This window comes from Accipiter gentilis, chromosome 2 (assembly GCF_929443795.1).
Source record: "Accipiter gentilis chromosome 2, bAccGen1.1, whole genome shotgun sequence".
Classification (NCBI taxonomy): domain Eukaryota; kingdom Metazoa; phylum Chordata; class Aves; order Accipitriformes; family Accipitridae; genus Astur; species Astur gentilis.
Genome location: NC_064881.1, coordinates 8189778 through 8458438, shown reverse-complemented (window position 1 = coordinate 8458438; position 268661 = coordinate 8189778). Strand labels below are relative to the sequence as shown.

The 268661-nt window shown below is 41.9% G+C and overlaps 1 protein-coding gene and 1 long non-coding RNA gene across 20 annotated transcripts; one reads left to right on the top strand and one right to left on the bottom strand.

The window, feature by feature from the left end:
* Positions 1 to 27225: 27225 nt before the first annotated feature.
* DTNA (dystrobrevin alpha) lies at positions 27226 to 261176 on the bottom strand. 19 transcript variants are annotated; one of them, XM_049821425.1, is made up of 23 exons: positions 261042 to 261176; positions 201967 to 202040; positions 127769 to 127836; positions 122638 to 122718; positions 98858 to 99071; positions 90914 to 90999; positions 89245 to 89399; positions 84717 to 84822; positions 82039 to 82205; positions 79435 to 79559; positions 74053 to 74133; positions 66387 to 66464; positions 65660 to 65752; positions 58051 to 58141; positions 55633 to 55730; positions 54134 to 54247; positions 50733 to 50829; positions 45011 to 45170; positions 42125 to 42214; positions 41402 to 41570; positions 40523 to 40655; positions 37218 to 37264; positions 27226 to 30485 (listed from the first exon to the last, which is right to left on the bottom strand). In XM_049821425.1, exons 3-22 carry the CDS (start codon positions 127833 to 127835, stop codon positions 37247 to 37249), a joined length of 2223 nt encoding a protein of 740 aa, XP_049677382.1. In that variant the 5' UTR covers position 127836; positions 201967 to 202040; positions 261042 to 261176; the 3' UTR covers positions 27226 to 30485; positions 37218 to 37246. The 19 variants fall into 19 exon arrangements, with proteins under 19 accessions (XP_049677382.1, XP_049677391.1, XP_049677372.1 ...); XM_049821434.1 differs by lacking the exon at positions 261042 to 261176 and adding an exon at positions 249770 to 249787; XM_049821415.1 differs by lacking the exon at positions 201967 to 202040.
* Positions 29050 to 40500, top strand: LOC126047642 (uncharacterized). The gene is made up of 4 exons (XR_007508650.1): positions 29050 to 29139; positions 31411 to 31501; positions 37271 to 37474; positions 40049 to 40500. It is a non-coding gene; the product is annotated as an uncharacterized LOC126047642 (long non-coding RNA).
* Positions 261177 to 268661: the final 7485 nt, after the last annotated feature.

Sequence of the window (268661 nt, the reverse complement as noted above, 5' to 3'; positions counted from 1 at the left end):
CCACAGGGCACAGCACATTGAAGACCATGGGGTCTCATTTTTGTACACAGTGCCTCTGCTACCTCTCTCTTACAGTAGCTGCAGTGAGCAGAGCAGGGCATGGGGAGGGAAGGAGGCTTGAGAAAGATGTAGGTTGTGTTGCGTCGATGTGGCAATCTGATAGGTACATTGTACAGTATTTTTATGGAAGGTTTTTTTCCCTGCCGAAGCCTTGAGAAAACAAACCCCAAATTCATTAGTGGGTTATTAAATTGTTCGGTTGGATACACGCAGCCTATTTTACATGGTGTGTGTGGAACAGAAGTGATCTATCAACTGTCATTCTTAATATTTTATAATGAAGTATATAAATCATCAGGGGGTAAGTCTGGAAAGTCTTACTCAAGGGCATCACCTTCTATGTTCTGTTGCTCAAAGGCAGGCTTGAATAGAGCAGTTCCGGACTCATGTAGGATATGATAATTTGCTTCTGTTGCTGTTCTAATACATTATTTCTAGTAGGACCGAAGAAAGATTTTTTGGCACAGTCCTCCCCTCACTCATTTTACCTAACTTGCTTGCCTCAGGGAAGGACAGCGTTAAGTGGTAATTGCCTCAGCCCAGTCCCAGCACTAAAAATTAGGTTCTTAGCTGTATTTACATATTTGCCCACTCTACCAGCATCCCGGGAGAGCAATCCTTCTTCTCTAACCTCGCTGTGGCCCTGATATACACTATCACTGGAATGAATGAATGAATTTTAAGAGTGCATTTAATTTAAGGGGTACTATCATGAGGTTAGACCCAAGTATGGCCTTTTAAAATGGTTCTCTCCAGGGGGAGAGTTTTTCTAACTCTGAAATATTCAGACAGTGGTGAGAAATGTATTCATTTAAAGGGAATTGGCAACATTTGAAAAAATAGATGCTACTCTCAAGTTCTTTACCAGGGGTTATACAAAGGTACCAGTTAACCGAGGTCCTTTTCACGAAAGCTCGTGAGTATGCTCCTCATAACAGGCCCACATCTAAATGCTTTCCTGACTAGGATGCTTTCTTGAATGTATGCCAAATCCCTGATTTCCAAAGGGATGCCCAAGTCCATCTCAGGCAATCTCTTCTGATTCACCTTTGACCTTCAAGTTTCAGGATTTGGGAATATTCTCTTTCATTAGATGGAAGAAGTTTTCATCAGTGAAAGCCTGGCTAATTAAGTTGCTTTTCTGCTGAAATTGTGATGTTAAATCTTTCAGGGTCTGTGAAGTGTGAAAGCACTTTGCAAGGCCGGTGGCTGCTTTCATGATGCCAAAGGGATTTCTGGATTGGGTTGTCTTTGCACAAGTTGGGAAAGACGCAAACCCCTCAAGATTAATTTAATCTTTGTCATCAACAGCAGAGAAATATTAGCCAGCAGTCCAAATGGGTTGGCAACAGACGGTTGTTTAGAAGGTGGTTATAGTGTAAAAGGGAGGCAGGTCTCCTTTTTTAGTGAAAGGAGACTGTAGCCCCACCTGAGGCTGGGGACAATCCGCAGCTGCTGGGACCTGCCAGGTGATAATCAGGGGAAATACACTGAGAAAGTGAGGAGCAGTGAGGCTGAAGATCTCCTTTCCTTGGAAATTTCACCTCCTCGGAGGTGGGATTGTAGTGATGTCTGTAGGACAGAAGCAGATGGCTGAGCAGACACTGTCTGTGGCACCTAGCAGAGGAGACAGATAGTACGTAACCGAGTGTGGAGCTTGTCCCCGTACCCCTGCGGCACCGTGGGAAGTGCCGTTCCTGAATAGCCTCAGGGACAGCAGCAAAGGTCTGACAAAACAGTTGCTAATGGCAATGTGCCATTATACAAAGTCTCCTCACCCTCTACAGGTGGCCCCCAAACCATGTAAAATTCAGAAAATCTACTGCTTTGAAGGGCCAGACTTATCCTGATTATAACTGGAAGAAATTCTGCTCCCTGAGGGAATAATTAGGAAGCTGAACTGAAACCCATGTTGAACACACTTTCCCTTTACAGTGGTTTTCCTTTGCAACTTGGAGGGTAATTCTTCTTTGAAAACATTGTACACATCCCACTGTAACGGACGCTGAAGAGAGCCAGGCCGTTCTTCCTGTGACTGATAGGAATGGGAGCAATGAAATGAGGGGTAAAGTGAGGAACCATCTCATCTGAAAAAAACCCCATTTTTTTCCTTCCCGTAAAGCCGAGGTCACTTTGGGTAATCATAGCAGCAGGATGCATTGCCACACCCTGATGCAAAGTAACTCACTTACCTAGTTTCATGGGTTAAAATGATTCAGTTTATAGCATCTGACATTGTTTTTTTTTCTAAATAAGGAAGCATGAGTAATCAGAAATCTCCTGTTTTAGTATTACCATAGAAACAAGCCATACAAGTAAATGAACTGTGTGTACAGAGCTGGATCAGGTCTTATTGAATCTGTAGGAATAAAACTAACAATGGCGGAAGAGTCCAGGGGACTGAATATCCCAGTCAGCAGAGCATTGAAAACCCCTAACATTGTTCACTCTGCCACCATGTGTTTCTTTGTTCTCGATGAAATTAATTCTGCGCACTACGCGTGTATGCACATTTGGCTTTGTCTCATAGTAGTGACTAACAGTAAGAGAACAGAAATTAACACATTTTTGCTGTCAGGCTGTAGATTTTCTATGAGTGGTTCACAAATGATTTTGCTGTATAAAAGGTGAGCTTTTATTAAATATTACTTTTGAAAATGTATATTCAAACCAGTAACTGTTCATCCATTACAGTGGGTAATAAGGAAACTAATGACAAGTGACTAAACCTTTTCCCAGAGGACTGAACAATTTGCATAAACAATGCCTACCTCCACAAGCCACTTTCTCTCCCACAAAGACAGTAAATTTTTAAGTTAAATGTCATGTGAGGAACACTTATAGAAAATAAGGAAGAAATACCAGACTCCTGAGCAAATACAGTCGTTGTTGAACTTAAAAAGCTCCCTGGCTGTCATTTACACAAAAATATAAATATTCATACCATCCTAATAGCACCAGAAAGAAGTGAAATAGAGGTCTGTATCATGACTGCTGATCAGAGTTACAGCTTCAGAGTTTGATTGAAGACCCAGGCATGCTGTTTATATAGCATGTAAACTTGTGTAGAAGTACTGACAACACACATGCCAGTGCAGTTAAAGTGATTTCAGTGAGGAAGGGATCATTTTTAAACAGGTAGTAAAGATTTCTGAATAAAGATGGAGTAGTATGAGATGGTAAATGCAGTTTGGTTTATATGGGATGTAAAGGAGTTATTTTGAAATGCTGTCACAAATGCAGAAAAGCACAAGCCTGGAGAGTTACAAAGGGCAGATTGCAGCGGTTCTGGCCTTGCAGTACCCCACTGATGCTAAAAGAGCAGCTTCCCCGTGAGTGATGATAAGAAAATATATCCTGCATCCTTGCCCTGCCCTGTTGTCTCCTTTCTCTTCTGCACACCATGTGCACTCCACTACGAGTAAGTGCTGTGGGTAGCACAGCACTTCAGTAACTCTGGCAACAACATATTTAAATTGTCATGGGCTGTATTTTGCAATGAGCGGAATAGTTTGGCAGCGGTTTAGCAAAGGGCACTAGCCTTGGCACGGGTTTGCCTCTGCTTACAGGAGCAGGCAGTGGCTTTGCAGAGGGAGGTGCTGGTGAACCTGAGGGCCCCGGGCTGGTCCTGGGGGCTGAAGGGCTTTAGCACCTGACGTTCATTAAATGCATTTGTATTTGTAAATGCATTGCATCATCTGGTTTGGTTTCTTCCAAAATGAATCCATTTTGCGGCTTCTGCACCTGCTGCAATGTGTGAAACAAAGCCCAGTGGGGACAATCAGGTGAGTCCCTGTAAAAAAACACTTCTGATGTGAACTAAAACCTTCATGTCAACACATCTTTTACTGCCTGGGGCTGGAGTTCCCAACTTCTATTGACAGCAAAAGATGAGCAGTGCTTCTCAAATGAGCTGAGGAGAATCATCGTGCCCCACACCTGCAGAGTTTCAACAAGAACTAAGTTCCCCAAGCTAAGAACTTAATTCCCAAAGTCTTGCTTAAGCTTACTTCAAAAATAATTAGTTGTCTAACATCCTGAAATCAAAGGAGACACCTAAATAGCTCCAGAATTTTGTTAATATTTGGCACACATAAATACATTGGCCTGTATTCTCAAACAGCCTCCAATTTCTGATGATGATAATAAGGAAAGTCAGATTAGTCTTGTCTCTTAGAACCATCATTCTGGTTTTAATTATTTATTTGCAGGCAAAGAAATATAACTCTTTTGTGGTATTGCTTGTTGGGCTGGAAATTTAGGAGCAAGCATTGCTGTAGTAGACGCAGAATATACATCATAGACTCAAACTAGGCAGGAACAAATAAAAATTACCATAGCAAAAATTTTTTTAATTATTGGGATGTGTTGCTTTTGTCTTGTAATAAAGGACATTTTCTGCATTGAAGAGGGTAGTTGTCTGGGAGCAAAGCCAGGAGTAGCAGTGAGGAGGAAGAAAGAAGAGAACTACACAGATATTTTTGTTACAGATTGTCCAGAAAGTGGTTGCTTGTAATGGTTTACTTAAACAAATAGTACTCACAATTCTTTGCACTGCAGATGCCCTGATACTAATAAGAGTCAGTGGAAAAATACACGATCATGATAGCTACAGCTTTTTACTGCTCCATGTGCTTTGGAGGAAGTAAATATCAAAAAGACAAAATAAAACTCCCCCAAATACTCCTCCCCATCCAACACTGTTATGTTTTAAAAATTAGCTGTCCACAGAAGTAGGCTTCTTTCAGCTTCACGAGTTGCAGAGTAAATATTGTGAGGAAGATAAGATTTGTCACGGCCCGAGTCACTGCGTTTGGGCTGGAGCAGACTATCTGTCCTTTGCACACACGCAGTCATGCTCCCTTTGCCCTCCAGCTCTCTATGTCTTTCAAATAAACAACAAGCAAGAGAGAAGTATAGCTCACGTATATGTCCGTCATCATCAGGCTGCTCTGTGCACCTTGTGATTAGGTGTCGCTGACACAGCAGCAAGACCCCGAAGACAAAAGTGGGCTGGTATTTCACTGCAGGGCTGGGGTCCTCCCCTCTGCAGCTCAGTGGCCCCACGTCCCAAGGACCGTCACTTGCGAGCGCCCCGGGCTTGCAGCTTCGGTGGTCCAATGGGAACATATGGGAGCAACGTGAGCTTGCAGCACATCACGCTCCGCAACACCGAGCTCTGGGTCGCTCTCTTTCGGTGCGTGTAACGCCATTCTCCCACCCGTCCCACCAATGCCTAGGAGAACTGGAAACCAGCCGAAGGGAAGTTGGCACCTATGCCATCATGAGGTGATGAGGAAGAAGAAGGAAAACTTGTGTGCAATTTCAGGGGTTTGGGAGTTGCTTTCCATGGGGAGCTCCTCTGGCATAGTGAGCTGAGGACTGATCGCTCCTCCTGGATATGTGAAGCATAACTCATGGAGCGTGTGTCCCACATCGGCCATGAATTACAAAGCACGTAGCAGCTCTGGATAACACCTGCGTGCATTTGACCTGTGGACGCCCAAGCAAAGATTTCTGCAAGGCACTCTTCTGTGTAGCTTCAAGGCATTCCTCTCTGTGGTGCTAAATTAGCCCTGACTTTGCCACCGCCTGTACAGAATGAACACTCCTGTGCAGTGATAGGTCTCTAGGTTGACTTAAATCGTCACCCAGTCAGTTCTACCAAAACATTCAAAGCCCTTTTCAGCAACTGGAGCTATTCCACGATAAACTTTAGCTTTTGGCATGGAAGAACTTCAACTGTACAGATATGCTGAAAAGTTATTAAAAACAGAAAAAAGAATCTGTATTTTTCCATTTTTCCTAGTTCTTACATTTTAATTGAAATGATCTACGCCAAGGTAAAACCAGAAATATTTCATTTAGAAGCTTGAAAATATTACCAAAATTTGAGGAGTTGAAAGCAAAAATTAAGCCTGAAAAGCTGGGCGAGGAGTACAGGTTGACCTAAGATGGACATGTCAGCGTGGAGTTTATAATACTTTCATAATTTCCATAAGACTTGAAATTTCTAAAACAGATGTAATGATTCAATAAGCGCATCTTTTTTAATTCATGGAAGTGAAGTTGCAAATGTGATTATAATGCTGGTACAGCACCATCTAAACTAGATTTTGTGTGTTGTCCTCTATTGCTAATGGGTCAGCAGTGCTGCTTTCACTATCAGTGTTGCTAACTCTTGCTATTTTATTGTGTTTCACATTATTATGCTATTTTTCATTATGCCGTAATATATATAAATCCATGGTGCCTCTGGATCTGGTTTCTCTCCCCCACTTGCTTCTAAAAGAATATAATAGCAGAGGAAGAGCTACATAGAAAGGCAACCAGCCAGACCAAAGTTGTGGCACCGCTTCTGTTCAAGGAGTGACAAACAGACACTCTACAGCCAGGAGAAAGGGCGAATGAGGGGGTATGACAGAGACCTCTATTAAGTCCTGAGTGGACCTGAAAAAGTCATTTGGGAGTAATCATTTGCTCTTTCCCAGAACAAAGGAATTTGGGAGAAAACTTACAGGTTCTAGGTGGCGGACCGAGAAGAAATGCAAAACCAAATGTGTTCTTTGCACAACAGGTATCTTAGTTGTGGATCTCATTGCCACAGGATGTCACGGATCTAAAATGGTTAAAATTGATTGAATACATTAATGGAAATAAAAAATCCTCAGGGGCTGTTGAACACGAAGATACCATCTCTGGTGCAGGCATTCCCTGAGCTGCAGTCACAGAAGGCTGGTAACTATATTAAGAGAATGTCACTACATTACTGCCTATTTTTATATTCTTCCCAAAGTAGGGAATATTTGTTACTGCCAGAGACAGGATCCTCAGCTAGCTGGACCTTGAATCTGATCCAATGTATCTGTTCTTGTGATCTTATATTAATTTCCAGTAAGAGAAAAAAGAGGGGACATTTTAGTACTCAGGACTTTTAAACTTTGAATCCTCTGTGTTCAGTTCCCAGAGTTCTGTAAAAAGAACTTAAATCTTACAGATATCAAATCAATATAATGATTTTTGAGTGATCTGGAATTCATGAATACCTGGGCTATATTGCATAGTAAATCAGAACTTTGATATGCCAAAAGAGTCCAAAACAGAGCATAGATAATAAACATATTCACAGCTGTTTTCTGATAATCTTGAAGTACAATAGACTGCACCATTGTTTTGGTGCAACCTCTGATTTTCAGATAAGATTCTGGCAGCATTACAAAACAGTAGTTCTTTCTCCACACATATTTTTCTTAAAAAATACCAAGAATCATCTGAAACTCCTTGGCAGTTTTTTATAGGACCTCCCTCTGCTAAGTGTCACATTTGTTTATATATTATCAAGTGTCACTTCACAAGACTCAAATGAAAAAAAGCTAATTAAAAGATTAAGAATGTGATTTGTTCTACTGCAGTTCTGAAGCCAAGAGAGAATCACTGAATGAAGTTGTTAATTTGAGCCCCAGTATGCTACTGTATGTAGTTTTATTTTTCCCCTCCTCTTTCATTTGAAGCTCCGATTAATAAGTCATATTCACAGGGGTCAGAAGGGAGACAGAAAAAAAAAAAGACGACATTATTGCTCAAAATTATCAGACTGTATAGGAAGCAGATTTAACCATCTCTTTGATTATCTCCCCTGGCCAGGATGAGATATGGTCTACAGTTCATGGCTCATTCCTCATAACCAGTGAGGCAGAAATGCAATGTAATGAAAATTGATCTATAGAACATATTTGATTAGCGAAATATGAGCAAAGAAATTACTTCTGAAGAAAGTGAAAATTAAGAGCGTATACCAGGACAAGCAGACAGTTAGACAGACAAGCATAATTTTTTTCTTCCAGAAAAGCAGATGGGGTAAGCACTGGATGGATTCACCAAACAAAGAGTTTGTTGCTTCACCTACCTCTAAATCTCACTACAGAGACTGAACTATAGGAATAGAAAAGCAAAAATTTAACCCCCCCATTTATGACTGTGCTTCAGAAAATGGCATTTTGGAAAAATGAAGAGTGGCTTCACTGCTAAAGAAGACCTTGTTGCAGCAAAATACATCTTCAGTTCTTTGTTTTTCCTTCAACTTCTGTCTGTGTAAGCCAAGGCACATCACTGATGTCCTCTTTCTTCCATGTTTTGTAGTTGTAAAATGTGGATAGTAATCACCAGAATTCTGTGAGAATTAATTTAATACAGGGAGTGCTTTCATTTCCTTGGGCAACAGGTTTATAACAGCATAAAAATATGTTGGGGAAATAAATGCATTGCCTCTTATCTGAAACATGGATCTCTTACGTGGTCATTTCTATGTTCTCAGCAAAGTAATAACAAATGCTCTTTCCATCTGTGCAGGCTCACTCGTACAGTAAGGAAGAAAAATAACTTCTGTTGTTTAGATGAGCAATGAGAGAACATGGAGCAAATCAGGATAAGCAAACACTCAAGGCTAAAGCCATATACTATTCAAGAGCATGCATAGACTGAAATGTGTTCATATAAAACATTCATGGACTACTTTAAGAAGCGAAGTCATAAACAATTGAGTAGTTGCAGAGAAATCATGGAGAGAAAAGGGGTTAAAGGTTTAGAATAAAATTTTCATTGCAAATAGCTCAAGGTATTCATTATTTCACAAGGGAAATATTTGTTGTTCCCTCTGGGTCTGCTAAGCCATCTCCAGGGATTTCCATTTTCCATGCTGCCCCTTATATCAGCACCTACATATGCTTACAGATTTTTGCTACGATTGGTTTCTATGACTGTATTTTTCTGACAGACTTCTAATTGAAAGCAGCATGATAAACTGTAGGAAGCCCCGTCTCCACAGACCTGCTACCGCTGCTGCAGAAAATCAGTCCGTCTGCGCAGCCTATTTTTGTGTTGTCCCTGAGCCGCAACTGTGCCCCGCAGAGTCGTAAATCAGACGGGAAGGCCGTTGAGAAGCAGCCGGGGGTTTTCTGTGCCACGGCCACGGTCGACTCGGCAGCACGGCCGCACCGCTGCGGCGGGGGGCTGTGCACCCTTGTCACCGTGGGTGCTCCTCGGCGGCCCTGCCCGCCGCACAGCCCCACCAGCCTCGGCGCCGGAGGCTGCCGAGCGTGAGAGATGCTGGCCAGAGGAGATGCAGCAATGGGGAGGGCGATACTGCTGTCACCCCTTTCTGTGACTTGCAGGCATACATTTGCTCATCTTGCTCCTTTGTACTGAAGATCAGAAGATTTCATGTTCCCCGATCCCAGAAGGGATGCCAGAAGAGCAGAAAAGCAGCACACGGCAAAACACGTGAACAAATCCTCCAGGACGGGAAGGCTCCACGCAGCGAGTGGGCAGGTACAACTCCAGAAGGGAGCTGCTCCCGCTTCATGTCAGGGTGAATTTGGTCCAAAGAGCTCAGCCTTGGGCTGATCCTTCCCTTTGTTTTCATGTTCCCGTCCAACGAAAATCAGCTAGCAGCCAAAGGACTAAAAGGCAGCCTTAGCCTCCTCATTTTCATGTTGTGTTTGTCCCCCGCTCTCTCTAAAGAACAGGAAAGGCTGCCAACAACTTGCTCGTAGCTGTGCCTGTGCTAGGATGGCCCCATGCGTGATCTCGCAGACACTCTGCAGCTAGAAGACTAGACACCCCGTGATTTACATTTTTGGGCTGTGAGATGGCAGTTGCTCTTGAGATGCAAGTTACAGGGAGAGAGTAAAGAGCGAAAAATGCTGCAATGGAAGAAATCCACTGAAGACCAGGTGTAAAACTGTGCACATTTTCAGTCCCAGGATGCTGCAGGAGCATCCAGGGGCGTATTTTTTAATCCAAAGCACAGACTTGCGTTAATGCAGCACCTGCCTGTACACAGCTAATGAAATCTGGTTGATGCTTCTGTTTGCTCCCTGCTTTTGAAGTGACAGATGCTTGTTGTTTTCTGTTTCATGTGTCCATAGGTCTTGAGCTAACATTTGTGGGAGCCAGTGGAGGACCCTCCTCTGCCTTCAGTCATCCATGAACCAGGCCTAGAGAGACACCAGGGCTGAGATTACTTCACGGCATCTTGCCTTCAGAAGCACATGGATGTCTGGCAGGTTGTAATTGCTTTTTTCTGAAGCAGCAATGGCTGAAAGTGTGCCAGTGTGTTAATATGCTGTATTATTTACAGACTTGCTTGCTGGGCCAAGGTAAACACTCAGCAACTGAGTCACCTCAGTTTGAACTTTTCTCTCTTGCTTTGAAATTTCACTTTACGTTCTCACGATACCTACTGCCACCGCTGTGTTTATTCAGTTTGCTGTATGCCTCGGGTTAACCTACACTTCTGATTTTTCACAGCCAATGCAGCCTCATTGACAAATGGGATCTTCCACGCCCAGCATTACTCATTCTTGGAAGAATGACTAGAAGAGTGCTCTGAGGCCAAAGAAAGTGATGCCAGGCCTATTTTCTGATTTGCTTTTATTCAAAGCACTGCCATTGATTCTCTTCCACTTGCAGAACTATTGGTGTCTGGGAATTTCACATGAACTAAAAATAAAAGCAGCAGAACCATCCCCAGTTTCTGAAGGAAAGATGCTCTAGGTTAGACCCTAGCACATGGCTGTATTTGAAGTAGAGCGATATGTTCTCCTTTGTCACCAACGGGGTGTGGAGGGCAACTGGGCACAGTCTGGCTTTCTCATCAAAATCCCCCAAATTCACATTGTGACTTAACCCCAATTTTCATTCAGTCTTGGATGAACCTGTCTACCTTGCAAGTATGCATGTGGGGAACTTCTGTATTACCCACTGTTTTTTATCTCAGTGTCTTCTCTGATAATCCCTGCTGGACCTGTGTAGCTATGTTTATATTGCAGAACCCAGAACCACTCCTGAAAGTGTGCAAACAGAGGTCACAGTGGTAATGTGCAAAGACCATGTAGGTTCTGATTTTGTTTTTAAAACCTAGTTTGAGCACCATGACATGAAGACTAAAGTGTAGGGCAGTTGACAAAAGCACAAGGAACAAGATGAAAAGAGGAAAGGAGGAAAAGAAAGATAACAGAGACCCTTTAGATACTACATTCCATTAATTATACTTGAATTACATTGTGAAAAGAGAAAACAAAGTGAAATGCTCTATCCCAGTGATGGGCAGTTGATGCACATGGTGATTTTGTGACATACCTGTAGCCACCCAGGAAACCTGCAGCAAATGTAGCAATAGCCCTTGTCTGTGAATACCCTGACTGTTCAAATGCTTTAAACTTGCTTAATACATCTTTTCAATCCTCTGTGCGTTCAAGAGTGGCCCTGCCAGGGCTGTAGAGTACATCAGTATGGCTGAGATTCTGAAAACTGTTAAAAAGTGTAAATATCTTTGAGCATCTTGTCTAAGTTAGTAGCAGAAGGGAGAGTAAGCAGAAGACTACCTATGCTAATATTTGTGTCGAGTGTTTGATCCTAGATGTACTTGCAGATGTTTGACAAGGCAGAGATAAATACTTATGCAGCCCTCTATGTCCTGGGCCATTGCTCCTGACCAGTTAGGTCCCCAGGTACCCTGTAAACAGCAGCAGAACCAGTAGTGAAGCTTGGGGCAAGCCTGCAAACGCCTCATCTTGTACAAGTTGATAGCAAAACTCATTTAGCAGAGCTAAGATTTTTCCCAGGATGTTTTTTCAAGGTTTTTTCTTGAGTGCTTTGCTTTCACAGATACATGTTTCTTTTGCCTTCAGTCTGGTACACAACTAGGGTAGAAAAGTAAAGATTTAGCTTCAAAGACTTTTCACTCCTTACCTATCATCTCCAACAGCAGTGGCTGTCTGTCACCAAGTAGAAGGAATACTCCTTTGTACTGTATGACCTGGATAGATTCTTCCTTACTGCTTATATTCCAATGTAGTTGAAAAAAAAAGAAGCATTCCAAAACCAGCACACTGTTTTTAAAAAAACTACAGGAAAAGAGAATGACATTAACAAGATCTTTCAAAAGAAGATATATATATTTGTCTGTCAACTTCATGTGCCAAAAATTCCATCTTTTTTACCAAAAACTTTACACCTCCTACGAGCTCAGAATGTTACCAGACCTAGAAATGCACAATGAAGCCATCCTCCCTGCCACAGGCAAGTTCGTTTTGTGCATCATATGCAACAGTTAGGACTGTGTATTAAAACCCAGTACAGTAATGTGAGCAAAAAGTAATTTAAGCTGAAATGGGTAAAAATGAGAAATTGAGGTTCAGTGAGATAACATCTTCTCTGAAAATCAGGGCCACAATTTCCTGGAACTGGATGTCTAGAATTAGTGGAAGTTTTGCACCCCTGCTTCTTTACCTGTGAAACAGGGCTATTGCTGCTGGTCCACCTCTGTAGAGCACACTGTGCAGTAACAAGTGCTAAGGATTAACTCAGATATAAAAATTCCTAAAGACTAACCTTCATTTAAAGACATGCTAGCTTTCCCAGAGGCAGCCTCTGGTGGGAGAAGTGCTTTTACTAGGAAAATAAGCTAGTAATGAAAACAACAACAAGAACAACAAAAACCACCCCCAAAAAGGGAAAACTCTTAGTTTATGAATGAATAGTGTTTTGTTGTATCATTTGAACGTAAAGCTGTTAGCCTTCAGGGAACCTGACCTCAAAACCAAAAGGAAGAAGTAACTCCCAGGTCTTGCCAAACCCACTTCTCACAAAAGGCAGGCTAGGGAGGCCAGAAGGAGCTCTCTTAAAAAAATCACTATTCCCAAACTTTATTCTCCCAGATATCTCCTTTTTTTTTTTTTTTTTTTTCTTTTTTTTCTACAGGAATAGATGTGGAAAGTTAATGGTTGCCCAGCAGTAAGAAAAAGCTCTGCTCTGTTCCCTCTCCTGCTTGTTTAAAGTCCCATTTACACACAGTTCAGACTAATGCTGGGGGAGGATGGTTTTCTTTGCTAATTTTCCTCCCTAGGGTGGGTAATGATTTCTCAGAGCTAATGCGTCCTGACAGATGCAGTCATACTAGTGCTTGCACTCTGCATCTTTGTTGGCCAATTGGGGTCATGGTTTGGAAAGCTGATCTCTTAATCATTTTATCTGATGGATGTCACCTACCATAAATTGACAGTTGCTTGAGGTATCGATATTGACCTCTTCTGTTCTCGCTGATGCAGGAGACAGACTTGTTGTGGGGCTCAGTCAACCAGAGACCAGGGTGTACATGGCAGTGTAGCTTTTTGACAATTGTCTTCTAGATATAAAACTGCATTTGAATTTTTTTGGTGCGTTGGTAATTGGCAGACACCAAAGCTCTGCATGGCAGAATTCCCATGTAGCATTGCACATCACACCTTCTGTAGGACTTTGGACTTGATGAACAGCAGATCACAGGCAAGGGTTTACCATTCAATACTCTCAGCAGACATGGAACTGTGATAGATCAGAGCAGCTAACAAGCAGCAAAAAGCCAACATTTTCCCAGAATCCAAGTGTTCCCTTTAAGTAAAATTATTCCCTATAGTTAAAACTACATTAGTCTTTAGATTTAGGTACTAATGTTATTAAAAACAACCTAAAGCATGTGCTAGGTGCGAATCAGTAGCTAGAAAAAGTACCCCTTGGCTCTTGCGTTGTTTAGTTTGAAAATTGACTGTTCAAAGCTGAGTGTATTTTCTGACCAAAAGACAGAAAGCAGAAGAAGGGGAATGCCCAGAATGTAAAAGGCACCATTTGCTTCATGTCAGAAACGGGCAGATGTCGAAACGCTGGCTGTATTCTACAGGAATCATACCTTCCCTTTCTCTCTCCTTGCCAGTTCGGTTTTACTACAAGAGTCTTGTCCTGAAATAAGTTTGCACAAGGTGAGATACCTGTGGCCTTAAACTCAGTTTGCCTGGTAGGTGATGGAGCCACGATAAGGTGCTGTTGCAAGGAGCTGCGTCCGTCGGTTCTTCCTCCGAGAGGTGCCTGGGCTGGTGCTCGCAGCAGCAGGGTGCACGGGGCAGCGGCTGAGTGTCTGGGTGATCCCCCCAAAAATGCCTTCACCCAGAGCCTCCGCAAAGCTCCCCACTGGTGCCCCCCCCATCTGGGACGTCCTTCCCACTGCTGGGGGCACAGCAGAGCTCCCGTGCTCTCTGGGACGCTGGCACGGGGCAGGGCCAGGAGCTATGCAATAGCTTTGAAGGCAGAAGAAGTGTCCTGGAGGAGGACGTGCAACAGGGCTGCGGTTGCTGCTCTGATTATCCCACTGCAGCGCAGACAGCTATAGAAAGAAGATCCACAGAGAAGGAGGACCTAAAAAGACGTGTGGATGTGGCAGGATTTTTATGATAGATTAGCCTGAATGGCTCCACGATGTGGAATTTTGCCTGGCATTAGTGGATTTTATATAAAAATTAGTGACATTTAGTGCAGATAGGAAAGGATAGGAATTTAAATCTGAGCTGTAGCCCCCAGGTTAATGATATAGCAGGAGCTCATAGGCTAAACCCGGACCATTTGCTGCACTGTAGGCTCCCTTTTTAGATGTGTGAAAATAGTGGAAACAGTGTCTGAGAAGACGAGCCAGAAATACATCATTTACATTACTGAAGCAAATTAATACCAGGAGTTGTTTTTCCCTTACAAATAGGCCTCAAGAGATTGATCTAATTAATTACTTTTGGTTATACAAACCTGACCCTTCTGCCTTCAAGTCACCACAGTGGAGAGACGACTGAGTGCAAAGGGCGAAATAAATGGAGCTGCGTCGAGAGAGCAAAGCTGGAGTACACACTGAGCCTGGGATTTGGGCCGAGGGCATCTCCTAGGACCTGTAATGATGGGGTGCAGGTGGCAACCAGCATCCCTCATGAGCACTCGGGGGAATGAAGCCTTAAAATAGTTGTAGCAGCAGCTGATACAGCATGGTGTGGCACGGTACTCTCATCCGACAAAAATCACTGTTCAAAGCATACAAGTGGCTAAAGCATTTCTACTGTAATTCTGCAAGAAATACAGAAATTGCTGCTTTGAATAGTTAAAATTGTAGGCTGGCTGAGAAAATGCCTAACCCTTAAAATAGTCAAAAGCAAGCGGCTGCCCTTTGCTGCAACGGCTTCACCTGTTACTCCTTTTTCTGGGGAAACAAGATCTGAGGTGGTGACAAATTATTAGTAGGTGCAGGGCAACAACATTACCCTTGCTAAGAATACACCGGGAGCATGTCTCAAGAGACTGTAGAGAAGACAGAAACATCAGGCTTTGGGGCTGTTTGGCTAAATTCAATTTGATGTGAGACATGAAGTCTTTTCTGCTTGCCTTATCCACCGAGAGCCCCCGGTCTGTGGGGGCAAAGGGAGGGGTCTCACAGCAGAGCTGGTGCATGCCTGGCTAACGGGTACGTTAAGGCAGCAACATTTGACCCCACAGATGAATGAAAAAATCTCTTAATCTTTGTGATAAAGAGTAAGGATGAACTTACTTTATTTTGTGTATTATGAAAGACTTATCATGACCTGACCAGGAAAGGACCATGCAAAGTGGGGCACAAGTCTGGTTTCATGGTATGGCGAAAACACTTACTAATTTTGGTATCACTGGGTACCCCATGCATTTACACCTATTACTAAGCAATTTTATTATATTCCATCATTGGTACAAAGCATGATCTAACTACTAAAGAAATCAATTATTTGTAGTAGAGATGTCACCATCTTTGTCTCATTCTTTGGCTAAGCCTCAGTGAGAGCAGTATGATCTATGGTTCCTGGAACTAATGAACAAGAAATTTCCGTAACATTGCCTTCCCATCTCATTAATCAAGTTTTGCTTGTTGTTATTAATTGTTGTTATTAAAAATCTTCTTTACTGCCTTCTGGAAGCATTGGGGCCACAGTCCTTAATTCATCAACACGTTTTACAGCTATTTCTGCTAGGAATCATCGCGCAAGGATGTTGCACAGGGGAAGGGATGAGAAATGTCTGTGGCAAAGGACTAAGTGAAGAGTGCAATGGGATTTAGCTGTTGGGGCTATGAAGTATCCTGGCTTCCAACTGTACAGGCAGAAGCAGGAGACACATAGATAATTTGGGCATGTTCTCCTCAGCAGAGAAGAGTACAGACATTGCTGACTGAACCAATTTCTGGAAACTGTGAATCTGGATTCAGGGGAGATTTATTGGGGTTTCTTTATGAGCTAAGCGAGGAGAAATGTGACCAGAGCAGATGTATGAAAGCAATTTTGCCGAGTAAGTCAGAGGATGGCATAGCTGGCCTGGGAGTTGCACTGTGATCTTTGGCTGAGCTTTGCAAAGTGTGACGGCAGCACATTACCTCCTGCGTAGAGGAGCTGTGACAGAAATGAAACCATTTACTTATGCATAACTTAAAATTTTACTCGCTTACTCACCAATTGGTATGTTATTCCAAAACAGTGGATAAAGTAACTTTGAAAGGCCTGATGGATGCCCAAACAAAATAAGCAGGTTTAGGAAGTGTACTGCAACAGCTTCACCACGACTAATACAGCTATTAACAGACTGGAATAATGTTGTCAGCATGTTACCTCATGTCTGTTAAGATCCTCCAGCACTGCCCAGTCTTCTGAAATCCCCCTCTCCAGCAGCAACGTATTCATGGAACAACACTGAACAGTTTGGCATTTGCTTGACTTTGACAGTCCCGCAGGAATTAGAAAATCTTTGCAACAACATTGCTCCAGGTTGCGGTGCACAGCATATGTACAGCTCCACACCCTGCTTTCCAAGCAGTTGAAAGCCAAGCAAAGGATGGATGTAAGTGCAGAGGGAGAAGGCACCTGCCCTGCCTTCTCACACGGGTTCTTCAGTGGAGCAGCCAGAGCTGCTAGAACTAATGTATTCTGACTGTTCTATACTGCAATTTGCGTTTCAGCTTCATTTTTGTCCTGTGGTAATTATAAATAGAAACCGGCAAAAAAGAACACATTTGACAGCAACTCTTTTTAGTTAATTAGAGTGTTCTCTTCAAAGCTGAAATAAATCTGGAACGCAGAAGGCACAAGTGTCCCCCCGTTGTTCCCCCAGCCATGTGCGCATGTGCACACGCACTCTCTCCCCCTTCCCTGCCTGAGTCTAATGTCTGTGGAGTTTTGGACTGATTGCATGTATTCAAATGCAGTTTATGAAAAAAAATGTAATATATAACATAATTGTAAAGCTCTCACTTTAGAATGAGTTAATGCTACTTCCTTCAACATTGTGGGTTTTTTTTCCCCTTTTAACGTTAATATGCCAATGTCTTTCTGAAAAGGAAATCTTCTCTTACAACTGTTTTTCATCTGAATCCATTTTTAATCTATACAATAATTAATTAAAATAAAATATTTTTTTTAAATCCATGATTTTTTCATACTAAAACTGTGTACAAAATTGGACAGAGTTAGCATATGTGTCATTCAAATGGATTTTAATTGTGACCATCCATGACAAATATTTTAAAGTGGTGTTGTGGCTCTTTGTAATCATTCTTTCTGCTGCATTTTAAAAGCTCAAATGGAATTTTCTGAAAAAAAAACCCCAAAACCTGACTCCAATTTTTTTCCCCTGTGACCTCAGAACAGTGGTGAAGCCAGATCTGTTCTCTTCTGCTTTTACAGGTGCTGATCATCTGGGAACCTCAGCTGTCACAGGTGATAATAAGTGCTGTGGTCTATAAACTTACACAGAGGCACCATAAAACATTAATTTATGACTGCATTAAAGCAGGTGTTTGAGAAAATAAACAAATGAACAAAGGGCTTTTTCAGATTTGCACGTATGCTCTTTTTCACCAGTTTTGTGCTGGAAGGGACTGTAAGCTTGGACAAGTTTACATTCTGAGCCCCAAGAATTTACAGGCTGCTTGGAAGCTCCTTTCCTTCATTGTTTAGTCTTGAGGCTCCTCTGAAGTTGTAATTTCTCCAGCTTTCCAGATACCCAAATTTTCAAGGCTGGATAAGAGGTAAATATGCAGAAAACAAAGACACTCTTGAGGACGTTCAAAGCCATAGAAGCCAAGGCCTTCACTGAACCATAGAAACAGCAAAAGCCATGGGAAAAAAACAATTCATCTTTTCTCTTTCAGGGGTCACAGCCCACGTCTTTTGAGTCTTGCTGAACTCCAACGTTAATTTAAACTGTGGGATGGAGAAGGCAGTAGACCCTCCTGTGGGGAGGAAAGCTGTGACTCAGGACCAGGTTTCCTAGAGCCAGGGTGGAGAATGTCCTCCTGGAGAGCTCATCTGGGTGAGCTTCAGGCTCATATTTAGCCTCAAGCCGAAGGCAGCACATGGACATGAGCACATCAAGCCTTCTAGTTACTGGGAAGAAATGGGATCAGCCACACAGGACTGGGGTTGCTGTCTCTGGGGCGTGAGGAGGCAGCTCCGATTCTATCACGTCCCACCAGTGAGACGAGCCAGGCCAAAATGCAGGTTGCGTGGATTGACTAGGGCCTGGAGTAGGACACCATGGAGCAGGGATGAGCCTGCGCTAAGAGACCTTGGAAAAGAAAAAAACCTCATTAGGTTAGGAGAATGAAGGAGGAGAGGAAATGCAGCAATGGCAGCAAGAGTGATACTTTTTGGCCATGAATTGAAAATGTAAGCCAACAGTGGGGTTTTAGGTATGACTTTATGCTTAAGGACAATGTTTTAAATATCCTTGATGTCTTATTTCACTGCCCACAAAATCTCAGGGAAATATTTCAAAACCATTCCAAAGTGATTTTTATTCTTTCCTGGTCTCATTCACCATTGCTTATTAGTTCCCCTGTTTCCACCGAAGACCTGAAGCGACACAGAGCAAATCACAGTACCAAGAGTTCACACCAAGCCGTACAGTAGCTGGGGCTGCAGAGTGGAAGGAAAGGATGGCTGAAAATTGTGCTGCATGCCAGTGGCTTGGCTCACATCGCACCAGGATTATTATCTCTACACGCAGTGAAAAGGGCTGTTCAAAATCTCAAGCCTAATGTCATGCCAAAAATCTGTGCTTGTTGGTTTTTTTGTTTGTCACGAAAAATGTGACACAACTTTTCCATTCCTATAATTATTTTCTATGGGGAAGTCCTTACCTGCAATAAATAACCCCCAGCCCTTTGAGTTTACTGCACTGCATATTTATTTTTCTTGAACTCCTCTAGTTTTACAGCTTTGCTACTTAATTTCTGCTTTAATACAAGAAAAAAAACCAGGATACAGCTGTTAGTGGAAATGCAGCAGACTTTTTTAGAAGACAGATGTGCCGATGACTACCCTAAAGAAATGCATACACGTTCCCATCTTTCTGCATTTTCTATAGCTATTTGAATGGGTTTTGCATTTGCTCTCTCTAATGTCCATGTCTGCAGGTTTGTACTTTTTAAATATCAACTATTTTTTTCCTGTTTCATGTCTGTTGGATGTTACTTTTTAGATTCTTTAGAAATGTAATGAAAAGCTGAAAATTTCTCCATCTCCTATGACCCAACAGACTGTCATATTGGCCTTGATCCCATGCTTCCAAAAATAAGAGCTTTATCTTTTAGATCAGTGGATAATGGATCAGGCCAATATTTTTCTACGAGGACTGGACTTGTATTATTTTTCCAAGCCTTAATATGTCACATGTAAACAAGTATAAATAATGTCAGTAGAGTATAAATAGTGTTAATTTTAACTAAGATAGAAACTTTAGCCCCTACTGATAGATAAAACAACTAATGTAAAGAAGGCTTACATCTCCAACAGGTCCTTGCCCTGGTTGCCAAGACACTTACCTATCCTTCTATAGTCTGAAGGTATATCGGTTCTTGTAACTGTGAAAGTTAGGCATACAAATGAAGTCCCAGCTATGTAGGAGACTACTTCTTGCATGATTATTTTGTATCACCCCTATTCAGCAACAGATCTTCATTGATTGTAGGTTATATGAGATTTCAGACCTCGCCTGACTTTGACTTCAGGCAGCAAATACAGAAGGAAAGGCACTGGAGGGAGCAAGGTATGGACTAGGACTGGTTGGGGTGGGTATGTTTAATTTTCACAGTGTGACTTCATTTATGAACACTGCCAACTTTCTGCTGAAAACAAGTGCTTCCAAAACAACAATTTTGCTGCTTTGCAGGGGAAAGAAATCACACTTTCAATCAATGCTGAATTTTTAAGAATACTTAAGACCTCTTTTAGGACTGCATTGTATGAGAAAGACTTCATCTTCAAAAACCTGTCTACCAAAAATACTTCATATACCTGCAATTTATTTATGTAATGTAACCAGAAACAGAATGTGGTTATAATAAAGTGGGTTCCCTTTAAAAAATAAAAAGATTTTGTTCTAAAGCATTGTTCTTGCTAATAATTTCCAAATTAAATTTACATAACAATCTTTCTTTTCAGACTGCTGGTCCAACAAATCAAGCTGCAACACTTCTGGTTAAGCTTTGTTCTGCAAGTATTCTGGAACAGTAATTTAGTTGTCAGTTTTTGGGCTGCAGGAGCATAATTAGATTTATGCAGCTAAAGACATGTCCACATGCCTCTGTGGGTAATTAGATGAAGGGAAGTGCTGGGTTAGGCTAAACTTGCCAGAATTCAGCCCAGAAATTCTGGAGCAAGCTTGAATATCTCTGTAGATATACAGTATATTGAAAATAGGTTTTCCTGGAGTTACAGCTCCGGTATCGCTAAATGATAATGAAATGCATTCATAGGCCATAAAGAATAAACATTTTCATTACTACTGTGCCATTCAAGAAAATGTCTTTCCTGATCAGGGGAGCTGCACTAGTGCTGCTTCAATAAGATGAGGCTAATGGGCAAGCACATCTTGCTGACTCTCCAAATAGCTACTGTCTATTCACATCTTAGACGTACGTTGGCCTGAGGCCCACCAGTTATGTCTACTGATATTTCATTTTAGCAGGTGAACATCCCTGTCACCTCATCTTTTTTTACTTTCTTTGCGTGTTTTTTCCTCTTAGTCTGGAGCATCCCACCTCTGGAGGAGGAGAGACACCCGCCCGTGTTTGGTGTGGTGGGGTCCTGACCTCCACCACAGCATCTGCATGCTCTGAAGATACAAAACCAAGGCCAGAGGGTCTGGTGGCTGCCGTGCACTAAAATCAGAGCCCTTGCACCGATGGGATCTCACAAAAGCAAAGCTGGTGTCTGAGCTGTGAGCCAAGCAAAGGCAATTCCTGAGGCATGGATCGGTACCGCCTGTGGGTGTACAGCCAGCATTGCCTTGGGGGGCTAGCATGAAGACATGTGTAGTGCAGCTCTCGCCTTTACCTGGTGGGGGACTGTTCATCCTCTTGTACAGTGAAAATGAGGACCTGATCCATGCAAACTGGCTAGAATAACCTCTTACTGCATCTGACTCACCCCGCAGAGTCTGGAATGTCGCTTCTTATTTAACATAAGAAGAACAAACTCATCGGTGTATGTGTGCATATGTCTGTCCATGCCAGGGATTATACAGAGCTAAGCATATAAAGCTGGCTGAAGCAAGTAAGGGAAATGCTTCTGCAGGGTATCAACATTTCTAGGCCATCGTTAGACAATGAATGTCCAAATCAGCAGAACAAAGTAAATATAGCAAACCAAATTTGAGTCCTCTTCTCTTCTGCATCCTTAAAAGAGCTTGTTTATTTCTCTGGCTCCTAACTCCTAGAAACAAGCCCCTGAGTTTTAAATGTAGATACCTAGGCAACAGGGCATGAAGCAGATACTCAACAAAACTCAAGCTTTGCCTTTCCCAATTGTTTTTTAATGTGTTCACTTGTGCTGGCCAAGCTCTATATTCAGAGGTGAGACAATAAATATTATTACTGTACAGACAGTCTATGGCAGAGGATAGGGGAAGGACCTGATACAAGGGTTCTTGCTCATTGAATTATCACGTAGCTTGGTGTGAAACCTTACCCGGGAGTTAGGCTGGCTCATGCTTTCTGGACAAGGCCACTAGCATTTCTGTCTCATCTGTTAGAAGTCTTCATCATGAAGACATGAACATTACTCCCATCTTAGAAAAGGTTTCAGCTGCTAGGGAAAACGTCCATGGTTCTTCATCACATTTTATTAAAGGGTTGCCCAGATGCAGTCCTGCTATCAACTTGAGAGAGCTATTAGGGTGAATTTCTGCCCGCTGTACCTCAGCTGTACCTAATGGCCCATCCATGGCAGGAGCGAGCCCACTGCGTCCTCGCAGCAGGAAAACCACCTGCCACTCGGCAGCGTTAGCCGAGCAGCATCAGCCTCGGCAACCCCAACTTGCAGCCAAAGCCAGTTAGTTTTTCTGTTGATTATCACTCTGCCAGACAAACAGCCAAAGCTAGAGGTGTACAGACTTTGTGTAACCTCTATAAACCCAGTTTTTAATTGGTGAACAGATGTCTTTCTGCATACATTTCTCACAAGTCACGACCTTAGGAGAGTGTTCTGCATTCCTCCTTCTTGCGTTTATACATGAACTCAATTAATTTGTGAAAGCTTAGATCCAAAACGTAGCAGAAAATGTGTTTCTGGCGAAGTGTCCTCCAATAAGTGTGTGACTCAGAGAGAGTGATGAGAGGATTTCCTGGAAGCAGCGCTCCCTCAAGTACTAATTACCATCTGCAACAGCTCCAATATCAGCCTTTCAGCCGAAACAAACAGGGCTCAAGCCCTTCGGTCTGCCAGGGGACTCGGGACTGCGAGGGGCTCTGGGCAAACGAACTGAGAGCGAGCGTGCAGTTATAGGTAGCAAATGTAAGACCAGCTCTGGAGAGCATGCAGTGCCATTCAAAAATACTAAAAAACTACTTTGCTACTTTGTAGAGAGGACAATAGGGTGGCTTTTCAGAGCTGGGGTCTGTTGGGGGGTTTCTGAGTTTAGTTGCACCTACGTAATATACATGGTGATGAAAGCTGCTTCTTACAGAGCCTGTAAGCTCTTGCTTTTTCACATGAAGGCAGACGTAAAAGAAGTGCAGAGACAAAAGTGTAGACCTTCAAGGCTTGCTAAGCACCTGGTTCCTACTGATAGTAGCAGTGTTACATGCATAAGTTCGCTGGCAATTTAAGGCTACTGTCAGTGGCCTTAAAAACCAACAAAGCAAAAATGAAAAAAAATGGAGTGTAATTGGACTAGGCAACAGTGAGGGGTGCAGGAGGAGTGGTAAGTCTGTGGGACAGGGGGCTACAAACATTTTTGTTGAAACCAGGGAAGAGTTTTGGGTGTCCAAAAGAAACTTTTTGATCTGAGTGAGGGATTGCACCCGGGGGAAACTCCAGTCTGGGCTCCACAGCAGCTCCTGTGGGAAGTGGGACAGGAGGGCACAGAAGGGTGCTCACCAAGGGTGAGAAATGTGCTTTCCAGGCAAGCAGTAGCCCTCCCTCTGTGACATGGTGCCCAGTAGCTTTTGGGGAGGTTTCAGGCAGATCCTGTTTCACCCTGGTGTGAGACTGGAACACCAGCAAAAATATAAGGACAAAGGTTCATGCAGGCGAGGAGCAGCCTCCTGTCTTGCAATCATACTGAGGTGCACGTGGTGGAGGGAGGAGGATCAGGGAGGCTTTGCACCCCAGGCTGGGGTGAGGGGAGGCTTTCAGAGGTCTGGGGGATGCAAAGACCAAAGACTGAGAAATGTAGGTACCCGTGCTCACATCCCCAGACTGGAAACCAATTTGACCCATATTTTTTTAGACAGGAATGTACCAAGAGGGGCCAAAACTGTATCTGGCAGTAATAAGAGAACCACTCAAAACATGCACGTCCTGCACACAACACTGGGCTATAACAAGCAGAGTAGAAGAAATGTTAACCGGGAGGCCTTTACGGCTGACAATTAGCATAACAAGCAGCAGGCCTAACACATCTGCCATCTGGCCACTGCTGAGTGGTACGTAAAAAACACAATTCACAAGGAAATTAATTTGCTAGTGGTAAATTATGTTGTATTAAATAGCAAACTACATTCTGCAATGTCGCATACCAATGATAAAATGTGCTGTGGCTTCCTCCATTTCCTTCCAAGACATGGAAAAGCAACTACTCTTTCACATTTCCTATCTTTTTAGTCTTTATATCGCCAAGCTGCATTAACCATCTCATTTCAGAGCTTGCATGATGTAGCTGCACAATTCCCCTGCTCCCCTATGGATGTCCCCCAAACAGCTTTTTTCTAGAAAGCTCCAGACTTGTGGGCCCTCAGAAAGGCTTATTCCAGTCTCAGACCTGTTCGTCATTGGTTGGTACCCTCTCAGGGGAATGGGAAGCCAGTGAGAGGCGCAGCCTAATTCTGCTGCATTGTATTTTGCAGCCAAAGGCATGTTGGTGCTGTGCTGGCAGTGCGGGATAGCTGCCCTAATCCACAGACAACTCAACCGGTGGCAATCACTCAAGAGAAAGCGAAGGGGAAATCCTTAATCTGCGGATTATCTGGGGTATTAGACAGGATGATCCTGAAGCATATGAAATTCTTCAATGCATTTTTTCATTGTGGAACAATAGAGGAGATTTCTTCTCCCACCCCACTTAACCTATTTCTGTGATAGGCTCAGCTTTGTATTCCTGTGATACTCTCTTAAAAGGTTTCACCCAGAACTAAGGGCTGTTTGTGAATATGGGGAATACACAAGGCAATACGCAACTGCTGAGCAACAGGCCTCCCAAGCAAACTTTGGAAGAGTGGCCACAGATCCATGTGCTGCTGAATGAAACTCCCGGGTGCTTTTAGAAAGTTCCAAGATGCTTTCAGTCACCTAGTTCAGCGCTGATGCAGCCAAGGTGCCAACTTCCCTGATCTAAAGACCACTTATTTTTATGTATTTTATTTTATGATTTTGTTTTATTTTAAAAATCTTATTATTATTTTTATTTTAGTGTTTTAATTTTATTTCCTTTTACAAATTTATGTATTTCTTTCCATACGAGTCTGTTTTCCTTGTGGGGAGCAGAAAGTAGCTAGAGTAACCAAGAGGCAAAGAGGAAAACAGCCTTTGCCTATAAATTAGTTTTCACAGGCTCCTTTTTCCCCAAAGGCCAGAGGCTGATTGTGGTTTATGAAGAAATACAGCAATTTGGGATTATGCATGGATAAAACAGAGTTATCCTCATGAGCTGATGACATGTCATCATATATTACAATCCCATAGATATGAATTTGGACTGGGATCGTGGAGGCAAAGTTCAGCAGATCTGGCAAATAATTTACAGTGTAAAATGATCGTCTTTATTGAAGAACGTCACCACGCAGACAGGGGAATTAGGGCAAAAAAACCCCTGGTGATTTATAGGTTACCACAGCAGTCAATGTTGAAGGAGGAGGCAGCAGACTGGGTTTTATCTGCTTCCCGAGATACAGGGACGTGTGGTAAGTAGATAGAGGGTATTTTTGGTGTGCTGCTACCACTTTCCTTCTAATAGACCCCAACCTGGTGTAATTAATGTGCCAGTTAGCAATGTCATGTGTACAGCCAGGGATGTTTTGGCTGCGCTGAGCTGCCAGGGACACGCTCTGCGATGGCGGCTGCAGTGCATCTGCTGGAGGGGCTGCCAACGCGGGTCAGCAGCCCACCCTCACCAAGCTGCCCTGTGGAGGACCGCCAGCACCGCGGGCACAAAGACCACAGCTGGGCATTGCCTCCTGTGCTGGTTTTGGCTGGGATAGAGTTAATTTTCTTCACGGTAGCTAGTATGGGGCTATGTTTTGGATTTGTGCTGGAAACAGCGTTGATCACTCTGGGATGTTTTCGTTCCTGCTGAGCAGTGCTGTCACAGCGTCAAGGCCTTTTCTGCTTCTCACCCCACCCCACCAGCGAGGAGGCTGGGGGGGCACAAGAAATTGGGAGGGGACACAGCTGGGACAGCTGACCCCAACTGACCACAGGGGTATTCCAGACCATAGGATGTCATGCTCAGCATACAACGCTGGGGGAAGAAGAAGGAAGTGGGGACATTTGGAGTGATGGCGTTTGTCTTCCCAAGTCACCATTAGGCGTGATGGAGCCCTGCTTTCCTGGAGATGGCTGAACACCTGCCTGCCCATGGGAAGTGGTGAATGAATTCCTCGTTTTTCTGTGCTTGTGTGTGCGGCTTTTGCTTTACCTATTAAACTGTCTTTCTCTCAGCCCACGAGTTTTCTCGCTTTTTGCCTTCTGATTCTCTCCCCCATCCCACTGTGAGGGAGGTGAGTGAGCGGCTGCGTGGGGCTTAGCTGCCAGCTGGGGTTAAACCATGACACCTCCTGACTGCCTTTGCCATGCTTGGAGATACTTCATCACAACAAACTTGTTGCTTTAAGTAACAGCTCTTGCTTTGTGCTCTTTTAGGTTAGCAACTAGTTGTAATTACCAACACCTGATATGGAAAGACATCCTAAAATCATAATTGGAAAAACAAAGACTTCATGTCTTTCTGCAATTAAAGATAACATGTGACTGAGTATGGTAATGCCATTAAAATGCACCTTTTCCAAGGTTTTGGTCCTTCTAAGGACAGAGAGAGAGAGAAACACAGTGGGTAAGAAAAATTACACTACTGCAGATAGTTTAGGTTGCTGAGGACCAGGGTCCCCTTATAGGTCTGTACCGGGCACCTCATCAGGCCCCTGATGACTCTGCTTACTGTCATTTTCCTTGCTGTTAAGTGGAAGCAGGGCAAGATGTTTTACAGACAGGGAAACTGCATTTTCAGGTTGTGAAACTGCTAAAGATATAGAGAATCAAGAAAGGAAGAAAGAAGAAACTGCCTGGACCACTGAAAGCAGGCGCTGCTTGGTACCATGCTCAAAGTCCTGGGGGAAGTGGTGGAAGGAGTTCTCTTGCACGAGGTGGAGGAGATGGTGTGGGTGAAGCAAAGACTGCTTGCTGTGCCATGGGGACACGTTTTTCCTTCCCTACTGAAAAAACCCGCTGCTTGGGCACCATGGAACAGGACTTCCAAAACCAAAATAAGCCACAAAAGTGATGGTCCATAAATTACTTTTAAAAATCTTTTTAATGAAGAAATAATTCCATTCCAAAATATAGACACACAATTAAATAGTTTAATCACTTCAAAATATAACATGTCCCCATTAGGTTCCAACACACACACACACAAAACAATACTTAACAGCAATACAAAAAACCCATACAATAGCAGTTCTGTTACAATACCAATGAATATCGTGACATCTTTAGTGCCTCTGTATCTGTCTCAAGTGGTGTCAAGTACAGTAGTTTTAAAAATGTCTTACAGTTAGTAGCCTCAAGATGTAACTCTTCACACTATTTTTTTTTTTTTTTGGTTCAAAAGTAAAAATGCCCTTTTGCCTTCAGGACACAGTGGAGTGCTTGTTGTTCACAGCTCCGTCTGCTGAATTGAACCAACGTGATTACAGCAACCCGAGGTTGCAATATTTACAAGGTCTATCTACAGTAATTGCCAAGAACCAATAAGGATGGGAGAAGATGACTGAAAGTAAAGGCGGACACACTTATGATAAATTATGATGCAACAATTTGGCTCATGCATATAAGAAAATACATATTATATCACAACAAAGGCCACACACCTTTTTATGCAGTTTAGTTAACATTACTACTTACAGACAACCCATTCTCCACCTTCGCTTTGGACATTCAAGGACCCTATACATCTTCACATCCCTGTCTCCTGATTCCAAACCACTGGTTTCCCTCCAGTGACAGTAAAACCACCCGGAGTTTCGACTGCTGTGGTGGGCCATTGGTAGTTAAGAAAAGGCCCACACCAGGGACCTCTTCTGTAACTCTGTTTGTTTCAATGACCACAAACCACAACCAAAATAATATTCAGCAAGCAGACAAAGACCAGCTGGGCAAAAATGCAGCCAGCTTAACAGTTGGAAAATGCTTAAAATAGATATTTGGAGAGCCAAGTAAGAGGTGCTTCATCTCGGAACTCCAGGGCGTAAGGGACCCATAGCTCTGCCGGGGACCACCTTGTTGACACCAGCCTGAGAGAAAGGCGCTTGATACATCAACTTTTTTCCTTACTCCTAGTCCGGAAGCCCTTGCAATGGTTTTATTCTATTGCATCTATTTTAAGCATAGTGATAATGAGCACGCAGACATTAAGATGATGGGAGGGATCTATTACTCTGGGTACAGTTAAACATGACATGGGTTGAATTAGTCAGCCATTGCATGTAGCTGTGTTCTAGCTTGTTTTATCTCTGTTCAGGAAATGCTTGCCTGGAATCCTGAGCTGACAACAACATCTACAGCTTCACTGGAGTAGCTTTAAACGTGGAGTGCTAGGCACTAGTGGAGGCTCACCCATTCCTGAGAGGAGGTTGGAGGAGGGGGCATCGGAGGATATGGTGCCAGCCTTACCAGGATGGCACATATCCCAGGAGCAAAGACCAGCGACTGCAAAAATGAAAAGCTTACATGAAGGTATCTGGATGCCTTAGTATGCATTTGGATGTCCAAGACCAAGCCCAGATACGCAAGAAGATGCGGACAAGAGATCTGCGTACGCAATAATACAATATGAAAGTGAAAAATGGCAGCAGCTCTTTCATACAGATACTCGTTCCCTAACGCACAGTGCCCAGGGAAACAGCCACGAGCCTAGAGAGCGCCTGCAAACAAGTGGACTTACTGGGTCGAGCTATATAGCAATCTCACATAAATATGGCAGCATACGTCCACGTCACCATGAAAGCGAGGACAGACAAACCACATTAACCTGCTTTAGATGAGTATCTCATCACTCGCTGTAGGCAAACTGTGCTGGTGTGAAATATCTGTATGAAACGCCACTGTTTTCAGGGCTGTTAGTGTCACTTCAGGTCAGCCAGATACTGGAAGCTGTAATATTGTATTAGGGCAGTAAAATGACATTAGCGCAGAGGTCATCCCGAGCTAACACACTGCGCTTCTCAGGAGGGCTGTGCGGCCAGCACGTAACGCTGCACTGTGCTACTGCCCGGCTTCTGGTCTCGCTGCTCCTGGCCTGGCTCCGATTTCTCTGCACGGCAGTGCCTATGTGCCATACCGGTGTCATCTTTATTTCCAAGCAGCAGTACGTTGTGGGGAGGACATCACAGCTAGCTTGTGTCAATCCCTGCTCGGGAGCATCTGCAGGTTTTTAGTCACAGCAGAGCCAAGACTTTTTAGTTAGCAATCTCACTGCCTAACCCCAAATGGCCAGGTAAGCCCCCTTTCTCCTGAAATGCCTTTATACTTGAAACATACTAAACCGGACAAAACTCCAATTCTGTAACTGTATGCCTGTCCTTTCGAAAAAATCCATCGCTTTTCTTGTGCTTTTCACCGATAGCTATTTCTCCATCCAGCTCCGAGAGAGTCTCACTACACATTTCCAAGAGTGCATGCAGAACATCTGGTGGCTGGCTAAGGCAATACACATTCGGAAATAAAAAGAAAACAGTTGCAAGCGCACTTTAAGCCTGTACATTTAAAGCTGAAGGCCTCGAAAATAACATAATTGGGGGGGGGGGGGGAGGGGAGGGAAGGAGGAGGGGCAGAGAGATGGAAAGAGCCAGTTTGTTGAACACATGCTTACTAAAGCTAAAACATCAATGAAACAATTCCATGGAGGATTATACGTAACATCAGTCAGTTCAGGGATCTTATGGCACCTGTGGTTTATAAACAGCTTTAGCAACGAGTATTTCAAAACATAGTTCACAGTTTTAAGAAGATCTGTGCTGATTTAAAAACTAGATTCTATATCATTTGAATGTCACCTTTTGTATATGATATCTATTTGGAAAAAAAATATTTACACTAACTTCTATGGCTGATTTGTTAGATTATTTTGAAAGAAACATTCCTAAGTTACACATTAGCCCTAAATTAGAGAGGTTTTTTATTAATATTATTAATTATATTACTATTATTATTTTAGTACATTTTGTATAAGTCTTAATTTAAAGACTTGCAAACAAATTGCAAATATAGTCTGGTACTTTGCTTTTTGGGCTACTAGATATATACACTCAGGAGTATAATCATTCAGTGTTAAATGCATAATTGTAGCTTTTTATTTCTTCTGTGGAAAAAATGTACAGTGTATAGTAAACCAATCTACTAAAATCTCAAAGTATTCAGAAATCAAATTTCTATCTATAAACAGTATTGTCATTGTAAACTGAACAGGTTCAATATCATGTGCAAAGGGTTTACGTGAGTTATTAATACCGCCATCCTTTGTAACAGCAGTACGTACATCAGTCTGTTTTCTTCACCGGTAATGAGCCATGTTACAGAAGATGTAGCTAATATAAGTTAGCTTTAAACAAAAGTCTTGTTGTCAAAAACACACATCTACAAACTACAACTCTTAGAACAAAAGTACTGTGCTACAGTCCTCAGAACTTAGTTATGTGATTTTTTTGTCAAGAGACGCTGCACCTCTTGGTTCCACTCTTCTGTGAGGTTTGCAGCCGAGTTTTCTTCATCGTCTGTCCGAAAGCAGCTCTCCTCATCATCAGTTCTTACGTAGCTTTCGTTGTCTGTCTGACTGCAGCTTGCCTGTTGAGGAATGTTTAGGGAAGGCTTTTAAAAGGAGTGCTGGTTTAAGATGCTGCACCCACACAGGCAGAGCAAGTAAAGCCTCTGCCTGCTGCTTTACCAAGAGAAAAAAGGAGAAGCTGGCCAATTCCTGTGGTTATCCCTGAAAAAGTTAGAAAACTGAAAAAGCCATTCGACCATAGGTATTTCAGCTGTAAACAGAAACTTACAGGGCACTTGGGAAGTCGGAAACTCTTCTTGCCATGGGTGAGAAGACTGCTGCCTGCTCTGCTGTGGCACCCTGGGGTAACTGGGTCTACACTGACACAGATTTGTGGATGTTCCCACTTTCCCTTCCCTTTTTACCCTTCCAGGTTTCTCTATAAATAGATTATTGTAATGAAACTATGGATTATTCCCTTTGTGCAACAGCATTCAGCCACCTTCACCATCAGGAGCTCCCCGCCATGTGTAAACGTCTTACCCTTAATTTACATGCTCAGGTGTATTTCCCTATGTCTAAAAAGAAACACAGTTACTTAAATGGATGATTCTGGGTGCTATAGCTCATAAATAGCCCAATCTGCTGGTGCACCAATTTCTCCTTGGTGCTCCTCCACATCCTGAAGCATCAGTAAGTATCTTAAATTCCTATATTGGAGGCATCAAAGTTTTAGCTGGTAATGGGAAATGCTTGACAGACGACTGCTGCTCTTCCTCGTAACTACGTCAGGATCTACAGTCAGGTAATACTGCAAAATTCTGCTTTTGGCATATTTATCGTAAAGGCACTGTTTACACACTTGACCTTTCAGAGTTAAGGAGCTCATCCTTTTTCTCTTGAACTACCTCAGACAGAAAACCAATTCGCATTGCCTGAGGTCTGATAAATAACAGCATAAAAGACCAAACCCTACTGACACGAAATCTTTTCTACTCATTTCAGACATAAAGCTGGTCTACAAGATGAGAGACGAAATGCAAATTACTTCAGCAAAAAAGAGTTAAATTAAAGCTGATGAATGAAGAAAGATCAGGTAGTTAAGCTTGCTGATTCTCCTTCCTGATACCATTTGATTGTATTAATTATTCAAGCACAAACGCTTCCATCTGATTCCTTAATACCTAAGCATCCCAAATGGTATGATGATCCTAATTTAGTATCTCCTTGTGTCAGGCAGTTACAAAAGACATAGCATTAATATTTTGTTGATGAATGGAAAGAATGCACTGCAAGTCAAGTGAGAGGTTTATAAAAAATTTCCGTGGTACATTTTAAACGAGTATTTTTTAAAAATCAGACATGCATCTGTACTGCTTAAGTCTGCAAATTAATTTGGAAATCTTAGTAAAAGAAAATCTTGCTCTTCACAAGTCAGCCAAAAAATGCAAATGAAAGGCATGGAAGAGGTCAGTTCTTAGCTGCCCGGGACTGATTTTTATTGAATCAATTGCAGGGTTATGTAAATACAGGTACATCTCATATTTCTTGATGGTATCATTATAAACCACAAGAGCAAAATAAAGAGTGGCTTGTGAAACACTGGATGCATTAAGATGCATTGATAGTACTGCTAAGTATATGGGTTTGCTTCAAATTTTCTGGATAAATTACTGCTCTTTGGTGGAGTGTGGAGAGGGTTATTCTAAATTCTCTCAAGGCTTCTCTCTGTTCCACAGCTAGCATTGGGATAGAGAGTTTTTCATACAAGAAATAGTGAGTACTAATGAACCTCAGAGCTCTAAATTCATTGCAGTGTTTTGGAAATGCCAGAATTAATTCCAAGTTAAGACTCGTATGATTTGGCATGTTATAAAACTGTTTCTTGATCTTTTCTGTAACTTAATCCACAGGTTCTTTTCTGTTACTTATCATTCAGAAATTTTCAAAAAACATTCCTAGCACTTGTGTAATTTTAGAAATAAATTCGCAAAACTAAAGCTGCTTCTTCCCAGTTAACTCAGCCACAGTTCTTCTACAGCTTTTTTACGCCCACATGCTAAGAGGACGAGGACTTAGGGAGAAAAATAAAGAGGAAACCCAAAATATAGCTGAGTGAATGTAGCAGACATTTTTGAAAATTACTGTGCTATCAGCCTGCTGTTATTTTCAAATGGAATGGTCCACATAATGCTGGTTTTTATGTATTTGTTCAGAAAAAAATGAAAAGAGACGCTGAATCATTTGGTTGTGCTAGTAGGGTATGACTTAGGGATGTGAGCAGTTCATCTAATGCCTGTATCCTGCTTCTTCACCCCTGCATCGCTGACTTAGGAGGAAGAGGCTGAAGAAACTGGACTTGCTGAGGCTGGGGCAGAGGTGGCAAGGGAGGATCAGTTAGCAGCTGTTTGAGGGGTAGTTACAAGGATAACAAAGCCAAAATCCTCTTGGCAGTGCTGAAGCACACAAAAAGGACAAATCACATGTTGGGAGGCTCAGGTTGGACATTAGGAAAAAATGAAAACCATGAGGAGGGTGGCACTGTGCTGGGCAGGGGGATGCCCAAAGAGATGGTGAAATTTCCATCTGTGGAGGTTTTAAAGTCTTTGCTAGAGAAAGCCATGGCTGACACGGTCTTGTGTTGGAGCTAGACCTGTCTCAGGTAGGAGACTGGACCGAACGATCCCCCCGAGGGCCCAGCCAACCACTGCACCTACTCCTCTGTGATTTCCCGAGCTCCTGGCATGCAGCCTGCGTGAGGAATGAACCGCAGTGCATGAGCTTTAAATGCAGCCAGTCAGCTCTGACTAGCAGCGTTTGGGGCTCTACAGCCGAAGAGAGGCCAGGGCACAGCTGGGAAATGTGACCTCAGGCAGTGGGCACAGCAAATCTGAAACCTACACATCCGTTAACGGTGGGCTAGTAACCTGACTTGGACCCTGGGCTACGGATCCTGTGTCTCATCTTTCCCAAACAGTAAATGGCCAGGTCCATGTCGCAAAGGGCTGAAAAAGTCACTGGCCAGCGAAGTGCACACTAGCTCTAAAATCTTATTTCTTTCCCAGAAAAAAAACCAGATGCAGGGCAGTTTTGTCTTCACAGCACTTAAACGAATCACCTGTGCCCTTCGGCTTAACAAACAGTCCTTCTGACAGCGGCACACCGGGCAGACTGGACTGACTGCACCATCTCCCTTGGCCCATGGGTTTTATCACCTGACATTTGGCAATATTCCTAATCTCTGCTGGTAAACATGAAAACAGAGTTTGGAGAAAAAGGGAAAAGGTGAGAGAAACATGAAAGTGTTACTCAGTAAGACTTCTGTCCTGGAAAAAGTCAAGTTGAATAAATAATATTTTTTTTAACAATGCATTCATATCAAGAAGTTGAGGTGATTTGGGGGTTTTGTGTTTGAAAAATTACCACCTGTTTCAATACAAACCACTCAGTCACTTTTGCAATGGAAAATGTCACCCATAGCCACTCAAAGCCCCAGACCCCACAATAATTTACGTGATAAGGTTCTGAGTGAGTGAAAGGCTTTGGAGTGGGAATGGAACTGAGTCTTTAATTGAAATTATGACATGTTTTTGTCAAGATACAGAAAATGTGATCACAGTAAAAAATTGAGAACGAAAACTCTAATAAAGACTCTTCCCCGTACTCCCTCTCAGTGGATGCTTTAGGTCTGATTTTTATAAGCTTTTCACACTTCCTTTTCTGTTATAATAATGCATATACATGAATTAGGCATGGCCAACTAAAATGTTGCTATGCCAGCACAAAGAAAGCATTGCTTTAGATAATCTAGGAAATTGTAGGTATCGTGGGAACATGTCCACTGCACAAGTCGACAGCTCGTCATTGAAAATGACAACTTTTTAACCACTTACAGAGGTGGAGGCTTTCTGCTCCCATTGGCTATCCTGGGCAAAAGCCCAACTGCTATCAGCAGATAAAGGCAAAATAACATCAAAGTTGCATGTTCACCTGATTTCAAGATCTGCCTAGAGCCTGCTGAAAAAGAGCTCAAATTCATTCTGTTACTCTGTTAAAAATTAAACAAGTGGTGTTAAAGTACATTTAATGTAAAAAGTAAGCTGAAAACATGATTAAATTATATTTTATATATTACTGGAACCACTTGCTGTCTTGGGAATTTGTTATAGTAGATGTTATTTCAAAATCAATTCTAGGGAACTGCACATAGCTCTTTTAAAAATGCAAATGCAAATAGAATGCAAAAACCCTTAATCAAATAACATCAACACCACTTGTCCATGGCTGATGAATGAAGAAATGAACATAACTCTGTGGCTGCCGATCAGCAGCAATATCACTTATATGAAGCTACAATAAACTGATCTCATTTTTCCCATTTTTTTAAAAAGAAACACAAATGTAATACTGTTGCAAGATAAGAAAGTCTGTTGGCTTTCTACCTCATATGGCCATATAGGCAACTGACAGTATTTGTATCATCATTGATTAATATTATCTTAGAAGTAAAAGCCTTGATGCAATTGCTAAGCTCCAAGCAAGAACCCAACATAAACAGCAAAAGCACTTTAGACATTGAGACTGGTATGAACTATTTTGGATTTAATTTTCCAAGGCTATGAAATATTGGTACCAAATAAAATAGATCAGATATGATAGTCTTCCACATTCACAAGAGAGTCAATCTTGAGAAGACTAAGGCACGCTTATCATGTGTAGATGTATTTATCACAATGTACACAGTTTGTTCTTGTGGTTATAGGTGAAGTGTCAAGTTCACCAGTTTTTGTTGCTCATTTCTATAGGGCCAGGATTTTACAGCTGGTGGGAACGTTTCAGTCTTTGATACTGCCTGAAGGGCTCCCTGGGGAGCTAAAAAGAGTTTCACTATGGAATTAACCAGAGCACAGTGCTTTAAAAAATTTCTTTTTGACGGGGTTTCAAAAGGTTTCAGGAGTATCCAGGAGATAAGATAGTAGCTGAGTCTCCGATCTCTCCTAATTTCAGACAGGATACATATTTTCAAGAAAGCTAGGCTGTACAGCAGTAAGCGTTTCCCCACATCACTATGTTAACACTGCTTCCTAACAAAAAAGGAAACTTTAAATGGGATTGCCTGAGCTTTATAATTCTAATGAAAAGGATTTTTTTTCCACTTAATATTGCAAATAGTTTGTCTGAATGCTACTACCCTTTAAAGTCATAGTTATTCATAATTGTAATTAGATTCAGTTATATATACCATTTCCACTATATACATAGTTAAACACACACATTGTTGTTGAAAGATCTATTTTCCTTTTCGTGTGACCTGATCTATAACTGACAACTGCAACAAAATAGAAGAAGAAAACTTATTTTTCTGGCTGTCAATGTTTAGGAAAATCTACATGTCTCATGCTTTTAACAAGGCTACTGAGAAAATGAATGTAACCTGAGGGGCAATGTAAGGAGAATTTTTATGAGCAGTTATTTGGTGTTTATAGTACTCTGGGTATCGCCATTTATTTGCTTTTCACATCCATTTATTCTGCCTTAGCTGCCAGAGACACTGAGACAGATGCTTCAGAAATACCTAACAGCTTTTAACACTGAAGACTGGCAACTGCTTCCACAAGGTCCACACTTTGACATCCAAATTCTACTGTCATCAGAAGTTGCAAACTCGTTGAATCAGGGTAAAATTTTGCCATCAAAATTGCCATATAAATAAGGTCTAGCATAAAACACGGCATGCAAAATCTAGCAACACTAATTCCTGCTAAAGTTGGCACAGGCTATTCACTGGTTTTGCTTATCTGAACACGACCCTCCTCCCAACGTGAAGTGTCCATTTGATAGCAGACCTTTGGTTGCCTTTAGTTCTGGCTTTAGGGAAGAGACTCAGTTTTCAGACAAGAGTCAGACCCCTGTTTTGATTTCTCCTCCCTTTCTGGCCCTGTTACCCCATGGTTCAGTGTCGCAGTAGGATGGACAGCATCGTCTCACTGCCATTTTTGCAGCAGGGCACTGTACTCTCCTAGCAAGTCAGAAATGCAGTGTCCGCAGATTCAGATGAAGCAAGAAGGAAATGTGTGGTCTCCCATTTCCTGGGCAAATGTTCAGAATAACAGGCTACTTCATAAAAATAGCCATTGTTTGTGTTACTGAAGAAAAAGAGAATTGCTTAACTTGGCATTAAACTCAGTGCTGCAACTGTGAGGTTGGCATGTGTAAGGAACATGACCTGAATATAGGCCAGCAGGGAATTTGTAGACCTTCTTTTCTTATCTCTAAATTGCCAGGCTCTAGCTAGTAGCTGAGTACCTTGCACTTTGGATCGGGGCATTTTAAACTTCCAGAAAACATTGGAGGACACTTCTATGATTAAGTGGCTGGTGGATTGTTTTCTTTAACGTTTGTGATGTTCCAGTCTCACCAGAAATTATTTATTTCAGTTATCCTAGGAAGACTAAAGCATTGTAAGGAATTAAACTCAGGTCTCCTGAAATGTAATCTGATTCCTTATCTTCTGGATAAGGTTTCTCCATATCTGTCATCACCCCCAGGGATGAAAAGCCCATGTTCTTACTTTTAGGGTCAACAAAGGAAGAAGATAAAGGGTGGTGGCCTAACATGAATCTGCAGGAATAGGACCACATTTCAAAAAATTAGAAATTATTTAGAGAGATTTCTAGGCATCCTAACAGAGGTTGAAAGAAGAAAGAAACACCATCGTCACATACACTCAGGCAGCGCAAGGTGCGTTGCAACTGAAATACACATTACGAGGATTAATTCCAAACATTCTTCTAAATTATAATGATACTTACTTGAGAGGAGAGAGAGAAGGATATTGCACTCAACTTTGCAAACTGACCTGTAGGTAACAAAGGACAGAAAACAAGAAGATAACAAATTAAGCCAGTGAGCAGCCAAGCAGTGTATTATTCTGAAGAAAGCCATGCACAAGCCTAGAAATAAAGGGAGCAATTATGGACCCAGAAGATAAACCCAATGAAAAGTGTCTTGCACAACACATTCAGCACAAGACTGTGACAAGAACACAACTGGTAGCAGATGTGGGAGGGTAAGCACTGTTAGCATTTACACTTGTGCACTAAAAGTGTTTTGTTCTGGTACAGATACTTGTTATTTACAACATGCTTAAAAAAAAAAAGAGAAAGAAAGAACCCTCCTTTGAGCTTCCCTGTCCCAGATTTCCTCACGCGTCTTGAGTTTTTTGCGTGTACTTTAATACTAATTTAGAGTTTAGCTTGAAAATCTTGCTTGGAGACAAGGTGACACAAAATAACAAGAGTGGGTTTTGACCAAACATCTTCCATGCTACACTACATCTACATGTTTTTCTAAATGTGCTGCTTTTACACGAAGTGAGACATTTAATAACATAAAAATGGTTACCATGTTATTAGTGAGGTTACCATTCTGTAATCTTAGTAGGAGTTCCCCCTCAGATTTTTTCAGCTGACAACTGCATTATGATAGCTACAGCCACCACCTTTTTTTGGCTATCCAGATGAATGCAGTGTACATGTGAGTACAAATAGTAAAATAGCCTGTAATAAATTGCAATGGTTTGATGCAAAATGAGAATAGTTGACCTGGCCACCGTTCAAAAGGATACCCTAAACAGAAATTTCCCATTTTTCCTTTGTTTTTGCAAGCAGAAAGTTGTGTCTTTAAAGACTACTCAGTGATACTGGTAGAAAAAGGAATAGAATAGAAAAATACCACAAATTAACTGCCAAGTGCAGAGAACAAGCACACGTCTCAGGATCAACACATGACACTATTCAAACAACTCCTAATTATCCTACTGGTCCCTACTAACTTAATACTTTTTCTTGCTTCCTTTAAACCTGTTCCCTAATCAAAAGGGCATCAACCATATTGGGAAGGACTTCTCAAGCGTTGCATGCCTTGGGTCTGTGGTTATCAACTAAAAATAGTTTCTACTTACAAGTCACTACTGTCAAATCATTGGCTGATAGGAGCTGACAATCTCAAAGACAGTGAAGTACATCATGAAATAATTCCTTTTGGAAAAATGCTATTAAATAGAACTTGTCTAGAATGAGGACTTTCTGTTCCCTCAGTGAACACATTTTTGAAAGAAAAAAGCCTTTCTCTTTTTCTGCTTTTTTCCCCTCAGTGGAAATAAATCATGTAAAACAATGGGGAAGAAAGTTCACCTGGATGTAGTTTTGGCTGACCTAAATTCAAAAGCAGTTTTATTCTGACATCGATAGGGAGAAGATTTCTTCCCCTTCTTCTGGGAATGTTGTTGGAAGACAGTAGAAAAGTTCTATTTTGACTGAAGCAAGAGTAATACCCAGTTCTATTGAGTGACATGTGTAACTTCTACTGCACAATGAATGCCCTTATTTTGCAGTGCACATGCATACTCAATTTTGTGCGTATACAAAATTCCATTGTAACTTGTGAAACTCATGTAACACTGTTGCCATATATTGCACTTCCATACTGTAACAAAAGTAGAGTCAAATTGGTCTATCGTTCTTTCTGGAGAAAATGGAATTTTTACCAGCAATAATAATATTTATTATTTGATGCTTGACAGCTGTCACCACTGAGGTACTCCTTCTTTATAACTGACAATTACTTTCCATTGCATCAGCAGTAGCTGCTCATCCTGTTCAGAAGTTAAAAGGCTGTCATTTTTGCCATTTCCTATCTTGGCTAAAAAATTGTGACAAAAAAACCCATGTCACCCACTGTTTCCTTAGTAGATAGTCTATAACAATTCTGCTGCTGTTGTCATGTCCTTAAAGACCTTTGCAACAAAATTACTTTTGGCGGGCTACCATGGGCATGTAGCAGACCTAGGTAAACAACAACAACAAAAAGATGCTCACATCAACCTCAAAACTACCTACAATTTTGATATGAGTCAATGAACTTTTACAAGACTAACTTATCCTAGCAGATTTACAGAAAAGAAGACCAAAGGAGCCACCATTCTTCATTAGATCACAAGCCTGTCAGTCCCAGATTCTTGTCTCCAAATTGGCTGGCAGTGGACAATAGAGAAAAACTACCAGAAAAAAAGGCTAGATTTTGTTAGCTCCCAGCAATCAGCAGTTTAAAAGAATTCCTGCCCAGAAGGTGCTTTTGAACCTCATTTCCATACACCTGATATCTCAGTACCTGCTTAATCCTTTGTTTTGCTCATTTATACTTTTGGTCTCTGTTATACTCTGTAGTGCTGAGTTCCAAATTTTAATTGATCACCATGTGGGAATATAGTTATTTTTGCTTGCTTCCGCTCTGCTCCCAAATAACTGAACTGGGTGTGCCCTCCTACTGACATTACTACCAACATCATAAGAAGTAATGAATTTTATATTAGGATGATCCAAGTCAGAATAATTTAAAAACTGGTGATAGTCCATCACACCAGGTAGAAGTGGAGACCATTATGCAGAAAGGACAGAATACCTACAGAATACCAGCTCCCCCTGGCAAATTTGCTTTACTCAGACTCTTAAACAAATGACCTTTGAAAACTTCCTCAGGGAGTGTTTAATGCCAAATCCCCAGGCTTCTCTATACTAGATGCTTGTTGAATACCTGGTCCTCTGGGATACTGTTCATTTCATACCCTTTCCTCTCCTTCCAGATTCTGACAATGACAATAACACACAGACTGCACTTGAGCTTCGGTTCACACTGCAGAAACCATTATGGATGTTTTTTGCTACTGGAGAAAAAAAATAACCTAAATATAGCAAGAACTCAGCTTGACACCACCAACCAGCCTCTGTGGCAGGGGTGAATGAGGTCTAAGTGACTTGGTAGGTACTGGCAGAGAACAAGCTCAGGGGCAATTCTGTCCCACCTGATGCCCTGGTAAGCTTAAGGATTACTCTTGTGTGCCTCAGGCAGCGTGGTCTTCCTGGATATGCACAAAGGCTAGATGCATGTGTGTCTGTGGAAGAGAACAACAGCAGTTTTTGGAATGTGGCTGCTCTAGCAACTGAGAAGAGATCATGCCTCAGGGCCCAGGACAGGTTGAGAAGGGCACTGGGCAGCTAAGGTGCATCGCTCTTTCTCACTTATGGAGGTACATGGGCAGACGGTGTCCTTCTCCCACCTGGTATGCCTCATCCTGCAGCTTCTGCTTCAGGTACTCCTCCATCTTCAGTTCGTTCTCCAGCTGGCGGACAGAGTCATTCTCATAATTTTCATCATCTGCTCTGACATAGGGGTCTCCATCTTCTGTAACCCTAAAGACAATTATTAATAAATAGCCTCCTGAGATGAATGACATTCAGAGTCACTAAAACTTCCCTCTATTGTAAGCTATGAGGAGAGCGGGATACTTTTAGTCTAACCACATGCGCCATTGGTTAGCATTTTCCTGGCAGTGGAAAACACTTCTGCTATCTCCCCTCTCCAGTGGTCTGGTACTGATGAAGTAGACCAAAGGCCATATTCTCCTGAAGGCATTTTGGGGATACAGCCCTAGGGAAATGAGTAACAAAATTTCTCAATAACTTGACACAAAGAGGTTGAACTAAAAATAACTGGAAAGATGCCTATTGTCTTTGATAGGAAAATTCAGGTTCTAAAAATAAATCAGTTTGTTGATCAATTGAGTTGGTCAATAAAAAGCATTCTGTCTTTTCCAGTTAAAAGCTTCTCTTTTTCCAGTGGGCTCCAACAGGCCCCTCAGCCTGGATAAGCAGGGAATAGGACTGCAGGGCATACTAGGGAGCACAGCTGTCCCACAGCCTCCACGCTGCCCGAGTGTACCAGACTGGACGCGGGACAGCTCACTCCTGAGGGCATCCTAAGTTCTGGCCTTTACTGTCTACAGAGCTCACTACTATCTAACCATGAAGCTGTCCTCACCTGGATTTAGGCGTTTTTTTGGTAATCAAATAGTTGAGAGGGAGAGAAAATATTATGTGCTGCATATGGTTTTCAACAGAAAAAAGAATGAGATGAAGGGAATGGAGCAGGTACCCACATGTCACTGCGGATGGAGCCGGTGGCAGCAGCGCTGTGGATGTACCCTGGCTTCCGTGCATGGATCTGCGCCAGGAAAGCCTTCTCAGACGTTGGGGATGGCACAAGGTCATCAAAATGAGTCCGTCCAAATTCAGAATCCACGTTGCTTTCTGTCTCGCTGCCCACTTCTGTGAAACAAAAGGCGACGCATGGTTCCATTTAACTTTCACAAGAGAAAGTATGCTTGCCTACTTCTCTAAGCCTTTCTCCAACTTTCCAACTTAGAATGCCACCTCCTTACAGCAAATAACAGTGTATTATTCTACATATATCTGCAGAGCTAATAGTTTTCTTCTTGTGGTGGGACAGAATAGTGAAGCTTTTGCTTATCTCGCTTATTAGGTAGGATATTTTAATGCGAATACCACAGACTGCATTTTATAACAGGTCCTATATGTTCTATACTGAATGAAATTCTGAATAGCGAAATCCCACTCCACGTGGAATCACATACAAACTTCTCAAAGTTTTCACTGTATGCAGCTGCACCTCTACACCCATGGCTTTCAGAACTGCTGTATTCCCAAAGCTGTTATTTAGGGACTTCTTTCTAACAGCATAAAAAGCTTTGAAGCTACATTACACTGCTTTTTTGTTGGTTTATATTTTCCTACCTCCCATTTTTTCAAATATGTGTGAAATATTAATGAGGTGACTATCCACCCTCGTTAGCCTCGCTCACCAGAATTTAGTTCTTTTACCAAAGACGACATTGTGTTGGTGATTGAATCTGCTGCCACCAGCAAATCGTTTCTTAAGTTTCGTCTTGCACCTGAAGCAAGAGACAGACAAAACACAGTGTTAATATTCTTCATGAGATACGTTGAAAGCAGTTTTAACCGTGCCGAAAGCTGCCATTGTGATAATTCAGGGTAAAAAAGTCCTTACGAGGGACACGTGCAGAACAGTTCTCTGCAGAATGGCCTCATTTACTTATGCTGTATGCAAGAGCAGAAGCCTACCCTCATGCTTCATTTAATCACAATGCCAGATATGCGGAGATTATTCATTGCCATCAAGCTTGCATTTGTGTGGTGACACCAGCAGACCAGGCCTGGAAGATTAAATCCAGCGTGAACTCATTTACAATGTCTGTGGGGGAGGAGGGAAGAAATGAAGTGTTTTCTCTAAGTTCCCACAGCTCTGTTTAATGACACCATTATTGCCAGGTATTTGCCACATAATTATGGCAAATGTTGAAGAAACATACTTGACCTCATCAAGACTGATATGGATTTTTCTTCTCTGTTCCCTCTCAGCCTCTCCTGTAGCTCAAGGACTTTCTTGTATATTCCATAATTTACTTTCTCTCTCTCTCTCTCTCTTTCTCTCTCTCTCTTTAATAAAGGAAGCACTATTGCCTCTCTAAACAGCCCCAAGCTGCTTTTAAACTCTTTCTAATAATGGATCTAGAAGTGCTTCCCTGCTGAACCTGGCAATATTCCCTTAACCATCAATCACGAAAGACCCTTGTGAGCTGCATGAAATACTCCTTCCCTAGGAGCAGGCTGTGGATAACGCATGCTTAACTCCCCCAAATCCCAAACATAGCTCCTATTGTAGCTGAATGATCAATATATCCCATGGAATCTCTAATCTCACAGAATGGGTTATTCACAGGAACTGGCAGGATTTGACTGCTGTAGGTTCTTTAAAACTGGCTGAATGTAAACCAATACATTTTAAAAAGTTCCCCATATCTTAAAGAGGTTTTTTAAATATATCAATTAGCAAATGGTTACTGGAATGTAAATTAAAGTAGTTAATCTCTCTCTTACACACACACAAACACTCAGACAGTCACTCCTCCTCTAAAGTCTTCTCAATTTTGTATCTATCTCTGAACTATTGCAAACATCATGAAAGAGAAAAAAAAACACCCAAGATAAACCATGCTTTAACTGTGGCTTGTCTGCATTATGTATATATTGGCAGATCACTGTTGGTGCAGCACAGAACGGAGCCGTAAAATCTCAGTCCCACCCCCGCCAAGTCATATGTCAAGATGTGACAGAATGGCTGGCTTCAAGTTCTTTGGGTTTGACCTTCCCATCTAAAGAATATGGTAAATAATGACATAAAGCTAGATATTTATCAAATGCAGCAGTTTTAAAATGTGATTGCTAACCTTTTTATATTGTTTTTATCTTGAACAGAACACATTTATATACTTAAAAAGCATTTGCCTGAGGCAGCCTTAGTATTATTTATGGATATTTTATTGTGGCCACTACATTATTTCTCTTACTCTTAGTTCTGGAAGAAACTGTCCTATAACAGCATAGGGGTTAGTGGTCCATATTTTTGCTTGTCTCGATTTTTTTCACAGCAGAAAGAAGAAAAATATTTCTTGCCTGTTTCTTTTGCCACAGAAAATGAGACATCCAGCACCCTGTTATGTTGGGACTGGGAATTATGCCTATGTTCAATACGTGAATTGACAAGCACTTTAGCAGAAAGTTCTTGATTGCATTACAGATTCAACCTTGTCCTAAGATATACACACAGACACAACTCCCACGAAAACCAAGGGGAAGGGTGCATGAGAGGGCTGAACTGGGCTCCTGGGAACAAACACGCTTCCACTGGAGCAGAGGAACTCCAGAGCTCCATTTACGTTTGTTTTGTACTAGGGAAATGGGGAAAAAATTTATTCAAATAAAAGAATTGCAGTAATGTAAATATTTAAGGACAGAACAGATTAGAAAAAGAAGGAATATTTCTTCATTTAGATCACATAGACTATTTTCTTTAGTAGTCAACATAATAATGTAATTGGTTTAAAATGTATTGTTACTTGACAAAGATGTGGAAAGAGGAGTGAGAAACATGGTGCAGCCTATGGCAGTTTTCTGGAAACACATTCATCTAGACTTCCAGACTTGATTCCTGTCTAGCCTAGCTGGACCCTTCTCAGAGGCCCAAAGCAAAAGGACAAGGGACAACAGTCACAAGTTGCCTCAAGGGATGTTCCAGTCAGATACAAGGACAAAAAATTTACACAGTAAGCATGGTCAAACACTGGAAACAGAGGCTGCGGAAAATGCATACCAGGAGCCATCCAGAACTCAACTGGGAACTCAAATGGTTAAGGTCCTGAATGGTCTGATCTCACTTTGAAGCCCTCTTTCTTGGAGCAGGAGGACATGGTGACTTACAAGAGCCCTTTCTACCTGAACTAATTCTATGATTGTATCATCTATTCCTAGCAAAGTCTTTATTTAAAACCAAACACAATGACAAAGCGTTGCTGAACTCAATGGCAATTTTGCTTCTTCTGGTTAACAGAGCACTGATAATGGTCTGACCATCTTGCATTAAAATTCCCTCTTGCCACAAAATCCATTATTTGTCATCATCGTCCAGTTTCTGCTTACCTGCTTGCTTTGACAGCAAAGTCTGATGGCTGACAAAGTTGATTTTCAATGGCAAAACACAGTTGTTGCAGATTGTTTTGTTTCATTGCATGTAACCCAGATGCTCACATTCATTTAGTTATTAGCCACAAGAAATAACGATTTTTCAAACAGTCTCCGAGTACCTGAGACCAGCTATTAATGAGACTTACTTTGTGCAAAGGCTTCCTGCACATCTCCTCCCACCCCAGTCAGAGAGTCCTGAGGTGCGTGGGTTGGGGTGGAGCAGGCAGAGGCAGACCTGATGGGCATTGGAATCGGCCGACTGATAGTGTGGCTGGGTGAGGAACGTGGGGAGCCTGCCCCTTGGGTCTGCAAAACAATCACAAGGGGTTAAACAGGTCTTTGCAAGAGCCCTCACCTGCTGTCCTCGTCACCCATCCCTCAGCTTAGAGGCATCATGCTGTTTGTAAATCAGTTGGGTAATGCTAATTTTGCTAAAAGAAATATACTGAAGTCAGCTGTTAGCAGACAGCAAGGCTTCCGTGTAGAAGAATACTAATTAGGAAAATATGAGTCAAGATCTGACTTCCTTTAAGCATGGGAAAATGTCAGGCAGCTAAATTAAAAAAAATTCCAAGTTCATATGCACTGAAGTATAGACCTTCTCTCTGCCCTCTTCCCTCTCTCACTCCCCTAGCTGGCATGCATGTTTGATACAACATAACCCCTTCAGGCTGTGAGAAAGGGAAAGATGCTGGCACCGCCGCGGCTTACAGCCTGGTCAAGGGACTGAAACAGCCCCTTTCATCAGAGCGCTGCCTTGAGAGCTGATCACAGCCGTGCCCTCTGCCTCCCTGCAGGAGAAGTTCACGGTATGTGCAACCTCTCAGTCACATAAAGTCTGACACTTGCAATAAATAATACAGCTTTCTGCTTTTTATTCGGAGCCAGAGAACTATTTTAAGCTGCTATTAAATCATACTATTAAATTGTTCGCTCTACAGGATATACTCAGGCACTCCCAAAACACTGTGGGGATAGGGCAATATAAATTCCTGCTATGGGTTTAGCTGCTGGAAGTGAAAATGTTTTAACACCAGTCATATAAAATGTCATGCTGTTAGCACCTTACAGTTAGTATCACTTAGCTGAAATTCAAGCAGACTTGACAAAATAGTCATTTTTACAAACACAGCTGGGTGAGTGATACCAAGAGACACAGTGCCCTTTTCATCCACTGTTTCAAAACCCCTGGGAACGTGTATCCACATAAGGAAAAACAAATGCTGGAGCCCACACCAAACTGCACATGGCTTTTGACTGAAAACCTGTGTTTGGTAGATGCCAAGGATGGAGTTGGCTTGAGTGTAACACATGCCCCTGGTTGTTTACAGTGAAAAGTAACCTGAGGGCTGGTGTTTCCCTCACCCTGGCTCTATTTTGAGAATTCAGGAGAATTTCTTAACTCTTCCTATGGCATTTATTTTGACTCTGGTAGTGGCTGCCACTGCAGCCCTGATATGGTTTGGCAAATATGTTCTAAAAAAGCCAATAGCAGCCCGTTGCAGGAGGAGTGCAGCATTGCCCTTGAGATTTTTATAAATTCCTGCCCTGGACCATAAATAATGCATCAGAATACTAAGCTATTTGTTCTTTTCTCCTATCACCCCTTTCTAAGGGACATTATCACCAGAAAGACATCAAGGGCAAATTAGGTTTATGAGGAATAAGCACATTACTGATGGGGGAATGGAGGATTTAACACTTAAAATTTCTTTAATGATTGGTTTTAAAACATTTAAATGATGGATGAAAGGGAAGTCAAATACATAAAGGCCAGATGCTCTCCTGTTTCTGGAATTATCTGTACCCACTCCAGCAGAAATGCAGATCTCTAGTCCTCCAGAGGCAGGGCACTGAGCAACCTGGAGATGTTCCAAGGTCCTTGGAGGTCCCCATCAGGGAGGCGATCTGGGATCTACAGCTATCTCCTTTGATGTCCTGACAGGGCATGTTTCATCCCTTGTGAAACAAATTTGCAAAATAATTTCTGGTTCCCAGCTCCCTCTTTTGCTTGCCCTTTTTCCTCAGCTCCCCTTTGCCTTTGGTCTTGGTTCTAGGGGACACCGACAACAGTGGGAACTTTCAGAGAAGATGAGAAAAAAACGGACAAAATTTGCTTCCTGTAGTCAGGTCACACTAAAGGAATGGACTTCAGAATAGGCATTTTATTTACTAAAAATAACAGATGCCTGCCAGTACTTCTTCACTGGAATTTTCCCACAAGAGCAATGTAAAAGCTGTTGTACACCGGTGCTTACCCTTGTGTCTGCTTTGCAGCTATGACTGAGATCTTGTGTTTATGATAAACAGTGCTCTCTTATCTGTAGCTTTTTTGTTGGAACAAACTGTTTGGGAAGCACAGGGAAATGAAGCATTTGGAGTCCCCTCTGCAGTAAAAAACTGCTCTCTTTTTATACTATTTGGGCAGTATCAGACAGAACTGACGAACAGCAAGTTGAAACAAGAGGTTATTAGGGAATGCCTAATTTCCGAGAAGTGAACACTTCAATTATATTTTACTCATCTAGATCCACCTCAGCCCGTTTGTGGGAATGGAATGCTATTGGGATGGGTTTGAATTCCTGCTTACTGGTTATCAGGTGAAACGTGTTTTTCACGGGCTAGAGCTAATGGCCTGAAACCTGTGATAATAATCAGTAGTGACTTCTTGGTAATCTCAGCGGAGAAATTGAGCATCGAATTGCTCCCAAACCTCGGCAGCCCCACCAGCTGAGGACTAAGGCATGCTGAAAGGGGAGCTACCAGGGATATGTGAATGGCTTCAGCTTTTACGTTGTACTTAGTTGCATCTATCAATGTTCTCACGCCTTTTAGGAAAACTTCCATGTATTTTATTTAATTCACCATCCATAGCCAACCTGCTATGGATTTTAAGTTAACCCTTGCTAGACAGGAAAAGATTTCCCACTACCAACTGTCATGCACGCTTAGGATAAAATGCCTGAAATAAAAACTGGCTTTACAGGAGCTTTAGTCCATTGCTCCCTCTGCTGGAACTGAATTGGGATGACATATGGGGAAAGCCTGTCACACTGCCTCATCAAACGACATGGATGTGAAGAACTCATTATCCTTTCTCAAGGAAGGGCAGGGGAGAAATAGAAAGTTCGTAAGCATTGGATGAATTGCCAGGCTGCTCATTCCAACTGAATTCCTCCAGAAATTAATTTAATCCTGTTTCTTTCAACAGATCATGAAATGGCACAGCGTAATGGGGATCATTTAATGGAAAATTGTGAGAGTAATTCCTTAGCATCATCACCTGGTATTCAGTGAGGCTATTACTCTTGGAAGAAAAAAATAATACCTCATAACAGCCTGAAAATGTGCTTTCACTTGTACTGTCCAGTGAACATTTTATATGATAGGAAAACTCTTGTCACGTGGGAAACTTCTCTTTTATGAATGGAAGATCTTTCAATACTGCAGAATCGAAAAAAACAGCTCTTACATGCAGGTGATGTTTGGTCGGATTTATTTTTTTGTGTGCAACGGATTGATGCTCTACAAAAATTAGCCAAAATATTAGTTATATGAAGGTGAGCATTACCTACAAAGTCTGCATGCTCTACCATAGACACAACACATCAACCTTGTGACTGTAGTTCTGCTGATGAACGCAAGCGGAAATGTGTTTTGTTAAAATGAAACATTTTTATCAGTCTCATAAATCAGACTGCTGTCTGAAAAGTGCTTTTTTTAGTCTAATATCTTTCCAAGATCCATTTTGATAATAAAAAGCTCCAATACAATTAAATCATCTAAAATTTACCATTAGTACTATAAATACTTGCCCTTTTTGGTCCAGGTTGCAGAAGCCATTTAGAAACTACATGATGTTCCTGAAGACTCACAGGACTGTTAACATCAGGACCGATGTTAAAAGATGTGCACACAATGCCCTGACTTTTTCTGTATAAAGTGGGGCCTCAAACTCATTGCCCTGGTCTAATTTAAACTCAGTTATGTTTTTCTTAAAGTTCCAAATTCTCATTACCTTTTCAAAATGTTATCTACAGTAGAAGTGTTCTTTAATTCATATTCTAGGTTGGTTTCAGTACTTTTGGGTGGTGGTTTCCGTATCTTACATGTTCTTATTTAGAGGAGTGAGAAAAAGATCAAGACTCCTTGTAGCCATGACTCACTTTCTGGAGGGCTAGGATGTTTAATTGTGAAAATTGCTCCAGGATACTTGAAAATAATGTGTGAAAGAATTGCAAAGTGTTAATTTTGGTCAAAAGAACACACACACATTTCAAGCAAAGGAAGTAAAATAAATCACAGGAAAACAACCACATTTAGGAGTTAGTGAGGCCTCCAGTAAGGAGGTAACTTACTACCTGTTTCAATTCTTCTTCCTAAAGAAAAAGAGGATCAGCACATGAGATTAGCCAGGATGTAAGTGAAGAACAGAAACCAAGGCCAAATTTGGAGTACAGGGTTAAAGGTACAGTCGAGGTATGTGACCAGGTCATGGTCCCACCTCTGCACACTTTGAAACACCAGAACAGTGCAAAGTGTGCAGAAAGCTACTACCCTTTCCTACCCCAGATTCTCTTTGTCCAGGCAGTGCAATGACAGCAGGCAGCCCTGACTGCTAGTTGTAGCACTGCAGCATTTCATGGGTAGAGTGAAAAGTATACTGTCTACTTCCAGCTCCCAATAATCTGCTGGCTACTTGGTGGGCTCTGCTGCTCGGGTGCCACCAATTCCTGCATTGTGGCTGCAGGAGCCTGTGCTTGAGGAGGTGCAAATGACATAAGGGGTCAAACTCATCCTTTGATGCAAATACACGTTGCTAAATGGATTTCAGTGAAATTCTTTCTGCTGTTATCAGAGACATATTTGACCCAAGTTGCACTGAATTTTCCTGCACTCATTTTATCTGGCATGGCCAACAATGAAACAGACTTTTATGCCATTCAGAGCACTTTCTTCCAATGTGAATTTCTGACATCATCTGTCCTGAGGCACATCAGGTAAAATAGGGCTGGATTCTGCAAATAAAGACACATTTTCCATCTTACCCTAGTCTGTCTTAAAAATGCACATGCTTTTTGAGATCTTCATTTTTAACTGAGATCCTTTGTTGAGGCATGTTTCATTTGTTTAACAAGGGCTTGTTTCTTTATTTATGAAAATGACCAAGTGTTGTTGGGGAAGCATCTCTAACATCAGAGAGTTAGATGTGGTTGTCAAATGGGATGTATGGCAGAACGAGCAACTGAATGGGCAAAGTTAAAGGAACTAGCAAAAGCAATTCTGTACTGTCAGCTGGAGTAGGTAATAGTGTACAGCGCTGAGTTGTTTTTCTCACAGTTACTAGTTAACTCGGTTTACGTGTCAGTTTGTTTCTTTTCTATTTTTTTTATTTGATGTCCTCAACAGAGAAAACTGTAAAACCACCTGAAACCAGACCACAAAATATTTTGTGTTTGGACATGTCGAATGGTCAATCCAGAGATTGCTAGCCTGAAATCTAGAGATGCAGTCAAATCCTTCTACAAAAGAGCAAAACAGGACTGTATTGCATCATGCTGCAGTATTACTTAAAGGATTGTATTAATTATTCAATAGTTCAGAGTCTGTCTCTGATGTTCCATCCACTTAGCAGTAGGTGACAATGGTGATGCAGTTTTACTACAGGAACAACATCATCATCTGAGCATCATTTGAAACCCCTGAATTGGAAGACCAAGGCAAAATATAGCAAAGGAAGGAAACAAAGCCAAATTTTATGGGTGAAAATAGTCAAGTTCTGCAGAGTTCTGTCGTCATATCTCCTCCCTCTCCTCTCTTGCCTCACTCTGCCTGTTCTCTTTGGTAGTATTAGGTGGAGCTCCTTACCTTCAGCAGTTTCATGAGGCCTTCTAACTGAACCATAAGCTCCCTCCGGCTTTCCTGGAGAGCAGACATCCTCTGTTCCAGCTCATCCTTCCGCTGTCTGAGAAACAAGCAGATCCGATCAGAGCTTACCCCTCACAGCGTCAGCAGCTTTTAACTGCATCGTTTCCCCAGCCTGACTATGAGGTATATGCCTATAGATCGCAGGAAAGCCAACACACTGTATGAATTCAGCATAGTGCTTAGAAATGGGGCTACATGAAAGCTAGAGAGTTGCCTCATACTGAGAATATTCATGGGGCTGAATATAGTGATTAGGAAAAAGACACTGACACAGACCTTTCTCCAAAGTACCAATGAGGTTCAAACAAATTTGTGTTACATTCCCTTGTGGGAATGCCTGGCAATTTTTGTCTTTGGATCTCTCTAGTCAATAACCTCACTAGCTGTCATGAGAAATTAAAGCCATGCCCTGAAGGACACGAAATTACAGCAGGGGCACTGAACAAAGCGAGATATCAGAGAAGCTAAGAGAGTTCAGAAATTCAGCCAGAAAACCACAGCAATCTGCTTTTGTTTCTGGTTTTTTTTTTTTTTTTTTCCCTGAAAGCAGGAGTAAGACTGTCACATAGTGGAGATATAACTGCTTGAAAAACAGCTCTTTGGACTCAGAATCCAGTGCTGCTCCTGTGACAGTGTGAATACTGAGCCACTCCGAGTGACAGCCAATTTGTGCCCCCATGAATGGGAACAGCTTTGATTCTGCACAGCTCCACTGCACAGGACAGGGGGTTCAGCACTTGCATATGTTCAATCACTAAATTGTGTGAGAGGTTCCCACATAAATACAAAATAAAATTGTTGCTTCCTGGAAACGATGACATAATTAACAACATTACTGTTGAAAAATATACATATTAGGTGCATTTTATACACTACTATGTTGCTAATAACATAAAACCACTATGTCATTAGCCTTGTACTACCTACAAAATATGACAATTTAATCCTAGATGGAAAAGCACCACAGCCTACAACACTAAGTACATATCCCATATTTTGGGAAATATGAGGTTGAGCCTTCTCTGTAAGTGAGAAGTTACTGATATAAGCAACACTGATTTCTACAGGATTGCTCATGTGTGCTCTCTCTCACCTATATAATAGGATCATATAGTAAAACTGCCAGGTTGTATTTACTCTTCTGGAGGATTAATGTATTTTCTGCTACAAGTTGCCTGTGCTGGCTTTTCTTTTCCAGGCATGTAATGGTTGGAAATGCTATGAACTGTACAAAAGCAACTAAGTTTAAGAAACTGCTAATAAAAATAAGATACTCTATCCATGTAATTCGAAGTGGCAGGTCCTAGCACAGACCTCTGCTGGGTTTTAGATTCATTCTACGGGGACAGAGGATATAAGCAGCGTGCAACGTACAGACTGCTTCTCTGACTTTGTTCTCCTTCTGTAAGCCAGAGCAAGTTCTCGGAAGCAATGGGCTTTCCAACCTGTCTCCAAGACTGCCCTAGTAATATGAAGGAATGCTGTGTTCAGAATCTCATTTCGGCAAATGTGCAACACTATAGCAGCTAGTGAAAGATGCTGGGACAGGTATCCACAACATAATTTTCAGATTCCAGCATTTCATAATATTATATGAAATTAAATTGCCCTACTCTCCTAGTTGCTTCAAGCCCCCAAAATCTGCAGGGTAACAGACATAAATCAGTGCTGCTCTTCTGAGTCCTTCTGTTTTACACATGATAAGAACAGCCTCATGACATCTTAAGTGTCTAGGAATTTGAGGCGGGGTTGAAATTCCACAGAAAATCAAAAGCCAATCTTTTGCCTCTCAAATGCTCAACATCTTAGAAGGTATGCAAAGCAGCACAGACCCCACAGATTAAAAGTTATTTTCTGACTCTGACGCTGCATGTTAAATCAGAAAAGATATCATAATTGAGGAACTCAGCATCACTGCCCTAGGGACATCCCATGTCAGGAAATTCAAATAAGGATATTATGCTTTTAATATGTGTAGCAAAATTGAAAAGAGGGAATAATTAAGTAGTCAGTCCACTAACACTGCACAATCATTTGAATTTTTTTTACGGATAATGAATTTTATTTGTCAACTACATCCTAGAAAGCTAATCTCCCAAACCTGCTTAAAATATACTTTAAGCTTGATGCACAGGAGCTACATTATTGGTGTATTTTATGTGGTGTACTCACTTTCTTCACAGTCAGTTTTATATGTCTCACAGAATGTCACCTGCCTGTAGATATCTAGAAGTAATTACATACTAAAATCACTTGTAGAAATGAAGAAGCTAATTTGTCTTCAGATTGGAAAGGAAATGATTTGTGAAACAGAAAAACATTTTAGTGTGAAAAACTCCATAGTAAAACTATACAGTATTTGTAAAGAAAAAATTTAGCGTAATTTCTTACAGTAACTTCCCTTGGTTATGAATCAGACCACTAAAATATTACTTGTGTGAGGAGCGCTAAGTGTTCCTTAGTCTTCTCATGAGAGAACTGCTCTATGCAGGGGGATAAAATTTAATCTAGCATTGTTTCACTAGAAAGAAAGTGTTTACACTCTATTCACATGAAGTGTTTTGAATACTTCTTACCGGATTCTGTCTGGCTCTCACAACATGCATGTCAGGACTTGCAGGGAGCCTGCAGATCAGGGCCAATGACTATTGTACTTCTTCAATATGACACACATGGCAATTAGTAAATCCATGTAGAGCATCCTAATTAACATTCAGACACATCCATATCAATGTTTTTAGCTTGGTGGGATAATTGGAGAAACGATTCTCCAAATCTTCAGCTGCTGCAGATGACCTTACTCCTCCCTTCCCATGTGACAAGGCGGATCATCCTGCAGCCTGGTTTTGCACCATGAAGAGAACTGACCTCTCCTTAGAGTCCAACACATGGGGGAAATTTCCAAAAATGAATGTCTAATTCTGGCTGTATTTTCATGTAGTTCTCTATTTACTTTAGCATAAAAAAGAAGTCCTTGTAGAAGCAGTTGTTCTGACAGAACGACATTTCCCCCCATATAATTAATGGCATTTGGACAGGGCTGTGGGGACCTATTCCAAATGACCTAAGGGCCTAACTCTGCAAACAGTAATGCACATGCTTAATTTAATGTAGATGAGTAATATGTGAGATTCCTCATGCATGCTGTTTAAAGCATAAGCTTAATTACTTCTAGGACTACAGCCTGCACCAAAAATGGACAAAAAATACACATTGTGTTGTGTTATTTACTTTAAAAAGCCCCCAAAACCATAAGCCGGGCTTCTCTCTTATTTCTTCTCTTACTGAGAATGACTGGCTGGCCCCAGTCATGGCCAGAGGTTTTACTGCTGCGGACATACCTCAGGAGCCGGAGCTCTGCAAGGAGAGTGGGATTTTGTTGTGCCTTCTCCGGCGTGGGCTGAGACGCCTGCTCATGTTCAAGTCGCAGCCTCTGGATCTCCTGTAGGATTTCTCTTGAGGAGGAGAATAAGCAGAAGAATACAAGTCAGTAATTTTCCACAAAACCAGCTCACTGGACGTCACAAGAGGAGAAAAAGTATGATTGTACGTAGCTCTTCATCAACGTAAATATAATGACTGGGCTCCAAGCAACAAAAGAAGCCCTCAGCAATGGGAGAAGCCTCTGGATATTTTTTTGAACAATGTTTTAGGATTTTACCATAAAGAGAAATATTTCTTCAAGATCCCCAAAAACCAGAGGTAGACATGAAATAGCTCTATGCTTAATTAAATTGCTCCCTTTTAATTCTTCCCCATGAACATTTCAAGCACCACGTGAGCTTAACAAAAATTAAAATAACCTATCTGGCCCTTCTTGAGTATCAGAGAAAATATTTAGCACTTCAAAAAATACTACTAGTGTAAGAAGAGATGTGAGAGCGGTCAACAATTCACGGAGAAGCACTTTAATAGGACTTGTTACGATTGGCTTGCCAGCCCTGGAGCGCTGTCAAAAGGCTAATACAAAGCTTTGCAGCAGAAGGTTGAAACCTTCGTGCATTTTGTCTCTTCTTCACAACGTGCTGGATAGCAGACGGTCAGGAGGCAGCCTCGAACTATGAAAGACAAATCAAGACTGGAGCTGGTGGCTCATCACACAGTGACAGAAGGCAGTGCAGAGTTTGGAATAGGAAACCATCTGGTCTGGGCTGGCCTCTATTTTACAGTCCAGCAGTAAAAGCAGAGCTCTGCTGCCGTATTTCATGGCACCAGGCAGTCTGATACTCAGGGCCAGATCCTCTGCTGCTAACAAACGGGCATCACTCCCTTTTGGGGCCAGCTAGCCTTTTTCTCCTGGACACTCTCTCTCAGTCTCGGTCACATCCGTACCTAGTGTCTCATTTGATCAGCAGCCTAACTTGCTGCTAACCTTTCTGCAAACCTTTCCCAGGCAGACTGTGTTCTGGAGAGCTTTAATCATCTTTTTCACAAATAAAAGCAGGGGAGCATAACATTACCAGCGTGACTGATCCTTTTATCGTTTCATGTTATAGTGCTCCAGAGGATCCAACTCAAAGTTAATCTGGGTTTGAAACAGGACAGGCTTTTTTTTTTTTTTTTTTTTAACTCTTAACAAACAGCAGCTGGAAACAGTAAAGTATTGATGATTGTATCACGTCATTGAACAGTACACTCATTAAAACACAGGGTAGCTATGGATTTCAAAGCCTTTGCTGTATTCTGTGGACCTTTTTGTGCCCTGTGCTTTTCCTAGGGGGAGGTGTATGTGCATGTATAAGCACGTTGCACAGAAGTAGGTGGTAAAAAATGTCAGGAAACAAACAAACATACACAATATATGGAACTGAACAAACCCAGGTACTTTGTGGACGCTTACCGGTTTTTATTTTCAAGCTCTGCAATCAGCTGCCTTTGTTGCTTGTTTGCATCAATGGTGAAGGAGATATCTGATGCCCCTCTCTGCTGACCCTGCTGCTGTTGTGAAAAAGACAAGGCTGCATTGAAGGAGGAATAGCCAGCGTGCACCCATGAGTTCAACACATATCTGTTCTGCGAAATCTGCTTACAGAAAATGCAGTAGCAAGCTTGCCTACACTAAAAAAAGAGCATCCATATTGTGCTCATACCAGTATGGCGCCATTGCTAGTAAAAGCAGGGTAAGTGCTAAAGTAAATAAGACTCAGTGTTTACCATCCTGTCATTCATTGCTTCTTCAAGGAGCTTCCTCTGAACCGATTGTAAAAGGCAACGGCACTGCTGCAGGCATTTGCTGTGATATGGCTCTTAATTTTGATACTACAGACAAGAGGAACGCACTGAAGCAAAAAAACAGTGTCTCTCTCCAAAAAGAAGGGGATGTGTTTCCAGTGCAGTGATGCTTTGTTCTCTTGAAAGTAGGGTTTTACTTTCAGTTTGAAAGCTGTACTCAGTTTTCAGTCTGGCTGCGTGGCCCATTTGGCCAAGTTTTCCTATAAACTCTGATGGTACTTAAGGAAACCTCTTTCCCCAGTCCTTCAGGTACAGCAGAACCGTTTTTTCCCAATAAAATGAAGTGGGAATTACACTATTTCTTACCAAACTAGGCAGCGCTCACTACAGCTTCATCGGACTATGCTTTTTTCATGTTCATCAGCAATAAGCAAATACTGTTCTCCTTGTTCACACTCCTGTATTTCAGTTTTGTATCAATGACAATGCAGAGCAAGACATTTAAAGTTTCACCGCTATCAAAGATATCCATTTATTTCTAACTCCAACCTGAAAGAATCAGACATTAAAAAATACTCTGCTGAGTTACTGCTGTGATCTGAGTGTTTCTCACCGTAAAAGCCCTGTGAAGTGTAAGTCTGGAGCCCAATTTTATGTGATGCCAGGCACCTCCTCCTCCAGGAGGTGGACCCTCAACAAGGATGAAGATAATCTCAGTGCTAACCTTTGTTAGCACTGTCTGTGAGGAAAGGACAGTACCTTACGCCTGTAACCATTTTTTCTGCTATGGATACATTTTCCCATTAACACTCCAACTACAGGGAAGCAGAGCAGTGCATAAAGAAGAAAGGATGCACACTGGTGGATGTCATGACTGATACAGGGGGAACCAATATCTTTATCCTGAATGCCCAGTGTTATTAATATATTTCATTCCTTAAAAACCAGAATGACCGTCAGCAAAGCTTTAAAAATTTCCACTGTGCTCCTAATGTGGTACCACTCCTGTGCTTGGAGAGATCTCTGTATACAGAAACCTTTTCTTTTCCTTCCGTCTCTTTTGTTCAAAGAGCACAGACATATGGCAACGAGAAATTCAGCATTTTCCTTTAAACCAGCTCTATTTAAAAGCTACTTAAATATTGTTTCCTAAGCTTTCCCCCATATCAGGGGCAGTTTCTACCCAGAGACATTATTAACGGGAAATCTTGTTCCCATAAAGAGTTACCATCCTTCAGAAACAGGACCATAACCTACAGGTTGCCTTAAATTTGAAACACTGTGTGTCACGCCTCTAGAAGGGATTGATTTGGGCTGGGCTGGCAGACCAGGAGCACCCCTGCACCCTTTTCTTCCCCCACAGCTGCGGGTAGTGTGAAATCTTCCATGACAGATGATTTTCACTTAACCATCATTTATGGTCCCTTGTTCTATCAAATGTGCTGAGATGGAAAAAAAGTAACTAGGCTGACCTTATTTGTGCCACTTAAGATTTTATATACTTCGATTAGATTCCTGCTTCATTCTCTCTTATTCCTGAATATAGTTAGTGAGGTTTTAGCCTGTCATCACCTTCTATCTTGGGATACATAGAGCAGAATAATCATTGCTCTGAAATGAAAATGGGAGCCAGGGCTAATGCAGGGGGTCATTACAGTCACCCTGCTGAAGATCATTCTTTAAAATACTCAGCACTTAGGGCCCTAGTGGCCTTGATATTTGAACTAAAGAGTAAAATGGATTCACCACCCCATCTTCCCACTGCAGTAAATCATTAACCTTTAACCAAAGCTAGTCCAGATAAGATTTTCTAGTCTTTCCCAAGTTCAAGACGTCAGATTCCCTTTGCTGTAATTGTTTAAATACCATTGCATTAGTATATAGATTATATGCATTAGTATGTGGACTCTTCATTTTAAATGGACTGCATAAAAGTGTTATTACTGAAGCATAACAATGTCTGATGACAAGGATAGGGAAAAATAATCCATTAATCATTAAGACTGTCAGATGTAATTTCCCCAATCTTGCCAAGCCCCTGGAACACGACAGAAGGAAAGTACCTTTTTTTAATTAAAACACTTACTGATGAAGAAGTTTCTGCTGCCAGCCTTGCTGCATACCTGGCGATCAGCTTGTGTTCTTCATCCAGGCGACTTGTGCTGTCGAGCACGCTGCTTAGGGTTGGAGGGGAAGGAGGGAAGACACGTTAATACACGGTAAAAATGACCGTTGCTCTGTCACGCTGTCCACTCACACACCCTCATTACAGAATTTAGAAGCAAAATGTTGCCAAATTAACAACAGCAGATGTTAATTGAGCAAAGGGAAGATGTAGGAGCATAATTTCCCTGGAAGGATCAGCTCTAGGGGCCAGGCAACACCTTCCCTTAGGGGGAAACAGCAGCAGTCTGGAACCCCTGCGATGTGCAAGATGCAACTTGTAGACTGCTGTGTCCAAAAAGGGGTGGGACATGGTTAGGACCACCAGTCAGCACTTGTTTTTCTTCTCAGCTTTGTCATATCACCTAAAAGAGTGATTACTTTTTGGACAGTGGGTTAGCAGGAACCTCAGTGTTTGTTGAGAAAAACTTTAGAAGCTTTGTCAGATTTGCAACAGTAAACAATATTTAGGAAAGTTTTGCAGGGCACTTATCACGGACCACAGTTTGGAACCACTGATCCAGGAGTTTATAATCAGACTTCCTCTTTTATTCTTGGCTTCTTGATATTTGGGAGTAAGATTTCAGAGAATTACATAATGGTGATCAGAAAGTGCCGTGCTGAATTCCTTTAAAATATTGCAGCTTATTACTTGTCTACCACCACTGATCCCAGACTTGGATTCACTTTAACTTGGGGCTGTCCTGGTTTTGGCTGGGATAGAGTTAATTTTCTTTCTCGTAGCTGGTATAGTGCTATGTTTTGGATTTAGTATGAGAAGAATGTTGATAACACACTGATGTTTTCAGTTGTTGCTAATTAGTGTTTAGACTAAGACAAGGATCTTTCAGCTTCTCATGCTCAGCCAGCAAGGAGGCTGGAGGGGCACAAGAAATTGGGAGGGGACACAGCCAGGGCAGCTGACCCAAACTGGCCAAAGGGGTATTCCATACCATGTGACATCACGTCTAGTATATAAACTGGGGGGGACCTGGCCACAGTGGGGCGGATTGCTGCTAGGGAACTAACTGGGCATTGGTCCACGAGTCGTGAGCAATTGCATTGCGCATCACTTGTTCTGTATATTCCAATTCTTTTATTGTTATTATTAACATTACTATTTTCTTCATTTCTGTCCTATTAAATGGTTCTTATCTCAACCCATGAGTTTTACTTTTTTTCCCCTGATTCTCCCCCATCCCACTGGGTTATGGGGGGGAAGCAAGCGAGTGTCTGCGTGATGCTTAGTTGCTGGCTGGGGTTAAACCATGACAGGAGCCAACTCCTGCTGCCAGGGTGCAGGAGTCTACTAGCACAACTTTGAAGAGCTTTGGTCACGTGCACAGAATCTCCATAAAAATTACTTAGAAAGTGTAAGAACTAAACAGCAAGCATGCTGAATTCCTTTAAAATATTGCATCTTATTACTCCTGTTCCCCCCCCCCCCCCCCCCAATATCAAAGGCAAATATTTCTCTCAGGTTAATCCCTTGCCAGCTGTTCCTATTTTAAATGGAGGTTCTTATTTAGTCAGATGAGCAGGAAAAAGGTAATATAGTGAGAACCAAACATTTAGAAGTTTGTAGAGAACCATCAAAACTAATAAACTGACAAAAAATGAAATCTGAAGATGACTTAGTTGACCCTGGATAATCCTGGTATTTAGAATCCTATATTGTATTACTTTTTTAGTATATACAAAGCAAAAAAAAATCAAGCCCCTAAGAAGAGGTGAGAAGAATGATTTGCCTGCAGACTATCCCAGGCAGGTAAGTCTGACTTCTTTTCTTAGCCCTTGGCAACTGTCCGATGTTTTGGCTGAAGGGAAACAGGCACACACCTCCCTAGCCATGCACTCTTCAGGGCATGCAACCGGTTGCTGGTGAATGAGCTTCATGTTTCAAAAGAGTGCGCAAAACAAGGGTTATTTTGGGCATGGGCATCTGATTCTGACTTTTGCCAGAAATTGTGTCTTAAACTTTAAAAGCCTTCCAGATGAAAACGGCACTTGTGCAAAAAGTTCTGCTTTTGAAGGATCGGCATCTTTAAAAGGAAAAGGAAATATTTCTCCAATATTTCTTAGTGAGTTCATATCCCCAGGTACCTCAGGGAACTACAATGTGCATCTTTTCATTGGCTTGATTAAGTCCACTGGGATTTAGAAGTTATGTTCAAAAGATGAATAGTGGTTGATATTCATTGATCATTAAACTAAAGCTGGAAGTCATGTGGATTTGTTACGGCTTGCTGAGGTAAGGGAAAAGAGACAAACATCATCTTTTTCTCATTCTGACAATAACCTGTGAGACCACAAACATGAAGTTTAGGAAAACAGTAAAGCTATGAAAAGTCAGACCCAGAGGGGTTCCGTGTAAGCTAGGCTTGTGCTGCAGACTGCACAGAAGACTTCTGGTGGTAGATGAACACTGACTTTTTGGGTTTGGTTATGTTTAATTTATTTTGTTACGTATATAGCTTAATTCTATGATATTTTTGTGGGATAAGTGATTTACTTTCTGAAAAGACCCAAGCTAAAGGTATTTTTCTAAATTTATACAGTTCTGCTTCTTACATACTCATGCTTACTGTCCTGATATGTCATCCAGAGAACAAAAGGGGCAAGCAACTCTTGCAGACACATAAAATTATGCAAACCAGGTAATACGGGTTACTTTCATGACAGTATAATTAATTTTTAATTTTTCCATAAGGACTAAAACATCACATCCTAACAGATGGCCATGCAAGCATTCAGCATCAATTCTCCTTTTTAGAGCAATGTGCAACCATATTATCCATCCTGGAAAAATAATGGATTATGGTTCCACTTGTTGGCATAACACAATCTGCAACATAGAGCTGAGATGTGAGTTAACCCCTGAGACAATGACTTTACTGAACGAACCAAGCCACCGCAGCTTTTTGATTCTTACTTGCTATTTGATGTCTTTCATATATATTTATGTGTAGATGGATGTCATAAAATAGATGTAATAGCATGTCAAATTTGGTCTATGAATGCCACAAATCACTGGCCACAAAGCTTTGTAAATTAAATTTCAATGTCTGAGATATATTTAGTTCTGGAATGGACCTATTCTATGTGATCATTAAGCACAGAGGTACGCACAGCAGCATCAGCCTTGACTGCCAAGACTTTTATGTCTCAAGAGTTCTGATTTGCCATAATTTACTTCTGTTTTACTTCAGCAACTTCAAGGACTATGATACAGTGAAATACAAGCTTTAAGATATTATGAATATGTGTGCAGAATTTGGGACCCTCAAGAGAATGACTCCGGCATCCTTTTGAAAGAAACTGAACATTTTGCATACAAATATCTTGCTGCTGATCCTTTTCTTTTAAAAGAGTTAACCAACACTTTTAACACTGCTTATCCATTAGTGACCATTTCTTTAAAGACTTTATAATTATTAGCAATAATTGGTCTGGCAGAATTATCACCACTCGGATGTAGAGTGAATATCCAACATTATCACCTGTACAATAGGACTTGTTTTTCAGGCTTTAGTTGATCTGTGTAATATTCTATGGTCTAAGGGAGATCCATAAAAAAGGCATCTCAAAACTGCAGACAAAGGATGAAAAATACGATAGCTCGTGAACAAAGGAGTGACGTTGGAGGATCTTTTGCTATTTCTCAGGCTTTAGATGTGTCACACCAGCCTGTTCTGCAGTAGGCACCCTGCAATAGGGGATATGGATGTCCCCTGATGGTCTTAAAATTCTGTAACTGCTGGTCAGAAAAGTGTCAGAAATGTCAGTCTTGTGAAATTTTTGCCATAAAGATATCAGCGTGGTCTTCATGACATGCTCTTATTCTACAAACCTTCACTTAATAAATAATTCACTATAGTAAATTACCAACAAATTAAAAGGTAGGTTTCTAAGCATCAGGGCTATAAGAACAATGTCCTAAGAGCAACCCACCAAATATATCCTGAGGATTGTTTATCTGTGGCATTTCAAAATTCTCCTGGTTTTAAGGTACTTTAACCTGAGACACATCATCTGAGTCCTCTGCTATTGTTAAATTTGCCATATGCTTTACAATCACCAAGATTTTACCATCAAAATGTTAGTAACACTCAGGTATGTGGGTATAATCATACAAACTAACTCCATTCAAGGGAGCCAAATGTCTATACATTTCCTCCGTAATCAGTGGGTCTCTGAATGTTTTTCCTCTTTCAAAGGAAGATTAGACCAGCCTTCCTAGCCAGAGTTAGTTGTTGTGCACACCTCCTTAATAAACAATTTTAAAAACACCATAGAATAGCATGGCACTTTTACAGTACAGACATATGACTCATCACAGTACTACACAGTATAACATAAATCAGAAAATAACTTTCTATGGAACAAAAATAACCACCTACTTATAATATATTTTATCATATTTTCTTCTGTACCTGAAAAGAAAAAGACTGAAATATGTGGAATTAACATTCAAAACTAGGTAAAATCTCTAACTTATATGAACAAAAAGGAAAACTATCTGCAGTTAAAAGTTGTTTTTTAGAATCAGACACTAAAGATGAACTAAATTAAGTACTGAGTATTGTTTTTACATCCTAAAACACCCTATACCATTAAACTAATCAAAACATATGGCTCAGGGATACTTTTTCTCCCCATACAGTTACTATAAATAATGAATTAAGTCTTTCTCTTGTATCTTAATTTGCCATAGAGGGCTGGCTTCTAAAAAAACCCTCAAGCAGCTGATTAGCCTGTGAGGGATGGAAAGGAAAACTTGTACATCTAGTTGCAGTATCAAATAACTGCAGATGAAAAATAAAGATAAGCAGTGAAAATTAATTAAATTAATTACCCCCCTCCCCCCCCCCCCCCCCAATATAAATACTAGCTACACTTAAAACAGAAAAAAGGTACACTGGGCTATACCGGACAGATCATTAACTGCTATAAATTAGCCCGACTCAGTATCTAAAAAAACCAACCTTGTTTTGTTTTGAAATGCTTCTATATAGCTCTTAACATAATTTTAATTATGCTCATAAAGTATTTCTGTAGGTTTTTCTTGGAGATGAAGGTCCAGCTACAATCATTCCTCTTTTCACCTTTGGCTGCCAGTAGCACTTGAAAATTTGTGATGGCACATATGCATATGTACACGTGGTATTTTGCAGGCAGATGAAACAGCTGAGCTGGCTAGCTGCAGCCTCCCCTAAATCAGAAGCTACCTGATTATGGTTAACTACATGCTTTACTCAGGTTACCAAATCTCGTTAAGCTGCAGGCTGAAATAACTTGACCTCAGCACCATCCTAACACAGCTGTGTGGGTTTTGAGCAAACTGTATCCAGCCACTTCAGGGCATGGGCAGGAGGAGTTCAGCTTTGCCTGAAGATGCCAGCCCAGGCTGCATGAGATGCAGCAGCTGAGCCTCCTGCAGAAGCCTCATCTACCTCTCCTGGAAAGTGGCTTCACACAGGAGCTTCAGGATGGCAACACCTTGTTTGTTCTTGTCTTTGCCAAAATCTAACTTTTCCCTTTCTCTACTAGCAGTCTCTTTTGCAACAAAGCAGAAAGTGGCAATGCAGCACGGTTTGATGCATGACTAAGACCGCTGTCCATCTCGGTTATGCTTCTGTTAAAATCTAATTGGTATCTTACATAAATAACTGAGATTGTTTCTCACTGAGGATGTTGTGACTGCAGTGATTTAATGTCAGTAATCAAATGTTATGTACTATGCTTTGCATTGGTTATTTAAACAATTAAGGCCATTATCAGTCACTCTCCATTCATCCCTCAAAAACATTAAATTTGAAGGATGCTATGGCACATAATTTGTACGTGTGTATTTAGACACAAATGCATGATGACTTGGTGAGGTTGGCCCAAAACCTTGAAGGAATGAGTTGGAATATATCAGATAAAATTTAGAGGATGAAGATGGTAAAGATGAAGCTAGGCACTCACAAGGGGAGCTAACTTCTGGTCCTCACTGAAGCTAAATCAATTGCAGACATGGCATCCAAAATGCCATGCCTGGCAAACCAGCCTAGCACCAAAAATTACTCTAAACCACGTCCATTCTTTGCTTGCCTCTTGAACAACCATATCAAGTAAGTCACTTGTGGTAGGCAGGGCCACATTTCCTTCTCCCTGTCAAACCAGACTGAGTGGTAGCGTACTCCTGTCCTCGATCATGCATGGGCAATGACTAGTCCACACACATGCTCCAAAAGCTTGTTCTCACAACCACGGTGTGAATCTTACTCAGTAAGTCTCCTTTCTGGAACTGCTTCTCTAGGAATGAAATTCCCCTTCAAAATATTTTTGCTTTGAAGAAATGGTTTTCATTTTTCTTACTAAAGACTAATTTGCCTTTTTTTTTCCCACTGGCACATTCTGGTGGGCTACAGAGTGGAGAAGCCAACCCAGAACAACAAAGACAGAATTTTTTTTCCACTGGGCATGGCAAATTACCCCCATTTTCAGCTGGAGCTACACACAGAAGTGAATTTTGTAAAACTGAAAAAAAACATTTGCATTGACCCTCCCAAATGAAGTTGCTTGTTGCCTTCTACATATAAGAGTAAATGGAGAGTTCTCCTAAACTGGGAAATATTCTGCAATAGCAGTAGAGGAAACCAAAGGGTTTGTTATGAGCAAAAGAAACCTTGTGAGCATAGTTTTGTTAGAAACACTGTACAGTTTTCTGTTCAGTGTGACACTTTCTAGGGCCATATACTACACTGCTCACCACCTTCCTGGTACAGGGCTGCAAAGTCTAGAGTTTTGTTGCACTTGGAGAGGCAAGCCAGCGTTTCCCCTTCCCGGGGTGGTCTGCTGCAATGCCACCATCCGTAAGTGCTAGGAAAGCAGGTGGGTTTAGTAGAAAAAGCTCCATATTCACTCCAGCAGAAACAATGAACTATGATCGAGACAGCCATTTAGAAACCTGCCATATCTCTGAATGAGATAAGGGCAAATTTATATACAAGATTCAAACAATGCAGAAATAAGGCAGACTTAAAAACAGTGCCTGACATGTAAAAATTGAAATGAACTCCTTCCTTCACTAGGTTAATAACAAATTCCTATTATTACTATTATCATTATTTACGTACTAATACCATCTCTTACTTTCAAGGTAAGGTGAAGCTACAAATTATGTATCACCTCAGAAATTACTACCTTGAAAATGTGGACTTGTTAGTCATCATTGTATGCAGATTTCTGTACCACCACTAAGTCCTGCACTGACTAGAGCACGCTATCCCAAATCAATTTGTGTAGCCATTCTTAACTAAGCAATTATTCCCAATGCCTCGCTACTTAACATCACTAGAAAGAATAACAGCAATTGCCACAATCCACCAACTTTGGGAGGACATACCCCGTATTCATATGCATTCCCTTTAGGTTAGTGCTCATAAAGACCTGCTTCAGCTCGTAGCCAGGAGGAAACAGTGAGAGCATTTGGCCGACCAACGTCCCTTTCCTGGGTTCCCCAAAGGTGCCAAACCTGCACTAACCGTGCGGGGTTGCTCTGCAGCATGTTGACATACAACCCGATGAGTACATGTTCATCGGCCAGCCTGTCTGCAACATCGAGGCTGTACTGTAACCTGGAACGGGGTCGGGGGGAGAGAGGGTGCAGTCCGGACAGACAGAGGGAAATAAACAGAGAAAGCAGGAGCAAGTGAGATTGGGAAATGGGAATTTAGGAACGAAAACTTAAGCGTTCTTAGGAAAACAAAACAAAACAAAAAACCCACAAGCGCAGAAATTATTTTGTTATGATTGTAATTTATATGTTAAGTACTTAATGGCTTAGGAGGGTAGAATCCCACTCGATTACACTGCCAGCCTCAGAAATCAGTGAGATGCCAGATCGGGCCAGGGACTGGAGCTGTACAGTACCATTTAATTTGAAAATACAGCAGATTGTGAGGTTGGCACTATTTGCTTTAATATGCTATGTATTACATATATACATGAAATATACATATGTTACAGACATGATTAACACACTAAAATCACAAGTTGGATTTGCTTGGAAGTGTCTGATCAAGATCTCACACATCCAGATGTACATAAAAATATTTAAACATGCCCTACTTAGCTCACTGGGTTAATTGGTTATCACCGTTTTCTCAGGAAAGATGTTTATAGAACACATTAAAAGTGGGAAGAATAGAGGAAAAGGTTTTGGTTTAGCTGTGTTAGTGAAGCTATGAACATAATCTCTCTTTAACTTACCCTTTGCCTTTCAAAAAAGCTGGAGCAGCCCTAGCCAGCAGTTTGCTCTGCTCTACTTCAGTACTCTTGGAAGGAGAGCTAGTTAATAAGACAGGAAAACTAAGAAGAGGGTAAACAGTGATGTCCGAAATTAATTACAGAACAGAGTTCAAACTCATTCAAGTGCCCTGGGCTGAATAAAAATAACAGTAGAAGCTTTAAAGAACTTTTAGAAAACTTCAGAAATGCGAAGTCATGAATTAGAGTTTTCCCTCTGTTCTCCAAAAGCAAACTATAAAGCCTTCACTACAGAAAAGACGAACAGAATGTGCTTTTCTGACAAATGGAGAGCTGAAGGCTTGTGTAGTTTCCAGGTGGAGTCCAAGATAAACATCATCTTAAACACAGCTTTCAAGCTGGGAAAGCTTCACCATAATAGCTAAATTGCTTTTCTCCACATTTGCCATAAGATTGTTTCAATAATCTATGGAAATATGCTTATTTAGATCCAGTGATGGGATACACCAGTTTAATTTTCAGAAGTACTGTTCTCCTGTTGTTTCAAAAAAATACACAGTTCATCAAACCCACTCTTTTTTCCTAATTACAGTATTTAATAGGTTGCAGTAACTGCATCTTTCCCAATGCTAAAATATCCATGTTATTAAGCTAACACTGGCTAACAATGGAAGAGACTGACACATTAGTTTTTCTTTCATGCTGCAGCATTTTTGGTTTAAAAAACAACAAAGCAAAACAAAAATAAATTTTACTTTCTCCTTTTTAAAAATTATTCACCTTTATTTTTTGGTTTAGCTACTGATAGTGTAAATGTCTGGTCAAAAGATGGGTGTGTGAGCATGTATGCCCCTGTGCATCCAGGTCCATGTGCGTATAGGCAGATGAAGTTGCACAAAAGTGATTCATGATAAATCTGAGCAGATGTGGCTCTGATGGACAGAAGATCAAAACCTTTAATATTAGGACAAAGAAGGAATTCAGTAATATGAGGTGTGGGCCATTCCACTCCTTCCAGGAGGTCAAGGTTGGCAGTGGCGTTCTCAAAAGGATGGTACCGAAGGGTGTCCTAAGAACCTACGTCCTATTGATTTATAATAAATCTGGAAGAGAGCTGAATGAAAAGCTGTACTGCACAGCAAGAAAAAATGCTTGCTTCACATTTCTATGTCCATCAGCATGCTACTTCTGTGTGTTGCACTTCCACTGAAGTGATATCCACGTAGATAAACATGCTCCATGATATCTAGAAGGATATGTTTTCCAACCATGTTTTCTTCCCAATTACAGAAGGAAAATGCATTCAAGGGGTACAGGGTGTGCCATTTCAGCCAAAAATGCAGCTTTTGGTTCTTAAAGATAAATATGTTGCCGCAACAGGAGACCAAAGACCCCAGGGCAGATTTTGTGCTCTGCTTTATAACAGTGCAGTGTGATGCCTCCTCTACCAACCATAAGTTCTCCTCACCTATGCTCCAGAAGCAACGTAGTTGGGGTGGAGGGACAGGCAAGCAAACATTACTCATTGAGCAATTGATATCATGTCTATCAATGTCTGTTTCCTTCTTAGTTGATTAAGCAAAGTGGTATCTTCCAACCTCTTCTTATGAGTCACATTTTCTAAGCTTTTCTGATGTTTGGGTGTCTCCTCTGGACTCTGTCATGCTGAGTAGCATATTTGTCCCCATGTTGTTGCCCTACACTGGGTGCAAACCTCCAGGCAGATGTCTCCTCCTCTAGGGAATGAGTTTTAATGGCTTTCCACATGATGCCCCAGGGTCAGATGCAATCTAATAATGGTATTGCTGACTTCAATTAGTTTGTGGTTCACTGCAACTGCTAGGTCCACTGTTAAAATATTTCTGTCCATCCAATTATGCTCCATCTTTTATTTGATTATTTGCTTCCTTGCTACAGCACTTTTCACTTATAATTACTGAGTTTCCTCTAACTGATTTCAGATCATTTGGACATCAATTACTACCATTGCAACTGAGCTCATTTTTTAATTTAGAAATTGCTCTCCAAGCAGTCCTTTCCATAACTATTTCAACCTTTGTACCATCTACAAATTGCATATGCTCACTCTATTGCTCCCACTAGGTCATTACAAGAAATAGTGCATAGTGTCTGACTTTGGATAGCCTTCAAGAATCCCAGGTGGTAAGTCCTCCTCTTAGAATGACAACAAACTTTTGAAAACGTAATTACTGATTTTCAGTGTTGCTCTTATACTAATTTCCCCTAGTCCATACTTCCTCCGGGTACTTCCGTGTCATCTGGGACTATGTCAAAAGTCCTTTTAAGGTTAACCTGTATCATATCTGCTACTTCTTTTTTACCCTCTGGACCAGTTATCCTGTCAATGAAATAAATTAGTTTGGTTTGACATAATTTGCTCTTGACAAATCCATGCTGGTTATTTCTCATTGGTTTATTATGCTCCAGGTGCTTACTAATTCTTTCATAATTTCAGTATCTTTGGATACCAGGGCTAGGCTGTCTCTTGTATAATCGCTTTGATCTTTGTCCCTTTTTCTGCCTTCAACCTTCCTTCATTTGGAAGAGCTGACATTTGTCCTTCTTGTTCTTCCACATCTTCCTACATCCTCCACATATTTACCAAAATACAGCTAATACTTCAGAGATGGTTTTGGCCACAGTGAGTTTCTCTGGGTCCTAGCAACTGGAACATATATTTTAAAGATATATTCCTGTTAAAATGGAACACTTAGTAAGACACCAAGGAATGCTTCCCCATCCAAATTAAGAGACAAAACCTCCAACTCTGAGCAGATGTCTACAAAGATGTAGACCTAATAATATTGGTGTAAATGTTATACCCTCTTTAGTGTCTACCTGGCTACTAAACAATCAGATATATAAACCTTTCCTTTAACAGGTAGAATATTGCTGATGAAATAAGGAAGATTCTCATCTTGTTCTGAAAACAACAGACGAAGGCAACATGCAGTTCAAGTCTACCATGCTCCTTAGAGATAGAAACATGGACAACAGCAGCAACCAGTATGTTTTGCTCCAAAGTTAGCTGTTGTCCAGAAATTTGGCCTAATCTGGTGCTATGCCCAGGTAGAATAACCAATTCTTTTTAGCTTTTATGAGGAGTTCAAAAAAGGCACTAGTTACTCTGACTCAGCATTAAGACTCAATTCCTCCTTGGCTATGGGCATTGATACCATAGTGCATTCTTTCTATCTACCACAGAACTGCCAAGTAATTTCAAGATCAGCAGACTGTACTGCATCACCCCATTTATTCCAGTTTATTACTCCTTTAGAAGAACTAAGTGTATTAGCTATGAGGGGGGTGCTGAGAAAAATGCAAGAAAAACCATTCTGTTTCATCTTATCCCACCTTAGCCCTATAATTTGATAGCTTAAAAAAGACATTTATTAAGAAAGAGAAGGAGACTGTATCATTACTATGGTAGCTATGTACTTTAAGGCAGCACTAACAGACTGAAGCTGGGGAACAAAAGAATCCAAATAAGGCAGAAAACATTAATTCAGGGTGTAGAATTATTCCTCTTGACTGGACAGAAATTTCTATAATGCTCAATTTACCTGTTTTGGCATAATATAGCCAACTCATTGGGTTTGCAAGGGCATTACCTACTCTGTAGCAATATTCCCTCTTTCTGCTGCCCTCTAGGTAATCTGAGATCACACACACACACACACACACACAAAAGAAATTAAAGCCAGAATATTAGCTACAGTAAAAAAGTTACAGGACTTGTGGTTTTAATCACATATTAGCTGTCAACACAGCAAATGACTGTGATTTGGTATTTGGGAGAGCATCACAGATTTTTTTGTTTCTTCTTTTCTAATGTAAGTGCTTTAAAGTTGTTCTTGAGCTGTACAGAGCATATTGTTGATAACATGCTGTACATATTTAGACAAAAGGTGCTTGTAATTTTTATGCCAACCTCCTCATGAAAGCTCTCTTAGGGACATGGTGGCTCAAACTAAGCAAAGCAAACAGGGAAATTTTAAGGGATTTTGATTCTGAAGTGGCTTGAAGAAACTAAGCAGCATCTCAGGGAAAGCCTGAATCTGACCTCCTCTGAGCTTTGGAATAATTGTGTACCCATCCACAACCAGTGCTTCAGATGCAATTAAAATGCAAAGAACATATAATGTTCAATCTCCTTTCAGCTGTTCCCCACAATTTGTCATTGTATTTACTAGTTATTGAACATCTTTCCTCTAATAACGTTCTTCTTCCCAGTTAATTTCCCCTTTTCACCCATATATCCAGAAATGAAGATGATATTGTGCTGAACTTATGAGACTGTATCCATTTCCAGCAGCAGAACGACTCGGTGTGCTGAATTCAGCATTTCCTGCTACAGGGAGAAACTGGTTGCAAATGGTAATGTTCTTATGTCGACACAACTAACTGAAAAAAATACCATGGGAATGCTACAAATGACAGTCTGTGCCAATTCTCCCTTGCATAAACACTCTAATTATATAAAAACTTTCTTTAAAACAATCTGAAACCTCTGGACTAGATTGTGACACAAATTAAAGTAACTATAAGTTATCTGCAATAAAAACACAGCCAGCAGAGCTTTTAGCATTGATTACGTTCAGCTAGGAATTTTACCCTGAGTTTGTACAATTTTTATTATAATATGAATCACGGAGCATTTAATATAAAATCAGCACAATTGCAAACAGAGCTGTCATAGTCTGTTTCTCTGATGTATGAGAGGATGAGCTTCCACTAATGAGGCCTGATTTTCCCAGGGCAATAATAATAGTAAAACCTAAAAGAATGAATGAAGATACTGTTATTAGTCTAATAGTGATTGAAGAACTTGGCATTTAGCAGAAATGTACCTTGGTCTCTGTACTTTCTTACTGAATTATAGCTAATGCTCATGGATTAATCAAAATAGAAAACAAGAAAGGTCATTACACTCCACAGTAAAAAAAAAAAAAAAAAAAAAAAGAGGCAACTATTTTTATCCAATTGCATATTTCTTTTATGCAGAATGAAATAGGCTCTTCCTTTAGGTCACTAAGATGAGAGGGAATGCTGCAAAAGGGTGCAGCAGCCAGAGGCATCGGTCCAAATCCAATGCTTGCTACATAAATGGGAAGTCTTCGTTAGCTTTTGTAGGATTTAGATCTGCCTTTTCTGTGGCCGTTTTGAAAAGCAGAGCAAAGGGGTCTGGGGAAGGTTATGGGCAAGCAGCAATTGTTACTGCAGAACAGTAACCACCAGCAGCGAGAGCCGCAGAAGAGGAAGACCTGGCTGGCTGTGAGACCTGGAGTCATTTCCAGGCTCTCGTGCAAGCCTCTTTGGTTCCTTGGTCAAGAACACAACAGCCGAGTCATACACTGGTGATGAAACTGATGATGAAGGTGCAGGTTTTTTGGTTTTCAAAAACAATGTTTCCAACTTCCACTGGATACATTAATATTAATCCTACCTGAAAGGGTGAATTTGTGCTGTGCAGAAGCAAGAGAAGTTGGCAAAGCCCACAGCCAGCAGGAAGTCTACTCAAAAGACTAATTAGAGCCGCAGAAACCCTCTAGCCCAGCAGAGCCTTCCTTAAAGAATATCTTTAGTAGTTTAGCAGAATCTCTAATGATTTAGTGCACGAGCTACAGAACTACGGTGATTAGTGGGTTAGTGCTCTCATACTGACCGTGAATTGTTGTGAAGCTGATTTACATACAGCTTTATAAGAGAATGCTCATCAGCCACAGGACTGGCTGCATGTATACCCCCAAGTAACCTGAATGATTCAAACAATGAAACCTTGTTAATAGCCCCAAAAGTATACACAGACAGCAGTGTGTTCAGAGTCGGTTCATTACAATAAATGCGATTTGCAACCATTTAGCAAGGATACTGACTTAACAGTTTGTAGGGTGTTTTTTCTTTCTAATAAAAAAAATGCAAATTAAATTTATAAGAGATGAAAATAAAAATAATGAGAATAAGCTGTCAATCACTTAAAATCCTGCTACATCAATGAAACAAAATTTACAAAACTTTTAATATACAAGCAATGTAATTGCTTTACATATCAGGGTACTGGTAACTGTAAAAAAAGACAGAAATGACTGCTGCATCATGGAAACTTTTTGCTGTATAAGGATGTTGTACTATCCACTTATAAGGAAGTCTGGGTACCTATGGTTGGGATGGGTTTATTGTCTCCTGCCTTCAGGGGATGCTCCATCAAGGAGGTTTTTTCCTCTAGGAGAAAAGGAATTCTAATGGCTCAGGAATCACATACATTTAATCCTGATAGTTAAAGACAGTCAGCTGCATTACTAAAGAACACAAAAGTAAAATAATCAGGAATTTTTCATATGTAAAGAAAAACAAGCAGCACAATAGATAGTGCTGTGATTATTACTGCAGGTCCCTGGCCTAAATGGGAAGGCATACTGCTGTTGAATGAGCACAGGGACTGCCTGGGGATAAACAGAAGCAACAGCTACACTCTTAAAGAGCATTGCTCTTAATGACCTGTCCTGGAGAGGCCACAAATAGATTATCCTGCCTTGCACATAAAATCCCATATTTTCCAACAACAGAAATGAATTTGCAGTTGCAGTCTCACTGTCTGCATAGGCAGCGGATCAGGTCTTGGGGGCTGCTTTGGGACTGGCTTGCAAAAAGCATCTCCATCACAGCAGCTACTTGCACTAAGGTAACACTGCGAGTTTACAGTTCATAGCTCCTGGTAACCAAGTTCATAAATCAAAGTAGTAGGAAACTATCTTTACTATGAGATTGCAGTGTGGTACACTGGGGGTTTGGTTTTGGTGTTAAAATGCATAGCCATGCATACCCCGAGATTGCGTTTGGTTATTTGGGAACGCTGAAGCACTGACACATACAGCAGGAACCAAGCAATAAAATGCACTCAAGGAAGACATATTGCTCATCTTCCCCAGTACAGCAGGAAGTTATTTTTCTGCCACCTTCTCATCTATGTGCATTGGTAGGCTTACATAGATTGGGTGAGACAGCTAGCAAATGCTACACGCTTATTTTGCCTGTATGAGCCAAAATACTGAGCCAAACTGTATATAGTCAGCTGCAAGCACCTTTCTTTGGGATTAATGTTTCTGACACCTCTTCTCTGGTTTGTTTGCTGAAGAGTCACCACATTCCAAGACTACTCCTTCTCTCTTGTAGCCTTTAATGAAAGTCTGAGTGGTTTAACAGGAGTAAGGATGTCTTGCTATATCTTGCAAGTATGAAAACATTTTCTCTTTGTTTGTATCATATCTTGCAGTACGATGCAGGCATTCCCAGTAAGCAACCGCATGACCCAGTTCCTGTTCCCACAGCGCTGCTATGAAATGGCTTCTCGCCAACACCCCATTTTCAGCCCCTAGGGGAGGGTGCCTAGGCTGCATGTGAGCACATTTAGCGGGACGTAATGGTTCAAATGAGAACCAAAGTTCTGTGCTCTGTTGTGAGGTGCTTCGGGTGCCCTAACTCCAGCCCTCCATCCAGATATCTCAGTGTCAGTCCAAAATAACCAAGACATTTCTCTGCTCACATGTGTTAATTTTATTTCGGGTTTGTTTTTTTCTGGGGGGAATTGAAAATTGAAACCTCCACCACTCTCACATATGGTTTAACTTAAATTAGGATAAGAACTCACCTTCTGTTTGCAAAAGGACTTCCTGAGGGAACAGAGTGGGAGAAGAGTGTGTCGTTCATGCTGGTTACTGGTCGGGGGGGCCTAGAAGGTGGCAAAATACCCAGTTGCGTTAATTTTGCACAAAAGAAAACTCACCAGCGACAGTATTTACAGAGAATTAAACGAGCTTCTTGTTAAAGTAACGTGACTACTAGCACCTTTTGCGTTAAGTACCAATAGATCCAAATTAAAGATGCTGTGTTTTTAACCAGAAGTTGATAAAAACACACTGTTACTTAGGCCTGGAAAGAAATAATGCTTTTGTGTGGGCTGAGGTGAGTTTTAAGCAACTTGCTTTTTTTTTCCTCCTTTGGCAAAACCACTGCTATGCCATTTTTTCTTTCCATAGCCTGCAGTCCACAGTGCAGTCACTGCTTTCAACCAGCTAGGCTGAGCACTGGTAGCAGGTTTGCTGTGGCAGCATGGAGGTCTGCAGGGGGTAATTGCCAATAAATTACACATCTTTTCATGAGGTTATCCCTGGCCCTACGCTCCATGCTACCATATCCACATAGCGACCGCAGTGTACTAATACCCCTCAGCAGGCCATAAACCACATGTAGTACTAAATTGGTTTAACTGCAAAGCTTTTCAACTGGTGTATCAACCCCCCAAATCAAAATTTAAAATAAGTATCTAGTTTAAGAGGACCCATTGATAATGATGGCTTTATTATTACATTCTTTATTTCCTGCTCTTACTAAAAATGAAATGAAAAGGAATATTTCCTCTGCTTTCTTTTATTGTCTACTCTTAAAAAATATTTTATGTATAATTTTTTCTTCTGTATCCATTAAGAAGAAATCTCCCCTTCTTAATGGACTTCTTATGCAATATTGGGCACAAGACATAGACACTCTGGAAAAACTAAAAAATGTTATTAAAATCACAGGGTTTTCAATCAGATATGAGCAGAACCTGAAGCCATATAATTCACACTTCAAATTGCCTAGATTTCAAGTTGGTTAATATCCCTTTTAAGCTCTGTGAAAGATCTGTCTTGCTTTCTGAATTCTGCAGATGTGCAAATCAAAATATAGTAGCCATCTGCAAAATATTCACTGGTCTCCAATTGTGCAAGACAACTCATCATCCAAACCATTTGCAATAAATTAAGAAAGCCAGTTCTGCACAGAAATGAACTATTGCTATATGTTTTCTTCCTTATTTTGTAACTGCTAGAAGACAAGCATAAATGTGTGGTCTTTGACAAGTCCAAATGGATTTCTCAGCCTGACAATACCACATCAATTTTAAGTAGTTTAAAACTGGGAGTAGGGAGGAGTAGGATTTGGCATGTTATTTATTTATATGAAAATACAGTTTTAGCCTCACCCTGCATCTTCAGACGCACGGGAAAAACTCCAGTTCTGGTCAGTCATGAATTTGAGAAGCAGAACTTTGTGCTATATGTACTTATGGAAAAGTGCTTAGTATTATTTCTCATGGACTCCACCAAAGCTAGGAAGAGCCTGGATGAGGCCATGATCAAAGCCAATCCACTGGAAAGGTGATTGTGCTATGAGTCTTGAAATACAGAGATTTGAAAATAAACTTCAAGAGAATACTTAGAAACTAATTTTATTTAACGGGTAAGCAACTGGTATGTTGTTGCCTGGGAACTGTAAACTGGTAGTTGACATAGGAGAAATAGTTCACACCAACTACGTGTGACTACTGCATTTTTCCTTTTCTCAGTGCAATCACTGGGCAGCGAACACATTCTGAAACTAACTGGGCACACGCCGGGGTTTCTGAAAGATGGGAGAGGCTGGTTCTCAACACTGTCCTAGAGGAGGAGGCAGGAGGAGTACTCCCTTGGCAGAGTTTGGGCTCTGCTTTGTCTTGCACCCAGTCTACCTCTGCTGACGCAGTAGGAAGCGGGTATGTGGCAGCCACTTACTTCAGCAGTTCACCACATACACACTTCAGGTTAATGTCTTGCCTAAGCTTTATCTCAAAATAGGGGTGGAAGAGAAAGCTTCTAAGCCGCAAAAGAGCTCTTTCCTTTCACTGTCTCTGTATTCAAAGACAATTATTTATTTGGCTCTGGACTCTGACATAAAGTTAAGGATTGGTAATAATGAGATTATCGCATTTTTTCCAAACTTCTTCTTCCAATAAGTGTACTAAAGAAGAAAAATACTCACCAAGTATCTCTTTTGCAGCCAAAATGAAATGGAAAAGAGATCATTAATTAAATTGTCAGTTTAATAGGTATGTGGTCTAAGTAGTGCATTGGACATACTCCATTTCTTACGACCCTGATTCTGCAAAAAGCATGACAGCCTCTATGCATAAAAGGTCATTGATCTGTTTACATATGCAGAGTTACTATTGTGTACAAAGCTCTATAAACTCCAAGGCTTTGCTTAAGTTTTGTGACTAGCATAGTTTGTCAATTGTCCTATGAAGGAAACTATATTAAACTAATCCGAGCTTTTCCAAGGCAAGTTTCTTAAAGGCTGAAGCCCATTGTCACATGCCTTTGGTTCAGCTTGAATATCAAATGGATGTTCAAACATACATATACAGTTGTGTGATGTGGTAAGACAAGAACAGCAGACTTTATGGTAAAGCAAAGGAAAACTCAGCTATTGACTATAAATGTATATCTTTCTGAGGTTATTTCTAAACTTCTGGAAGTGTGTGATTAAGCTTTCTGATAAAAGTGAGCTGATGATAGTCAATCAACTTTCTTCAAGGAGGCAAAAAACACTTAATACTATTGAAATATGCTATGTAATAAATGCACGTTATGGCATAACGCATACCCACAGTAATAAACCACATTAAATAAGAGGAATTTTCCAAAAAGTGCTCCATGCTGGTCTAACCTCTTCACACTGATCTAAAAAACAACGCTCCCACAGGCTTAGATGGAAATGAAGTCAGACCAGCGCAGAATGCATTTGAAAAATACCTCTATGATGCACTGTCCATGCCATTTGTCATCTCTGCAGTCTGGTGTTCATTTTTTGTTGCCAATCTTATGTATAGAAAGGAAAAATGACCCCTCCATCGGTGGGGGGAGTTCCTCCATCAGGTTAATGACACCTTGATAACTACTTCTCTAGATGAGCCTTAGATGTGTTTCTTGCTTAACTGAAAATGTTGTGTGGCACCAGTAAAACAAGAAAACCCATGCAGTCTTTCTGTCTGGTACCACTCAAAGGTGCAAAATTGATGAAAAGGAAAGGCTGTATAGTAATGCAGAGAGTACTTGTCCCCATTTAAGCTAGAAGCTAAGAAAAGGATACTGTTTTGTTGCCAAAATTCTTCCATTTAATGCACACATAAAACCCTTTTTGCCTGGATTCCTGCCCAGAGCTGTTTCTCTCAACTTCCATTATGTTTAAAAATAAAAATCACATCAGCGAGAAGATATTCTCAATGAGGTACTGTAGCATATCTCTCCCTTCAGTTAATTTATGTGAACTATGCTATAGATCATGCTACCTCCACGACTTACAGGTTTTTCACTCATGTATCATTATAGCTAATATTATATTGCCAAGTTATAGTGCCTTCAATCTATGAATAAAGAGAAACTCTATCATAAAACAAAATAGATGGTGGTTTGTTCTCACATCCAATCACTCTAAATTATGTCTATATAGTTAGGAAGAAGGGCAGGTGTTAAGTTCACAGCAAAGATTTGGAACAGATCCTACTCAGTTAAGGTACCTTCCCCTTGCCTTGCCTAAAGGTACCTTCCCCTTGCCTTGCCTAAATGCATTTAATCCATTCACAGTAGCCCAGTTTTCCCTACCCGTTATCTCCTGACATAGCCCCAGGCCATCAAGGGCCTCCAGCCAACAGGGAACAGAGGCTTCTCTTTCAGTTTCATGCTCCTTGCCTCTTTCCATTTCTCTTAAGAATGGCCAAAATCTGCCCTGTGAAATTATCACTGACTTGCCAGCAGAGTCAGGCTTTTATACCAGGCACAGCAGTGGGGTAGCTTAGCAGATCCAATTCTGGATGATTTTTTCCAAAGAACAACAGCCTCCTGTCATACCTCCATAAAGAGGTGCAGGGGTTTTAACTGATAGTCAAGTGTAACAGGGATTTAGCACACGTATCTGTCAGAGACACCTTGTGCCTCAAGAGAAGAGCGCTCTTTTACACCTTGAAAAAGTTCTGCTGTAACCACATGAGGAGGACCATCAGCATGATTTACCCTTAAAATGTCAGGTAGGTCAGACACCCTTTCCAGGTGTCACACGGCCCACATTGGCCAGCATGCACTCGCCCTTAAAGACGCTACACACAAACATTCAGCACTGACAAAAATAAGTCTGTATAATAATTACAGACCAGAATAGTTCCAGCAGCCAGTAATACAGATATGCAGCATGCAAATACAATTTCGATGGCTGCTGCCTGAAATGCTTCAGTCAGGGCCCCTGGGAAAATGGTTAAGATATTTTCTTAAGAAATATATCAGAATAAGAGAAATACTTTAAAGGCAGTATTTTTTGAATAATTTTTCCAAGTTAATTTCTTTGTAACTTTCTTCCAACCAATGTCTTGATTTTTCCTGAATTCTATGGAAAGTTTAACTTTTTTTTTTTTTTTTAAGGACCCAGGAAGCAAAGGAAAAACAAACTGATAAATGAGAAAATCTGAGCAACTGCCACTATGCATGGTGGAGACACTTTAGAAAAGAAGAATCCAAAGTGATAATTTCCCCACCCTGCACAAATACATCTTCTCCCTGCCTTGAGTTTCTTGATTCCTGTAGAAAAAAAAGTAGTGACACAAACTTCTACACCAAATAATAATTTTTATATATAAAATACAAAAATGTAAAGATTTCTCTTTTCAATTGGCTTGGCAATTAAAGACACACTTCTCATGCAGACTCATGTAACTCTTCAGGGCTGGGTGAAGCCACAGCTCCACTAAAGTCAGTGAGAACTCTGATGCTTATTTCAACAAAATTGGTCAGACTTCATTTTTCTCTGGTGCCTTGTGTCAAGACATACCTGTGAGACACTGAAGTTGAGTCTCTAGATGACAAAACTAACGTTCTCAACATTAATACATCCCAAAGGGCTGAAACTCTAATGAATCGCACAGGTAGCTCTTGAGGAGAATGGGGACATACCAACATCACATCCCAGTATTTGGTTACATGTACATATCCCACTGACTTTTCAAGTGAACTCACACCATTACTTTTTTATACTAAATAACCCTATCAGCAAATTTGCACTTGTGATGCATTGAACTTGATATGTCACAGCTGCCTCTCATTTTGTTCAGAGCCATAGTATCTACACTCAGCGTAAGCAACTCCTACGACAAAGCTTACTTTCTCTACAGCACACAGATACTTACACAATATGAGCCAGGTTTAGAGGTTTTTCAGGCTGGTCAGGGAACATTGGGTGCAAAGGTTCACGGCTGGAAGCACAGCTTAAAGACTTGCTAAGTGCATTAGTTAGCTTCTTAGCAGGTGATTTCTGGGAGGAACAAGGAAGGTAGAGGTAATCTGGACAAGTAAGGTGCATACTCTTTCTGCTATAGGAAGCACGAAACAACAGGCAGCTCTACAGCTTACATACCTATGACTGACATCTCCCTTGCCCCCCTCCCACTCCGAGAGTCTGGTAAGGCAAAGACTGCTCAGTTTGGAGGAAAGATTACTTTTACCTTCAGGGGCCTTTAAGGGTAGGCTCAGGGGTATATCTATATGGACAGATGCAGTTGCCATGGCTTCTTTGCAATGCTGCACTCGGGTAAGTATTGAATGAAGGACAGCACAAAGTTAGTGTCGCCTGGACGGGAGCCGGCTTGTACCTCACCATCTTGGGAGTGCAAGCAGAACACATCTGTGTATGCCTGTCCATACAGATACACTGTACGGGACACCGTTTCCTTCCTAGTTGTGGGCCAGGCACAAGGCCGCCATATTCTTTCCCCTTGCTAGTATTTCCCTCCTCAGCTCCAGCACCTTGTACCATTCCGCTACTGTTATAAAGCTCCTTTTCCACCTCCCGTGGCCACCGCAGCTCCTGCCACATCGGGGAACGGGAAATTTGAGATGGGCATGGTGAGACTTGCCCCACCATGGCGACAGCATGCCAGAAGAGGCTGATGTACTGTCACTGTCACCAAAAGACGGGGAGGCTCTGCACCAGAATCATGCTTTTCACCCTGAAGTCCCATCAGTGAGTCTGAAAAACCCCAGTATCTTCTGCTTTCTAGTTTTGTTTGGACGCTCTTTGCAGCCAAACACTTTTCTACGGAAGGGCTCGGAGATCTAGGGTGTCTTTTAGGCTGCGTGAGAGATTCTCAGGGCATCCAACCCACCTCTCTGTGATTCAGTTTCTCTGCCAGTAAAACAGGGGTAGTGATCCTTACACTGTCTCCTCCCCGCAAAACAGCTCTACAGGCTGAAATTTTAAAATATTTTGGGAACTTAATGGAAGTAGTGCTGTATTTGTGCACACAGATCCTGCATCAACTAACGACTGTAATCAAGACAATAATGAAATATTTCTATTACAGAAATCCAACCTAAATATGTAAAGTTCAGGCTTTTTCTCTTTCATTATAAATGTGATTTCACTCTGAATTGAGAGCAGTTGAGTTCCACTGCACCCACGAACACCTTTAATCCGCATGTGGAGCTCGATATGGATGCATTACGGAGAATGCTAACAAGGTTTGAACAAATGCTAATGAACGCTACAGAAAGGCAATTTCAAACTTGAAGCAAAACATTTGTTTCTGACAAGGAAACATTTGAAACCACTAGGCATGTAATCACGTTTTTGTCTTCTGCTGAGCAGAAATCTTAAGTTTTCCAATTACTTCGTACCTATAATTACAGCTCCCTGGCTACAGCAAAAAATGATTTTATAGCACAAATTGCTGTTAGGCATGGAGTCACAGCTATGTAGTGGGCACTCTCCTATTCAGAGACTGAACTCAAGCCATTTGTGTCTATGCAACAAGCAGCAATTAGGATCCACAAAAACAATTACAGACCCAGATCTGCTGGGATGCAGCGCAGGGCCAGTGTGACTGGCATACAGAGCAAACCACATCAAATTTAACCCTTGCTGGCTCCATCAACAGGAAAACATTCATTTAAAAAGTGTTAAGCTTCAGAACTTTTCCCAAAACACACTCAAAGTCCTATAAAAACATGAATTGTTGCTACATGCATAATTTTCTTTTTTTTTTTTTTGGTAACAATATGCTTTTGTAATATTTGAGATTAGTTAGGATTTTTCTGCTGGTCTCTGGATTTGAGCCCTGAAGGATTGGGATGCTCCATGACCAAGGGCTTGTTGGAGCTTTGCTCCAGTCCATGGAGAGCTTAGCCCCCAGGTCTGATGCCCTTCAGAGAAGGTTAAGGTAGCTGTTGATACTTCTCTTTCAGCTGAGAAAAAGCATTGAATTATTTTGTTTAACAACAAAAAGACTGAAGTGTGCTTTTCTCTACAGTAAACACTACTGTGGATCTAAGCCTGTGACCACGCTCAAATCTACAGTGCCAGGACCATCCCAAATGCTACGCATATGCTGCAGCCACTCAACTGAAAATGTTGATGAATGAGCGTTAAGTATTCATCATTTCATTTACACGTAGCCAAACAGAGCAAGCTAATGATGATTTTACCGTGAGTCCTGTGGGAATGGGAGAAGCTGCCGTGAGCCTGGTGCCCTGCTGCCAGCCCCTCCTGCGCTGCCCTCCCTGCGGCACGCACCGTCACCGGCGCCCCAGATCCTCACCCAGAAAAGACCATTCCCACCTCCACGTTCTCCCGAGGGCTCCCAAGGCCGGAGCCTCCCTGACGGGGTCACCGATCCAAACTGGCTGCCCGGCTCCCAGCCTCCCTGTGCCAGATGGCTGCCTGGAGCTGCGGCCAGGGGTTTCTCCGCCGGCTGGAGGGCAACGCAGTCTGCAGCGAGGCGCGAGCCTTCCCTTACCCATGACGTGTACTCTTTCATTTGGTGCTGGTTGCTGTGGGAACCGCTGGCATGGCCCCTCCAGAAGCAGTCCTGACAGAGCTGGTAATTGTGACACTGCTGGCAGCGGTAGCGAAACCCCATCATGCTCTCGCTGTGGCAGTAGGAACACTCAACGGGGTGGAAGACTGTGCAGGAGAGAGAAACACCGAGCCATAAACCAAAGCAGAGAATACCCCCTGCAAAAGTTTATAGACAAAGCCCCGAGCTGAAGGGTGAGCCCCTTCTTTGTTTCTAGCGATCTGCAGCGTTGGATGCTGCCTACAGCTTTGACCCATGAAAACTCGAGCAGCCGCCCACCAACCTGTGCTGAGCCACAGGCAACGCTTCCTAGGCTGGGCACCAAACCCTTCATCACTTCTGAGCTGATGCCTGCACCTCCTGCTCATGGCAGCAAAAAATGTGTTCACTGTCTAACAGAATACATGATAGAGGAAATTCGTATGTGGGAAAATCCACGGCACCCTTCAGCTGCGTTACTCGGGGAAGCGGAATGTTTTGCTGTGCTGTGAGGAGCTACAGCGATGTGCCTTGGAGGAAAAGTCAAACTCAGCTGTCTGATTACTGGAAGCACAAAAGTGTACTTAGGCATGTCATTGTCTCTTAATTACTGCTGTCTCATCTGTACAACTGGTGTCATTTAGGTACCTATATATGGAGTTGAACACTTAGCTTTGGATGCCCAGATTTGGAAAGCCGGCTATTGAAGGGACCCATGTGGTCCTGTTCTCTATTCCACTCAGAAGCAGACAGTAATGAGGATGCAAGTCACTGAGCACACTAAGGCACCGATCAAGACATTTTGAAGCCCCTTCCTGGCAATAGTGCTATTTCTGTTCCTCTCTCTCCTCACTACAGCATGTACCCAATTTACCACGGGGTACTGAACATCTCCTTGTTCCCAGGCACCTTCTGGTCTTCTGTCATAAGGTTCAGTCTGGGAGGATTCAGATCAGTGCTGAGTGTGTCAGGGCTTGAATTCCTTGCCAGAATTTCACAGCAGGAAGGGTTAGTTCTCTAGGCTGGGAAACAGTGTGAAGCTGGTGAGGGACAGGGATGGGTGACAAGAGTTTGAGGAAGGTGGGGTGGCTCTGTAGCCAGGAAGGACTTGGGAACATCACCTTACCTACCTTGGTGCTTTTCAGTGGAAGAGAGATTTATTTAGTACAAGAACATGTACAACCTCCTCCTCCTCCTTCTTTCATCAGCAAAAAATGGCTGCACACCTCCCCTTCCACCAGCCCCACTTTCTTTTCAGAAAAATGGTATAAATACTTTCATTACCTAACAGGATGAGTATATATGATGTTTTCTTCCTCCTGTTCCTGCCACTTCTTTTTCTCTGCAGCATCCCAAAGCTTCCATTATGCTAGAGATAAACTTTCAAGGTAGCAACAACACAGGAATATTCAACAAGAGCCTTACACACCAAACTCTGAGGCAAAGTACTGGGCTGGAAAATTGTTTACAAAAAATCTATTTATCTTGCTAAATTAATATTTTAAATTTTTGTATAAACTTCCTCCATTTTTAAATCTTCCTTTTTCTAGATTTAAAGTGTTGGAATAATGACTGTCAGGATCATTGCCTCCTGATGATCATGAGCAAGAAATGCCACAGTAGGAACAAGTACACCAAGATAAATAAGACAGTAAAAAGGCAATTCTTGTCTCATGTGTTTTTTTTCTTTTCTATTTAATATTGTCAGTGCTGGTCCTTCTGAACAGCAGAAGTCAGCTGCATTGGAGCTGGGGAACACCTCCAGAACTACATAAGGAACTGTACAGAGTTTGTGGTCTGCAATTCGGTGGTGCACACAGTGAGATGAGATGCACAAGCCTTGTAGTTCTGCCCCTGCACTTTCAGTGTGGCAGCACCTTCTACAGAAACAATATATGAAGAGTTTGGCTGGAGGACTACATCTGTGAGTCTGTGAACTTTTCCCCAGGTGCTCCAGAAGTTGGAAGGCTGGGGAAGCCTTCATGTTACCAGGGAAATGCAACATGCACTGTGCATCTAATGAGTTGATCTTCACGGTCCCTTTCTGTCTTAAAATCTGTGATCTACTCATTTTGGGGAAAGACAACCCTTGAGGAGAAAGAGGCATCTCACAGTTAAATCCTCATTTTTCACACAAGCAAAGGGTAAGAATGAAGCTGGAACTTCCTTTTTGGAGTACATTGTCTGGCAGTGTAGGCTTCGGAGGAGATCCTTCGTAAGAGGACCTTTTGGCTGGTATTTTGCACTACACTGGACATGCCCTGCCAAGAATATTGCATGAACAGAAACTGCCAAGCTGTTCCTTCTCTACTGCCATATGTCATAGCTAATAAAAGTTGTGGTCTTGATAGTTTACCAGATATAAGTGTGTGAATGGATCAAGTCCTATCGCTCTTTGCTTATCCAGAGCACAGGAGGAGGGGACATGATCAGGATAATTTCCTGAGCATAGCAAAAATTAAGCCACGTTCCTGGCTGAATGACCAACAGAATTTTCTAAATATTTTACCAGTAACTGTAAAAATAGTACGTGGAGTCAATGAACCCAGTATCTCTGACAAAACCATCTACAGAGTGAGAAAATCATCACACAGAAGTTTACTCTTGCAACTGTTTTTTTGGCAGCAGCTCTTACTTACCATTCTCAACATTTGCCAGTCGATGCAGAAGTGGTAACCACACTAGACACTGTGGTGGGGGATCAGACATGAGAGTATCCAAGAAAGTGTTTAATGTGACTTTTTTCTGCTCAAACAAGCAAACAAACATGCACAAAGAATCAGTAATTAGACATATCAAAATGATTTTATCTTGTCCTTACAGAAACACTTGGGAACAAGTTTCAGACATTGTTTGCTTGTAGCCCTGGTTTACTGAAAAGAACAAGTGATACTAGCAAAGCTTTTCCGGACTATTTTTAGTAGTTACAACGTGTGCTACTGATGACTAGCAGTCCTTTTCACAAGGCTGGGTTGGAGACACCTAGCTCCCACTCACTTCAAGACTCTCTTCTAAAGTCATTGCCTGAAGATGCTCTGTGAATATGGTTGGCATTCAACTCTTCATGATTTCATGCGTTCTGAGTAGCCCATAATGAATACAAGTGCATGTAGGGTACCACTACGTATTACCAATTTTCACATGAAAAGTCACTGCAGAGAATGACTGATGGTACTCAACAAAGAAAATGAAAGAAAATAATGACAAGGGAGTATAGTTTCAAGACAAATATAGGTAAGGACAGACCATCACAGGCAATTGTGTTACTGTAATTTAAGAAACTATGCTTGTCTGTTGAGGGATGGCAACTAGTTATGGGTGAGCTCTGACTGTGGGATGTTGTGTTTGCATCCACTCAGGGACTGCAACGGTTCCTAAACTCCCCACGGCTGTAAGCACTTAAAGATCTATGCCCCTTTATCTTTCAAAGAGATTTAAACTCTAAAATATCCCTGTTGATTTTAAAAAAGTAATCTAGGGCCTTAAGTTTCTTAGGTATCAGGAAAAAGTCATCACAAATCTTAGTTTATTTGTTTTTTCAGATGTATAGGTGATATTTCAACCTGAGATATCTCCACCATAAATACTTGCTCTTTCCTACATTGTATACTGGCTACGCATAGTGTGTACTAAAGTGCACAACTACTGGGTGGTCAAGGAGAGAGGATCCTTAAGAAATCAGCAACTGAGCCTTCCTTTAAAATAAAATTAAGATGCAAAAATATTAAGCCCTGTTGAGAATGTGTGCAGATATAATTTATAGGCATACATATTTAAGTAGCATCCCCATATCCAAAGGGATTGCTAAATTTTCATATCTGATAGCATAAGCTACTGCTTTAACTTGCTAAAGAACTGTGGTTACCCCATGAGGAAGCAAAACAGCAGCTATGCAGTGACATGTATCATCTCCGTGTGTTATGGAATGCTTTTAAGAGCTGGGATTTCCAGATGGAGTGTCTGTGCTGCATTTTATACAATTGCCACCAGATGTAAAGAAAATCATTATTTCTGTTTTACACTGAGTGATCGATGGAAATCACCTCACTCTGTAACAGTCTCAGGGCTGAAATATTGAAAGATATTGGGAAATATATAAAGATATTTGTTCCTAGAAGAGAAAATACTTCAGGCTAGTTGTGAAAATGGTCTTGATTTTTAATGAACAGAAATAGCCAGAATATGAGCTCTAAATCTCCCTGAAATACTATCTTTTCCCACAATACCTGCAGTATGAAAGTCCAATCAAACAGCTACCACCTGCTTGTTGTATGAATGACCTTCCCACCCACGGAGAGTGGATAACCACTTCCCAAATAAGCATCCTATGCTATCAGCATCAGCTCACAGAAAAGGATCTTTCTTTCGGAGATCTGCTGGGGATATTTGGCATGGCTTTGCTGACCAATGCCGCCAGCAAATGTCTGTGCTGTCTGCAGCAGAACTGAGAACAGAGGAAGAAAAGGCAGAGCAAAGTCTAGGAGAAGAAGGGTCCTCCGGTGCCCCATACTGCAGAGCTGAGTAGCCTTAAGACTTCCCTTTGCTCCTGAAGGCAGGTAAGTTGGCAGCAAACATGCAACCGGTCGAAACAAGCAAGTCGATGGGAAGACAAGAACAGCTCTTCCACAATGCAGTGGGCTTTGAACGCAGCTATAATTTAAAAACCGATTTGCACCAAATAAAGCAACTTGGCTTCACTGACAGCTTTACAGCTGAACTCCTCTGGTGGTCACTGATTTTATGGATTAGAGAGAGCAATGTCCCTTAAAAGGACACCAACAAAGCAATTTCCATACATTTTAAAAGGCATATTTTTCTCCTGCAGTTTTTTTTCAGCTGCCGGGAAAGTTGAAACTGAAAGCTGTTTTCTAAATATACACTACATGCAGATGGAGTCTAGGTTTGTGGAATAACACTTAGCCAAGTGCTAAGAAAATGAAGTTAGTGTCTATCTTTTTAGTTTGCGATAAAAAAAGAGAAATAAAAAGTGTGTTTTATAATAATAACAACACTTTTTAATACAAATACACTATAACATCACATTAATTCTACTTAAGGGGGAAAGTGGTGCTGATAAAACTCCTTTTTGAGCCAGAGATTTGTATTCTGAAACATTGAGTCACTTGCTCTGGCACTTCTGTTCCATAAATTTGCTGATGAGGAAACACTTGTTTCTATTTTCAATAGCCATTCAATCTCGCAGTGGTTCACAGATGGAGGAAAATACACGGTTTGATCAAGTAAACAAGTACAATGGGGAATAATAAAACATTTCTGCAACAGGAAAAATTCTTTCAAATGCAAACTGAAATGGATTTGACACCATGAGCAGAAGACCATTCCCAGAATTTTTTCTTTCCCTGAAATTGAGGTATCTATTTATCAGGGGACTGAAAGGCTTCTGGTAAGCAAAAGTGATCCATAGTGAGAACAACAGAGTGCCAAACTTATCCCACGGTATCAACTTTTGATAATGCTAAGAGCAATATGAGAGAGTGAAACAATGACCTATGGTGTGACTAAGACTGTAAATATAATTTATCGTAGTGTCATAGGGATATGTTGTTTTGAGTCTCATTTCAAAACTCTGGTTCATCCCTAGTGAGGATGTAATGAGAATTACATAAAGTGAATTTAAGTGAAATATTAGACTAGGTTTACAAGAGTACTTGGCTGCCTACGGATGTAAAACAGCAGCTTTGTAAATCAGTCAGAAACCTAACTCTCATTAGCTTTAAGTGGAGATTGTGAACTAAACCATCTAATGCCTGATTGGAGACTTTGTTTCTTAAGGTACCTTAGTTTATCTGGTCCACTCATTTGGATGCAATGTCAATGGAAGTGCCATTTCTGATGGCTGCTTTGATAGAAAATGAGGCCTGAATGACATTTTTTCAAGAAAAGAAATTGCTTTTTTCATCTTTAATAATAGCATGTCCAACATGCACAGCTTGAATGCTCTGTTGCCATGCAAGAGCACTCTTTTATTATTTTAACACAGAACTACCAAAAGTCACTTCACTATGTAAATTCTTCAACATAAGATTAAGTGCTGTCTTAAGTCTTCCTCTGTGAAACAAGACTAGTTTCACATATGCAAACATAACCATTTAAGATTATTTGTGAGATGATTCAATAAATGAATTTCAACAATGCTTCTCAGTTGACTGGAGTGCCTATTGATTAGTGATGAAACTGAGGGAAAACAAAACATGAGACTCTATTTTGCATGAAAATGACACTATTCCTGCTCCATTCAACTTACTTGTTCAACAGTATTCAGTTAGTGAATGGAAGGATAAAGAGAAGGAAAATACCACTTTATTTCTAACATTTTCCCAGTTTCAGCATCTTCTCTTACTTTATATTTATGGAATTATACAGTGTGATGTGTGGCAAGAGCCAGAGGAATCCTCTCTTTCTCCATTGGAGAAGTGGACAACTAGCCCCAATTATGGAATCTTTTGAAGTTCTAGGTATTAGCTGCAGCCAACGTACTGTACTCAGGGCACCTACAGTCTGGTGAGCTGTGGAAAAATCTCATATTTTCTTCAGGATAAATTCACTGCTTTCCTGACCCTACCTGAATGATGACATCTGTAAGACAATACGGATTTTCCAATACCTACTGACTGCCATTTTCAATAAAGGTTTAAGGCAATTTTCTTCTCACTCATAACCTTCTCATGTATGTATGCCCCCCCTTGGAAAACATGTAGTTTGATTTTTCAGTGGAGGTTGAGCTTCGTATGGAGATGTTAAAGTCTCATATATGCTTGTAGCAACAACAACTAACTGGAATGGAGGTTTGCATGTCTTGGGGTATTTCTATCACCTAAATGTAAGTATCTAACTTAGGTGCTTAAATTAGGAAGTTAGTCTCCTCAGGCTCCCTAATTTAGGAACATGTAAGTTAAGATCCTGCTCTGAATCACCTTTTCACTAAGCCCCTCCCTCCTCTGCGGTTATATGGGGAACCTATAGAGACTAGCTTCCTATTGAAGGCGCCTAACCTACATGCCAGAAATTAGCAAAGTGGACCTCCCCTTCACCCAGCCATGCGTTTCCTGGGCGAATATGCACTTATGTGTAAGAAAGGAAGAAAGTCTTGGTCTGCTCAGAGGCATGATTGAGATCCTGTGTCTAGGATGCTCACTCTTCATTTACCTGCTGCGAGAAACAGGATTTTGCTGACTGCTCAGTATAACCAAATGAAGGCCCTTCGAAGACAGCCGTGGGCAGCTTGAGAACCTCCCGCAGAAACATGTCATATCTGCCATAAACCATCACTCCACTGGAATCGGAAATCATTGAGAAAATATCTGAGGGGGAAAAGACAAGAAAAGGACACAGCAACTTCAGTGAGAGCTGCGGATTTGCTCTGAATTCAGTATCATCTGATTTGAACCAGAAGTGCTAAATACATGTTCTGCTTATGGAAACCTCCACTATTACTGCATCTTTAATTATAACCCCTCTCAATAGAAAACACAGTGAATGATTTACGTATTAAAAAGTAGCTGATTTTGCTATTAAAATATTCCTGCTTTTTTTTTATTGTGTGTGGTCATTTTTTAAAGCAAAGTCTGATGCATGGCATGAGGCAGTAATTTAATCAGATAAGAAGGATCTAATTTGACAAGATACGCAACATCAGCTTTTTGCCTACTGCCAGCTTACCATGTCAAATCTAAATTTTGACAATGAGTTCATTAAGTCAGTTACTATTGTTTTGGACATACAAAGCACTGAAGGTCTTTCAAATGCATTACTTTTCACTCTTCTCCATTTTTTTCTTTTTTGTTCATGTATAAAATTATAGCAGTTTTATTACTGCAGAGATTCATATTTCTCAGCCTTTACTCTTCCCCTTGTTTAAAATTATCCTAAGCTTAGCATGAGATCATAGACTAAGGAACATTTATAATTTTTCAGGCTGTCATGTCAGCTGCTTCATTTCCAGGAACCTGGGACTACTGACCCGGAAAATCAGCATCGTACTCCAGCCTTCCGCTGGATGGACCCTGCTCCTATTCTTAAAGCAACCTCGGGAACAAACAGTGTTCAATTTATAATCTAAGTTCAGTCTGTATTTGAGTTTCTACATAGAAATAATATATTAAAAGATGGCATCAAATCTGGAAGACTAAATTAGCACCTGGGATTTCTACCTCTCTAATCAACAACAATTTGTAAACTCAATTTTCTTTGGCTGTGGTAAAAGGCTCACAGGAAACTGAAGGTTGACATTAATCCTTTGGTCAAAAAGTCTGGAAAATGGTATTCTGGATCTGAGCTATGGACATCATAGCACTAACTAGGAAGTCTTTCATTGCAGCTGCAAGTAAACTATGCCTTGGCTATTGGGGAACTGGGAAAAAAATTCTGTGAAATGAGAATCTGTTCTCCAAAACAGATGGAATTAGTATGTGCCCTATGGAAGAAATATAAATAATGCATAAATATATTGTACTTCTAAGTGTAAAATGAGAGAGATATTATTTAAAAAAAGTCTGAAGAAATTGCTAAATGATGCTTCATGTTGTTGAACAGTTGAGCAACTTACCTGTACTTTGAATTCAGTCATCCCAAAGGAAAAAAAAATAATCCACCAATCAGAACCTCAGTATATAAAATCTGGCTTCAAAAAGATAAAGTCCGGTGCGAAGTTCAGCCAAACATTTAGCAGTATTTACTTGGAGATATATATAGTGCAAAGCCCAAACCCAGCCATGAAACTGTAACTTATCCTAATTCCCTCTTTTCCTACCTATACTGTTATCTCTCCAAGTACAACAACGATTAACATGTAGAAAATGTCACCCAAAAGACTTACATCTTAATTTGTCCATGATCTTTCCTCCACAAAGAGTTGCCAAGGCCATTTTGACAGCAAAAACGGAAATTTTACCATGTCCTTCCCTGTTCGAAAGTAGAAAGTAGACATATTGTATATGTACATTTTATAATATGGACCTCTTTCCACTTAAAATGTATATCATTGACATGACAGACTGTAATGCACACTCTATGTGGATTGACATACAAAGAAATAAGACCTTTAAAATTGAAGTTTGTTTTGTTGCAACACACATCAGTACACTGTTCTGTAAAGATCTCAGAACAGATTTATTATGTATATGAAGCTCAGTGTTAAACTGTTTATCTCATTATACACTAAGGTGATGATTCTGACTGCTGTTTATGCTACAGTAGCACTGGAAGGCACCTACCACACTCATGGTCTCCCTACCCTAAGTGCACTGTGTATCTTCCATCCCCAGAAGATTGCAAATAAGTGCAAAAATCAACACTGGGAACAAAAGTGAAAAAGCAGAAAGGGCTTGCATGATTCCACAAGCTGCCTATTGTATCTGTTAACAAGTCCTGACAACTGCCTTTTAAATTATACACCTGACCTCCATGAACCATTAAGAGGGACTTTGCTGAAAAGTGGGGAATATGCCTGCATCCAGAATGAGCAAAGGACATTTGTTGTGATATGTAGAAGAGTCTTGTCCCTGGTTTGTTCAAGTTGAGGCTATGCCTGGCTCTCTATTTTCAACTTAAAATGCATAACGCTGTTAAACCCCAAATGCATATAGGAGTATGCCCTGGGGTGAAAAGACAATGTTTTCTGTAAACCCAGTCACTTTCAGGTAAAAATAAAAGACTCTTTTTTTTCTCCCTGGAAGGATCAGATCATATACTGCACTCTCAGGATGCCGTGTTCACCTTTAACACGTTGCCAACTCTTCCTTCAACCGCCCTGAAGCATGCAATGCCTTAACTTTATTGCTCCTCTTGCTATCCTCGTTCTCCCTCTAGTCGTGGTGGTCCCCAGTGATTACCTGCCATCATAGAAACCTTGTATATTTGAGCTGCATGAGTAATACATGACTTCACACACTGCAAGGCACTCTTAGCTCCTATAAGACCTATCCCCCCAGTTTAGGCAAAACTAAGTCCAGTGTTGACAGGAATGGCAGAACAAAAATGCTGGAACATCCAGTCCCTTTCCAAAGATGAAGGTGAACATGCTCTCCTAAGTTCATCTGCTTTTTAATGTTCATTTTTTTGGCATCCAAACGGTGAAATTTGTTTTTTCTTGGAATTCTCGGAGTCTTACTATAAGGCAGTGAGTCCACAGTTGCACTGGAGCAACTTCTATCTGTCATCCAAACTCCTCAGCATTACTTAATCACTTCCCATATGCCTGTTTAATGACATCAGTGAGAACACATTGTCATCATGCTTTAAAAAAGAGACAGTCAGCAAATATTTGTGACCTTAACAAAATGGCACCCATGCCTCCTTCTAAATTCTACTGACAGGGCTAATAATGGGACCAGATAATAAAGTTTTGTATCATTTTTTGGAAGTGGAGTTTCTGTGACCTTCACTCTTTACCAGGGAACATTAAGTTTTAAGAGATTTCCTGTTAAAATATATATAATTATGTCTTACATAAGATAGTCGAACTGCACTGGCAATAGCAATATACAGAAATTTAGCTCTTCATCAATATTTCTGAAATTACTCTGCTGATCGTCACTCATAATTCTAATGAAGAAAATTGTGTCTGATCGGAACTAAAAGATAAACTGATTCTGGAAAGACACAGAGCCTGTGACTGTGTGTCTCTCTCTGCTAACCCCAAACCAGACTAATACAATAACGTATACATATATAGTAGACATGAATGGTATACTCGTATCAGTACACTAAAGCATGCTACATGCCTCACTGCTATGTTTATTGACTCAGACTTTAGAAAATGAGTCAGTTCCCTAAGTTTGGCTAGCTAATAATCTTTAAAGTTCGGTGAATTGGATTTAGTTCTACATCAGTATAACACATGATTCTAGATATGAATTCTAAATATTCTTTACACTCATTTAAAATGATACTTTTTGGCAGAAAATCAACTGGAGATACAGACAAAAAGAAATAAGTTCACTACTTCAATACTTAAGAAATTAATTGTTACTATGTTCTTTAATGCTAGCTTTTGTGTACCTTTTTTTTTGTTTGTTTTTCATTTTTCATTACATTGTGTCCTCTTTGACTGGTTTCATAAGATTAAAATCACAGTATAGGAATTTCCAGTCTTCTGTATTTCAATCCTTCGTTGAGTGGATTCTAATTTGTGCAAACCACCACCTAGCACTGCTATGGCTGAGGATTTGGTCATTTTGTATTCTTCTTGTGCGTGCTACCCTATAGACCTTTGGGAGTTTTTCTGCACTGTTTCATCAGGAGGTTTTCACCTGCCTTTAAAAGCGTTGTTAAGAAAAATAAATGCTAAGTGGAAGCAATGGCGTTATTAAGAAGCAGTGGAAGAATCAGAGGAAAAAATAAAGCCTATGTGGAAGTGCTTCAGATTTAGACTATTTTTCCCAGTAGGTTTAGTTACATTTACTAATAGGATTATATTCTCGAATGGCAGACACATATCAACTTGCCTTCAGCTTTCCACCCCAGAGCCATCAGCTTTTCCCATACTCAAATGGTTATGGAACAGAGGAACAGAAAAAGAAAAGATTTTATTTATCTCTTCAATCTCTCCATTTGAGTTGATTAGTTTTGACACTGTATTTTCTATCGGTCATTTGTATTCATAAAAGCATCACTAGAGCCAGTGTAAATTCAATTCGCCTTCCAAATATATATGTGTGTGTGTGTGTGTGCATACACATACACACATGCATATATTAATATATATGACTGATGAACGGACAGGATAATGGGGCCTAAGACTTGCCAATATCATTTGGATCCAGAAGTGCCCTAAGCTATGTCTAAGCACTACAGATGCCCTTGACTGGCAGCACTAGGGCCTTACAGTGTTTGCTGTGTAAAAGCAAATGCTGAAGCAGTAGCTCACAGCAGCCTTGAAGATCTCTGTTGAAGTCAGTGCTGTCTGAAAGAAGCTTTAGGCTGGTTAATGCAAAGAGATATAAATTTTACTAGTGGAAATAGGAAAGGACAGAAAATATTTTGATTTTATATCTCTTATTGAGGTTACTCTTCAGATACCCTATAGAAAAGCACTAGATGCATAAATGGTGGCAACAGCAAACCTTGAAGCTGATATGCACTTAGCAACAGCACAGGATGGAGTACTTAGGGAAGAGAATGATGGCCAGGGCTTAAGGTTATCTTCTGCTGCTTGGAGAAAAAAGGGTGAAAAATAATACATGCTTTTAGACACCAGAGCAGAGAGGAAGGTTTCCGCTTCAAACGCGTGGCTGCAGAGACAGACAGCATCTCCGCAGAGCAAGGAAGCCCCACGGACTGCCTGATAAAATCCACAGACCAGGCAAGGCTAAGTCCAGCTCCAGGGCCTGAATTTGCCTTTCAGGTCAGCAAGGAGAGCGGTACCAAATGGATGACACTGATGTTTGTCAAGATCTCTCAGCAATACTCATACTGAGACAGCCGTATGGTGGGGAAAGCTATAAAGAAATAACATCACATCTTTAGAAATGGCAAATGTGTCCCATGAAATGGACATCGAGAAAATATAGTTTTTCTCATTAACTAGGTATGAAGTAGTGCTCCCCCAATGCTTTAAGTTACCTTTTCCAAAAGTAATGAAATTTCTTCAGTTATTTGTGGACCTCCTACTGCCCACAGGGCAGCCAATTCTGAAATGTCAGAGGCTGTAATTACAAATTCCCATTTTCAGAAACAGCTTTCAGAGAGGAAATTTTATTGGAATCAAGCAAAATTCTTTCATTTAGGAGAGCAAAATGCATAATGACCAAATCTCTGAAATGCATTCTTTTGCTGGACTTCCTTCATAAAAGCTAGCTGGCCTGTATGGTTTTCAGTGACTAGCAAAGGTGGAGAAGAGCGGGAATTAAACACTTTACAGCTCTGAATAGATGGATGAGCAAGAAGTGATACTTCCAAAACAGACACTGAACATCTTTATGTATCAAACTCAGTATGATTCAAATTGCATTTTATTAAACAAGGGTGTGAATATGTCCTCTTTTCTTCGTAGAAGTCAAGCCCCTCCAGCCAGATTGGGTCTGTTTCATAGCCCAGTGTTCACAGCGCCATTCACAGGACAGGTATGTCAAGGGACAGAAAAATCAGCTATTTTCTTGTCACTTAAACTTTGCAGCAGGAGTAGCTGTATTGCAATACTGAGTCAGTGCTGAAGATGATTAGCACAGAATATTTTACAGTCTGTTTAAAAAGAGTCTTTTTGGGAACAGCTCGACTGAATGAGGCTAACATTCCACCTAGCTGCCTAGGCTTTGACGCCAGACTGGGATGAATTTTTCAGAGGGGTTTGAACTTGTCATCCTTTTATAGAGTACTTGCGTGCCGGCGAAGGAAATATGCTATTATTTCATAAAGCCAGTTAATCACCTTAGACCTTGAAGCAAAAGCTGTTGCCCAATTTTAACGTGCAGTTAAAAACACAAATCAGGCATGTTTTTGTCCATTTTTTTTAAAGTCTGACCACCTCATTCTGCTCACTGATTTTGGGCTGTTGGGGTCTTCTACCACAAGATGCTGACTTTCACAGACTAATGGCAAATTAACTGGAGCAGCATTTCTGTTTGTGAGTTTTGATTTTGTTGATTTGCAGTTTTATAAGGTTGCAGTTTAGTTTTGGCTTAGCATGAAGGAGCATCACGCTCAGCGTCACGTGAAATCTTATACGCTGTAATTTTTCTCCACTTTTTCCTCCCTTCAGGATTAAGCAGCAGGGAAATACAATTATCTGTAGGCCTAATAAATCCTCAAGGCCATGAAAAAATCACAAAAAACCTGGGATGAAAGTTCAGCACAGGCAGTGGGCAGGCTGGCCCACATGCCACAGCAGTGCACTGCGGTTCCTCTTAAGTTTTGCTAGCCAGGTTCTAGCTCCTGAGAAGACATCTGTATTGCAGGCCTAGGGAAATACTCCCTGCCAGAGGGCAGAGAAACCTGCCAGGTTTTCAGTGGGCTATAAATGAAGGAAGAGGCTCTGTTTAAAGCTTGGAGGAGGATCTTCAGCCAGCACAGTACATGTGGGGCAGTATATATTAACTAGAAAGAAATAAATGAGACAGTGGTAGGCTTATTAGATTTTAAATCACACATTAACTTGTCCCTTGTGGTCCTTTCATATATGTTAAGCTGTGGACTCCATTTCTCCACTCTCATTCTTTGCATTTCAAATGGGACATGAGAAATCGCACAAGCTTTTCTGGACCTGTTCTCAGTACAGCAGGAGCAGACATCGCTCTGCATAGCTGCAAACACCAAAAACATCCATGATGACTTAGAACAGCCTTCTCATTTATATGGAAGAGCCATTTGGTCTTGGACTACTGTTTTGGTCTCATAAGGCTGTTCTGGGCTTTTTAGGGTTTTGGGTTTTTTCGTTGTTGTCTGCATTCATAGAATCAAGTGTGATCATATTAACATTCATTAATAAACATGAAATATAATTCCTCAGTAGCCACCTAGAAACTTGGATAGCATTTCTGCAGGCCAACTGTTTCCTAAAACACAAAGCTAAGAAATAGAGGAGTGAATCCAGATCAAAGATAACAGGATTATTTTAGGGGTGTCTGTCGTGATGTCAGTATGATTCACGCACCTAGTAAACCCCCTTTTTTCCATCAGAGAAGACTGCAGTCAATTTAGTTTAACTGTCCAGTTTCTATAAATTGGGGGAGACTGAGAAAAAGACTTCATCCTGTCTCACAGTTCCACCCCTGATCCCCCTATATGCAATGCATTGCTTCCCTCTGAGCATGGGACCACAAGAAAAGACCTTGCTCCTCCTTCTACCAACTTGTAGCCTTCAGCAGAGAAGGACCTTTCTGCTGCACTGCAGGGGACAGGAGGTAAGGGAGCAACAGGGGAAGCAGAGACATCAGCTCTGGTTAGACCCCAGCAGCTCTCACACTGTCCCTGTAACATATAGAGCCACCTCCCTCCCTCTATTTCCCAGACACAGGGAAATCTGGACCACCAGTGGTTGCTAAACCAACACCCAACCCAAAACTTCAATAATCTGAACTACCTACATACTAAAGGGTAGGGTGCATTTTGAGAATCTGATGCTTAACTTGGATGTCTCTATCTGTGATAGGTGTTCAAACTCCCAATACAGTAGAGAGAGATCTAGTTGACACACATCGCCATGAAGCCTGAACTTAGATATCTCAGATTGCACCTGAACCTCATCCCAGACGTTTGGTGCATTTAAAATGGGGCGATAGGCAGCCAGTTCCCATCTCAGACCCCAGAGCTGGGAGCCTCTTCCTGGGTGTCTCCGTCCCTCTGGGAAGCGCATCCCGTGCACTCCCTGCTCGGAGGCAGCACGACAGACTGACTTGCTGAGTGGCGGATGGAGAGAGGCTCACAGCCTCCTCACCCCTGGGATGGCCTGGTGGGAGCCCAGAAACAGGTCAGGACCCACAGCACAGGGGATGTTTTCAGGGAAAGCAAAACCTCACCCCTTTAAGGACATTCTGTTTCCCTACAGGGGAGTTAATTCCTCTCCTCCACTCTGCTGCCGTGACGTCTAGCTGAGACCTTTACCCCTTTACAGTGAGCTACAAAACAAGCACGTTATTGCAGATCTTGCTTACACGGTCCTGGGTTTTTCCCTGTGTTTACCAGCCAGGAAGCAGTTTGCTTGTGGCATGCAGCAATGCATGCGTTTGGCCATTTTCATCGTCCTTTAGTGTTCTTGTCACAGCCACAACGGTATAAATTAAAATGCCTGTTCCTTCTTTTATTGCCCTTGAGGGGAGAAAACTATTCCTGAAGGCTATGGTTTCACAACAGATTGGCTTCTTTTTCTTCCCCTCGGAGGGGCTGGAGGGGAAGCTGAGTGCAGCCTCCTCAGTGGAACATCTACTTTTTCTCCCCGTTGCCATGGCGACTGAGCCACTGGCTGGTCTGGCTCTGCAAGGTGCTCGATGAAACCCAGCACCGGCACCGGGGCCCTCAAGCGAGAGGATGGGAAAGAGGGGGAGACCGGCAGCATCCTTATTTTAATGTGTCATGGCCAGTGTTTTGAGCTGGTGAATTTTCAAAATATAAGCCATAAAGAGGCAATAGGTCATCTGCATCTGTCAGACTTAACCACTGTTCTCCAAAAATTCGGTTATGAAGATTGCAAATATCGCAGTACAGGTTGATGACTTATATATGCAGAAACTGTAACACGTACACGCAGTATACTCGTTAAGGTAAGTGGCTCACTCTGTCTCAACTTGTCCTTTTTGTAATACGGGTCCCGTGCAGTAATAACAGGAATTTCATCACCTCCAGGTCTTTATCCTATTTCTGTCATGGTCTCGAAATCATGCTGCACTGGCATGAGCCAGAAAAAAAAATTGCTTACAGCTGCAAGAACTTGCAGGAAAATGAGCTCTTTCAAAATAATGAGCTATTAACCCATGGCACTGCTGCAGAGGCATTGCAGTGGTGTCAGCCACTGGTGTGTCAATAAATAACAAGGCAAATTAGAAGTGGATGTAAATTTGTTTCTGTAGATAATTCTTCTTTGATATAAACTGGAACAAGTCTGAGTAACTGGATGAAAACACAGTTGTGCTGAATTTGGCTCGACAGAAAGGAAAGCAGAGGTCCTTAATTTAGGTTCTTTCCCTAGTTAGCACTATTCACATGCTCATTATCTGGGTCACAATTTAGCTTGTTCAATTGTTTTCCAAAGATATTTCTGGAGCAAGTAAAATCCTTTCACCAGTCAGGAGAGGAGGGAAGCGCACACGGCTAAGAAAGGCAAACTTACGGATCAAAGGCTGCTAGCAAGAAGTTGAGCAGTAAGCTGATGGATTGCTCCACGTTGATCTGGTGGGTTGTTGGCATCCGTTTGTTGAGCTGGTAGAAGATAGTTGAAATCACAGCCTCCAGGCGAGCCACATTCAGTTCGATGTTGGGATCCAGGTTGTTCAGTGCATTTTCCCGCAAGGCTTCTATCACATTCCAGATGTCCACAAGGTGCACTAGGGGACAGGACAGAAAGAGTCAGTGGGGACACATGCTCCTGAAAGCAACTGAGGAAAAAAGTCACCTCATCCCACAGGGTGGGGGATAACACAATCACATAGGACACGCTTCATGAATAATTAAACAAATGAATCTATTTTCCACCACTGAGAATTGAACTTGTTGGAGGAACATTAATAAGCAAACAATATATCGATATTATTAGTTGTAACGTGTACAGCTTCAGCTTGGGAAATCATTCCTCATTGCATAAAGTATTCAAGTAAAAATCTATACGGAAATCACTGGAAGGTAAACATATGCTAATTGTTTTTCTGAACCATGCCTCTATGAATCCCCATTCAGAAACTACTCTTAGATATTAATTTGCATAGCAGATGGGCTTTTCAGAAGATCCTACGAATATTAAGTGCTTCACACGTACTGACATTTTGAAAATCCTTTTCAGCATTTTGTATGGAAAGCAAAATATTTTACAGAATTGTAATTGAGTCAGGGTAGACAAGCTACATTTAAACAAAGAACACTTAATAAAGCGATCCCAAAGTTGTATTTCATATCTTCTAAATATATTTGCCAAATGATTTGTTAAATCTTTCTCTTTGATAAAGTCCCTGTCAAAGCTGAATTTCATGGGGGTTGTTTTTACCTACAAGGACAGCTTAAAGGACAATCACTGCTCACCCTTCATATCGTACCCAAACAGAAATCTTGTTTGCCCCTGTTACTGTGGCAGTATGATTGGCTTGCTGTGGATTGGCATTTCCAGAAGCGGTGGACCATGCCAAAAATAAAAATACCCTACACTCATTCAAAATTTGGATTTATTCAAACCTGAACTCAAAGAATCATCCCTTTTTTTTAATCTTAAGTATTACCTACTATCCTAGTAAACTGTCAATAAGGAACAAATCATGAGGTTCAGGGTGCAAATTCTCTTTTTTTACCAGGGAAACAAATGTACAGTTCTTATTACTTAGCATGACAATATGTCTTATGACATATCAAGAACCATCTGTATGTGGAAGGTGAGGCGTTTTTTTGTGGATAGAGAAATTTAATTCTAATCCTCAAAATTTTATTTTTACTTGCTTGGTTTGCAGGTGTTGTCTCAGACTGCAATGTGACATGATGGTCTGATGGCAGGGAAATGTAAGCTGATAATAGAGAGATAAATGAAACCACATATGCTGTCATTTTACTTAGTCTAGAATTTTTCCCTAAGATTGGGTTTCTCTTCTTCTCCCTCAGGAAAAAAATAATCTCCAGTGCCCTGCTACCACATGTGAAACCCCAAGGAGGAAGATACACCATACAGGTGAGCAGGAACAGCAGCAGCAACTATTTCAGGCACTAGATAAGGCACTTTTCCACTTCTTCTTGCTGTTCCCTAGCAAATAATTGGCAAAAACTGAAAGACGCAGTTCCATCCTGACACCTAAATATGTATTTGACCGTTGTATTAAAAGGAAACATCTATAGGTGACCTTGTATGCTGGCAGGTTGTCTTCAGAGTGTCATTCTGAATTAAGCCAGGTGGGTGGAGCATACAACCTCTCTGAACTCTTCCTTTTTGTCTTCTAGCTGGGGGAAGCTTGCCCGTAAAAAGTCTGGCATAGGTCTCTGATCCTTTTAATGCAGCCATTCCCATTCCTATTCAACCAGTTTTCACTGTCAAGTTGCTACAGAGGTAATCTGGGTAAAGGGGAGATGAATGATCTCCAGGAAGATGGCCTGAGCCTTTCTGGGCAGCTTCTCCACATGGCTCTGAGGCCAGGCAAGGCAGAGAATGGAAGAAGTCACCAGAAAGCAGGGCACCGTCAGGTCCAGGACGGAAGGATTAATGAGCATTTCCCGCTCTGGGTCACCACAGTAAGGCAGCCAAGGAAGAAATACAGAGCAACATGCCAGAAGATGCAGCAACACGTGCAAGTATTTTGTGGCCTTATTAAGAGGGGAAGGGCAGGCAGAAAGCAGAAGGTTAAGCGTGATGTTTCTCTCAAGGTCTAGCTGTTCCTGGCCCTGAGGGCTGTCTCTGGTAATTCAGACCAAGTAAATGACGGAGAAGGTGCTTCCACCAGCAGTTGCACCAGGCTGGCTTCTGGGTGCGAGGGTATGTGTGCACACTGTCGAACCTGAACTGTAACAACGCGAGAAATTACCAGGTGTAACAAACAGCAAAAAGGGAGTTAATGCACGTGCGGATGGCTAACCTTGACTTGCGGCTACACTAACAAGATAGCAACCCAAGAAACAGCACAAACAGGGGTACTAGCTTAACAGCACTGCTGACCAAGGCAGAAATTACTAGGGCAACCCTACCATAAATATGAATAAGGATGTCAAATCAGCAACACTGGAGCCAGTGGGCAAAGAATAAACAGGGACAGGCTGTTTATCTGGGAGTGCACGAGCGTGGTGGTGGAAAAGGGGAATATAAAGGGTAACAAATCATGTCATCAGAGCTACTTGGGGGTACCTCTCAAGCAGTCCTGCACCTGATCAGAGTGGAGGAAAAAACACAGCAATTTGACCATGAGTGTATCTACTTTACTTCCACAGTTGCAGGGAACTACGATGGTTTCCCCAGCATTGACAAAAGGACATCCCCGGAGGATGAACCAGACATCCGGACTCCCTAACAGTGAGAAATGAATTCCATGCAGCAATTTAACTTTAATTGCTATAGCCTAGTAGTAGAAAACTCTTGAATGAGAGAACATGGAGGAAAACAGCTGGCCCAATGAATGAGGCTGCAATGGGGGTTGGTGTCTTTTTTCTTCACATGATCCAGTACTGAGACTATGTGGCTGTCAGATTTTCATGGTGTTTTTTTTCTTTTCCCACCGATATTGTATTTTTCATAACATAGTCATATAGAGTTAGTTTTGATGATGGTCCTGGGAAGGGAAATATCCAGAGGCTAGCAGACATGGGACTAATAATATCAGTACACTAACACATCTGAGAGAAAAAATATTGGTTTCAGCGTTAACTCTAACTTGAAAGCCTCATAAGCTATCCTGATATTCACTAGTATGCCAGAAAGGTAGGGCACAAGACTAAGAAAATCACTTGTTGGAAATTGCACAGCCCCCCCCCCCCTAAAATATTAGTCTCAAGGAACTGCTGTGCATTTGTACTATAAATAATTTTACTTGGGCTTTTTTTTTTTTCCAGAAACACTTTTGTTCCACTTGAAGCTGAATAAACAACAATTCTACTGCACTATTTTATTTTGCACTTTATTCATGAATTTCAAATCTCTCTACAGAGTCTGGAAAGTGGAGGAGGAAACAGAAGATGGACAAGAGCCAGACATTTAACAACATCTACTAATTTTGAAAATATCTGCTGAAATATCTAGCTCAAAATCACAAGGAGAGTTTGTTAGACTGCTGTAACAAAAGACTGAAGTCTCTGGCCTTTACTCAAGTCACTTGTCATGGACAAGAATTCACCCACCTAAATTTAAATGCCAAAAATCAGATGTCTACTGTCAGCTGGTGATCAAGGCTCCCTCTAATGTCTGGGAAAGAAAAGGGCACCTTAAAGCAGCTGTTTGGAGCCAGGTGGGATGAACAGTGCTTTGAAGGTTCCCATATTTCTTCACTGACTACAGACAAAGCCTAAAGTGACAAGTTTACATGAGACATGTAACCTCAGAGCTGGTAAAGTTAACTGAGATGAATCCCACACCTTGCTCCTTAAACATTAAGAAAAGATGTCTTTTCTGTTCTGACTACTACATGGCATAGAATAATTCAGGTTTTATATAAAGTATGAATAATAAATACTTTAATCTGTATCAGCTACTACCAGATCCTGTCATAGTCACAGCCTCTTACACTGCATCGCTTAACCTTGCGCAGATTACATCTGGGGATAGTGCCCCACTGATCACTTCAAATCCTAGTTTTTTTACATTTACTCACCTAGTAAGCAGACTCTTATGTATTATATCATGCTGCCAAATCAAACTAACAACACTGGAAAAGGCAGAGTAAAACATAGGCCTCTGCAAGCTCCATGCTATTCATTTGTACTATTAGAAATTTATGCCTACAGCTAATATGATATCTGTAGTCTTTTCTATGTAGTAACAGAATGTCAACCTTGCAAACTTTGCATAACCTTACATTCCTCTCATTTTAATTTTCATCCTCGCTGCTACCCATTTTCTATAATACCTGCTATGCCCATTTCTTTATTTATCCATACCTGAGATGATTGTTTTAATCTCACTGAAGAAGGAGTATCTCCTTACTTTGTTTGCACAACATGTAGTCCAAAAAACCCTGAATCTGACTTCTACATACTACTATGATGCTAACAAGAAGAGTCTGCAGCGTAACAAACTAGCTTACAGATGCAGGAGAGCTTTCGCTCTCCTAAAACATGCCTTAAATTCCCTCAACAAAGTAAACTCCACAAGTTTGGTTTTAACTTTTCATTGCTGTTGCTAATTTTGTTGCCTTACTCACATTTCCCTCTGAAAAGGGAATTATCCCTCAGCATGAGAAAGATGCTCTTTCTGAAATGGATCTGTAAAACTATAGAAATCTGTCAGTTGTTTCTTCAGTGTCAGCAGATCATCACTAGGGCAGTAGGAGTAAAAGCTGCTTGTATCTAGCACCTGGGTGGTATAAGGAAATCCAAAATCATGCAGCCCAGCCAATCTTCACGGACCCTTCAGACAGGCCTCGCACTCTGTAAACAGCACAGCTATCCAGGTGTAGATCTCCCTCATTTGCCTGATGTCTGAAAAAAATGTAAATTATTTCTACAAGCAATTGCTAAACTATACATTTCCCTTTAGATTTTCTCTTAAGTGATTTCTGAAGTCACAGGTAAGCTAAACATCCGCATTATTAGACCTTCTATGGCAAACACTGTCTGCTAATCTAACTTTCATGAGATTAGTAATATTTAAACACTGTCATAGAGTGTTTCATATTTGAGCACATTCTGTGACAGATAGTGATTAGCAAATGCAAATAAAGTTCAGTATCTGGACAGAAGTGGGACAACGCAGATGAGCAGCATTACAGATGGCTGCCATTCACTCCATAGCAATTGTTACCAAAAAATGCATACTTGGAGGAGACCCTGGCTGAACGGCAGAGAATTAAGATTAATGCACAAAAATACACTCCAAATAACAAATGTTATTTCCTTCAGTAGACTCCTTCAGCTGTTAAAACAACATTTAGAGACTGCCTGTTGCCAGCGCATTGTAACTGAATCGATCAGTCCCTCTCTGCAGGATATAAGGGGGAATGAAAGATGGCTAGTTCAGTTTGAAAGGAGTTTTACATTTTCCTCAAACTAAAATGTTTTCAGACACCCTTGAAGTCTTACATCCTGCCCTTCTGTCTCTACATGTGTTCAGAACCTCTTTTCCTATTGCCTTTTACTACTTTGATAATAAAAAAGAGTAATTAGTAGTTAGAGTGCAGAATTCCATCACCTACAACTCTGTCAACAGGTTAATTTGTGGAAGAGGTGTATTCTGGATACATTTGGAGAAAGGAGAATTTAGGACAAAATTTTGTTGTTTACTATAAATGCGTATGTCAGTTTTATTGATCTTGACCCTCCCTCTTTTCTTCAAGCATTTTTTAGTCTCTTCATTAGCAGGAAACCCATGTATTTTTAATTTATTGTAACTAGTAACTTTAATTTACTTGCAACTAGTAATTTTCTGTTTGGTAGGTAACAGTATCTTAATAGTCAAAGTGTGAGAGAAGAAATGGACTATACTCATTTTTTTTTCAACTCAAGGCAAAGAAATTAAAATTTATTTATGCAGTAAAAAATGGAATCTTCTTTCCATCACGCAGTTGATTTAGAATTATGGAAAGGATGTGAGATATAGATAATCTTGGATATATCACTAATCTCAAAGGAGGCAGATTACTTCAAACATCAGTTGTCAAGAAATGATGTTGCCCTAAGCAAACAAAAAAGAGAACTGTAGTGGAAGTCTATCTTCTAGGTAGTAAAAAAAAAATATATTAAAAATAGCCTGTGTGCTTAAGCTTTCTTACCATTAAATGGATCTACTTATGCAAAAATCCTCATCTGTTCTACTGCATTTTTTGTATTCCACCTGAACCATGAACTCTACAATGTTATCTTTCCATTTATTACTAAATGGACGAGGAAGAAGAGATTACATTTAATCAAACAAGGGAATCGACTAAATTAGGGCTTTAATAATCAGTTCAAATTTACTTAACATACAGTAGGTCTAACTAAATCTAGGTTAAGCATGCCCAACTGATACAGAATTCCTCCTTGATAGATTTTCCTTTGTTGGTGAATACACAAAAAATTTTAAAGAAGTATTAATTTAAATTATTTCCAAAATTTTAGTATACATTTCATTAAGATTTTAGTCCAGCAAAGCTCTTACAGACATGCTTGAGTTTAAACATACTAGTACTGTCATTTGAGATCAATGGCACTTGAACGTACGTCAGGTATTTCAGGTGGATTTCATTAAAAGGGACAGATTTATGCTTCCTTGTCTAACAATCCTAAAAATATTATAAAATATGTTAGACAATTCTTCTTTTTTTGATTAGAATCTATGAACCCATCACAAATCAGGGTATTGGAGCCATTTGTCATTGCCACTGCTATGAAGCCCTGGGAAGTTATTCACGCTTTCTGTTTGGCTCCCTCTCTCCTGCTGCCAGGAGGGTAAGGGAGGACTGAGGGAGGCACATTCTCCCTCTAAACTACACCCGTTTGTGGCCAAGCTGCCCCTCAGATCAGTCGGCTGTAGTATGATCACCAAAAGCTTTATCTGCACATCCCACCACTACGCAGATCGACGTGCCAGCTACAATGGCTTGCAGTCTTTCACGCTCTGTGGCTGCCAAATTACATGAAAAAGAAAATGTACCAGGGTGTTGCCTCTGCTCAGGGCTAAAATGAGGTACTCAACTCTTTGGCTGGGTACGTCTGGTGACAGCTGTCACCCTACACGGCCTGGCACACCCAGGCTACTCGTTGCCCAAATATCTGAACCCGCGCTCAGTCTGTAGCTGGAAATGTCCTGTACTTTCCTGTTCCTGCTCCCATGTCTCTTGGGCTCCTTGTCTACCTCCCTTGCCAGACGCAGCTCATACAGCCCAGTGATTTCTAGCATAGCTGGGCACCCGCTAGGCAGCCGATCCATCGAGCTTCGTGTCCGTTTGGCCACTTCCGAATGCTCTGCAGGTTTTGGGCTGGTCACCACTGTTTTCCGAAAGCAAGACTGGTGGACTTCTAGCTTGTCAGCACATATTTGAACTTGTTAATGTCAAAATGTATTTCACTGCATCTTCTTGCTAATGCATTTGATTTCTAGGTTTCGTAGATACAGTGATTGGTGAGTAAATCCTGCAAGCTTAAAGAAGAAATTAATGAAATATTCAGAATATTTACTGCCATCTTATTCTGATCCCCAAATGCTTTAATTTTTAGAAATGTGTGTATTAGATCCATGCAACAGTATGAAAAGTTGTAAGAGGATGATATATTGATAACCAAGAGTAACCACTGACAACATTTACTTCTTTGCAAAAATCAAAGTCTTCTCAAAGACTGCCTGCCTGGAATTGAATTTGGCAAGGCTTACTGGTAAGCTTCATCTTCAAGACGAAGGCCCCTGCAACGAGTGGGACAGTCTGGAGCAAGGAACACAACCTCGGTGGAGGAGGATCCAGTCAGGGGATGTTTAAACAGACTGACATAATCAAGTCCATAGGACCTGATAGGGAATGTATCCACAAGTGCTGAGGCAGCTGGCTGATGTCAGTGCGAGGCCACTCGATTGTTTTTGAAAGGTTGTGGCAATTGGGGAAGGTTCCTGAAGGCTGTGAGAAAGCCACTGTCACTCTTATTTCCAAGAAGAGCAAGAAGAAGGATCCAGTGAACTAAAATGTCACCTCAGCCCTGGAAAGGGGATAGAGCAAATCCTCCTGGAAGTAATTTCCAAGCATGTTAAGCACGAGAAGGTGATTGGAAAGAGTCAGCACAGATTTATGACTGAAAAAACATGCTTGACCAAACTCTTTGCTTTCCACAATGAAATGACCAGCTCAAGGAACAAGGGAGAGTAGTGGATGTTCTTTATTCTGACTTTAGCAAGGCTTTCAACACTGTGTCCCATGATATCCTCACTGGCAAACTAGTTAGTGTGGGCTGCATAAGTGGACAGTGAGGTGGACTGAAAACTGGTTGAACAGAGTAGCTGAAAATCTTGTGATCAGTGGCACCAAATCTAGTTGGAGGTCAGTCACTAGTGGTATACCCCCAGGCTTGATGCTGGGGCCAAAACTGTTTAACACCTTCATTAATGACCTGGATGATGGGACAGAGTGTACTCTCAGCAAGTTTGCAGCTGATACAAAACTGGGAAGAGTGACTGATACACCAGAGGGCTGGGCTACCACTCAGAGGCACCTCAACAGGCTGGAGAAATATGCAAACACGAGCTTCATGAAGTGCAACAAACGGAAATATAAAGTCCTGAACGTGAAAAGGAATAACCCCATGTACCAGTACAGGCTGGCGGCTGAACAGCAATACGCCTTTTTGGCAAAGGCAGCCAACAGCCTCCTTGGCTGCATTGGGCAGTGCGTTTCCAGCAGGTCAGGGGAGGTGATCCTTCTCCTCTACTCCGCGCTGGTGAGACAGCTGGAGTGCTGGGTCCAAAGTCCAGCAAGCGGCCATGAAGATGATGAAGGGACTGGAGCAACTGCCAGATGGGGAGAGGCTGAGAGAGCTAGGACTATTCAGCCTACGTGGGGGAAGGTTCAGGGGGACTTTATAAATGTGTATAAACATCTGATGCAAGGGAGTAAAGAAGATGCGAGCGAGACTGTTCTCAGGGAAAGGATAGTGAAAGGACAGAAGGAAATGGACACAAATCAAAATACAGGAAAGCATTTAAACATAAGAAATAGATTTTCCCTGTAAGGGTTTGTCAAACACTGTGACAGGTTGCCCAGAGAGGCTGTGGAGTCTCCATCCTTGAAGATATTCAAACCTGAACTGGACACAGCCCTAAGCAATGTGCTCTAGCTGACCCTGCTCTCTCCAGAGGTCCTTGCCAGCCTCAGCAATTCTGTGATGTCCTTGTCTAATCATGAACTTATACTGCAAAAACATATAATAGCTCTTCCTGGAGAGGAACCAGTGTGGCCTTACTGATTTTTCTCTAAAGCTGTTGTTCAAGTGTGCTGTGCTCCAAGTCCCTTTTCTGACACATGCAATAAACAAGAAACCACAGAGCCTGCCTTGAGGTCCCTTGAATGCTTGGGAAAGAGGCCTCTACATCCTCAAGAGGTTTTGGTGAGGTGTACAGAGGGCCTTCATGGCACTCTGCGTACTCAGACAGTCCCTCAAGCTTTCCCTGGAATGCCAAGGGATCTCAGAGGGAGGTCATGGTTTCATTTAGTCCCCTGTCAGCTGCAGGCATTCCTCCTCCTCCTCACCTCTTTGCCTTTGCTGTGATAGTGCGCAGGTGTGTGGTACGCACTGGCTCAGCGGGAAGCTGGACTAAGGCTACCCACTTCTACCTGCCCACCCCAATGGTGGACACCCAGAGTGAGGAGGAGTGCCTGGATAAGGAACTAAACATCCAGACCAGCCAACAGAAACTTCTTTCTTCTGATCTACTGTGTACGTGGAGTAAGTCAGCTGCGTTTGGACTCACTGAATTCATGCAGATCACCGGTCCATGTGATACCACATGGGACAAGTGACGTCCCAACCACCAGGAGCTGGCTTCTCAGTGCACATGCCAGCAAGTTGCACACTGCATGCACAGGAGACATTTCTGAGTGGCTGCTAAACCTGGCTGCTGCGTGTCTGGAAATCTGCAGGACATGATGTCTACAAGCAGGGCACCGAAAATTTTGGGGAAAAGTTTTAAAGGTTCTCCTGTCCACATACCTGGGCTTGCATTGTGGCATCCTCACCTACTGTTCCGCCCAGAAGGAAAAATGAGCTATTCTAAAACTTTCCGAGATCCTGATCACTACAGCATATAAAACAAACATGGCCTGTTGGAAGTGTCTGTCAACTTGGCCAAGTGCCACTAATGAGGAATAACCATTAGGCTAACAATACACTGAAATGCGGTCTTTTTACATTTAGTATGGTACCTGATAAATCTACCAAGGTGTAAGGGTATGTAAAGATCTCCAGTAAAATTCTTCTCTTAGATTAATTTAATTTACAATAAAAGTTCCTTCTCCCCCTGCTGTCAGTTCCTGCCTATTTTGTCTCACCTATATTTAACTGAAGCCTGAAGGGCTCTCTGTGGGTGGCAGAAGAGGCCATCAGTCTCCCCAAGCAGCAGCACTAATGACAGTCCGTTCTGCAAAAGGGAACAGTGGGCGAGGCACCCTGAGTGCTGGGCTAGGAAACTGTTGTCAGCTACTTGTCATCCAGATGCTGGGAAAGTGTTTCCTTTTTTTTAAACATGCTTTGAAATCATTTATTCAAAATGCTGAAAATGAAGTATGACATTATAAAATAAAATAATTAAAAAAAATCTAACTCTAAGCTTCTTAATATTTTGATGACAACCAGGAAAGACCACTCAATCAAAAGTCTGCACTGTTGCTAGTAAGCCACATAGCTTAAACCCATTGATTATACATAATTTTCTTGTTTTAAGTCCTAATCAAATTTATGAATTAAAGACCGATGTGTAAATAACAGACCTGTTGCTACATGCATTCCATACCCAGAAACTTTATAAATCCCTCCCCCACAACAGACAATGGTAATCCTAGATTATGCACCTCTATTATTCTTGCTATCGCAGCATAATACTATTTTAATGAGAAAGGCTTTATTTGAGGCATTGTGTGATCAGGCCTCAGTCTGACTGAAATAGTTCCTTCAAATGGGTTTTGCAAGTGTCAGCTTTAAATTAGCCAAAGAATTCACGGGGATATGAGGTAACAAAACTTGGTTACCAAATATGTATGATACACAACAGCTTTCTCATCTGTCTTAAAACAAGGTCAATTCGCCTCACATCTGAGTTTGTATTTCAATTAGTAAAATTACAGCATTTCAAATTTTTAATGAGATATAACTCTTCTGCACTATATTACAGCAAACCATATATTAGGAAGAAGTTCTGCGTTCCCAAAAGGTGGCTAAGAACATGTCCAGGGCTGGGTGATACTGTATCTGGAGTTGATTTTCAGAGTTTTCTCTGTTACAGATTTGGTGACAGAAACTAAGTTATGGAGACTTTCAAAAAATGTTTCCAGAGAGAAGAAAAAGCCATATCCCATCCCTCCCGGGAACTAGAAGTTCAGAAATGACTGTACATATGAGAAGAAAACCGTCATTTTAGAGCCTGGCACGACGCAGATTGTGTGTAACAACGCAAGACAAACCAGCTTTTAGAAAACAAGCGGGACACGGTGCACCAGCCTTCTGGTAGCTGTAGTCCTGACCACAGGATGGCACTACTGGGTATATTTTAGTAAATGCAGCACACATTTGCTATGTAACATTTTAACTCTCTACTGGCACAATGACAAGTGAGCTAACACAAATCAAAGGCTGTGTGCATCCCCACCGCTGCCTCCAGAAAATGTCCTTGTCTATGTTGAATCAAGTTGAATCAAGACATGTGTTTGGAGATTTGGCAGTGTGGATGTCCTATACAGGTGATCACATGGCAAACTGTGCCAAACCTGTGAGGTGGAAAGGGCAGAATGTCTTCACGTTGAATGCCCTCATTACAGTGCTAAAATCTCCTCCAGAAGTATGTTACTTCAAATGCCAAGTCTGACTAATACTACATCTTTCTCTCTTGAATAACTTCATTTTTTTTCCTTTGATACAACCGCTGCCAGCTCCCTCTATCCCCCCTAAAAAACTCCCCATGCCACAAGAGGACTACAGCTTGCTTTGGAACTGTTACCAGCAACAAGCAAGTGTAGTGAATGTAAATGTTAACAAATTGGGTTATTTATATTTTTCATTAATTTTGAAGCAGTGTATCTTACCAGCTCTGAGGATACAGGGTATTAATCCCAATCTCATATTAACTGCTGTTTTCTTTAAAAAATAGCTTGTGATGACAAGAGAATACACGATTTAACACTTCTTTATAACAATTTCTTCCCTCATGGCTACAGAAAACAAGTTGAGATTATATTGTCAACCTTTAAGGTTCAGTCATATCACAAAGGTCAGTGAAAAAGAATGAGAACCTATTATACATTTAGAACTGCTTGAAGACAAAAACCCTGCTTGGCCCATCTCCTGTTTTTCAGAGTTTGATCCATGGTTATTTTGTGTTCTTTAATGTTTTTTTTTTAATCATTTATGGTTGGCAAGACTGTAAACAGCAACAAAAGGTACAGAATACTGATGAAACATGAATTGTGCATTTCCTTGAATATAAAAGATGTGATATTTTACAGATATGCATATTCTTAAGCTAATGCTTCTTCTATTAATTTAAATAATTTCTTCTGTAAAGTGGACTGAATTTGGCCCATAATGTTTTCATCTATTAAAAATAATTAGAGAAATACTGAAGCTGAACTTAATGCTTGGGTAAACTGCCTGATACCAGAATTGCATTTTTCACCCCCCCAAACAGAAGGAACATACTAAAGAGTGATGGCATATACTCCTCTCTTCTGAAAAGTGTGGATCAATCCAGAGGGTTTCTGGGACAAAATCCCAGTATCAACCTCAGCTGTTAAAAGCAAGAGCACTGCTATGAAGTACAGCACTCATGTGACATGCAGGACTGGTGAAAAAGCATCTTATGCCTGAAGTCATAAGGACAGTTCAGACTCTAATATTATTTAACTTTTTGTTGAGATTGGTAATGGAGGTGCTAATTACTGCCATAGGTTCAAGCTTTCATAAGTATTTAAACACCTATTACATTTGAAAACAACAGGATTTATTTGCCCCAAAATCTTTTGGGATTTGAGCTATAATCAGCTTTGAGATAGGGAGAGATGGATCCTGGTATCTGGGAGATCCTTTTGTTGGGGGTATCATATTCATTTGAGTAGACAATATCTCATTCAGAGAAACTGTAGAGAATATTTGACTAAACTCTGGCTTTGTGTTCACACAATCGTTCCATATTTGCCCTCCTGCCATTATTCATATTCAAAGCAATGTCTTCTGCAAGAACCACTCAGTGCTCCAGTTCCCCAGCTCATTTGCTCCGTAACCATGATGCCCATTCCAGGAGGCAACTGCAGTGGCTCCCATTGCAGCAATTTGCAATATCACACACTAAAACTTCACATCTCTTAAGGAAACAGGTATGAAAAACAGGTCAAGAAAAGAAGAAAAGCTCCAGTTGATACAAACATAGCTCGACAATCAGCAACAATGAGAAAGGAAATAAGACTGCAGAATGTGAAATGACAGATAAATGGGACTTGGGTGAAGTCCCACACATCTATCCTTCCTCCTCTGTGTGACAGAAGTTCTTTAATGATGTTGTCAGGGCCCCTAGATGGAGTAAGAGTCTCGATGTACATGGCCACTTATCTGTCATATTTTATTTTACACACGCAGTCTTTAAAGATATCCTACAAATCCAAGACAAAATGAGAGTTTCAAGGCAAAATATAGATGAATGAAATGTGGAAAATTAAACTTGGTGAAGATCAGCACCTTTACAAGAGATGCAGTATGATACTAGTGTCGGCTTCATTTATCAGAAATTGAGTTCAATCTCCTCAAACAATATACATCGAGAGACTGATTCATTCTTTCCTTTGTGCCATAGTAATGTCAGTGAGTTCAACTGAGTTACTTTCAATTTACTTTCTGTCAGGGAAGGAGACATCCATCTATCCATCCACATGGACTGAAGAAAAGGCTGAGCACACACAGAACTTGTGGAATTAGCCCACACTTTGCTCAGTAAAGGGCCAAAGACATTGCGGCCAACAACAATATCACAGGTATAATTCAGTCTGGATTCAGCCTAGGAATGCCTTAATTCAGCACAAGGAAAACTGCCTCTGTAAAGCCATTGTATATCACAAACATTAATGCCAGGATGCTGAATGTTCATTGCGTAGAGTCCCAGAACTGTATTAATAAGAACGCACACTGAGGACATTATATTGTGCAGTCTCTTCACACTTACAAAAGCAGGAAATTATTTTTATGGCCAACATCTTCTGTTCTCACAATTTGTCCTAGCACACCAGATATATGCTGTATGAAATCTCCCACTAAGACTTACAGAAAATAATACTAGGTGCAGCTGGTGGGTAAAAATATGATAATGGTTAAGCAAAAGTTTCTCTTTGAATATTCTGGGTGTTATGAAGTTGATTTATATTGTTAGAGGTGCACAAACTAACTTTTGATGTAACTCTGAAAACAAACGAACATGGAAAAAAAGACTCCTTGGGAATTACAGAAGGAGAGAATTATAGTAAAAATTATGTCAGGTCCCACACTCTTGATTTTCCTTCTGTGGACTATCTGCTGTCTTCAACCTGAAGAAGCCCATAATTGCTGAGAACATTCACCACAGACAGCCAGTGTCCCTGCTGGCTCCACAGCAGGTTTATTTGTAAAAGTTACTGGAGACGGAGGCTGAAAGGGAACAAGGTAGGGCTAGAGACAGATCAGACTGTCTATGTGAGGTTGTGACGGAGATCACTGTTGAGGCAGGAAGTTGGTGCAGACTGTGTGGTTAAGGTGGAGGAAAGCTGTGTAGTGCCTACTCATTCTCCAGATCTGAGTGACAATGTGAAAACCAGGACAGAGCAAAAAAAAGTCAGCAAAAATCCCAACTCAGCAGATGCAGTGGAGAATATAATGCTACAACACACAGATAGGGCAAAATGCTGCAGCTTATCTTCTCAGGAAAACAATTTTCTGCAAGGACATAAAAACTGTCCTTTACTCTCTACAGAAAACATGTATGGACTGAACTCATGTATGATTCCTCAAGACTTACTGCTTTAAGTCCAGAATAGAGAGGCAGAGCTGGTTCAAGACGATGGACTGAAGCTCCCTAGGAACAAAGGACCATGATCACCAAACTCACTGAGATCTACTCCAAGGATGACTTCTTACTTTTTTTCCCCCTTTTCACATACATGTGCTGTCATATGGCAAAAAAATATGAGAATGACCAACACACGACAGGCACTAAGTCACGCTGCTTAATGCACTTTAGCACATTATGGAGGTGCTCACTTGACATCAGGACAGGCCCAGCCAAATTCCCAAACAGGACAGACCAGAACAGCCCAGGGAAAGGGAACAAAGTCTCAAAAGTAAGAGAAGGTTTGCCTGAAGAAAGTGCTTGAAGCCAAGAGGATAACAGGAAAGGAGAGAGCAGCCAAGAGAATAAGGGTTGCAGAGAAGTCAGACATCAAGCAAATGCCACAGATAATGACATGAAGCTGAAAAAGGGACAGAGAAATGATGAAGGAGACTTAAAAACACAGTTACAGTTTAAGGGGAAAAACAAGAGGGTGAAAGAAGAAAAAACTCTCACGTGAAGAAGCAGCATCCCTCAGAAGATACAGTGATCCTGTGATCACCAAGGTATGTTTGTTTCTGAGAGATTGTGTATCTGCATATATTTTGCGATTTTTACACTGCCTAGTAGAGTACTAAGCTAACAATAATTTTTTTCTTTTGTTTGAACTGTTCATTAGGAGGACCAATGTGAAATAAGATGCAGAAACTTTCTGGTTTTGGGTAACTAATCGAAAGCCTGCCAGACAAAGGTGACTGACGCCTGTTACCCGAAGCAGATGTTCAGAGACATCAGTGGGGAACTGAACAGACTGTCCAACCTTCCACCTGCATCAGGAAAGCCATCAGAAATAGCACAGTGAACAGCAGTTTTCACAGAGTTCAGAAGTCAGTAAGAGGAGATTTTCAGCTATGATCCAATTACAAAAGCTGTCTGCATCGAGGCAGGGCTGAGCAACCTGTGTAGCAGGGGGCAGCCTGTAGGTATACTTGGGACGTGGCCTAGTCTACCTGTCTGTCGACTTCTGACTCAAAGGAAGCCAATTCAGTCGTTTTCCTCTGTAAAGGACAAAATAATATTATCTGACAATCTTCTGCAACTCATTTTTTAACAGTAGCCACCTGGAATCATGGGTATGTTTGAAAAATCAATCTCTATGCAAATGGAAATGTGAGAGTTTAAGATACATATCCTTGTTGGGCTCACTCTTTTTGACATTAAAATGAATTCCAAATATCCACTGATAGTTCTTGTATTGACCATGTATGAGACAGACTTGCAGTGGTAGCCTTTAAGAGCAAATACTCAGGGACATCTGAGATACCACAACCCCTTTATGTAGTAACAGTACACTTCGTGCTAACATTGAAAAAAAGGCTGAATAGTAGTCCCTCAATGAATATGCCAAATATACAGGTTATATGTCAGCTCTCTAACAGCTATTATGATCTGTCAAGCATATTAATAAACTTTACAGTTAAAAGAAAAAGAAAATAGAATCTGAACCCATTTTCAGGATATTGTGCTGTGAGCGAACACTTACAGACTAAAATCCTTATGAAGGATTTGTCTGCAGGGAATATGCTAAATCAAGCCCTTTTGAACTTTTGATTAAATAATTGATGCATAATGCAGAATGTATAATATATGCATCCTTTCCCCATAGTTGCCTGGAAACCCATATGGAACTGTACTAGCAGTTCCAGAAGCATTTAGTCTCTAAGTCACTGGTAAAGACAAAGGAACAAAAAAGTTTTTAAAATCATTAACTCATCTTTCTTTCCATTATTCAAATACTGCAGGATACCAGAATTAGTAACTTACACAATGGTATCATGAGTCTTGTAATATAGAGTGCTTTTTCTTTTTTTAAAGCTATATCGCTTGGAGCCGTGTGAATAATATCATTCACTATATAACTGAACTATAAGACTCAGCTTCCGTAAAAATAGAAAACAAAAAACACGACTAATATTTCCAGCCTCTATTTTTATGTAATAATAATAAGCAGATCATAGAGTATCCAAGATGGTCAACAGAGAAGAATAAAAATAAGAACTCAAAATGGTGGGTTTTTTTTCCAGATTATAGGATTTTTAAGCTAATCTCATAGAAGACTGATCACTGAGGGTTTAGAAGAATATGAGACTGCCGTGATCACAAATTCAAGAGGCAGATTGTTTTAAATTGCAGCCAAGCAGACCTTTTGCACTTCTCAAGTAGGCAACATTGCTTGTCATTCAGTTTGATTGCTCAGTGGCCCAGCCTGAATCTATCTTGCGCTTTATTGCTTCCAAGATGGAATGAAAAACATGATAAAAACCAACAATGAGAACAGAGCACTAACCATGGAAACCTATGGTGATGAAGGATTAAGATATTTAATCTAAACAATTCTGTAATCATGGTAATTTGGTGGCTCTGTTTCTGATGGTGATCCTGAGAAAAAAAGAATGAGGGGCAATCACAAAATTGCACGAGCTATACAGTTCCTGAGAAGTAAAAGGCAGGATATTGAGAATGAATGCCTCCTGCCATGGCAGGGATTCTTGCACACCAAGGATACCACCATCAAGCATTTCTGGTGCACTCCGTTTCATTTTAAAGAAAATAAATACTCGCTGAGTCAAAGAATGGCTTTATACTATGGTGGTAAGAGGTCTTGTTTAAGTAAAGAGGAGCAGTTGTCAGTTCCTAAATCAATTAACACATAAACATGAAAGAGTTGGTAGTTAAATATCAACAGAACAGACTGGCACACTTGTGAATATCCTCTAGCTTTGTGTTTAGAGAACTTTTTTGGATATGCAAGATCAGCGCATATTTTGTCATGCAGAACAGAAAGTTGAACCTGGATGTCCTGTTGACTTCCTCAGCCACTGGGTAACGTAGAGGTCACAGCACCATTTCCAGTGTGGAATCAAGACTTTCATATCATTTCCTTTTACTACAAGTACTAGATAGTGTGACTTTTCATCTTGTGGTAAATGGCATGTTGAATGGGATGGGATAAAATATTTTAAGTGTCAGCCCAGTATAGAAAAAACCCCACCCAAACTCTAGTAATTTTATTTAGGTTTAATCAAATAATTTTTAAAAAGTGCTTGCCATCCTGACCCGGGCCAGTAGCTCACACAGGCTGGTATCATTTGATACCCAAATTGTCAGTTTCTAGGACAAAACCAGTTTCAGCAGCTTCCTGTAGCGTTACAAGAGGTATAAGAGTACAGACGGAAAAAAGCTTTAAGAAAAGCATCTAAAAATAGTGCGTTTACAGTAACTGTCATTCATTTTCAGTGGGAAATTATTATATTTCAGGAGGGTGAGAAATTATTCTAACTTAAAACAAATGTAAAAAGGCAGATCAGATCAGAGAGGCACCCAAGTGCATGTATGGAAATTAAGCTGACATGCCCACATGCCTTAGCTGTGACTACTTAGGCTCAGAGGAGGCAGGAGGAAGAGCAGGGTGGAGGTGGAGGAGACTGTCTTGGATATTCACAACGTCTCCAGTCTCCGTCACAATCATGGCAGCTTTACTGCCTATGTGGAAACAGCTGTACTACAACTTGGATACAACGAAACAATGAAAAAAAAAAAATTACTCCTGCAGAAGAATATTGAAAGGAGAAACAAAGACACAGAAACCCTAAGGTGTTAGGATTAAACTGCCAGAGAAACATGCTCCCTTTTTGTCTGCATTAATTAAGCCTCATATAACTATCAATCACCAGAACGGCTTTAGATTCAAGCTTTCAACTGCCAATGATTTATTCCGATCTAGGGAAATCAGCAAAATCTGCTTTTTGCAGCCAGAGTCATAGAATAATGTTACAACACATTCAGGAAAGTTCATCAAGGACAGCAGTAGTTTTCCAGCTGTACAGTTCTGTATTAGTGAGTGATGTTTAATTGTATGATGGTTTTGATTATGATATGTTGCTATGTTCTACTCCTGCTGCCACCATAGCCCAGAGGGAATTTGCATGTGAACACGATATTTCATCATGTTTTTCTGTATAAACAATTGGGGTTTAATAAATTCACTGAAAACCAAATATTAAAATAAACCAACTGCACAATGATCACTGGGGATAACTATAAATCATGCTTTTTGGTGGTTCCTGAATACTGGTGAGTGTTGAAAGATATGTGCGACTGCTGTCATTGGTCCTTCATGCCTTTTTTCAGAAAAGCCTATTATGCTTCTGTGTTTGAATGCTATGGATAAAGAGCTGTATATCAACTTTGTTAAGATGGCATTTTCCTGGCAGTAAGGGGAGCTGAGCAGGAGTCTGTATGGTGAGAATGTGTATCGTGTGCTCCAAAAACTGCTCCGATGCACTGGAGGTGAAGTGAAGGACAATACCCCGATGTTTGACTTTGTTAGAGCAACACTGGTTTGCAGGGTTTTCAAGTTCTGTGACTGTTGCAGACCTCATGGTGCTCACCTGTAGTTTTTCCATCTCCCTCCTTGATTCTTGCAGCATGAACCTACTTAGCTTTAAAGCACATTTAGAAAATTTAGTTGATGATGAAGTCAGCTATTCGCATTTTGTACATTTTGTACAGACTGGAATAAACATGTAGCATGTCTGATCAGGTTTCTGCACCTGCTTCCTATCTGCTTTTATTATCCCAAATAATGAAATTTAACCTCAAATGGTTAGGGTGCTGCTATTTCCGAGACTATATCCAACACTATGATCCAGCAGAGCAGCAACAGTCAGCTCACACACTCCTGCTTTACATTCTGAGATCTGAAGATGATGTAACCACCAGCAGTGTTTTCTCTGGGGTCCGTCTGTCCAAGACTCTTGGCATTCATTTAGAATTATTCATGCCAAATCTCAAGATCTTCTCACGACTCCTTTAGTATTTCTTTTATTTTTTTATTTTTTTACAGAAGACGTATATCTACATCTTGTGTTAGTATTTATAACTAAGAGAAGACTATTGCTATTGCAACAGGTCTATTGCTACTGGAGTTCTGCAAAGTAACAAGCAAGCAGCCTGCAACCATCTCTTTCTGTACCCACCACATCCTCAAAAGTACCTACAATACCTACAGTTCCTCTTTTAATTAATTCCAATTTTAGAAATTGTCAGCAGAAATAGCGAAGCATAAAATGATTTTATATTCATGGTGCACTAACAAAGCTTCCCAACTTTTAGGATTTCTGCATGTAGAATTTTGCGGGTCTCTTACTTTTGGGGTTTTTGTTACATATTGCATCCCACATTTGGGCACTTAGCAGATTCAGAGGTGTGCCAACAATAATTTGAAAATGTTACTGTTAGTTATTTGTAGCGTTAACACAGGCAAAGGGGAATGCTTAAGTTTGCAGGAATTTTTCATTGAAAGATAACATCAGAGCTTTTTCAAATTTATCTACTTATCATTTTCTCAGTTCTTAAGAAGAATTTCTTGCTTTTCTGAAGAATAAGGCTGGACTGAATTCAGTTCTGTCCTGTTTGACAAATAGGTGCAATGACTGATACTGATTTTTCTCACTTTGCTGATTTTATTTAAACTGCCTGTTGGTTTAAATGCTCAGAGAGATTTTTATAAAAGAAATACTTTTTGCATGCATAGTAGTTTTCCAAAAGTTTTATAGAATTATCAGAAAGACATATATTTGCAATTTCAAAGACTGTTGGCTAAATATTTTTAAAGCAGTCTTCCTCTTCTGAAAATGAAATAATTCCATGGAGCAATTACTTTGATCAACAGTGTTAGTACTCAAAGTGCAACACATGTAGTGAGCAGTATTCTGGTAAATGGTGGTAAACTCTCACCTCCTCTATAATCTTCGGCCAGATAGTTTAACTAGTTTCAGGAGAAATGCAAGAGAGAACGGCTCTCGTTGCACACTGCCTCCTTCACCAGTAAAGCCCAGCCTGCTGCTGAAGGTTTCAGCAAAACACCCTTTTGTACTGAGAGAATTCACAAAGGAGGGCAGGAGATGAACCTGTGGCTGTGTCTGCATTAAAGACAGCAGAAACAAACAATGTATTGTTTGTGATAAACACAGCTGCCTCTTAAATGATACCCTGTGACTGTCTATGCTAATGGGCACCTTCGGGTAAAAAAGATGGTGTTAATAAAACCTCTGCTCTGCTTTCCTTGGAACAGCCACTTCTGGCACTCAAAGCAGCTCTCTGCTTCCATCCTCATACACCTTCAGCTTGTAGCCAAGAGCAGCTCCCTGCAATTTATTAAATTAGCTCTTTAAAGGAATCCCTTAAATACACTCTTTCCAAGCAATTTTTTCCTAGTAAGTCTGGGCCAGTGTGCCAGGGCAGGAGAGCACAGCTGAAAGAAGACAAGGATGGCTTGAGTGACAGGAGGTGCTATGCACTGGGAGTGGAGCAGAACTGCCTTGGAGCTTTTTCTTTTTATATTCTCCCCTAAATGAAACAGCTCAGATGCAGCAGAAATGTTTTTTTTACTATGTCCCCTTTTTTTTTTCTCCTGAGCTTACTATTGGGTGGTGCATAATGACAATTTCTGTAGGGTAAAAAACCCCAAAGAGTAGCTGACATGAGCTGGAGGTCTGATATTAACCATTTCAGGGCAGTGCTCAGTTCAGTGGCTCTATGTTTAGAAGCTTTGTCTTGGCAGCCATTGCTTGAAATCACATCAGGTGAATGAATGACTTCTTTTCCCACTAATAAGAGAAAGCCATCTGGGAGAGCAGAAGTCTACTAGAAACAACTAGAAGAAAACGGTACTTGATGGTGAAAAGACACACACAATCCAGCCCATTCCAGAGCAACAGACATTATTTCTTAAGTTGCACAGAACCTAATTCTTAGGACGACATTTTAAGTTCTTCCTTTTTTTTCTCTTCAGAAGAGGCTGATACAGCATAAGTCTTGATATAAGACCAGCAAATCACTTCTCCTACGTTATCAACAGCAACCAGAAGGCAAGCACTGTCCATGAGCAACTTGGTACCAGCTGGCAAACTGAAGGGCATGTGTATTGGTTCTCTATGAAGACAAGCAATAGTTCCAAAAAAGCAGATCACAGTTGATAAATAAGAGGAACAAAGTTAAGATTAACAACCAGTATTTTTAGCCAGCCAGCCACTCCCAACAGTAAGGCTATTGCACCTTTAGTTGTTTTCATTTGCTTTGCATACAGTTATCAAAGCAATTAGTGTTACGACTTTCCTATCACTGTCAACTTAATTGGGTACTTTTGTCATCTCAGACAATCGTATTCTGTTATCATGAAAATGAAGTGAAAAATTCACCCTTTTAAACATAAAATTTTAAAAAATAAAATAAACAATTGAATGCAACATCATAGTGTCTTTCAATGCATTTCCTCCTGAATGGGAGAAGCCAGCCGCTGGGCAAGTACTAGACCCCTCCTGGGTTTTGTGTCTGGTAGCCTGCTTATAATGTGATACTAATCCTTCAATTCATACTTGAGCTAAACACACATTAAACACATGAGAAATGTGCTACAGAAGTGATTGAACAACCAGCTCCATAGCTAATAACCCAATAAATACTCTCCAAAGTCTTTTCCACCATAATTTGGCCGCTCCAGTATGTTTGGACAGCATAAGCTAAACATTTCCGTAGCACAGGTAGACGTAACCCCAAAACTAGGAACTCTCTCCAGGGTGGTTAATCTTTACTTGCAGTGAGCATTTCTTAACATACTTACCGCCGTGTGTAGCACAAGTGTAGCCAGGCTGTCATTCTAGTTTAGATATGAAGACTGAAAAAACTTGTTTTCTCCACACTAATCCCCTCCCTCCTGCTACTGCTGACAAGAGTTACCCTGGTTAGGATTTTGGTTTTGATTTTTTTGTGGAAAGGTCCGGTAAAACACATAAACCAAAAGCCACCATTGTACGTATTGGCATACTTTTTTGGATGGAGAAGAAATAATTTTATATGTATTTCCCCTTTAAAGTTCACAGCACATGACTGTAGTAATAGAAACTGCAGCTGTAAAGGAAGAAAGACTGAATCTCAGAAGAAACATTTAAAAAGTCACTGATCAAGTGGGAAACTTCTCAAGAATGAAGCCTAGACGAAGGAAGACAGACATGCAGAGATTACAAGCAGGTTCACCCTCTTAGAAGAGATGTCTCTAGCTGGCCTTCTGGAAATAAGGGGGCTGACTGACACTGCACTTACTTTGCTGCACCCCAAATAGACAAGGAGTGGAACCACCACTTCTTCTTGTGGAGCTGCTATAAAAGCATTTGATTTGCAGGATCTTGCTGGAACCTGCAAATGTTATCTTACGAGAAAACTGGAGAATGTAGTTAACATGCTTATTAATTAAAGCTGTGGCCTGCATCATGACCCACCCTTCTATGCCTGAATTGCTGGCATGTTTGAGACAAATTCCTTATATAAACAGGTTAATATTTAAAATCTGCCCAGGCACTCTGGTTAGTGTCCTTTGCAATGCCAGATCAAACAGTCCCGGTTTGTGACTCATGTGAAGGACAGACTGGGGAGTGCAATGGAAAGCTAATAACAATGGTGTATGAAGGAAGCACTGACATACTTACAGTTGCATTTCTTCTGAACAAATCTAAGCTTGCATGCTGTTCTGTAGGTGGACAAACGAATGCGATCCAGATCTTGAGCCCCTAGTGGAAGAGAGTAACAGCGTTATTTGTATAGAATATGACCTGTGCATATCTTTGCTAGCAGGGAAGCCTGAGAACAAAAAGGACACATGAGCTGACTCTAAAAGGCTCTCCCCTTTGCAGGGAGAGTAGAGAGGGGTGAGGAGAAAGAAGGGGAATGGCAGGAGCTACAGTATTAAAAGACTTTTGTAGAGAAAGGCAAGGAACAGTCAGCCCACTGCCTCTGTCACTTTGAAGAACAATCTGGTCAAGCTGCAGGCTAAAAGACACGCTGGCCAGGCTCCAACAGCAGGGAAAACCTCCATCTAATTTTAATATTTAACAATAAAGCTCATAACAAATATCTCTGGCTGACATCTGCTCAGAAGAAGGTATTGCCAGTAAACCAAATAAGAAAAAATATCATGCCATGACAAAAAGACTGATAGCAATCTGCTGAAGGGGGCAAAAATAATGCAAAGGGTGTGAGGCCTTTCTCCATTTTGCAGAGGTATGTTCTCTGCAATGGAGACCTCAAAGGGTCAGCTCTCTGTTTCACACATAGTTTGGCCCTGGCTGTTCCAACTTAAAAGATCTGGCAACGTTTCCAAAGCAGCTGTCCAGGAGATGAGTATAAACTTCACATACACGTGCAGCAGAGCGGGACCAGGATGGGGGCAGAACCTGGCACAGTGTCTTTAGGCCTCCTGCTGCTTTGTACCACTCGTAACACTTCCCAAGCCCCCCAAAAGTAGATGAGGAGATTGTGATTTAAATCTTTCTCCTTTGTGGCTGGTATGTCTTACATAAAGAAGTGTTGCCTCACAGCTACAATACGGCCTATGAAATACAAGACTGCTTATTAATTTTACCACACATTTAATGGAAACACATTCAATTAAATTTTTGCGTATTTGCTTTTTCACTGTGGTTGGCCCTGTAGCAGGAGTAAAACCTCTCCTATTCAGTTGAGCAAGGTACCAAGTTACAAAAACCAGAGTTTAAGGAGCTGCCCACATGAAACACATCCAAACAAGGTACATTAAGGCTGCAAGAGAAGTGGAGTGGAATATGGCCCTATTCTGCTTTTACACATGCTTCCTGAATGCTTTCTCTAAGATTCCTCTTGACATTATTAGATTGGCCGCTCAGTTGCCCTGTTGTACATGTGGCCATGTTGGCATCGTTCACCCACACTTTCTTAAACAATCTGCTATCCTTTGGACCCAAACTTTTCAAATGTGCCCTGACCCGTGAGATGAAAACGAGAATGATACTCTCCTCTTTCCCCAGACTCTGCTCTTTTCCTGACCGAATTCTCCCACGCAATCTTCCCAGGGCTCCCAGCTATTCCCTTTTGCCCGCTGGCTGTCTTAACACCATCTGTTTCTGGAAGAACCTACCTTTAACTACCTACCTTCAGGTCTGGAAAGCTTTTTTTATTTTTTTCATCATATGCTTTATTGTTAAATTACACAGGTTCTTCTCTTCTCCATTAGTATCTCACTGACAGCTTTTGGAAAACTTCTTAACTGGTAAAGGGGAGGATAATGCTTGTAACACCTAAGTCTTTCCTTTTTTAATAGGACCAATGAGTAAAACGAATTCAACTTTTTCCCTCTTAACTTTAGTGAAAGCTACTAATAAAAGCTTCCAGTGCTCCTTTATAAAACTTCACCCTTTTAACAAGATGTAAAGATTCAAAGCAAAATGAGACTCTGGTTCATTGAGCTTCCTAGGTTGCAGTATTAATCCTAAATAAACAAGTTTGCAAGCAATAATGTTGCTTTTTTTTCTTTACTATTTACACACACAGTGAACGGTATTATTTTAATATTATTTTGTGAGTAGGTGTTTTTGCTGTTAAATCCCTGGAACAGACAATTAAATTTTACCATGATTCACATTTTGCCACAGTCAGAGATCTATTTTTCAAATAACTTCTGTAGAAAAGTGACTTCACTTACATGGAGAGTCCTGAAAAACAAGTGGAAAGATGTGCGGGACTGAGCATGGCAAAAGAGACTGTGAATTTGTAACTTGCCTACAGGACTGCCAGTGGCTGCTCCTTCCTTTTGCCCACTGGCAGTGTTTCACTGTTTCCTTTGAATATGCTCATCTCACGTAACACTGTTTGCAGTTTGCAAAAATAACGAAGAAGTGATACGTTGCAAGCTTTGGCTGCTGATTTCTTGCTGGATAATACGTGCTGGCAGCACAATAGTGAGGTACATTTTGAACTTCTTTCATCAGTCTGGATATACCTGAGCATGTCAGGGAAGACTAAGGGTAGCCTAGTGATTTGACAGCCAATGGTGCATTTTGAGATGTAAGACACAATTTAGGTTTTAACCACAGGATTCTACACAATATGATATTGATTATGATACTAATTCACAAAGGTTTGTAATCTGGAACTAGAAAGAAGCCTCTTCTAAAGGAAGGGAAACAAAAAAGTCAAACTAAACTTCTTTAAATACAGGGAATATCACATAGTGGCCCAAATCTAAAGTAAGAGTCAAATCCATCTATTCCTTGTTCAGATCAAATTTCCTACTTTAAAAGGCAGGAAAAGTTGCATTTTTTTTTTTTCTGTCTTGTGTAGTCTGGAACATGACCCACTCCCTAAAAGTATTGTGGGGTTTTAATCACAGACAGGCAGATATGACTGCAAGAACCTAAACCACTGCCAAAAAGTCCTCTGTATTATGAATTTTCTTCCTCTAACATTGGCAGGTTGTGGAGTTTAACTTTTTACCATAAGCTTATATCTGTTATAATGTCAAGAAGCTTCGCATGGCCAACAGTATGTAGGGTGTGTCAAGCACATAGGTTTTGTTAAACGTGGATCATGTGGGCTTGCACACAGCTGAGGGCACCTGAATGCAATGCCAGGATGAGCTTCTGTTTCAGGGAAGCACACCCTTTAAAGACACAGGAATCCAAAGGACTCTCAAAATGCAAAATTCAGTGTTGTATGAGTATGGACATTTCTTCATCTAAAACATATTTAGTTTTTCACAAAGACTTAGTATCTCCCCCTCTTTTTACCTAGTTGGAACCCAGTTCTCTGTGTGCATGCGTAATAAGAGGAGGAAGGGAGGCAGGCAAATAGAAAAGGGAAGCACACATGAGATAAACCAGACTCAAGTAAATACATCAAAATACTAAAATGTGAAAGAAAAAGTAGTAAACAATAACAATTTGTGTACAGTATGGGAAAATAGTCTCTCCTCCACCTCTAACTGCTGATTGTAAACTTTCCCAACACCTCCTTAACTCCTCCAAAACAACCTAATAGCAAAACAGCCTGCGAAACTGTGGGAACAAACCATAAATCCTCACGGCAAAGTCTTAAGCAATTATCCTCCATTTTAGGAATATTTCAAACAAACTGAAGTTAATGGAAGTTGTGCTATTGACTTTAGCTGATACAAGCTCAAGTCCTCTCTCTAATTTAGAGTATAGTATGTTCTGATAATGGAAAAATGCATCATCCTTTTTTCTTTTTTTTTTTTTTTTTTTTTTCTTCTGGCCAAAGAACAACCCCTCCCTCCGCTGGTCCAAGATGCTGTACACAAGGGACAAGAGAAATATCCACCCGAGTTGCAACAGCAAGCCTTGTGTGATACTGAAATAATCACAGGGCACAATGGAGCTAGTGGACACAGTGGAACAGGCCAAGACCGATCTCAGCAGGCCACGTGAATGAGAAGTCCTTAATTTGGAGAGCTCAGGAGCGTAGATGTAGGGCATTCGGTCACCCCTCGGCTCACCCCCAGAGAACTGTCCCAAGCACGTTTAATTCACCAGCACAGACCGAGCCCTTCAGTGCACGTAGCTGCTCAAGTCCCAGTAATGCTCATCTTAGTCTCCCCCAGAAGATGCGGGAGATGCTCTGTCATTTTTCAGTATGTTGCAGTGGACAAATAATAGGAAGCTTAGTAATTACAGACAGAACGTAGGTAAATCTAGTAACAGGGTGACAGTCTCTAACTTCATCTGTAATAGAATTTCCTTGAGAAATGGTGGATTGTTTGTAAAAGAAATAGACGACTGTTGAGGGAACTGCAGGAACATTGTTAGTATAGTACATCCCTGACACACTATTCTGCAGGGAGCACAAAGCTTCACTAGAAACTATAAAAAATGTGCTGAAGCGGGGTATGTAGTATATGAGTCCCTGTACTGTGTCTGGCTGGGATGGAGTTAACTTTCTTTATAGCAGCCTGCATGGTGCTGTGTTTTAGATTTGTGGCTAAAAAAGTGTTGATAACACACCAATGTGCAGCTATTGCTGAACAGTGCTTGCACAGCATCCAGGCCTTTTTGTTTCCTACTTCGTCCCCTCCCAGAGTCGGCTGGGGGTGGGCAAGAGGTTGAGAGGAGACACAGCCAGGACAGATGACCCCACTCGGCCAAAAGGACACTCCATACCTTAAAATGTCATGCTCAGCAATAAAACTGGGGTAGGGAACGAAGGGGGTGGGGAATTTTGTCTTCCAAGGTGGACACTGCTTGGAGACTGGCTGGGCATCAGTCTCTTTTGGGAGGTGGTGAGTGACCACCTTTGCATCACTTGTGGTTTTTTGTTGGTTTTTTTCTCTCTCTCTTTCAAGCTCTTAACTGCATCTCAAGCCATGAGTTTTCTTGCTTTTGCTCTCCCTATATTCTCTCCCATTCCACTGGGGGCTGGTTGGGGATTAAGCAAGTGGTTGTGTGGGTGTTTAGCAGCTGGCTGGGGTCAACCCACTACAGATAGCCCCACTAAAAGATGTAGTCTTTTGGGGACCGTTACCCCTCTTCATTGCTACCTGTGTATTGCAGTATTTTTGTCTCAAGAAGCAACTGATTAAAATAATACAATCACAAAATCTGATGTAGAAAATCCTTCTCTCCTGCTATCTGGTCAAATCAGCCCATTTTCCTGTAGTTTTGGTCTCATGACATTAAGCCATTTGTGAAATGGAGATATAAGTTACCTGAGGTGGAATGCTTGCATAGGTTTTACTGACACTGCATTACAACTGGCTTGGTCTATCACAGCGAAACATTTCTTGGAAGTACTTACGCATTTCTGCAAACAGCTGCCTTCTTTCTGCCATGGTATTTCCTCTTTTCCCACAATCTTCAATCATTCTGCAAGACAAAATCATGTGAAAATATTGAGCATTATCCCAGACTGAACATATGTACATAAGCATCCATAATTGATCCCGGAGAACCTTTGAGGTTGACTGGTGCTCTGTGTGTACCCAATGCCTTTTGCTAGCCTCTCTGTGGCACAGTTTGAGGAGAAGCTGGTCCCCAAATTGTCCTCCATTCCCTAGACTCTGCTTTCAAGCATTTGTTTTTCTCTTCTCTCTCTCCCAAAGGCAATGTTCAGTTTTTCTGCTTGATGTAACTAACTGACTTACATAACACAAGCTCTGAAATTCATTTTAGGTTTTCTTAAATAAGGAATCTTCAGTTTAAATTATGTAAGAGAGAAGAAATCATAAAAGATTTGAATATTACTTTATAGCATAGAAAATGCCTTTCTAGCCAATTCTGGGTGGAGGAGACAAAAACCACAACAACTAAATCTCTACTCCACAACATAATATTCTCTATTTACTCAAGCAAATACACTCCAAATATTCATTCAAATTCAAGACAGTACGTCTCTGATTAAATGAGTTCCAGTAAAAGGCTCAGAAGCAAGAATATATTTTCCTTCAGTTTTCAGATATAAAAATCTTCAGAATATTTTGAAGAGCGCTACTGCTGGATAGAGCACAGAGAAAAGAGGCAGCTTACTTCACAGCCAGAATCCAAACCATAAAAGACTAAAGCCTTCAGAGTAAAGATAAACATCTTTAGCAGCACTCAAAAAATGAAACCAGTGTCAGCATCACCACTTCCTATGGGTAATTACTCTAGCAAACCAATATCATTTCCTCCCTGCCAAGCCTGGTTAGGGCTTCTGACCTGCATTTTAATCTACATCCTTGTCTCAACTAGACTGTGTAAAATAACATTGGGCCACCTGGGATATAAAGGAGATGCTCTGTAGAGGCCTGCAAGCCAAAATATTCCACCATATCCCATAGCAAACCCACATATGTATATAGCAGGAAGGATAAAAGTACTGGATGCTGAAGTCTACCATCACCAAAGGACTCAGGAGGGAAAACCAGTTTCCTTTTATTTCTTGGAAAAAGCAGGGCAATCACATAAGAGGTGTTTTGTTGTGTGGGGTTTTTTTCCTTCCAAAATGTGCTGTTCAAACGAAGTGGTGGTACGTTGTAACTGTCTTTTCCAAATAGTCTGTTAAATTCTCAGAGTACTGATAAAGTCGCTGCTAAAGTGCTATCCATAGTGTACATTTTGTGATGTGAGCAGCAGTCCCACTAAGAAGTGGACAAAGGGTATGGCTGCAGCCTGTTTGCAGGGATATTCAAGTTCACCCTTATGCTCTAATTCGGCAGGCAGTGATACAGATGTGTGCAGCATAGCATTAAGTCTGAACTAATATATCCTGCCTTTCTGCAGAGATAATAGCTTTCAGTATACTGCTTTACAGAAGTGGCCACACAGCCTCTGATCTGGAGGTAGCTGGTGTCTTGCTAGCTCAGAGGGGTCAGGGAAGACTCACACCTACCTGCAAAACGAGATATACCTCAAGATACGCCAGACCCAACCTGCATCATAATTAGACAGCAAGTAGTAATATCTTTTGTACATGGATCAGCTTTAAATCTCTGCCCGTAAAAGATGAAAAATGATGTAATCCCACTAACCCCAGCTTGAGTTCCCCACTCCTTTTTGTTTCTAATTGAACTTACAGTAGGAGACAAATTTGCCATAAATGACCAGATCTCATAGGACAGGTGGGTTAATAAAGCCCTTGGAAAAGATAGCATCTTTCAGCAGGCAGGGTGGTTGAGTGAATACTTCAGAGCAAATACAATTTCAGATTAACTTTTATTATTTGTAGAGTGAGTCACAGACCATCATAATTTTCTCTTTCTCCTATATTCAGAATTACTCTACAAACAATTTCGACTATATACTGTTCATATTAATTGACTGAGATTGGGCTATTTTGATTTTGGCACAAGGATTACATCATCTTCTTTCAGTTTTGATACAATTTACACTTAAATCTTACAGATTTTTTTCCATTTATCAATTTGCTGTTTTCATTCCACCACTGTTCTCTAACATTCGTGAAATAATCACTGGTCTCATGTTGATTACTGCAAACTTTATTGAAAACAAAAGGGGTGCAACTTTATTCTTCCTTCCCTCATACTGCCTCTTGGATAAAAATATTCCTTAGCTATCGCTTTCAAATATCTACAGAGCACCCACTGGAACGTGGCTCACCTGTGACCTTATTCACCATGCAGAAGCATTTCCCCAGTCAAAATTAAGTAAAAAAAGGTATTTTTCAAATAATGCAAATTGTACAGCAAGTTCTCCACTTCCTTCAGAGAGCCCATTCCTAAAGTGTCCTTTCAATGGGGTAAAAATCATTAACTGATTTTCCCTTTTGTGCAATTCATCCTCCCCTTACTTTTATTGATGTTTATATCTCCTTATATAAAATGTTCCTCGGACCTAATCATCATTTTTCAGAATGTCCCATTACCTAGTGAAACTGAATCACCCTTTCCACTGCTGGGGCTTATGGGGATTACCAGGCTTAACAAATAACTTTATATTTATACACACACAACTCAAGCTTCCTTGGAGAGAGAAGAAATTTTGTATTTGTATTTTTAAGACTCTCACTGCACTAGATATGTTGCAGATTTTAAAACAGCTTTCATCCCAAATGACAATCCTAAAATCCTCTGCAATGGGATATATGCCATTAAGCTAATGAGAACATCAGCAGTGGCAGTATTTTCAGATAGATATCTTCTATCCCTCCTTTGCATCTTTTCCTGATAGAAGAAAAAATTATAGATGATGCTCATCAATATTGTTATTTTTGAGTTGCCATTGATAGGAATGCACTTAACTGTGCCTTTGAAGCTTTTTGTATGCATTTTTAACTCCAGAATGTGCTACAGCCCAGGCTCATCTAATGCCATTGGTCATGGGTGTTGGGCATCTCCCTTTTCAGTCTTGTTCCCCTTGATCCAGCTCACAGGTACACAGCTCAGCTCTTTAACTCAGATTACAGAGACTCACGCTTTGAGCCTGCGATGCGCTCAGCTCAGTCCCTGGGGCTGGCCGTGAGCATAATTGACTACAGTCATGTTCCAATATTTCTCACTTTACTTATAACACTTGTCAAGTCACAGGAAAAAAGTACAATTTGTTCTACAGGGGAAAAGAGCAAATCACAAAGTGAGCTTTAATGTACTTTACAAAACAGAATAGATTATCCGAGACATAATTTTGAAAAATATTAATTAATGTACACTCTTCCCATAGTAGGGATTAGATTATATTTGTCTTCTATTGATTCCTTCCACTATCTTTTTCCCTTCACTTTTCTCCCCAGCAAATAGCTCCTCCACTGCAGGTAGGGAGAACACCTCCTGTGCATCTAATTAAAATTCTTGTCACGGGCTCATTAGTAAGGTACTAATTAGCAAAGTATTAAGGCTTCAATACATTACAGACATTCCAGAGCAGAAATCATTCCAAGCATAAGGTTTCCAGCCTCTGAGAAAGATACCATGAATGTTACACTTCTATCAGTGGTTCAGGCTGAAAACTTATGACATTAGTAGCGCTTGAAGGAAAAGAATAAATAAAGAAATAATTTAGTTTGAACATTTTTGATTACAATTTCACTTTCATGCTTATCATGTACCAGAAGCATAGTTGGTCTGGTTTTTAATATACTTTATTTGTTTATAAAATCTGAGAGGGAATAACATATGATATACATAAGGTGAGAACTAAATGCCCCATTTTTCTTTCCTTTGCTGTTGTGCTGCTTTGATTTATGAGTACTGTAATAATGCCTCTCACACATAAGTGTTTTTCTTGTTTTAGTATTTATAGGGTAAATAGCATATTTTACTAACCCCTGTTTTATGTCATCCTTCTTGTAATTAGTGTATTTCCATTTCCTGAGCTATCTCTATGCATGGTAAAAGCAATGCCTGCCACAATTAAATCATTAGGTCCAAAAAACCATTCAAAGAAGTAATTGCCTGTATACCTGGAGAAGGAGCTCCCCACTGGAGAGTTCTATACACTTCCCAGGAGACTGTCAAAAATTCCCAACCTGACACACACATGCACACAGTTTGATGGCTCTGAGAAAAGCAACCCCATTAACACTTCCACAAATCTCCATCCTGTTCATCCGTGACGGATGAAGTGCTCCAGGGAGGTGGGAAGCACGCCAGTGAGGAAAATCGTCTGCTGAAATTGATTAATTGTGGCATGAAAATTTTATCAAGTACCATGTGATGGCTGTGACGCAGCCATGCATTTGACAAAAGAGGCTCCGAATCCTGACCAGTGACATTCCTGACGGTCTTTCAGACTGGATGAAAGTTGTTTTTTCCATCACAGCAGGCACAGAGGAAAAAGAAGAACACTTGTCTCTCCCAGAGTCTTGTCCAGTCGTGCTTGCTGTGGCTTGGAAGCGCTTGGGAGCATTCTGGGATGCAACTTCTAGCTGGAGGTTTTGCTCCAGAAGACTGGTAAAACCAACAGTGAGTATCTCAAGATCACTTTTGGAAAAAGTCCCATCATTTGGTAGAAAGTATCAACCAGGCTCAAGCATCCTTTATTCTGAGCAGTCTGTATTTCCCTAGTGAGGAAATCTTCAACTCCTGATATAAACAGCTATTTTTTTTCTTCCATGAAATGTCAAATGTTAGATATTCGCTTTGGTATCACTGGGAATTGGAAGCATTAGGATGCAGAGAAATGTGCTGGTTTCTCAGTGGCTATTTTTCATGCTGTTGACAAATCAGATGCTATTTTCTATGCAGCTGGTCAATATTTAAACCCAGCTTTGAGCAGACAACAGTAACATTTTTCAGCAGCACAGGCTTCTTGTCTGACATTGCTTGGGACAGTTTTATCAAAATGCCCTACATACAAAACAAACTGCTATTCCGTTTCAGAATTTACCAGCACCAGAAATTTTGATTTATGAAAATGAAAGGTCCTGCTAGGGTCTAGCTTACAATTACTTTATGAGAAACTTAAAAGCTGTAGTCAACAGCTAGGTTTGGAGTGCTGTTCATGCAGGATTCATAGCAAGATGAAAGAGAAGATTTTCCATAGATTTTTCCTCTTCTCCCATTTTCTCCAAATTCAGCCCTAGTAGGTGGACGCTGCTCAGCTAACTAGAGCAGAGTTATGGCTGCTTATTTTGAAGCTAATTGGGATTGGAGAATAAAGGTTTAAAAGGGACAGTGGGTGCTAGCTAAAACCGTATTTGCAAAGTCACCCACCTCAGCAATCCTTGAAGTTAATAATGAGAATTGTGAAGGGCCTTTTCAGAGCCCTCTTCCCCTTAATGGATTTATTGGTGCCATATGAATGTCTTGTTCCACATCTTTTAATGAAGCAGGTCCCTAATAGGTCTCTCTGAGCTTTACATTCCAGGACTAATTTTTGGTACTATAGTAAAATTGGTCAATGCTCTTTCCTGAGGCTAGGTATAATTGCACTGCACTTACAATGCTTGTTTGTATTTTATCTAGATGAGCATTTTACAGCGAAGAAGGAAAACAAAAGCTGTCGCTAAGTTCATCTCCAACATCAGCCTCAGCAAGTCTGCCTTTTCTTGTTTTTGTCATATTTTGCAATTTTAATATTACAAATAAAAAAAAAAAAAGTAATTCTCTCTTGATTTATTCCTTTAGCAAAATGTGTCTTTTGTTTTTTTAAGAAAGAATTTTCCAACATATTTTTCAGCAGTTCCCCTTTTGGGAGCTTTATATCCTTAGTAGGAAACTGTCAAAAATGCCTAATAAGGCACCCACTGCAACTCATTTTTGTAACACTCAGTCTTCAAGGAAGTCTGAATGCTATGCAAATCTTATCTGTGAGGTCTAAAAAACAAATTGTGAAGAGGTTCATCACTAATGAAAAAAAGGCAGTTTGAAGACAGAAAACATGAGAGTCAAAATAGACTTTTCCTAACCATGTTCTTTTAGAGTCAGCCTTCCTGGCACTACAAGAAACTACTCTGTTGGGTGAAACATGGAAAGAAAACTAATGTTCAGTGCTTCAAATATGTTTTCACCCTTTGAGAGTATAAAATTATCCAATAAAATAATTTTGGTCAGCTCCAAAAAACTTTTATCCAGTGCTTCATTGCCATCACTTCTGACAAACAGTTCTGATAAACAGTAGGGATTGATTTTAGCTAACTGGTACATATTTAAATACAACTCTTCAAAGTTCTATTCAAATGCTATTTTAAAACTATATTTCATCTAAGTTTATTAAATATTTTTTTTAAAATAATGCAGATACTGATTTCCTTTACACTCATGCATGATGTTTCAGAGCCTTAGTTCACCTGAGGGGTAGTTAGAAATAACCTCCGCTAACAGTAATTTCTTTTTTGTTATACTCAAAACACATTCCAGAAAAAAGAAGAAAACCCCAAAACTCGGACACAAAAGCTGACTATACGCAATGCCAAATCTGCTTGTCTGATGTGTTAATCTTTTAATGGAGTTTTGCCATGCCCTCATCATGGAGCTGGATTTCACCCAAACTGTAGTTCTTCCTTCAACATATGTTTTTTTTAAAAACTTATTTTTCTAAAAACCAAGTTCAATAAAGCATTGATCACCTTTAAACACTGAAATTTGCAATTCTACTACTTTCAGTTGGTTAAGCAAGGAATAATTCATAGGGAAAACCATAATGAAACTCAAGGGATAAAAAGTTATAAAGACTTTATCACAGGAAGCATGTAATTGATACTTTGATACTTCGATACTCTGGTCTTCTCTCAGGTCTTTTTATTTGCCACTGTAGAGACACAAAGCAGGTTGCAGGATTTCACATATAATTAAACTCCTACTTAGTCAAAGGGATCTTTCAGTTCTTCTTGTACTGCCATAATTAAACCCAAATTCATCTGAGTAAGCTGTCAGTGATAGAATTGTGTTGGGAAGCATTTCCTGGCTTCTGCCAATTTTAATAATACAAGTTGTCAGTTTTTGTAAATAGGGATTTGATGATTATTTGCTGTAGGACAGTAGGTACTTTCATCTCCTTAGAATTATAAAAACATCTAAATAAACCAAATGGTAGCTGTGGGAGAAGATACATTCCTAGGCAGTTGAATTACTGAGCTCCTTTGTGTGTACTGTGAAAATCTTTCACTAAAATTAAGTATTGTTGGGTAGTCAAACAAATTAGTTAATAGAGAGGCTGCTGGCTTTTGTCACCTTACCTGATCAAAAGTTTTGGCATCCACGCAATTAACTGAACTGCCATTGATTCAGAGATGTTGAAAAAACCTCATCAGCTAAGAAGAGTTTTCCGTTATTCAACTGACAACCAATAAGAATTTAAACCTTTTCATCTTTATGCCTGAAATAGACCCCTTTGGCCTTCTTTCACTTTTTAATTTTCTGAAATATTATAACAAATAGATTAATGAAAAAGTAATCTGAATTATATCTAAACAACACAGCTAAAAAAAAGAATTTTTACAAACATTCCCATGGAAATCCAAGTCTCTCCAGATATAACTGGGGGAAAGGTGGAAAATAAATTACAAACGAAAGAATGATGAGGCACTGATGAAATTGTTCACATATATTCTTTAATAGTGGTAGCTATTAATTTGTCTTGAAGTTCAGTGAGAGCAGGCACTAGGACAGAATAATGGCACTAGGATGGGAATTAACGAATTTATGAGCATATTTGGGTTAAGTATACCTTCTGAGACAAAAGAAGCTTTGATTACTGAGCCTGTGTGAATCTCATGCAGAGAGAAATCAGATCCTTAATGCAAGTAAGAGCAGCTTACAGGCTGATCTAATTAATATCTGAAGAAGGCATTTTTAGCAATTAGCTGTTGTCAGGGAATAAGGAAATGGGAGATTTTCTCTTTTTTACCTGGCCATATCCCTTCTGTCAGTGGCTTGATGACTTGGGTAAAAGTGATACAACTTGATCATTTTGGTGGCTGCATTTAGCTGACGATTCTTTTAAAGCAGACACCAACTTGTTCCATTTAATTCTGTTTTCAAGTACCAGATCACATTGAAGGATACACATCTAAGTCTCTAGGTTCGTGGTGGGAAAACAAGTTCCATGTGCATCGTTTAAATGATTTCACTTGACAGCCTTAGCTATAATAATTCAGTTTTCAAGATATTAAGATACCAACCATCCCAAAGTCAGAATGATTAAAATCAGTGTCTATATATTCTCATTCCATAACTGCCTGCCTGCATACCTGTGAATAACCACACAAGCAGTACAGCAATACAGTCATTATATCCAACAGAAACAGAACAGATAGGCTGGCAGTACCATGTGATAACAGAAGAAACAGCAGGAAAAAATCCAAGCAATGAGATGTCTACATTTGTAAAAATTTAAGTTACAAAAAATTACAGGCCAATACAAACGATTCTGAGTCTTCTAGTGGTGAATGCATAGGAAAGGCAAACTCAGATGGGCTCCAGTTCAACAAAAGCTTTCTTTAATCTCTCCTTATTCTGCAAAGCCTTTACACACACACTGAACTCAAAGCATATGCTTGAATTCCATTGTGCTGACCAAGTATTTAGCTGAAGAGGAATGGACTGCTGAACCAGGCTCAAAGGTTTTTCTATTTAGTCCTTAATAAACGTCTAACAAAAAGGACAGCCTACAAACAGTGTATATAAAAGGGAATGTACTTGGAAATGGCACTTCAAGGAGGAGTCAGCCTATCTCCCAACACAAGATAAGCTTTAGTCACATGCAGAGATGTATCTAACAGAGAACATACCTCCTCTGCATGTGTTGTGGAAGTTTACAGAGTACTGAGGTCACTTGGAAAGCAAAAGGAATTAAAGAGAAGGGTGTAAGAAACACAAGAATCTTTCCCCCTTTCATCCTTCTCCTCTTCATTATTTGGATGTATGTTGAGGTACTATTCAGGACACTCTTATAAAAGTGAACTGCGAAGAGAACTACATTTTATATCAGTTCATACATCTCTGGTTATTCCTAAAGTATCCCACCACAGAAGGTTAGCATAAGTTTTTCTGTTACAAAGCTGTCTTTGATGCAAATGTATTCTGTCTTTGCCTTCCAGCAAATTTAGGCCTCCTGTTGCTGGACTACCCTTATACAATATTACCATACCCCTTCACATTAGTCTAGTTAATTCATTTCAGTGATTAATAAGGTGCAGCTGTTTATTAGGAGCAGACATTTTTGCAAAACTATCAATTTAATAAATAGTAAGTTAGGCATCTTAAGTCTTCACTACAACATCACTATGTTAGACGTAAGGCTGTGAAGTGCTGTAATAACTTAAAACAATTCAAGAAAAAACCACACCCTTATTTCAACAGGTAAAGATTGACAGGAAATGAAACAAATGCAAACAAAAAAAATGGACAGCTTGATATGCACTATCGGCCAATTTATTTTCTCAAATAAAAATCCTAATATACCAAATTACTTTTAACCTAATCAAAATCTGACGTTATTTTATTAGGCAATATCATTATTACAATAGTGTACAGAAGAAAATGAAATACAATATAATTATGTAGCAAATAGTCTCATACACTAAGCGAGAACAGAAAGCTAATGCTTGAAACATTGAATGCAAAGATAATGGCTGGTGATGCTTGTAAATGGACACAGCAGAAACAGGCTGCTACATATGATTCACTGATCCTGTTCTTTCCTCTCAGATATGCACATTACCTCTAACACTGTTTGGACCCTGCTAAACTAGAATTACTGTTGCATATGCAAAATATACTTGGAGAGGAACATTTTTAATAAAACAGTATTAATTATACTGTAAAAGAACATTTAGGTTATAAAAATCCCTCCAATGCAGCATAAACATTTCAGCTGGTAGAAATACGCTTCTAAGCAGACTTTCATCTGGAGAAATTTCAGTGTCCTGAACCTACCTTTCCCACGGCGAGGAAGGAATGTGAATAAAGCCAAGGGGAGCACAGGAAAGCCCAGAAGAAGCACAGCTAATCAAACTGGCAGCTAGGGTTGCAAAGATTCCTGATGTACTTTGAAATCCCCAAATGGTTGTTAAAAGAGATTTTTGTTCATGTAAAATGAAGTAGATAGCTTCTTAGAAACACTCATCTAAGGGTAATCAAGTCAGAAGACATGCTCCTACTCAAGCATTGCTCTAGGATGCAATTTTTGTGGACTTTTGTGGAAAAATGACTTTTGTAAAATTAACGACAGGTTACAAGAGGTGCCAAAACAATCAAGACACAGTCACATAGCACTGTAAGTCTGTACATGTCTGTCATGTTCCACAAAAGACTAAAATTTCCCAAACTAATTTTTCAATATCTCCTTCTTTTGCAAAGATCTCATTTTCCTTCTACTATTCTACATACAGTTAGTACAAAACAACCACTTACATTTAAATGCAAACATAAAGACATAACAGAAGATGAATGCTTTACATGCTGTATGTCTCCCATTGCTGGGAAGAATTTACAGTCTCAAGCCACCATTTTCACCTGTGCAGGGTAGTTTTCTATGCTGGGAGAACTGCTATGGACTTCAGTGAGGCTATTCAATGAATGAATAAGGACTTTCCTGTCCTTATGTCACGGTTGCATTCAGTAGGAGTTTCTTCCCATGCAACACAGAGGTTCTAGGAGAAGCACCTCAGAAACCATCCCGTGGAGCAGCCCAGTCACTGAACTCCCAGCTGTGAGGGTGCCGTTTCCAAGATCCACCACACTTACACAGAGACCGGTCGCCAAAAATCAGCGTCCATCAACGAGAAAGCCTTACAGCTGGCAGAAGAAGAGGAATGGACGGTCAGTGTGAAAACAAAGAGACACCCTACAGAAAAGCATTAAGGCCTCCAGCAGCTTGCAAGGCATGATACGTTCTGGGAGAAAAGAGTACCAATGCAAACTGTTACAAGCTAATTTTTATGTGAAATGCTCTGGTTTTGAGCAGATAGAACACTGCACGGATACTTTCAGTATCGGGTACTGACCAGCTGTAACCATGTACCACAGCAGCCCAGCAGCTCCACCCCAGCCAGAGCCGCCACGGCATTCCTGGCTACTGCAGGGGCACTGCAAATTGGGCCACAAGAGCGAGACAATTATACGAATCCTCTCAGAGAGCAGGCACCTTGCTAGGCTTGGATTTTGACAAGAAAATGTACTTGAATTGACTGTCACAGGTGAGAAGCACGTTCACCCGGGTAATTGCGACCAGCAGGTAGCTACAGACCACTTCCACCCTCAGAGGCACCGTGTATAACCAGCCCTCCCTCCGCTGGGCCAGCAGCAGCCAGCTCGCCGGCGTGATGCTCCGGCCGCACGCCGAACAAGACAGCTTTCAAAGCAGTGACCGGTTCACTTCAGAGAGCAACAGAAACTGAAACTGAGGAGAAGTCTCTGTTAGTTAGAAGTGCCACACCACTGCCTTGACAAAACTATGTCCAACTTGAACCCTGCTGGTAAACGGAGTCAATCCTTAAGTGGTCCACAGGCATCTAAATTGAAGTCGTGTAAGTTGGTAATAGGCAGATTAGAGCTAAACTGCTTAATGATATTTGCAAACAAGAATAAGTGCATTCGCACCTCAGGTGTCATTTGCTTCATTCTGAGACCATGTCTAATATTATTCTCAGTATTCTGGCAAAAAAAGCAGTGGTGTATTTTTGGTCTGCCTTATCAAACGCATCACATCAGAGCAGGAAGCAAGAGACCTTCTCCCTTCGTCTGGCTCTGGTTCAACCACACTCAACTATTACATTCTGGTTTAGGCGCCAAGTTGTCTGGAAGCCATTGATAGAGTGGAAGGAGCCAGGAGAAAAGATGGGGAAATACTCAGAGGGTGGAGACCAGAGGGTCTGATTTCTGGGAAGAGAATAACATCAAACCTATACAGTTTTGTTAAATGCTGATGAGCTGGGAATAAAATAGCTATCTGCTGTTCATGTTAAGGAGAGAATTATTAGGTGTGATACACAGCATTTAATTAGGAATAAAAGGAATGATACTTAAACACAGAAAACGTCCGATTTTGACAGAACTCTGAAGTGAAAGATACATGAGGCTGTGGACAGTCTCTCAAGACATGTGGTGAACGCCCTACAGTCTGTGGCTTTTTAAAACTATCCCAATAAATCTTTGAAATACATATTGTAGGCCCAACACTGTATTTTCAATGAGGTGAAATGGAGACTCCAGAATTGTTTCTGGACAAGACTCTCTATGGTATAAAATAGCATGGAGTAGAGCTTTATCAGCAGAGGCTCATCTTTCATTCCACAGTTGTATATATGTTTTTTTTCCTCTTACATATTTCATAATTTAGTTTCTTAAACATACAGCCTTCAAAATAGACTAGCTTAGAAGCCACATCCTATTCCCCTGTTGCTCTTTCTGCCTTCACTATTACCTTTCTTTTGTCCCTTCTCTCCCAAACCATCCATTTGCCTCTACTAACTTCCGACTTCTCAGGGTTCCCCTGTGTTGTATCATAGAGTTGTGATGTCCTACAGCTGACTGCTCAGTGACAGCTAACCACTTTGTTTCTTGCCTTAGCTTCCAGTGTAATCAGAGAGCAAAGGAAGGGAGCAAACCCCGCAGCTGGATTTTGGAGACTGGGCTCAGATCTTTTCCCTTGTGTTCAACAGATGCCAAAGGCTGAAACATAAAAAAGATGGAAGAATTGCAAGACTCCCCTTTTACCTGTGAAAAAGATGACAGTAACACAGGACCCTAAAAATCAGTGAAGTGTATTAAAGACACAAGGTGACTAGGAGCAGTGCTAGTGTTGTGAAGAAGCTGCCCCTCCCTTAGAAAAGGGAGCAGATAAAGCCGTTTGGCACAAGTGCCTCCTCAGATGTTCTTCAACTTCTACGAGAAGAAGTTCTGGCAGGTCATTTTTTTGGATTGGGCTAAACTAACTTGTAGTTTTTACAAGGTGCTCAAGCTACATGCAGAACCACAACATAGCAGAACTTCCTGGAACAAATTCTTCCACTTCTCAAATTATAAACCTGCCCTTGGACAGAGGTACATTTGCCCAGCGGTCTGCAAGAGAATGCCACCCACGCTCCCACCTTGGCCTTTGGGGAAGGCCTTTGCAATGTGCAAAGGGGAAAGGCAAAGCTATGTGACAGAAGGAGAAACCACAGTCAGCCTTGCTCTGCTGTCACAAGGCATGGCTATGAGGTATTGGCTTCAAAGAGCTAGGGCCCAAATTAGAGCCAGGTAGCCAAGTCACTCATTCAGCTTCATGAGAAGCAAGATTATAACAAGCCCAGGTCTAGGGGCAGACATGGTCAGAGGTGGGGCTCTGCACCACAAAACCAGGTGTGTCTTGTGTAGCAGGATCACGGGCAAGAGCAAGACACAGCTGCAGCCAAGTCAGCAAGAGGAGCAAAAACTTTTTGGCAGAGGAGAACCAGGACCATGCCCCTTTTCTAAGGGGCAGGACTAAGAAGTGAGATGAATTAACATAGTGTAACACACTGAGCAGCCAAGAAAACTGGTGGGATTATCTGATATACCTTCTGGTGGGGTGAGTGGCCAACCTTCAGCTCCTCCTGACCTGTGTCTGGCCTGCAGGGGACTGTTCTGCCGAGGACACTGAATACAACCCATTGCAGGGCTGCGGGTCTTGGAGAGGCTATCTGAGCTGACCAGGGCTTTTCCTTGACCCCTGACCAAGGCACTTCCAGGAAGACAGTGTCCTTCATGCTCCAGTTGTAGGCTCAGCCATGTGGGCTGTCACCGTGTGCTGCTGCTGATTTCCCACAGAAGAGCTTGCCTTTCCTATTCACCTCTCCCACTGTTGCAGGGGGTGGTGGCACCTCCCCATGCACGTTGCTTTCTCTCCAGGAGATCAAACTTGGGAAGGGCTGGAGCTGATGTGGAGGGCACAGGAAGGCTGACAACACAACTGAAAATCCTTCTCAAGCATCACCTGAAGGACCTGAAATACCCCAGTCCAGCTCCGCTTTTCAGCTCGAAAATTTCCATTTCCAAACTCTGGAGAGACAAAGGACCATTCTGTCTTCTCAGTCCATTGCTTATTGACTCAGGTTATCAGTTTCTCAACTCTATTTCAGCTCTTCTCATACCTGCATTTCACTACAGATGCCCAGAGGCAAAGGGTACTTAGGAATCAGAGGTGTGAATTCATTTTGGGAGGCAGTGAAACAGACTTAACAAAATCTATTGGGTAAATATTTAGCTGCAGGCCTGGTTCTAAGCAAGCCTGTGGAAGTGTGGTTTTACAACACAAATTAGTTGAAATGAGGACTTGAAAGAGCCAGAGAGGCTTTTTCTCCAGTTGCTTACAATTTTATTTTACTTATTTATTTTATTTTATTTACAGTTTTGCCACTCAATCCTATTTGTATAGCAGCCAGAGAGGACAAATACCTTTGCTTGGAACAGACTTACATGCTGTAAGGTGTTGAAATATTTGGCAAAGAAAGGCCTTTTGGTGATGTTCCTTGCATACACCTCATTTTTCTGCAGCCGAGGAGAAGCATTGAAAGGATTTCCGCTAGCAGTCATCTCCAATGCCAGGAGATTTGTTTCTGTCAAGAGCCGGTCATTCCTCCCTGCATCAGCAACAGGCTATTTAAGGTTGTACCATCTAATGTGTAACATCACAGATATTTGGGTGAGGTAGAAAGATACTAAGAAGTAGCACCTCTCAAGCTAAGCAATTGTATGTCAATGGTATGAGCTGGCTACATCAGCAGGGCTTCCCAGAGCAGAAGCCCCGGAGGGTCCATGAGAAGCCAGTGTGGAACAGATCCTACTCTGAAGTAGCAGCAACCTTGGAAGTCTTCCAAATACACAGTTTCTGATAGAGTCAGTCTGCAAAGGTTTTAACATAGCAGTCATGGAGCTATAAATAACCTGCAGCATTAATAAGGTTGAAATAATGAGGGCAAAAAAACTGTAACAGGAACCCTTCAAACTTTATTTTCATCTAAGATCTCGCATTAGGAAGAAAACCAATACGTCTTTCTGAAAATCATGTTAGCTATATAAGGAAAATACTCCAGCTTGAGACACAAATAGCTAAATTTTCTTCTGAATGATCTGCTGAAATTGTACTGACTGAAATGGTGTCACTATCTTGAGGGGGAGACTAGAAATCATTAAAAAGCTTTAAAAATTCGTAAGATTGTGAATTTATGAAACTGTAAAACTACATGCACATAAAAATGATTAATACACTTAAAAAAGACGAAGTTGGAGAATCAACATTTTAAAGCCGCTGGAAGTTGCTGCATCTGCCAGCAACAGTTCATGGCATCAGCTGCGCTCTTGAACAATGCTGAAAACTCAGATTCTAGAACAGTTTTATGTGAGCTTCTCTGAAGAGGAAGAATACTGAGCACCAAATCCAACGCTTTGTATGTGAATGATTTCAGTTCATCTCTAAAATTTCAACAGAAAAGCTAGGTACGAACATTTTCAAAAAAGCACACCTTATCAGACTTGAATAACGTATTTGCTAGGATCAAAAAGACACATCACACAATCTTTGTCTTGACTGCTCAGTTTTTGATATGGCAAAGTATTAGGAAAAAAACAAATACAGTACTCTCTCAAACGTCCAAAGAAAAGATGTTCCCATTCTCCTCATGCACACCAAACAAACAGAAATCACATCTGCACACATTTGATTACATCAGGATAAAAGTGAGTTTGTTTATATTTCTTTCCCCAGTATTGCAAACACTGACTGTAAAACAGGTAACAGCTGAATGTATATGGGATAGAAAACCTTCTAAGATTAAACCTTTTAAGCTTGCTGTGGGCAACAGCTACTCAGAATATTTTCTGCTATACCCATATCCACAAAAAAGATTTATACGCAGACTTCCTGTCCTCCCAGGCAAGGTACAGCATCTGGACCATCTCTGTCCTGGTACAAAGGTGTTTTACTTGTTCTTGAGTCATGGATCTATCTGCAACAAATGCAAACTGCAGTATATGCATCAGTTTATGCTGGTATTTATGGGGAAAAAATACAGATTTGGAAAGAATGGCACTTTAGCTTACACTTCTCATCCTTTTATAGGATGACTTTAAAAAAGAAAAATGCCATTTATTTCTTTTTTCTCCGTAAATAGTTCTCTTGTATTCCAGGCAGGTAATTGTGTGGGAAAGTAAATGTTTGCCCTTTAACATAAAGGATTTAGTTTTTTTCAGGGGCTGGGCCAAAGTTTTTGTCTGAGTGATGAAGAGCAGATGCTTAGGGAGATTTGCATTTGAGGGCTCCTGGCCAGAGTTACCATGAGTACTGGAGCAAAATATTGTGGCAAATTTCTCTCGGCTGGAACAAATGCTGCAAATTTTGTTTTGAAAACATGGCACCTTGGTACAACCCTGACTCCTTCCTTAAGGACGTCCACTACATAATGCAATAGTACTTGTTCCATTGCTTGCAGGCCCCCAGGTGATCTCCCTCAGGATCAGCACCTGGAACAAGACGGACCTGACACTGGTCCCTGCTCCTCAGATTTTTGCCACACAAAGAAAGGGCAAAACTAACATCTGTCCCTGGAAATAAACACTTTTAAAAGTCAGAAGCCATTTACTCTGAGTATTGCTATGGCTTAACTTGCTGCAGACTGGCTCCCTTGAGTTGATATCCTGAACATTGTTTAAGTTGCTATAACAATATACTTTCACAAATGCAGCCTGCACACTGCCTTATGGAAAATGTCTTGCACTGAACTCAAAAGCCTCAGTAAATATGTCTAAAATTTCTCCTTTTAACACTGGGAGTTGAAGCCTGTTGAAATCTACCTGGAGTTTTTTGCTGCAGCCCTGTCAAGTGAAATATCCTTTCATTTGGGAACTAAAGGCACGGGCTGACGTACGCAGCCATGCTTGGCCTGCACTGATTAATGCTTCTCCGCTGCTGGCATGCCATCTTTCCTAAAGGTTGTGAACTTTTAAGTAGCTCTTTTCCCGCACAGTACATTTAGAGCAGAAAAGGGAGTAGAAAGGGTGCATATGTCTGCATGTGAAAACAGTAAAAGCTCTTAATGTTCTACATAAAATACAGAGTTTAATCACAGTTCCACTTAAACCAATGGAAAGGCTTTCATCGACTTCAATGACAATGAAGTCAATTTTGCCAGGATTTTACCTATGTTTAATTTTAGCCATAATGGCTTGTGTTTTCAAAAATAACCCATGATTTAGGATACCTCTATTTCTGGATATATTGTAAGATGTCCATTAGCTATCTGCCTTTCACAAAGGAAGAGTTCTCATTCTCCCCCCAAAAATCAAGCTAGGCAATGAAAATAAACATTATCTTTTCAAAACAGAGTCTAGTCTGTATGTTTGTCTATTTTGTAGTGTTGCAGTGTTAAAATTAGAATGCTGCAAGGTTAAATTGTAATGTGAACAGATTCACAATCAAGGGAGAGCCAAGACAACAGAACAGCAACATCAGAAGTAACAGTTGATAAGCAATGAATGACGACAACGTGTGGATCAAGTCACTTCTGTTCTTTAATTACTGTAAGATTCTCAATGAAAAAGGTGGCATTTGTTACAAACGACACAATCTTGTTCATCCTTAAGTGGCAGATGTGAAATATTCACTGATGGGAGATTTTATGCATCATTATATCAGCTCATTTTTTCCACATCTTTATCCACTTTAGATAATTTTGGATTTAAAATTGTATGCTGTTTTACAAAGATAGGAAGTTAACCTGATGACCTTGATGTAATAATTTCAGTCAGTGATTCCAATGAAAGTAATCTATCCCTTAGCTGTCCAGAATTTTTATAGGAAAAGTGCAACTACCAAACAGTGAATATAGGAAAGAGAGCATGAAAAGGCAGAGAGATTGCATGGGACACTCCCCAAAGATAGAAGTTTAAAATATTGGTTATTTTTATGCAATAAGTCATTGTGGGGGGAGGAGAGGGGAAGGAGTTATTTTAAAATGCAGGCATAACCACTTAAACTCTTCTTCCTGGCCTGCAGGTGTTTACACATACCAATTTTTCATCTAATACAACAGGAATTTAAAGGCACAGGACTCTAATTAGCAGCAGCTCATGAGGTCCTGTCCTTTGCAAAGAGCTGGAAAAGCCAGATGGAATGTGTTGAAGATGGCAGAGTCACAGTCTTTTCTGCCTCCAGCGCACTAGCAGGACCTTTCTGTTCACATCTGACCAGCTGTAGTAGAAGGGAAGATGGATTAGCATTTTGCCAGGTAGAATGTGCTTACAGCCCTGGTATTACTTCCGTAAAACACCAGTTTCAGAAACTGGAATGGGGCTTCAGATTTTTACTATCCCCTTCCAACAGTTACAATTGCACAGTGTTAATGTCCTAGGTTGACAGTTAACTCAAGATCAGAACTATCATTATAAAGACAAATTCTCTTATGCGGTAGCACTTAGATTTAAAATACACTGTGTAGAGTATATTATTTCTGTTAGAAATTACAATTTACACATAAAATTTTGGTTTTATGGACAAGGGCAGGACACTTCAGGTAAACAGAAAATTTAATTATTTTTTTTTTACAAACTGTTGAGATCATTGCAATGTTGTCCTTATTCTATTTACAACTTTGTATTATCCTGGGTTTTAGTCAGAATTCAAACAGGGAGCAAAAGCACTTTCTGCTCCTTGTCTCAGTATTTTCAGATCTGTAGCTGTTCTCTACATTGCCAACTCACACCCCAAACGGAGGAAAATTTTCTAAGCTAATACTAATTGCACTGGTGGACTGCTGATTAAACTTCTTATTTCCTAGGCTTTAGAGAGACAAATGGGAACAGAATGGCCTGGCTAAATTCTGAATTGGCTTTCTGGAAGGATTTCTTTGAACTTCACCCAAAACTTAAAGGCCTGGGATGTTCTGCTATTCAAAACCTATTTCTGAACTGCAAGATCTATTTCTGCACCTACCTGCACCTACCTTGCCTTACAAAAAAAGTCTCGTACAATTTCAGTAGTTTTAAATCACTTCTCTCTCTCCATGCAGCTCAGTTAAATGTGCTGAAATATGGCCCTTGTTTAACTGAGAGGGAGCAGAGAGCAGGCTGGGAAAAAAGCCTTGTAAAGAACATACTTCACTGTTGGCCATACACAGTCCAAGTGTGTTGGGTCACAACTTCTGCAAGGAAGATCCCCCTCCTCAAGCTTTTGACTTAGAAGTCTTATTTCTGTTGTAAAACGCAGTGGTTTAGTTTATTATTATTAGTTTATTTATCATAAAGCCAGGTGTTTAAAGAAAATGGAGGTGAATAATCTTTTCTTCCCGACAGCTGGAAGGCTGTTAAACTTCCCCAAGCCTGCGACCACCCAAATCCAGCGCAAGTCTAAGCTGGTGATGCTCCGGCTCATGGGACTTTGCCTCACTGCTTTGCCCAGCCCAGCGTGCTCGCTGGTTCGAAGGCACAGGTTTCCCATTGCAGCCAGCTCTGTTTGCTTTAAAACCATTAGAAGGTCCCTTGTGCCAGAATAATTACACTTAGGCTCTCAAAAATCAAAACCTGACCCCAAATGAATAATTATTTCATTCTGCTTTTAGTCTTTTAGGTTATTTATGTGACTTACAGATTTTTACATTGCCAACTGGGAGAAAAAAACCCTGATAGCTTAAAACATCCTCCTTCTTCAGCTTCTAATCATGGCTCAGGATTACTCTATTTTCCTGCATTTAATATATCACTGTTAACAAAATCACTCTGAAAAGGAGACTCAGCAGTGAGATTCATGAAAAAGAACACATGGCGGAAGCTGGTTTCATACCCTTACACACGGTGTGGCTGTAAGAGGTTTCTTCTTTCACAAGCAGGTAGTCCCCTGTCTCTGTGCTCATGATCCCCCCCAATCACTTTCTCACATTCACCCACAGATTTGCCTTTCCAGAGATCATTGTTCAGTGTTCAATGTGCAGAAAGCGCACTTGTTTCCCTATTTCACATTATCTCAGCAGTTAGGGAAGGAGCTTCCAAGTCTCGAGTACACAAGCCCATAGGGGTACTTCAGAAACAAGTATTACGCATTTTTAGGGTATGCGTCTACCACCCTTCGACAGCCTTCCTGAGGCCGCGCTACAGACAAGAGCCCAGACCTGGTGCCACAGCGCCCAGCACCTCCAAAGGTCACCTTCCAGATCAGGATTGGAAGGCCAATGATGCCGATGGCTCAAATCTCGCCTGGTGCCTGGTGGCCCCCTGGAGAAGCTGTTACCCCTAGGCAGCCCAGCGGTGCACACTAGGCAAGCATGGAAACTAGAGGCAGGTGGATCAAGGCGCACGCTTGGCTCACAGCCTCTCCTGAGAACAGCTTCTCTTCAGGAGTGACATGGGCTTCATTATGGGAAAGGTCTACCAGAGGGAAAGCTCCTCAGTTTCAGTACTTTTCCCCTAACAGACACCAAGCAAGTGCTGGGCTCTGGCAATGCCTTATTTCAATCAGATACATAGGACACCAAATAGGTTGTTTTATTGAGCATAAAGCAACAATATGAAAGAGTGTGGGTTAAGTCCAATTAATATCTCTGAATAACACCAGCAATTGGCCCTATACTTAAGTGCGGCCACAACGCTGATAACATTCACCAAGAATCGTACTTGTGCTTCATGAACACAGGAAAAACTTGCCACCAAAGACAGGACAAACAGAAGACAAGACATCCGGAAACAGTTAAAGGCAATGAAAAGGAGCAAGGATTATTGTTGATGAGAGCTAGAAAAAGAGATTCCTTGCATAAATGTTAAAGGATGGATCTGAAGGCAGAGCATCTGGCCTTTAGGAAATGCAAGTCTGCTCCAAGGAATAGCACAACAGAGGCAAAAAAGTGCATATATGCAGTGAGGATGGAGGAGGAATAGGACAGATGGGAGAGAAGGGAGTGGCAATGCAGTCAAGAGAAGACAGTAAGAATACCAGAGAAGGGAAATACAATGAACGTACAGCCTGGAAGCTAAGGGGTACCTATCAGTGCCCTTCACACTGATACTTCACATGTTGAAGTATTTTCAAAGCCTGCTGAAGACACTGAATTGTACCTTTGCATACAGAGTTTTCAGAGGTCGACAGTTACGTTTCTAACACGGAACAAAGATCAGAATAAAACCCAAACAACAGGTCTTTTTGGTCAGCCTACTCATGAACAGCACATCAGTTTGAAGCAGTGCACCAGAGAAGCATTTGGGCACCTCGCACCTGCTGGGTGACTGCTGATGTGCGAGCTGTGTGTGCACTGCATGAGGAAAACAGTGAACGGCTGTCAAAGATGACCAAAATCAAACAGTAATGCTTTTGATTAGAGGCCAAAGGACTAGGCTTTGTTTCTCAAGTCACACGAGGTAGCACATTTGAGTTGCTCAGAACTGACACAGTTAGTTATAGGGTGGGATAATATTCGAAGAGAGCTACGGCCACACTTCCAGTGAAACAGGAGGCATCCTGACCTTTGCATCCACCTCATTGCCCAAGACCACACCACCTACTGTCTCCTCTCCTGCAGTGCCACTAAGATGCATAAACTCACAAAATCATGCTGGGGGATAAAAGCGCCCTTCCCATTTCTCACAAACTGGTGGTTTTGGTATGATACTGTCCCAGCATACCCATCTGTATAACTGAGGCAGATGCTATAATGGGCAAAATACCTAGTAAAATCTAAAGAGAGGTTTGAATGCCATAAAGCCAATGAGGTCTAACTGGTCACTTGCTAAAGATTAAAAATTACCATAGTTTCAAGACCTCAGTGCTTAAGTGTATTCCCTAAAGCCTGATGATGAAAATCCTGTCAGAAAACTAATACAGGGGATGAAGTAGAATTTAAAATAGTACATCTATTAGATATTGAAAAAAAAAATCCATTTGTGTTGCTATTTAGGGCCATAACATTTCTTTGAATAGAAAATTACACAATATAATTTTTATTAAGCTTAGATGTTTTCAAACATAAACTTCTTTAAAATAATCCAATTAAAGCACATTTTTCATGTTTAAACGTATTCCAAATAACATGTGTTACTCCTTATTTTGGAACATACTGCAAGGACTTGCTCTGTCTAAAAAACCATGTGTGTTCATACAGACTTAATCTGATTAGTTTAATTTTGGTATTACTATTGCTGTTGAATTTGTCCCCTAGATTGGGAATACAGTTCTTTCAAAGGAAAAAAAATCTTCATTTGGCTGTGCCCTTAAATTAGGCACCTTAGAAAAGGCAACTAACTGAAATCTGGTTTCTTCCAGGAAAGCCAGAATGAATCACCGTTTCCTTTTCCTGCCACCAGCAGAGCCTGACCCCTCCCCAATTAGGAAAAAGGAAAAGCAGACAGATTTCTCTAACAACTCGTCCTCACAAGGATCTTGCTGGTTAGTCTCAAAAAGGCCACAAAGAAGACAAGAGAATCATATATTTGGTCATCTTCTGCCAGGCAGAAGACCTTACTAGTGTTTGCTGGCCCAAGCATTTGTACAACATAAGCTCTTCCTCTTGACACCTTTGAAGACTTCAGTGTGCTCATAAATCCTAAAGAATCATGAAAGAAACTGGTGACTGATAGGAAACCATAAAAAATTTGGCCTTTGGCTACAGAAAAATGTTCCTTGTTTTGGAGATATACTCTTATGGACTGTTGGTTTTAAGGGTTATTGGTGGCTATTCACGTTCTGAATACAACTACATTTACTTTTGTGTGTGTGGAAACACATGCACAACTTTTTTTGCCTTGGTTCTGCAAATACTCATTTAAGCTAATAAACTTTTTAACTGAAACAAATTAATTGTGCCAGTGCACTATTTCAGTTTCAATTAACCTTTTAATTTAAATGTTCATCTGCCTACTTTCAATATAATTTAAAGCTGGTAAAAATCCAAGAAATCTTCAATATAAGTGAAATATAGCCTGACTGGAATGATAATAAATTCTCAGGTGAGATGTCAGCAGTGATTGCCCAAGCAAAGTGACAATAAGGAAGTGTGATGCATTTATGAAGCCTAGGGGTTATGAAAAGGAAAAAAAACCCCATTTTTCTGCTTTGCTCTGCTAACTTCAGCAGAATTAACAATCGAGATGTTCTTAGTTTTCCAGTATTAGCATTCGTCAGTGCACCCTCAGCTTCGCTGACGTTGTCAAAGGGTGCTTGAAAGTCTAATCTGCCACTTTTCATTCTAAGCAGCACTCCACACAAAAATACCCATAACTGAAGACAGCTAACAGGCTTTTAGTCTTCACCTCGTGACATAAACGTGTGAGAAATAACATCCTTTATTGCAGTTAGTAGGTAGGTGGCACTGTGCCTCTCAGCCCGCAAATTCAGTCGCTTTCAGTCCACTGTGTGGTTGCAGCTCGCAATGCATGTGGGATGGTCGGCCTCAGAGGCAGCCAGTTACTTCAGCGCTGCAGAAGATCAGCACAAAGCTGGGCACAACTAACAGGCTACCTGCTCCGTAAAAGCAAGGGGAGACTTGCAGTTTGTGCCTGTTCACTCTCCTTTACCCGATGTGATAGCACTTCTTAGGTCACTGACCTTTAATAGAAGAGCTTGTGGCGTTTAATCTTTTCTTCGCTAATTTTTCTTTTGGGAAATCATGAAAACCAAAGTAATTCAACCCAAACTCAATAATTTGTATCTAATGACATACATGACTCACTTTCAGTGTGTCTGCATGTGTGTATGTGTGTATATGCACACACAAAAGCATGTTGGTATATGAGGGTTAGGTTACATGGGACAGGCAGAGAGGGAGTCGTCTTGTTGTAGATCAGTTAATTAGTATAGCCTGAAGCTGACAGAGGAGGTAGGAGAATCACAGAGAGAAACTTTTCCTTAGCACAGGATCTGGATAGGAGCTTTAGTCTTTAATGTTCAGAGCCAGAGACTATCTCAGCACAGGTTTATTGGGGGACAAATCTGTAGGAAGAAGCTATACTCCCTTTCCACTCAAAGACTTAACACCTCCAAGAGCCACCAGATGCCCTGAGCTGTTGGTTAAAGCAGCTGTTTCCTCCTTCTTTCACAGGAAGTTAATTCCTCACTGAAAGTAATCATCTGCACATATTCCCAAATGAGTCTCTAAGTTTTAGGGTCTCTGCACTATATGCCCACCTTGCCCCACCTCAGAGAGCTTTTCTTTTGGCTGTACCTCTACTACTCCATCAGGAAAAAAGGATCTCTTCTCAGGGTGTCACAGCGTTTGGCTTTTTTTCCCTAAGAGACTATACTACTGGAAACAGGAGGCTGAACAGACTCTTGTTCTGCAGTGAACTTAGAAGTTCTCCACGGTTCACGGCTGCAGAAAAGAACATGCAACGAGCCAGAAAGTAGGGTAGCTCTAACATCTCATGACCGTTCTATAGCACAGGCTTGTGATCTGTGAGCACTCAGGACGTGGCAATATTGAAGGCAAGTTCCTCAGAGGCAGAATTATAGGAAGTTTGACCACAGGCAAATGTGGCCAGGTGGCAGCTTTCCATCTCTCCCTGAGACATTCATACACAAGCCTTCCTTCCTTGCTCAGTGGCCACAGCAGTCTGGAAGCCAGACCCTCATTTTCCACAAGCTATGTGTATTCGAGTGCGCTGTTGTGCATGTTGTGTGTGTTTGAGGTCTTTGAGTGGAAAGGGGGCATAGCTTCTTCCTACAGATTTGCCCCCCAATAAACCTGTGCTGAGATAGTCTCTGGCTCTGACCATCAAAGACTAAAGCTCCTATTTCCCGTTTCAGCACACCCTTGAAGCTGAAATGGGTACTGGAGCTAGCCCTACAGACATCCAAGATAAACATCCTGATGCCACAAGCTCTTGTGCTCTATGAAGAACCGAATCAACTTCTGCCAGGATGACTTCATAGCAGACTTCGTTCCAAAGAGAACAGATTTCTTTAATTCTCCATGTTGAATGCTTTCAGTGGCTGGACCTTTTGGAAATAACTGGCCCTGAGAGCAGTCCCTGCATGTGAAGAAGACACCCTGGACTGCTGTCAATACACCCACTCTTGATCTGAGATGTGGTCCTGGAGATGTTAGCTCTCCCTTTGGAAATGCTTTTGCCCGTTTTGATTTGAGCCAGATGAACATTTGGATGTGGAGCCCAAGCTCCTAGAGTTAGCATCTGCTACTGTAATCTTCCTTGTACATATTTATCCCTAGACAAGTATCTCAGCCATCTGACGGCTGAGTGAGGGACTGGCCTGCTCCTACTGGTGCACATATCCCTACATCAATTAGTCACTGCAAGTTGTTCTGTATTGGAAATTTGCCTATGTTATTATTTGCATACAAGGCATATACACATCATATTACATAGCCTTAAAATTTTGTGTCTGTTTTTATTCCTAGTAATCAAGATCCCAGATTTCTTTCTTCTCAGAGGCTGACACAGTCATGTCAGCCCAATGGATTAATTTTTGTCTTTCCAGTGGTGTCAGTTTTGTTTTCCACTGTTTTCCATGAATCCAAAGCTAGTAAAAAGAATATTATATTAATAAATTGTGTGATTTTAATCTGCAGGAGTGGGCAGATGAGATCTCTCTTATAGATTTGTTGACATTATTAGTGAGTTATAGTTTTAATCCTGGGTAAAATCGAAATAGGAAAATCATGCAGTGAAATTATTCTGATGGTACAGTAGTACCTTCAGTCTTCCATTACTTTCTCAGCTGGTTCATGTACAAGGGGCACCCATATGTTATAAAGAATTATTATTTGTTTTACCGTACCTTTCAGAGGTTTCAGTTAGCACTGGGTATTAATACATTGTGCAGTCTATAGACATAAAAGACACTATCCCTTGTTTTGAAGCTTTTATAAAAGATTCAATGGGATTAATGAGACAGTAGAAAGTAAATGGAACAAAAGTCAAAGGGGAAAGATCCTAAAAATGGACAGTATGTGATACTTGAAAAGACAGTATTCTTCATCAAATTATGACCAGGATTGTAATCTTTAAGAACATTTGTACAATCCAATATGATCCTAGAAAAAACCATGCAAAGGAACACCCTTTGGTGAAGGAAACTACCTTTTGCGGACAGTGCTCGTGTTCCTTCTGTTCACCAGGCTTCACTGAGAATATGATTCTCCATACCCGTATTTCCATAATCTCTCACCTTGTTGCTACTCTAGCAAAGGTGACTAGCTAGACACTCTTGCCTATCTTGTTTTGCTGTTGGTGCTTAATAATGAAGCCCCTCACTAAGTCTCTCACTTCCTTTTCTCCCTTGCCTGTGATAAACTATCACAGCTGTGATTCCAAAGACAAATGAAACTCATGGAGAGGGAAGCACTTCTCAGAGGGTGCTTTGTCTCCTTTTATCTAGATTCCTTAATTTTTTAATTCCCGGGACAAATTCACCCCTAGTGCATCTCAGTGACAGTCAGTTAGTGTGTTAGTGATACTAGGCTATGAATCACTTGCATCCCCAGTGCCTTATGCTTTGGGCCACAATGGATGTGCTGTATTAGTGATAAAGAGCTCTTGGGTGTTTGAATTCAATTCCTCATTCACACAATTGAACAAGGTCCCTAAATCTAGACAGATTAAGCTTCTTTGATTACTTAGATAATTTGATCTGGATTTTCCTTGCTCTGCTTGAATGGGTGGAATCAGAGCTAAATCACGGTCCTATTTTGCCTGAGTTTTTCCTTGAACAGCTAATCTTCACCTTCAAAGATTTCTACCCTTTCTGAATCCTCATTTTCAAGAATACTGACTCAACTCTTTGCAAACCTGTCTTGTTCTGGGACCATCAACGGACTGCTTGTTTATATACTTCTTTATTTCACAATTTGTCTCCTGTGAGCTGACGAAAGGGGTGGCTGCTTCTTTTTTCACCTCTCTTAAAGTCGCCTTATTACAGCTGGAGGAGCTTCGTTGAAATCTGAGCTCTGACCACGCAGTCCCTACAGCGTCACATAAAGCAAGTTTGCTCTTTGCTTTTGGCAAAACTGCCTACCACTCAGACTTGTTTTAGTTATACCATAACTCCGGCCGTTGCTTCTTGCCACTAGAAGTGGTGAGTGAGGGGAAGCCTGACCTTCACACCAGTCCTCAGTTTCCACAGGAATGCTTCCAATTTGCCTGAAGTGGCAATGAGAGCTTTTAAACACTGGATCACCAGGGATATAAATGTATCTGGAGAAACAGAAAGGTCACTTGAAATCTTTTACTTAGAGCAATGGAGAAAGACTGCACATTTGCACAACCTTGTTATGCCCTATGTAAACACAGTAGGCCAGGCCACTTTTTCTTCATATTTTTTATCTGTCTACCATGAAACACACTGGAGCCTTTTCCATGGACTGGCTTTGCACACACATCCATACCATGCATCTTGTGCTTTCTGACAGAACCAGGGAGTGAGTGAGTCTTTAGCCTCACCAAAGTTCTTAAACGGGCATGAAAAGCACTTGGATTTCTGCTTCTGATTCTTGTTATATGTGTAAGCAGAATCATCTATGGAGCAGAAGTTTGAGGCTCTTAACCACTTCTTATACTGTCAGGAGAGAAAAGCAACTATTTGGTGAAATAAACAGGAGCCCAGTGGTAAGGAAGAACTATGTTCTAAGTTGCAGATAATAGAAAGTATTCAAAATGCTGGAAATGCCTCATGGGAAGCAGGAAAAGTACTGAACCATCTAACTTCAATTTCAGGCATGCTCTCCACCCTCTCCACTACCGTTTTGGTCCCTGTTTTTCCCTTTCTAAAGTACTGTTGTCTTCCTCCATCTACTGGATGCTACCCGAAAGCCTATCACATTTAACCTAGTGATGTGTAAAAGCAAAGAAAAGGTGCATAGAGAACATGGGAGAGTAAATAGTTTTTTGAGTTTGATATGGTTCTGAATAGACATAAATTCAATGCTGACATTGATTATTTCTATTTACCTGTATGTGGATGAATGGTTAACAGGGTAAAAACCATAATACCCTGTGACACTGTTTCCACTTCCATGTCTTTACAGGTGCATTGAAGTTTGGTTAACTGCTTTAAGAAAACTGTCAGACTTAAGGAGGCAGCATAAAATCTGAAGGAGGAAATGACATGAAAATTCATTTCCAAGAAGACTCAGGCACCCTGATGCAGCTGATCAGGAGGGGGGAGGAAGAAATGTTAATAAATGCTAAAGACAGCAGATCATTAAAAAGTACTGATAATAAAAATCACTAAGTAGGTAAAGCCCTGGATTCTGACTGACAAGAGAGATGTTCTGAACCACTGTGCAGATAGTAACAAAACCAAAACTTGCTCAACACCTTGAAGTAAAGCTGAAACAACAACAAAAATCTACACACACTTTTGCATTTATTTGAGGGCAATCACCTCCTAATCTGTAAAACTGGTGTCTCTGCAGTAAAAGAGTCTCTCTAACAGTTTAAACCGCTGTCAATGTATTCACATTGTCACATTAGCAAAGTAACTTTAAAGAAAAACACTTGGAAAAATTAAGAGAAAACTCTCTGGGAAGTTGTGCTGCCACACGGAGAAGGGTAAAATCTCAGGTTAATTGATGCAGTTGTAGCTTACCTGGTTCTGCAGTTTAATACCGCCACGTGCCCCTACTCCTTTCTGCTGAGCACAACATGTGCTGGGAACTGGAGCATTTGACCTTCCCCAGCTCTCTGGCAGAAACTCCAGTGTAACCTTTACCTTCAGCAAGGAGCTGTGTTCATTCTCCCCCTCATGCTCCAAGGCAGAGCAATCTAATACACCTCATCATGTGGTGTGTTGCCATAGCAGCAATGAATCCAGCTGCTGCAACACAAAAGACTGACAAAAAGTTGGGGTTTTTTTCCCTGTCCACCCACCTGATGAAAGTCAGGATTGTTTTCTTGTGCAGCAAATCTAATGCAGATAGACTCATGCCACCTGTGAGAGCCAAGTTGTGGCATAGTCTAAGAAGGAAGACGCAATTAAACTACACCTTTTGCTTTGGGGGACTTGGGTCTATTTTTAAGAAAACAAATGAGTTAACAGTATGAAATCATCACTGATCCCTTAAACAGCTGATCATTATTTTTCTGTTTCAGCCATTCACTGGTTTCAAAATTTAGGTCCCTATCTCCATAGGAATTGTAATCGCATAATCATGCTCAGCAGACAGAAATGCAATGGTATAGCTGCAGAGCCAGTACAGGTGACAAACACCAGATTTACACCTTCAGAAACAAAACAGCTATGCACTTCCACTCTCTTGACCTGGAAAAAAAACTTACAAAATTGTTTGCTTGTGGAACAGAATTGTATTTATCTGGAAGATGCTACATAATCATTATTAACACTGCCCTACTTCATTAAATATGAGTACTAACCATAGGCAGAGCCTTTTGAGTTAAACACTGATGCTTTACAGCTTCAAATGAGTTTTTGCATTGGAGGGACATCTTAGTAATACCATTCAAAGTCTGCACTGGGAAGTGTACTAGAATACGTGAATTACCACCTCCAAGGTCCCAGTCTTGCAACTGCATCTTTGAGAACAAATTCTTCCTGTGAAGCAGGGCCACAGTCTTCCTCCAGCAGTTTCAGCAGACATAAAAGGACTGAACGTGAAACGGAGCCAGGCCTTTCACCTGTAGGAAGTTTCTTCAGTAGCAGGGACTGAACTAGCAGCAACCTGACATGTGCCATATAATCTGTGCCAGGCTTTTCTGAAGTGGTCCTAATGGGGTTTTACCAGCAACCACCCTTCCCCAAAACCTGCTAGGCATTTTGAGTCTGAACAACTGCCTCTAGTTGCCAAGATAAAAAGTCTGTTCAATGTGTGAAAGATACTATTGCTCCAGGAGCATCTTAAGTAAGAATTCAGTCCTGCAACTATATCATCAAAAGGTCAACTTTTCTGTTCAGTTCTCCATTTGTCTGAGTGTGATGGAAGATGCAAAAAACCCAGCCACTACTATCATGGATCTCAACCCACCCTGTAAAAGTCCAAAATAAAAATAAAAATAAAATCATTAACTACTAATTCATTCTCTCTTACTGCTTTATGAGTAGAGTCAAACTCTGTCCAAGTTAATTAATAATAATTTTACCCTATTTTCATACAGGACCTGCCAAAGCTGTTTGTGGAACCTGTATCTTGCTGTAACTGCCAGCAAAGGCTGGCTTTGGAGTTCACAGATCTCCAGTTTTGTAGATGTTCAGAGCTGCAGCTGTTCTAAGAGACCTCTGAAGATGGAAAACAGCAATGCAGGCTCCTGGAAGAGTCACCTTACTTTGTCTTGAAGTAGGTATTTATTTATTTATTCATTATTTATTTATTTATTTATTCATTTGTATTCACTTTTAAAATTCTGTCTGGCATTCCGGATACTGGGACAAAACACGGTGCAAGAGGATTCTCTTCAGAAGAATTTCTACAATTACTCAATGCGTATCCTCTTAATTGTTACCACACAATGAATTTTCTTCTCCAAATACTATCAAGAGAACAGATAGGCCATAAAGCACATCCTGAAGTTGTAAAATGTGATTGAGTTTCAGTTGTTACACAGTCATTTGCAAACTCTGTGATAAGTACTTTACACACAAACAATTGCAAAACACCCCAAAAGCTGAACAGCAAGCAAACCTTCCATGCACATCTATTAATGTTACTGTCTGTCTTGTATACTTTTAGTAACTTCACTCTAATTGCATATAGAGTAAACAAGAAAAAAAGAAAACCTATTGAGGGAGCCTAATGGACTATTAAAAGGACGTCTCTGTTTTAAAAGAAATGAACACAGGCTTTTGAAGAGCAATATCCCTCTGTCTGAACCAACAAATTATCCAGGTCAAGCAGCTGAAGCTGAAGCTGCAGACTGGAGCCTCAGCAGAAGCCTCCCTGCTCCCTGATTCCTGCTTTCACACTCAACGGGACTTGCAGAAGTACAGCACCTGCTCACTGTTTATAGAAGGGCTGACAACACAAAGATTAACAGAGCCATAATTTCAATAATTCATGTCTGCTTTGGTGTCCCAAGGCTAAAAGCAGCCTCCCGTGTCACTCATGATTTCACGCGTTCAGTGACTTTCTCTCTTCTGCTGTGTTGCCCCCCAAACCCCGTTCTCCTTTACTCCTACGGGTTTGTAGTGAACTTCAGGGGACCTGCAGGAAAAGCAAGCCAGTTTTAGAAATTGTGCTTGTCAGTAATGGGGGATAGCCTTGAACTCTTCAGGGTTTTTTAACGCAGGTAGGCACTTGGAACTTTCTCCTAAGGAACGTGAGAACCAGCTTGCAGGTGGCACTTACTTTTGCATGGAAAGGGTCAGGCATGGCTTGAAGCATCGTCACATGCTTACTGGTCTGGAACAGAGTCAGTTAATACACTACCTGGGAAATGCAACAGGACATTGAGCCAATGTCAAATGTACTCAAAGGAAGGTTACTCTGCCTTTCTTTAACACCTGTTGGCCAGGGGCTGCCTTACCCAGATGGCATCAAGCACATTGGGACTGGCAAGACAAATGGCCACTTTTCCATCGAAGTATTTTCTCATCAGAAATGCTACTGAGCCTCCTAGAGGGCTCTCTTCCTACTGCTGTGGGATAACTGATCGTCTCATGCAATACTCAAGCTACACAAAACCAAGGTAAAGCCTGGCTCCTACGAGAACTGACTCGCTCTGGAGGAACTCAGCCTGCTGCAGCCATCAAGACTTGACTCTCCCTTTAAAACATGGTGTGAGCACAAGGACTGGAGTAGCAGCACTGCTCCAGCACTGCTCTGGCCCTTCCGAAGCTGAGCAGGAACCAGCACAGGGAATCACATCTCCTCTCGCTGACCCCACTTGCCTGACAGACAGCGTGACATCCTTCGCACTACCTTTGCAGCACCCCTGCCCTGTGTGCTAGGCAGCTGCTTGGGTCGATGGGTGGGAAAGGCCTCCCTAGTGCTGCCCAAACGGCTGAAGGTTGGGCTGCAGACCCCAGGAGACTGCAAGATATTAAAAGCAAACACCCGTACTTGTGTCTGTTCACTGTCAGATTTGTGAGCCCCATCGACCCAAGCTGCATCCTGGCTGAACCAGCCTCTGTGTCTCGGCAGGGCTGGTGGGCATGGCACAGGGGCACCCAACTGGCTCCTGAGGGGGTCAGCAAGATGCTGTGCCAGCTCTGGCTCCTGGCCTGCCGTGCTGGACCCAGGCAAGTCCTCACACAGCCGCCTGGACGTCACTACCAGGTGCTCCTCAGAGATCTGGGTCCTGCAAGCCCCAACAGCATGGGTCCAGCATGGCTTCGGAGAGCCTGTGAGCCCCCTGCAAGCCACAGCACGGGAGGGCAGAGACAGCCCGAGGGCTCTGCAGAGCCCAGCCTCTGCCTGGCACGGCTGCGGCTGCACCGGCACTAACAAGCCCGTCTGGACTCAAGCTGACTCAGGTGCCCTTCTCAAATTAATAATGCTTCAGGCCGGAGAGGTGGAAATACAACGCAGAGACATCTCCGTGGCTGAGCCGCTTCACGGCACCGCAACTATTTTGTTCCAGCACTGCTGGGGAGGCGGCGTGCAGAGACAGGAGCAAGCAGCTGTCATTTGGCATAGGGGAAGACCTTGCACTGAGGCAGGCAGGCAGAGAGTTTGTGTTATGAAACTGTGGCCTTAATCTCCTAATAGCTGAAAAAGGGTTGTGACAATCGAAGTCCTTACAGCTCCTCCTTCCCCCTACTCCCTCCTCCCTGAGGATCCAAGTATCCAGTAGCTGGCAGTGCACGCTGCTGGCAGCCAAAAGCCCATGCAAGCCCTAAGGTGCAAGAACTCACAGTGCCCCCCCAAATGATTTCCATTATTTGATGAGCAGGATTTCTTGCTCAGTGCGTGTCTCTGGTTGCGATTAAACTCTGAATACAAAATAAAGCACTACCTGAAACAGGTCAGAATGAACAAAAACTCTTCCGTCTGAAGACTGGGCTCAGCCTCACTTTTCACCTACCAGCGATGAGCCCACGGGGTGGCCGGCAGGCCAGGTGTGCCACCCAGGTATGCCCTCACACCAAGCCAAATGAGGAACCATACCGTAGCAGAAAGCAAGTACAGTGACCCTCCCTGCGCACACCTCCATGGCTGCCCGTGGGAAGCCTGCCGGCTTCTCAGCGGGCACAGGCTTGCTAAGCAACTGGGGGAAACCAGATATGCAGGCAGGGGAAGAGAAAAAGAGAGGAAGAAAGCAAGCAAGACAGATATATATCACTTCCAGTTTCTTTCCCATCATGCCTACCTCTTCCCCAAGGAGAATGTGCTGCCTGTGAATGACCTAGGAGCTGGGAGGTTTGACCTGTATTCTCCATGGTGCCACAAGCATCCTTTCCCACACAGGACCGCTCACTTGGCACCAATCTGTGCAATCCCTTTTTAAATACTGGTGAGCCACTCATAATTTTTTGCTCGCTATTGTGAATTGCTTATTTACTTCTCCTTTCATTAAGGACAACCCACTGACTGCCACAAAGTGTTGTCAAGTAGTTGCCATCCATACCAATACTTCGTCAGGTCTTGCTTCACATTTTCTCTCTCTCGGGTGCTTGACATGTTCTTCGCCTTGTCCTGCTGCCCTTCCAGGCAATGGTTACTATGGCACTGAACACAAGGCCAGCAATCGCCATGTGAAGTGGCACTACAACACTGGGGAGAACAAATGTTTGAAGACTGGACCATGACAATGCAGCAGAGTGACAGCTGGAGCACTTCCAAAGCAAGGGAACAAACATGCAAGCACAAGGAGCCAGGGAGTGGTTTGATGAAATGGCCTTTTTCTAACGGTTCTCAAAAGGACACATTTAAAAACAATCCACAAATAAATTAGCAATTAGGTTCCCTATCACTATGGTCACTGCTACACTCCTGCAGAGACAGTTTTATTTGAAACACATTTCTTCATTTATATTTTAACATGTTTCTACAAAGGCAATAGCGCAAACCGCCTCAAAAACCATCTGGGCTAAATCAGCCCAACCACCGGCCCCTCACAACTCAGCTGAAAGCAATGTGGCTGCTGCCGGTCCTGCCCAGCAGCCTCCTGCTCTCTCACTCCCCCCCACCAGCTACCCGGCAATCCTACTGTGCCATCTCCCAGGCAACTTAGGCACGAAGTGTGTGTGTGTGCTGGGGGCACACATGTTATAATGGGCATGTAGTCATGATCTAATGTAGATGCTTTTTTTTTTTTTTTTTACACGGGACAGGCAATTTTGAAAGAGTGCAAGGTTTCTCTCAGCGGCTCGATGATAAATCACATTTAAGACTTAAATAGATGTAAGCAATGGACTAGGTGAAGAGAGCAGACGATGTGAATTTGCATATCTTCTATTTTAAGCATCTAACATGAATGACCTGAATTGCCTGCGTACAGACACCTGCCTCTCTACAATGAAGTTACAGGGAATTGCTGCTCCTAACGCTGTCCTTTGAATTGCATCCAAGTTGGATGCTTAAAGCAGATGGTACTAGTACATCTCCTAAGGCTCTGCTTCAAGAAGACAAACCCTAACCTCTTTAAAAATGAACAACATCAGTTACAGCACTGCAGACCTAAATCCAGGCGATCCGGGGGCTGGAGAGACCCTCTGCAGAATCCCCTTATGCCAGAGCGGTCCAAACAGCTGCTGAGAGAAGAGCAATGAGGGCTTCTGCCAAAAGCTCTAGGTTACTTCATCCATTTATTTCCCCTTACCTCAGCTAACCAGCATAAACTAAAGAGGGTAAAACCAGTACAGAAAAATAAACCTTGGGGGAAAACGGGGGCCACCCGAGGAGGAGGGCAGAAGTCAGGAGGTGGCACCCTTCTCTCTGAGTCAGTGCCCGCAGTGGTGCCAGGGGCGGATGGTGAGTGCCAGTGGATGTTCTCAAAATCGGGGCTTTTAGGCAAGAAGCCGAACAATATTTCTGATCACCTATCATTATGGATCATGCAGTTCTTCTCCATAATATTCTGGCCTGCAGCACTGGCCAGATTATGCTATCAGTAGGTAATCGTGGTTGCTACCGTTTCCCTGGCAGTTTCAGTCAGACACAGCAGTCTTCCTCGCTTTCTGACCCTAGATCCAGGTTCCTCTGATAGGAACGGATATTAAGATTCCTGTAAATACAAAGCTTTATACAATCTCCCAGAATGTTTAATCCCTGTGATTATTAGGGATATATTTATGTATCATCATTATAAAATTTTGTGTGGTTTTGTTATCATTTGGGGTTTTTTTGGCTACATCTGTCACAAAATATAAAAATTCTGCCTTTTAAGAGATCTAAGGATTTTCTCTCCTCAGCTTAGCATAAACTATACATGGTGATGTTTGCCTCTGTACATATGTGGTAGGAATCCTGTTAGCATTTATGTATGCCTCCCTAGATACTTATTCCATGCTTTAATTAACCCTAGGATTTGAGTCTTTCATGAGAAAATTATCAAGTAGGGCCACTGTAGTGTGATTTAACCACTCAGTCAGAGGGAGACAAGGATATTTTATTTTCAAAATTACAAAGGATATGCCAACAACCTTTCAACTACAGGAGTTCACTGGCAGTAATGGCACCGTGATAAAACCAAAGTCACTGAAAATAGTACCATGACATTAGTGGTTGAAAAGCTAAAATTGATATGCATGTCTGGTCCATTTTGTTGCAGTTAGTTTAAGGATATCAAAGGAAGTGTGCTGTATATATCAGACAGAGTGCTTTTATAACCAGAACCTGGCATTTTATATTCACAGCTTGGCACAAACTACAAGGGAAACTGATGTGGAGAGCTCATCCCACCCCTTATCTGAGATAATCATTAAACTGCCACAAATTTTTGAACAGTTAAGTACCTCTATTTGAGAGCAATTCTGTGTTCTGGCAGGTAGACTGGCAAAGAGGCCACCAGCTAGGTGAAAGCCCAGGACCATCCCTGATCTCCCTCAAACCCTCTTCCCACCGACCCGCAGGAGCTGAGAATCTCATTATGGGGTGGAGCAGCTCCGCCGCCTCTCCCCAGCCCTGGGGACAGAAGAAGCAGCAGTGGCACCACCCTCCCTGGTGGCTCTCAGGGCTGAGCAGGGAGCAGCACCCATCTCTGTGGGGCTGCTGCTGCTAACCCAGGGCTGCAAGCCCCAGCGGCCAGCTGACACTATGCTTAGGAGGGCTTTGGGCTACCTGGAGCACCACTGAACAGGTAAAGCACACTTCACTGTCTGGAGTTTTCCTGCTCAGCCACAAATGCCAGAAACCTTATTAAAAAAAAAAAAAAAAAAAACAATAAAATTTTTGTCAATATGCTACTGGGACCTGACTGTCTACCTAGGCTGGAACCTGGCTACAGGTTAGGGCTGCAAGTTTCCAGAAGAGAGGGAAAGAACCAGACTCGGCTGATAAGTGAAGTAAACAGTGTCCAAACACCATGGCAACGAGAACAAATTCCCACCTATCTGCTTTTATACATGTCCTCTCAAGCTTACTGCCGTGTTACCGTGCTGCCAGGCAGCATGTGTATTCTCCTATGGGGCTGTGACAGCATGCCTCCCTGAATGCTATGAAAGTTATTTTGCCCTCAAGCAACAGTAATCTGCACAGGGCTTTGTTTGACTACACTTCTCACTGTAAAGAACCACAGTATTTATATGAATAGTCCTTAAAAGATACAATCAATCTTTTTTAAAAAAATTACTTCTCTGACTTTCAAATATGCTATTATTATGTGATACTTAAAATTATTTCAAATAAAACAATTCTATAAATAAATTATTTTTCTTTTTTTTTTTTTTTTTGCTTTATGGTTTGAACAGCACTTTGTACTTCTGTTTGTGCAGCTTTTCAATATAATAGCGGAGAGGGAAAGTAGTAATAGAATAAATGTAATCTTGAAATAAAAACATGGCCAAGAGATTAAGGGAAGTGCACTAAGTGAAACTATTTTTAACTCTTACTTTAATATTTGATTACACTTCATGGCCCATCTACATTTTTGAAGGGAGAAAAAGAGCAAGATTTTTCTGCAATTTTACATATTGCTTTATTATCTTGCCCCAAATGCTTTTACTTATAGTGCTTTCCCAACAGCCATCTTCTGTCCTTTTTAGCAGCTTAGTTGCCTTACTAAGTCTGGAAGATCAGTAGGAGGCAGTAACATGTCTGAGGTACTTCCATCTGCTCACTGCTTTCGCAGAGCCAACAGTTTCCCTATATGTTTGCCCTAGCACAGGGCGAGGAGCCCCACTGACTATGGGGCTCACAGGATACAGCATTATGGAGTGGATCCAGACCCACACTCAGGCGTGGACTTTAGAGAAACACAAATTGGACCTTGCCTTACCTGGTCCACCACCCTGCTGCTCATGTTGGCCCAAGGCAGTCTCCACCTGCATCACAGACAAGCCAAGTGCATGTATGGCCATGTGTACAAGCCTAAAGCTTCTGCCATTTAACCCACTGTATTTTGCAGAGTACACCTCTTTCACCTGGTTGACTTCAAGCCGGCAAATCAGATGTAAATTCCCTCTTTAAAAGGCCCTGCATCACATCTAGCAAAGCGAGTATCATTGAACAGACACACTGCCGAAGGTCACCATGCCCCCATGCAGGGGAGACCAAAGCTGGTGATGTGAACCCAAGTGAGGCTCACAGGGTATGCTGAAACTTAGTCAGCTTCTGGACCCTTGCTCTGCAGAGTGGAAGAAACCCGGCTTTTGAATCCAATTAGTCCAATTAAGTACATTTATAAGCCTTGGGAGGACTGGAAACCAATAAATCTTGCATCGACAGAGATGCGACTATTAAATAAAAACAACTCTTGGTTTTCATTTATGGGCTTATTTGCATTTTCTTTTTAATTCATGCACTGGGATGTAGTGGTCTCCCTCTCCCTAAATCTCTCTGAAAGCATGTTAATGTGTCTTTTTTTTTTACATTAACAAAAGTAAAAATGGACGGATTCAGCAAATCTAACACTACTCAGAAAGAAGTAACATTAACTAAACAGGGCACCATCAGCAACAATTACAATAATGTGTAAGTATAACTGCATCTGTCTGCTGTTAGCATGAAAGATAAGTATGAGGAATAGCATATTCCTCATGAATGTATAAGTGATAAATGTAGAAGTGTTTCCAGAGAAACCTTTAAGGAAAACATGATTACAAACAGTGGATAAACCACAGTGCTGGTTTTTACATGACTTTAACCAAACCAAGGCTGACTTTCCTGTTGGGGAGTATGGTAAAATACATATATATAGGGAACGAAAGGAAAGATGGAAGAAGACAGAATGACACAGGTGATCGGAAATCATTAACTGTTGTAAAGTAACGATCTTGTTTTGGTGAACTTCGTCATGGTACAGAAGAGGAAGCGCTTTCCAGTTTCCAACTGAGGGCACTGCAACAGGACATCTCAATCCCTTCTTAATTACTACACATACCAATGTCCAAAGAGCTCCAAGTTTGCGAGTTGGGACCTCATTCATAATACAAACACCTTCTCTCACTTAGACTCACTTATGTGTGAAACGTTGCACGGGAAATGGAAGCGCATCCTGGCTAAAATTAGCTCAGATGGTTGAACGGGCTCCTGGCTTCCTCGGCAACCAGTTTGTTGCAACCTTCAGACATGAAGCCCGAAACAGACTTCAGAATTACTGCAGCAACCCTATTTCCAAATCTAAAACGGGCAAGTGGTTTCACATGTGTCTCTTCAACCAGTATGCAGTGGGCATACCTGGAAGACCCTTTCCTGCGCCCACCCTCTGTCTCTGCGCGTGGCTCTGCGGGGGAGGCAGGTCCACGGAAAGGCTGCAAGAGGCAATGCCCACAGCTGCCCCCTTGCCGGTGCATGGAAAGACTGTCAACCCCAGCTTCAAAATAGAGGGGCAAGAGGATGAGAGGGAGTAGGAACTGAAGTATCCAGGAGATGTATCACCCCTGAACTGGGTCACTGGGGAATCCGTTTGGGCTTGTCAGATGGTGTCAAGGCTGTGGGGAACACCAGTAGTGCTGAAACCAGCTGTCTGGTTTGCCTTCTCCTGACATTTATCCAACTGATTGCCCTTAAAAACATCCCATACACAGTTTTGGCATAAGGGGTTCTGGCAGGAAAGTCTGTAAAGAGTTAATACATTGTTTTCCAGCTCTGGCAGGCTGGATTCATTTCCTGCTTACACTGGAAATGAAAATAAATTCAATCTTCTCACTGTATTTTTCCACAAAACAGAAGTTCCCACTCCATTTGAGTAGATAGCCTTTTGCTTTTGAACAGCCTTTTGCTCCGGAGAGGCCAATGAGGGAAAGCGAAGGAGTGATGTTGATTAGAAAAGAAGGAAAACAGTCTTTGCCTTCCTGAGGAGACCTGCACAATTCTTACAACCACCACATTGAGACTGCCTGGTGGTTCAGATAGAAGTGACTCTTAGTTGACAGTCCTTTGGATTGTGTTCCTGGTCATTTAAAAACTATAGCATCAACCCAAACTGCATTCATGCTAAGTTAAACAGTAGCTTTAACTGATTTTCACTGAACAAGGACATTTCTTCATTAAATTATAAAGGATGTGCTCAAATAATTTGTAGCTATTTCACCACTGTTAATTTAAGCTCTACTTTTAATATCAGCTGGAAAGTTGAAAAGTATTCTCTGAAAATCAGTTTATCATCTTTGCTTTGGAAATGTTTTATTTCTTTCATTTTTACCTAAATTTAACTACAGTTGTTTTCTTTTCAATAACAGTACTTGGTATTTGTACCAGACAATCACCACAAGAAGTTATCTGTAACTGTGAACCCAATGAAACTGCATATTATCAAAATAGTTCTAGAAACAACGTTTGACAATTTATAAAATGCCACGTATGGCAACACTCAGGCCCATACTTTTCCCTGAAAACAAAAAGAATAGAAAACTAATTTCTGGCTTAAGTTATGGATAAGGTTCAAAACATAACTGACCAATCCCCCTCACACCTTCCCCCAAGACCGCCCAACCAAGATAAAACTCAGCATTCATATGGGAGTCAGCTCCCTCAGCCTTCAAATTTTGAGCTGCGAACCATATACAGGACTACCATCCACAGCACAAGGTGAAACAGGACAAAAATGATAAAATAGTTTGATCTGACTGCTTATGACAGATGAGCAGAGACATCTGGAAAGTCAGATCTCCTGGTGCCATGACACGTTTCACCTATAGCTGTCCTAAAACATATCACTGTATGCTACTATGCTTTCTTTCACTGACTGTCAATCCTCTGGTAAATGAGCTGTATCTAATCATGTCTCACTTCATCTGCATTCTCAAATTTCCGACTCCAGTTCTACCAAAAGATGCATGCCAGTGTGAACCTGCAGAAATGACAAAAACTCCACAATATTGCATGCATTACCAAAACCCGTGCAACTTCTCCTCTTCTGTCTCTGCTCTGAGAAACCATCCTTTATTTCATGTGCACCTTGCGTGTGGGAAGAGAGACCAGCACCTTGGTACTCACTTCCTCACATCTGAGAAACACTGAAAGTCCTGGACTGTGGATGGGAGCTTGAAGACACGTTGAACTATTTCCTTCCAGATCCAGCCCTTTCTGAAGACAGGGGACCTTCCAGTCCCCAGCCTAGTGCCATAAAAGCCAGCAGCTTGACTCCTGCTTCCCTGGCACGCAGATGTACAAGGCATGGAGGCGTTTCTGCCCATGGGGCATTGCTGCGTTCTGAAATTCCTCCCCATGTTTGTGCAAGAACCCCTAGTCTCGCCTTTCTTCTAGATGTAAACCAACAAAACATCAAGCATGACAGGAAGGATTTCTCTCTGCTACTACTCATCTGCAATGGAAGCTCTAAAGTGTCCCTAAAATACCCTCTAAATCCCATACTTACCCCAAGCTTTGCGGGATCCACTTCTCCTTAGCCAGTTTTGAACATCTTAAAAGCAGCGTCTGTCCTCATCCCACTGTGGAACTGCAAATCGTTCTTCTCCCTAAACCACCTCTTCAGCAATTTTGGACAAAAGAAAACCTGCATCACTGGATGTTTGTGTAAGGGGGAGAGGATGTTCATGAAGCACAAGAATCCCGTTGTATTTTGACCTGCAACTTTAAAGGACAAAGCCTTTAGGTGACTAGCAGATACCCGTTCTCAGGGATGATTCTCCACGAAGAGCACTGAAGTAGAAAACCCTCTAAGACCTAATGAGTTAAGTGCACTGTGGCCCAGGAGATGGAGGTGACTCTGCCCTCTTGGAAATCAAGCACATTAGAAATAACTGATGAATTACACTGTGGACCTCCAAATGAAGCACTTGTGTAAATAAGGATAATGTGGACATTATACTTATCTATCTTTATAGATATTATTAATATATCTACAGATAAATGCTGAGGGAAGATAGCTAGGAATCTGTATTCAAAGCAATCAAGTTGAATACAGCTGCAGCTGATTAAAACAGTTTTAATTTAACTAGTACTAAGAGAGTCAGTCAGCACTTGGGAACAAGAATGCAAATGAAGTATTCGCTTTTCCTGTAAGACTGAGAGCTGAGACTCCTGGGCATCCCGGGTCTCCTGCTGTACTGGGTTAGCGTGGCAAGGTTTTGGTAGCGGGCAGGGAGCTACAGGGGTAGCTCTTGTGAGAAGCTGCTAGAAGCTTCCCCCATGTCCGACAGAGCCAATGCCGGCCGGCTCCAAGACAGACCCACTGCTCGCCAAGGCCGAGCCTATCAGCGATGGTGGTAGCACCCTAGGATAACATATTTTGGAAGGGAAATAAAAGTTGCTGGGGCATAGCAGCCGCAGCCAGAGAGAGGAGTGAGAACATGTGAGAGCAACAGCCCTGCAGACCCCAAGGTCAGTGAAGAAGGAGGGGGAGGAGATGCTCCAGGCGCCGGAGCAGAGATTCCCCTGCAGCCCGTGGGGAAGACCCTGGTGAGGCAGGCTGTCCCCCTGCAGCCCAGGGAGGTCCAGGGTGGAGCAGATCTCCACCTGCAGCCCGGGGAGGACCCCACGCCGGAGCAGGTGGGTGCCCGAAGGAGGCTGTGACCCTGTGGGAAGCCCACACTGGAGCAGGCTCCTGGCAGGACTTGTGGACCTGTGGAGAGAGGAGCCCACGGAGCAGGTTTTCTGGCAGGACTTGTGACCCTGTGGGGGACCCACGCTGGAGCAGTCTGTGCCTGAAGGACTGCACACTGTGGAAGGGACCCATGTTGGAGCAGTTCATGAAGAACTGCAGCCTGTGGGAGGGACTCACGCTGAAGAAGTTTGTGAAGGACTGTCTCCTGTGGGAGGGACCCCACGCTGGAGCAGCGGAAGAGTGTGAGGAGTCCTGCCCCTGGGGAGGAAGGAGCGGCAGAGACAACGTGTGATGAACTGACCCCAAACCCCACTCCCTGTCGCCCTGCACTGCTGGGCAGGGAGGAGGTAGAGAAATTGGGAGTGGAATTGTGCCTGGGAAGAAGGGAAGGGTGGGGGGAAGGTGTTTTATTTCTCATGACCCTACTCTGATTCGATTCGTAATAAATTAAATTAATTTTCCCCAAGTCCAGCCTGTTTTGCCCATAACAGTAAGCTGAGTGATCTCTCTCTGCCCTTATCTCAACCCAAGAGCTTTTAATTATATTTTCTCTCCCCTGTCCAGCTGAGGGCAGTGATGGAGCAGCTTTGGTGGGCACCTGGCATCCAGCCAGAGTCAACCCATCACACCGGGGCATCCTACCTGTGCAGCCAGGGCAGCAGTGACTACAAAAGCAGCAGCCCTGCTGAAATGCATGCAGATCATAAAGCAACCACAGCTAACATGAGTGTGACAGGTCATTCAACTGTGGTAAAATGATGCATAATGAAACAGATTAAGACTCCTGCATTTTAAAACAAAAGCTTTCTGGGGTAGGGGAAGCAATGCCCAAAATGCAGACCACATAGAGCAATATATTTATCTCATTATACTGTAGAGGAAGGGACAAATATAAAGGGCACCAAGTTGCTCTTACCCCACAGTGTAAGTAATGTCAACCTATGTCCATCCTGGTTGTCCTCAGAGAGCATCAGTCCAACAGACCTGTTTACTTTGCCTACAGTAGGTCCTTACTATGACAAACTATGACAAACTTTTCAGAGATGCAATAATCTAAAATTAGTTTTCAAAGGATCTGTGTGTGAGCAGGGTCCACATTTATCTTGAAAATACCATATTCACCTAATTAGTTAAAAACCAAAGCTACTTATGTTCAGGAAAAGCTGTGGATTTCTCTTTTTTACTTTCTCTTTTGAACAGTCTCTTCCTGAACTTGCCCTACCTGATACCAAGTCTGTTGTTCATCTTCAATTTAGTAGCAATGACGTTGGTCTCAGTAAGGAAATTATTTTAATAGTAAAACATACTGGACCCTTTGCATAAATACTTCAAAATGAAATGTGGCTTTTACATTAAAGCCAATTACCATTTATACTTTAATATCACTGAAAACATTTTATTTTAAAAACTGTTCCAGAGAGGGATGAGAGGCAAGCTATAAAGTCTTAAGGAATACAATAAAAGCAACATCATTCATAACCGGGTACATTACTTTTGGCTTATAGCAGGAAATTTGTTTTAGAAAAAAAAATTGCAAAAGGATACTTACATTAGAAATCACTTGTATTCAACAGTATTTACAATAAATACTTAAAACTAGTAGCTGAGTGTGGAGGGAACTTTACAGTTCTGGTTTCATTCTTTATTTGTGCTGGCCTACAATTTTGTGAGATAAACAGGGGGATCCTGGGGTCAAATTCCCTTGAGCCTGGAGGAATGAGTGGGGAGGTACACCTAAAACTTCTTTCCAGCCTCCTGATTCTCACCACACAGACACAAAATAAGGGCAAGTTTCAGAGAATATGCTAGGCACCTGGATACCTTACCTAGTCTGCAGAGATTAAATACCTCACAGACAGTGCATCAGAAAGCCCACGGAGTTCTTCTGTTTGGTCCATGTTTCTTGCTTAGTATAGTTGGGAGGAAGGAGAATTAATCAAATGGCAGAAGGGGAATTAGGACTACTCTCTCCATTGCGCAGTCAGCCCACTCCTGGCACTATTTGGAGCTCAGTACTGTAACCTCTGTTTCCCTTGAGAGCATCGCAAAGTCTTTGTTCAGTTCCCGATTTATTTTCCTCTGAGGTCAGAGTTTAGAGCTCTATTCTCCCCAGCAGTGATTAACTTCACTTACTTTTGCTACAGCTAAATCCAGTACTGGTACCTTAAATAACTGTTGGTCTTTTTTTTTTTTTTTTTTAAAATGACACTGAGCTGAAAACAAATAGAAAGCAATCAAATGAAAGATAATTGAAATCAGCTTATCTGCTCAGACACTGCAGCACGAATTACTAACAAAGTTCAAAACTTGCACATGAAAGACGAGAATATTTCTTATAATACAGTGTGAAAAGCCAACCTGCCTGGGACTTTTTCCAACAGGAATCTGTAATGAGAAAATGCTGATTTATCAAACACAACACCCATCATCTGCATACCCTAGTTCTGCTAACAAGTTTCATTGGAAAGGTTTCTCAGGTCTAAGGTAGAAATATTATTCAAGCCCCAAAAAGGCCCATGCATATCCCGTAGTTAGGAATCCAGTGATGACTGAGAAGACAGATGCTTGGGTCCCTAGCTCTGTCACCTTAGCTCAGGAGGCTTGAAACTGGCATGCCACCAGGAAAAGCCATTCTCCTAAGTTCTGGGCTATTTTGATACATGTGTCTAGGAACCCATCTCTGTATGATATTTTGAAAATAACTTGGCTTTAAACCAAAGGTTAATGAAAATATGAGGCAGCAGTGTGCCCAAGTGGCCAAGAAGGCCAACGGCATCCTGGCTTGTACCAGAAATAGCGTGGCCAGCAGGAGCAGGGAGGTGATCGTTCCCCTGTACTGGGCACTGGTGAGGCCGCACCTCGAGTCCTGTGTTTGGTTTTGGGCTCCTCACTACAGGAAAGACATTGAGGTGCTGGAGCGCATCTAACAAATAGCAATGAAGCTGGTGAAGGGCCTGGAGGACAAGTCTCATGAGGAGCGGCTGAGGGAACTGGGGTTGTTTAGCCTGGAGAAAAGGAGGCTGAGGGGAGACCTTATTGCTCTCTACAACTACCTGAAAGGAGGTTGAAGCAAAGTGGGTGTTGGTCTCTTCTTGCAAGTATCAAGTGATAGGCCGAGAGGACACAACCTCAAGTTGCGCTGGGGGAGGCTTAGATTGAATATTAGGAAAAATTTCTCACCAAAAGGGTTGTTGAGCACTGGAACAGGCTGCCCTTGGGGGAAGTGGTTGAGTCACCATCCCTGGAGGTATTTAAAAGCCGTGTAGACATGGTACATGGGGACATGGTTTAGTGGTGGACTTGGCAGTGCTAGGTTTACGGTTGGACTTGATGATCTTAAGGGTCTTTTCCAACCTAAATGATTCTATGATTCTATGTAAAAGAAGACCCACTATCAACACTGACAGATTTCAACATGAAGAGAACAAGGCTGTATACACTTCTAATAACAACGTAATTCCCTAACTCCTTCCTCCCTCCTGCTATAGCCACCCTCTCTAAACCTATAACATAACTATTCTGGTTCCCTCCACTTTTTACATTCTTTTGCCATTGTGCCTAAAAAAATGTCCAGGCAAATTGAAACAAAGAGCATATTCATAAAAATGGCATATTGTACTAATTTGTAATTTAGAAGACCCTGGCTTAATTCCCTATTCGGTCTGATCTCAGTCCCTCATGTATAAAAGAGGATTAATAGCACATCCTATCTCACAGCATTTTTCTGGGGATACAGACATTTATGAGCCTGATGTGATAAGACGATCACATAGACAAGGAGCTTAGGAATATCCAAGACAGACCTTTGCAAGACCACTCCTGCTAGCACTCTCTAGACTATAACCAAACAGGCACAGCACCAGCCTGATATTAAGAGAAGGACTACCTACCCGTCCCTCTGAGCCCTGGGTCAGTGTTCGTTACACCAGCGAGGAGAGTGAGCAAGCCAGAGCAGAAAGAGGGGCTCCTGGGGAGGAGGGTGGCATGGGAAGACAGAAGACACTGGGGAGGAGGGAAGAAGAGGGCAGAGTAACACGTAAAGACATGATGAAAGACAGGAACAGAGCAGGAGAGCGGGGACAAAGCGGAGGCAGATGATGGTGAAAATAGAGAGGGGAAGGTGTAAGCAGCTATAAAGGAAACTTCCTTGCTCAAGGCACGTGTGCCTCGCCTATGAATTGTAACCATATTAACAATCATTAATTGATGCTTATATGAACCTATCAGTAGTTTCTGGAGCTGCTCAGGAAACCCAGCTGGAGTCGGTTCAGGTTTTAATGCAGGTTTTCTCAGAAGTTTCAGTTAATATGTTCCTTGTGTCTTTTAACATCTGCAGTGTCAGCTTCAAGCAGCCTGAGTACTTCACATTTCTCACTCCATGCAAACATGCAAAAGGACAATTAACTTATCCCACATAACACACACACTACATCTCCCTGCAGTGTAGCTGCACAGTGTCAAATACCTTTCCTTCTTAACCAAAGGCATCACGTCCTCCACCAGGATCAACATAAAGATTAGCTGTGAAGAGCATTAAGTGAGGAAAACTGATTGATCAGTTGATTTTCACCCATCACTCACGTGGTACCAGATGTCCTGAACACTCAGCCCTTCCTATTTCTGTTAGCCTCTCTCTAAATTGCCACATAAAAAAGGAGATAAGAAAATAGCAACTAGTATTACAACATGCCTTGGATTTCACTGCTCTTTGTGAAAACATAAATGACCGCACATAAAGGCTGAGCTGGAGACGAGGGCACCTCCTTTCTCTCCCTAACTCACTCAGACAGTATAAAAGCTTTCAAACATTTCTTCCCCAGACATGAAAAGGAAAAAGCAGCTGCTAACACAGGCTGTTATTCGGGAGGCTGTTAATAGAAATCAGGCAGAAATGTATAGCTCTCCCTGCCTCTCACACACCATTGTTAGGGTGCAGTCTAATAATTGAGCAATAAATCAAGTGAGCCAAAAGCCTAAACATCCCTCCAGCTCCCTAAAGCAACCGTACCAGCTTTCATCCTTCTGGTTAATAGCACTTAACCCTCACCCAAGTGACATGAAAAGTATCATCTTCTGAGAAAGGCATGGATTTCCCAAGGAATTCACCCAGGTATGCTCTACAACCACTAGTTACAGATACAATGTGTGTGTGTGAAACCTCTTTCTTCTTTATTTTGACAGCTTGAAAAATTTACTTACTAGAACAATAAATATAGCTCTGACATTGTTGTATAGGATCTCTAAACAGTACAGGATTTTGTGGTAATTTCCAGCACCTTATTGCAATTTCCAGTTCACCCACCTCAAGAACAAAATGGTAAGACACGAATCAACAGCCCGTTTCACCGTCAGAGCCCTTCAGATTAAATTTCTAAACTGAGCAGCTGCAAAAGCCCTTGGGAAAATCTTTGCTTACTGTCAATAGTTTTATTTCGTTCTTCGTGGGTGCTGTATTTTTCACTAGCTCCCGAATACCTCAGTACTTCAAATGTACAGCAAATAGCACTCAACGATGTTTTTATAGACCAGGCTTCCCCTTGCCCCAGCCCTCAGAGTTTCAAAGAAATACTGTTCAGAGACCTATTATTATGTTCTTCTTATTTCCACTAAGGTTTTAAAATTACACTAATCTCTGGCCACAGAGTGAAAGCAAAACTACGATTCTTCTCCAAAACTCAAAAGGCACTTGGCTGCAGGACCTAGTGAGCCAATGCACACCCAGAGGCAAGTGAACCCAGCTCTTTACTCACAGCAGTGTAAACACGGTGATTTTACTGATTTTGCTTCTGGATGTTTCTGGACCAGCACAACTGAGCCAACTGGCTGCTAACTTCCAAAGTGAATTTTACTCAAGATAAAGTAAGTCAGATTAAAAATGTCTATGCTTATTAGAATGGACAATTAACTTTGGGGGGGAACCCCCTTATAAAAGGGATGGAGAGAGAGAGAAAGAACAAACCACCGATACCCTGTAAAGTTGTGTACCATCAGGACGGTAGCACTGAGACGCACTGAAATTGATGCGTAATCCTGAAGATTAGGATTCTTACATCAGAGCAAGAAAATCTTAAATGGAGGTCACGCATTTCTGTGCTGGTTGTAAGACCCAGCACAAGATGAAGGGAAAGCCTTTCACGTGGTGTGCTTTTTTTTCCCTGAAGTCCACTTGATACTCCCGTTGTGCGTACACACAGTGATCAAACCACTCCCTCCACTCCCGAGTGGAAGATAGGATGCCATTAAAGCAGCCTGTGACTGACAGGTCACTCAGAAGCACAAACCTGACCTACAGCCAAGACTGTCACACAAGCACGTTGGTGTCAAATCCACCTCAGCATACAACACGCAGCTTATGTTGGCTTGGCACCATGCATAGGAGGTTACCCCGCCGGTGCTCTGAGCAGCTCTGAGCCTGCAGAGGAGGGATCGGTGTTTTGTCATCTCCTCCCCTGGTGCTAGATGTTAGGTGCCCCAAGGCTGGCTCTGGGAGCTGAGAGCCTGATGTGCTGTACTGTCAAACAGCAGCTGAGGAGATGGCAGCTGACCTGCAGAAGGATGCTGCCAATGCTGCTTGCTTTCCTTACAGCTGTGGCTTCTTGCTTTCTACTTTTGATCCGATATGTGTTCTGTGGCCAGTAATGGGAGGAGGCTTTTCTGTTACTTGTTTCCCGACTGCTGGAAATGGCAGAGGCCAAGTCTCCGTGATGGAGGTGCTCCCTCCCATGTCAATGTTTGCAGGGCTGCAGCCTGCTCTGGTGCCATCTGGCTACAGCCTGGGCAACATTATGGGTACAGATACATCCAACGTGCATTTTAAGGTCCAGCTTTGCTCAGCCAGGCCCAGGCAGTCCTAGATGCAGCATAAGTACAAGGTAGACATCAAACTCCAGCAGTGTCTTTGCATTTTGCCGGGGAGAGAAAATGGAGAGGAAAAGTGCCACTTACAACACAGACCAGCAGGCCTGGCTCAGGGCACAAAGCCTGGGGGCATTCATACCACCACCAGACCATACCCTAATGCTGTTAAACGTGGAGACCTCACCTCTAGCTCAGTAAGTCCGCAAGCCACAGACGTCTCTGTGTTGGGAAAATATTTTGGATGACCATCAGTGTATACTCCCTACCTCTGGTGCCCCGATGGATATACGTGCGACACCGCAGGGCTGTTTGCAAGCTCTTGCATCCAAAAAGGGCGCAGCTGTACACTACTGCTCCTCCAGCAGCAGATCTGGTGTAGGAGCTTCACAGCAGCCAAACAGATAAAGGAGCCGACACAGCTGTGAGGATGGTGACCCCGGCATGAAAAGGAGGGATGAGGAGCATGGGGCGGAGAAGGGATCTGCCACTGACAGTGCAGTAACATGGACCCACAGCCTCCAAAGCTGTACTGCCAGTGCAGGGCAGATTTTCTCCCTGCTTATCAAAAGGAGAATATGACACCAGTCTCAGGATGCTGCCTTGACTGTTAGCGACCGTCACGCACCCCAAGCAGACATTCCAGGCTGTGCAGTCTGACAAATTTCCCTATGGACTAGAAAAACAAATCCCTTCTTTCCCCCCTGCCAAGTGACTTCTTGTTTTCTTTGTTTTAAAGAAAAAAAGGAATTCTTGTTCTTCTGCTGAGTAAGATACCTAGTATTCAGCAGTGACTTGTTTGTTCTGGGGAAGCAGAAAGGGCTCAGGATAAGCTTACTATGCTTTAGCACAATTCAAAATACAAAGGATGCCTCTTCAAAAGCTGTGTACAACCTCTCTTAGAGAGCGGAGCCCATGCTTTTACATATTACTGCGTGTTTTCCAGGGAGGCTGTGTCTATCGTGGCTGCTAGGAGGTCCATCAGCTAAGGTATGAAATCAGGATTATTTTTAGAAAAATACAGGCTGGTGGAGGAGGCAGCATGCGATCAGAGATGCAAAAGCCTTTCTTGGCAATGGATCTTGTCTCCTCAGGGCTTAAAGGATATGGCTGTAACAAGACCTTTTTATGCACAAAACCAGGAGAAAATCTGGCTCAGCCTACAGCCTTATTTTCCATGGCATTCTCCTCTTCTCCTTCTATGGTCCAGTTTCATACTCTGTTCAGTGAGCAGCTAATGCACAGCTCCCTTGGTTTCAAACTCTCAAGCAATATTAATTTTTAAAAGTAATTAACATTTTTTAGGCACTAGTTGGTGGACATCCTAGCAGGTCTGCCTTGGATAGTCTCAAATTAGCTTTCTCACAAGGAACAATTTCTCATTTGTCCATTGATAGAAAAATCTTCCTTACCTATTACTAAGAGTTGCACACTGAGAGGGTCTCTGCTGTGAGATGCCACTCACACAAACAGGAAAAAACTAGCATAAGCTAATAAATCCATTAGCTAAAATCACACACTACCAGTAAAAGCTCACAGTCCCCTGTAATGTCATTCTGAAAGTCCTTCTTGCCATCCACTCGGAAGAAGCCAAGCCTGTAAGAAGCAGGCCTCTGCTGTACAAGGGATCAACATTTAACTTGAAAACAATGCACCAAAAACTAGTCCCTGCTTTTAGTATAAAGCTGAGAATTATGAACCGTGTGGCTTGTGAACTGATTTCAGGCACTAAAAGACTGAATCTTCTCACTGTCAGAAAAAAAATGCGTACTTCCATTGCACTGACAACTGAGCTTTCAAGAGTATCTCAGGAGGCTAATTTGCACCAAATTTCTGTTATAACCTTGGTTGTTTGGGCAAACATTTTAGACATGGCCCACCCAAGTAGTTCGTAAGCCTTCCCAAATCTTAATCTGTACGGTGACCATGTTTAAAAAGATTTGGTCACTGCCTGTCCTCCATAGCTCGGAGACCACCTAGATTTCCATTCCTAGCTATGCCACTGGTTAAGGCAACAAACCTCTTTTTTTTCAGGCACAAACGCTCCTTTCAAAGCTATACCTGAACATCCCATCTAGACAACATACAACAGGCCCAGCAACTTCAAGCACCCCTCTTTGCAGTTTGAGATGCTACATTATTCAGATGTCCTGAGGATTAACAGACTCGGCCTTCCTCATTACAAAGGGCCTACAGGTTTGAAAATAGGTCCCATGGCAAGTTATTTTCACATCGAAAATCCCATTTTCGGTCTTCTCCTGTTTATTGGTTTGGCCCAGTGATTCAAGTGCTAGCAACACAGGGAGAAAGGCGACGCCCCCCCGAAAATGCAGCCCAAACAGAAACGTGGCAGGTTAAAATGTATCACTGAACTGCAAAAAGAAACAAGCTGGAAAACAACGAAAAGTCAAATATAATTTTCTTTCTCTTTCTCTCAAGCATGCTTTTCTGCAGTAGCTGAAGTTTTGCTGGCCATATATAAACGACACATAAAGGCAGAGTAATACATTGATACTTGCTAGCCAAATCCCATTTATGCTTAAAGCTCCTCCAAGTGTCAGACAGAGCTGAAGTCAGAGTGCTTTATCTGTCAGAGGCTTTCTAAGTAGATAAGTTAGAAAGTGGGCAAACAATACAATTTTTATCCTTGACTATGCAAAATCAAGAGTAACTTTTACTTTTACATGCAGAAGTGGAACTTCAGCTATATAAAATATATATTCACCTGACTTCAACAAATCTAAATGATTGCACTTTAAGAAGGATCCAGGGGAAACATCTTGTTATAAATGATAGTGTTCTCCTTTCTGACAACACCTGAAAATAGATCTCTGAGGGGGAGTGAAAACTGGGGTGTCTCATGAAGATGTTGCCTCCAGAATTTTGTTAGCTACATCCTTCATTCTGGTCTTAACCTACAGAGTCCTAGGTTTAATCTAACTGCATTTTCCAATCCCATATCTAAAATTAACACTGCTGTTACCTAACCTTATGTATGGTTTTTGTGCACTGCATGGCAGTTTTTAAGGAAAGCCTGTCATGCATCCACTATATGGTCTCTGATATCATAAAAACTTTTCATGAAATGTCATTTAGGACACCAGTAATAGCTATATTCATTTGGTTTAGTAAGGACAGCAAGAAGAAAAAAATCAGTAACAGCATTTCACTACCACTGGTCCCCATGATCAAAGCAGTAGCAACTGTGGGGTGAGTCCCGTGTCTGGTTTGCTCTGCTTCTTTTGCAAGCTGGGCCCTGGCAAACATACTGGACACACAGAGGACATGTGAAGTTTGGTACAAATATGTGGGCAGTAGGAATACAAAGTGCTCAGGTAATCCCCCACGACTGGGGAATGCCTGAAGGTGTCAGGTCACCCAGTACAGAGTAGCCTAAACCTAGGGCCAAGAAGAAGATTGGTATATTTCAGGTGCTTTTACCCCATCTGCTAAGCCAAGCCCCTATCATTTCTGCCTAACAAATGTCTAGATGGAAAGTCTCAATCAGTATTCTAGATGGTGATTCTTTCCTGTCTGCATGAAGACAGACATACAACAGTATGCAGCAAGCATCAAGAGGCTCCCCTGCTTTTGGCCCTTGCGTATTCTTCGTGTTGTTTGCAGAGCTCTGCTCACTTGTCCTTGCTTTGTTTGTGACCTTGAGAAATAACGTGGTTACGATGGAACAGTGCAAGGAGTCAGTAAGTTGCCATTTTACCGTTAACTTCTGATTTCGTGAAGGTTACTTTTGATTCCCATCATTCCTGTATAAGGAGAGCCTCTCACTTTATCTGAAGAGCCGCATACTCCCTGCCTGTTCCTTTGCTTTGCCCTTTGGCAGGCGAGACACCCTAAAATAATCTGACAGACGGAAACACAATTGCTTTTACAAGCACAATACTTCATTATATATTTGTTTTGAAAACAGTTTCCAGAGCCTAGAGTATGTCAGCAAAAGCCAAAGAAAGAGCATTGATGTTGTTACAAGGTCAGCTCTTCAGAGACAGTAGGCAGCAATGTTGGCACGCTGTCAAATTATCACCATGGCAAAGATGGCAGCTCACAGGCAGTGATTCAGCTGCTTTGACAATACCAAGGCTCCAGCTAAATGTGAAGATAAGTTACTCATACTGCCTCGCGCGGACACACACACTCGCACACACTCTACCTTGGGAGTTTCTTAATGTCTTTTTTTTTTTTTTAAATGAAGTCACGGCATTTAAGAAGAAATAGAAGCAATGTGCTTAAGGCTGACAGACCACAGTGAAAATTCCTTCTCCTCATACACATCGCGTGCATATATACACATACCTATACAGACATACACTTCCTATAGAGAGTATATTATTAGAAACAAGTTTCTCCTTAAGTAGTTGAAACAGTGAAACCTGATTCTCAAAAGACTTCCTTCCTTTGTGTATCATTTCCAGCTTCCTCTCTTGTTAATGTAATGACTCTTGCACCCTTGGCTGTGGGGAGACAGGCTGCAACAGCCTTCCCAGGCAAGAGCCGGCACGTGCGGGGCCTTGTCAGGGGCTACGCACGTGCGGATGGTTCAGCTCCCACAGCCAACAACATGTAACTGCTCGGTCCTGCTCCCCTTTGCTCTCTGGGGCAAATATTTTGGCTTCTCCCCTCTGCTCAGTCGCCAACGTTTTTATGACAGTAATAGGAAGTTCAGTAATTCTGGAAATCTCTTTTACAAGTACCTTGTCCTCTTGCTTGTATACAATGAACATTTGCATCTGTAATGTTAACAATGTCATTTACTATACCTTGGATAGATCCCTGTACTCCATAAAACATCAGAAAACTCTTACTGATGGGGGAAGATGCTTAGAGACTATGCCTATATTGCAAGTCCTCTTAAAACTACAATGACTGCCAGGCTTTTGGTAGCTGCTCTGTAAAAATGTATGAATTTCACTGGAGTTTTTTTACTGGGATGTTTCATTATGAAGTCACTGCTTTCGTTTAATTTTGTGGGTCTGAGAGGACAATTTAAAATACGCAGGAATGAAAAAGCAGCTTGAGATAAACTACCTCCAGTAAACACTGCAGGGTTGTTAGGAGACAATGCCAGCACTCTTTGCTCTGAAAAGCCTTTTTGCAGGCTGAAGCAAGCTATAAACTTCGCTTTGCTATACAAGGTACTTTGTTCTTAGTTTTGATATTAAAAAAAAAAGCTTTTCTGTCGGTCTATGCCCTGTAGCCGCGTCTTCACTCCATGTTAGGGCAAGAACAGGGTGTGCATCAGCTGCCTCCTCTCTCTGCCTTGGACTGTACCCAGTAGCTTGTAGCTTTTCCAGAGGAAAGGAAACCCAGCGCGGGGAGCTGCCATGCACGCTTACCAGGCCCGCCGGTGGGACCAGGTGGGGAGGACTCAAGCCTCGATTTACCATCCAAGACGTGCTCCTGCAGGGAAAGTAATTCAACATTTCTGTGTGAGCAGGTTTTTCCCCAGGGAAGGTACAGGGCTGGCTGCTCACCTGTACGGTGGTGCACGTGCAAGGGTCAGGACCAGGACAGCCCTGCAACTAGCAAGCTCACTCCAGCCAAGCACACAGGGTGCAGTGGAGGCTGTGCTGCCTCCTTGCCCAGAGGAGTCTACCCAAGGAAGGATTTCTCTCTTTGAAGCAGAATTGTGACCTGAATGATCAGCCCCCAGGGAAGCGCAGGTCCCCCCTCCTCTCTCCCCACTGTGGCCCTCAGACTGTGCAGTGGGTACACAGTGTGAAGCAGGAGGATGCAGATACCTGGCTGCTTATAAAACAGCAGCATAAATAGGGCTTTCCTAGCAGCCGCTCATTCTAGGAAGTCTCCTCATTTTCCTAAGAGGAGCTGTTAAGAGGGGAATATCAAAAAATACTCGAAGTCTTCTGAAGCATAAGGAATTCTTTCTGGAAGTACTGGGGTCTTTGAATGCTTCAGAGCTCTTGGGAACAAATCACTATCTAATGATGATAAGCATCTCCATGTGCTTATCCAACTGACAGGACACTGGAAAGCTGAAATTTGGCACAAAGTCGTCCTGCACCAACAGTTTTGCGTGGCTCACTGCCAAGTCTCCATCCTTCACAACCAGAGGTCACGAAGCCATGCCCCTCACTGCCTTATTGATTCTTTATCCTTTGGTGGTCTTGGTGCTTGTGAACAGAACAGGTTGCAGACAAGCACATCACAGCCGAGTGCTGTGCCAGTCTGCCTACCATCTCCCTTTCCTTCTTGGGATGCCTTTCCAGCGAGACCTGGACTTCTTCAGATCAGCGAGTGTGGGTTGCAGGAAGGTCTCAGTTTGCCTAGGCAGAAGAAGCACAGGAGGAGAGGCAGAAAGCCAAGTCCGCTTCCACACTTGGCTGTTTTTCCAAAGGAGAGATTAACACTTTTTTTCCCTTTTAAAAAGATACTTGTCAAGGGAATATTAGTGGAAAATAAAAGACAGAAGCTGTGTTCCTGTGCCTGTGATCAGGTATGATTACAGAGAGGAAAGATAAATGTACTTTCAGTGAGTACAAGAGCCACTGTCAGAGCTACAGGAAAGGGGGAAGCATTCGCCCATTAGGGGACTACATAAAAGGCAGAAGAGAAAAAGAAGTAAGCCTGGCAGTGTTTTCAAAATGAGAACGTACATATGGATGCAGGAGTCTAATTTTAATCATCCACGTATGAAAAGTTTGGCCCAGCTCCCAATCTCTTCTGAGCAGGAGCAGTTGTTTAGGATTCCCTTTCCTGGCAGGTGTGTAGGCTGTTCCCTCTCCCCCACAGCGGGGTCCAAATAAACACTGCTGGTTCTTCTCAAGGGGAAAAGAGATGCACAAAGGAGAAGCTTGCCGTGCAGCAGAGCAGCGTTGGTTCCCCTCTGGCAGTGAAAACAGACATCAATCAACACTCTCGGCTCGCTGGCGGGTGGATTTCCCTCCCACCGCCATCGCTGCTCCTCAAGCAGGTGGCCAGGTCTGGAGGAAGCCTTATTTCCCGTCACCCACACTCACGCCACTCGGCACAGGGATGCCAGTAATTTTCTTTTATGAGGGTGGGAAGCAATTACTAACTGCTTAAGCTAGGGAAGAGTCTCTGAGAGGCGTGACTTCTTCCTTGTTAGAGTTGCCATATGCTGCCTTGTACTTCAGCAAACCGTAAATGCACAAAAGAAGTACGTTCCTTTTTTTTTTAACCCGATACCTATTTATCCCAGCCACGCTGTTCAACACTCACTGTTTACAAGCAACAACATTAGGCCTCTGTTATTATTCTGACAGGTCTTGGGCCTTAAAATAAAAACAGCCCATGCCTTAATGAGGGGAAAAGATACTACAAACGACTAGAAATTACATTGCCTAGATGCAGACCTTCTCCTTTTGTTACCATTAGGCATCAGTCTGAAGATCGGTAGAAATATGTTTGCTAAAAATTGATAATCACTGACTTCCTGTTTCATTTTTAATACATGCTTTGCAGATTGTCTTACCCATTTGGGAAGATGATAGCTCTCGTCTCATTGCTGCTGACACTGTTCTGCTACCTCACAGGAAAGAAAAGCAAGGAAAATAAGAGCAGTCTCACAAGGAGGTCAAGATGCATTGGACATGCTTGTTGACCCAAGAGTGCTGGACAAGAGGTGTGAGTATTGACCAGCAACACTTTGCAACCCCATTCATTACCCAACTGCTGGAAAATGAAGTATCATAAATATTTCATTGCTTTTCAGGAACCTAAAGCATGAGCCATGGTACTGAAGTTCAGAGACCAGGGAGGAAGGGAGAGGGAAACGCGAGACAGGTTTTTTAACTATACATGAGTAGCTCATCCCATCTCTGCTTAGAGATTTAAGGCCCAGCCACAGCAATATTATTAAAATCCTGCATGAAAATATTCCTTTAGAAAAATTTAAGTAAATGAACTGCATATAATTTAACAGGAGCCAAAATCAAAGCAAATGGCAACAAAAGCAACTCCGCAATAAAAATCTGAAAATGCTTATGACTTCCTGAAAGCAAAACGCACCCGACTATATACTGTGAATCACAAATCACTGCCGGCAGCATAAAGTATTTTAACACTCTACTGATTTTGGAGTTTGGAATCAGTTCTACTTAAAATTTTATAGGGGAAAACCAGTTTCAGTAATTCCCCTTTGTAAAAGTAAGTTTTCACAGGCAGGCAAGTCTTGGGTTAACTAGCTCCTCAGTGCCTCCTCCTGCCTCAGTGAGAACATTTTCAGAGATGAGATATAAAGCAACATGAAATAACTCTTCCCTTGCAAGCTAAAAATAAAACACCTGAATTCCTGCTTCCTTTCAAGATGCTAAAACAAGCCTTCAAACAGTTACTTTAAACAGTGTTCATGCTACAACCCATCCTTCCCTCCGATTTATTTTCTGTCTGTCCTTGGCAATTGTTACAGAAAGTTCAGAAAAAGATTGGCCTGAGTTATCGGTCCCCTATGGAAGATGCGATCCCTCTCAACTCAACAAATAACTCTTGCTACACTTGTATTACTGGACACAGAAAGGACGCCTAGCTTCCAACCTCAGGTGCACACTTTGCAGGCGCCCCGAGGCTTCCCTCCCCCCCCGCACGATGCCCACGCTGCTCTCCACGCACATGCAGGACAGGATTTGCTACGTGATCCAACACATCCCTCATCCCAAACGGCGGGGGGCAGGTCCCCGTGGTACATTCTGCAGCGGCCAGAGCTGGGCACTGCCCAGCGCGGCCAGCCCCAGCAACTCAGCACCGCAATTAGCCTCCACCAGGTGCGCCTTTCCCCACAGGTGAACTCTCGTGTTTTGTAGGCAAAATGGTGTTTTAAAGCTGCTTCCAGCGCGGCGATGTAGCCGAGGGTGGATTCTTTGTGCTGACAGGCTGCAGGGGAGTCTCCCGATCGCTCGCTCGCGTCGATTCAAGGAGCATCTGCCCGCCCGCCGGGCCCGGGGCGGTGAGGAGCGCCGGGGACAGCTGCGGGTTTGCCCGGGCTTACTGCTGCCGAACGGGCGGGATCCGTGCCCGAAAGGAAGCGAATGAACCAGGCTGTGGTCGAAGCGCTTCGCCATCTCAGCTAGGGGACCTCCGCCGCTCGGGGCGGGAGGGGAGGACGGCGTCCAGGCCCAGCAGCCTGAGGGAGGAAGGGCCGCGGGCCTGCCGGCCCCCGCGGGGCGGCTCCGGCTCCGGCTCCGGGGGCCGCCCGCGGCTCCGACCCGCCGGGCCGCAGGGCTACGAGGAGCCGGAGGTGCCCGGCCTGTGCTCCCAGGAGGTGCGCCCCGGGACCCGCCGGCTGCTCGGGCAAGGCGGCGAGAAGCTTTCCGGGGCCGAAAGCCGCCGGAGGTGATTTTCCTTAACCGCCTGTTTTGTCTTTTTAAAGTACGCTGGCAAGAGAAAAGGCGGCCGAAGTACAACCCCCCCCTTATCCGTGTTTTTTCAAAGATGTCAGATTACTTGAGGGACTGGTTAATTTAGCTTTTCACTCTGCAGACGCAACTAAGCTGGCCCGTTTAACCCCCAAGACCCCTTAAGAGAGTCCAAGCCTCTGCTAGAGCCCCAAACCCTAGCCTATAAAATATCCTTTAAGTTGATGTTAAAAATGAGACAATAAATTATTTTCACTTCCAACTGGTTAAGAATTGGGGGGGGGGGGGGGGGGAGACACGACACGGACACACCTTTATTCTACGATTTACCACCTAACAGTAACAACAATAATACTCATAATCATAGTCACAACAATAAACCTTTGGGCTTACTGGCCATAACTTGAAAGCTACTTTCAAATATTGTGGAAAACAACTGTACCAAGAGTCAAAATCGTAACAGGAGGTAGGGAACATGACCTCTCCTGTCTTCTCAGTAATTACTTTGTAGCCAAACTTTGGTTTTTTTTCTGGTGCATTAGAACAACTACGAATTCCATCACCTATAAAAGTAGTTTTCTACCAAATTTCCTCATTATTAACTTCCCTTAAATGAGAATGATAGTTCTAACATTTTTTTTTTTTTTATATTTAGTCCTTGTGCACCAATTCTTTCTGTTGCAACATAGTGAAGAATGAGATCTGCGGATGAGTATTTTTATCAATCACTTTGTTAACTTGCAAGATGTATAAAGGATCGTGTGCTAAGGTATTAGTGAATGAGGGTACCTAACAAATATCTTCTAGTTCAAGGAATCTGAGGAGGAAACATGATGTTTAGGAAATGCATTTGAACACTTCTTTACTAGGCAGAGTTAATTACCTGGACAGAGTAAAGCACACACCTATGTGTTTACAAGACCCTTGGTGAGAACAAGAGAAAAATGAAAAACTAACCTACAACACTATGGGTACCCCTGGCATTACGGAAGAACTTGCCGTTTTCACGGACTACACAGACAAACACATTTCACCACTTTCTTTTGTTCCCCTCGCTGTTTTTTTTCCTGCTAGTTTTCAGGGCTGTCTCACAGTCTTCACTGTAAACTAGGTCCCTCTCCAAAGTATTTATCTGCTAGCAATGTAGTAGTATGTTCAGTGGTGTCTAGTCTGGGGCTGAAGGTACACCAGGAAAGGAATGAAATGATGGGAGAAATAGTCAAAGATTAAGTTAGCTCTATCTAAGGTCGATTAAGTTTCACAAAAACCCTAAATGCAGTGCATTCCCACAAATAATTTAGTCTTCAAGAGTTAATTAACTACTTTCTTAAAGAAGAAGATGAAGTTTCATATAAAAACCCCTACATTCCCACATCTCCAAAACAATTAACTTGGCTAATTCTGTTGGGGATAGCAGCAGAAATAACACAATTTCTATCTCAATCATAGCAATGTACATACATTTTTCCAGTCTGAGCTCTTACTCTCTGAGGGGGTGAGTGTGTCCCCCCACATTTGGCCTTACTAGGAATTAGGCAGATTGGGCAATGACCCCAATGGCCTTACAAATAAAATGCTGAGGACTCCAACAGGGCTTGGTGGTCAGTAATTCCATGACATGGGACAACAGTGGAAAGCAACTACAGTGGTTAAACACATGATTAACGGTGGTCAGAGATCACCCACATGAAACTATGGATGAGTTTCCTACTATCTGGGAAGGTCTGGCAATCCCTGGAGGTAATTCAGCCCTCCAGAAAAAAAGCAGCTTGTGTAATTCCCTGGTAACTCTCAGGTTCAATATGCTAGAGCAGAACAGGGGAGACCTGGTGAGTCGGTTACTAGCTCTGCTCGTCAGAGACAAAACTTAGCAAGAGAATCCTTCCTATAGAAGGGCATCGGGTGAAACCAGACTCATCCCTCCAGACCTTCCATTTAAAACAAACAAATAAGGGCCAGAAATAACATTCCAGAGGGAATGTCTTTTTTTTTCTTTCTGAACTGTATTTTTATAGAAAGTAGAAAGCACTGCTTTATTTCCTAGGACCCACAGGACTTTTCCTACAGATAGTATTACTTGTTAAAACCACTGAGGTGGGCTGTTGTGTGATGTCCAGATCTCCCACTACCAGCTAACCCATATGGCCCCACACCATGGTCAGAGAATGCACATCTAAGGCTTCCTAAGGAGGCAACGCCACCATGTATGTCTGGAGTGGCACCAAAGAGAGATTTTGATTTTTCATCAACTTTCTTGGCAACCATAAACAATGGAAAAATGAAGTAGTCCAATTCTGGTGGTTAACATCTGTGTTCAGGTGGCTGCTCTCCCAGGAACGGGAGCTGCCTCATGGAGACGGCAACTGAACTGTGCCTCAGACTCACAGAGTGGTTGGGGTTGGGAAGGGACCTCTGGAGATCATCTGCTCCAACCCCCTGCTCAAGCAGGGCCACCCAGAGCTGCTTACCCAGGACTACAGATATCCTACCCAGCAATTGGTCAGCTCTTTCTAGCATGATAGTGTTACATTTACAAAATCATTCTTAGGGTAAACTTTAAAAGCAGGGCATTTGTAAATGCTAGGACAAATATCAACATTTAAAAAAGAGTTAAACTGATCTTCAAAGTTCAGTTTTTAAGTAAACCAGCCATTTCACGGTGCCACAGTTCTGGTATATGGCTCTACACAGACACAACAAAAAAGCTGAAATGTGAATTCTCTGTTTTGAAAAAAATCTTGTTATGGAATTTAAATAACAGTTGAACCATGGAGAACCCAGGAAACAAGGCAATCTATTTAGAGCATTAACCACATTTTGTTTACTGCTTAGGATGAATTCATCATGCAAACGGTCCAAAGTGAGATCCTGGCAGGCTCTGAACGTGCTCGGAGAGGCTGAGGCCAGAGACATTCTACATCCATATTAGGCTGTGGATCAAGTCCTGAGTTGGATTCAGCAGTTCTGCTTTGCCTGAGACTTCAATTTACATGCAGAATTGCTGCTATCTTAAAATGCATTTGATAACACTATGGGAGTACTAGCTATAGAAGCATGAAACTACAAACACTGAACTGGAAAACAAAGCTCCTGTATTAGAAGACTCAAGGAGGATGAGTGGAAGGACTCTTGTCCCTAAGGAAAATGAAAAAAAATTGCAAATTAAAATAGAATCTTTAGCCTAAAGCATGAATCTAATACATATGTCAAATCAAATTTTTGATTTATACTAAGGAAACTACAGAACTAGCCTGCTTACTTAGCACAGAATTTATTTCTAAGAAAAGAAATAAATCTGCCTCCCTAAAAATGTCACTATGTTTATTGTTATTATTAAACTGCAGAGTGCTTGGCAGTTTCGACTGGCCTACGCAGAATTGGGGTTTTTTTCCCTCCTGCCTTTGGATATTGTGGATAACATCAGGGAATCAGGTAGAAACAGAACGATGGGCAGTTCTACTAAATTTAAGCTTTCCCATGATGCCCATTATTATGGTATTTGAATACAGCTACTTTAACAAGTTGGACAACCAGCAAACAGATCTTCACATAGCAGTTAGAAATGGATACTAACTTTATGCACTTAATTTTAAGGGTTTGTGTGTAATTAATTGTCTGCTTAGTATTGTGCACATGAACAAATGTTTCCCTTACAGCCATAACTCAGGAAAACTTTCCTCTGAAAAAGAATCGGAGCTGTGCAGTACCAGTCCTTTAGTTCATCTGACTGTGATTCCTCTCACACCTACATACAAGCACAACCCAACACAATCTGGATCAGTTTGGCCTGATGCTCACAACCCCTGGAAACTCAGTATCATTCTGAAACCAAATTTTCCCATCCCGATTGTTTAGCCATTTGCACGCATACACCAGTAATTATCTGGCATCTCCAGGACAGCAGAGCTACATGTTGCTATTTAAACCGCAGTAACGTCATCATGTTACCTGCATTGAGGTACCAATAAAAGGTAGCAATACAAATACTTCTTTGCAAAGTGAGAAAATAGAATGTCAGATATAGAGGAATTTGGAAAAAAATTAACGCCAGAAATTAGGCCATCAGTGATGTACTGCAGTACACTGACTATAGTGCTGGGCCTAGGGGAGAAACTTTTTGTATCCAATGGCAAGATTTCCCCACCAATATTTTCATTGCTTTTGAAGGCAAACATGTAATGTCTCTTGAAAAACCCTGCTGATAGCAAGATCCTGCCCAGCAAAAGACAAGCAGTCAAGCTGGGCTCTGGCATTTCCCAGGGCAGATTTGTTCCAACTTAACTCAGGAGCTGTTAGGGAGGCAGCTTGCCCAGAGTTACTGAATAATCTATTACAGTGTGCAACGGGGTTCATAACCGATTTCTTGCAACAGGATGGCGAGCGATGGCAACCAAACCACTGCTTCTTTATTTGGTTCCATCTCCCTGATAAGACTATGTCTATATTAGTAACTGAAACTGGGCAAGGGAACGCTCCTGGGAGCTGGAGCTGTTGCCTACACTGCTACAGCATTACAGCGGACCCTGGCATAGTTTCGGCCCTAAACAGCCCTCCTTCCTCCAAAGGGCTCCTGGGCACAGTTTGGGAGTTTGCAGGGGCCAGAGACATTTCCAGCAGGCTGTCTGCTTGTGGCCACCCCGCTCTGGAGACTGAGTTCAGTGGTACAGACACGTGCTGTGCCATGCTAGTTTGTCTCACTGCCAGAGGCATCTCTGTGGCATGTTTACTAGAATAGACGTAGCCTCAGTGTCTCAGTCAGTTAGCTATTTACTAAGCTGAGGTCTCTACCTCTTCGGCTAGGTACATGAATCTGGATGCCAGAGCTCTTTCCAAAATGATGTAAAACTGGCACGTTACTTAGAGAAGCTCATGTTTCAAAATCAGCCTTTTCCCTCTAAAATAATAACGGTAGTAAGACCAGTTGATTTATCTGAAAGAACTGCAACTTTCCTTGCAGTCTTAAATACATGCCCTCCATAGCCATAAGCAAGAATCCTGACAGAGGTTGCTCAGACCTAAAGCTATTTTGAAAAAGATCATATCCTTTGTACTCACTGTTTCTGTGCTAATTTTTTTTAAAAAATGAGATGTACACTAAGGTGCTCTCAGCAGCCAGAATCTGAGCAGATCAGGGCAAACTCTGGCCTTCTTGTCTAGCAATGACCATGTGATCGGAGAAAAAAATACAGACAGAAACCATCCCTGTCCAAGAAATTGCCATGCTCTGGGATATGTACAAACAAAACTCTTAGGCAAGCCTAGACAATGCATAAACAGAATCCATAAAAAGCTGCTGTGCCTCATAAAAGGTACTTCAGTTTTAATAGTTTCTCTAAGAACCAAGATTTTACATTCAAGGATCCTTAATTCCAGATAGAGGTTATTAAATGAATGGAGGTGGTACTAAGGTAGGAAAAATCCTAGGAGAGTATGAAAACAAAGATGCTAAAAAATACTAGCTTCTGTTCCTGAGTGTGTAAGAACTGACAGTACCACATCCTTCTAGCTAGAAAGAAAAACCTCAAAGAACGCAGTATTTTTCAAAGTAGTAGTTTTGGTATATGTTGTGCTGCCTATTAACCAATGACATTAGCAATGGCACTTTTTGCGGATGAGCCGTATCTATTTCTTTGTGCAGTGCCTACAATTTTTTTCTTTTCTGCTGTGTAAGGTGCGAATTCCTGGGATGAGCAGTAGATCTCATGGTAACACGTATCCTGTGAACTACATATTTTATCTGAGAGCGGGAGTTTTACTTCCTTTAGCACACAGCCGGAGGCAAAGTTTCATCTCCACAGCTATGTTTAACGTCAGTAGAGTGAGCCCACTTGAGCTGACATCCTAAATCCACTTCCAGCAGATCATCCGAACAATTTTGGTTTTTAAAGGCCACTTGATTCATACGATTGGAGAGTAACTGTCACAGATTTTTACTTGCAATTACGTAGCCAAGATTTTAAATCTTTTTGGAATCTAGGACTTTTTTTTTTTTCTTTCTTGTAAGCCTTTGTTTCTAACCCCATTTGTCCACAGAAACCTGAATTGTGTTTGCAAACAAAATGCTGTGGTAGGGCTCTGGTCAGAGTACCTGGTAAGTGGCAGGACAGCAACAGCAAAACTGCGCTTGTGCTGTGCCCTCCCACTCCCCTCGCCGGCCTCCAGCAACCACGGCACTTTCCTCGCCCATTTGTTACTTCTCATCACGAACACAGAAGGATTTGTATCTCTGCTGCTCTTCCTGTAAAGAAGTCGCCTATAAGTTGTATTATATTTTAGACATTAAAGTGATCACTGCTAGTCTAGGCTTATGCCAATAGCTACATCAGTTTTGGAATAAGCACTGGCAACCTCAGAACCATACATGCAGAGAAGATGACTTTGGCACCCAGCCTGGCCTGCACAGCAGTTATTTCTGTACACATGAAACCACTTGCAACAGCAATATAAGCTCACAGTCGCTTGTATCGGCACATCAGCTCGTTCAGTTCAGCATCTTTCCTTTTTGTAACATGAATTTCACAATTTTCCTGCATTATCTAAAACCTGGGAAATATGTTTGTCCATGGAACTTACCAGTTGCTCTTCCTGTCTTAATTACAGTATTTTTGTCTGAGCAGCTGGTAATCCATTTATTCAGGCGGGAAAGCCCAGAGTTTATCTAAATAATGACCAAGTTCAGTATAGCTTTCTGAACCCCTTAATACATCGCTATACCAAGGCCTGTGGTTTAACACACAAATTACAGTATATGAAATGGACTGTTTCCCTGAAGAAGTCAGGAAGGCAACCTTTGTCTGGAGTAAATTGCTGGGACGTGGGATTTCTTCTTTTATTTGTTTCCAAATATGTATTTCCCCACAGTGGGAAAATCTGCCTTGGATTAATAAAAGGCCATAAAATAAAAATAAATAAAAAACCCACTTAACTATGGAATTTTTTTCCAGTTGTCCAGCTGATGGATTATTTTATAATTTTGGGAACTGTTTGTAGAGGTAGATTCATGGAGATGTAGTCATACCCTCTCCGTGTTCTTTATGCCTGGGCCAGAATATTCCCCATCGAGCAGTCAAGAAACATGAGGTGAAAGGCAGGAGAAGCAAGCACAGAAAATCTTGTGAAAGAGATCAGAGAAAATCCCCAAGCATTTTTTTACTACAGATGACTGTGGGGAGGGCTCTTTGATTTGTGTATCTCTTTTAAGGTACCATGACTCCCATTTGCCAGAAGTTTGTTAGTGTTTTCAACAGGTACAAGTTTCTTGCAAACTTTGCCTATTATATATTCTTAAACAGTTACTACTAGAGAAGAAACTGGAACAGTAGCAGTGAGTCTGAAAGCAAGAAAGGACTATATAAATAAGATCTTTCGAGGGGCAAGTAATCTCACAGCGTTATAAACTGCAAAGTTATTTTCCATGATAAAGAATTTATTTAGGCAGGTGTAAAAGGATCCAAAAGTATTATCTAGCCCAGAAAAAAAATTAACTCTTTGCTCCCCCCATCATGCAACTTTCACATTGTTCTCAAGCAAAACTATTCATATAGATAAAATACAGTAAACATGGGCCATTTAATAAGTGGGAAATAACATTCATCTACCCACAATGAACAAAACAGAAATTAAATCAAAAGGCTCTTCCTGAAGAAAAGGAAGATTGCTAAAAAAGAACAGCAACAAAAAAAAGCAGACCAGAGCAAAGATATAATCCTAACATCAGACACATTGATGACAGGAGGATTATTTTCTACTCAATATGGGCCAATGCTCCATAACCAAGGTTTCAAAATGTTCCTGTATTTATTTCCTTCTATTTGGGTTTTTTTTTTCCCCTCTGAGATGTGTTTAGCTAGAGGTTGGAGGTATGGTAGAAACCTAGAAGTTTTGGAAAACACTTCTTCATAAACCAAATGGAAAGGAGCTTTGATTGTAAGCCATTTTCTTTCCCCTGAGACCATGCTGCCCAAGAAGGGTCCCTCTCCCCTTCCCCACCTGTCCTGCCAGAGAGCTGCCAGAAGTGGCTCTTGCTCTCCAGGAGCTTGTATGATCTGTGTGTATGCTACATGTACCTCGTGAGTAATACGTGGAAGCCTAAAAGTACTTTGAGATCCTCGATCCAGGTTGTTTTGAATGCTAAGCGGTGTAACTACTACAAAGCACTGGACATTGTCACCTTTATTCAACAAAACAAGAAGCAATGCCATGTTATATGCAAAATTATTCCAGAGGAATTAGGAAACAAGGATGTTACGTGTTCATTTGCTTTAGCAGCCTCAGCATTTAAGAGACAACAGATGCCAAAGTTCAGGCTGCCCATGAAACTGCAGCATTGCCCTCGCTGTGTGTAAGACTTACAGGTACAGTCTCTCACTCCTCAGTACGCACTTCTTTTCACAACCATTTCCTCACTCAGCACACCACTCTGTTGTAAACCAGACACTGGAGCTCTGTGTCTTCAAGAGCCGTGTGAAGACAAATCCAGCAGAAAGCTTGCCAGGTGCTCAAGGAGTAAGGAACAACTCAGGTGCCATGAGCAGGCATAGAGGTGCTACTGTATAGGCCAAATGTGGGCACATTTGCACAGGGACAAATAACAGAAGTACTCCTCACACAAAGGTCATGTGCTCTGCTGAAGTTTAATATCCTTGCTCCAAAGTATGAGAATACTAAAGCACACCAAGGAAAATAACTGAGGTTTTCTTTGAAGGTGAAGAAAACAACTTATTTTTATGCTAGCCTTGTTCTCAGTCTTATTGAATCTCTTCAGCTGCAATATTAAAAAAATACTCAGGCTGAGGAAAATAGCTGGTCTGAAAAATTTCAGCTCAAACATTAGAAGTTTCACAAATACCCTGAAAAATAGGGTACTATTAATGGGAACTTCTGGGCTACTTTCATAATTGACGGTGCGACCAACCTATTACATAGTCAGGACTTCACGTGTTTTGTTTATCGCAGTCTACATTATCAGCTACTCTCCAGTGAGCTGAAAATAAGCAGAAAAATATAGAGGAGGAAAGCAGAAAGGAGGCAGAGTTGCTGGCTGAACTTGGATGAGCCCAGAAAAACTGTTCTGTGGCCAGTCTGGGCAGTGAGAGACACCGAAGGACAGTTTCTTGTGTCTGCTATGGCCTTACAAAGCTGTATCAGACACATGCACATCACTCCGATACAGAAGGCTTTCACAGCACGAATAGTCCGTAGCTCTCCCAAGGTCATGTGCCTGAAACCCACAGCCAGTCAGACTGCTGCTTAAATGCAAGTGGAGCCATGCAGGCTGTCGAGATAAAATTATCACAGTCATATTTCAGCAGATGAAAAAGAAACCTGAGATGTGTGCTCTGATTAGTGCAAGAAAGGGGATACCTCAACAATCAACAGGCAATTCTATTTATTCTATTCCAAAAGGAAAACTGGAGCAGGTTTCAGACAAACCGACCTTCAGATAAACAGGAGCAAAACAATTCCTTCTTCCGAGCCAGTAAACGAGCATTTCCAGAGCCACGTGACAACAGTGTGGTCAGGACTGTACATCAGATCTCTCTGTGGGACTACAAGAAACTCTCGGTGCTGAAGCCTCCTTTCCTAATTCACCGGACAAATTTAAGATGTTTCTGGAATGGCACACATAGGGCACAAAAGATCATGCCTAGGAGCCAATCTCCGAACATACGGTTTGCAGTTCTCAGAACAACTCCAATGAAGTGGAAACCGGTGGAGGTTGAACAGCTTGACTTTTTATTTTCTGCTAACTCCAAAATTAAAACCAACAAACAAGTAGCCTGCAACATGCTCTGAGCCACTTCAGTGTGGTTGTATGTGTGTGAGCTATAAAGAAAAGGCAAAGTTTTATAATTTTTAAGTGTCCATTGTGTAATAAACAGTGGGTATTACACAAATTTTAGTATCTTCAAGCAGGGAAAGACTAGATCTAGACCTGCAATAATGTATTTAATTTCCTGGGGTCATAGAGTTAAGCTATAAAGTTCTCGCATCAGGTCAAGAGAACTCCTGGCACACCAGAAACTCTTCACTTCATGATGAATTACAGTCAGATAGAGCTGTCATTTGGAAGATTATAATACCAATGTCCTACTCAATAATCGTACAGGATGTTGCTTTTAAATTTGTAAGTGGGTTTTTGCACCTCGTACCTTTAGTAATGTGTGATCCTATCTTTGGACTGCCTGTTACACTAATATGAAGTGACACTTCTTTACCAAGGGTTCAAATTTTAGTTGACCTTCCATTCTGTCCTGGACAGGTGAATGAATCAGACTGTCAATTTTGTAATAACTAGTTGAATTTTACTTTTAATAAGATTTCCAGTGGAGATTATTTTCGAAGCAGTTCTACCCATCAATTTTCTATAGGGTCAGAAGAACTGTTGTTCTGGATCATGAATTGCATATGACAGCATAAAACAAGGATAAATTACAAGTACAACATTTGATAAATAGGAGACAAAAGATAAGGATTTCACCTTTAATAAACAGTTGAATTGTGAGTACTAAGGTCTGGTGTTGAAAGCAGAACAGAAGAAACTTGGTAAAGAGAGCTACACTTTAATGGTGTGATTGCCATGCATGCTTTCTAGGGACTTCATTCAGATTTACGGCTGCTCAGCATCTCTGAAAAACAGACACAAAGGGTAATATTGCATTTAAAGCTACGGAAAATGTATGTGTACAATCCACTGTCCTCCACCACCAATATTTCTAGACCACGAAACAGGGTTATTTTATGAATGAAAAATGAAAGAATTTATGGATGGATGCCCTTTTCCAACAAGCCATTAGGGCAGAGGGCAGTAGGGTGTCAGAAAGGTGGGGGTTTCTTTTCCTAACCCTCAGACAGTCTGGTCTCCTTTGGGGTTTGATCCCATGAGGAAGGCTAAAGCACAAAGTGTTCTTGGGATACCTTCACTTTGGTCTCCATCAGAGACCAGCTCCCCTCCCTGCCCCACAACCACATGCATCCAGTTTTTTCAAGATTGCTGCTGGCCAGGTGAAAACAGAGGGAATGCCATTCCTCTCATCACTCCTCAATCAGAGAGGCTGTGAAGGACATATATGTGCAACACCTTGATCTACAGAGGGGTCATAGAAAAGGGAGAAACAGAAGAATCACTACAGATTGATCTGGAAGCACAGATCATAAACCACCTGGGTTTTTCACCACGATGGGGCTCAGGATGGCATCAGAGCCAAAAAAGATTTGGTTTACATTGTAAAGCTCTCATGGTATCATCATGCTGGTGTGATAGTTTTAGCAAAGTTTCACTAGACAAACTCAAATTTAAATGTACCTGCATTTTAAATACTGCTACAGGAATCACAACTGCTGTGTTTTCCAGTATGAAGGGTGGAGGGGATTTAGGTGGGAACCAACTACTCATTACACAGACTTTTCTTCCCAGGAGAACTGCAATCTCTTTTGCCCAAACTTTAGCACTTAAAAAAGAAGATAATTTACAAGTGTTAAATCTCTTCTCTCCTGCTGCTTTTGCCACTTCCTGCAATATTTGGAAAATCCTGCTCTTTATTTAAAAGCTAAGTTATCAGGTGTGGCTATTAATTCCCCAAACCATCTCTCCTTTCTGATTTGTTGCCTACATCAACAAGGGAATTTAAAGTCACCCAGACCAAAGGTGCTTCAAAACAACTGCAGTTCTGCAGCTGGTCCTCTCCCTTGCCCAGCTTTCACTCCAAAGCAAGGGAGCTGAGGGAGAGGTGCCCAAGGAAGCAGAACAGTGCTCTGCGTCACTGCCCAGTGGTGACAGGTCTCTTAATAATAATAATCCTGCTCCAAAAGCAGGAGTCAGACCGGAGCCTGTGCTGGAAAGGTCTCCTACCCCACCACCTCCACCATGAGCATGCACCATCCAGGGATTGTCTCCATGGGCCACGATGGACAGACCCCAACTTCTCTGCTTCCTCCTTGAGCTGCCCAGGTACAGGGCAGCTCTAAGTTGGTTTCAGCTTCAGCAGCTGCTAAAATGCTGTGCATCACCACTGGGCACAGTGGGGTGCTAAGTGAACTCTGCCGCTTATGACTGGCATTGGAGCACATCCTACCAGCCTGGGGAAGGGGCAGAGGGGAGCTCGTGCTGCCATCTGCACAGACATGTCCTATATCCGAATGGGGAGTAGGGATACTATGCCTTCATGCAGGCAATTCAAAACAAGATTGCTTGAAGCTTTCTTCATTCCTTTCTTCCCTCTCCTTTGCTTTTTCCATTATTGGTGACATTTAGAAATACGTAAGTCTGAAGCCAAACCAGGGAATAAAGACTTGTGAAGAAACGACAGCACAGCTAGATTTATCAAGAGTTTCATTTATTTCAGTCATCTGCCTACAGTGACCACAGATCCTGACTGGGAAAGTGTCTAAGCAGGCAAAGTCCTTGCCCATGAGGAATCCCATTGAAATGAAGCAGCACCAAGCTCACTGTGGGCTTCCCTTGAAGACAAAAGCTTGTAGAAATGGGCCCAAAATATACACTCTATGTGTACAGATACATACACATATGTGCATCTGTACATACATGTACATATAGGTATATACACATGCATACATACACCCTCACACTCTAGAGGTACCTTCACCTGGAGTCACCCAAACTAGCATATTTCAGCTTTTCCTTTTCAAATCTGTGACAAGACTGTGATGATGGAAACTTAAGAAAGTTTCAAAAGCCCACAAGCATCTTCAGTGAAAAGGCTTTTCACATCATCTTTGTACTCAAATGTACAGTATTAAAAAAATCATTTTAATAGCTGACTCCTTATAAATGATTAATGTATTGTATTGCACGTAAGTGCTCTCCTGTTTCTAGGAACATCTAGTTGGGTAATATTCTCATTTGTGATTCATATGCATGTTCTTTTATAATTACAGTGAAATAACAGTTTCTGGGGAAGTGGGTTTGAAAAGTATGTCGGGTGCTACAGGAGAAGATCAAAGTATAATAAAATTTACATGGAAGCAAAAATCGTGCATGAATAACATCACCAACTTTAACAATGGACTGAATAAACACATGTAATTCTAAACAGGATGGACTGAATTTTTCACCCTAGCAATTAATCGCGGAAGGCTACATTCAATTGAACAGGCTGAGCAGATAAGATCACACGTATCACCACAACCATTTGCTTCAAAATATATATATACGTGCCTGGGTTCTCATTGGCAGGGAGACTCTTACTGCAAGATGCCAACACAGATCTTAACACATAGGGTTTGGGATCCTATAAACGGAGTAAATGCACATGTAAAAGCTGCCTCAGCAAATAGTAATGACTAAACCAGGCAGTCTTTATTTCAGTGAGCAGAGAGGCAGCCAGAGCAGCTGGAATGACCTCAAGTTCATATCCCAGCATTATCAAGAAGCAGGAAACAACTGCAAAATGTGCCAGATATGGCACATCAGGATCTGGTCACCTGTTGTTTCGCTTTAGTGAGGGAAGACATTGAGGCAGTGGCTGGGAATGGCATTTTGCTTGGCTGTTTGCACTAAAAGGAAATACCTTCTGTAGACATGTGGTAAGCAGAGCGCTGAACAATTCTAACAGCAGATCACCCACAAGCTCAAGCAAAATTCCTCATAGTGACTGCAGCACTCCTACTACTGCCCATGCAGCCCTGGTGGGGATGCTGAATCTCACCTGTCAGTGCTAAAAACTGCAAAATAAATGGGTTTCCAGCTTAGCCATCTGCATTCGGAACCAAATTGTTCAGCTGCGGGGCTTTGGCATTTATCTTAGTAAAAGTAAATTGCAAGTGCAGCAATCAACCAGTGAGCAGCAGTCTTTGTGGAATTACTCGGTCATCCAGACTGATTACAGAACACACAGGTTAGCTTACTGCTTCCCAAATATCAAATAAAAATAAAACCTGAAGAGGACCGCCTAAGTCTGACTTAAACAATTGAGGCAATGAGCACAGAACAAAACATGTCAGAAGTAAAGGGGTTTTTTTCCCCAGAAAATTATACAGCTAGAATAAAAATTATAAATTTGTTCAGAAAAAAAGAAATGCAGAAAATAACCTATTTTACCTATACAAAGTTTATTTTTGAGTAATTGTATTGAAATGCAATGCTTTGAAGGCAATATACAAGTATCACAATGCTCCTTTAATACAGAGCTATATAGATCTTATTTTGCCAAACTAAACTAGAGAATAGAGAACTCTTTGTGGCTTAAATTGCTCTGAGATTTCCATATAGCCTCTTTGCAGAAATAGTAACCTGCAATGTAATGTGATAAAAGTAGCAGCTAAGGAGATTCAGCCTGAACGGCTGTCTTCATTCCCAGGTGAACAGAAAGCTCCATGACTTGTGTCCAAATATTTCGAAAGCGTCAGTACAAGGGAGTGACAGGTGTTAAAGACACCCCCTACCTTCCCCAATTACATGAACTATCAGATTGAAGAAAGAAAACTTTTTCTTTTCCCCCTGCTATGGCATTTATTTTCATTCCCCTCGACAGCAATCTAATCTTCTATGGGATGTAATGGCACTTTAAAACCTATATTGTGAAGGCCCTGAACTAAATTAACTCAAAGGCTAAAAAATAATTTAAAAAAAATCTAGTACCAATATTGAATACAGCAGTTTAAAATAACATAATCATTATGAAGTCTGTATAATTGTTTGTGTATATGAAGGGCTTCAGGAGGATGGAAAATGTGCAAGATTTTCTTTGATGCTGACTGTAGTAAAATTCGATGTGCCTTGTAACCCTTGGATGTCCTGCAAGGCCCTGCCTGTGGGACCAGGTCCCACGCTAGGAAATGGTATTATTCTCTCACTGGGAGAGATACACAGGTGAGGCTTTCAGCTACGTCTCAGCTGTGGATGCTGGGAGCCCTGCCAGCTCCCTATGTGTGTGTGCCGAGCTGCCACCCGATGGCGTGCTGGGGGCAGAACCTGGTGGGACACCTTGTCCTTGGGCTGCACTGGGGGAAAATCCAGAAACACCAGGAAAAAGAGAAGAAGCATGGTGCATTCAACAGGCTCCTCGGTCTGGACAGTGGAGGGACCAGGACTGTTGGCAGCACTGCAAAAAGTACCTGCCGTGCTGCTTGCACCCAGACTGGGATATGCGGGGCCTGTTCTCACCACTGCTGTGGGATCACAGATAAAGGGCAGAATGTTCCTGTATTTCTGCCTGCCCTCTCAGATGTCTGCTCTCACCCATCCCAAGTGTGGTCAGCAGGATCACTCTCTCACCATGTCTGCATGCTATGTGACCCCAGTGTTGCTTGGGCTTTCATGCTCTGCTGTTATACAGTAAAAACAGTGAGGGTTTTCTGCTGAGACAACAGTCAAACTACCAGAAAACCCAAGCAAAAGCCACTCCCAACAACAAAGAGAATTCAGGGTGCACAAAACAAATCTACACTGTTAACAGCGTTGTGTGAATAACTTAACAGCCCTTTTCTACCTTTACCCTCTGGTAGTACCAAAAGGTTTTTAAGAAGCACTCCAAAAGCCTGAGCCCGACCCTAAGAGGCTAAAAATCTTAACAGAAATTGCACATGGAATTCCTTTTTTTTTCCATAAGCTTCAGAAATACGTTCTTTGAAATCCCCAGTGCTCTTCCATCAAACAATGTGGAGATGAATAAGCGTAGCAAAGAGCAAAGGCATTATGGGGCAGATTCTTCTCTGCCTTTCATTGCATTGTACAGCCGGTCGCATCTGTACCAAGTTCAAAGCTTGAATAGAAACTCTGTCACTGTCTGAAAAAGACTTTGCACTCTGTATCAAAAAGCACCCATTCACATTTTCAACAGTATTTTTTTCTCTCCAAGAAGAAAGTTTTCAAACATAAATCGTATTTCTCAAAGCCACTGCCAGTACCCAAGCACACCCCACGAAGACAGTTAACCGCACCCTACCCGTAGAAATGATGCTCCTCCGATCGCTTGCTCTGTTCCCTGCTTCTTCTGCCTCAGAGTGCTCAGATCAGATCCTGCCCCAGAGAAAAAGCAGAGTCAAAGGCTTGGGATACTCAGAGCCGAGTCCTGGAGTCAGGCTGCAGGAGGATCAAGGAGTACCGGGCTGAAGCAGCATGGAAGGGAGACATATCAAAGTGCACTATCGCTCAACCATCACGTGCAGGTAATTGAGAGCATCTTAATTCGAAAGTGCTGGTCACCATCTGGTGATAAAATAAGGAGACACCAAGTGAGTTAAAGAAAGCTTACGCATACTGGGATATTTTACTTGCACTACGTAATGAAACCCATTGCCACCTCCATTCATACTGTCCTGTCTTTCCCAGTTTAGCAGTTTAATACAATTTGTGTTAGTTTTGTCTCTCTTTTGCTTCAATTACAAGCTGATTTCATCTTTCCAACAGACTGCATTGCACACGCACGTGCACATAACCTTCCAATTCAAGACACTTCTAACATGAAAGGAAGTTAAGTGCAAAAGAGAGTAGCTGAGACATACAAAGTTGTGCCACTCCTAAAAACAGGCACAGAAGACAGCCATTGGGATGAGTATGTTAAACAAGGCAGAATTAAAGGGTTAAAAAAAGACAGGACTGTGGCTCTCTCCCTACTTCACAACTCTTACATATATATATGAATCCTGGGACAGTGGCAAAATTATGCCTTTAAAAGATGACCTTTAAAAGAATGAATAATTTCCTAACACAGCGAGATGTTTTAAATATACCTAACAACTTTAAGCACTCAAAGTGCTCTGCTTCTAATTATTTTTGCTACATATGAAATATTTGAGGAAAATGTATACGATATCCTTAATTTGTTAATTACCAGCTGGCTCCTACCGAGCATTATTAAGCTACTATGGCAGTGACTAATGCCTCTGACAATACTAAATTACCAAGAACACCTTATGGAGGAATGTGACCTGAGCAGCCTGGAAAGGACTAGCTGCAGGTGTTTATTTTCAGATAAGGGTGGTTTATTAACCCAGGCATAAGACAACAAACATTAAATACCACACAAACAAGTCCTGAGGAGGAGGACTGCATCCCAAGCCCCGCATGCTGCCCACCCCTTGGGCACTGCCATGCCCCATGGTCGGAGTAACACGGACACTTGTGTCTCACACTGTTCGCTCATGGGACAGATATGGAGAAGCAAGAGTACCTGGGATTTCTCTCCAGTGCTGTTTTAGATGCTGTGGGCTCTGCAGCCGTGGACCCCTGCTTGGTGACTTCGGTAGGGGTGCTGGAGGTACAGAGGTGGTGCTGTACCATGCACTGATGTTCAGGACCCCTCCACTTCCAGCCCGCAGTCCCACATGCCCACACTCGCACAGTTTCAGAGGCTCAGTGTCAGTGCAAGTTTGAATGCCCAAAAAGGGCCAGGCCCTACGCAATCCCTTTATGCATTTCCCTGACCTGAAGCACGCAAGGCAGCTCCTGCTGAAGTGAAAGCAGGCTGCAGCCATTCCCTTCAGCATGCATCAGGCAGGGCTGCTCAGCTCCAAGGGATACCAGGCAGGGGGTCTGGGGGGGTCTCAGGGATGGCAGGGACTTTACATGGGGGAAGATGAAGAAAATATGATTGCCCATAAAAGGTTCCTCTGCACAGCTGCAGCCCAGGCACAGCCCTTCTCCTCTGACTTCTGAACACAAGTCTTTTTTTTTTTTTTTTTTTTTTATCCTTTTTTTTCAGTCAAAGCACTTTCTGCCAAATTGATTAGATTAATAACATTATAGCTTGGACAGGAACTCACACTTTTTAGTACTAAATGTGTGAATTAACATTACTCTCCTTTCCAAATCCTCCTAGAGTGGTTAGGAAAGACAGTCTTCTCTAGCGCAGTTGCATTATAAAATTGCTGAACAAACCTGTTCTGCTGTAACGGGAAGGGACACATTTTCTTCCCTACTGTAAGTAGGTCAATGAAAACATGATGTTGTGAGGATGGAACTGTTTTCTCCATCCTCTTCCCCCTAATGGCAGTTTCAAATCATTCTGATTTAATTATGTTTCTAGTGTTAGCTGTAGTAACATTGCAAGGTTATTAACAACTGATATATTGGTGGTCCTAAACTCTGAGGTTTGTGCTTCCTTGCAGGCTTACTCTAGCCTGAGGTATATGCAGGCAATTCCTACACAGGGCACGTCATTGCACAGTTACGAAAAGCCTGCAAAGAAATCTGGATGTGAAATGCAACAATACATTATGAGGCACAAAATTTTAACTCTCAGCTCAGAGATTCACATTGAGCTTTTACATCAATGTGATCTCTTTTTGAGGATGAAATTCTATCATCTACTCTATATCTAAAGTAGCTACACTGTGAACCGTGAACTTGGTCTGAATTAATACTGGCATAAACAAAGCCAGAGTATTTTCAGTAGAACTACTGCAATTCATAGCACCTCGAAACTTCTCTACGTGCATTTCATCAGTTGTGATTAACCAGTAGCTGGAGAAATATTTAACTTGCATTTATAGCTATCTGAATGCTAAATGCAAATTAAAGGCCACTGGCAATAAAAAATAAGTTTTGGGGGAGAACCTCTCACCCAAAAACAGAAAAAGGAAAAAAATCACATTACAGAGAACATAGAATGCCTAAAGTCTTATCAAATGAAATTTTAAAAACCAAAATAGGTGTTGCTTTTTTACTGACTGCCTCTCTCTATTTTAGAACAGATGGTGTAAATTAGTTTTGTTGACGTTATCTGGAAAAAGGAAAAAGTAATTAATTCACCACACATAATGCCTGTTGTAAACTCTCACTCACCCACACAAGCACTCTGAAGGCCCCCTTCTGCAACCAAATGTTTGCCATAGCAAAGGTTACACGCTCTTACAACCCACTCCTTACATCCTCATCCTGAAAACAACAGGCCTGCCTAGGACAGTAAAGCTAAGCACATACAAGTGGACACCGCTCTGTCCTCAGCATCAAATTTTTACCCTATAAAAACCCATGACTTCAAAGGGGGACTCGCATTTCATCCTAAGAATCCAATTACGTGTTTCAAATTTAGGATGGATTGTCAAGTGCCAGCTGACAGAGTGATGTCCCCAAGTATTTCAGGACAACGACATTTGAGCTGAGATGCAAAGCCAGCTGTTTGTGCCTTAACCACTCACCTAAGGAACATTTCAAAATGAGGAAATTATATGATGATTAAGTGCCTCTGCATCTCAGCAAAACACATTCCACTCTGCAGAGACATCTTTCCAACCAGAACTTACAAAGCATGTCTTTCATTAAGAAAATAATGCCATGTGCAGTATTACCACCAGTATCACCAAATCATAAGGATGGTAGAAAAGATATGTAATCCACCTCCCACTGTGAGATAAAGATACATTTCACTCATGTTTATTAAAGCCATTCCTAACACCTCCACTGATGGGAGACTCCACAACCTCCACTGACAGTGTATTTCAGGGATAACATTTTTACTAGGGTGTACTTCTTTCTTACTTCACTTTAGACCCATTTCTCTTTGTCCATGGGCACAGAAACGAGACTACTGGCCTCCTCTTTGCAACAGCCTGTTCTGTGCTATCTATGCTTGAAAGACTGCCTGTCTCCTACCTGCTCCCAGGCAGGCTGCTTTTCCTTAGGCATGGAAAACATAAATGTTTCAGGTTTTTCCCCTGGAGAATGTCCTCTGGATCTCTGGTCATTTTTACTGTCCTCCTCTCCACTTCCAAAGTGGCTGGCATTTTCCTGAAGAGCAGTGCTCCAAACTGAACACGGGACTCCAGCTGAGCACTCACCAACATGGAGATTACTCCCTGCAGGCTGTACTCCCATATGCATCCCAATATTGTGCTTTTCTTTTTTTCCTTTCTGTCATGCAACAGCTCAACACTGCCAATTCACGTTCAACTGGAGATCCACAGTAACCCCTATCCTTTCCTGAAGAGCTGCTGTCTCACCAGCTGTTCCCCAGCCTGTATTGGTGTCAAGAGCTACCAGCATACAGCTCAGTGAACCCTCTGGAGCTACGTGCTACCGCTGTCAGCCTCTGTGCTCCTGGTGAGCCAAGTGCACCCTTGCGATGCTGCCTCACAAAATGCACGGAGTTGTGTATAGTTCTTAATTAGCACACAGTGAAAAATACTGCAAATGCAGCAAGGACTGGACCAATATTTGCATAACCTTCTCCTCTTTTTATTTGCCTGCTCTATCCGCCAGGGGCAGGGTGGAAAAACAATTAGGACTATTTCTTCCAAGGCTGAGATATCCCATTTTATTTCCTTGCTCTATATTGAGTCTGTCAGTACATGTAGTCATAACTAACACAAGCCCAAGCAGGCATCTACAATAGTGTACAACAGAAAAAGCATAGGACTAACGACCGGTGAAATAGGTATGGCCAGACATGGCTAGGCTGAGGTTGCTTTCTGGCAAAGCTTGGTTTCTCCTGGACATAACACAATGGATGACTTATTTAGTACTTTACATGCACAGTTACAAAAGCTAAGGCTTTGTGCACAAGGAATTTATTTCCACTTTCAGGAAAAGTGAGTGGCCTGAAAAATTATTGGTCTATCTACTTACTTTATGCTTTTTTAATAGAGAATACACTGTTTCAATGAGGGTGGATATTAAATGGTGTAACTGCAAAGATTAGGCCCATTCAGCCCAAGTTACCACCGAGTTATGAGTAACTGTGTGTGACTCAGCAGACACATATTCACCTTTCAGTGAAAATGCACCATCCTGCAAAGAGTTCACCTAGCCCTGGAAACTACTTTTAAAAAAAAAAGGCTTTAAACTCTAGCACTTTGAATTCTCTTTAGGAATACATCACCAGATTTAACGTACACGAAGAACTTACATTTGCTTGGATTCTTTTCAACCATCTACTACCTGCTTTATTTATTTAGCTCTATGATTTCGGAAAATTGTATTTACTATCTCCTAGACTCACGTAATTGCTTCTTGCCATCATCATTTTAGCAAGTTTCCTCTGCTTACACCCACTTCCTACTATAAAACTTTTTTCAGTTGCTCTGCTAAATTTCATGCTTGTCCTGAAATTTCACATACCAGATATTAGAGACAAGCTGAATGTGTTATTTATACATTTTCAGCAGTTTTCAAAGCTAAAGTCATGGAAAAGAAATAGTTTTACCTAGAAAGAAATATTTTATCATTCTTTTGCTGAGAAGCATTCATTCCTCCACGCTTTCACACAAAAACTTGAAATCTGGCAGGCAGGTACAACTGTTATCTTTCTCCTGCTATCAGCAAACAGCCATTGAACTTATTAACAAAAGGCATATTTCATTCCCCTCCAGAGATGGTTCACAGGGAGTGTTAGAGCTTACGAGTGCAAGCGATTGCTCTACCAGCTGAAGGTATGAACCTTGCTGATGACTTCTGTTTGAACTGACATGGGTCAGTTCAAGTGCTCAGGCGGCTTCTTGCAAGCCACACACAACTTCTGGTATTGGAAAATGTGTCTGCTCCAGAAACTTCCTTCCTAACTGAGAGACTCTGTAGGCAAGTGGAGGAGATGGAGCAAGGACTTGTGCTGAATTACCACTTCTGGATGTGCTGCCAGCCTGCCCTGGTTGCTGTGACTGTGTTCGATGGGTCAGTCAAAAATGCATCCAACTCTATGGCTGGAAATAGAGGGAAGATGACTTGGGAGGTTGGGATGAAGAGCATTACCAAAGGCCCAAAGGCCTGGCAGGTGGCAGAGAGAGGGGGAAGCCAAGACGCAGAATAGGTTGTAAGGGAAGTAACGTGATAGATGGCATTATCGGAAGTGTTTTTTCTTTAAAGAAAAACATGACATGTTTACAGAATAGCCTGGCAGAGTACGTGGCTTGACTCTCAGCTCCGTTAAGCTCTCCTTGCATTCCTGTACCAGCATAATACAATTTGTACCTGCATTAAACTGATTTATTTTCCTTAATAAGACATGCAAATTGATCAAACTTTTAAGGACAAAAATAAAACCATAAAACTTTGCGTTTTGTTTGATCTGTTTGGAAACACATTTTGTTTGTGTATATTCAAATAAAAGTGAATAATTGTAATAGCAATTAAAAATACACATCAAATACCAAGATAAATGCTTTCAAACTTGAATCTATGATGTGCCTTTTTCGTGGGTTCTAGTCTGCAAAGGACTGGCCAGCTCTCCTAGATTGAATTTAATTTCTAAAGTAGGCAAGGAAGCTTTCAGTTACACAAATTAGTTAGGACTCCATGTTAAAAGAGTGGTAAGATTTCAGAATTATCAACTCAAAAGTTAGAAAATGTTTAAATCAATGTGTTGCCTTTGTAATTTAATGCATTTTTTTTTAGATGTAAAGTTAGTCATTCTGAAGTAAATTTATAGGAAAAAAGAATGATCTAAAACCAGGGAATGGATTACATTTCCTAATCACACAAATGATACCGTAGTTCTCTTAATGCAATATAAATGAGTTGGGTATAAAAAACAATGGGGGGGACAGAAACATGTGATAGCCAAACTATCATTGCTTTATAAATCTGGAAAGAATCAAAAGCCTTTCCTGATCTTGTTCCAAGGACAATGTCCTATTAAGAATGAACACGGACTGAAAAGGTAGTAATTACTAGAAAGCATATACTCTCATTAAACAGTACATTTAAAAAATGAAGCAGGAAAGCCTAAGATTACTAACTAATTCTATCTGCAGCTCTTACTTGGTAATGAGTATTCCAGGACAACTTCACTCCAAGCGTGTTCTTCTGTGCTTTGCCTGTGCTTACTTTCACTGTGTTTAAAAGAACTACTCACAAATTGTCAATAAATTGTTTTTAAAGCCTACTTGCTCACAGACTTTTGTGTCTGCTTCCTTTTTCTCTCTTTTTTTTTCCTTTTAGGTTCCACTGAGTGCAAATGTTCTTACAAATTTACAAGGAGGTATTTCATGCAAGAGTAGTCTTATCCTTATAAAATATATAAAAGAAAATAAGAATGCAGCACTTAGGTACCACTTTTCATCTCTTGATCTCAGAGCACTTCACAGAACTGGGCAAGTATTACTGTCACTGCTCTCAGAAAAGGATACGCCAAGCCCCCTGGATGACTTGTCAAAGATCACAGGCACAGAAGCCGATTTGTTCCCTCCATTGCCCTAGGGAAGGTTATGTTCGGCAAACAGTTACCACCATGCCAACAAATAAATTAATAAATAAAGATTCATTACTTCCACTGCTTTCCTATCTCTTCTTTATTACTCAGAGTATAACCCCCAATTCAGGTTTTACAATCAAATGCAGCAAGAGGCCACGCAATTGGTTCAGACACAGGAAAGATACAGTAAAACTTGGCTTCCTCTAATACCCCCCTTCCAGGGAGGATGATTTTCTCGAGACTATTAGGTATTAGGCGGTCTCTCAACTACCACAGCTGCAATTAGATGCATTTTTAAGCATCCTATTAGTGGGAAGTATCGCTGTGTTTTCAGGTAAAGTCACTTCATACAGTAATAATTAGCTCAGGAAGTACTTTACTCCCTGATACACCGGGAGCCGGAATCAATAATAAGTGCAGGAGGTCCGACACTGCTCAGACTGGAGACTTCCCTGGGTTTCCACTTGTAGACTCAGACGTGAGAACGTGGCTGCACAGGACATCATAATTGCATTAGTTTTGGTTGTGGGAGGTTTTGGACTTCTTTTTTTACAGAATTACAAAATTACAGAATTGAGGCTTTCTACAGCACGCTGGATTGTATAAAGCATTGACTGTCATACTCTGCCAAAACAAATTAGCTGCTGTCGCTGGGAGCAGATTCATTAGGAGCCAGAGGAAATTGTATCACTGTGAGCTGCTTCTAGGTACTTTTGAGCTCGGAAAAATGCCAGCGCATTGTCAGGAAACCTTGGGGAAACAGTCCTTAAACTCTTTACCAACCGTTTCCTGATGACACTCCTATTTTCTTACTTGTGGCAGAATGATCACTGCAAAAAGCTTGAAGATGAAGCTACAAACAAATATTTACAAAGGAAAAAAAGATCATGACAGAAAGAAAGAAAATGGGCACCATACACATAACTGTGAAGTCTAGCAAGGAAGGATTTTAACACCCATAAGCATACCCCTGCCACTGGTTTTAGCAGAGTTCACAAAGAAAGAAGCATAGGATTTATTAAAGGAAAAAAAGTTGCAAACCCATTTTCACCTCAGAAAGCATGATTTTTCTGAACTCTCACAACAAAGTCACTTACAATTTAACGGTAATGGGAAGGGACGGACCGTGACTTGCCTGCTCCAGAAACAGATATGTTACTAGCCGTGATGAAGCAAGGCTTGTCCCTAAGCGACACCTAACAGTCAGCTCCTCGGAGCCAGAAAGCCTGGCACATGCTAGTGATGAGCACTGCACCAGCATCAGAGTAGCACCTCAATCACTCACACAGTACCCAAAACCAGGAGGCACCAATGCTTCAGCTGGAGGACTGTGCTCCTGTCATCAATGCTCTGTCCCTTGCTCGATCTCCCTGAAGACTGGGGCCTCCATGATCTCTCCTCTCTCTGCAGTAACAAGAGGCAGGGGCTGGGGGCAGGCATCCTCTCACCCTTCCATCCCCTCTGTCCCAGCAGCATTTCTCGTCTCCCCCTGTGTGGGTTCGTGGGGGTCCTGGGAAGGGGGAGGGAGGGAAGGGAAGGCTGCAGTGAGGCGAGAAGTCCAGGAGATCAAGGAGAAGAGGGTGTCACCACCCCCAGCAACACCTTGGTACAAAAGCCTTTAAGAAAAAGATGCCTACTTTTCGAATCTCCTTCCTCCCTCTCCACTTCCCAGCAAATCCGAGTCACCTGAGGAGCACAGGGCTAGTGGGGGAGAAGGGGACAGAAGAGAAGGAGAGAGAGAGGGGGGAGAGAGGTCCCAGCCCCTCCATCCTGCCCTGATAAAGCTACCACACCCTTACGCAAAAGCCTCAGCAGCCTGCATGGTACCATCACCACTAAGCACATGCGGTACCATATTCACCCTAACTATGCAAAATCCACCCTAACAGCTGGTCAAGGATTTTCTGTTCCAGAAAATATGCCAACATTATAATAATATATAAACTATACCAAATACAGCAACATTTTCTATGCGAAAATATCAGTCTATTAGAAGATCTTTCATTTACTGCCAGGACAATTGGAAGATGTTATTTCAGGTGGAATAGATATACCAGAATATATTTTTTGAAGTCAATCCAACACCCCACTGTAGTTCTTTACCCTGGGAACTCCCTGTTCCTGGGTCAGATGCTCATTCCCCTCCAGGAACAAGGTTTTTCAGGCAGCTTGACTTCCCAGAATACGAAGCAGGTTTCCTTGTGACAAAGCTCTCCAGCGCCTCTTGGACATTTAATTATGGGAGAAGGGTCTCAGATAATGAAATGGGGACATCATGCTCCTGAACTATAACTTCTGAAAAGCAATACACTGTGGTAGGGAAATGCAATTTCATTTTCAACTGACTCAGGAATTTCCCATGGAACATTAATTCTATTTTCTGCTCACCTCTGAATGTCAGTCTATTTTTCTCTTTCAGTTTAGGAAGCTTATAAAAGGTGCAGCGAACCTCTACTTCCAAATCTGTGGATTCCTCCTCCCTGTCACCTCTTGCCATAGCCCTGGGGAGTGTGCATCTGAAAACAGAAGCCTATTGTGCCAAGCCTTATCAGAGGTGATGCCTAGCCTGAGGAACTGCTATCTAGATACCTAATACAGAAAAGTAATAAAGGTATTTCCACCGCCTTCAGGTTTGCAGGGGCTCTGGGAGCTTACACGACTTGCACAAAGCTGCACAGGATCCTGCGCAAGAGCCAGAAACTAACCACAGCTTTACTAAGCCCCACTGCAAGTTTTTACTCATCTTGACACATTTTGTCTCAAAGCTCTTTCACTTCAGTACCAAAACAAGTATTACAGTGATACCTTAATGTAAGTAACGGTTAGCCTGGAAATTCAGCATGGGACTGAAGTGTTGAGCTAGTCTCAGCTAGTTGAAAGAACACTCAAGTAGTACAAACTGTAAGAGAATTGGCTTGAATGTAATTTCTCACTCCTGCAGTTGTTTTTTTCCAGATTTACCTTAAAGGTTATACATTTCCTTCTTCTCCATCCCCTACATTTAACCACACAGAAAACACTTCACAGCAGATTTGCCCACCAGATGTTTTGCAAAATTCAGGTAAGCTGATCAATGGGGATGAACTCGATCAAAGAGAAGAGAGGTAACAAAACATACCAGCTGCATCATCCTTCCTTCAAACAGAAGAAACATTTCTATTTTAGTTCACCCAGTTCCACATATTTTGCAAGGCACAGACTGACATTATGTGAGTCTCTTCGGCACTGATATCTTTAACCAAAAATGTTAGGCGTTTCAGTTATCTGCAGACAGCACCTACTTCCTACAGTTATTACGGGCAGCACTAACATGTCAGGAATTCTGAGTATGTTTGGGTGAACTGCCACCAAATCCAAAGTTAGGAGCTCCACTACTACGAGTGTAAAACACGTGCGGCCAGCATAAATGGTAAAAACAATGCTGGCATTTAGGCGATTCTCATTCAAAGCACAGATTCAGATGAAACTCGCAGAATACAAGTTCCTCCTATATAACGAATATTACATCTAACTTCTCACTGAGTTTCTGATATTTCAAAATCATTTTGGCCACAGGAACACCACAACTTCACCAGAAATATTTGAGAAATCGCCTGAAAAAAACATTGGTCAGTGAAGTGATGTATCTGCTAGATACTGAAATTACTTCTGATAAATTATAGAAAGAACATGATAGCCTGAATCTTCTTTTTACTCACAAACTCACTATTTAAGGACTATCAGGGGAATGTGCACATTTTTTAATTACGGCTAGAAGGACTTTGTTCAGAGAAAACAAGAGGGCCAAAACGTTAAAAAAGCCCCAACAAACAAAACCAAACACCAAATAAAAGCATTATTTGGGAACAAACAAACAAAAAGGTTGAATTTAATTAACCCTGTGTTGTGATCAAGTTCACGCATGAGGAAATAGTAGGTAAGTGAAACCACGGCCAAACAAGCAAGCAAACATTGATTACATCCTCTCTCATGTGGAAAACAACTCACTTTTCAACTTTATAATAATAAGCAGCATTTCAAACAGCATATCCCACTAACGAAGAGCAAAGGTACGTAACAAAATTCAGCTGATAGGAAAACAGCACTCACAACTGTAATGGTAAGATTATTAAAGCCCAAGGCTCCCTAGGTACGCCAAGAGAAGTAACCTTGCGAGTTAGTACTTCGCTGAGGAATAAAGTTCAAATAATCTGTACGGGGAAAACAAGGGGGAATAAATCGCAGGGGGAAAGCATTACTTAAGCATCTACCTCATCCCACAGGAACTGCCGAGTGCTCTGAAAGCAGAAGCAAAGCCCAGAACCACCCTAGCAAATCTACGCAAAGGCAGGCTTCCTACTTACCCTACGGTATGCACCATGATCTCTTTTGCCACCTTAGTAATTCCAAAGAATCCAGAATGACGTTATTTTTAAGGGAATATTCGAGTCGTTAGAGGAGACAGAGGCAAGCTGACAAGCAGAGCTTTGCGAGAAGCCAGGCGGAGAGGGGCGAATTTAAACCCTGGCTCAAGATGCTGTGTATTCCGCGTCTATCTTTAACTTGTAAACGATTTGGTTTCACATTCCTCCGAAGTCCTGCTGGCAGATGCCTTTGCGGAGCTTTACCAATCGCAGGCGCCCGGGCCCCCTCCCCTCCTCCCCCCCCAATCCCTCCCTCCCTCCCTCTCCCCCCGGCCTGCCACTCCGCCCCCATCTCCCCCATCCCCACCTCTCCTCCTCCCTGCCACAGTCGGGCACACACGCAGCGCGTTTGGCAGGCGGGATTTCGCCGACTTCCCACCCCGGCCGCCCGCCGCCTTGCCGGGAGCCCTCCGCTCCCCGCCGGCAGCCCGGCACGGCGCCTTCCAAAAACTGCTGTGGCACGGCCTGCTGACGTTCGGCGCGGCGGTACCTGAAATTACGGCTCGTGCCCAATTAGGCCAAGTCTCTGGGTTGGAATCCCGGAGTCGCCGACCGAATCGCGGTCAGAAACGGGGCGGCGAGAGAGCCCTCTCGAGTTCTGCGGGGGACTCCAGCCAGCCCGAGGGGGGCGAGGGCTGGGGGAAGGAAGCGTTTCGCCCCCCGTTGTACGAAGCTTTTGCGGAGACTCGTATTTCCACGTTTACAGCACTTCTGCCTGTGCAGAGAGCTTTGCTGAGGAATGGTGTATTAAAAAACCAACAAAACACCAAGAAAGATTTTGCCAGATCTTAAAACGCGAGGCTTCTAAACGTCCACTCGCGGTAAATCTGCGGCTCTTTACAGTAACTATGCATTGCAATGTTGTTCAGACGTCAGACTCTGAAATAACCAGGGTACTGATTAATGGCAGCATCCGAGGAGATTGAAGTGGGGGAAAAAAGCCCTCCCACGTAACCCAGAAAGTCAGTTTCTCTACCAGAGACTTCAGGAGTCTAAATTAGTGTTGACACAAACCCCTGACTCTTAATATCGGTCTTCTGAAGCAGCCCATTTTTAACACGTAAGTGTGCATTCAGTTGAATACTGCTTGCCATCAAGACTGCCTCATCTCAGACACGGGTGGGAATGGCACAAGCCACAAGACTCCATGTAAAACATATGAATTATTGGACACTTTCAGCTGAAACTGGAAAATATCAATTGACAGTCACACCAATTCAAACAGATTAACATGCTAAATGTCTCTGGTCTACCGTCTTTGGCCTTTGTCTCAGCTGCTGCCAAGGCGGGTTTGTACCCACGGGTGCAGCCAAGCAAGCCGCGAGCACAGGCAGGGGCGGCAGGGGACAAGGTCAAGCTGTGTCCAGAATCACTTAGCTAAAAACACGGTTTATAAATGCCTTGCCAATGCCCTATTTGATGAGGCATTACACTTTTCAGAGCACCAGTGTTGAGAGGCTGGACTGATCTAGTAGTAAAAGTAATCATGCGCTTACTTCAGGCTAACGAAGGAAACGACTCAAAATTGCAAAGGCCTAAAGGGAGGTAAAAGAATTATCCAAAGGGCTGTATCTTAGTGTGCATGAAGTAAGCCCGCACTTCACCTCCTGCCAGCTACTCTTCATTATGCTGTTTGATAACATATACGTATGTGTGATAGCATATATATAACATTATATAGTTTGATACAACAGTAACTCCACAGCCATTTTCATGGTCGGTCCCACAGGCAGGAAGGCAAGGGCTCCTCTTAACCTGGAGTCAGCTTGGGTTCATGGGCCTGGAAAAGTTGCCAGCAACATACAAACAGTAAAGAATAAACTAGCTGACAAGACAACTCCTGCAAACTTGAAAGATTTATTTGGAATCACTAACCTTTGTTACTATTAGCAATGCCAGACCTCAGTATGTTTAATGCCTGCCTTGCAGAGCACTTTAAAAACTCCAGCAAGAGAAAAACATGCCACAGACTTCCTGCCAGACAGGGAAGAAGTCACTTCACTTCTTTGCCTCGGGTCCTAAAACTCTGTATTGCTGATACAACGGTTCAGGGAATGTGTCTATTACTAAGTTTTAGGAGCTGCAGTGAATTGCGGGAAGGCTGCCTGGCACCGCTTTCCAATGAAGCCACCTCGAACACTACCAGCTTACAAATCTGTCGGAGCACAGAAAGTCACTGATACACAGCGTCTCCCATTCAAATGGAGCAACTTCATATAATGCAATGGGAATATCATACCTCAAATCATTTTTTTTTTTCAGTTGTAAGGATGTCAGACTGGAAGGTCAGATGATCACTAGAAGCAGAGACCAAGTGTTAGTTAACTTTAGGTCTTAAAAAGTGCAGTGCTTCAGATGCTCAGAGGCACAAAAGAGAAAGAACAAAGACAAGTCATGCTTTTGTGGCTGAGGGCTCCTTTTTAATTAGGGCAACAAGGAAGGAAGAAAGAAGATCCCGGTGGAAGAAGGTGTGATGGACAAATGTGGTGATTCAGAAGTGAAGCCGTGAACAGGAAGGATTAAGACTGAGCTGTTTGTAGGACTCCAGTGTACCTCTAGAGAGTGCTAAGGTGTGGAAACACAAAGGCAGGGAAATCCACAGAAGCATGTCCACACTTTTATCTAAACTTGTGTACTTCCCTTACTAGATACGGGGAAAAAGAGATTGGGTTTTGAATCCTCTAAAAGAACACTTAAAAGTGTTTGCTTTCCATGTCTCTTAAGGGGTTATTTATAAACTTAAGAGTATGTGGGGGTGGAGCTCTGGGAAACGGGATGCTGGAAATTACTGGGGAACTTTGGATGTCAACATGGGCAGCATGATCCCATTCCCATGAATGGGACAGTGAGAGGTCATGCGTGCAAAAACTGTATCACATAAGCCAAAAGAGAAGACAAGTGTCCAGTTTCCTCAGATGAAGAGATGTGCTATAATACCAGTGTCTAACGTGCAATGCAAAGTGTACAGCTGGGAGAGATTTACCAAAGCTGTGAGAGGGAATACTATTCTTTCTCCCTCAGCAGGGTCTGTTGCTTAAAACCATCACCAAATGCAATAGATCAGGGACCTCTGTGGCGTTAGATCTGAGATACATGAATACATATCAATAGCAAGCTCTTGTGGAGGAACGGGAGCTGGAGCAGGAGCTGGCGTGGGAGTAGAGAGGAGAAGGGAGCGGCAGGCAGCTGAGAGTAATTTGGTACCAGTGACAAGTGTAAATAGGTAACATGTTTGGAGCCATGTGACTTCCTACCCATTCCCAATTTAGCCCAGTGCCTAAGAGGCACGGTCTGTCCCTTCACGTTTAGCTATTTTTAAAGCGCACAGAATTTGTTCTTTGTCTTCCCTTGTCTGTCAGTGTCTTGAATTCATTTGTCTTGACAGTCTTTAAGATTTGGGCTTACTGGGACAAGCAACGTCTTCTACCCTACAGGCTCAGTCCTTCTAGGTCTTACTCAGAGTACTTCCTGCTCTTAGGCATGATCTCATTAACCTCTGCAGATGATTTCTGCACGGGTTGGTTTGAGAGTAACAGCTTTGAGTGGGAGACTACCATTGCACTGACAGGAACACAGTTCCCCCCTGTCACAGTGGATCCAGCACACTGATTTTATTCTGTATTACTCAATCTACACACCCGTCCTCCCCCAGTCTACCTCAGCCTTGGCTGCTCAGCCATGTGGTTACACCGTGAGCCCTCTCCAACATGGTGCAACACACAGGGTTTGGCCAAGCGTTGACCCATGAGTTGCTTCTCTCCCACTTACCACTTTTTTACTGGAACAGATGGGGAACAGCTACTGAAGCTGGTGGGGACAGGGGGCTCTCGGTAGCACCCCTCAGCACCTACTGCCCTGCCATCCCCATGATGCGGCATCCAGCGCTGCGGGGTACCTTTGCTCTGGAAGGCAACCCAGGGGACTGAGATGGGCTCACAGTGGCAAAACACTGCCCTGGCCCCCCAACGCCGAGTCTGACTGCTCCAAAGAAATTTATTCCAACACCCTCCTCACAGAGTCTAATCCTCCTGCCATTTTTGGGAGGCTCACCAGCTAATGGGAAGAAGCTCAGTCACTAAAAATGTTCAGATGGGCTGGCTCCACTATTTGCAAAACATATTCAAATTGCTTGAATTCTCAGTAAGCATTAATAAAGTCAATGGGGAATGCACTTGGTACATACTCCGTTAGCAGTTTTGCAGCAACAGAGGATTTTCTGTGCTGGATTTGCTGCTTTTATCTTCCATGTTTCTGTGATTCAAGCTATGTGGGAAGAAGGGAGAATGTCCATGGTCATAAATCTAAGCTTCAGAAACAAATCATATTTTCAGTCAATCTATTTTACTGAATAAAGAAAAAAAATCCATGATTTATGTTTAAACATTTCTTTCCTTTTTCCTATGTCTTGTATTTATAGTTTGCTAGAGTTTTTTTGACAAACCCATAGTTTAAACAAGTCTTTATCATCATATATAAGCACATCTACAAGAACCAAGATGTAAAGGCTCTGGCTTTATTTTTCTACATGCAAACAAAGTATGAACATTAACTATGAACAATTAAGCAACTTATGAAAAACTCTGTGCACTGGCCTTGTTCTCTGAAAAATCAAACCATTATTTACCAGATGCATTTTCAAGTTTACTTGAAAAATACCTAAGACAAGAACTAGAACAATTCTGCTTCCATTTATCTTTAATCCAAACACTAAATACAGGAAAAAGACTACTCTGTTAGATGCCGAAATTCACCAGCAAATTAAGATCTCTGAGGTATAATAAAATAAAGAAAACTTAAAAAAAAATAGTTTTGTAGGTATGTGCTTTAATTTTACTACACTGAAAGGAAAAATAGTTTTCTAAAACTAATTTTAAAAAAAGACAGGGAAACCTAATCCCACACAGTGCTGAGCCCTGGAGAAAAGTTCTTCCTGGCCTGATGGCGCTCATGGATAAATAAAAAGGCTGTATCATCCACTGTTGGTTCCCTACCTGAAAATAGGCTGAACTTCAAAGGTTTGAAGTGACAGCTATAGTTCATTAGTTGCCTGGTGAGCAGTGCATCTAGTGAAGATTGTTTTCCTAAGGATTTATGATTCTTTGTTATTCACTGCTCCCAACAAAAGTAATCCCTGTCTCTAAACTCTCATGACCACTCCTACCCCTCAGGACATGAGTGCTGCCCACCTGCACTGTCAGCTTCTTTTAATGTACCATGCAACTAACCTGCGCTGCCATCTCCACAATAATCCTTTTAATTTCCCCAGGCCTCCATGGTTGTCCTTCTTTCAGGTTCTGCCCTAATCAGTACTCCCGCTGCCTTCCACATGCCCTTGTGTACCTTCTCCCTACCTGGGGAAAAAGCAGCAAGTAGGTCATGCAGCTGGTTCAGAGCTCTGTGTGCTCAGACTGACCAGCCAGCACATGCGGGAGCTGCTTCAAGAGGGGAATGTTGCCTGCCCTGTCCTTACTGGGGTGCTGTCTTGAACCCCACTTCACGAGTGTCAAGGAGAATCAGTATAGCTGAGATTTCTTTCCCTGTGTTAAATTTAGCAGAAGGTGTCTAATGAGTTCAAAACTACTGGCTGTGGCCAGAAGTGTGAAACAAACAAACATAGCATGATTGTTCCTTACAAAGCCAAACTCAGAAGGAAGATAAAATAAACAAACACCCCACATGCCAGCTACAAAGACTCATGACACAGCCTTTGCTCCAGCACAAGATGCTCTTTGTCCTCGATGGTAAGAACCCTCTACTGCTTTGAAGGCTTCAGGTCTGCTCCAACCAAGTATACAAAAGGTAGCAAAGACTGCTAATTAAGAGAGAGCATTGCGGCCTGTTCCTGAAAAGAGTAAGTGAAATGTTTGTGAAAGTAAAGATCGCAACACCAAAATATGTCTTAACTTTCTCCTGAAATTAATGTCCTTATTCCTGAAATTATGAAACAAATGTAATATTTTTGTCATGGAAATGGCTGTTATCCCATCTCACTCCAGCACCTTGGTTTCATTGCAGCGCTATATTCTGCACCGAAAAAGGTTTCCAGTAAGTTATTTCATAAAAATGCCACAAACGTTATGTATTTATATTTGCCTAGACAGACAACCACAGGCCTTTCGTGGAGATTTGGCCAGTGCCTAAAGTGTGCGTGCAGGCAGACATGCGTGTGGATGGAGTAACACACACACACTTTTTTCAGAACTGGAAAAGGATAATCTGGGAAACAGATTCTCTGTTCAGTTGAGCCAAAGGTAGGAACAATCCCCTTTCATTCATACCACATACCACCAAAACCCCCTCCTGCTCTAAAATAAAACTCACTTCATTCAACCCTACAGACGAAAACCTTGGGAAAAAGGGGAAATGACTTTCTTTTTTCTTTAAGAAAAAAATACATAGCAAGAGCACAGGAGGAGGCCTGGAAGTCTCAGAAACTGCTAATGAGAGCTGGAGCATTAATATATAGGCCAACACCACGAATCCCATCAGATCAGTTATGTAAAAGCAAGCAGCGTCTGACTTGCTCTCTCAAATGCATCAGTGCTCTGCAGGGGCTGGGGGAGGTGTCTCTGCCACACAGCCCTCTCTTTCCCTCTCTGTCCTGGTCCCAAGGCATGCACGGACCCCTCAGGCTTGGGGGGTCTCAGTGCTGCTGGGGGGATACAGACAGAAGGAGAGGTTAGATCAGCCGGAGGGTCTGGACTGGGGTGGGAGCACACAGGGTGAGACCGGCTGGGAGAAGCTTGTCCTACTGCTCCCTCTGCTGTACCCATCCTGTGGAGAAATCCCAAATGTCTCCGCGACAAGCTGGGATAAAGGATGGCAGCTTTCAGCGAGCCATCTGCAGGTAGCACAGACCCAGACAGACTTGGGAAAGGGATAAGTCACAGCTGATGAGGAAGAAACCACCACCACACTCAGGAGATGGCACAACACGTGCCTTTGCGCCTTTAACGTATCAAATCTTTTTTTGCTCTTTACCTGCCGGTGTTATCCTTACACTTCTAGAAGAGCGCAGGAAAATAATGCCTCTCCTTGGCTACAGTCCTCTCACGTTATTACAGGTATTTAGATAACGAACCCATCTTACCAGACGGATGGGTGTCAGGGTCAGCCGCAGAGGAAGGCCAACGGAGCTCCCCTAGCAGGGCTGCCGGCAGCAGCCGAGCACCACGACCACGTTGGGGAACGCAGGCAGCAAACACCTCCCGCGCCCTGGCGCACCACAGGCAGCAAAGGGGGAGATAACACCCCACCTGGGAGTCACATCAGTACCACACCAAATTTAAACAATGTGAAGCACAGGCAAAAAAAGCAGAAAGGGGGAAAACGGCTTGTGGAGAGGGAGTCAATTAATCATGTGGGAATTACCAATCTGATTGCTGTAGAGAATGGGGTTTTTTAACCTGCGACCACCTGAACACAACTCCCGTCAATAATCCCACCTTGTAGACATATTTCTGAGGGCTGAAAAATTGGCAGCACTGGATACCACCTATAAAAGTCATTTGCAGCTGCCATGAAAGCATTTACTTGAACATAGGGAAAATTTCTACCCAAAGAAAAATACACATTTTCAAACGCTCAAACATTACAATGTGCTCTTTGCTATCTTCAGAGCAGTATTTCAGTTACTCCACACTTTCCTTTTAGGACTGATTTATGGAAATCCAAACCTGAGTAGAAACCACCTCAGAGGAAGAAATCCCTCTCAAGCACTTTTCCCTGAGAAGGTGCATGCTCATCAGAATAGGGAGGAATGATGAGAAGAATCAGCACCTTCAGGAAAAGTGGACAATTTCCATAATAAAAGAGGTGATGAAAGTCAGAGAGGCTGCAATGCAACATTAGGTTTTTGAAAGACCAGTCGTACATTCTTCTTAAACCTTCTGGAGAATTTCAGGAACTTACTTTACACAACTTCTACTAGAAACAAAACAAAACCCCCTTCCTAATACCAATATGAGATTAAAAAAAACTAATCAGTGAATTCCAGAGAGACAATGTTAACAGATTAACTGCATTCCCTTTTTTCTCCATGCCCCATGTATTATTTCCTTTTATATTATAGAACATCTACCAGCTAATGAAAATACTGGAAACCAGACTTTATGATATAACATGGTGATAAAGTGGATTACATTTAAATGTCAATGGGATCTATGGAACAGAGCAAATTTGGAAGAAACTCATTCAGTAATTTTAAAGTTGTGAATAATTAGCATGGCATTTTCAAATGCACTTGGTCATGACCTAATTCTGCTCTAAATTCTTCAATTTTAGTTTCTGCAAAGCTATACGAGCCATGCAATACTACAGTAGTATTAGAATGAGTGCTGCAGCAATATTGAGTCCTGCTGAAAAATCCCACCCCTAAATGAGTGGCTCCAGCAAAGGAATGGGACATCACAATTTGGGGCAGAATCCAGCCCATTCTTTTCAAAGGCAGTACTCCAGATTTACATAAATGCAAACAAATGCAGTTTAACCTCAGGACTGACACAATGTACCTAAGTCACACTTGCCCAGTTTACATGGAAGAAGCTGGAATGGAGCTGAAAATATAAACTAAACTAACAAATTCCTCAGGAAAACTGAGAGATTGAAAAATATTTTATCTGTAGTAATTCAGTAATAATTACAAATTATTTTGACATTGTCCTGTGAAGTGTCATGACAAGCAGCCCGCAAATGCACAATGTGTATGGCACAGAGACCAAGCACAGGTCTGGACATAATCTACTCACTGTCAGATACCACAAAGATGCTTTGAATAAACATGCTCCTTATTATAGCACCTCCTCCCATCTCTCTGAATTCATCATGTTTATCCCCAAATAAAAGAAATTATCTTTTTGCTTTGTTCAGAGTAGCATATGCTTTATCTAAGAGCCTCAGACATTACAGTGTAAATTATTTGTACTTCTTGCTACAGAAAGCCTTGCTCCAGGACTTTGTGACTGAACACTGACTACCTGAGGGAAATCAAATTAACAGCAGCTGAGACAGAACTACTAAAGGCATGTTTTCCCCTATGTACAGTAGTCTGTTAACGTATCCACAGGCAACAAGAGGGTGAGGATAAAGCAAGGACGTTTCTCTGAACCATCACTATCTTTCACATTACTGTCTATTTTTGTGAAGGAGCTGTGGACGTAGTGATATTGATAGGCACTGGGGTTCCTCAAGCCTCAACTCAAGCATGCAGATTTTACAGCCATGCACATGATGAAGACACTAGCTTCCAAAATAAATCAAGCAAGCTTTTTGCTTAAGACTACAGAGGTAACTGCAAGGTTGTTTCTGGTTGTAAGCATAATGATGCAAGAAAGTGGTGCACCAAATGCCTGTCTCCCCTGCCCTCTCTCCCCCCTGTGTGGAGCTCATGCACTCGGGAGTCATCATCCAGCCTCCAGAGAAGGGGAAGGACTTGGGATGGCACCCAGCCTCCTTCTGCACAACCTGCCAGCGCAAGATGCTCACAAAGGAGCTGTACTCACCCCCTGCATTAACTCCTCCTGCGCAATGGGGGAGATGACATCTCTACTGTTTCCAGAGGAGGGCAAAGGCACATTATCAAAATAATAATTCAGGATGACGGGGACCACTTTTGTAACTGAGAATACTGCTCTGAAATGCAAGCAGTCACGGGGTACTCGTGTCACGGAGACCACCACACCGTGCCCATGCTGCTCAGGTGTTACCAGAGGGCTGAATGCGGCAGGGGCAGCGTGGGCTCGCAGTTAACCACCACGCTAGCACTGGTAGGAGACCTGATCAGGTCTCATCTCTGCCACAGATTTGTTTTGTGAATTTGGGAATTTCCAAATTTACTTCCTCCCTCCCACTTTTTATCTGTTTCGTCTACCTAGCCTTCAGTGGTTTTATGAAGGGTGTCATGTTTCTAGGTGCTTAGAGCAACTAAAACTCTGAGCTGGGACTTCCTAGCACTAGTGTGACTAAAATACTGAAAATTGTTTAGGGAGCATTTTTATTCCATTTAGTCAATGACAAAAATAACTAAGTCAAAGAAGAAAAAACCATCTTCCTTCAAAAGCCTCTTTAATCAGCCCCAGAATCTGAATCAATGCTGAGCACAAAGATTTAAATTTGGCTTAATGAAAACTGAATAGACCAAAAAACAACAAAAGAAGTCTCTTCACAAAAGGTATGGATTCGACCCAGCCAGTAAATAATTAAAGCTCCTCTCTGTTCCCTTCCACTTTCTATTTTAAGGCTTTTCATTATATGGGATCAAAGTCAGCTTGAGTTGGAGAGAGTTAGACAAATCCATCACAGAGGCAGAATGAATGTATGATCTCATCCCCTGTGACAGCAGCCCAACGGTACCACCTGTTAGAACTCCAGCTCGTACCACTTCTGATGACACTGGCAATGTCAAGCATACAGCTCGAAATTCAAGGGGGTGTGCGGAAACTCTCTCCACCTAAGCAAACAAAATGAAAGAACTGTAAATCTGGCATCAGGAATGCTACAGGCAGACAGGGCTGCAAAAAGAGCAGCCACAGAAAGGGTTCAGACCCCAGGAACATAAACCATCAGGAGTCTCAGGAAATAGCTATATGAAGTAAGACCAATTTTTGTTTGGAAAGGAGGCAAATGGGGACAGAGATGATTAATGTAGGATAGCTGTATAAAAATTATAAATAGTAAAAAGAAGGGAAATGAAACATTCTTATTTATTTCCTCATAATGGAAGAAAAAGAATACGTTGCAGCCAAAAGACAAAATAATTAAGGAGATATGGAAAAAAGTTAAACAGGGAGTTTAAAACTGACAAGCAAATTTAAAAGAGATTAAGGAAAATTCTGTTCTACCTTTTTAAACTTAAAGCATAGTTTACCCTGTGGAGCTGTCTGCAGCATAATATAATTGGGACCAAAAAGGACTATAAAAAAAATATTCATTAGATTGTTAATGAATTCCTGCATGTTCCCATTAGAAACTCATTTGTTTTAAAAAAGAGCATAATCCTTAATGAATCTTGCTTTTTTTAAGCAATAGAAGACAAACATTTATACTTCCTGACACAAGTCATGATTAAATGTCAAGGATTAAGACGTTCCCCTTAAGGGGAATCCCCAAGGATTAAGAAAATCCCTTTTGTCACATTATTCCACAACTGTCCACTGGCCAGTTCCTGAGCACTGTCAGGAACAATGTACTGGGTCAGATCCAACACACCAATGTTTGGATAACACTAAAGTGCAATCAAGAAATCTCTGTCTAAAACTTTTGTTTAAGAAAAAAGATTACAGCCTTGGAAGTGTACCATAAAACTTTGCTTTCTAAACCCTTTTTTGCTCTAACTGCCAGTAGCTAGCAGCACGTGAAGATGAAGGCAGCAAGCATACATCAGCTCTACTTGCTTTGGTGTGTAAAAACACTGTGGCCTAGATTTGGGTCAAGACACACTATTTGACTTCTTTGAGCCGCTTGACATGTTCAGTGCAAATTTGACTTCCAGTCTGCTGCTGCATTAAGAGTATTTGCAGTTCTAGGATTTGCAGGGTCTTCTAGCTGATGAAACTTGGCGCTACACTGTGATATGAGTCAAATTGTATAATTATTACAGATATCAAAAAAATCTCACTGCTGTGAAATTTATGCAATTCATTTCTCGGAGCCTACCAAGATGAAAACAAAGCAGCAGTTTAGCACATCACTAGCTGAAAGAGCTATTTCAAAACATGCTCTAGATTAAGACTGCATAGCAGGACCTTTTCCCAGTGAGAAAATGCACCCTGGGGACAAGTAGAGGCCCCAAACAGCAATGTTCTCCTGGGTGACCTCATTAGCATCTGATGTGTGGCAACATCTTCTTTAAATGTGTGATTCTCCTGTTTACTTTGAGATGTTTCTGTAATCAAATTCATAAAATTACTTTCAGTTGGTACCAGACAGATATATAAGCCCACATTATTCAGGCCCAACAGCTCTTCAAATAAAAAAAAAAGCCTGCAATAAAAAATTAGATTGGAAAGGTTTTGATGCTTTATGTGGGAGTTAGCTGTATGCAGAATTGAACTGTATTTTCTTGGTTTAGCTGAACTAAGCTGTACTGACAAGAGCATGCTGAATTAGATCCGGTTGTAACCTGAGGTGAACCTGCAGGATAAACCTTACGTCATTGTATTGCTGCAGTTCTTTCTTTTTTCCATGAGCAAATGTGGCTCACTTCCCTCAGACTCTGAAATGCCGTATCGGGTGTGTTGGCCATGGGGTAGAAGTCTAAATACAGCATGTTTGGATTTATTAATTTCAGGCCTCTGGGAATGGAACTGAGCTACTAGGAGAGACTGAAGTAAGACTACAAAGGCATAAGGGAGGCAAAAGTGAAGATCTTTTAAAGATAACAGGGGGTATAAAAATGTACCCTGTGTTGAAAGACATTCTGGTTTGGATTTTTGCCTATCCAGGGCAAAACCAGTCCCCTGCTCCCCCCACCCCCCAAGGCATGTAGGGACATCTTGCCTTGCAAAGTGAGGTAACTGAAACTAACTGGTGACAATGCCAAGCCCTTTGTGGCTACAGTATATTAAAAATACTTAATTTCTACAGCACCGTTCACACAATTTTGTAGGGTAAGATATAACTCTCTTCTAAGAGACTGAAGATTCCTCAGCATGAAGGACAATGAGGACATAGGGTACTTGGCATGGCAATCCCCCCTGCCAAATTTCCATGACTGTATCATTGCTTCAGAGATATAACGGAGCAGGTAATACTGCTTCTTACATTCTACCTACCATACCAGGCCAGACCTACAAAACATGCTCTCTGTTCCTCCTTCAGACATGTTTCTGAGAATGAATCTACTTTCTCCTTGCCAGAGCCAGCTGGAAACTGGGGCACAAGGTAAATGGGCACATAATCCTGTATCACCTCAGCACCTGATGGCTCCTTTCTCTGTTAGTGTTATCCCTGACTTTCTGTGGCACGGCTGACCACACAGGAGCCCTCCCTCTCCCTGGATTAATATGTATACTTATGAGAAAAACAACTCTATTTGTAGTTGCACTAGCTAGGTAATAGATAGACCCCTGCTCCATTGCACAAGCTCTTTGCCCACAGAGCCCTGGAAGGAGTCTTCTCCCTGCTCAGTGGAAATGGCAGGACACTATAAAATTGATTCAGTACATAGGTTTGAAAGGGAGAGAAAGACAATCGTTCAATGTACACCACTGCTGACTGCAAAATCTGGATGACCATCCATGGCCTGATACACTTTCTGCCTTCATCATTGTCGTGGTTTTGGCTGGGATAGAGTTAATTTTCTTCACGGTAGCTAGTATGGGGCTATGCTTCGGATTTTTGCTGAAAACAGTGTGGATAACCCAGGGATGTTTTCATTCCTGCTGAGCAGTGCTGACACAGCGTCAAGGCCTTTTCTGCTTCTCACCCCACCCCACCAGCGAGGAGGCTGGGGGGGCACAAGAAATTTGGAGGGGACACAGCTGGGACAGCTGACCCCAACTGACCACAGGGGTATCCCAGACCATAAGAAGTCATGCTCAGCAGTAAAAGCTAGGGAAAGAAGAAGCGGGGGGACATGTTTGGAGTGATGGCGTTTGTCTTCCCAAGTCACCGTTAGGCGTGATGGAGCCCTGCTTTCCTGGAGATGGCTGAACACCTGTCTGCCCATGGGAAGTGGTGAATGAATTCCTTGTTTTGCTTTGCTTGCATGCACGGCTTTTGCTTTACTTATTAAACTTTCTTTATCTCAGCCCACGAGTTTTCTCACTTTTACCCTTCCAATTCTCTCACCCATCTCACTGTGAGGGAGATGAGTGAGTGAGCGGCTGTGTGGGGCTCAGTTGCCGGCTGGGGTTAAACCACGACAATCATAAAACAAGTCAGCTGGTGAACAGGGGTGGTACAGCAGGAACAAAGGGTGAAGCTGGTCCAGGCCTAGCCTGCAGCCATTAAGCACATTTACAAATGACAACCATCCCTCAGAACTAGAAATTCTCTTGCTCCAAATTATTAAGGATAATATCCCAGGTGTTTTCTTTCATTGAAAAATGTTTTTCTTTTCCCTTTACACTGTCAGTGGACAACATAGAGTCTGCTTTGAGGACCTTCGCATTGTCAGGAATTACCTTGCTACTGTAGGTTTCTCCCTCCTAAGAGCTATGATGCTAAATGTCATTTTCCAACAGTGTACAACCATTTTCTTTAAAAGAAATTCAGGTACATAACCTTGATAATGATCTCATGTATATTCAAGCTCATATGCAATGGAGATGTTCTGGAGACACCATGATTTTGCTTAATAAAAATATAAATCTCTATATAATCTCATCACTTCAGGCCTTGAATAACTGGAAATCCTCCTACATAATTTGTAATGATTTCCTCTAGATGAGTTCAAAGTAAGAAGTGCATAGCTAAATTATGTAGGACTATAAACTTACGTTACTGTTTGTAAGACAGAAGAACATGAAAAATAAAGCAGCTTTAATAGTTAGGAATATAGAAAAGTCCAACTTAGAGCTGAGTAAAAGATGATTTATAATTTGTCCTTTAGGTGGACAGGTTTACTAGTATTTAATCAGTATAAATAGAAGTAAATCTGAGAATATACTGTCATTCCTTAAGACATATGGAAACCGAGAGCTCGTAGAACTAATTACAAAGCTATATGAACAAACATAAACATGATATGTAGAAAGGTCGATTTACATCAAGAGATCACCTATCTCTTGCCTTAGTTTCCCCTCTTGGAACAGTGGTGGATGCACCCACATGGCTCACTGGTATCACTTGCACACAATCTATCTGGAGTATTAGGCATTCACAGCAAGCACATGTAATTTCTTTCACTGCTTACCAGGAGGTTCATCAATAGTCCACTCTTTATGCCTTTTGGTAGTTTGCATTCTCCTTCTTCTCTTGGAGTAGAGTCTCACATTACCCATGCTGCCTTCTCCTATTCTCAATGCAAGAATCAGAAGGGAAATAAAATCCATAAATCCTCTACTTGGCTTATTAAATCTCTCTCACACTGTTCATCATTCCCCATGGCCCTGCAACTCCAGCTCTTAGCTCACTACATGCAGTGTTCTTTTTACATTTCTATCTAGATGGCTATGGGCAGATCCCCACCACAATTTGCCCAACCCCTGGTGTCTTTTTGTAGTCCATGATAAGAATCTTTGCTCTCACCTGTGAGAGGTCTTTCCTACCTCTGCTGAAACAGCAAAAAGCCTTTTACAAGGTCACATATATACCCTGAGTCAGGTGTTCTTTGACTTACAATGAAAACCACGGGATAGCACAAATGAACCTAAGGTTCATGATGTAAGGCACTGTTGTTATAAACTATAATTAGATACAACCAGAAATGGGGATGAAAGTGGGTTCATTAGCAAATGTCAGCTTTTCAGCATACTCCAAGCATGTACATTTGGAAATTCTTGTTGCTGTACCTCATGCAAATTACAGTTTGCAGCTCCCTTGCACTGTTCTCCCATTAGGTATGTGAATGAAGCATAGAAACAATTTGTTTTATCACCTCCACTCTCACAAAAGAATTAAATTAAAAATAGCAATAAGGCATCACATTTAACAGGGCAGTAAAACAGAACTGTAATGACCACAGGCTCGCTCCTTCCCTCCTATAGCAAATCCTGCAATGGGAGGCAGGCTGCAGCTCTGCTTGGGATCCTTCCACCAAATTTTGCCCTGAGAAAAGGTTTATTGAGAGGGAAGTCACTGTGGGGTAAGTGCCAAAACCCATGCCTGTCCTCTCAGTCCTCAGGCCATTTGGTTGAAGGAGCTGATAATCTGCTTTGCTGTTCCATCTTGCTGGCAGCCCTTTTCCATGGTAATGCTCTTCTAGAAACACTTCCCAGCCAAGCATCATGAGGGTCCCTTTTCTTGAGAAGGCTCTCCAAGATATAGCAGCTTTACCGTAAGCCTAATACAGGTTGGCTTTTTTTTAAATTTGGCTCTCACATGGGTGGACGCTTGCCCACTCCTTTCCTACCATACAAGACGTTGCAAGTCTGCACCTTAGGACACTGAGGGACTAGCAAAATAGCAGGAGATGACTTGCACTCCTGACATCCGTTTGACACAACTAAATTTTTTCAAAGCCAATGGGCATGAATCAGGTCCCTGCAAAACTGCAAACATTAATCCAAGCTTAAAAAAACCCAGGGACTAAAGATGACATATGACCATCTCTGTGCAACAATTCCTTTTAAGCAAATATTGCAGTAATACTAGCAGAAGGAAAAATTTTGTCTGCAGTATGCAAGTAATACCCAGCTAATAAGACTCCTCAGCTGATCCCTAAGATGCATGAACCTGTGCTCACTGTTGGATTTTCAAAATGCACAAAAATACTTATCTGCTTATCTTATATTGCTGTCAGATCTAAGGTGCAGGCAACTGGGGATAAAAAAAAAGGGACAGTGACAATCTGGACAGGAACTTGGTGTTTTGGCTTATTTAATTTGAATGCTTTATACTTAATATTATACTTGGCCCCTGGTATTTAAGGGGTTTCTCTATAGAAGACTCATATGACTGGCAGTAAATCCTACATGAAATGTATGTGTGCTATTTCCATCAATGTTACTGGATTTATAGGTGAAGTGAGATTCACCCTTGGTTCACAAGCCTGGCACAAAGGCCCTTTGCTTCCTGGAAGACAATGAATGTGCGAAGGAAGATCAAGGACAGGGGAGCTACCCAGGGGGACTTCTCGGCAGTCTTTCACACAGCACTCAGCAGATGTTTGCCAGCTGCAAAGAGGCTGTCATATAGGAAGATTTAGGAGCAGGCTAGGGGAAAGGACCATGGGACCCAGCAGTTCACAGATCCTGAGCACACAGCATGCACACAACAGCGGCCAACCCCAACCATGAAAAGCAGTGGTGGGAGAGCCAACCTGAAGTGTTAAATCTCTTCTAGCCCTTGGTCAGTGATCTGCTCAGTCTCATTATGCACACATTTGTCACACAGGAGTGGTGACCCTCTCTGAAAATTTCATGCTAAGGCTAGGAAAAGCAGTTAACATACTTTCTATAGTTACATGCACAAATGCTTAGAGCTTTTCCACCTAATACATACATAAACTAAACTTCGGTAACTGAATTTTGTTAATGGAAAAAACCATGAAGCAATAAAAGTTTTCCTAATGCTTCTGTCACATGCAGAGCAAGCACTGTTGTGAAAGCTGTGTGCTCAGGATGTGTTAATTGGCAGCTCCCAGGAGCATTCCCTTTAGCCTACTCCGCATCTTCCTATATGACAGCCTTTACTACAGTGTGATGAGAGTCACTGACCTGTATTTTGAAGGTAGATTATTGCAGTTTAAGTTTATAACATAATCATTAAGTATATGGTCATTTCTTAATAAAATTCTCCTGTGGCTTACTACGATTCTGCACCAGCAATAAATATTTACTTACCCTTAAATTACTCTGAAAATACTTTTTATATGATTAAACCAGGTCTTTTTCACTAGAACACACAAATTTTTCACTCAAAAGATAATGAAGATGGCAATTAGAGATTTATCTGTATCCTACATCCTAAAACCTTCTTAGCTGCCATTTATTAAAAAAAACAAACACATTTTGAACAAGCCAAAGAACACTGCAAATCCAGCCCTTTAGTGCCCTGTTTTACATCTTGGTTGGACAAATGGCATCCAGACACGGAAGCCATTAACCTCTTTTGATGAGGGTCGCTGCATTTATGACATGACAGAAGTACCAGCAGTCACATACACTTAATTGTATAGGCTATTTGCACGTAAAATAATCAAATGGTCAAACTAAAATAGCTTGTCAAACTCTGTATCTGTAGTAAATACACTGCCACACAACTATCAAGAACTTGCATGTTAACTTGCTAGTAAGAGTTCAGAATAGTTTTTAAACTCATAGAAGTTTAGAAAAGGCAGATAACTAGGTAACAAAATTGTTTTTCCTATCTGAAAATGTGACACTTCATTATTATGTGACAGAATTTATTTCTCCCTTTGCTAAAAAAGGCTCCATTTTCAGAGCATACATTCACATATAAAGGCTTCATATAGAAAATTAAACCTGCACAGCAAGATACATAATATACCACAAAGGTGGTAGTATACGGTAGGACTTACGTTGAATGTAAACACTGAGTAGTGCAGTATTCCAGCCAACTCTCTGCTAGGTTACTTTTTAGTGTAAGGCTTCCTTTTTGATTTGCAAAGTCAATTCCTGCTTCTTGCCTCAGTTGATACAATTTAAAAAGTGAGGTTCATCTCAACAAATCTATCTATTATAGTGCCTTAGAAAAGTTTCTCTGTACTAATCTTTGCTTTCTATGCAGAGCAGCTACTTCATATCTGGTATTTTCAAAGGCATTTAACCTGGACCTATCTCTTGGCAAGTCCACAGATCTGAGTGAGACAACGTTGAGGTAGGACTAAATACTCACGAAACACCCAATGAGTATTTTTACCGTTTCAGCATGGATCTTTTAAGACTGTTAAATATATGGAATTTCCATACGTTCCGCACACCCAGACTTCAATGAGAATAAAGGGGACAAAAGACTAATTTGTCAGGGTTTAATTTACTACATGAATTTTATGCATGGCCAGTTATACTACATAAAATAACCCTAATGCCATTCCATGCATTTTGCACTGTCAGCTTTATCAGATAAAGTCTGACAATCCAATTAAAATTTAAAAAGAACAATTACCTTTGAAAAAACAGTTCAAGTTAACAAAAGCGACAGTCTGATCATTCAGTGACAATAAGATCATATTCTAGGTAAAGACAGTCTGAGCAGCTAAGCTATGGAAAAGCCTGTTCAAACACTCAACATTTGATTGTAGTTTTTGTAATATATTCACAGTAACCTTAGCAATGCCAATTAGAGCAAATATTGGTACAAATCCCAAAAGACTGATTCAGTTTTGACTTTCATTTTATTCCATTTTACAGAATAAAATGGCACACTGGCTTTTGAAAAAGAGCTAAGAAAGTACATTAAGATTTGTTTAGGTCAGAAGACAGCATCTCCCTATTATCCAGCTTTTGCGAGTAACCTGGCAAAGACTGAAGAAGCTACGATGCCCAGTTTTTCTTACTGTATGATCTTCTTTTGACTTGTTGTCCTCATACGGCTTCCCTGGATATTAGACAGGAACACTGAATACACTGAAACAACAGGAGATGTCAACAGGACCAGTCTTGTCATTGACTTCCAAGGACTGATAAGCTGGCCATTTAAGATTCAAATATTTCAAGAAGTGAGAGATACTGTTGAGCAAAGGGCAGAGTCATGTTTGCTGTCTTATTCTCTGCATTGCAGGTATTTATTTCATTCTCCATAAAGCAGATGCCACAACTACAGAATGTATTCTGTAAAATCAAGTTCTATTTATGCTCTTGCCCACATTTAGCCTCAGTTAGAAAACATTTCCTTTTCAAAATCCTTGAGTTCTACTGTAAGCATTTCCTAGGGAAATACTATCATATAAAACATAGTCACTTTCTGGGAAAAGAATGACAGATCCTTAATAAAACCGATGAACTCTAAAGTTTTTAGAACAAGGTCTCTATTCTAACCTGCTATACCAGCTCGCATCCAGGGTAAGACATCATGGCTGTATCTTTGTCCAAAGCAGAAGATAAGAGTGTTGTGAGCTGGAATTATAAAGGAAAATCAGCAGAAAGAGGTCTGGCTGTTAGGACAAGATCAGTACAAGACAGATTTGTCTAAGACCAGGAGAGAAAGAAAACAGATGGATCCTAGAAGCACGCAAGCCACCTGAAAGTTGTTCACGCGATCTAAAGTTTGCAAGGAAATTCATGATGGCGAATTTCAAAGCAGGAGGGAAGTGAGACTTGCTCAGAGTTCTGTTGAGTAGAGCCACTTAAGTACATACTTATTTACAACAAGACATTGTAAAGTTGTGAAGTTTAAGTCAGATTTTAGTCCTGCACACAGAATCCAGCTACGGCAAACCTGATGCAAGTTATTTCCACTTAAGAATTGGGGTTTTTTCATTCAGCTGATACCCATTGAAAATAGGTTTAAAGTGTGTCAGGTGAGTGAGTGTCTGATGAATTCTGACGTATCTTGTGCTAAGCTACTGTCCCTTATCTGAGGTAACAAAGATCATCTGAAAGCAAAGCAGAAAGGCGTATCTTAAACCTCCATCTTGCACCATGCATTTGTGATGAGAAGTGAGTGCTCTTCATCTATTTCAGGGCAGAAATAGCAGGTACCACAAGCCAACACTGACTTTGGCTTAAAGTAAAGTTTGCATTGAAATGGCCTAGGGAAGTTGACACAGGAGTGTACCTCCATTAGGAAACTAAGTTCTTCAACTGTCTGAAGTATCCTAGCAATCTTCTAGATAAACTGGAAAACTCAAATCAAAATCCACGTCTACACAAGGTTATCTTAACAGTGCCTGTTTACATTCAGATAGCGCAACCATCCTTTGTAAAAAGTGGCCTAGGAAATGAACTTTCAGCTCACATGAAGTTTTTAGCTGTCGTTTGTAATTACTTCTGGAGCTCTTGCAAAGACGTGTTGCTCTACAATGAACCAATTCATTTTAGCAGTTTTATTGCCTTACTCCTACTAAACACAGGCCAAATTTACAACCTGTAGAGGCAAATTTTTACCCCTTCATATCCACATATAGTAGCTGAAAATAAATAAAACACATTTGCAGGGTGCAAAGCCTAAGTTTCAAAGTGAGATCATGGAAAAATGCACAGAAGACAGTAGTTGGCACAATGAAATTAAGTTAATAAAGGAAAAATGAATATCAGGAAATTAGTATATTTCTTGACAGTAGATCTATTATGCTCTGGAATATTTTCCTGAGGGAAGTGGTGGTAGCTCCATAACTTCAATAATTTAAAATTAGACTAACAAAAAAGTAGTAAATGTACAGCACAATATAGAATAATTCTATACAGGAAGGGCAATGAAGTAGATGACTAATAAGTCTTTCTTGCTAATAGCTATGAATCATACAAGCACAGTTGTGGCTTGACATTGGGGTTTCTATGCATGGATGGTAATGCTGACACATGGGCTCTCACATGGTACTAGCTAGTAATTGTTGGAAGAACCAATTCTTCATATGCAGTAAACCATAAATACACGTTATTAGAGAGTCTGCCTAAACTCTATAGAGACTTCATGTAACAATGCTTTATTTACAATCCCCTCTCCCCCAAACAATAAAAGCAATGCTGGTTTCATTATTGAATGCATATTCTTTTTGTTGGGACAGAACTTCCTCAGCTGAGAGAATATATTGGAGCTAATTTATGAACTGTTTTAAGTGTAACCAGAGGTAAGAATTTTTGGTCACAGGTTACACCATGTTCTACTTGAGTTTATTTCATTCTCTATTCAAAGGCATATTTAAGACAAACATTTGATCTTTTGAGTATGAGTTCAATATTCTCACATAGGAGTTGAGGGAAAGAAACAAACACAGATTTTTTATTTGATTCTTCTGTTTTCCAGTATTTTCTCTAATACTGTTGATAGGCAAGTGTTATTCGAACTGATCTGTCCAAGCCAAACTGTTTGACCCAAGCACTTCCTTGCAACTACGTGACTTTCAGCCATTACAACAGTTGTGCCCTACCAGCGACATGCTGCTCAGAGTACAGACCAGGGGTTAAACATTGACCACTACAGCAGTACTTTGCAAATCAAAAGAGGGGAGAAGTAATAGTTTAAACTATACACAGGATGGTATCTCGGATAAATCTGAACATGATATGGCTTAATTTTGTTGAAAAGCAAGATTGGCAAAAACATTCTGTCAAGGACCATAGAAAGTGAAACTTACTGTAGTGTACATTTTACATTTTTATAAAATCATCACCTCCAGCTACAAATTTGCAAACAACATATCAACGAAAAAAGGTAGTAATTTTCCTCAAACTGCCTAGGAATTAGGGAGAATAGAACAATATGTTCAAATACTTTTAAATCTTGCATTTCACCAATTTTGGAAAAAGTATGCTCATGAAAAAAAAAAACTTCCATTCTTCTTCAAAGATACTGTCATTGGAGCAGGCTGAGGATGGTCCATTACACATGGTATCTTGACAAAAAGTAGCTTAACCCTGAGGAGAAGAGGAGCAACAAGTGCTGCTTGTTGCACTTCGGAAACAATGTTTCCTGTGCAGGCAGATTATTTTGTCTTTCAAGTCTCTGCCCGCAGAGTCTAAGTGTTCTTTGGGATATTATTTTTCAACCACCTTGACTGGCTATATCTGGGTGTCATTGTTCAAACAATTTCATGATCAGAAAATGATACATTCAAGTCTGGTACTGAATTCAGCTAGATAGTGACACACAGACATTGCTGTGGATGCAATATAGGATAAACCACAACATTTTGGTTTTCTTTGTCACAGGAAAACACATACCAGCATATAGTAAATAAATAATAGTCTCTTCCTTCTTGTGTTGCCACAGTAGCACAAGAAAACTGAAATAACACGAACATCACTACTACGCCAAGAGTATTTACCACATTTTTTTCCTTAAGACTTTGGTGGAAATCTACCTCAATGCAAATGGGGATAATAGTTCAGCCAGGTAGGTCTGAAAAAGTAATTCACCTTGATTTGGATCTCCCATCTGGCTCTTTTTTTATACACTTTTTTTTTTTTTAATCAATTCATACTGCCACCAGGAAAGCAAAAGGAAAATAGAATGGCTATTGATTTGAGATTAACAGTGAACAGACACATCATTAAAGTTAGGACAGCGCTGTCTTGGGACTGTATTTATATGTCTCAAAAAATTTAAGTTTATTAACACTTAGAAATAAAATCCATTAGAGGACCTTCAAACCATTTTGGTCAATGGACCTAGATTCATAATTCAAACACTTCCAGTCCCAGAACACAATGACTTACATTAGGGCGCTGGCCAAAGTAGATCTGGTTCTTTCATTTAATTACAACAAAAAGTCATGGCATAGAGAATTTAGGTTTGATGCAACTACCTACCTTCAGAGATAGTCAGCTGAAGGACCATTTCTAATGTGTGTGCATAGCACAGTCAATGAAACTATAAATATTACTACTGTCTGAAAATACTTTATTTGCAGCAAAAACTGTATGAATTGTTCCATCTTTTCCAGTTTTCAAAATACTTGCCTTCAAAACACAATTTTGTTCTTTCTCTTTTTAACTACTGTGACTGAAGAAGGGGTAGTGTTAAAATAAAGGAAGACGGAAGGCAAAACAAAAGGGAAAAAATCTGGAAAGACACAAACTGAAAAAACCAAACTCATTTCTTAATGTCCTATCCCCCCAAAGCAGAGACTGCTAAACTCTCCGAATAACCTTCATCACTGAAGAAAATCTTATGGCTGACTGCCAGTAACTGCTGAAGAGAGCGTTTTGTTGTTTTCCTGCAGCACAGGGAGCTGGGGCCTTGGGATGCTGGGCTGGTGACCAAATTGTTAGGGTAGTCCTGAAGGGGAAATGAGGAGGAAGGCAGGATGGGGTAGGAAGGGTGAAAGGAGGGTGAGGATGAGAAGGTGTGATCATTGGAGGCTCTCCCACCAGCCGGTGGAGTCCTTAAAGGCCCACCATCAGTTGAGCGGTGGACTTCTGCTGTACACACAAGCATATCAGGACAACTTTACCCACGCAAGATGCTGAGTACCTCTATGAGATCTAAACACCCCATTAATTCCTTTGCAATAGCAGGACCTAAAGATGCCTCAGCATTTCCTAGTACTGCGTCTAATGTCATTACCATGCTAAAGAAGACAAGGAAATGTCACATGTATCAACAATGCTGCTTAAAAAAATCAGGCCTGCACAAAGCAAAAAGAAAATACAGAATGGGTGAAAATGAGTGAAATCTCAGCCTGACCTAAGCGGCATAACCCACTGACTTCAGCCAGCCACATAAACTGGTCACAGAAGGGGCAAAACAATTTTTTGTGATTAACACCAGAAATTGTATTACTTCTACATTATTAACCTTGCATACTTTGCTATTGTGAGCTGGAAAGCACAGGGAAACTTCTAGTGTCAGAAGTACTAGTACCTTTCTCATACTTGCATTTCTGATTTTATCTGATAATAGCTTTTTCCTACATGAACAGCTTTCAAAGCACTGATTCCAGGATCACTCAAACTCACTTTGTTTTATTGACATGAGTAATCCCATGATGTTCAGTGCAGTTACTTACATTAATAAGGACACACAACTCTTAAATGATTGTAGGATAAGGGCCTTCGGGTTGTGAATAGTCATTGGCTTCCCTGCCATTAACAGGTCATTGATAAACTGCAGTTTCCTTCACATCTGACAGAGGGCTACTAAGGTACACATATATCACTGTCATTTTTCTGTTACAACTTTTTAAAATGCAGAATCAGATTTAAAAGGCAATCAATAGCAATCCAGTTGCAAGCACCTCTAATGAAGCGCAGCAGAAACAATTTGGTATTAGGTGTTCACCTAAAAGGTCTCAGAAAAATGATTTCTCAGCTCCACTTTATCTACCCCAAAAGAAGATCAAGGTGTTTATCCCAGGCTCTGAGCCAGGGAGGATACACGCATGCACTGAACTCCTGCCCCCCCAGCAAGAAACTCCACTGGGTTGCATGGCACGGCTCTTTGCATAAAGTTATTGCTGCCATAGATTGTTTGTCCTACTCACATCTATTCTTTAAGTATATATTTCTACTATTCTAATTCTTATAATTAATTGTAGTTGAAAGGACAATGATAACTACCAATTCTTAAAAGTATTCCCAAAAGGAATTAAAAAAACATTTTTAAAAATTGAAAGCCTCTGCTAGGATACCTGTCAATCTATCTGTTATATTTTTAACTCACATTTGTGAATCATGACAGATTGGTAGCAGTCATATGGGTTGAGTTTAGTGCAAACTTTTTCACACTGCTCTGACCATGCACAGCAGCTCTCCCTGTTCCCTGACTCCTAATCAATCCTCAGCAAAGTCTGGAAGCCATAGTAGTTTCATATTTTCTCAAATATGGAAGAATGTAATTAATTAGAAATATTCTTCCTCCTGCTGTGGGAGCTAAAGATAAAGGCAGAATGAAACCCAGCACATCAGTTGACTGAGCCTGTTTTCAGCTTTTCTTTCTTCAATAAATTTTCCAAACACACTTAGAATCATAGAATTGTTTAGGTTGGAAAAGACCCTTAAGATCATCAAGTCCAACCATAAACCTAGCACTGCCAAGTCCACCACTAAACCATGTCCCCAGGTACCACATCCACATGGCTTTTAAATACCTCCAGGGATGGCAACTCAACCACTTCCCTGGGCAGCCTGTTCCAGTGCTTGACAACCCTTTCGGTGAAGAAATTTTTCCTAATGTCCAATCTAAGCCTCCCCTGGCACGACTTGAGGCCATTTCCTCTTGTCCTGTCACTTGTTACCTGGGAACAGAGACCAGCACCCACCTCACTCCAACCTCCTTTCAGGGAGTTGTAGAGCAATAAGGTCTCCCCTCAGCCTCCTTTCCTCCAGGCCAAACAATCCCAGTTCCCTCAGCCGCTCCTCATGAGACTTGCTCCCTAGACCCTTCACCAGCTTTGTTGTTCTCCTTTGGACACGCTCCAGCACCTCAATGTCTTTCCTGTAGTGAGGGACCCAAAACCAAACACAGGACTCGAGGTGCGGCCTCACCAGTGCCCAGTACAGGGGAACAACCACCTCCCTGCTCCTGCTGGCCACACTATTTCTGATGCAGGCCAGGATGCCGTTGGCCTTCTTGGCCACCTGGGGACACTGCCGGCTCCTACTCAGCCGGCTGTCGACCAGCACTCCCAGGGCCTTTTCCACTGGGCAGCTTTTCAGCCCCTCCTCCCCAAGCCTGTAGCGCTGCATGGGGTTGTTGAGACCCAAGCGCAGGACCCGGCACTTGGCCTTGTTGAACCTCATATAATTGGCCTTGGCCCATTGATCCAGCCTGTCCAGATCCCTCTGTAGAGCCTTCCTTCCCTCAGGCAGGTCAACACTCCCACCCATCTTGGTGTCATCTGCAAACTTACGGAGGGTGCACTTGATCCCCTCATCCAGATCACTGATAAAGATATTAAGCAGAACTGGCCCCAGTACTGAGCCCTGGGGAACACCACTTGTGACCAGCTTCCAACTGGATTTAATTCCATTCATGACACCTCTTTTGGCCCAGCCATCCAGCCAGTTTTTTACCCACTGAAGAGTACACCCATCCAAGCCATGAGCAGCCACTTTCTCCAGGAGAATGCTGTGGGAAATGGTGTCAAAGGCTTTACTAAAGTCTAGGTAGGCAACATCCACAGCCTTTCCCTCATCCACTAAGTGGGTCACCTTGTCCTAGAAGGAGATCAGGTTATTCAAGCAGGACCTGCCTGTCATAAACCCATGTTGACTAGGCCCGATCACCTGGCTGTCCTGTACGTGCTGTGTCATGGCACTCAAGATGCTCTGCTCCACAACCTTCCCCGGCACCAAGGTCAGACTGACAGGCCTGTAGTTCCCTGAATCCTCGTTCCAGCCCTTCTTGTAGATGGGCATCCATTTGCTAATTTCCAGTCGACTGGGACCTCTCTGGTTAGCCAGGACTGCTGATAAATGATTGAAAGTGGCTTGGTGAGCACTTCTCCAGCTCCTTCAGTACCCTTGGGTGCACCCTGTCTGGCCCCATAGACTTGCATGTGTCTACGTGGTGTAGCAGGTCGCTAACCATTTCCCCTTGGATTATAGGGACTTCATTCTGCTCCCCTTCCCTGTCTTCCAGCTGAGGGGGCTGGGTACCCAGAGAACAGCTGGTCTTACTATTAAGGACTGAGGCAAAGAAGGCATTAAGTACCTCAGCCTTTTCCTCATCCTTTGTCACTGTTTTTCCCTCCACATCCAATAAAGAATGGTGATTCTCCTTAGCCCTCCTTTTGTTTCTAATGTATTTATAGAAACATTTTTTTATTGTCTTTTATGGCAGTAGCCAGATTAAGTTCTAGCTAGTCTTTGGCCCGTCTAATTTTCTCCCTGCATAACCTCATGACATCCTTGTAGTCCTGAGTTGCCTGCCCCTTCTCCAAAGGTCATAAACTCTCCTTTTTTTCCCCCAAGTTCCAGACAAAGCTCTCTGTTCAGACAGGCTGGTCTTCTTTCCTGCTGGCTTGTCTTTCAGCACATGGGGACAGCCTGCTCCTGCGCCTTTCAGATTTCCTTCTTGAAGAATGTCCAGCCTTCCTGGACTCCTTTGACCTTCAGGACTGCCTCCCAAGGGACTCTGTCAACCAGGCCCCTAAACAGGCCAAAGTCTGCGCTTCAGAAGTCCAAGGTTCTGCTGAACTTACTTCTCGAAGAATCAAAAACTCTATCATTTCATGATCACTATGCCCAAGACGTCCTCCAACCATCACATCACGCACAAGTCCTTCTGTGTTTGCAAACAACATGTCCAGCAGGGTACCTTCCCTAGTTGGCTCACTCACCAAATGTGTCAGGAAGTTATCTTCCACACGCTCCAGGAACATCCTACACTGCTGCTTCTTCTCTGTGTTGTATTTCCAGCAGACATCTGGTAAGTTGAAGTCGTCCCCCCCCATGAGAAAAAGGGCTAGCGATTGTGAGACTCCTCCCAGCTGCTTATAAAATATTTTGTCTGCCTCTTCATCCTAGTTGGGTGGTCTGTACCAGACTCCCACCATGATATCTGCCTTGTTGGCCTTCCCCCTGATTCCTACCCATAAACACTCAACCCTATCGTCACTATCATTAAGCTTTAGACAAAACACTCCCTAACATACAGACTACTTATATCATAATTCGCTGCAATGCAAACCATCCTATTCACAACACAACTGACAAGGAAGATTTAGCAGTGATTTTCACTTGCCTTCTGAAATATAATTACTACTTTTTGGGTTTAGATGCTTGTAAGCATCCAATGATCCTTGAAAACCAATGTGATTCCTGTTTTCAGATACACAAACTAGAAGAAGAGGAAGGAATAAAATCATGCAATAATTTCCTCAAAAATATGAAAAATACCAATACGCATATGCTGATGTAAATTGGCCCATATCTCCTACACCCCAACTGAAAATCCATTATCTTTACTCATAAAGTAGATGCGTGCACTTGACTTTCACTTCTTAGAATCAATTAATTCAGATTAAGGGATACTGCTACATATGCAACTCTAACCCAAACTGCTATTCCTAACTGGTAAAAATTACTTTATTAAGCCCTAGACTTCAAATAGGTCTGTGGTGTAGCAATACTGAAATGCTCCAGATGAGCTACTTGTTTGGCACCTGATCTAATTCCAGATAAAAAATGTGTTTGATACGAACTTTATTTTCAAACCAAAATGGAGACTATCAACACAATTCACCCTGAAATCATAGTACTGGCTCAAAATCTATGTTTTTCAATTTTTATGTTTTTTAAAATATGCTTTATTTCCAAGGTTTTCTGTAATACTATAAAAGATAACATTGTTTTAGTTGCAAATCTTGTACCATCTAGAAGCTGTATGTTAAAAAAAAGTCCAGTATTCTGAGCGTTGGTAGTGTTGCAATGGGGCCTGAGAACTCCGTCTCCCTTGTGGAGAAGCCAGCAAGAGACTAAAGCCTGAAGTTTCTGAATTCATACCCCCAATTCACCACTAAAACTTTCACAGAAACTGTTTATTTACATGGCAGCAATACAATGAAGGGCCATTTTACCCCAGCTGGTCTTTCTAGATGCTGAAAAGCCCCAGAATCACTCCCAAACCACATCTCAGCAGGCTGGGAACTGATACCAGCACTGCCATGGAGCCTCTTTACTTGATTTTAAGGTCAAAGGCTTTTGGATCTCGCCACTCAAGAGAACAGTCTTCACCACCAACTCATATGCCTCCGGCACCAGGAACACCAAGTGAGGTGTGTGGTTGCTCTCTCATTCTGAACATTCCTCTGAGGTGATAGTCTAGGAGCAAGAGCCACTGAATGTCCTTCTTCAAAGCACAAAAAGCAGTATGTTTTCTTACAGTTGACACTGACAATGAAAAGGGGAACACAGCCATGCACAGAAGCAGCCCAACCTGCTTGGCAATGCTCGTGTTGGAATCAGGATCACCGTTCTTCTTACAGCTTAAGACCAGCAACAGCATCTGGGTTCACAGAAACCATAAGATGGTAGGAATGACTGTAAGTAACAAAGGCTTGCTAAAGCCTGAAAACACAACAAATGAGTTTTGTCAAAAACCAAACACGTTTCTGAATGTGCAGTAGCAGACTGAGCAACTCTGAGAAGCATCTGTCAGGTCAAGCATCCACAAGAAGAACCGTGGAAAGGCAACTGTCAGAAAGGTTCACGTACCTCCCATTCAGAAAGATGAGTAGCTTGTAGCAGTGGGAGAGTGGGAGCAATCAAACGGCAGGCTCTTACCCTGGCTCTACTGCAAGACAGCACAGGGCTTAAAAAGACAGCAGCACTCATGAATCGGTTTCCAAATAAGAAGTGCCAGGATTCTTATGAAAACACTTATTTTTAATACATGGGCTTGCACTGGCCCAGAAGACAGAACAGTAGCAAACCAGAAAAGCAAAATACAAAGGAGAAAAAAGAATGACAGATCTCAATTCAAAAAGAAAAATCCATTAAATCTAGATTTAATGAAAACACTGACAACTCACATTCATGTGACAAATCTTTCAAATTTATTTTGCAGATCAGTCAGGAGCAGAAGAAATGCCATTCCCAAAAATGTTCTTTAGAATGAAAACAAAAACTCAGTTGTAGTAAACTGACAGTTAAAAGCAAAAGCCAAAATGAAATCAGCTGCCCTTTTACATATTTTGCAGCCATCAGAAGCTTTCAATATATTTATCAGTCTTTTCTTCTTCAGCTGAAATTTTGCTTTTCAGCTTTCTTTAATCCTAGCTTTCTACATGCCCCTTCTTGGATCTTAATTGCTCTCATCCCACTTTCAACTCACATTTTGTGTTGCCCTGGAAGAAACATTGCTTGCTTAACAAGAAGAGCCACAAAAGGATTTTTAGCCTATTCTAAAACAACACTGCACTATTTCTAACTTTTTTTCATTAATTACCTTTACAAAGGTCATTAAAAATATATATACAATGTCCTACGTCAAAGGAAATTTAGTCCATCAAAGAAAATGCTAATAGGCATATAGCCAGAATATTAAGATTGCAGAAATTACCACGTTCTCTATGGTTTACATTTCTTTGCATGCATTCACTCATTCAGCATGATTCTTTGCTGCAGCTTCATGACTTAAAGGTAAATTCAGTGCTACAACAATTACTGGGGGTTGGGAGATTTCATCACACAGGACATGACGCCATGGAAAGGATGTGGGTGGGTCACATCACGCATGGGGCAGGGAACAGATTTTTTCTGGGACTGCCTGCATAGGCTCCTCAGTTAGAAGGTGGGTGCCAGGTTTGAAAGCCTGTCAGAGACCATCAGCTCCAGGGAGTACTAATGAGATGTTCTTGGCATCTGGGGGAGGTCTGTAGCTCATTCTGCCTTGCAGAAAGGTTCAGCAGCTGTGGTGTGGGTAGGGTCATTAGTAATGCTGCATTCATGACTCATTTGTGGGTTATTCCCTTAAATACACACACAGAAACAGGAATTTTTGTTTCTCTGGGCTCCAAGTTGGTCAGGACCTTCAACATAAATGTGTGTATCAGTCTGCAAGAAAATTTATCATCTGGCCTTAACATGTTTCTTCCACATCGAGAAAAAGTACTGGTTCCATAGTTACCTACTTGTAGGAACAGGGAATGCATCTCAGAAGAAGAAAAGCCTTCACAACAAGGATATTTCCCAGTTACAACCCATGCAAACAAAGAAGAGCAGCTCAGAAGAGAGCTGGTCAGCCGAACAAAACTGAACAGCGGGAGTTTTAGCAGGGAAGTTCTTTAACTTGAGCTGAAAACTGAAATCTTCCATCAGCAAAATCCAGATGAAGTACTTCATCAAAAGCCAAGTTTAATTCACACAGAAAAAAAGTATCATTTTCAAAGCAGACTGAGTGTTTTTGTTTTGGGATAAGCTACATGTCTCTGGGCTGCTGGAGTACCTCACTGGACTTCTAAGTTGGGTGCCTTGTAGAATGGACTATGGGGCTGCTTTTGGACAAAGCATCATCTCAGCAGTAAATACAACCTTCCCACTGGGCACAGAACCTGCATAGTGGTGACAGACCATGAAAGATGGATCTCTGGGCTGGACAGCCTGACTTACTGGGAGACATGAGGGAAGGGATGAAGTGCTGCAGTAGCTCAGGAAGAAAAAATTAGAATTCAGACTGAGGTGAAAGAAAAACAATGAATTTGGAAATGTCAAAATGTTTCATTTCAATCATTAATTTTTAAATGAAATGTTATTAAGTTTCTGAATGGGAATTTTCAGTTTCAGCTACAGTTTTTTGTTGATCAGTTGTTTCCACAGAAAACAAATACTTTTTGCAAAACATAGCACTGAAAATTAATTTTTTCATTTTTTTCAGTCATGCCAATTTTCTGCTTTTTGAATCAAATTCTATATAAGCTATGCTAGAGTAGAGAAGCACAATGAAGTCTATCTTCATGTTTAATGATATGACAGAGTAAATAAAAATTGGACTGGTCAGTTCTGATGCTTCTTACACTTACAAAGCAATGTGTTTATTTCACTATCAATATTACATGCCTAAAATTCACTAATACTGAATATAAAAGCATGTCTTTTTAAAACAGGGAAAAGTTCCCTGGTTTATTCTCTGTGAAACCCCACAAAAGTAAGAGATGCAAGTCAGGACTGAATTCAAATCCATATGTTCTTAGACTCATAAGTGTCACTGTTAATTGTCTAAAATATGAGTAGTACCTCAAAAATATAACTCTATTTCTGATTTTTTCTCAAAGATAAGACATGCCAAATTGTTGGGGGTTTCTCCTACCCTGACAATGTGGGTTTGGTTCTTTAAAGCTCTGTGTTTTGTATGTTTGAGTTTTTCTTCCTCTCTTTTCATAACAGCTGCTTTTTTCTTTGCCTTGCTTTTGAGAACAGGCTATGCAATTTTTAGAAAATAAGCACTGCAAATGAATCATCAAATGATAGTAGTTAAGCTCCAGCCATTGTGGATGCTCCTACTAAGGGGGAGCACAAGGGTTTACTCAGGCACTCATACTGTATGGGTGGGTGACATTTGGAATGGGCTTTACATACTCAGGAGGTGCCTCTTCTACAGTTACTGCACATTAAGAGTGTTGTGCGGACGAGTGCAAAGCACAGGTGAGCATCGCTCATCGAGTTCATATACTTTTGGTCAACACAAGCTCCTGCAGAGCAATCAAAACCAAAATAACCAGAGGGGAAGGATACCGCCATCTGGAAAAGGCCCAGTGAAATTACACCCTGCCCCCTCAGGAGCCTTGCAGGGGTGTGAACATCAAGGTCACCGTTACTTTAGCTAGGATTGCATGAAAGTAACAGATTCCTTTCAACCCCGCTATATCTTCTCATGGAAAGGGGATTGTAGAGACTTTCTGCAGCCACAAACCTCTCCTTGTATATTTTACAACCAAATCCCGTATCTGGATTTAGCTCAGCATAAGCTAACATAATCTTAAAGTCCTGGTGTATGCAGCAAAGCAAAAAAATCTTATTATGGCAGTAAAATCATGGCTGAGGTAAATATATTCAGCATCTCCACTTTCAGACATTTGTAACCTTCTGAAAAATACTGTCCTTTGGTCTAAGGATTTCACGTCTTGTCAGTCCAAAAGACTACTTAAAAACAAACAAGTAAAAATGCTTGCCAGTTATTTCTGATAATCTGAAATGCTCAGATAGGAAAATAGACTAGGAAATAAGTGTACAAAACACAGAACGTCATAACTTGTTATTATTCAGCCTTGAGAAGCCTTCCCTCTGCAACAAGAGACTAACTTGGCACTTGGATCATGCTAAACCACCTGTGATTGCCCACAGAGATTGCCATGGCAAGTCAGCTCTAGTATCAGCTCTGAAAGTTTTCATGATGTCATTTTTTCCTACTTATGTTGAAGAAGTTACAAAGGAGGTGTATCGACAAAAAGAGAAGCATAGATCTAAATCTGACAAAACCAAATCATTACTTTTAGCAGTGGCCAGTGTTAATCAGGGATGCAGTAGTTAAATACCAAAGGAGACAAATTCATTTCACTGGTAAATAAAATAATGGATGGACTCCCACCTGTTTGGGATTTGAAGCCCTGCAGTGAGAAATGGGCTGACTTATTACTACTCCAATTACAAGTGGGAAACGCGTTTATCCTCAGTCAGCTCACTGAGAAGAAAAGAACAATTCTTGATGTTCAAAACAATCCCTCTTACCAAAACAAGTCACTTTGGGATTAATGCAGAGATGGACTCCATGCCATTTGATAGGGCCTCTGACCATTGCAATCCATGTTCTTAGGACTTTGACCTTCTCTTTGTTGTGTTTTTGTGATACTCTGTATAAATAATTCAAAAAAGGTTCTAGGATGCTGATTCCATATCTTTTTTTTTTCTTTTTTTTCTGTGTTATCATTGTCTCCACTACCCCGATATGCTAAGAAATCCAGTCACCCCACCTTTGCAGACATGCATGTATGTATATATTCAGGCATTTATTTCACTTCTCTGATGCATGTGCAGTTTGATCCTGCCCCAGCGCATGTGCTGGGTGCTTCACCTTCAATAGCTTCTTAGGGAACACACTCAGAGTCAGAGCAGATCCTCTCAGAAGTGAGTTCAGTGGAGCTATGTGAATTTGTGGAGCTGAGAATCTACTGCCTAGATTGTGTGTTACATATTCCTTTCATATGAGAAGGCACAGGTTAGCTGTACTGCCTTCCATTTTGCTATAAAGCCTTCTGTAATGAGGTAGGTTTTTGTTGCATTTTTTGATAACTGTTCCCTCTATTTTCTTTTTAAAAAGGGAGATTTAAAAATAGAATATTAAAAAAAATAATGGTAACAGTACAGTTACAAGTTACAAATGCTGCAGTTTTAGAAGCAACTGTTGTAGGTGCTTCTGCTGAGAATATATGCCAAATAGAAAAACACAATAGTTAAGAAGCCAGTTAATACAGATGCACAGACAGCATGGAACAGAGCCTTATATATCAAAATCCAGCTAAACACCTTAATATATAATGACATTGATGATTCACAAATAGTATGAAAGTGGGTGCTACCACTTTCCAAAACAAAGTCACATTAAACACTCTGTTACTGCAAGGTAGGGGAGGATTAGCTTATTTAAAAATGAAAAAAAAAAAAAAAAGGAAAAAATGAATAAACTGTGAAAAATAAGCTGTGAAAAAAATAGTAAAAGCCCTCTCAAAGCCTGAGCTTCCAGCCTCACTGCTCACGAAACATATGCTAACAAATGTTTTGATACTCAAGGACTGTGTATGAGTGCATGCTGGAGCTTCAATTTAAACGTGTTAACAACATTTAATAACATTTCATAAATTATGTTCCAATCGCTGGTATGTTCTACCAAAACACAAGCAGAAGTACAAGGTAAAGCATAAAGAGCAAAAATATTCGTAATGAATTTTTAACCCCTTGTTAACAGAAGATTCATTAGACTTGGCCAAGCAGACAGCAAGAGGCCCAGGAAGTTTCACTGCTGTGAGGCTGCCAAAGACAAGGAAGTAATAAAAGAAACGCCTCTTCTTTTGGTTTGGGGCTTTGTGAACAAAGCAATAAATTGTTCTTAATTACTGCATTTCAAGACTACCAGAAAAATGTAGATTGGCCCAGTATCTTATAGTCCTCAAGTGAAAATAGATGCATGGAGAGCTAACTACAACATGCAAGCTTTGCTGTCATTTCAGTGGAAAGAAGTTGATAAAAAGAAAAGCAAGGAAAGGAAAAATACCACCAAGAAAAACCAAACATCCTTTTCCCCACCTCCCAAAGTCCTGAGAGCGCCATCCAACTGGATGCCAGTAATTTTGGATAACCGGATCTGATGAAACAAGTTTGTCTGTCTGTAGCTTAGCAAAGACAAGCGTGTTGGTATCAACAAACTGGGATGTAAATAGTAATACCAATGGAATGACCATCACTTTTTTCTCTCTGTTAGGCAGGGCCATAGAGTCCTCTGAAAAAAACAGCATCAAATTCAAGTGCCCTGGACTTGGTTGGTTTCAGAATAGCTAACTCAGGAGTGCTAAAATCAGGTCCTATATCCCCACTCTCCTCCTTTGCATTCTGAACGAGGCAGTGTGCCACAGGACCCACTGCGCCAGTCAACACTTACACCTTTCAAGTATCACTGCTTGAGAAAAGTGAAGTGTTTTGGGCAAATAAAACAGGAGGAAACCAACAGCCCACCTGCTTATGTCAAAGGAACGATACACCCACATCCTGCCCTCTGTGATAAATCTGCATTTCCCCATCTGGCCAAAGGGGCAGCCACCCGCACGGTGCTGACTACCTGCCTGCACACCACGGCTCCACGGTTTCAATCTGCAGTACCATAGTGCATGAAATTAAAGCTTCTGGTCAGCTCCAGATAACCGTGACCATCTAGTAGATTTGGCAGCAGTTTTCAGCTCTCCTTCCATTGTGTAATTTCAAGGTCTTGCAAAACACATGTCAGTGTATGTAAGGGAAATTTGGGTTTCAAGGTCAAATCTTCTCAACAGCTGAGTAGTAAGATGAGATTGACTCATAGGCATAAAGTCTGCCATGAAAGACAACTTCATTTTTAAACATTTTTCCTCAGTTTTGAGCAGGAAATGGCATAGGGATATGGGACTACTAAGGTTTCAGCTAGTGTTATATTATTTCTGTTTCTTTTTTTTCTTCCCAAACTCCCATATTTTCCTAAGCCACGTCTTTAATTGGATGTTCAGACTAATGTGAGAGATGTATTAAAAATATATAAACAGTAGGATCAACAAACAGAGTATATGCAAAATGGTAGATTTTAGAAATATTCCCTTCTAAAATTTCAACTGTTAAATGTGTTTTGGTAGGCAAAGAAGACTGCAGCTTTTTTAAACACAAGGAAATCCAAAGGATTACATCAAATCATGTTACAGACACTGACAGATACAGGCTTTCAAGCAAAACAGCTGTCGTTAAAGCTCCTGTGACTGCTTAGAATACATTGCTACAGTCTCCTAAAAAACAAAACCATGGGGAAAAAAAGAGTACCTTTAATCTATACTTTAGCTTCAGAACAGAGATGCAGCTCCATGTTTCTTCCTTTTCCTACAAATAAACAAAAGCAATATGAACCATTTCTATGCCTGTGGTGATCAGCAAGGGCCAAAAAGCCACAGTATGGCCTCCCACAAGTATACCCCTCTTAGCAGCGACCACAATCTCAGACATACTTTCCTTGGACTGCACTTACTGCTATGTGTCCATATGCATTTTATTTAACATTAAGGTCTTCCAGATACAACATAACTTCCTACCTTCCAAACATTCGCACTACTTGAAATGAGGTCTGTGAGCACTGGGTAAGAAGCCTGAAACAGCATCCGGTATCAATACAGCCGCTAAAATGCTGTTGTGTCATTCCTTTCCTCAGGCGCTCATACAAGCTGTCCCTGCACATCTCCTAGGGCAACAGCAGCCTGCCACAGCCACCAAGGTTTGCCTTGTTCTGTGTGACAACTAGTGCAAATTATTTACTGAGATAATTTGCATGCTCAGTTGCCACCCATGGTCAATGTGCAGCAGTGGCTGAGATAAGAAAGAGCTGCTTAAATCCAAGTGCCACTGGCAGAAGGGGAGAGGAGATGCTTGGGCTTGTAGAGGAGAGCACACACAAGAGCAGCTCCATGCTGGGGAGGGAGGGAGGCCAGCATGCGGGCTGGGCTGACTGTTCTATGGGATGAAAAGCTGAAAAGACAAGAAACCAGTTGGGTCCAGGACACACATAGACATGACTGAAGGTCACAGAGAACTACCTAGAAGGAAGTGTCACCTCTAAACCAGCCTTTTTGCTGAAGTTTTGATTACCCTCATGACCTGAAGGTGACCAACTTTGATCCAATGTTCATGCCATTACATGGCACAGGAAGGAGGACACAGCTAATGATTTTTCTAAACCTCAGCTCTCAAAAGCATTGTTCAGGCCTAGTGTAATCTATCCCTATGTTAGAATAACAGGGTTGCCAACTTGCTTAGTTCCCAATTTTATTTATGGCATAATACTTGCACAGAAATACAGACAAATACACCTTTAAAAGTAGTTTTCACAGGAAATGCAAGACAGATCTAGCTGTACACGTCTTATCAACCTTCCCTGTTCATATCCTGCCCAGAGAATCAGAGTCATTTATTGGGAAGTGTGTGCCTTTTCTCTCTGCCCCCCCAAGGTCAGTATCCTCAAAGCCTTTCTTCTAGTCCTTCCATCTGGCTACTTGGTGAACTCCAGAGGCATTTGCATTGATGGCGCAGGACTTAGCACTAGATCTGTCATATATGGTTAAGCTGCTGCTGGGCTAAGCTCCCTTTTTTATCCTGAGTGGTATTTTCTCTTTGAACTTTAGGAATTTATACGGTGTTTTATCCTTTCAAGTATCTCTACAAATTCTTCATAGGATCTACAGCATAGGCAGCGCCTTTTTATGACAGAAAGACACAGTAGGTTTCCATGCTTTGCAGTCACTGTAATATAGCCCGCTGCTTCACTAAGCCCACTAACATTACATTAATTATTTGGAACAGAGCTTATGGTAAAGAAGTCGTGGTCGTTTGTTCTGATAGTCAAGCACACCATCAAAAGTCTGACTGCCTACAACAAATCAAGAGAGTTTTATAATGCCCTACTACATGCTTTCATGTGTTGAAAGAAAAAAAAAAAAAAATAAAAGCCACAAATTGTGGAGGAATAATTATCTTTCTGCTAGCTTGTTTTTAAAAGTTTTTAAAAGATAGGTAACATTTAAGTGTAAATGCAAATAGCAATGACAATATGGGGCTCCTAGCATATCAGAAATGTAGCATTCCCTATGGAAATAAAGAAGAGCATTGCAATGGGACAAATGAAATATACCCTTTAGCAAAACATGAAGGTATTGTACCTATTCTTTTACCTAAGAAGGATGACTGGCTAATCCTTGGTGCAGCAAAATGTACTAAGTAGGTGCATTTTAAGTTACTAATCTTGTACAACAGTTACTGTGTATCTTTTCTGTGCAAAAAAGTTTCATGCAGTTGTCTTATAACAATTTCAGTCTTAATATGACTAGATTAAATAGGGGTCAGGAAGGAAAAATTAGCCAAGTACCTCTTAGGGTAGACTGATACAGTGTTCACAAACACTGATTGCTTTTAAATCTTCTGTGTCTGTCTAGAGAAACAGGGACTACAAAAGTAATACCTCTAATATTACAGTATTTGACAGTATGTATCACCTTTCTCTGCAGAAGGTTATACAGAGCACGGCGTGATGCAGTTCAACTTCCAATGTGCCTGTCTGCAGGCTTAAAACATACTGTGACTTACTTCCCTCTTTTCAGTGCCAGGACTTAACTGAGGACAAATATATTCCAACCTCAGCAGACTCAGTAATAAAAAGGAAATCAGTCTCCTGTCCGTTGGCATAAACAGATACAGCTTGACCCTGCTACTGTTAACATTGGTCTTCACCCCGTAAAGATCATCTCATGTGAGTTCTTCACGTAAGTAGTCCCGTAAGGTCAAATGAGACCCTTTTCCCAAAGAAGCCTGTGCAAGAGGAGTCCTGCTCTGTCATATTAAGAGAAAAGGAGCTTAGCTGGAGCACGTACTAATTTTCATTAACACAGTACAGTCCTTTTCATCTGATGCTCTGGATGTTTTTTTCTCTTTTCCTTGCTCTCCTTCCTTTCTCCTGGTTTCAGTTCTTTTTTTTTTCTTTCTTTCTAGCTTTCCCTTTTGCATTGTTTTCATTCTCCCTTTGCGTACCATTTTTCTCCATCCCACTTTCCCCTTTTAACAACCCTCCTCCTCCATCCTGTTTTCTTTCACTTTGCCCTCTCCCAGTCCTTTGGAGGACTGCACCTGTGTTTTTCTAATAGTCCCGCCAGAAGCAGCTGAATGCAGATGATAAGAAAACTGATAAAAACCACTTGAAACTTAAGGGCTATGTTCCCCCTAGCCTGCACAAAGGGGAATGGTAGATGTGGGCTAAGGAAACAGGGATTAAATGAGTCAAAACTTGTACAATTCCCACACAGGGGATTTGAATTTCTGTAGTTCCCATTAACTAGTGCACACAACCATTAAACTGCTTGTTCTGGTTATTATTTAAGAAGGGAAAAAATGAGCAGAGTCACATGGTAAACACATCTGAAAGACTAAAAGAATAATAAAAAGTTAATGAAAGCATGTGCACGTCAGACATTATACTCAGACCAAAACACAACCTTCCATTTGACATTCAGAATGCACCAGAAATACCGTTATCATTTCCATAACGAGAGCAAATACTTGCTTCTGAAACCTACAGGAGTTTTTCATCATCTTCTGAAATCTGGGTCCTAAGAAATTACCTCATTATTCTCCCTCTTCAAAACAGTCCTTTCATCGTACTCATTTTGGATGCCTAGCCAGGTAGGTCAGCCCCCACCAAAAGCCTTGGTCCCATCCTTTAAGTCAAAAGACACTCCCTAGGCCTTCTGGCACATTTAACATGCTGGCTTGCAAAATTTCTCTGTGCACTGTGTGCACTTAGAAGCCAGCAACCGCAGTACTTGATTTGGGAGTCACACAGACAGCTGCCATATCTTCAGGTAAAGCGTAAAGGGATTACATTAGATCTGGTAAATATAATTTATTTCCAGGATTTGAGAAAAGATTTTTCTTATCCCAATAATTCCTGCTAATCTAACTTAAGGATCCTAGAGACACAAAGCTGTATCTCTGCTTTTATACTGAGGGTACCCAGAGCTCTTTACAGAGTTTTTCCAAAAATCATAGATCCCTATGGTTTACCCTATCAGGTAAAGGAAAACTGTGTCCACAAGACCTTCCAGAATTTTAAGAAGAGCCCGAGGCAATTTCCAGGTCAGTATGCAATGCTATTCATCCTGCAATCTACTAGTACTGTCTCCTAGTAAGGAGAGCTGGATCTTCAATGAAGATACCTGTGTGCCCTGAGACAGCAAGGCCAGGCAATTCTCCAGCACCATATTGATAAAATTAGGGAAATGGGCTCAAAGGAAATAGGCTTCTGCAATCAAATCCACCTGTAGACAAGTTCAAGTCACCTAGCTTTTCTATGTTCCTTCTGTAGAGATGCAACTAATGTTGGGTCTTCAAAAGACTTATGAGTGTTTAATTATCAATTATCATATGGCCTGCATACATGTTGCCTGACTGCCATCCATGGAAGGGGTTTAGCATTTACTCGCTAGCTAACTACACACAAAGATTTTGGAAGCTACGACCCACAGAGAAAGTTTTGTTATGTTCTGTACTGGTAACTGATTTCCATGCAACTCTTGCTCAGTGAAGTATTTCATACTTCAAAACATAATTCAAAACAAAAAGCATGGCATGCACAGATTTCCACTGATCTCAAGCTGTACTAGTAAATGTGTTGGTAGAATGTGAGCTGGTAGCAATCTTCAAGTGGTTTGTAAGGGTATTCACTGCAGTAAAGTGTCATTTTCCACATTCCCAGTTGTAGTAACAAGAGTGCCTGGATTCAAAAGACTAAATAGCCTCCCTTGTTTATTATATAATCTGCAAAAATGCAAGCAGAGAGCAACAACGAAAGAACAGATCCTTCCTCTGAGCACTCTGACATGCCCCCTCCCCAAAATAAGTCTCTCTTCAGGCTCATCACTTTAGTACTCAGCCTTCTGCTTTAGCAACTTTTTTCAAATTGCAAAGATCCCTATTTATTATACCCATACATACAATTATCTACATCTACACGTATGTATATGCTTTGCTGGCTGCCCACATTCAGGGCCATCTGTTAGGCTGGCACTCTGCCCACCAAGAAGTTGGTCGGTCCATTTCACTAAAGCCTAACTGTCAAGCCGTGATGGGCTTTGGTGGGCAGCCAAGAGCCCTTCTTTCTCCAGGGAGGCAAGCCTCCCAGCGCAACTCAAGTTTGTGTTGCACACCACATGACCACGCTCATTGACAGGCATGCCAAAGCAAAGAAGATTTCAAAGAGGAAAGAAAAGAGGAAAGCTGACTGGTACTTCAGCCTGTGATCAAGACCTACTTTGTGGCGGTGATTACCGTGGACAATGCTTCTGTGGCTAAGCACAGGCCAAACCATCATTTAACTTTAACTCTGGCACCAACCAAGTACAACAGCACAATTGTGAGAAAACTCAATAGATGTAAATAGCCACTACACAGGGCAATTCTGCAAGGCATAAGGGCATATACAGATGGCCTGCAAAAGGCAGCTCCTTTCACTCATGTACAGACTTGGTGAGGAACTGTATTTGCCCACGAACCAGGGTGAAGACCAGGACAACATGCATCAGGTCGTCAATTCAGCTCAGATCCTTCCAGAAAGATTGTCCTACCATGTTGCTCACACTGTTCTCTCTTACACTTCTGATTAAAGCTGATCTTTCCTCTTCTCCTTGCACTGTTTCACCTTCATCACTTGAAGACAGAGGTGGGTTGTGGTTTACTTTTGGGTTTTAATCTTTTAATGGTAATAGTCACATTCCAGAAAACATTGTGTCATCATCTACTTTTCTTTTTCTCCAGTCCCCTGTGGACCCAGCCACTAGGAGGCTGCTTTGGGACCACTCATGTGGCTCTTCCTCCTGCATGGAGCCAGCTCACCCATCCTGCCTGGTATCAAGCGTGGTGCAAACATAGTCCCACCTTCCTGCACAAACCAAGATGAACAGTTCAACATGGTCTCACTGTTCAACAGATCCATTCACCCATAAGAATGACAAGCAAATTTTGGCACTAAATCAGCAGCTCCTCTCTTCCCCTGGAAAGCCAAAGGGCAAAAATATATCAGGCTTTTATTTAAACTAACGTGGTCAAACTTCATTGTGGAGGAGTTTTACCAGTTAAACAGGCCTCAGCTCACACCCGCCCTGTGAGGAGTCTGCGACCAGGAATAAGTTCCGGCTGAACTTTTGAAAAGCCGTTGATAACACCGGAAGATTTCCGTTCCCCTGTTAATTTTCATCATGTCAGAAAAATCTTACGTTATGATTCTTACATCACAAAACAGTTTATAGAAGTCGCTGTCACATCACATTTTAATTGCTGTTACCTCTTTAGACAACAAAGCCCAGGCAGAGCTTGTCAGCACCAAGAGAAAAGAAAAGGAAGTATGCTTCTGAAGTCTGAATTTCATTTTAAGCAAAATAAGCAGAGGCATCCAGACCACTACATGAGGAAATTCCACATGAATCTTCTACTTCATTTTTGTAGCTCTCCACCCCTGGCTCTTCTGACATCTCTTCTAGCTAAGAAGATTAAAAAAGTCCAAATCATTTGAGATACTGCATTGCTTCTTGGCATCAATCTGGTAGAGGATTTAACTGAAAAGAGCCTTTATTTTTGTACTTTGTACATTATAGGATGGAATTCTGTTAAGTTGTAATCTCTTTTGAACAATTATAACAATCTCTGTATTTCCCTTTACAGGCTATTCTGGCTACACAGAGCATCCTTATACAAATGCAGCCTCTGCACAATAAAAGATACAGGATTTCCCTCTGGGTCCTTGTGGCATACACACAGGTATGTGAACTGTCAGTGGTACTTCTCATATAATCAGTATAAATGTAGTGGATACAGGAGGAGACGATGACATCACACAGTTAATGGTAAAGTTTTGAATAGCACACAGGAACAACATAAAATAATTATATTCCCTAGCAGGAGTTGTAGCTATGCCGTGGATAGGTAGTACTGTTGCAATCCCTTTTCTCTTCACTGTGAAGAAGAAAATACACCAGGGCTGGATTTATGTCATCATAAATGAGAGAAGGATTTAGCCCATACATTTCAGTCCTGGCTATCTTAAGTAGTGGGGCAAAACCCTGGCTCTGCCGAAGTCAACAGCAAAATGCTATTGATTTCCAGGGGGCATGATAGCACCTTGAGACTTCATGATGTTCCAATTCTACACCAACTAAACCCAAACAAGAGGTATTTGGAAGCTTTTCTTAGATCTCTATCTCTCTAGAGTTGAGATGGGTTTCTCTGGAGATTTCCGGTTCTGGTATCACTTTATTCATCAGTGCAACTAGTCTCACATTTTTTGATCTCCACATCAGGACACACAGGCCACAGAAGTTTACAAGTTTGTGCAAGTGGCTTTGCATTTCATCTCAGTTGCTGAGACTACTAAACCCTCTGCTCCCTGCGTTGATTTCTGCACATGTGACATTCTAGATATCTATACAGCTAGAGAGGTACAATAGGTATATCTGATATCTTAAAGACAAATAAAGCATTTACACTTTAATTGGAATCGGTATAATTTAGATCTAAACTGGCACATCTTTCCTGCGTGTTTTCTGATATGTCTTTATTGCAACAGTTTCCAAACTTAAGGGTACGTGAGAAGACAGAAGCTTTTTCTGCAAGACCATTAACAGACACACACCCCACCCTGAAACCAGTGCTAACATCTGTGGTGATCACAAAATGGTGACTGGATACGTTCATGACATGTAAAAATATACAGATCAATAATGTTCTACTACAAATTTCAAATAAAAACCTCATGCACTTTTTTCCAAACACAGTCTCTCTAGTAGCTTTTGTAATGAAGTAGGAGAGACAGCCATTGCATTACACTCTTCCAGGCTATTCCGAGTGCCCCCCTACACATTTGGCCCCCCAGCACCCCTCCCTGTTTTCAGCAAAAGTGTCATTCTTGTGCTGTTTGTGTAAGTGGACAGAATTTTGAGCATCTGCTCCCAAATTATTATAAATCAAGGAACTTTCATGCTCCGTTAGCTTGAGAAGATGGTGTTATTAATGATCACTATTCAAGGAAGTTCAGCGTGTCTAAGTGAAGACATCTCTGATGTAAGGCTTTGTTTTGTTTCTGAAAACAGCTGAGTGAGCCATCTTCGTTCTCACTGTTTAACATATTTCTGAGGCTACCACCTCTGAGAAATTTCAATTATTTTCCTTAGCTTAGCAGTAACATCAGCTTCCTCTGGAATCAGAAACAACACTGTCATTCCACGGCAACTCTCATAAAAGTCATTTGGCGTAGACAAATATTGGGGCCTGTGAAGATGCAAAGCTGCTTTTACAACTCTACTCATTATCCAGTTTCAGAAGTCTGAAAAAGCTGGTACAAATCTACAACGCGGAACGTGAAAATGTAAGTATTAGGTCATATTACTACTGGATTTGAAACAATGCAAGAAATGAACGTGCATGGCCAGGCAGACCCAATTTGCTTGGCAAGTTAATACGCTGTGATTTCCCACGTGATCCTAACCAACAGCCTTTTATTTCAATAGAAGCAGGACCAACTCTGCAAAGAAAAGGCATCCCAGAGTCAGAGGACTAATTATGTGAGTTTTCTGCCTGCTAGTTACTTGCCTAGGTGCACAATGAGTGCAATGCACCCCGTGGGTAACTACCACATAATACCAAATTTAAAGATAAGAGGTCTGACTCATCACTCCATTGCACCAGTTTTGTGCCTACGGGGCTCCATGTTCTTCCATGGTGACTCAGTCCCAAGACTCCCCTCTCTCCAGGAAAAACATGACAAGTCATGCAGTACATGTCAGACTTACCCATCAACTATAACCCTCATTTGCACGGCAAAACTAATTGGAATGTAACATTCCATACCACTTAGATTTTGCTGTTATGCCTAGAGATAGGAACATATATAATTAATGTAAAGAGCAGCAGTTTAAAACACAGTCATTAGAATTAACCCTGTGACACCTGGCAACACACTTCAGGAGCCCTGTTTAAGAAAACAGTCCTTGACAAATGTTAACAGTGTGAATACGTGCAAGCTAAGATCAACAGCACAGAATTAAGGAGATTAGTCACTGGAACAAAAAGTTTCTCCAGAATAGTTCTCATTCCAGGATTGCTGCCTTCACTTTCCTAACCCAAAGCTGCCGAAAGAGAAGAAAGAAACTTTTTGGACAACTGTAAGATAGGCATTGAATATTCCTTCTCAAAAGACACGCTGTGTTTATGACAGCTATTTTTGGCTTTCAGCTATATAAATATAAAACACCATGAGGCCGATTTTCTTCTCACAGTTTCATGTCAGTACATATTCATTGATTTCAGTGCAATTACATCTGATTTGCCTGGCATGGAAGTTAGACAGATCAGTGCTGACCCTTATAGGCAATTCTGAATAGACTTACACTGGGCAAAATGGATAGGAGGAGATAACCTATTCTACAGTCTCTGACAGCATACAACTGTAGAAATCAAGGAAATCATTAATAACGGACTAAATCTCCAAAAGCCAAACAACAACAACAAAAAAAATCCATCCTTTACCTTCCTCTAAACCTTAATAGATTGCCATCCAGCAGCTTACCATAATGTACTTTGCAGGGTTTTTTTCCTGGTTTTTCATTGTTGGATCAGTAGGTTACCCTAGCACGCAGAGATCACAACCACACATTTGTTTTCAGGGTTGGGTCCTGAGGTACTTCCCAGAGAGAGCTGAATCTGCCATGGTTGAGCCTGCACAGTTTCACCATCCTGGGCATCAGTGCACACAACCAGGAACACACCGAAAACTGCTTGTGGAAATGATTACACACCATTGAGGAGCCACATATACTGAGTATTAAATGCATTAATTATCTACCTGCCTGCGATCACAGTGTGCACACATATATAATTTTGCATTAGTACTACCACTGCAAGACTACAGCACCTCATTCTGATTACAGTTATATCTCATGGAGAGGTCAAGTCAGGAGCTGATATTTTATGTGTGACTTTTTATAGGAAGGAAAGATTTATTTTTAGGCATGCAGTTCTTTGAATTTTAACTTTGTCTTGTGATAAAGAAAAAAATAATCCACATAAAACCACAAAGACATCTAGTGCATTAAATACCGACTTTGAATAAATATGGGAATTTGACTGGTGACTGCAACAGGAACGTGAAACCCAAAAATGTGTCAGTAGGATCGTTCTCTTTTGAGGAGCAATATAAAGACATGAACTTAAAATAGACATGGCATTGGCTTTTATCTCTCATGCTCACTTACCCTTTGACAATCAGAAACCAGCATGCCTTAAAAATCTAGCACTCGCTACTCTCTAGTTGCCATCATTTTATTAGCGAATAGATGTCCGGTTGTGCACGCGTTCATAGGTGTGAGAGACAACCTGACATTCAGGTAAAAGTTACGGAAACAGCTCCATAGCTGTGATAGGGTTAAACCACAGAATCTGTGCCTTTACCCCCCATTGTTATTAAACTACTTCTGTAGCCCAACAACCAGGGGAAGAGCAGAGGTACAGTGCTGAGAAGTGAACACTAAGTTACAAAACTTTGAACGTGACACAATATATTGAATGCCTACAAGCACCAACTTTGCAATACTGCTTCTTCCTTGGGGAACCTCTCATTTTGACATCTTCTGGGCTACCAGTTACTGTCGAGGATTATCAGACAACATTGACTTCCACCAACGTTTAAAGCACTACCTCAAACATCGCCCGTGCTGGGAAGCCGATCCCGTGAATCAGTACCAGATTCAGCTGACCACCGCAGTCGCCAGCAATCTTTAATTTTAGATGGTAGCTACTCTTCAGCACGGGAGCCTAGTACAAGCTAGTTTGGCAGCGATGACTAAGATTTTCACCGCCAATCACCAAACTTTGCCAACGACTCGGCGAACGCACAGGTAAAGGCGGCGCTGCTGCGTTACGGGGCGCCGTCCTTTCGGCCCTTTTCCCTCGGCCGGCTGCAAGACGTGACAGCAGCCAAACAGGGACAGCCGGGAACCCACCGAGTCCCCTTTTTTGTGCCGAGGGACCCACGGACCTGCTGCACGGAGCGGCTGGGTGGGTCGCTGGGAGATAGCCCGCCCCTCTCACACGCCTGTGCACACTCACCCACACCTGACAGGACACCGAGCGCCTCAGCAGGCAGCGCGAACCCGCCCTGAGGACAAGCGGGAGCGCGGTACGACCCCACCGGGGGGGGGGGGGGGGGGGGGGGTCGGGAGGGAAGGCGGGCGGGGGGGGGGGCGCCGGGCCGGCGCCCCCCCCCCCGCCCGCCTTCCCCCCGACACCCCCCCCCCCCCCGGACACAGGCTCCCCCGCGGCGCTGAAGGGGGGGAACCCCGGGTGCCCCCCGCCCGCTGCCCCACACAGGTAAAGGGCAACAGGCGGCGCCCCCCGCCCGGCACCACGCACCCGCTGCCCCGGCCGGGATCGCTACCTCAGGAAGGCTCTGTGAGCTCCCACCGCCGGCGCCGCCGCCTGCTCCCGCCGCCGGGGCGGATCAGCTGATATTTACCTGTGAGGTAATGCACGCTCCGTAAGGTCACCGTGCACCCGCCGGCACACGGTGCCAGGCAGGAGGGACGCCGGGAGCGGGAGTCGTTCCTCCTCCTCCTCCTCCTACTCCTACTCCTCCTCCGCCGGCGCCGCCGCCGCCACCACCACCACCGCCGCCGCCGCCGCGCACGGCGCCGGAGCGGGGCGGCCGCGCCGCGCAGAGGCAGAGGCGGCCGCTGCCGCTGCAGCTCCTGGCACATGCTGCAGGTGTCAGCGCAGGAGCTGCCCCGCCGCCCGCCCGCCGCGCCCGCCCCCCCCCCGAGGTACGCATGCGCGACCGCCCCACCGCGCCGGCGCGAAGCTTCTGCGCCTGCGCCCTGTCGTGGCTGAAGCCGCCGCGAAGCCGTTGCCCGGCGTCGGCTCTCCCCTCGGGGGGCGCTTCCCCGCCAGCACCGCCGCGCGCGCGGGGGCGGGGGGGCGGCGGGAGGGATGACGTAGTGGGGTGTGAGGCAGGGGCGAGGCCAGGCGGCGGGCGGGGGCCGCGGGGCGGCAGCCCCCTCCGCCCCGCCCCGAGCCCCCCGGTGGGGCGCGGCTCTGGGGGGGGGGGGGGGGAAGGATGCGGGCGCGACCCCCCCTCCCCCCCCGCTCTCCCGGGGTGGCGGGCGGGCCAGAGGAGCGGCAGGCGGCAGGGATGATGTCATCCTGTTCTGCCGTGGCGGGGCGGGGCGGCGGGTCTCCCCGGGGGCGGGCGGGGGGCACCGACACGTGTGAAACCTCTGGCGCTGAGAAACCCGCACGCTGGGAAACGCGGTTCTCCGCGGGGGGGGGGGGGGAAGTGCCGCGGCCGGTGCGGGGGGCGATCGGAGCGATCGAGAAAGCGTCCTAAAGGCGGGCGGTGGTCCGGGGAGCCGTGTTCCGTAGGCGCAAGAAGCCCCCCCACCCCCCCCGGCACGGCCGGTCCTCGGCAGCCCGGCGCCTAAGCGGCGGGGCGCAGAGGTGACCGCAACTTTCGCACCGTCACATAGGGCGCGGTGACGTATTGGGGAAAGAACATTTTTATTTACGCCCCCGTTTAAAGCCTTTCCTCGGGGGTTGGATTCTGCAGGCGTGAGGGGCTGTGTACGTGCCGGGCTGTAACACGGAGCGCTGCTGAAAACCGGGGGGGGGGGGGGGGGGGGGAGCCTTCCGTGCGCAGGAGGTAGCCCGGCTATAGAAAGGGACGAGCAACAAAAGCTGCTGCTGATCCTGCGGCTCTCAAAATTAGCACGTTTAGGTCTGGTGAAGGAATTGAATTGTCTCTAGTGCCAAAGTTCCGTGACCCGCTTTTTTCCCAGCTCTGGTCAGATCAACCGTGGGGATTAACTACGTAGGTTTAGCGCGCAGGTACCCGAGAAGAAAATTCAGCACGTTTCGGGGAAGCAGCCTCATGTTTTGTTTCATCCAGCACGTATTACCTGAAAATAAGGAGACCCTTTTTTTGCATTGGAAATGCAATGCACAGGCTTTCAAACAACACAATCTGGAAGTTGGGTGGGTTTTTTTCTCTTCAGCTTTCGTGAATTTTCCCATCCACCTATGAAAACAATTAACGGTATGTGTAACCATTCAGCCACAATACTTAACCTTGAGCTCGGATAACACTTAAGGCCCCGGATCCTGCTCATCACGTGGTGTCAGGAGGGCTCAAGGCTTTTGGGGTGCTGCTGCATCGGTCCCGTGTCGTGACTGATGCTTTGACTAATCTGAAAACAACGTGAGGAGACCCCAGCTCTGAGTGGGGAAAAGAAGCAGAAAAGTGAAAAGGGGGGAGGTTTGATCATGCTGGAGGCTCAAGTGTGCCTTGTTAGATAGCTAGGGCATTACACTATCCAACTGCTTGCAATATTTTCGAATCTAATAATTCTCATCTAAAAAGCAGTCTGAGGGGTTGAGCACAGGAGAAAGGCATTGCACAGACAAGGCTGGATTCTCGCACCGATGCCCTGTTACACCACTTTGCAGATACCAGCCTCCTCGCCCTGCTGAAGCAGTGGGAAACAGAGGTGAGAAGAGGATGAGAATGCGATTCAGGCATAGTAGATACCCCAGAGAGTGGCCTGATGGTACCCTCTGGCTTGGTAAGATGGACCAGAAATGTGGGAGGGATGGAATGCGTAAGAGGTGACAAAACACCTGAAGTAAGGTGTGAGGTTGGGGACAGGGAGGTTGAAATGGGAGCTTGAAATTAGGTGAGGTGGGTGATGGGAAGCCCGCAGGGAATTCTGTGTGTCTGCAGATTATACCAGTTATGGAAGTTGATTATGATCACCAGAGTACAGTAGAAAAACATGGGGGAAAGGCAGCGTCACAGAGGATGAAATGTGTGAGCATGCAACAAGGGATTCTGTCACTCCAATGATGAAGTAAGGGGAGATTGCATTTAAAGAGGGACATTTAAGTGACAGTAACAGTACTGAAAGGGAAGAGTAACATAAAGGAGATCAGACCACAGCAGAACCTGTCCTTAAAATCTGTTCCCAGCTTGCAAGAGAATATGCCAAGAGATGATACTAAGTAGGGATCCAGTTAGGACGTTAATGGGGCTGAGGATGTTCATGGCTCTCTGGGCTGCTAACAGGGACAGCTGCTATAAATTATTGCTTCTGAGGCTTTGACGGGGAGTGTTGCTTTCTTTCTTGACATCATGGCCTAAATTCATCACTGTTTTAACACGGCACTAAATTATTTGCACTTATAGGCAGTTTCAACATGATGAACCCTAATCTTTTATTCTCTAGAACATGCCCTTCCAAGGCTAAGTGGCCAAGGGACTCCCCAGTCTGTGGGTCACAGACCTGGCTGTGATGGTCTTTGCATGGCAGGAGAGGTAATGTTTTCAAGGGGGACAGAGACCAGAGTTAGCTGGCTGCTTTTCAACAAACTGTCGTCACATAGAAGGCAGAATTCCCATAGAAAAGTGCTTTGATTCCTGCCAGAGCACCACAGGAAGAGGACGTCAGGGCTTTATGCTGCTCTAGGTGTTGTTAGCAGTCTTGGGACAGACAAGCGTACCCACCTGCCAGAGCTGCTGCCACATCAGGAAGGTTATTTTGTTTAGGGTGCACCGTACGTCAGCGTATTCTAAGTGAAGTTTTCCTCAAATGTCCAGTTTGCAGGAAAACAATGTGTGTGTTGGGTTTGCTTGAAATGGATGAAAACTAAATGAAAACCCAAACCAAAAGTGGAAGCCTCTGCTAAGTGAAAATCCTGCTTTTCAGCGAGTCTCATGGAGATGCTGATGGTACAAATTCAAGTGCAGAATTGCAGAATTGTTACGGGGCAGCCCGAGTGTTGCCTGTGACTGTGAGATTTATTTCGGACATCTGTAGCTTGCAGGAGGGGCATTGGCCTGTGTCTACCAGAGCAGGCTTCTTTCTGCAATCAAAGACCTGAAAACTCTTGTCCCTCATTAATTCTTGTACCTGCAAAGCAACACACTCCATTGGCTGATCCTTTATACATATCTTGGGGAGCAGTTCCTCCAGAAGCTGCCTCTTCATGCCCCTGTATGTAGATGCATTTGGATTATCTCACAAGACAGAAAATATTCTGAAGTCTGTTAGCTTCATCTGGGCTTGTCGTCAACACTACTCAAGTGCAAACATTAATCAAATTAAAGGTTCATTCCAGCCAGGCGTAAGGTCAAGCTCCTAATTACAAGGCTGGAAAACAAGAATGATGGGGAGTCATTTAAACTTAAAATGTAATTCTAGGGCAAACTTAACAACAGTTTCTTCCTTAGCTGCCCTATTATCTTTCACCTTGAGTTTTTAAGATGTCTCATCCATAAAAAAACAGGAGTCTAATTTGCACCTATACTGTGTGGCTTGGCTTGTTCCCTTCCAGCGCAAGGGAAGTGTCTCAGGTATGGCCACCTGTGGTTTTGTTTGAAGTTCAAGGTAGTTCCTGCACTCCTGACCCATCTTTCTGTCGCACCTTCTAAGCAAGCTGTCCTATCGCACGTTGACCAGCTCTTCTTTCCAGCCAGCAGTTGACAAACCCTTTACTGGCTTTCCTATACTTTACATCTAATAACATTAAAAACTATGAGCTCTGTAACAGTCCTCTCAAGTTTTCCATGCATACCCGATTTCCACTTGGGTAACATAAATGGCTCTCTAACAATGAAGATGACAGACATGATAACGACACATTTTGACCAAGCAGCCCTACCACCATTTGGTGTCAGCTTCTGGGGTTCCTAATTTGACATCCCCGCTGTTGCTGAAGAATGAGAGAAGATCACGCCTCCTAAGAGAGTGTGAGGAGAGCAGGAATCACACTAGACAGTGCTGATCTTGATGTCACTGTTAACAAATCTAATCTTTCCCTAGTTTATCTATCACTGTGCCAACTAGGCATCATTTTGTATGATTAAGTGCCTGTGAAATCAAATAATAAACTGAATTTGTTCCGTTTGGGTACATTATCCAAACTGGACTTCTGGGTACATGATCATTACTGTGATCTTTAACTTGTCGGAAATGCCAGAATACAGATAATAGTAAAAATACTGACACTGTATGCTAGTGGTTTCCTTGACTCATTACAGGACAGCGAATAAAGTCCATACTTCACTCTGGGAAAATGCAGCACTTAACACTGAGATGTCGCAGAAAGAAACAGGATTTCTGCTATACAGACGTAAAAGGATTTTAGTGGGTAGTGTGCTGGCAGAGAACTACAAAAGACTTAGTACACTGTGTTATTGTAATTTTTTTTGTAATAATTTTATTTATTTGCTCCTCAGAAGAAGGAGACGGTGTCAACTGTTTAGCACCAGATTAGATATGTAACTCTGGGCTTTCTTAACGACCTGGAAGTTAGAATTGTGATTAAGTCTGTTACTAAATTAGTACCTTTGTGATAGCTGCATGAGTTTTATTCAGAATATGATAGCAGTCCCAGAGAGGTCACCCTATACCAGAAATACATTGCAACAGACGTTTATTTCCTCGCAAAATAAGGGGACTCTTCACATCTAACACTTCTAAAGCACCTTCTGAGAGTATTGCTTACTCTACTCCAAGAGTTTAAAACCTTTTTAGCAGTGAGTGTTACTAGCCATTACTCATAACTGGTGAAACCAGGAGACATCTGCCTTCCCTTGGTTTCATCCTGCCATTGTGTGACTGCTTCTCAGCCGAGCTCCAGTGGCCCCCCACCTTTGCCGTACAAGTCCAGCCTGTCTACCAGAGAAAATAATGGGCTTGAAGGGAATGTGAGAGGAGCACAACTGTTTTAGAGAGAAAGATGGACAAATGCATACAGTGGGAGGCTGTGATGATGCAGAGTGATTTTTCACCAAATTACATTCTTTCAAACAATCGGATTTTGGGTTATCTGAGGATGAAACTGTAAAGGTCACCAGTTAAAACAGTAAAAGATTTAATTCCCTTTTAGTTTTTATCTTCAATAAATAATACAGTCTAGCAGTGGCATTCATCTTTTGAGAGAGCGAAAACATTGTGCTAAATAGTTATTGTCAGCCAACGTATGCAAGTTTATGACTGTTATTTGCATTAATATAGTGTATGGTGTATTACTGTGCTGTTGTGCTCTACATCTTGCAAATGCAAAAGCTTTAACTGTCGTGGTTTAACCCCAGCCAGCAACTACGCACCATGCAGCTGCTCGCTCACTCCCCCCGCTAGCGAGTGGGATGGGGCAGAGAATCAGGGGAAAAAAAAGGTAAAACTCATGGGTTGAGATAAGAACAGTTTAGTAGGACAGAAAGAAAGAAACTAATAATGATAGTAACAACAATAATAAAATTACATAATACTAAAAGAATTGGAATATACAAAACAAGTGATGCACAATGCCATTGCTTGCCACTTGCTGACAGATGTCCAGTTAGTTCCCAAGCAGCGATCTGCACCCTCAGCCCGACTCCCCCCCAGTTTATATGCTGGGCATGACATCACATGGTATGGAATATCCCTTTGGCCACTTTGGGTTAGCTGCCCTGGCTGTGTCCCCTCCCAACTCCTTGTGCCCCTCAGCTTTCTCGCTGGCTGGGCGTGAGAAGCTGAAAAACCCTTGACTTTAGTCTAAACACTACTGAGCAACAACTGAAAACATCAGTGTGTTATCAACATTCTCCTCATGCTGAACCCAAAACATAGCACGCTACCAGCTACTAGAAAGACAATTAACTCTATCCCAGCCAAAACCACGACACGATATATGCAAGTTTATGACTGTTATTTGTATTAATGTAGTGTATGGCGTATTACTGTGCTGTTGTGCTTTACATCTTGCAAATGCAAAAGCTTTAACTTTAAAGAGTTTGGAAGCTGGATATTGTAATGATACTTTAGAGCAATATAGGGCTTTACAGAGACTTTAATTCAGTAGCACATTGCTGCTGTCTGTACCAAACAGCTAGATAGTATGCAGCATTTTAAAATGGAAAGTGAAGTTAAACGTGTATCACCAAGACCTCTACACATACTAAGGGAAGTCCATGGTTCATCTGTGGAGATGATGCGATGCTGGTACAAGAACGTGGGATGGGGATTTGGCATCCCACTTTCACTTCTTAACCCAGCCTGAGCTGAGTGTTTCCCTTGGCACAGCCCTTTCCTTTCTGTTCCTCCACCTGCACAAGGAAAGGGTGGGGTCCCTTCTAAGTGCTTTAAGATCTGCAAAGGGAAAATGGGAGCTATCCTTATGGTAACTAGGTGTATCCATATCCAGCATCTAAAATATGTACAAGGAGTTCTGTATGGGAGCAGACACTTGAAACAATAGTGGCCCGCACTTCAAACGTGGGCACGTGCAGGACGTGAATATGAAGCTGTATGATCTTGAGAGGATAACGTGTCCATGAATTAATCTACTGTTGGCGCTAAAGAAGCCAAGGCTGCTTTGTCAGTTGTGTACACACTACATTGTATGACAGGGAGCCACTGTGTGACTGCACAGCCTCCCTTCTGTCCTTGTGACTGCAATGAGCCCTGACACCATAGAAATAACCGACTGCACTGCCAGGTTCACCTTGTAAAGTAAACAACACTGGGATCACACAAAAGCAACTGTATAGAAAGGAATACAGGGACAAAGGGTGCCTGAATAGGAAGGATGTGGAAAGGCACAAAATGAGTCACAAGGGACAAATTGTAATGACAAGTTTGAAAGGATGTTAGAAATGGGGGGAAGGCTGAAGGAAGGCCTGCTGCTTAGCGGGGAATGAGAAGAAAAGCAGGTGACACCAAGTTTGACACATTCAGTGGTTTTTAGTCACAAACAAGGTGCTGGTATCGAGAAACTTAGCATGTTTCATTTTAACAGGTCTGTAGAAAAGTCCAAAATCAAGGACAGAATACATTTTAAACATTTAAGAAATGTAGATACATTGAAATCAGCCAGGTCTGGTGAGCCCTACACTGGCAAATTTAAAGCAGCCAGGCCTGGTGAGCCCTACACTGGCAAATTTAAAGCACTGGAGCAGTCTTAGAAGCGCTAACAATAATCTTGGACAGCTGCTAGAAGAAAAATCCCAATGGATAAACACAGTATCTGTCATTAAAAAGGAGAAAACAAAGAAAAGAGGGACTTTCAGGGGAGTCTCACTGAGAAACATTTTAAAACAAAT

Excerpts from the sequence above, each read along its gene's own strand:
- DTNA (XM_049821400.1), bottom strand. Across the intron at positions 66,465-74,052 it reads AGTCCTTTTGCAAACAGAAG|CTCTCCTTCCAAGAGTACTG; the intron begins GTGAGTTCTTAT and ends CTTATTAACTAG. Across the intron at positions 42,215-45,010 it reads GCAGGAAGCCTTTGCACAAA|GTGCAAGACGAAACTTAAGA; the intron begins GTAAGTCTCATT and ends CTCTTGCTTCAG.